The sequence below is a fragment of the Thunnus maccoyii genome, chromosome 5 (assembly GCF_910596095.1).
Source record: "Thunnus maccoyii chromosome 5, fThuMac1.1, whole genome shotgun sequence".
Classification (NCBI taxonomy): Eukaryota; Metazoa; Chordata; class Actinopteri; order Scombriformes; family Scombridae; genus Thunnus; species Thunnus maccoyii.
Window position 1 is genome coordinate 34,323,196 of NC_056537.1, and position 241,144 is coordinate 34,564,339.

Consider the following 241,144-nt stretch of genomic DNA (forward strand, 5'->3'; position numbering starts at 1 on the left):
ACATGCTGACAGTGGCATTGGCAATGCATAAGTCTGTGTATACAATGTATAGGTACATAGTAAACATTAATAATGGGCTAAATTTGAGCATTAAAAATTCTAATACAATTTGAATATAAAAAATGATGAGGACTCAAATTCATTTCTCATTATTCATTCTTTTACTTTCAGTATTAAAGCTAACAAATGGGTTTTCAAAATTCTCAAGACCTTCTTCCAATGTAGATCTTACAGGATCATCTTTAGGCACAGCAGACAGTATTTCATGCTTAACTTGGGAGTGCAGTCCAGTAGCAAGTTCTTTCAAATCACTAACAATTGTTGAAACAACACTATTTGTCATACCACTTCCTTAGAGTTTAGCAATAATATAAGTGCAGATATTTTTTGTATTATCTTTGTAAAGACCTGATCTAAGAAACTCACTCATGCCTTTATTTTTTCACACTTAGATTATTGTAATACACTTTATACAGGTTTACCAAATAAAACCATTGATCAGCTGCAACTCGTTCAAAACTCAGCAGCCAATTTTAACCAAAACTAGGAAAAGGGAACATGTTACACCAGTATTAGCGTCATTTCACTGGCTACCTGTAACATTGAGGATTTTAAATTTTTTTTACTTGTTTTTAAAGCCCAAAAAGGTCAAGCACCTTCATACCTCCCAGACTGCTTGTGAGCATATGTTCCAAACCGTTCACTTAAGTTGCTTAACCCTGGTTTGTTAAATGTGTCACAAATAAAAAGCAAAATGTGTGGTGAGGCAGCTTTTTGCAGCTATGCACCAAAGATCCGGAACAAACTCCCACCACATATTAGACAAGAATCCTCCATTCTGATATTTTCAAGAGGCAGCTAAAACTTATCTTTATGGTCTTGCTTTTAATTAACTCAACCTTTTATTTGCTCTTTACTGTTATCAGCTGTTTTTAGTACCTGTCTTATCTTTCTTATCTACTGATGATTTTACCTCTTTTTATCTTCTTACCTCTGTTTATCTTCATAGTTTTTTATTGTTTATTGTGTTTTTTTCTTTCATTATTTTTAAATATCTGTTTTTTGTTTGTTTTAAATACCTTTTCTGTAAAGTACTTTGAGCTGCATTTTACGTTATGGAAGGTGCTATATAAGTAAAGTTTATTATTATTATTATTATTATTATTATTATTATTATTATTATTATTATTATTATATTCTCTTTAAATAGAACCTTGTCAAAGGTTGCCAAAAATTTTCAATAATGCATTTTTTTATTGTAAATATCTAAATAAAATCTTGATTTTCGATGTAAATTTATTCTGAAGTGCTGAAAATGATTGAACCTTATTATGCATAATTATGTCTGATAAAAAATTGATTCCCTTTGTACACCAAGTATCCCAATTGAGCTCCACCTTTTGGATTTTTATTGATGGATTATTCCAAATATGTGTATTCCAAGGGATATTAATTTGAACTCCTAATATTTTCCCAGTTTTGCTCCATGATTTTAATATGCTATTTATGACAAAATTAGTTAGATTATGTTCAGTAAACAAAGATGTAAATAGGTTTTAATTGTTTGCTTTCAATGTTTATCCATAGTTCTTCGACTGTGTTATTGATCATACGATCTACATAGAATATCTGTGAAGCATAATAATACAGTTCAAAATTTGGAAATTTCAGACCTCTTTCTGATCTGGCATTTTGAAGGAGAGTTCTATTCAACTGATGTGCTTTATTTGACCAGACAAAGGAGGTGAATAGAGCATAAAGTCACGTAAAAAAGTTTTTGGAGTGATTACAGGGACTGTTTGAAAAGAAGAGAAAGAGAAATTTAGGTAACCATATCATCTTAAACAGATTTATCCTTCCAATTAAATTTATGGGCAAGTCAGACCATTTGTTAATGCTGCTTTTCAGTTCATTCATTAAAGAAAGAAGGTTATCCTTGTATAATTGTGTTTTCTCATAACTTATATTGCAACCTAAGGATTTTATCCTTTTTTTTCCATTGATAATGTTTAAAATCTTCTGGAATGCTACAATCTCCTTTATAAATCTGCATTAATTCAGTTTTGTCAATATTCATCTTATAACCTGATATTTTGGAGAAATCTTTTATGATCTCCAACAACTTTGGAAGAGAAGTTTTAATATTACTTAAATACAACATCAAATCATCGGCAAATAAACTCAATTTATATTCTTCTTTATCTACCTTAATGCCACTCACTTCCTCTATCTGTGTAATTTTTTGAGCTAACGGCTCAATTGCAAATGCAAAAAAGGAGGGAGATAATGGGCAACCTTGTCTAGTGCCTCTTTTCAGTCTAAATATCTCAGATAAAGTTCCATTAACATAAACCTGTGCTGTAGGTGACTTGTGAATTGTCTTTAGTAATAATTTTATTGTCACAATTGATTAAACTTATAGGTCGATATTCAAATGAGGTACTGCCCTCCCTTCCTGGTTTTGGTATCACATTGATAACTGCTTGATACATGTTTGTGGGAGAGCATGGTACCTCCATATATTATTAATAACAATTAAAAGCAATTAGCTGATTTGTGTCCAGAATGTAGAGTAAAATTCTGCCTGGCATCTTTTTTGGAGAAAAGCTATCAACTGCACTTTTAACTTCTGCCAGTGTTATTTCCCTTCTTAGGTCCTCTTAATGTGCAGCAGATAAAATGATATTTGGAAAATAGCTATAGCAGCTATAGCAGACCTGGACATTATATGGCCCCCAGGCCGGATAGAGACGAAATCAAAACAAAGTCAAATAAAAATTTTCTTGCTGATGACTTTCCTTGACATCTTAAAAAGACAAGATGGCTCAGACATCTGAGCGGTTGCTCGCAAAGCTTCAAAAGCAGCAAGTAGTTTTTACAAAGCTCTGCAAAACAAATAAAGGATTTATCAAAGCTAGTTATGTGACAGCTCACAAAAATGCCAAGAACTGCAAGCCATTCTCAGAGGGGGAATTCATCAGAGAATGCTTAGTGGACACTGCAGCAATAGTCTGTTCAGAGAAGGAGTTGTTTGAAAAAAGTACTTAGCACTCTCAAGGTGGATTGTGGTGAGGCAGGTTGAGGCAAATCTGGAGCAGTGACTGGAAAGCACAGTTTCACCTACTACTCCTTGGCCCTTGAAAGTTGTGATGTGGTTGACACAGCCCAGTGTCTCATCTCTATAAGAGGAATCATGCAAAATTTTAAAAAACTACAGAACTTGCTTCTGTGCAGCCACTGAAAGGCACAACACACAGATAGCAAATTTGCTTGGGCCCAGATCTGGCCCACACCCAACACTTTCAGCACTTTCATCTGGCCCACATACTACGTGGAATAATGGCACTTGAGCGGTCCACTCCTGTTTTCCAGATCTGGGCCACAAACAAGCCGTATGTCACCCAAGAACAAACCAGATAAACCAGAACTGGCCCACATCCAGAATACACATACCTGAGAGCACTGCATCTTTACCAAAAAAGGCCCACATTTGATTTGGGATATTTGGGCCATGTTTGCTATTTTACATGTGGGCCATTTCAGGCTCACATCCATTTTGTCCGGGCCAGAAGAAGGCCAGCAGTGCCGCATCATTGCCTGAAGTGGCCCACTTCCGTATGCTATCTGGGCAGGCAATGATATATTCACAGAATGAACAGTAAATGCATGCATACAACATTTGAGTATCCAGAGCAGAAATGAATATTGCATTATTCACCAGGAGGTGCTTTGTAAGTCTGTGCTAAAACTTAACCATGTAGTTGATGTTGTGACAAAACTAGTAAACTTCATTTGGGAGAGATCATTAAACCACATTGTTGCATTGTCGGAGGACCAAGACACTGAACACACAGACCTGACCTACCACACAGCCATCATATGGCTCTGCATGGGCCAAGTGCTGAAAAGAGTGTGGAACTTAAAAAATTTGATTCATGAGTTTTATGAGATGAAAGGAAAGGAAATCCCTGAATTTAGCTATGATGACTGGTTGACTGATTTGGCATTTGCTGTTGATGTCACCAGCCTCATGAATGAACTGAACTGCAAATTAAAAGGCAAGGGCCTTTCTGCACATGAGATGTACAGCCTTGTTAAGGCCTTCTTGAGGAAGTTGCAGCTCCTCAGTTGGGTTAGTGGGTTAGTCAAGTGGAGAGCAACACATTCACCCACCTCCCCATACTGAAAGAGAGGACTCCATCAGCTGGCAACCACAAGAGCTATGCATCCATGCTGCAAGCCCTGCCTGTGAGTTTTTGCAGCGATTTGAGGATTTTAAAGCAAAGGAAAGTAACATGCTTTTGATCTTGCCTCCTGGACAATGCTCCCAGTGATATGCAGCTTGAACTTATTGATCTGCCATCCGCCGCTCTGCTAGTATAGCACTATTCATTCATCTCTATTCACCACTCAAAGAGGAGAATGTTCCACAGATGAGTGGTCACACTCAGAGGATCCTTGTTCTTTTTGGACCAACATACACACTGTAAGTGACCAGTCAAGTCAAGGTACAGACCCTCTCTTACAAATGAACATGATGTAATCTGTGCTTTTTTGTTCAGAAAATGCATTTCCTTGAGTCAGTACTGTTTACAGGAAGCCTAATGACATAATGTGCCTCTGACATATTGTTGGTGAAATAAATTGACCAGATTCTGTTTGACATGTTTTTATGAGCAGAAATGAACATTATATGAAGAAACTAATATTTTCAGTGGCAGAGCACACAAGACATCATGTGTACAGCTTCTGACATTGTGGAAGACTTCTGGTGTGGCCTTCTGTAGGAACTGATTGCCCACCCCTGAGCTACACAGACCACACACATCATGGCCTTGGTCTCTGAGACGAATGATCTGCTTGTTTTTTCTTAGGATGGCTGAGTATAAATGCTCTTCTACAGCAACACCTTCTTTCCCTTTAAACTGAGAAGTCAAATAACAAGAGCAGACATGAAATGTTGAGCATATTTTGGTCTGTAACTTTAGATAACTTGAATCGTCTTTCTTTAATTAGTCTAGCTAGCTGACCAAAGCATAAATTGAAAACGCTGCATGACTCTTTAATTTCTGTCGCTCAACACTTATCAAAAGTGTCATAAATCAGCCTTTAGGGTACTTTGACAAAAATCATTAATAGCCTTTCAAATACTTATGGAAAATCAAGCTTCTTTATAGTTTGTACATCAAATATGGTGAAACAAAGATGCTGCACATTTACTGTAGGTCCAGTGCCAGTTTTTATGATAAATTAAAATGACTTATAATGACATTAAATACACATACACACACACACACACATACACACACACACACACACACACATATATATATATATATATAAATATAAGGGAAATACAGTGTGTTCCACAGATCCAAATACACAGGAAACATCACAAAAACTGAGGATAAATACCTATATCACTTATAATAATTGGTGATAACCAACTACAACCAATTTTCCAAAGGAAACATGGATGAAACAGTTTGGTTTTTTAATGTTATGTGTTTAATATTAAGTGTTTAAGTGTATATGCAGTGTCTTTCCACTGTAATGTACTGGCTTGCACACACATACACACACACACACACACACACACACACATACACACACACACACAGCTGATTGTTCTCTGCACAGCTTACAGCTATACTGTCCCTCATGTACAGTACATAGATATAATTCACAGAGACTGCACATGTTCAAATACTCCACTGCACACATATGCATAGACACTGAAGTGCACACAGTCACATACACACACAATACAGCAATCTATAATTCAGTGCATGAATAATTAAAACGCTTGTACAAAGTTATTGATGTGTATGGCTGGCAAGCTGGCTCCCTCAATACAGTCCTGCACCATAATACATTACGTGTTTGTGTGTGTAAGTGTGTGTTCATTTGTGTGCCTACCTGCCTGCCTGTAAATGTGTGTTTATTAGTGCACTCCTGTGTGTCACTGTCTCACTGTTCACAGAGGTAAAAATGACTTCACTACACATGACTGGATTTGTGTTTTCAGAGAACAGCCCCTCACATCAGTCTGATCAGTGCAACATACCATGATAAAGGTGGGAAGTGCTGAAGCAGGTTTACACAGAACTGCAATAAGACGAATCAGATCAGATGAAACTTTAATGATCCAGAGAGAAAGTTGGGTCTTTGCAGCACCCAAGGACACAGTACAGAACGAATAACTTCAGTTAATGTGTGTTGTCTCGCTAATGCAGAGTTCTTATTGACTTTAAATAATGTGAACTACATTTAAATTAATCAATCGCAGATTAAATTAGATTTAGGAATAATATAAATAATCTGTTTTGTTGATCCCAATTTATTTCATATTCCATGATTCACATTAAAGCTTGGATATAAAAACCAAGATCATTGGTAATATTGATAATTAATGTCATGTTTATCACCATATTGACAAGCAACAACATATACCATACAGACAGGTTACCTAGTAATGCTATTTTTAGAGCTGTGCCCACAGACAGAGGGCAGAAAAAAGACAACAGTATTATGGTGTCTTCAGACAGAGTGCATAGTGAATTTTTCACATGGCACAATTACTTGAAAAGAAATGAGTAGGCGCAAATTTGTGCCAGGCAATGCAAATTGACATGAATAAAGTTGAAAGAAAGTTGAAAATGTTTCAACTTGAGTGAAAAATTCACCTTATGAATGTACTTCATTAACGCACAGAGGACGAAGGATTTCAGTCAGCAGCTAAACTGAACACAAACACACATAAATGTTAGCTAGCTTACAGCTAATGTATAGTAATGTATTTTGGCTGTTTGAGAGGGAGTGAACAATAATCATCCAGCAGTCAAACTTGCACAAGTAACACAAGGCGAAAACACAGCTTTACAGGTAGTGCTGGGATGTTTGAGTGTTGTGTTGCATCCGTATATCCAGGTTTGCATCTCTTAACATATAAAAAGGATAATAATTCGTATTGAGTGGAAGTAAAGCAATTTATGCTTTACTATCCCTCCACTAAATTAAGTGGTAGACTGCATAAAACTGATAAATTATTAAATTATATTGTGTTTTACTTTACTCCATGTTTTTCTTGTAAACAAACAAAAATATAACTCACATTTGTTTTAGCATGACAGTAGCAGAAATATACCGTAAAGACAAAATATATTATAATTATTTCTTTTTCAAATTTATTTTTAAAATATATATATATTTTGTATATTATTATGAGCATTCTTACTGTCAGGATTGTGTGTGGCAGCGCTTTCCAAGGTGCTGATGCTGCTGTTGGGAGCATTTATAGAGTAATCCTGGTGCTCTTTCCTCCACCCATTAGTGGGAGGGTTGCCCCCATGAAACTTCCAGCTAAAAACCTACCTGGAAGAGTAAAGAAGAATAATCTTGGTTCTATTGTTTTTAGTGCAGTAGATTGACACTTACTAAATGAGACTAGTTAGAAAGTCTTGTTGGCTGTAGTGTTTTTTTGCTTTGCCCAGACAATAAATGCGTTAACACTGCCTCAGTCTCCTCCCTCTCAATGTACTATGGTCCTCATTTCATTCTTACACTTAAAGGCATGTAGGTTCTCTTTAATTTACACACAGACAGGTGTACTGTACATACTTCACAGTATATTGAGGATGCACTGCAAATGTCTAGAACAGCGCTTGCTTTCACATTTTGGGCACATAAAGAATGAACTATTTGACCTGATTTCCAAATATGATACACAATTTAAGAAAAAATGCACTATAGTGACATAGAGAATATATGAATATCAAACATAAGGATGACTTTAAATGTGACACACTTATCATCCATGTTTGTAACTTCTCCACTGTGTTTATACTGTTTATCATAGATTACATCCATCCAGTTGATGATTAAAAGTGACTGGAGCTTTCAACACTCTCTGAGTGATTGACTTTCTGGTTTGCAACACAAAGTCCTAAATATTTATTTAACATTCAAATTTAACTTTTAAAAAGTTAAGTAACTGGTGAGTCCTTAGTAATGATCAACAACCCCATCATCCCCTGCAGATATATAATGGCCATTCTGTGCTATGGGGCAGTAAAATCTAACCTTATGCATCTTTAAATAGATATCATCCCAGCCAGAGTGATCCACATCTGATGAGATAGAGTTTCCTCCCAGACCACAATAAGTTACCACAAAATATTTTAATCAACAGTCCATATTAACTCTGCATCAGCCCGCTACTAAACTAAACTACTACTATTTGGCTTTCTTTATCCAAATGCTCTGCCTGCTGTATTAGATTCTCCTGCACCCTGACCTGACAAGAATGACCAAAATGAGTAACCAGTATGTCTTCAACAGACACTCCTTCCTTTCAGCTTTCTCTTGGCTTTGACAAATCTGTCTCACAGATACTTCCTCTTTTGCTTGCAGGCATTTTCATCTCTCCCAAGGGTTTGTGCGATATCTGTCACCAGGAGTTTAACACCATGAGTTTCTTTGTATTCCTTTAAAGACAAATTGTACAAATGTGGATAATGGCACAATGCACAATCTCTCTTCAAAACAAGCATCCATTTTGTTTTTCTGGTGCATGCGCAGTCAGCGCATGGATGTACCCTGTGGCGACGCAGATGCAGAAAGCACGAATTGGCCTTAGCAAGAAAATGAATAACTATATTTCCTGAAACAAACTATTTTTCTTTTAAATATTGGGTTGTTTGGTCTAATTTTACTGTATTGTCTTTTGAACTCTTGTCATGTAAATGCATTTTTTTATTGTCTGAAACAAGCACCTTGACCTACCAGTGCATAGTCAAGAGATAACCATCATTATGAAGAGCTTCTAGCCTTTTGGCAAAGCACTTGCCAATGCACATGGTCGTCATGGTTGGTGTGATGTTGCATGGAAAATTAATCTTGAAGGAAATGATCTGAAACTCAAAGTGATAGAGCAGCAGTACTTTTTGTCTGTCAGAGACCCTGTTCTATCCTATTCTTTAGTAGGCCTACTGTTTGGGGGAGGAGGAAGGAGATGAACGGAAATAGATTCTGATTTAGGTCTGTCATTATAGTTTGTGTCTGCAGGGCAGAGGGAGGTCCTGTTACACAATATATCTTTTAATGTGGTCATGTCATGATACACATAGCCTCTCAACATTTTGACTTAAATAGAATAAAAAACATGAAGAGCACTGTTCTGCAGCTGGTTCAAATGCTGTGCTGAAATGATAGTTTTGTAGCTGCAGGTCTGGAGGTGCTGCATTGCAATGGGGAAGGATTACAGGTTTAGAGACATAGTACAGTTCATGAATAGTTTAAGAGCAAAGGTCCCCAGATATGTGTGCTCAATACCCACCAAGATGAAGGCACTACAACACTGTTGTAACCTAACATTACCTAAATGTGTGTGTGAGAAAAAAAGAGAAAGGAATCCATTTGCTTTTCTCCTCATTTGGCAGCAACGACAATGAACATGGAGGAAAATGAAAGTGTGAGGAAAGAGGAATGCATGAGTCCACATAAGCTCCCTTGAGAGGACAGAAGAGACAAAATGGAAAAAAGAATTCAAAGAAATGGGTTTTCTAGTCCCATAATGATCATACTTTTTCAAGGGTAGATGGAAAATAGTTCATATTCAACCAAAGAATATTAATTGCCTGTATAATCAGTATGTTACAGTAGATTGTATTGTATTGCATTTTGTAATAAAAAGCCCTGAAATATGAATAAATGCAAGAAAAAATACTAAATAATTATGTTCAGGCTGCACTAATCAATGTTTTTATATTAACAATGGATCACATCACAGAATGACTGCCCAGCTCTGCCATTTCCCTCAGCTCTATTTTAGTTTAGCCTCTTTTCGAGCATTATTTTGGCGTAAAGACATATTTACTGTTTAGTTCAGTCTCAGAACAGCAGGCAGCTGTTCTCAGTGAAAAAACTCTGATAAGCCCACTGTATTCTAGCTGCTAAGCACCAAACAGCAGGCAGATACAGTCAGACTAGCTGGTGAACATAGTGGAGCATTTAGCAGCTAAAGAACCAGATATTTCCCTCAGGAGCTGGCGGACATCATAACAAAGCTAAAGGGAGAGTGAATACTGGACTTCCATTCAACAGGTGGACACAAAGATGACTCCTCATGAATGTTGATCAATGGGTATCAATGCTGTGTAAGAGCTGACAGATGTAACACAATAGACCTAAACATCGAAGTGTCATTTGAAACAGCAAGTTATTGCATTTTAGAAATGGTGCCTGTAAACATTTCCATGTTAAAGGATACAGCTGGCCACAATCTTTATTCCTCTTACACTTAACAAATCCCATGAGAGAGCTAAACCAACAATGTGTTAGTCTGTCTCTATAGATACTTTTTAAAAAGGCTCAGTAATTTCCTAAAACAGCTGGTCACTGTAGTTTTTAACAAACATTACTCAAACACTGTTGTGGGTAACAAAAAGTAACAAAAGTAATGACAACATTCTAACTGATAGAGACAAAATTAATCACCTGCGCTTAAACAACAATGATTTACAATCAAACACAGGAACCTTGGAAACAGCTGTAAAACCTCATATATATTTAAACTGTTTTTCTCCAATTGACCTTCCTGAACTAACTTCAGCAATCTCTTCATCTAAACCATCAAACCATCTTTTAGGCTGCTTAAGCCTTAGCCTTAGCACTTCTTTAGTAGATATGATCAATCTGTCTTTATTAACAGGCTATGTACCCCAGTCCTTTAAAGTAGCTGTAATTAAACCTCTTCTTTAAAAGCCTACTCTTGATTCAGGCATTTTAGCCAACTATAGATCTATATTTAATCTTCCTTTCTTCAAAGATCCTTGAGAAAGCAGTTGCGAATCAGTTGTGTAGCTTTCTACATAACAACACTTTATTTTAGGACTTTCCGTCCTGGATTTAGAGTGCATCATAGTACAGAGACAGTACTGGTGAAAGTTACAAATGATCTCCTGATTGCATTGGACAAAAGACTTCTTTCTGTACTTGTTAGATCTTAGAGCTGCATTTGACACCATTGACCATCACATCCATTACAGAGACTTGAACATTTAATTGGCATTAAAGGAACTGCCTTAACCTGGTTTAAATCCTATTTATCAGATCGATTTCAGTTTGTACACGTTAACAATGAATCATGCATGCACAAGTTAGACATGGAGTTCCGCAAGGTTCTGTACTTGGATCAAAATGATTCACCTTATATAATATTACTTTTAGGTAATATTACTCAGACACACTCCATAAATTTTCATTGTCATACAGATGATACCCAATTATATTTATCAATGAAGTCAGATGAATCCAATCAGTTAACTAAACTCCAAGCATGCCTTATGGACATAAAGACCTGGATACCTGCAATTTTCTGCTACTAATCTCAGACAAAACGGAAGTTATCGTGCTTAGTCCTAAACACCTTGGAAACACATTATCTAATGATATAGCTACACTAGATGGCATTACCCTGGCCTCCAGCATCACTGTAAGGAATCTCAGATTCATCTTTGATCAGGATATGTCCTTCAACTCCTAAATAACACATATTTCAAACCAATAAGATGCATTTAAATGATTTATTAAGGAAAACAATTGATGTTCATAGTTCTTCCGCTTGCTGATTGCGTTGTGGGAATGCTTATGGGGGATCCACCATAGCACCCGGACAACAACAGACCCCCTCAGGACCCTACAAAGAAGAGGAAGAATCAGGAAGAGAGAAATAAGGGGGGCGGGGCGCAGAATACAAGAGCGAAAGAGGAGGAGAGGGTTGGCGGTATTTATAGCAATGCCAGAAGCGGCATAGTTGAGATGTGGTCTTGCTCCTGAAACTTGGCTGAATAAGCTTCAATTCACTAGCAAGGACCACATCATCAACAAGATGCGTTTGAATGATTTATTAAGGAAAACAATTGATGTGCATAGTTCTCCCACTCGCTGACTGCATTGAGGGGAAGCTTATGGGGAATCCGCTGTAGCATCTGGGCAACAACAGACCTTCAAAAACCTCAAGTTACTTAAGATAAAATTGAGGAGATCTGAGATCTTTGAGATCTGAGTGGGTGAAGCAATGATATATTTGGGAGGAACAAACGGCCCATGAGTTGTATGAAGTGCTTCGAGATGCCATTATGTTGATCCTGAAGGAATGTCCAGTGAAATGAATGAGAGAAATGCTAGACAAGTAGACTATATGATAGAAATGCTGGTGGAGCCAGAAACAAGTAGCCACTTGTATGGATTCAAAGATGAAGAAAGGATCTGTCAATGATAAACTCTGGGATTCTGGAATTGCAAGGAAGGATTCAGCAGAGATTGAACTTTGAAGTAAAACTGGGTATGGCTGACTGGATTGATCAGTCTTAGTTTGTTTTAAGTAGTCAAGTCAGTTATCTCAGTTATCTCATGACATGTTTCATGTAGAGCAGGTCAACACCATACTCTTTAATCTACGGAGACTCAACATTCCCCCATGAGCAAGCACTTGGCGATGGCATCAAGGAAAAACTTCCCTTTTACAGGAAGAAACCTCAAACAGAACCAGGCTCTAGGTGGGTGGCCATCTGCTTTGACCGGTTGGGTTAAGAGAGAGGGAGACGGTGTCATCTGAGAAACAAGATAAGTCTGAAAAGCAGGCGTGGCAGCTTGGGTTGGAGTGAAGAGTTGAGGTGGTGAATTCAGAGCATATGAGCAAACCAAAGAATGCAAGTGAGAATGTGACTTCTAAATTATGAGCAACATGAGGAATGCAATATCTGGAGCAGATGGTGTGGATGCTGACTGACAGCAAGTCGACAGTAAGAGGAAGGCGGCAAAGATTTTTTTAGCTCACTCTTGATGTAGAGGTCCTCTTGGGAGTGAAATTAAATGGGAATGGTTGGAGACCAGGCCCAGCTGCAGGCTTGGATTTTAGAGAAGAAGCAGATACCACTAAGGAGTTCAGAGAAGAAGGTGATCCCGCTTATGTAAACACGGATGGTATTCTGTGATGTGCCATAACAGAAGGGGCATAGGTAACAAAACGGTCATGGCGATGAGATCGAACAATGGGTAGGTTATGTTGTTCTTCTTGTGAGAGCAATGACTGGGTATATCGCACGACTGGGTATATCTCATGAACTGCTGGAGATGTTTGAAGAATTTTCTGCAAGCAAGAACTGCGTGATCTTGGTTGGCCATTTGGCGGAAAACCATCATCCACCATGGAAGCCCCCAAAACTGGCAGAAAGAACAGCGTCTATGTAGAGGTGATGTTGTCTGGGTCTGTGTCTGCTGCAATTGCTGGGAGTGGGCAGCAGGGGACACTGGCATAAGGTGACAGTGGCCCCGGGTGAAATGAGCTGCAGGGATTGGTGAAGCTGGGGGATGGGGGATTCTTGCAGGAGCCAGGAGCCCCAGCTAGAGCAAGCTGCTGTGGTTGCTGGATGTGGGCAGCGGGGGGGGGGGGGGGGGGGCAGCTGGCATGCTGGTGCCAAGTTTCCTTGCTAAGGCTGGCTGTTGTGATTGCTGGAGCTGGATGGCGGGGGCACTGGCATCCCAGTGCGAAATTCCCCTGCTAATGATGGCTGTTGTGATTGTTGGAACTGGATGGAAGGGGGCACTGGCATCCCAGTGCCAGGTTTGCCTGCAGAAGGCCAGCACTGATCAGGCATTTGGGGTTTGCAGGGCAATCAACACTTTTCCCCCACAGCTGGTTAAGAAGACATGAGCTGCGCAAAGCATAAGAGGAGCTGAACCTCCCTCACACACCTTGATCATGGTAACTAGAGAAGTGTAACTAATAACTAACTACCAAATAACTAGTAACTAATTTCAATATTAAGTGTGAAATTTACAAAATGTAAAACCAATAATTTGCAATATGCATACTAAATAGCTTTGCAAACAAAGCCATTAAAATAACACAATAGTCTGTTACACCAGTGCAAGTGTGTGAGCAGCCGATGTGCACACAAACATGAATGACTAACCAAGCTTATATGTTAAGGTGATTTGACGGTGATCACCACGCCCAAGGCTGAATATGTTTTTCTTGACAGGACTGTGCAACACGATGGGGCTCAAAACAGCAAATGGTGGAGAGAATACTGGAGCAGGTGCAAGCTATTAAACGGGTGTTTGCTGAGGACAAATCAGTGATGGGACAATGGCATTGTTCATGGGACCAACCTTAATCTGAAGTATAATAAGGTCTGCAGTCCAGCAGTCCATACAAATAACTGGTTTTAGGTAGTAAACTGCTACCAGACCCTTAATAAATTCTCCTTGTTGTTACACTTGGTCTCAGTAATTATTTTATGGTAAGCTGAAACAGTGGTTACGACTATAGTAGTAGAAAAATTTGTATAAATGCATGGCATTCATTTTGATTTGGCATGTTGTGGAGACTGGAACGGGGGTCGAAGGCGGGGGTTTCAGTGCTCATGTCCCACCCCTAGAACCCCCACACTTTTAAAATCACTGCTCCACCCCTGAGTAGAGGTATGAACAGAGAGGGAGGCATGGAGAGGAGAGACTGGCTGTGACCACAAGCTTGAAGCAGAGAGAGGGACAGAGGAAGAGAACAGAGAAGAGGGACAGGCAAAGAAGTGAGAGAGGAGACGGCAGAGAAGAAGAAAATCGCTCCTGAGGCAGTTGGATGCCACAGCTTATTTCCGACTGTCTGTCAGCTGAGCCAATGAAACATGAAATTGAATTATCTTCTCAATAAGTTACAAAGTCAACGGAGCTGAGAGGGGTTCAGGATGGAAGAGAGTGAGAGGGATAGGAGGGTGTGGAGAGAAGGAGAAAACTGGAGGAAAAGGGAATGGTGAGAAGAGATAGAGGATGGGATGAGGGAAGGGAGGGAAAGAGGAATAGAAAAACTCGGCCGCTGTCATCTCTCTTTGTTAGTCTCTCCCACAGCATTGTTGATTCACTGGCTACTTTCTGCTGTCAAACTTAGTTCTGAGTAATATGTCATGTGTAATAGTGATCTTCAGAGTCATATGTCACGTGGACACAAAATAAGGTCTAACATACAGAGCTTAAAATTACATTATTACTATAGAGGTGGATCAGATGGAGAACAGACATTAAAAATATGAAACTTGAAACGTGGAAAACTGTACAATCAAGGGCTTACAGCAGCTGACAGCAGTGTATGTGCTTCACTGGTGAAAATCAGATAAATCATCTGAGCGCTCTTTTTAGTTTAATCATTTATATGTTGTGTTATTTTAAAGCGGTTCTAGTAAATAATCATTTTGTCATTCATTTTTCTCTTCACCTTCCATCTGTTGTGCACTGTATTGATCAGCATCTTCTTGCAATAGAAAACAACTTTTGGATGGAAGGGCCCGATGGACCACTTTGGTCCAGACTGAAGTATCAACAACAACTATTGGACAAAATCCTGAATCTGACTTGCTGCATAAAAGATTACAGAAACCACTTTTTTCATTAATGATCTGACTTCAAAATTGAATGTACTTATTTTCTTTGGTGTAAACAAACCAATCCACAGTAGCAGCAGCAGTAGAGAAGGGAGGGACTGTGAATACTTAAAAGCAAGAGACATGACGTCCTATCAATATTTAACCAAATACCACTGTATAGTCACACCAGTAGTTGAGCTCTGTGTGTTCTTGTAAAGTATGTCTACACTGTATGGACTTAAGATCATTGTGAGGTTTCCCAGCAATCTGAGTCGTTGGTTGGTTCTATGACGGTTCAAAAATAGCTGTGAAATGAAAGTTGTTTCAACATCTGGAACGTTGCCTGGCTGTCAGCTGGATGTCGTCCCTGGGTGTTCCACCAGTGTCGATATATGTTGTTACCATCATCAACGAGTCTATTTAGCTATTCTGCTAAGATATATGAACATGGTGTGTACTCTGCACCTTTCAGCAGCTTTTCCTATATGTCTAGCTCACTATGCTTTCTAAAATGGTCCAACCAACGTCTTCATCTGCCTCTGTCTCTTGGCTAATACAAGACATACAATAATTTTTACAGAAACAGACTAGACAGTATTGACTAGAAGTCAATACTGTCATGCAACAATACTTCAGAATGAATTGAATGGAATACAGCTTCTTGTTGGTGATCTAACAGTTCTTAAATCTTTAATTCCATCCGATGCACTTTGCTCCAGTTTACACTGAGATGCTGCAACAGGCGAATGCTAATGCTAACTGCTAACTCCAGGATGTCAAACAGCCACTGACAGTCCTCATTGGAATTCTGTAAGGAAAACAAAGGCTCTAAATCACTGAACCTTTCATCCACAGGAGCATTATAGAACATAGACCCCAACATAAAAGCAAACTTTAAAATCAAACTTACCCCACAATGTTATTTCTGCACCGTTTCTCTCCTCTTGTTTCTGTTGCTTTTCAAACTCAGCAAGTGCACAACTCCCATCTCATCTCAGCTAGGCATATTCTCTTGAGGCGGGATGATGCTTCAATTATATCACACACGAATGAGAAAATTGTGAAGATATATGATTCAATAATAAATCCTTCATAACTCATATTAACCCAAATAAAGCTTGCATTGCATTGTGGGACTGATATTTTTAAAGAATATCAGTATAAAAATAACCTCAAATAGTACTCCTAGTAATATATTTTATCCACAGCAGCAGAAATCAATAAGCTAAAATATTTTAGCTTATATTACATCCTATGTTTATGCTGTTGTCTGTGCCTTCATCTCATCTTGCCTTGATTATTGCAATTAATGTACCTGCCCATAGTCTGCAGAACAAGATCTGTGACAAACACTAAACACAGAGACCACATCTCTCCATCTCTTGGCTTGATTATACAGGCTCCCTGCAGAGTTCACTTTAAGATTCTTAAAGTTTCCTTTAAAGCCATTCGTGGTTTGTCACTGTTATCATTTGTGATTTTCTATCACCTTATTCTGCACCAAGTCCCCTCAGGTCTGATAACTAAATCCTGTTAAAAGTTCAATTTTTATCATTTAGGCTGTTTTTCCAAACAGGTTTATATTGTTTTAATTTTCAATGTTTGACCATTCACAAGTTTTTGTGTATTTGTAATAATATTGCATTCATATGTGCAGAATCTTGCCATTGACTGGGATGAACCATATCTCCCTCACCCACAAGGAGCTGCAAAAATTGAGGACTTCAGTAGATGAGAACAGGGTGATTTGAGCCTGTGGGGAAGTTGAGCCACCCCCTGTTTCTAGGCAACCATAGACAAAATTGATCATGTGGCCACACATTTTAGAGTCATTTTTTTGCCATTCAAATTGATTTTTTACATTCAAGGAGTCATGATTCTTGTATCTGAACAATAACAGACACAAGGCGTGTGGGAAGTTGAGCCACTGGCTCAACTCACCCCCACTTATGATTATTATTAAAGTATTACGGTCGCAGTTTATTTTACAGGACACTAATAAGACGTAATAAGCCGTACTTTGTATCAAATTAGACAAAAACTAGGAATAATATATTCTTTATTAGACAGTAAACAAACACAGTTATACCCTAATTAGACACCATACATCTAAATTATGCTGTAATTAGAAACTACATACAATGCTGCATTAGACCAAAAATATACTACCGTATTTTCTCTAATAGTGGCTGGGGCCTTTATTTACCTCAACTGCAGGGGGTACTAGGCCTGGAAGCAGGCTTATATAAGAGAGAGGCCTTTATTCCTAATTCCCTCGTTTGATAAGTATATTTGCTCATATTTTAGTATGAAGCCTCCCTGTTTTCTGATCTGCTTCCGTTTGCTCAGTTAAATTTTTGTTTCTGCGTTATGCTATTAATAAAATTGAAAGCCTTCATTTCCCGACTTTTATTGTGAGACATTACACAAACATTTCAATATAACTTGTGTGAAGTTTGACCGGTCAAGTACAGGAGGGGAAATATGGCCAGTGTCAGTTAAAAACTGAGGTAATGTTATGCTGGATATAAACATTAATAGCCAGTTAACCGCACAGTCAAATATCAAATATCAATCAGCTGTCTCTCTAGCTCCCAGCCAGCTTTCTTCCTCCCACCTCCAGCTAGCCGTGCTCTCCTCTTGTCAGCTAACAGCAGCTCTCGATTCTGTTTTTTCCAGTATCTGATTCTTTTCGGGTCAGTGTCAAAATGTCTTGCAGTTTTGCTCAGTAATTTTCCGCCGCATATTGCAAAACTTTCTCTTTGAATTTGACATCAAACTTACATCTGGTGGGTGCTATGTTCGCTCTCTACAGTGTTGTGGCATCGGTGTTATGGAAAATTTAGTCACTGACACTTGCACAGGTCCTATATGCTACTTCAAATATAGCTACTGCCATCTTGTAGCACTTGTACATTACTACAAACCACAGTCACATTATTACAGGCACCAAGAGGAGGGGGGCGGACATTTCTTTTCATTCGATAACGTTAAAAGTAAAGTTAGGCTTTGCTGTCAGTCTCCCAACTCATTTTAAAATAAGACGAGAGAAAAAGAGGGAGAGGGGGCTAGAGAGTGAATGAAGAGATGGAGCTGGTACGAAAGCAGTGAACCAGATCAATAAAAAAAAAATCTAATCGTTTCACAAGGATTACTTTCTAGAGCACAAATAAAAACACGCACACAACCGCACAACCCTGCAGCGGTGCACTGCAACACCTGATTTGGTCTGAATACGGCCTTAATCCACCTTTGTTTTTTCCCTCCCCGGCCTGTATTTGGGGTCGGCCTTTATTTGTTTGTGTCGACCACACCCCCAGCCATTATTGGAGTTTTGAGTTATTTGGAGGCTTTTAATTGAATACCGGTCACTATTAGAGAAAATACAGTATACTTAGACACTATTATACCAAATAATAATTATACATTTTTAACAGTTTAGCAACGATGTGATCTTTATCTGGGTTAATAAAAGTTATGAGGTATTATTGAGTCATATATCTTCATCATGGATGTATTATCTTCATACTTTGGATATAATTCATGTTTGATGAAGCAGAGACACATCCATGTCTCATGAGAATACACACAGTTCACCACAAGAGTTGAGAACTGAGGCTGTACATGCTGCTCGCATCAGGACCAAGAGGACAGAAACCCTGTTGGGTAAGTTTGTTTTACGTTGGCATGTATGTTCTATAATGCTCATGATGATGAAGTGTTCAGAGATTTAGTACCTCTGTTTTCCTCAGAGAGTTCCGACGAGGACTGCTGGTAGCTGTTTACGCTCTGAAGTTAGCATTAGCATTAGCATTAGACTGCTTTAGCACCTTGATGGAAACTGGAGAAAAGTGCATCAGATGGAATTAAAAGAGTTAAGAAATCAGATAGTCACATTATGTACAAGAAGCTATACTTTTGATGGTCATTCTTGTCTGTGTTGTTTATCCAAATAAAATACTGCTGCATGTCAATATTGACTCTGTTTCTGTAAAAATGATGCATATGTCTTGTATTAACTAACATACTTCATGTGTTTGCTGTGTGTTTTGTTATATATCATTTATTATCAGGATTATCTTGAAAGTGACATGTTGTTAAGATGTATAACAGGCGACTGGATCTGACAGGATGTTGGTTAGACAATTTCAGAACATAAAGCATATTAAGTCATTAATCTGGACATATAGGATGTATAAACCTGCAGAATGCACACTGTGCTCATAAACTTTAGCAGAATAGCTGAAAAGGCACGTTGATGATGGTAACAACTAATTTTGACGTTGCTGGTAGACCCAGGATTGACATCCAGCATGGGACCAGCTTAAGAAGGTGTAGATATGTCTCAAGTAGCAGATATGTGATTTCACTATAGTTTACGGTACAGTTCTGTTGTAATGTGTCAAATTACCCTCTAAGACACTCTAATAATGGTCTAACAGTGGGAAATAAAGATGCAATGTCCTGGCAGTTTCCATAGCCTAATGTTACTGGGGTTGGATAGTGACATGGCATTAAATGATCTGATGTCATAACTGGTATGGGAGTAAAGTGTCGAGGAAGCATGTATTAGGCCATGTATTACTACCAACAAACCCCATGGGACTCCGGAGAACATCCAGGCTACAAGGGACGTGTAAAGTAGTAACCAGATGTGACTCAATGTGGTTTGACTTCAGTTTACGATAGTTTTCTTTCAATGAGCAACAAATGACCCTGTAAGCTAGGCCAAATAAATGTATTGTCCTCTGAGGTCTCAGTGTTTTAAATTTGTCTAATTACTAATTCATTATTAGTAAGGGTAGAATAGCGTATAACTATTGCATATTTTGGATCTGATATGGCATTGTATTTGATTTCTAATTAGACTATGATATGTCTAGTGTATTAGGATCTCCTTTTTGGTTTCTAATTAGAGTATAATTTGGTATAATAGTGTCTAAGCATAGTATATCTTGGATCTAATACAGCATTACATGTGGTTTCCCATTACAGCATAATTTAGGTGTGTGGTGACTAATTAGGATATAACTGTGTTTACTGTCTAATAAAAATCATTTCTAGTTTTTGTCTACTTTGATACAAAGTGCAGCTTATTACGTTTTATTAGTGTACTGTAAAATAAAGTGAAGTTTTACTTTAATTTAATTCTACTTTGCATTCTTACATTTTATCACTGAAATGATGTGGCATTTTGAATTTTAGACCAAAAACCGTCATGCCACGCTTCTATAAACAGAAGACAGGGCTTCAACTCCTTTTTTGGATTTGGGCAGAACAGTGGGAGAGGTACAGAATGGGAAGTCAGGTGGCAAGGGACATAAAGATCGACAAGATGACTTTAAAACAATACATGGATATAAAACAACTAGGAGAAGTAAAAAGAACAGGGTATACAATGTTTCATGGTCTAAGTGCCATGAAATGTCATGAACTGGCATTTGAGTTGGCACAACTAATCCCAAACCTAACCCTAACCCTCCTTAAGCAGCCTCTCTCGTAAGTGAGAGGTTGCTTCACTAACCCTAACCCTAACCCAAATGTTTTATATAGACATTTTAATCAGCATGGCAAAGAAAGTCTTGAATATAGAGGCTTAGAGAGCAATGTTCATTGGTCAAGAGCCCAAAGACAAAAGGCAGAAAGGATGTGGATTAACAAATTAAATACTTTCCACCCAAATGGACTGAATAAGCGATAGAATATTGTATTAGTAAGGTGCCTTCTGAGCAAGAATTTAGCCACATAGCACTTATTATTGTGTGTTTTGCTTCCCCTTGTATATACTTGCTTTTAGCAGGGGACCCCTACCCCTCCTATATTGGGTTTGTGTTTTAATTTTTGATTTACAGCACTTAATTCCTTTTGGGACTTCTCCTATAGACAGCTGTTGACTGGGATTAGAATTTTGATTTTTATCCAGAAATATCTACTAATATGTTAATGACATATTTGGCAATAACACTACACCTATCAATACTTGAAACCAATTAGATAGAACATTACCTTAAATCCCTACCTTCTCTTGGGGAAGTGGTCTTTTGGGTCTGGTGTTTTGTTAGATGGTCTTGGTACAGCTGATCACAGATAAAGTGCTCTTCTTGTATTTGCTGCTCTGCTGTGTAGGACTGGATGTCTGGTGGCCCTTGTGGGCAGATGTTTGTGATCTTTAGATATTGTTCTCAGTGCTCCACCTGGGGCCTGAGAGCAACACACTTTGCTGTGGTGTTGCCATTCTGTCATCTCACGCTAATTAATCCACAGTCAAGGCCCTGTCATGATGAAAGTGGAGGGCCTGGTGGATGTGAAGTGTTTTCAAATGGTGAATAAGTTGAAGAAACTTGAACTGTGTCAGAGGGTAGCTAAATGATTGTATTTTTGGAACTGTCTGCAACCTCTGAAGGCTACAATTGTAGTTGATGCTCCAACATGTTCCTCTCGCATTTGAATGAAATTAAAATTACTTTGTAGCCTTTGTATTCAAGCTGCTAACTATCTTGCCAGGTTTTCACTCTCTTTCTTTACAGGCTTATGATATTGTTATGGCATGTCTCAACTGGGTTATATACTGTTACTTCCAGGATACAGGTGGGCTACTCAGGCAATGCTATCAGTTGCCATGTCAGTGGTACTATACATGTTCTGGGACAGTTTTATTAGAGATCTGATGAGTTTCATTTGAGAGTTCTGATGGCTTTCATTTTGGATCTGGTTCTAGGTTGGCAAAATACCTGATTTTGCTCAATCCTGACACTAAGAAATCTTTTATCTTACCTCAGACCTTATCTTACCTCATGAACAAACAGCAATAGCAGCTTATCATTTTTAACTGACTCTTGCAGTCTCTGTTCAAAATTACAAACATCAGCAGCAGATGATATCACCTTTATCTAATTAACATTAATTTTGGTGTTGTGCATGCTCACTCACTGACATGGTGTGTTCACACTATGTAAGATGGATGAGAAGGATCAGAAAGATGTTACCACTTTAGTAGACAGTAGATGTGTGGTTCTATTCAACATGTGTTCATACTGTGTGGAACCCATTCATGAGACAGCTGTCATCCTGCGTCTCCCTGTTAGCAGAGGCTGCAGTCTGCTGTGTAGTTCATACACTTCACTGATAAACCTGAGAATTACATTGACTAATTAGCAAAGTATAGTTTTCATTTGATCTCTACTTTCTATTTCTCTCTCTCTCTCCTCCTTTGTCTCTCCTTCACATTTCATGCCAGATCATGAAAGCCGGGCAGCCTCCAACCCACATTCAACCCTGGTCGTGAAGGAGGGTTGGCTGACCCATACAGATAGAACCATGTCACTGAGGTAAAGGTTGTCCGGAAGAACACAGCGAGTATTTTTCAATAGAAACTTCTCTGACGGCAAAAAAGTCTGCTTTTATTTAGAGTTTATAAATTATATTGTTTTTTAAAATGCTGATGTGGTTAGGTATAGAGATGACTCAACTCGGTTCTGTGCTTCACCATCATAGAGACAGTAGAGAGAATCTACTGTACATGTTGAGCTGCAAACTATTACTAAATGGGTAAAAATGGACAAATTAGGATTGAGCATTGAACAATGAACACTAAACACATTGTGTTTGGTAGTGAGAATGTTGCTGCTCAACCCACTCAGCTATTTTTCATACATCTTCTGATACAATACTGATGATGCTTGAACACATCATCAGTACTGTATCCTGAAGTCAGGTGTTTCGAGTCTTGCAACAGACACCCTCGTCCAGGTGACCCGACCAAGGTTGATCAAGCCTTGGGTTGTGTCCAAGTGGCATTCTACTGAACCCACTGGTCACCCTTTTTCAGCCAGAGCCATCTAGATGCTTTCTCTGTCATGTCTATGTTGTGGTTGATGGCTCCTCTCCTGCCTGCTACTGTAATGCTCAGGGTTCTGTAGGCTTTGCTGAGGGAATGACTTGCAAACCCCTAACTGCCCACCTCCACTGGCATGTACCTGGTCCTCCACTTGTTCCTGTGGCAGTCCTACACAGCTCCTGGTACTTCACCTTCTTCCTCTCTTGTTCCTCCTCCACCCTCTCGTCCCAGGGCACAGTTAGCTCCAGTAAGATGAGCTGTGTTGTGGCCTCAGAAACCAAGATGATGTCTGGTCTCAATGAGGACTGGATGATATGTCATGCAATTTTTACTCAGGTCACCTGTCATCACCTAGTCTCATGCTGTGGAAAGCAAACCAACAGAGCAGTTCCTGGGTCTCTTCTTCGGCTGCTCTCCCTCCTTGACAAACACAATCATCCTAGCTGTAACGTGGGCCTATCTGCTGTCACTGATCCCTTTGCTGATTGCCTCAGAGATGGTCTTGAGGACCTGGTCATGTCTCTAGTGTTAGCGCCCCTTGCTCAGTGCCTTGGAGCAGCTTCTCAGAATGTGTTTGAGGGTCGATGTCTTGGAACACAGGGGTGCGAGTGCGGGTGTTTCTACTCTGCCCCATGTGAACAGGTTGAATTGGCTAGGGAGGACATTGTAGATCCCCTGAATCAAGAATTTGATCCTCTGGGGTTTCCACTTTCAGATGTCCTGCCAGGTGACATTCCACTCCATTGCCTGTTCCCACTTCATCCAGGCACCCTGTTGTTTCATTGCCACTGTTCTGCTTGCTCGCTCTTCCTCCACTGAAGCACACACCTCCTCCTGCAACAGCTTCCACCTCTCCTTCCTGCTGGCAGTGTCATATTGGGTTAATGTTAAGCTCTCAAGTCCAGCCCTGCCCTTTGCCACATTCCCAAGAAGGGCCTTTTGCTTCAGCTTTGCTCCTGCCTGCTGGACTGCCCCATCTTCCTCACAGTGATCCCTGCACCAGACACTTTGGTGTCCCTAAATCTGGTGTGCTGCAGGTGTTCTTGTGTCCATGCCATGATGAATTCCTCCCTGACAGAGCTGAATGGGAGCCTAAGCTTATTGCTGTTCCCGTACAGCACAGTGCTGCTGAAGCTGTATGGCAAGCCCAGCCATCTGCGGAGATAACTGCTCACCTCATATTCAAAGCCTTCCACTACAGTCATAGGGGGCAGGGGCCAGAGGATTCTTGGGAGGATCCTGTGCTGGTAGACCCAGGCCTTGAATCTTATGGGGAGCCCAGACTTGTCTACAGCTCTCAACCAGCCCTCCTGGTCAGCGCTGATAGCCTTGATGGAGTCTATGTGCTTCAGACTGCAGTTTAAGACCTTCCTAAGACACTTCACTGGTTTTTCTGTGACGGACAGGATCTGGTCTAAAGTGGCATTCTACTGACCCCACCTTTTTTTTATCTCAATTTATCTATTGATGGTCTATCAATGATGACCAAGTGAACATTTCACAAAAATCAAATTATTGGGCAGAAAATTTGAATATTTACTGTCTTGGTAAGATCATATATATTACATTGTTCTCTGTAAGAAGAAATGGCATTGTGGTTTGTTTTTATTGAAAGGTTATACCTTCCCATCTTTTCATATACAGTATAATTTCCCTTACTTTGTGTGGCATCAAGGAATAGTAGCAACTCATTTGTGAAGAGAATGAAGAATGCAGTGCAGTACCATAGCTACCAATGAATTAATTCAGCATAACAGTAAGAGCTCCAAAAAAAAAACAACAACAACAAAAAAACATCCAAAAATCCCAGACCAAGATCACAATTAAATATAAGCAAGTGATGTTAGCACAAATGACCACTGAACTTCAGCCTGATCTGAGGCTTTTAAAAATATAATCTATAAAAACATCTCTATTAATCATTGGTATAATATGGTGGGAATTCAAACAAAGATGTCATGCATTGCCACATACTACACTCACCATGTGTTGTCTGTTCACAACGTGGATTTCCTGCTCTATAAGTTAATTAAATGGTGTATTTTATCAAGTAGCCGAAGTCAGACATTAAAAGATTTTTTGTCTTTTCATATGAAGCAGAGAGACAAGATGAGAGCCTCCAATCTTTTGATGATATCTCCTTTGGGAGGTGTTTTCTCCAGGGAGATTGGTGAGAAGCAATTACAGTGACAGACACACATACACACTACATTGCTACAGACATGGTTATATAATGTATGCTTTCAGAGCAAATGCTTACAGATAAAATACCACTGGAAAATATATGCTTTGTCACTGAATGGTTAGGTTTTCAAACCAACATATACACAGGGTATAAGTGTTGTTTTGAAAAGGTTTTTAATGCTTAGAAATATGATTAGTGATAAACAGGAGTGCCAGCAAAGTAAGTGAAAATAACAAAGGTATAGACAATCCCATAGAGAACTGATAGACACACAGCACAGCACAGCACAGCACAGCACACATGAAGTCAGATACAGGCAGAACAACAGAAAAAGAGACAAAGAGAGATGCTTTCAAATTAAAAGTCGATTCCCTGAAAAACAAGCAGGCGTCCCCCCAAACCCCCAGGTCATTCTGTTTCCATGATAAAGCTCAAGCTGGGCTGCTGTCATTAAAAACACCAGGACCCAGCCTTGTAATTATATGGCTTAATGATTAGGCTGCAGCAATTTCATCTAGCTTATTTAGCTGATAAAGGAATTGGAATGAACACTCAACCTCCCATATCCACACACACTCACACACGCATGCACGCACACGCACACACACACACACAAACAAACTGTTAAAACAAACACACATATTCAGACTGCCAAGTCATGTATACACAAACACTCACATAATAAATCACTGGTCAGACATGATTTCATATACTCGTATGCAGACATTAACATATAACATATGTCGGCTCATGTATGCACATGCCAAATTTCATCATTCATGCACACATGCAGACTCGCATTGTGTCTCAGCTCCTTCTTTGCTTAAATATCTCCTCTGTAAGTGTGATGAGACAAATGTCAGACTCATATTTAATCTTTAATCATCACATAATGCATTCATACAACATACTGTTGCATCCACATAAAACAAGCATCAATTATTGGTAAAAAATAAATAAATAAATAAACAAAACCTTGTTACCTGAATGAAAAACTTTGTAAGAAAATAAAAACCTAAACTGAAAGAGCAATGTGTCTACACTAAATTGCCAAAACAACAGGAAAATGGTTGAATCTCCTCAAATACTGAACTGTAGATCACAGCCTACATCTTGTAAGGAATGGGACAGTCAGTAATCTTATCACAGGTCATACTACCTGTTAACCAGGTGAACAGAAATTCCTGCACTGACATGTTGATCAAATCTATATTTGTTGATCTTCTTGACAAAATGAACATAAGTACAGCTCAACCCTTAAATGCATGCCTCAGGTCTCACACTGTGTCCAATTTATTCAATTCATTATTATATTTTAATTAAGACCTCAACTCCTCTGTTGATTTTTTTTAACAGTGGTTGAATGTTGGAAATCATTGTTTTTCTTTGCTTTTCCTCTTACAGTAGCTCTGAAGATGAAGATATAGCTGAGGCTACTGATTATGCAAAATTTGTTTTTGTGCAAAGTGATGAAAAAGATCATGTAGAAGCAGATCTGGAGTAAGGTCCCAAGAGAAGGACTGATGATGAAACCTCATATAATTATCTCAACTGTCACAACCTTCCCACCATAAATGTGCAAGTGGTTTTCCTGCTTGGGAAGCCAGAAGATCTCCCACTTTCCTGGAAAACCCCATGCCACAGCTTCCCAAAGCTGAAAGTTTTTGGTTTCTCCAGAAACAGAGCTGAGGAATTCCCTCATCTGTCCCTCCACACTTGACCATAAAACAGAGGAGCGGTTTGCGATAGCAATGTTGGAATGAGCAATTTGTGCTGTGCTGACTAATTAATGTTTGTTAAAAAAAAAAAATGCAGATTAAGAACTCAGTCTAAAAAACTGCTGCTTCTTAAAAGATTTGCTCTGCTTCTGTTTTATGTAAAGGTAAATTATACACGCACTACTACCAGAGAAATAATAATAATTGTAGAGCACACAGGCATAACTAAACTTGTAAACACACCAATATGACAAAAACTGTAACATTAAAATCACAATTCGAAACACATCACTGCTGCATCCAAACTATAGTTTCTCAAACATCTTGGGAGTCTTATGCAAGGTGTCCAGCTGATCAGTACATAACAGTAAGAAGCACACATGCAGAGAGAGAGAGATGTGTTCATTCACTTAAATGTTTGTGCAGGATACACTTTTGTTAATGTTTTATGTTCTTTTACAGGTGGTACTCCATTAAATTGGCACACCTCCTGCCGCAGTACCACAGTGATGTCACAGCGGTAAAGAGGGGGGTTTAATGCAGGCTGGACTTGATAACTGTAGACGCTAGGTGGCAGCAGCGTGCTTAAATCCTGTTGACAGCGGCTCAGGGGAGAAGGTAATGGCTGCAGCCTGTGGGAAGGTGGAGTCAGACGGTACACCGACAGTGCATTATTATGGATCCCACTGCTTTTCTTGGCATGACACGCCCTCCATAAAATTCAAGCATTAGGACTGGCCAAGCGTCCATGCTCGCACTGCTAGCCTGCCATTTCCTAACTGTATGTACAGTGGGTGTCTGGTGTTGAGTAATAGGAAATGTTAATTCTGAAGGACTATGACGTAACGGTTTGAGTCAAGCATAGAGGCTGTGTTATGTGTAGTTTGGAAAATATGGGGCACTGAATTTTTCTTTCTTCCTTGTCAGATCTCTTTTCCCGGGACTGCTGCTACTGCACCAAGGACCCACACCGATGCATGCTGGCCACAGTGCACCACAGGAGGGATAGACATGTTGCAGAGGTCCGCTGTTTGAAATGCAGTTTCAGGGCGTTTTGGAGGTTTGCACTGTCCAAAAGTAAAAAAAATCATGGGGCAGCTCGGTGTGGTGTCGGTGCTGGGAGCTGAGGCAGGAGCTGCCGGTGCAAACCTCCAAAATGTCCTGAAACTGCATTTCAAACTGCGGACCTCAGCAACATGTCTATTCGTCCTGCGGTGTGCTGTGGCCGGCGTGCAGCAGTGTGGCTTCTCAATGCAGCAACAGCAGGAGTCTCAGGAAAAGAGATCTCACAAGGATGAAAGAAAAGGGCAAAACGGGATCCATGAGCTGCCAGACAGCCGCCTTGCCTCTAAAACAGCTGACAGCTGCTTTCCGTCTGTTGTGCTAATTCTTGTCTTATTTGTGGTCAGATAAACAGTAAATTCATCAAATTCAGAATTTGACTTCTTGCCTACATTATGACTTCTCTGAAAACTGTAGCCAACATATGAGATATTTGTGCCTTTTTAAAGTTTGTGGTGAATGAAACTTGCAAGACTTTTCTTTATTCGAGCTGATATTCATCTGCTGGCCTTCAGTAAGGTTGTCCCTGACATTTAATCAGCTGTTTCTCTACTGTGGAACTGGATGAACGGTAACAGACAATGTTGTCATATTCATAACATAACATTATTGATAATCCCTCCATGTGATGACATTGGTAATATGAACTGGTAATAACAACAACCAACAATAACAAATGTGACTGACAGTAAACCACTGTAGCATTATTATCTTTCATGTAGTCAGACAGATAAACTGGTTCAGATAAACAAAGCCATGTCAGGCTTTGTCAGATAAACAGTAGACACAGGTGTGCATGATGTAACTAAGTAAATAAATGATAATGATAACTCAGTGATATTTGAAGTGTGAGTTATATCAATGAGTTGTGTGGGAATTCTGCACCTTGTTGTCTGAGCTGTCAGAAACTGATCTAGAATCTTTCCAGAGTGATACTGACACAAGACAGAGGAGTTAGTATAGGGTTTGTGCACATTGAAAATTAATTAAATTATTGAGATTTTACATTGAAATGTGTTATTTTCATTTAATTTCTCTCATCTTTACACCCTATCCCTAATTTTTCTCCTCTGTGTTCTGATAACAGGCTGCAGGTTCAGTAAATCCAGATTTTGTTAGTTTTGTCTTTCTCTGCCTGAAATCAGTGCAGTTCAGGTCCATTCAGCTGCTGAAGAACTATGAGGCAGCATGTGGAGCGGCAGGACTGATTGATATGTTGTGAATGCATTAATGTATTTTCTATCTGTGATTATATGTTTTCCTGGTAAAACCAGAGTCACAGACAGCAGGATGAAGTGGCTGCATCCGGAGCTACAGAAACAGCCGATACCTGCTCAGCCTTCTCATCATCACCGCTGACCCTCAGCAGTGGCCTTCACTCAGGTCTGATGGCTGCAGGATGAGGATGAGGATAGCACACTTGGTGAGTACTTAGTTTCAGTTCAGCATCATGCTTTTTCCACAGCTGATCTGTACTGATCAGTGCTAATAGTCTAACTGGGTTGCGCATGTTTTCTTTACAGTCACCAGAGACCCAGCCTGATCTGAACCCAAAGGTTTTCTGTGATCACAGCGAATGGACATCATCTGTGACATCATCAGGTGGATCAATGGACCTGATGCTGCTTGTCAAGTAAATATGCACAAGTCTTTTTAGTTAAGTAATGTTTATTTTGCTTGTCTGTGTGTGTGTGTGTTTATTAGCCTGGTAAAAGCTCCTGTGTCTCCTTGTACTGGTCTCATCTTCCGTCTTTCAGTGCATCAGTGCAACATGGTGAGAAATGAAACTTTTACTGCTGTTGGTTCATAAACAGACAGTTTATGTTCATTATATCACAGTCGTCTCAGTCGTATTGACTTCTGTCTCTCCAGAATCTGTCCAGACTCTTCTGGTTATCCTCTTTCACCTCAGACCTCCATACTAGGGATGTGCAGGGGGCCCAGTATTTGTATTTGTATCTATATTTATTGAGGCAACAAAATTATTTGTCTTTGTATTTGTATTTGATTAAAGTGGAAAGATGCTTAAAAATCCTGTTTTTGTTTTTGTTTTTATTATGCTTTTAATCTAGAAAATTAAAGTGTTACAATAAGTGTTCATGAATAAACTACCTTAAGAAGGAGGTCCCCACACTGGATCTCGAACTGGAGTCTTCCAGATCATAGATGACTGTGCTGACTACTGAGCTAAAACTTAACTCATCACCTCATTGCAGACAGACCTCTATCTATTTATACACCCATAACACAGAGACAGCACAGCATGTAACGTGTAGAGAGGAATTTCAAAGGCGATTCTTGCTTTGCGCTTTTCATTTATTGCCTATTTTTTACAACCTAACTTTGTGGGAAGGAGAAGGGGAACAACAGGTTATAGAGAGTCCCTTGGGAGCACTTTGCATGTGTCAGTAGCTCAACTTTATCTCTGGGGAACACCCCCAACTCTGGGAGTGATGTCCAAATTAGGAAATGTGCGTCATGTAGCAGGTGGATGTGACTACCCTTGTTGAGACCTGCTGATAGGTGTAACAGCAGAGCAGATGACAGACTGAGATAGCAATATAACTGACCTGTGCACTGGTATTTGTCATGGGGTTTTTTTTCTTCCCGAAAACAAATAATTTTTATAATACCTGTGTGAAACAAATATTCATATATGAAAAAAAACCAACACTATTTGTGCTTTGCTGAATAACTTACTGTATTTGGGCACACCCCTACTCCATACATCCCTCCTCTGGTCAGACTGCAGCCTCAGCCCCCAGCTCTGACAGTACTACAACCAGTCAGATTTGTTATTTGCCATGTCTGTATTTTCTGTATTCATCAACATCAGCAAAATGTGCTTAAGCAAATCATATTGGCTGTTTTATGTATGATTTGATAAAATCTATTGAATTATAAGACCAATAAATGTCTTGATTCTATCTATTGTCTGCCTTAATTTGTTGTGTGAATAACAATCAGTGGTTTTTACACAGACTACATCATGTTTATCAAAAATGAAAAAGTTAAGAAAATGTATGTATGAAACGAAGAGAACCTAATAATAATTAATAATGATAATTAGTAAATAGTAATGATCATCGTCACTCTGCGCCAGACACTGCTGAAAAAGATTGTTAATCTCAATAAGGCATTTCAGGTTAAACAGCAGACCGCTACTTGCCGGTCAACATCCTGATCATAATCAGCTGACTTGTCAAAGTCATTCACATCTCATTCAAGAAATAAAGAAATTCAAATAAAATGAAATCATTTTTTTTCTCAAGGTTGAGAACATCACGAACATGACAAACACTGACCTCATGGACACTGATGGCGTGACCCCATCCCAGAGGCGGATAAGATCTTTTTTAGGGATACTCTGGATACTCTGCCACCGCCAAGCCACTCTTTGATCTGTTGAAGGGTGAGAAAAGAAAAGGCAGGCAACACAAAAAGAAACTGTCAAGCAGGAAGTTGTGTGCATCTGACTGGACACCAGAGCAGGAAAAGGCTTTTGAAAACCTGAAAGCTTCACTGGTTTCTAGTGTCGTCTTGGCACATCCTGACTTCACCCGTCCCCTCATGCTGTCAACTGATGCATATTTGGATGGCATAGGCGCTGTGCTGTCTCAAATTCAAGAAGGTGAATCACGAGCCAGACCCATTGCTCTCGCCAGCAAGTCGTTATCTCAGTCCCAAAAGTACTACCCAGCTCACTGTTTAGAGTTCCTGGCTTTAAAATGGTCAGTCTGTGACAAGTTCAGCCACTGGCTGAAAGGCCACAAATTTACAGTCTGGACAGAAAATAATCCATTGACTCACATCCTGACAAAGCCGAAGCTGGGCTGTTGTGAGCAACGCTGGGTAGCTAAGTTGTCAAGTTACAACTTTGATGTCAAGTATGTCCCGGGTCATTAGAACATTGTAGCTGATGCCCTAAGCCGTGTGCCATTTGTCAAGGAGAGTGTTGGCCACAGGCTGCTCACTGAACCCTATGCAGGTCCTCTCACTGAGGTCAAGGATGTGTCATGTACTTCTGTGCAAAATGCCTTCTGGTCATCCAGTGGTCACAAGAAACTCTCTCCAGTGAGTTACAATGCCCAGTCCACATGCAGTCCACTTCGTATGCATGCTCAGTCTGTTGCAGTGGAGGATGTTACTGCTGTACTACAGTCACACATCGAGTGGGATGCTGGTCCGAGGGCCCGTGCTGTTGAAGTGTTGCAGTACCTACCTCAGTTGGTCCCACCTGGACTGGACACCTTACCTGCTTACACTGAAAAAGACCTCTGTGATAAGCAGTTGGAGGATAGAACTCTCTCTTGTGTTCTGCCCTATGTTGAGAGATGTCGGAGGCCCTCTAGGAGAGAAAGATTTAAATAGTCTGTATCAGTCACAAGATACTTGAAGCACTAGGGTAAGCTCACTGTGACCAATGGTGTGCTGTACAGGATTTCAAAGGACCAGAAAACCAAGGCAAAGCGTCTCCAATATGTTGTCCCTGATGGTGATGATGGTGATTGCCCAGGACCATGTTGCAAAAGAGCAGAATAGACATGCTCAGCTGTACAACAAGAAAGTAAAGGGATCCAAAATCGAAATAGGTGACAGAGTGCTCTTGGCCAATAGGAAGGAAAGAGGTAAAAAGAAGCTTGCTGATCGGTGGGAATCAACCATCTATACTGTGGTGGACATGAACACTGAGACACACATATACAGGATTCGCAACACAATCACCAGACAGGAGAAGGTGATCCACAGGAACCTGCTGATGCTTGCCAATTTCTTCCCTGTGGGGGACACATGTGACATGTCTGACTCTGCTTCATCTGTGCCTGTTACAAAGTCCTCTGCTCCAGGAACTGGAGAGGCAGGAGAGACCTTATCTGAGAGAGAGTGACACTCTTTGTGGAACTAGTGACAGCCTTGACGCTGAAAGTGACAGTAATTCACCTGTTACTGTGGGCGAGGGACAGGACCCCTTGACTGATCCAGAGCCTGTGGACTCTGAGAGGAGGACCATAGAATGGATTACACAGTTGTCTATGCCAAGTCTGTCAGAGGCGGATGTTACTGACCTGCCAAGTGTGACCTCTGACCCCCAGGATACCTCAGTCCCACCAGAGTATCACATGACTGATGAGTCTGTGACCTGTGATTGTAGTTCTGTGGCTGCTGTGGACGTTTCAGCACATGTGAGACAGCCAGACGCTGGTCTCAATACCATGACACAGACAGACAATACATCAGACACTCTGCACACTGTTGATCAGACCCCACACACTGTGGTCATCCTAATGTTCAGACACAGGTCAGGTTGAGATTTGGTCACCTAATCAAACCTGTGAACAGGCTTATTCAAACCATGTCCAGGCAGGATGTTGTTCAGGACACATTCAGTGTTAGGGCTGTCTGCAAATCTATGTTCCAAGCTTTTGCTGACTAAAACCTTAATCAGATAGCCTGTGCCCTTGTGGGTCCACGTTTTTTTTTTTGTCTTGGTATGATGTTCCATTGTTTTCATTTCTTCTCTGTCATGGGCTTGCACTACATTATGTGTTAGGGTCTAGTGGGGTGTACAAGGCACCCTGTTGCCAGTTGCTGGGTTGAGGGATAAGCGCTGCTCTCATACCACTTCATCCTTATGGGATACTTTTGGTGTTGGCCTTCTTGATGTTGACCCTTGTAATTTGTCGATTTGTAGTGTTTTCTTTAGTGCATACTGTGTAGTCAGTGCTCAAATTTGATAAAATTTAGTGGATGTAACAGAGTTTAAAAAAGGCACTTTATGATCCTTAGTTTCACTTTGTGTTGTGAATTTTATCTTAATGTATAATTTTTATTTACAGCTTTATTAATGTTTCTTGTGGAAATAGATTGCTGCACATCGCCTCTTCTGTACCTCCTAAGCTTCTGTAGCCCCCCCTTCTGTCCCTCACATTGCCGTTTTGCAGTGCTGAGGGTAAGTTGTGCGGAAAAATGCTGCTGCACTATTTTATTGTTTTTGTTGGAAATTTAACTGTTTATGTTGTAACATTTAATGCATATTGTTTATTGTCAATACTATTACTTTACTTAGCTGTTTCGTGTTGTTTTGACCGCTAATTTGAGTTTTGTAGATGTTTTCATTTAACTTTCTTGGCGCCATGTAGTCAACGTAGCTCAGAGATATTAGCATCCATTTCTGAGTGTAAATTTCATTATTTTGCAATGCTGAGGCGCTGAGGGAGCAGATGTGCAGCATATACTAGAATGCAAATTATATGTTACATTGTCTTCTCCAGGTATGTGTCTTGTTTCTCTTAAATGTTATAATTTTCGTTGTCTTTGTTTAATCATCCAACCCCCCACGTAGTTGTTTACTTTACCCACCAGGCGGCACTCTTTGTCTTTTTGTATGTTTTTATTGGTTCAATTTAAGTTTTGAAGAGCAAAGTCATGAAAGTTCAGAATTTGTTGTTATAATTTAGGACAAAGAAAAGGGGAAAAGAAGAGTATCCTGTCAATTTTAATGGCACTTGGTTAGAAGTTTAATATTGTGTTGATATGTGTAGGTGTGGTAATACCCAATTAATGAATTTGTATACTTTATTTTGGGAAATATAAGTCAAGTGAAGTCAAACATTGTCGTTTTGCAGTGCTGAGGTGCTGAAGGAGCAGATGTGCAGCATATACCAGAAGGCAAATTATATGTTACATAGTGTCACACCCTGCCTGGACTTTGGGTGTTTTTTGGTCTTTTTATGTTCTTGTGTTCTTTGGGGTCTCCTGGTTTGCACTTCTGTTTAGTCCTTCGGTTCCTATGGGTTTTCTTGTTATATTTTGGTGGTGGGTTTGGACTGCCTTTTGTTGTTTAGCCTGGTGTGTTGTATACTTTAGTTTAGGTTCATGATGGTTCTTGGACAGGTTGGTGTGGGTTGTATTAGAGTATTGTGTTTTCTGGGTTTTAGTTTTGTTACTGTGTTTCCCTTGTGTGTTCATGTACTCCTCCTCACCTGCCCTGCTTCACCCTCGTTAACCCTGCTGTGCTCTATGTCTTCCCCACACCTGCCATCCACGATTAAAGGAGATTTTTCATCATATCTGCATTCCGGCCTCTGCGTTTGGGTCCACTCCTGCTTCCCCACCTGACACATAGTCTTCTCCAGGGAGCTAATAAAAAGGCTGGAAACCCACCCTCTGAGTCTTCTCATACCTGCCCTAACCTTCACCGTTACATGAGCTCCCCCCCAACCCTCCACCCCAATTACCACTGCAGCAGTCATGCCAACTGAATGGAGTGACATCTGTAGGGTCAATTTTGCTGTTGTGTTATTATGAGTTTTTATTCAGTCTTTATGGACTTGTTATTTTGGTGCAATTCCCAACAATGTGAGTAGGTGGTAGCAGGACATTGGGAAGCCAACCAGAACTGTTTTGCGCTCTTGTTGGCTGTCTTGTCATTCTGCGACGAGGAATCAGTACAGCAACAGCCTAACATAATCCTGTCATTGTCCTCATCGACCTTTTTATCAGGTTAGAGTTACGTATAAGCATGAAAAACACTTAAGTATATGTAAGAATATTTGAATGCATTTCAAGGGGCCTGTAAATCACTTTTCAGTAGTGTTTTGTTAGTTTTGTGCCTCTGAACTGTAGTCCATCAACATGGGCAGGTCTTACTATCATGGCGGTCTCACAGTTTGTTTACTTTGGGTGTACCTGCTCCTCACTTATTTGGGTAGAAAATTCAGAGCTCCAGGTTTACTAGACTTATATTGCATGTTAAATTGATAACTAATATACTGAATTCACTAAAATATTTGTTTATTCTGCACATTTACACTTGTTAATACATTTTAAAGCCTGAAGTTGCATACAGTAATATGTAGGAAATTTAATGTATTTTTATATCGTTATTGTTGAAAAAGTAACTGTTAGGCTGTCTCAAGTATGAAAATACAAATAAATTCTGTAACGAGGAGTCAATGCAGCTACAGCCTAATGTTGTCCTGTCTGCTCATGTAACCTTTTTAGACTACCTGTTTCCATGGTCGCATGCCTGGAACCTGCAAAACACACAATCACCAACACACACACACACATATTCACTATAGGCTAGCTTTTCTAATCTGTGTGCATTGGGTCATTACAATATTGCTATGCTGAGCCCTTAAGAGGGTTAGAGAGGCACCCTGGTATTGGCTGGGATTAAAGGGCTATTACACCAATAAATCACTGTAATGAAAACACAGGGTTGGCCAATTCTGGAGGAATTGTAATCTTCTTGGGACAATAATGAGTAAGTCCTTATCTAAATGTTTACCGCAGAGCAGACACTGGCCAGCAGTTAGCTTAATCAGCAGCATTCTCTGTCCTGGCAGATTAAGATAGTGTTTGTCACAGTGTGGGCTGGGGGCCAGAATGTTGGGGGGCGTGTTGGTCATTTCATGGTAAGAGGACAAAGATGAGATAGGATGGACTGTTAATGGTTCTGCTAGGGACACTGGGTTAGTGCTGCAGCAAAATAGTACTAGGATATCCAAACATGGACATACAAGCAACAATAACCAGTTAGAAAAGTTGTAATGGAAGTTTAAGGGAAAAATACTGCTCTGTATTCTGATTGCGTTCAGCTTCTTCACAGTTCAGATGTTAACTGGAAAGGTTTCAGAAATGGAGCATCAAATTTCAAGTGCGTTGTCAATAAATTTCAGGGTGTTTTCACCACACAAACTTTCCCAGGGGACCAAGAATATTTTGAGGAACTCATGAACTAAACCTGCATTTCAACTAGGGAAGCAGGGACTAAACATAGTTCCTGTAGGACAGTTCCAGTGTGAACCTCCGGCAGAGATCTCTTAGTAATTCCTAGGTCAAGGCTAAAAACGACCTGCTGGAGTAGATAAGGGAGGCTAGCTCTGTTTCCTCTTTTAAATCTCTTAAAAATGCACTTTTCCAGAATTGCTCTCTCTTGAATTGGTTATTCTTTTGTTTTTACTTTACTTTTTTACTGTGTTTTAGTAATTCATACCTTGTCACTTGTCAGTATTACTGCATCAACTCTACTTTTATTTTATATTTATCTGGTAATTTCTCTTGTTTTTATGTCTTTGTAAAGCATTTTGTAACTTTCTTTTTGAAAAGTGCTGTATAAATAAAGTTATTATTATTATTATTATTATTATTATTATTATTATTATTATTATTATCACTGTATATCCGGTATCTTTATCACTGTATATCCGGTATCTTTATAAACTTTGAGGTCTCCACTATATGTGAAATGGAATTCAGTGGGTCGGAGCAATATGTGTCAAAATAATGAAGTTTGATCTAGCAAAATGAAAGGTTGCATTGTCTCTGCTACACAGTACAGTACAGTACAGTTGTTACCGCAGATTTCAAATTGAGGAGGGTTTCTCAGCAGAGCTCTGACAGTACCAGAATGTCAAAATGTTCTCTGCGTTGCATCCAATGGCACCCTCTTTACCCAGACTTTCACATGGCCAATCTAATCTTCATCTTTACTAAACTGCCAATTTGGCCCCAAGAATGTTGGGTACAAGGTTTACACTGATGTCAGTGAGGATAAGAAGCCGCTTATCTGCCATTACTTTGTCACCTGGCTGCCGGATGGTCAGCAAGCCTGACTCCTGAGTAATTGTACTCCTCTGAGACAGCCTTGGTAGAGGTTACTGACACACTTTGGATCTGCTGGCTTCAAAGTGGAAAAAAGGCATTGATGTGTTACAAACAAAAGAGGAGGAGGCAGTGGCTGTGTTCTTTCTCAAAGAGTATGCTTGTGTGTGTGTTTTTGTTTTTTTTTAAATGATCATTTCTTACAACTCTAGCTGCTGACCTTAGGTTCAGAAACTAATCCTGACATCAGTTGGACTACAGACCTTATGAAAGCACACCTTAACCCTCTGATGCACAATATATTCAAAACCTTTTAATGCACAACATGGGTGAAATATCTAAGCAAAATTATGTCATCACCAACACCTATTTTGAGTAATGATTAATTACTTTGTTTTTTATTATTATAACTTTATTATATTCATTTTTCTGTCTTGCTATGTAGAGAAAAAAATGTTGGCTACACATTTAATTGAAATTTGCAGACATGGCTCAAAAATGTCCCGCCAGGATGAAAGTCAACAGTATACTTTTTTTCTAAAAAGAGACAAAATATAATCGTATTTGTTTCAAATGTATTATTTTTGCAACAATTCTGACTATACAAAAACAATTAATACTACAATGTATTCATGGCGTGATTCAAGACACGTACATCCCCTGTCCTACACAGCCAATGACATTATCCAAAGGAAGGGGAAGCAAGGCTTAGCCCAGGCTGTTTTCAGCAGGGGTGGAGAACTGCTGACCTTGACTGGGGACATTGTCGGGCAGTGGAAGGAACACTTTGAGGATCTCCTAAACCCGATCAACATGCCCTCTGTGGAGGAGGCAAAGTTGGATGACTCGGGGGAAGCCTCACTCATATCCCTGGCAGAGGTCTCTGAGGTAGTCAAAAAGCTCCTCAGTGGCAAGGCGCCGGGTGTGGATGAGATTTTCCCTGAGATGCTGAAGGCTCTGGACATTGTTGGGCTTTCATGGCTGGTATGCCTCTTCAGTGTTGCATGGAGATCGGGGACAGTGCCTGTGGACGGGCAAACCAGGTTGGTGGTTCCCATTTTCAAAAAAGGGGACCGGAAGGTGTGCTCCAATTACCGGGATATCACACTACTCACCCTCCCAGGGAAAGCTTATGCCAGGGTGCTGGAAAGGAGGCTCCAGCCAACTGTCAAACCTCAGATTCACAAGGAACAATGCAGATTCCATCCTGGAACCATGGAATCCATGGAACAGTGGACCAGCTCTTCACCCTTGCAAGGATACTTGAACAGTCATGGGAGTTTGCACATCCAGTCTACATGTGCTTTGTGGACTTGGAGGAGGCTTACAACCCGTGGGGCACCTTGTGGGCAGTACTGAGTTACTGCCCCAAGTGAAGGAGTATCTCAGGGTCTTCATGAGTGAAGGTAAGATGGGGCATGAAGTTGACAGGTGGATTGGTGCAGCATCAGCATTAATGTGGGCATTGTACTGGATCGTTGTGGTTAAGAAGGAGATGAGCTAGGGGGCAAAGCTCACAATTTACCAGTCGGTCTACAACCCAACCCTACTTATGGTCACAAGCTTTGGGTAGTGACTGAAAGAATGAAATTGCGGATACAAGCGGCCGAAGTGAGGGTGTCTGGGCTCAGTGTGAGAGATGTGGTTTAGAGCTCAGACATCAGGGTGGAGCTTGGAGTAGAGCCGCTGCTCCTTCACATAAAATGGAGCCAGCTGAGGTGGTTTGGGCACCAGGTTAGGATGCCTCCTGGACACCTCCCCCTGGAGGTGTTCCACGCATGTCCGACTGGTAGGAGACCCCGGGGCAGACCCAGAACATGCTGGAGGGGCTACATATTTTTTCTGGTCTAGGAACACCTTAGGATCCTCCAGGAGGAGCTGGAGGGTGTTGCCGGGGTGAAGGATGTCTGGGTTTCCGTACTTGGTCTGATACCACTACAATTCAGTCCCGCAATGGAATAGAAACTCTACTCAGAGAACCTGAGTTACAATGTAACTTTCCAATCTGTAGAATAGACAGAATAAATAGGCTATATAACACAGTTTTTAAGGAAAATGCAGGTGCTTATTAAACAGTTTAGGGGAAACACATGCAAAGAGACTAAAAACACAAATAACACCGCTGGCAGTGGTAATTGTGTGCCCAGTACATCAAAAGTCTCCAGAGCTGTTACAGCCAACTGACAGTTGATCCAGCTGTGATCCAGCTGCGATCTAGCGGTTTCAGCGTCACCAGAAACTGCCATCATGGAAAACAGGATGCAAAATAAGGGAATTTGTATGTACCCATAGTCTGCAAAAGGCATGGTGTGCCAGTATTTCCGGTATGGATGCTCCGGTCAGTTTCTGTCTCTCAAGTTATTTAAAATTTAAAGTAAGAAATGGTCTGAGTACTGCTTTTAAATGTACATTTTGTGGGCTTCCAGCTCTTAAAGATACTCTACTACTAAAATATAAGGTGTCTGTGGGTGGCTTATGTAATGGGAAAGTGCTGGTCACTCAAAAAACACACAAAGAGAGCATTGTTAGGTTATGAAATAATGTAAATAATACAATCAGAAGTATAATGCATCATAGTTCTGGAGACAAACATACATACCACCTAGCTATCTTTTCTTTGTCTGAAAAGTTGGCACTTAACCAGTCCCTTAAATACTACTTGTACAGAATTTAAGACATCTGTTTACTAACCTTACAGGTCAGCAACCAACCCTCAGATAGAAACACAAGTCAAAAGTTAAACTAACCTAGGAACAGTCTTTCTTCATGACCATATATGACAGTATATGACAGATAAGCATGCACCAAGTAACATCACAAAATAACATTACCACTCTATTAAATTAAGGGCAAACCACACGATCTTCTAAAAGCTTATCAGATTTACACATAAACATCTACATAACTATAGTTTATCTTATCACTGGCTCAGGTAAAAGTACAACAGAATAAACTAACTGTTAAACACACAACTGCCTCATCTTACACAGCAAAGAACTAAGTTTAGAATAGACATAGCACAGAGGAATCTAGAACAGGTGTGAAACACAAACTAACACTAAACTGAACTTAAACACTATCTGAAACATGTATGATATATACAAGAAATACATCAAATGATAACTTACTATTCGGTTTTCTTTCACACTTACAAGAGCACCAAAACAGATACTGGAACTGTGATATTGAGTTCAGGACTAGCCAATATATATGAAAATTAATTTGAATTTTTGTCTCTGAACTAAATTAAATGAATATCTAGTTATCACAATGTGCACAAAAAGGTTACTTTCAGTCAAAAAGTAGAGTCGATAATAACTCTCTACATTAGCTGTCTGGAATCACAACAGTCACAAGAAGTAATAGTTCACATACAGTTACACTACACGTGAACTGCTGCAGTTCACTGGTGACTCCAGGTGGCTAGCTGTCTCTGGCTATCTCATAGTAAATTTAACAGTCACATCTATGAGACAGACTGAAAATGACTGCACACTGATATGTGCTCTCAGTTTGTGTTAGTTGACAAGGTATCATCTCTGGTTAAGAGAGTTAAAGTTCTGGGATTCAACTGAACAGTTTCCAGATTTCTCTAGCTTGTCCATACCTGCTGGGTAGCTAATGCCAGCTAGCAGCAGTCTGCAGATATCAGGAATTGATTGATTGACTGATTATTAATCTATATATGATCTACTTAGTTGAAGCATCTGGTACTGACAGTCCATAGCTGTGTCTGACAACCTGTACTTTATGCAGACATTAATTATCCATTATAGAGATTCTGGCGATGCACATAAAGATGTACTGTATATCACACACAAAGACCACCCAGCATATTTATTTAGGCCAAAGGACACAGAGGAGCTAAAACAAACAGAAGAGGAAAAACAAAGAATTGAGGCAGAAAGGCAACAGGACCATCAGGAAAGTCAACGCACAGTAACGTTTACCTCACAGAAACTGCCACTGTTCCTGCAGTCACTGCTCTCCTCCTCTGCCGAATGAGGCAGAGTGGGACTTGCTGCTGTCAGACTCTGAAAATCTAAAAGGGTCTACCGATGTAATATATATCCCAGCTGTGTAACCGCTACAAATGGATTTATCAACATAGTCATCCTGTTGTCCCGACTGTTTCACCTCCACAAAACCAACTGGAAGAAGAGAGCAAGGCCAGCTGAACCAAACCTTCAGCTCCACATGGTAAGAAAAATGCGATTACAACACATTAACTGTGTGATGAATTACTGTATGTAAGTCTCTATTGTCCAGCGGTAGTCCATGAAAACTGCACAGTGTGTATCATGTCATTTTATCCTTGCAAATTGAAAACTTGCAGGCATGAAGAATGTTATTTCATCTATTAAGTTACTACTTCTATAGCAGGAATTGTTGCTGACCTATCCACAGCCTCAGACAAAAACAAAACTAATGTGCAAGCTGCTCCAGATATATATCCATATGCAGTTAGCCATAGTGGCTGCTACAGGTGGCTAGTTTTTGTGTTTACTTTTGTCAGACTCAGAAAGAAATTTCTGAAGCATTTCATGTAAAAATTAATGTTTATTTGGAAAGAAGTAGGAGGCTCAGCAGCTTGCCCCGATATTCATCGTTGTGTGCGATAAACGTTTTTTTTGTAAATCAGTGGAACCTCTATAATGGAGCTAGAGAGAGCAAAGTTAGCATGACACATAGAGCCACAATGACCACATATGGGAAATACATCAGGTTGAAATAAACTGTAATTTTCCATTAAGTGAGGATGGAGAGAAATCCTACATATGTGCACTCTGGACAGGACTGAAATCTGACCAGTGCATGTGACTCTTTACTTTTTCCAGCTTCCAGCTCCATTAGCTGACTGATCAGATCAGGCCACAGCCTCTCTGAACCAATTGCTGTTGTCAAATGTTAAAACTGTTCCTCTCTCTGCTGTTGTCACAGGTGTCCGTGGAGGTTGTGTTGTGAGAATTAGAGGGAAAGCGTTCTCTTGTCCCAAGCAGAAGCTTCCATCTATCCATCTATTCTAGCACATTTAATCTATCTGATTTCTCTCTGCCCTTCCACTTCCTTATCTCTTACCAGTGACAGGTTAACAGTGATAGTGTCAGGTGATAATGTACACCTGAATGAATATGACTGTATGTTACTTGGCACATGTGAATGAATGGTTGTGAAGCATAGCCTATTAGAAATCAGCCAACACAAGTGCTCTGCCTGAATTAACACTATCTTCATATAATACTAGAAACACCACAGGGTCAAATGTACCCATTTTACTTTTTTAATATACGTGATTAATCAGGCCCATATATTGTTATTGTCATATATTTTAAACATATCCAAAGGTAATCCGGTTGTAGAGCAAACGAACCAAAGTATTAAGTACCCCGTGGGTCACACTTGGAGTATTTCCCCTGTGGGAGACATGGCACAGTGAGACCTCAGAAGCAACACAACATAACAGGCTGACGGATATCTCTCTGCTGCTTCTATGACTATCACTGTGCATTTCCTGAGCATTATCTGATGGATGTGTAGGAGTATTAATACTTTATTAATGAATTACTTCATTATTGGGGCACCACCTCCTTTTTGGTTAGGATTTGTTAGTACCAGGAGGGAGCACTAACCCTTGTTCAACTTAATCAATGAATCAGTCTCACAATCGTAAGTTCTTGTCCCAAACAGTGACCTCTGTTTGCTGCAGCTCAAAGAAACACTTTTAGGATAAATGAAGAAATTTATTGATAGCTAAATGTCTTGAGGATACATGATAAAGTATAAGATAATGTACAGACGATAATAAATAAAAAGTAAGTAAAATAAATAAATAAATAAGATCAATGAATGATAAAAATAATAAAGAAAATTATTCAGCAAGCGTGGCTTGAAGCGTATGACTTGAGGCTTAACGTATCACATTGGGGAATGCTAAGGGGAAACTAATTCATCTTCTCTAAATAAATTATTTTAATTTTAACATTATTCGACATCAACTCTTGATCACAAAGCCATGTTATGCCTTACTGTTGAGGTGTCTCATCATGGTAGAGGTGTCATCTTGGCGGGTCCAGCGTTATTTGACGCAGCATCACCAGCAGTGTTGCAGTGAGAGAGCCCGGATCAGCTGTGGGTTGTGGCACATGTCCGTAGATGCATAGAATCAAGCTGTTTCAGGCCACTCTGAAAGAGTCTTTCGGCTGGCTAATCTTGTAGTTTGCAATATTGCTCTCAGGGAGCAGGTAGAGGTTCAGTTTCAAGCGTTCTCCTTCTTCTTCTTCTTTTTCTTTTTCTTCTTCTGGAGTTTAAGTTGAAGATTCAGGGCCCTATCTTACGCCTGGCGCAAAGCAGTGCCAAGCACAGCGCAAGTGTCTTTGTTATTTTAAGACCGACGCAGTTGTCATTTTCCCATCCAGCGCCCACGTCGTTAAAATAGTGAGGGCACTTATGCCCATGGGCGTGTTGGTCTTAAAGTGAGGTGTGGTTACGCGCATTGTCGGCACATTGCTATTTTGAGGCAGCAGAGAGCAAAACCTGGTCTAAAGTCAATGGCGCAGTGTTTCACTGTTTTAAGGGCGCATTATTAAGACAGTAATATGCGGCTACACAACATACACTCTGCTTGTTACACACACAGGATGCGCAGCAGCGCACAGACATGCAAAAGGTAACAAATAAAAGGATTACAATGTGAAAGATTATTATTGTGTATATTAACATATTTTAAAAAATACATGTCATAATGTTTAGTCATAATATTTATCAGAATTAACTAATTTCAGCAATGACGGATTAAATTGTCTAATTATTTGACCAAATCGTGGCAATACATGTAGGTAATTAAACAGACGGACAACAACGGATCAGACACAGATCGACTTTCCTGCGTCATCAGTACATGATGACATGAGGAACACATGAGGAAATAAATGAGGTGAAAACAATTATTAAACTAAAAAAGGAAATAAATCTGCACATCTTCTAGCTGCTGCCAGCAGCAGGATCAGCACCTTGGAGAGCTGATCAAGTCCTGATAACTGTGTTGATGATTCTTCTTTTTCTTTCTTTTTCTGTGTTGATGTCATTAAAAAAAAAAACCTTTTCAAAAATCAAACAAGATAAATTTGCAACAAATTAATGAACAGGATCTTAAACTGGTGGTCTGGGGCCACGGGAGGGTCCAGGAGCAGCAGGGGCCAGTGTGCTCATTATGGATCGTGCACTTTCACTTTGCGCACGAGCAGATCCGTTTCCTCTGCAGAGAAGCGCTCCTTCTCACCACTTGGCAAATGTGCCATTATAATAGTAATCCACCAAGGTGCAAGCGCACCTGGCTCTTAAAGGGAATAGGAGATGACACTGTGATTGGTTTATTGCATGTTACGTCCAAAAAATACCCATGATTCATCAGGAGACTATGGACAACCCCTTTGAACCATGCGCCTGGCAAATCGACCATTTTTCCGCTGTTAAAATAGCAAAAGTGGATTTGGACACACCCTAAATGCAATTGCGCCATGTACTTCAGACCGTGCGCTTTAGATCATTAAAATAGGGCCCTAAGGTTTTTGGTTGGCTTGTGGAAACTTGAGTTGAGTGTCGAATAAAGTTCAGTCTGACTACGCTCAAATCTTCAGCGGTGTCTACTTCAAAATAAAATACTGTATGTGTCTACTTGAAATTAAATTACTATACATGGAAATACGAGACTTAATGTTTCTAATAAAACAAAACAAATTAACTTGTTGCAATTATAGATGGATATATTTAGTTGAAAAACAAATAGAGGAGACGTCTTAAGAATTTTCTCAGTGCTTGGAGGCCAGCTTAAAGAGGAATCTCTTTGAGGCTGTTTTTATACATTAGAATAAAACGGGAGGAGTTTGGGTGTGTTCTAAAGGGTTTTGTGCCGAATTATTGATGAATATTGAATTTCTTTGTTCTAGGGGCTTTAGGTGTGGCTGATGCTTTGCAGCCTGCATCTTCTGGAGTAAAGGAATTTTGTGGAAGTCTAATTCTGAGTTTTTACATGCAAAAATCACACTTCAGTGTCACTGTGGCCTAATATTTCACATTAAAGCTGTAAATACATTCTTTTCATAATTTCCAAGCATTTCATGATATTTTCTGATTGGTAACAGTTAAGCAGTCTACATATGTTTCATTATAAGTCAGTTTTTCTAATAACAAACATTAACCTTCAGATTAACACTTCATGATGTTTTGTTGTAAAGCCCAAATATAGAAAAAAATGAGCAAATTTTTTTTTCACCTTTTCAGATGTTGTTGTAGGAGGCCTCTGATGCAGAAATTAAAGGGTTTTTGAATTTTTTACGTTTTAGTAAGTTTTTAGGGAAATGTTGTAATATTACAACGTTGGGCCTAGGTGGGAGCAGAATTTCTGTATTCTTACTCACATTCTCTGAACAAATATACAGAACAACTAAGGGTTAATTTGCAGGGTTGACTTCTTATTTAGCCCCATAACAGTATATACCATGAATAATAATCACATAATAGTCATATTTTTTATTAATAGTCATTTATTAATTTTAAAAAAAACAGAATAAAATTGTATTTACAAAACTGAATTTCATCTCCATCCCAGTGTTCAGCCATGTTCATTTGCAGTGATGGTCCCAAAAACACTTCTTTTCTTCTGAAAAGTAAAGATGAACATCCCACTTGCTGCATAATGTGTTGGTTTATCCTTTATTGCAGTGTCTGCAGCGTCCTCTCTTCATCTTCACTGGAAAATGTGCAATTTTTCAGCAAGCGATACCTTGTCACAGGGCTTGGTGTGTTTGTTTGATTGGGGCTCAATGATAATCACTGGCTGGGAAGTCAGTGGGTTGTTGGGTTTTTTCGTCCACTTCACTGGCATCTTCATCTGCCTCTTCGTCACTTGCATCAGTGTTGTCTGATTCCATTTCAAAATCACTCTCTCCATTTTGGATGGCAACAGTCACATCCTGCACATTGTATAGAAGACCTGTCTTTGCTGGTTGCATTCAGAAATGGAAAAAGTAAAAACAAATAATAATAAATATATGTATTAATGATACATATAAGTATTACATTGTATGAGATAACGTGAAGGAATAGATAGGGTGGTGGACCAAGTGTTCATGATTGAGAGCTAAGTATTTTCCAGGCTAAATAATATCAGTGCAAATTAATCCTAATTAATTTACACATTTTACTAAATTCACACAATACTGTCTGACTGGCCTATTATGCTCTCTCCTTATCATACCTAAAGGAGTACTTGCCTTACCCCAAAACATTTACATCCCCACACCAGGACCATTCACACCTGTCCCTGAACAATGCAACAACCATCCCCGAAAACATTCAGAACAATCAGAACTTGTTGCTAACTAATGTAACAGGCAACTATTTGGGCAAACAAACAAAGCCCAGAAAAAGCCCAGGATCAGATAAATCTATTTTAACTGATAAGTTACAGATACAGTTTCTGCTACAGATAGAGCTTCAAATACTGCAACCAGAAACAGTTCATTCATTTGTTCAATTCTTGTCTAAACTCAAAATTTTAACAGAGAAAACTAATTTAGAACTTAGTTATAGTGAATCATCAAAGAAATTATATTTCCATAGTATTTTTTCCATATGTGAACATGTGAGAAGTGCAGTGTCCCCATGTCATGTGTAAGGTGCACATGCTATTTTGACTACCACTCTAACCCAGCATTGTAGAATTACAACATAGACATAACAAGCTCAAAATCAAGTTTGATGAATGTATTCCACAATAACTAAGTATCTACATGTTCTAGACATTGCAATTATCACAAAAAAATATTCAAGGCATGTTACTTACTTCTTTCTTGACAAATCCGGTCTAATAAAAGAAGAAGATGAGCTTGACAGAGAGCTTGACAGAAAGTTTGCAGGTAGTGTGAGTTCATGGCCAGATGGCCGGACCTATAAACGCATTTACTATCCAATGGCATGGCAAGGATAAACAATAGAACCCACTAACTATGTAAATGTGGTCTGTAAAAAAAAAAAAAAAAAAAAAAAAAAAACATTTACAGATTTTTTTTAAGGAGAGCTAAAAGTGATTGTTGTAATATTGCAACAGTGGGCTTTACAGGTTTAAGCCATCTACTGAAATAAAGTTTAATACTATAGTGAAAGGAAATAAAGTTAGGTAACACTTATGTGATAAGATGACTTTCAGAAACATATTTAAATACAAGTTCAACATAACTCTTACTTCATAACATAAAAACATTCAATGTGACTATTGTTTAACAATAAAAGAAAATTCTAAACTCATATCATTCAAACATTATATCTTTACATTCCTATTACTTCACAAACATTCATTAACTCTTCACATAAGGGAATTTAACCCTGGTCAATAGAGGTCTTAGATCTCTTTGGTACACACCTGGTCACACCTATGAAAGTTATACCATTCTTCTTGTATTTACATGAAAAATAACATGATATAAGTTGCATAATGATATGACATTTAATTTACATGAATTTCATGTTTGCCTAAGATTTACAGGGAGGATTCACAAAGATCTCAGGAATGTGGGTTAGTTTGTGGCTTTGGTGACAAGAGTCAGTGCTCCATCTTAGGTGGGAGTTGTTTCCCTCCAGTCCAAGTGGCCTTTAGGGTCAATTCATGTTTTTAATTTGTGTCATAATTCAACTTATTGAAATGGCTTCTTAGGAGGTCTTTCTGAGTCTGTTGATCATCACTGATCAAACCTCCTAGCTAATATAACAATAAGTCATTACCACACCAGCATCAATACACTTATGGTAGGTTAGGCAGGGGCCATCACATTAAAAGGTGATTCTTGTTAAGTGTGGTCCATAGATGTTGTTATAATATTCAAAAGCTAACATTTGGTGTTTTAATCTGTACTGTCACATCAGTATGTATCCACTGGAGGTTGTTGTGACACAATGATGTTTCATTTTCCATTGTTATTTGTTTTGGCTCTCAGGTGGTGTAGGTGAAGCATACAAAGCAGCAAAAAGAAAAAGAAAGTTGTATGCTTTAATGAACATACAATATTTGTCTATAAAATGAATAATCATGTAAGAAATAAAATTTGGAATCTAAGATCCACTCTTAACCACTTACTGAAATCAAAATATCATTCAAATATGAACATAACGAACAAAAACTAAATGAAACTTTTATTTATTTATTTTTAACCCTTAGAAACCCACCATAGACATTTTTGTCTTTTTTAGGGGGGGCAGGGGATCTTTGGGGGGAGATAGCAGATCAACAGTATATGCCACATAGAAGTAGTATACACCATCTGAAAGCTGAGACACAAAGATGAATTTGAGATATTCAACACTGTGTGTCAAGTTTTTCTAGCCATGGATCTGTAATAAACATTGTGTTTTGGTTGTATATATTAGGGCTTAGAACATTATAATGGAAGTAGTTATTGCAGCAATTTTGATTGATTTGATTGATGCAATTTGTTACACAGATTTGGTGTGAAATCTAACAATTTTTGACCACTCTACAATTGATTAAAATGGTCAAAAATCCCTCCAAAATACCACATTAAGACACCAAGACCTTGAGGCACACCAAAGAAAAGTTCATGCTGTGATTTGGTATCAAAAACTTTTGACATTTGGAAATTTCTGTATGAATTGCATTTTTTTGGTGACTGGAGTGTTATTAAGCACTCTTTTCAACAAACTAGCATGACATGGTTGGTACCAATGGATTCCTTTGTTTGTCTAGTTTCATATGATACCAGTATCTTCACTTTAGCTTTAAGCCTCGTAAACAGCCCCACGGGTCTCAGAAGGGTTTATAGTCGTGAACGTGCAGGTCTTCTACCATCCACCAGGGAGTGCTGCAGCACCCTCCCCATCCCTACTTTCCACAGCCTTGAATTAGTGTAGAATCACTTGAAAATAAAAATAATTGTGTTTCCTTTACCTTAGAGTGAGCCCTTTATATCTATGTGGAAAGCAGGTCCTCTTCCACAGAGCCCACCATGATGCACCGCCATGTTTCTACAGTAGCCCAGAATGGACAATCCAAACACTTGCTCTAGAGAGGGCCTTTTGCATTTTTTGCGAGTTTCGCAGCCACCGTAGGTTCTCCTATATGCTTGGAGAGGGAGGAGGAAGGGGGGGGGGGGGTATTCAGTTGGTTGCAATCTGCAACCTCACCACTAGATACCACTCAGTCCTACACACTGGTCCTTTAACTGCTGCTGCTTTCACTTCTCCGCTCTGGCAGTGACTGAAGAGTTCCCCCTTGTGGATGCTTTTCAGTCTGAGTGGGCTGAGTTTATGAATTCATGAGTGAATTGCTATCCAGACACATAAAGTGCTGTGTGTCTAAAAATAGCACACTGCAGACTGGATGGTGTGACTCACCCCTCCATACTGTGTGCCTCTATGGCATAAACAGTGTTGAATGATTTTAAGATTAAGTGCTCTTCTAAGTCCTGTTATCAAAATTCCATGTGAGCTTTTGTCATATTTAGACAACTTTATCATTATTTTTTTAAAATAAAACTCTGGAGTATTTAATCTTGTCTTAGTGAAAGAAAACTATGAACATTTGAATTCTAGTTTTATTCAATACCAAGTATGAGTTGTCAGCTATTTTTCAGGAATAATATCACATTGAGATTTAGACAGTTTTTGCCTCGTCTCTTTTGTCTCATCAGTGCCTGTAACAAAGGTATAAACAGTAATTCATTAACAAAATCAATGAGAGGTGAAAGTTGTATTTTAAAGTGACAACAAAATGAACAAAACACAAATTATTCCTTTATTTTAAATTTTACTGTTCTGAAAACAAACTTCATATCTGATTCAGAATACAAACATAGTTATTATTAGTGCTTAACATCTTACATGTATGTCACTTTAAAGTTACAGTTGCAAACCTTTCACACTGAATGTTCAAACATGCACAAACTGAACTAACATACATACACATACAGTATCTTTCAACAGGGGCCAATGTGTTTGGCCAGGATTAAATGCTCCCTCCTGTATCACTGCTATCTGTAAAAATCTCACACAATGAGAGAATAAGCTTTTTAGGGATTAAGGTGAGAATGATTATTTTTCTTCCACTGCTGTGATGTTCTTTTAAAATTATGCATTTCATCTGTAACAGCTTGTGTTTGCTAAAAAGCTTAGACGATCACAGTCTTCAGTTAAGTGGAATATGTGCTCGCATATAATCCTAGATACATTTACACAAAGCATTATCCTTCTCTTCAAACAAGAAACCAGAGTGCAGGTTTGCCTCCATGTGGAGTCCCGGGAGGAGCTCGGCTTTGTTCAGTCCCCTACAGCAGCCTGACCGGCTACCACAACAGTGACTACAGCCTGGTTCCAGTCAGAACATGACACATGAAACACTCAACTGTCACTGAATGCAACTACATGCACACTAACATTCATTATTATTATCCGCCCAAAGTCTTATTTGGGATACGTGTTAACAAGGGAGTAGCAGTAAAAAAGAGTTAGATATTAGGGGTGTATTCACAAGATTCACAATAATCGATTCACAAGAATCATGATTCTATTCAGTTTTAATGTAGGAAAAATAAGATGGGCTTGAGAACACCCCTTACACTTTTTATTAGGACTATTATTATCATTAGAGTTTTTAAAAAATAATTTATACTTGGGAATGAAACTCTGTATATGTGTGTGTGTGTGTGTGTGTTTGTGTGTGTGTGTGTGTGTTTGTGTATAGAGTGATTTCTCAGCAGCATATATAGCATACAACTGAAACACTGCTTTACAATACAATACGTTCTGCTAACATTATATTAAACCTTTTCCTTTGGGAAAAGAAATGGGTTCATTAAAGACAATCTGCTGTATGTATAATATACTGTGTGCAAATTTGACATTGTTTTGTGGCTGGTGTCTGAGGAAAGTGTCCATAATGAAAAAGGTTCATCCTCTGGGTGTACTCACTAAACTTAAGAGAAATCAGGGGTCTCATTTATAACCATTGTGTAGACACAAAACGGGGCCTGAAAGAGGCGTACGCCACTTCCCACGCAAAAGTTGTGATCTATAAAAACAAACTTGATGGGACAGTGTGCGCACCTGTACGTAAACTCTGACCCATGCATACGAACATTTTGGAGACGGAGGAAATCGACGATGCAGATGATGAGATGAGGTGGTGAACTGAAGCCAGATTGTATAATAATCTTCTTACACATTTAATTTCACTTCATAAAACACCTGTGTGCTGGATTTTGGAGTAAATATAAAGGAATACGTGTTTATTGTATTGTAGATATTGAGTGTGTGGTGTAAAAACTACTTATAGCCTACTGGTTCATGGGAGCTGGCCCGCTGCAGGTTGTGGTGAACATTTAACCAGAGGTGTCTGACTTCACGATGCACAGGATGTTTATTGAAGTTGTATACGGTTGTTTTGGGTTACACACATAACTTCAAGACATCTGAAAAAGGGGAAATAAAACGGTAAAAGTCCGGTCATGCCCTCTGTGGTCCTTCCTCTGCTGCTGCTGAGCGCAAGTGACTAGAGAGGGTCTGATACACTGACTCTCGACACTGATCGGCTAGGCATCTAGAGACAGAGAGAGTGATTGGTGTGGCGATAGAGACACATATACATCAATAGTCATGAATGCTTTTGCATTGACCATTTATGGTTTAATGTGGCGTGTGAAGGGCTGGATATGAGGCTGATCCATGTGCGCATATTTCCAGGTGGACTGTGATTTATAAAGGGAAATATACGTGCATTCGTGCGTACGCATGGTTTAATAAACGCCATTTTTGGCCTTTGTGCACACATATACTTTTAGCATGGATCCTATACACTGTTTTATAAATGAGACCCCAGATCATTAGAATTTTGCAGCTGACATTTTGGTAACGTGGTTCCAGACCTTTTTCATCAATTCAAATAGGTCCAGTGCTGTGCTCATTGGTTGCTGTTTTCTATGTTGGAAAAACAACAAGGCCAATTAGATTTTTGTAGGCAGGATTAAGAATGTCATCTCTCTGTGCCAGAGCCAGAAGAAAATGGCACAAAAATGGTGACAACCATGGAGGAGATGGGCACAGCAGTACACATATTTGTATGTCAACTCATGGATATAACAACTCTTTGATGTCTACAGCAAATTTCATTGACTGAAGTGTTGGTCAAGGATGGAATTTCATTTGATGGTACAACTGGAGGAAGGATATGAGGGTAACAATAATCATAAGAATCACCCACCATGGAGATCATGAATATCTGTACCAGACATTATCAAGATAATTAAGAGACAGACACCACTGCCGGGCCCCACCACATGTGGGAGAAATACAACCACCTTTGTCATGTGGGGTGGTGTCAAAAACAGTCAACAACCACAGCACTGCACTAGACCACACATGAGCACTGAATTAATTTTTGATTCATTATTGCACTGAGAGCCTCATACTGCACTACACTATATTACAATTTACTGGTACACCCCAACTGTATACAGAGACAAAGTCTAACATTTACAGGTTTCCTGCAGCACATCATTGTGACTCTACAGAACCAGTTCTGATGAACACCAGCAGATCCTGGTTCACATACTGAGGTTCTTTCTATTTGGAAAACGAGTGTTTCCAGGTGATTTGAAAGAAGGTATGGTGTTTACATGTGTAAACTCACAGTGGAGAATTTGATTATACAGAGAATGTTAATGTGCATGTACGTGTAACGGATTATATATCAACCACCTCAGTTAGTCTCTACCCCATACCCTGATGGAAATGTACTCAACACTCTAACTTCAGGTCATCATTTGTAAACAATAAAATAAGTTATTTGTGTGTGCATTTTAAAATCCCTGTGAGTATTTACTAATCCTGTACCTTCTCTGTTAAGTCTGGTTAAGTTAAGGCAACTAAAACACAGTAAAGAAAACCAATATTGATAGTTGGCACTTGATAAAGGATGGGATACACACCCAAGCCTCTAGTGTTGAAATCACACTTTTTACACCCATTCATCAAGTTGACCTCCATTCTCTTACTTTTTGCTGCCCCAGAGGAACACCTAATTCCTACTTTGGCACAGCATGTAAAAATACTATAGGTTACCTTGAGCTATTTGAACAAACAATCAGTGTTGTTGTTTGTGAAGGCACCTTCATACTTATAAGTATGTGGATTTACAAAGTATACACAGCAGAAATACTCAAAACTACAGTTCAATCTGCTAAATACAGACCAAATACAACCAAAGACCAAACCAAACTACTATAAATGTAATCCAAATCCTGTGCACTCAGACAGAAATACACCACAAGTCATTTGATTTTCAACTTCATTAATCTTTTACAATATGAGATCACTTCAAGTGTTCGTGGTTAACTAGGTAGTTACTTAGGAATAACACTACAGTAATGTAATGTAATACTACTGAACATCTAGAACACACCACCAGCTGGTTTTTCAGCTTCTTGGTTCCCACCCAATCATTAAAACAGACAAAATAAAGATCACAATCAATCTAAGGTTTGCAATTATTTCTTGAAAGATAAGAAAAGTTCTATCTGCCACTAGCTGGCAAAAACAAAAGAGCTACTTCCTCATGAGAAAAAATACTATGTAGCATGTTGCTAGTTATACAGTTACATTATCTAGAATGCTATCATGTAGCTAGGAGGAATGACCTCACTCTATTTGTTTGTTGATTGGTTGCATGAGACCAATCCAAACCATTAAGACAATAATTGACCACCTATAAAATACTGTTGCATTGACCAATGGTTAATAAATCACTGAGAAGCTGGTTTCCATTCTGGGCTTTTTGAAATGTACTGTAGTCTGACATCTAGTTATTAAAAGGTATGCTAGCATTGTTAGCTTTCCTCACTGAGAGACAATTTACATACTTTGTTGTGACTTGAACGTGTGTTGACTTGATTTCAGGTTTGATTGAAATCATTACTTTAACAAAAGAGATTTGAAATGCACAGCTCTTAAAAGAATCAATAGCAATTTGAACGTAGAAGTTCATTTCTGACTGTGGTAAAAATATCTTAACCGCTAAGTCCACTTATAAGCTTTTTTCTTTTGAGCTTTTAACCTTATGCCAGACTCTACCGGGACTTGAATTTCAATGATTTAATGATTAATTTAAATTATTTATATTTATTATTTTTATTCATAAATCTTGGCAACATCTGTAGTGCTAAGCATAATTTTCCCATCAGGCTTTCACTCCCTTCACAAACATTCATGGCTTTGTTTGTGTAGGAAATCACTTGCCTCTTCCTGTGTTGTGCTGTAAAAAAGTAATTCCTTTTTGAACTGTAAAGCAAAAGTTGGAGATAATTATTGTAGTTATTGTAATGCCTCAACATTATTGTGATAACTTGAAAGTGAAAGTTCATTCTTGACTTTGGAAATAGAAGTTTGTCAAAATAATCTTAACTGAAGTTCCACTTACTAGGTTTTTCTGGAGCTTTCAATAGCATGTCACATCTTCATCGTGACCTAAGTATTAGACTTAGGTCAGATGATGTTTCCTGTGTGCATATAAAATATGCTATATGCTATGGAGTCTTCAAGTCACAATGAGTCACAACTTACCACAAACCACTCAACACACACGCTAGCCCTACTCACAGTATCTACTGTGAAGAGGTCAAACGTCATGGAGCCAGTGGACAACCAGAGAAAGATCAAGGAGGACATTCACATTTGACACCAGAGACAGGAGTTACCATTTCTACCCATATACCACCGCCTGTTATCACATGATTGTTCCACAGTTCCACTCTATGGTCATGTGATGACTGATGATGATAATGGCAACTGAGCAAACTTCATTAAGTGATGAAAACTGAGAAGCACATGAAAGCTCCACAAATAATTGAATTTCATATTAATATTATTCCTTAAGCTGGACTTCTGGTGTAATATTTTAGTATTCTCACATTTAGTTTTCATCAGTTCATTTGAATTTCTTCTCTCTCTATAAAGCAAGGAATCTCTGTCTGTCTGTCTATATGTATGTTTGTCCTTTGTATATCTTGCAAACCGTTCATCCAATCTATTTCATACCTGACAGGTGGTTTGCTGGGAAATCCAGGAAATGCAATGTCAATGTGTTAAGTTATTTGGATGAGCGGTTCTCCAGAAATATATGAAAATACCTCATGAACAAGATTTGCCTCTTCTTCTGCCTGTGGAGTCAATGAATGGAAATACGGACAGCACCACTCTGTCATTGTGGTCAGAGGTGGGATTACATCCATAGTGTTAGTGATTTGAAGAAGTTAAGAGACTTAAGCTCTACTATTGAACTGTGTACTGTGAACGAATCTTTGCATGTACATTCAAGACTTAGTGCTGGATGTGTCAGGCACCTTCAGAAATAATAAAAATAAAAATACCTCATAAACAGCATTGCTTCCACAACATTGATGCTTCTTCTTTTGTCCCTGGAGTCAATGAGCAGAAATATGGATAGTGCCACTCTGCCATTGCAATCCACATTGTGGTTGGAGGTAGGATTACATCTGTAGTGTCAATGACTTGAAAAAGTTTAAAATTGTAGTCTCCAGATATTCTGTGTAATGGGCGTTTAGGGAGCATCGGTCAATTGTAGCGTCTACCAATAGCCTGCATGTGAGGTGTTTAGGGAAAATGGGTATTTTATAGCCTCTACTGATAGCCTGCGTGTGACATCTTTAGGGAACAACGCTAAACTGTAGCGTCTACCAATAGTCTGCATGAGAGGTGTTTAGGGGACAGGCACTTTCTCTCTAGCTATTGAGAAATCAGCCTGTTCCGAAAAGGCACGTTTTAAACAGGCACTGCCCTAGTTTTACAAAATCTGAATTTAATCATATATTTAAACTGCGTTTTATTTAGGGATCAACTGAGTTTCATCTCTTGGTGCCTTTTATCTTAAGTAACTACTGAGATTGGATGATAAATGATAAAACCTCTTTAATTTAGTTTGTGTGTATCATCTACCTGGGTTTATGTTCAGCCAGTTGGAAAGCTTACAATGCTTATGTCTAGTAACAACTTAAAATTCTGTGGAATTCTTTGGAATTTTAAATTTTAAGTATGTTTTATATATATATATATATATATATATATATATATATATATACACACACACATACAGACAGGTGACAAATTAAAGGAAAAACCTTCAGTACAGGCCGGAATGCTACAGTGAGGGGATCTGGTGGTTCCGTTATGCTGTGGGGGGCATTTTGCTGGCATGGTTTGGGTCCACTTAGAGGGAAGGGTCACTGCAAATCAATACAAAGTTGTTCTGAGTCATCATCTTTATCCTATGATGAAAAATTTCTATCCTGATGGGAGGGGAGTGGTCTCTTCCAGAATGACAGTGCCCCAATTCACAGAGTGCAAGGGGTCACTGAATGGTTTGATGAGTATGCAAATTATGTGAATCATATGCTATGGCCTTCACAGTCACCAGATCTCAACCCAGTTGAGACACCTATGGGAGATTTTGTACTGAGGTGTTAGACAGAGCTCTCCACCACCATCATCAAAACACCAAATGAGGGAATATCTTGTTGAAGAATGGTGTTCATCCCTCCAAAAGAGTTCCAGAGACTTGAAGAATCAACGCCAAGGCTGAGGAACACAATTCTTCCAAAAGATGTTCCCTCATTTGTTGTGTTGATGATGGTGGTGGTGAGCAATGTCTGACATGTCGGTTCAAAATCTCCCATAGGTATTCAATTGGGTTGCGATCCGGTGACTGTGAAGGCCATAGCATAACAGAGCCACTGGATCACCTTACTGTAGGGTCAAGCATTCAGGCCTGTACCAGTTTTTCCTTTCATTTGTCACCCGTCTGTGTGTGTGTGTGTATATACATATTTGTATATATATATATATATATATATATATATATATATATATATATATATGAAAGTAAATGGGAAAGTAATTAGCAGTATGAAGAATGAAGCAGGATGGAATCTTCAACTTGTGTTCTACACCTGTTTAAATCCTGCTTCCATAGCTGCTCCCAAGTAAAAACAAGTATAATAAACTCCTCTCTTAATTTGGGCATTTTTCCCACAGCTTTCAAGACTTCAATGGTAAAACCTCTCCTTAAGAAATCCAATCTAGATTAATTAAGCTAAACAATTACAGACTCAATTCTATCTACTTGTAGACTTGTAGAGAAATTGTTTTCAATCAACTACTTGTTCATTTAACCAACGATGGCATTTTAGAAAAACTTCAATCCAGTTATCAAGCAAATCACAGCACCACATCAATTACCCTTTTTATGCTGACAACACACAATTGTATATCTCTGTATTCCCAGATGACCCCAATGCACTGCATGTTGTTTTTGCCTTTCTCACTAACATTAATGTATGGATGGGTACAAACCTTTTAAATTCAATGAGGAGAAAACTAAAATTATTTTAATAGGTCCCAAAGCAGCAAGAGAAAAACTGAAATCAGTGCCTGGTGATCCTAGCAAACAGATTTAAAACACAAGTCACAAACTTGGGAGTGATTTTAGACTCTGATTTAAATTTTAATTCTCATTTTAACAAGGTTAAGACATCCTTTTTTCATCTCAGAAATATTGCCAAAGTCAGACCTTTTTTATATCAGAGAGATGCTGAAATGTTTATTCACAATTTTATTACTGGTCATTTAGACTATTGTAATTCCCTTTTTTACTGGATTAGCTAATGTCTATAAGAAAACTACAGCTAGTTCAGAATTCTGTGGCCAGAGCCTTAATTAAAACAAAGAAAATGGATCAAAAAACCCAACTGCTTAAGACACTGCACTGGCTACCTGTATCTTTCAGAACTGACCTTGCTCCTCCCTACATCAGAGATTTTCTTTCATTTTATGTTCCAGCCAGATCACTAAGGACCTCCACCACCTCTCTTTTAAAAGTTCCTTATGTGTGCCATAAAAGTACTGCTGAGGCTGCCTACTATTTTATGGAACACACTGCCTCTGGATATTGGAATAGCAAGCTCTAAAGGAAATCAAAGACCTATCTTTTTAATCTGGTTTTCAATTTGAAGTAATGGTATAGCTTTATCTTTAGCTTTTAAGTTTTAATAATTGTTTTTTTATCATTGTATCCCACAGTGTTTATTTTATTGGCTTTTATTCTATTTTATACTGTTTTCAAAATTTTGTTTTGTTGTTGTAATTTTAAGTCTTGCAAAATTGTATTTATTGTTTCTTTTTTGCTTTCATTTATTTTTGTTTGTCTGTGTTGTTTTAACCCTGTCATGTGAAGCACTTTGGGCTGCATGCTTGTATGAAAAGTGCTACATAAATAATGTTGAGTTGAGTTGAATATTCCTTTAACTCAAGATTTGTCCATCAGTGATGTTCACACCATTACACGTATTTCTTTTCTCATTGAGTGTCTCAATGGACGCCTCTGTGATCAGGTGAGGGAATAGGCGGCTCTTCATGCTTGACTGCTGTGACTGGCCAACACTGCCTCGCCGTTGTTGTGCTCCCTTGTGTCCTTCATCGCTCTCCTCCTCTCCATCAGCGCTGTCCATGTTGCTGTTGACATCTGAATCCAAGTCAGTGCCTTTAAGCATGGGACAGTCTATGGAATATTCAATCTCCTCGACACATGGAGGCTCATCATCTTCAAAACAGCTGCATGAGGGGAGAGGAGAGGAGAGGAGAGGAGAGGAGAGGAGAGGAGAGGAGAGGAGAGGAAAATCATTTCTTTTACTATTTATTCCATGTGTTTCATCAATTAGCAGTGTCTCTTTACCACCCCACCTTAGCAGGTGTTAAGCAGATACAATAATACATTCACTATGTTCACCATCTTAGTTTAGCATGCTAACATTTGTAATATTAGCAATAAACACAAAGTACAGCTGAGGCTGATGGGAATGTCATTCATTCTGCAAATATTTGGTCATAAACCAAAGAATTGGACAAAAAAATTTGACCTGATGGTGGTGCTAGATGAAAAGTCAGGATCACCAAAGTTATTGGCATCATTGGGAATGTCTGTACAAAATGTTCTATCAATCCATCGAATAGATGTAGATATTTAACTGAATAAGTGAAAATTTTGACCTGCTGGTGGCACTACATAAAAAGACGAATGAATTCTAAAGTCAGTGGGATTCAATATTCATGAATATTAGAAGTTTCATGGCAAACCATCCAATAGTTATTCAATAGTTAGTTTCAGCTTGGACCAAAGTCATGGACAAACATATCGTCTCTAGAGCCTCACTGTAAGCATGGCTGAAAAACATACCATTATACTGTATATCTTAATCAGAAATATAAAAGGACTGGGGAAAGATCAGTAAGTCACTTTATCTCTCACTATATGTAAATATCACATATATATTCTGTTCCAACATGTCATGATGTTTACACTGATTGAAATATTCATGACCAAGATGGAATGTTTGTATGGCTGCACCATTCCATCCAGTAGAAATGTTCTGTTACATTATTCTATACACATTTCCCAGGATTCACCCTGACATATTCGGTAGCTTTTGACACTTTGAGATCTCCACTAGAATGTGAATATGAATTTTATGTGACTGAACACAGCTTGGCTGCTCAACCTACATCTGTAATGATGGACAACACATCTAACAACTTGTTGCATGGTGTTTGCATTTATTTCATGTTGAGGTGACCTTGAGCTCAGCTACAGTCACTGTGATTCACAGCTGATAGAAAGCACCAGTAACCAATAATCTAATTATACACACACTTCGTGGGAGGCTGTGTGTGTGTGTGTGTGTGTGTGTGTGTGTGTGTGTGTGTGTGTTAGTCAAAGAGAGAGCATGTAGAGACACACTGGGACTCTGTTGGGACAGAGAGGATGTGACAAGCAGACTGATCTTCTTCTTACTATGGGGGAGAGAGACAGAGGGAGACAGACAGGGAGAAGACAGAGCGGAAGGAAATGAAGGATGTAGAGAGAGAGAGACTGGAGATTGGGGAGGCAGGAAAAGGTAGGGAAGGGAAAAGAGAATGAGCAGGAGTGATAAACAGAAGTGAGAGGTACATCTAGCATACTGATGATTGTGACTCTTGTCTTTGTGTGTGTTTGTGTTGTCTGTGTGCTTTGAATGGCAATGAGGCAGGACAGCTTGTCTACAGTGTGTAGTCAATACAGTGCAAATGCTGATTCTCTGATGGCCCAGTGTGTAATTGCTGTAAAGCACTGACTGCAGCTTTGTTTACACACTGATTTATTGGATGGGATTGATTCTTTTTTCATTCTGAAATTCATCATCGGAGCTGTAATATCAGAACCGGCAGTGTGTAAAAGCTGTGCGTGAGCTGGATATCCAGTTACACGACGAACAGAGCATTGTAAAAAGCCTGTCTGTGTCAATAAAGAAGTCCTTATTTGATCTTGGAGGTTTGAGAATGCAAATCTAGTCTTCAGTCGTGTTTAGGGGGTTAACAGTATGCAATGCTAAGTTAAAGAAAACAAGAGTTTATAGTACAGTACACTACAGGAAAGGTCACATTCGACCGCATCCTATGTGGAGCAGGAATATCACAGTAAATTTCACCCCAAACCCCCTCAGCAAAGCATCTCTCACTCCCAGTCAGTAAGCCCCCCCCCCCCCCCCCCCCACTTGCTGTATGTACTAGCGATGTACAGAGAACCCAGTATTTGTATTTGTATCTGTATTTGTTGAGGCAGCAAAAATATTTGTATTTGTATTCAAATAAAAGTGGAAAGAGGCTTAAAAATCCTGTTTTTGTTTTTCTTACGCTTTTAATTTTAGAAAATTAAAGTGTTACAATAAGTGCTGATGAATACACTACCTTATGAAGGAGGTCCCCACACCGGGTCTCAAACTGGAGTCTCCCAGATTATAGATGACTGTGAAACTTTACTCATCGCCTCATTGCAGACAGACCTCTACCTACTTATACACCCATAATACAGAGACAGCCCAGCATGTAATGTGTCGGGAGGAACTTCAAAGGTGATTCTTGCTTTGCACTTTTCATTTATTGCCTATTTTTTTACAACCTAACTTTGTGGAAAGGAGAAGGGGAACAACAGGTTATGGAGAGTCCGTTGTGAGAACTTTGTGTGTGTCATTAGCTCAGCTTTATCTCTGGTTAACACCCCCAACTCTGGGAGTGATGTCCATATTAGGAAATGTGCGTCATGTAGCAGGTGGATGTGACTCCCCTCGTTGAGACGTTTTTTTTCTTCCCAAAAAAAATTAATTTTAAAAATATCTGTATGAAACAAATCACATAAAAACCCACTATTTGTGCTATGCCGAATAACATTTTTGTATTCAGGCACACCCCTAGTATGTACTTGAAGTCGCTTGCTCACACACAAACACACACACAGAGGCTCCTGCTGTGCTGTGACAGCTGGCCGGTGACAGCCAATCTGCACTGCCCAACTCGCAAAAATATGCATTAGGGCCTGACCCGACCCGCAAACCGCCAACTTTTTTTTACCAACCGTGTTTACTAAACACCAGTAGGCTCAGTGAGCTGTGAGGAACAACACGCATCACACACAGTGACATGTCTATCAATTAAAAAATAAACAATTACTAAATCAAATATCATAAAGTAACTTTGATGTCAACATACAATTCATGTGACTTGTTCTTGTGCAATATGCTCTGTATCAGAAATGAGGCACAAATCAATTTTTAGATCTTTTTCTCTTTTTTTTCATATTGCCACCAAATTTCTATTTAGCAGATTCATGGTTCAGACTTCCATGGACAGTGGAATCCAGAGCTTTTATTTTGACAGTTTGACTAAACTTGATGTGACATTTTCCATTAAACCCAGGGCCTCAGTGTTTGGTGAATTGCCCCAACACTGATGATTCAAAGCTATCTGAGCCTATTCTTTTAGTTTTGTGGAGAAGGGATCATCTAACTCTTCAACTCTGCTCATTTTCCTAGAATGTGGGCATACATGTGACTGCCCTGACCCAACTTGAACATTTTAGAGCTGTTACACAGTCATTCAATAAGGCAAAGTGCGGGTGACCTACACTCAACATTGTACCTGAACACCTCCTGTGTAGTCACCCTGTGCTGATCTGCTAAACATGCTGCTAATGCTATGCATTCTGTCTAGACTCAGGGTCAGAGTGTCCATTCTTTAATAAAAGCTCTGTTTTCGCTGTCTACTTTTCTCTCTTTAGAGCACTTTTCTCTGACTTGTGTCACGCCTCGTCTTTGCTCTCTCCTTGACATGTGGGAGATGTCAGTCAGCAGAGCCCTGAAGCTCCACCCTGCCCCTGCACAGAGCGGAGCAGCTCACTGACGGTGGTATTCAAAGTTTATTAATATTAAATGTATTATTTGTCCAAATTGCACCAAGTTTGACACTGCACTCCCTTTGTTCTCCAGCAATGCACTCGCCAAGTGTGGAGTCAATTGGATGAACAGTTCAAGAGATTCGTGAAGGACATACAGATATATAGAGATTCTTTCCTTTAGTGGACAGATACTTCCACCACAGCTCAACAGGGAAATACTGTCCAAGGAAACACAAAAAGGGAATTTGATGCTAAAAAGACTGTAAATGTGGCAGATATCCACTTGATATGACTAACTCAGGATGCTGAACCCTCATATAAGCTTAAGATCAACTTTTAAATGCATTTTTGCACAAAATGATTTTGGTCCCCAACACTTACATTGAAATCACATTTGAAGGAGATCTTTTAATAGTCAGTATGAACAGGAGGAATAATTACAGCGAGGAAAACCTCTTCCACTGTTCATATGGACACCTGACCTGTGAACCTATCCTTTAAGGATAGCAATGTCAATTAGCATTGGTCAGTCTGTCTGACCAACACTGTTACCTGACAGTTTGGCTGACAGTTTTTGTGTTTCATATACTGAAAATATGATTGCAGCTCATTTAGATGGTAATAGTGACAGGTGCTTTGTGGCTGGACTTTGATTTTTACTGTCCGCAGCACACTGTCTTTCCTAAATAGTGTATATTTTGTTATAAAAACATCTGCCTCTCTCCCTTTTTTACCTTCTCTTTCTCCCTTCTCTCTCTGTTTCTTGCTACTTAAAACAAGAAAAACTACTTTTGTATGTGTTAAAACAACATCTAATTATATATATATATATATATATATATATATATATATATATATATATATATGAATTCGGAGTCAACTGTCAATAAATAAGTACATTTATATTCACAAGTGAACTTAAGAAATGTTTTAGAAAAAAAGTGAACAAAATTAACAGTCAAAGACAGGACAAAGAATGAAATGACTATGTAAGTGCGCTGCTTTGTCAGTATCTATGACTCATGCACTGGAGAAAGGCACATAATTATTGCAGTGGACATGCTCAGTTTCAAACAACAGCAGAATGGGAATATAGTGGGCAGGTACAGGAACAGTATTTAGAATACAATCATAACTTTTGTCCTACAAAGTGCTGCCCATTTCAAGTCTGGTTCAGCAGTGGAAAGAGAGTCTCAGGGCAGAGCTAAATGTATTCCATCGAGTACAGCAGGTTGTAGGCCCTGGCAGGCTGCCATACTAGTTATGAATCATAGTGCTGTGCTAGAGTTCTAACAGTGTTTTTTCAAAGACACTGAGAAACTCCTATGGGTGTAATAAGAGCGAGAAAAATGCAGCAAAGAGAGGCGGGGTGAGAAAAGAAAAAAAATGAAGTGGACAGAGAGTATGTGGCATACATACAGAGACAGATGCATGAGAGAGACAGAAACCCTGAGAGAGAACAAGAGAGGCAGTTAGTGTCTTCTGTGGCCAAGTGAGAGAACAGGAGGGGAAGGCACTGGAGGCTCGGTCCTTAACTCTACACTCAGTCCCAGCTAAGACTTTTTAAATATCTCCTCCTCTCACAAAGATATCTTTTATATCCTTGGGTCTGCTTCCGCCAAAAGTTTCCCAAAGCTGAACTCTCAAGAGATCCTCTGCTCAAACAGAGAGAGAAAGTTAACAGTCCAGAGGTATCTGAACAGACTGGAGGCTAAGACAGAGTGGTGTTCAAACCCAGCAGACGATAAGCAAACATGGATTTTGTGAAAAAGACAATTTGGTAGATTCTGTAACCACTACTTGCTATGAATTGGGCTAAGTGTCAAATAAATAGCTACACCAATATCTTACGTACAGGCCCTTTAAGGAGGATGATAAGCAAAACACAAGTTCAACTAGTGAAAATAGAGAGAATGAGTTTATTCCACACAGGGAAAAAATTTAAACCAAGATTTCTTTCACATATTTCTTATATTTGGCCAATAATAAAATAAAAAATAAAAAAATATATATACACACTGGACTCCGTTCATTTGTTTTTCTGCCTCTCTCACTCCCCCTCCCCCACCTTCTTTCTCTTGCGCATCGCTACTGACAACAGCTCATACTGCAGGCACTTACAGCCACCGTTTGGACTGTTAATCAAACTACAACAATAACTCTTAGCATTGAATTTGACTGAATATCGGTTAAATGTAAATAAATGAGGGTTACATATGAATCAGTGTGTATACAAAAAATTAATGAAGGTTTAACTAACTTTCTTATGCGACCATAAACACTATAAACAGCAGAGTTTAGAGTCTGTTAAATTCATGGGGGTTACACTTGCATCGAAATATTTCCAATTAATAGGCAGCTTCACTGTTTTCCAAGTCGGTTCCTATGGTCCTAATGTGAGAAGTGCTTATATGTGAATGACTATTCAGTGCCTATATATACTTTCCTCTGTCTTCTTTGTATTGAAATATCCCTCTTCATCCAGCTGACTGGACTGGAAATGCAACACTGAGGCTGTCTACAGCAAGGGACAGAGCTGATTGTGGTCAAAGGTGGATGCAGCTGCATTACAGGTAACACAGTTGCTGTTGTTCTGTATTCAGAGTTAAAGTCTATTCTATTCTGTCAGAAAACGAAGTCAGGTTTACCAAAACACTGCAAAGTTTGTTGCAGCATGGAATTTTCTGTTCTGTCTCCGTTCCCTCTGCACAGGGCACTGGTTGATGGTGCAGCTGCCTGTCCGGCTGCAGGCACGTCTCTCTCAGCTGCCGCTGTAATGTAGCTCTGGTCCAGTGGTTGCTTCCTCCTCCACAATGTGTTGTGTCTGATTCCACAGCGCGACATTCGGCCTTGTATCATATCATATCAAGTATTTAGTAGTATGATATTTTAGTGTCTGCTTTTCCCTATCACTAGCATAACATGTAGTTCTAATGCTGTAGTTCTTCGTTGCCCCAACTACGTCACTGTACATTTCAAAGAACAACAAATTTTGTAACTGCATCCCAGAGACACAGAGAACATTAAAAACAACTATTGCTGTTTTTCACACTATATTTCTCCCTAATTTGGATAGACAGAGATAAGCTGAAAATTGGCAAAATGGTCCTTTAAGTAAAAGTACATAGTAGGTATTATGAGCTTGATGTAGTTAAAGTACTGCAGTAAAAGTAGTGGTTTGGTCCCTCTGACTGATATATTATTATATATGACATCATTAGATTATTAATAGTGAAGCATCAGTGTTAGAGCAGCATGTTACTGTTGTAGCTGCTGGAGGTGGAGCTACTTTCAACTACTTTATATACAGTTAGCTAGTTTAGTCCAGTGGTTCCCAACCAAGGGGTCAGGCCCCTCCAAAGGGTCAGCAGATAAATCTGAGGGGTCATGAGACAATGAGAGTTCTGATACACAAATCTGTTCTCAGCTTTTCTACTTTTTCTCTAATCTTTGATTTTTGGTGAAATATCATTTGAACATTTATTGAGATGAAATCATGTGATGTAACATTATAATCACATTATAATGGCTTATAACAGTGATTATAATGCATTATAATATGATCAAAACGTGTTACAACTATAAGAATTATAATGTACTAAGGGCTAAATCCACAAAAGGACTGTACAGCTTTTGTGGCCACTAAATCTGTGCAAATGAGACAAAAAATATAGCGTGTAATTCACAGAGCAAACTGAACTGCCGAGCAAATAGCGTCATGGTGTGCCTGTGTCATTTGCATGTATATAAGTTAGGTAATATTCATACATTTGGTGCAAAATTGGCCCCTTTTTATGCCAATAAACCTGGTTGCAAAAACAGTCTAATTCACAAAGACCAAGCTAATTGCCACACGCAGTTAGGGTGGAGTTACGTCTAGTTAACTGTGCGCACATTCACTTCTCACTCACTCTCTCTGTTGCTCTTGCTTTCCCTTCAAATCTTCAAGTTTGTGAGGCTTGAATGATATCAAATTAATATTGAATGATATCAAGGGTGAAATCTTCAGTCAGACATTGGGGGGGATCAAGTGGGTATGAGGTAGTCGGCTTATCTCAGACTTTCAGTTACTTAAAAATAAAAACGTCTTGACAGCTCTGATGGAGCTAAGGATTCATCCATAAGGGATTAGATTAGAAACAATTCCATCATATAAACATGGAATCTGTGTGTAACAGCTGACCTGTATAGATGTGTAGCAGAACACAGAACATTAATTACCGTCAGATCCTGACTGATCTGATGTTGATGAAGTTACCACTGCTGTGCTGCTGTGTGTGTGTGTGTAAATGCGCACAGCCTCTCTCTCAGTTTGGATACACACTTATCATTTCAGCTGCTGTGTGATGCTGCAGCCAGCTGTGACACACAGCCAGCTGTGGGCACAAAACAGAACATCAGTGCTGATGTTTCTGCGAAATCCTGGATACATTCAGTGACACCTGAACAACATTATTGATTCAGACATTACTCTCATTTCGGACCTGAGTCACTTAATAGCTGTATTTTGACATTTAACTTCAGCAGATCATGTTATAGATGCAAAATACTAGAGAAGTAAAATAAGCAAAATACATGAAAGTTGGTTTGTGATTGTGGAGAGCTCTGTATGTGTGCAACTCTGCTAATTAAAGACACACAACTGCTCCGCTCACTCAAACAGATGCAAAACAAGGGCAAATTGCACTCAGCTGCAAAACTTTATGGGTGTGTTTGAGCCATCATATCATTACCACAAAATCTTTTGTGAATAGGACCTTAAAACAGGGAAGATTGCAGGTGCAAATGCTGCGCAATTCACAGTGCTATTAGGGACTGTTCGTAATTTATCAGAGGGAGGGGGGTGCCTGGGGTGTGACTTTTATTTTATTTTTTTTATCTTGACCCCCCCTGGAGGTACAAATTGAGCCTCCCTAGGTGACTGGGGAAAATGCATGACCCTCCCTCCACCATAAATAACCATATTTTATTATATTCACATCAAAGATAGGTAGTATCTGAGAACATAAAAAGCAAAGGCTGCCCTTTTCAAACTACATTTAAAAGCAAATCGTGACTCTTAAACCTTGGCCCTCTGACGTCCCCTCCCTTATTGGGAAAAAACGCAAACTACCAGCACAACTTACTGCGTCCTCTCCTATAATACTGCAAAAGTTACTTACAACAATTCCAGCTCTGAAAAAAAAATAAGACGCTAACTTAGTCCAGCCAATGTAACGAGCAAGCAGCATGGAGGGAGTGAGCGCTATCATCAAAGCATCTAATTTCTTAAGAAAAATGCATATCCTCCTTACAAATAATCACATCATCACACAAACTGTGCACTTCAGCGGAATGAAGGTGCATGACAGCCACTCGTCCTACCACACAAAATCAACATTACTTTGACCCCTGCTGATTTGACTTTTTTGATCCTGTCTGAATGCAGCACCCCCTCATGTTTTTGCCCCCTTGATTTCACCTACCTGAGAGTTGAGGGTTCCCTTAAGTCTAACATACTACAATGCCGAATTTGGTTCCCATTCAATGAGTAAAAGTGCCCTACAGAAAGTACTGTATGGGAGAAAACATGGTGAAGTGCCATTCCAGTGAAGAACATGAGATACTTTGCCCCATAATATGCTCTTATGATGGAGTAAACTGGCCGTTATGGTAGAAATTAATGTATGCTTTATGTATGCTTTATGACCGTTAGGAAAAAGCACCCTATTAAATAGTTTATAGTTGCTGACATTTATAGCTGACATTATTCCGTTCAGTTGATTTTGGTACAGTACTACTCACTAGTTTGCTCATTCACACCCCCTTTAGATTGTTTGGGTCAGTGCAGTCTAAGCTGTAACCTTGATACTACTACGGTTTGTGAGGTAGGTCACATAGCAATTTTTTAAATTAAGTCAGGTGTATGGATTAAATATTTTTAAGGATGCATAACTAATTTATGTAGAATGTATTTAAGTTGGTTTTATGTTTAGGCCTGTACAAAGCTGCATAACATGCTAAACAGTAGGCTATATGGATAGTAGCTAGCTAGCTAGATACATACTCAGCCATCTCTATACTTAATATTCAACAAGTCCTCCAAATTAAATGACCACATAGGTTGTTTATACCATGCACTCCAGAACGACCCATTGGAGTGTTTTCAGAATGACCCATTGGAGCGTAATATGCCACTTTCCAAAACCGTTACAAATCACTATTAAAAATAATGATGTTTTATGGTGTGACAACATTGGTTAAGGTCTGGTTAGCTTTAGACACAAAAACCACTGGGTTATGGTTAAGGAAAGATCATGGTTTGGGTTAAAATGATCACTTGAAACGTGGTTAGTACTTCTTTAAAGTTAGTCAACCTTCATCATGGTAGACGGACAACACAGTGAAAGACAGACAGGGCAGTGCTCCTCCTCACAGTGTGAATGTGTCTGAATTTAACACTCAAATGTTCATTGGTGGAAACCAATTTATTGAGACAGGCTACTTTGTTTTAGTTTCAGTCAGACTTTGGATGCCATTATTTAGATATGAGGATATTTTGCTCGGTGTAATGATCACTCCTTTCATCCAGCCGCTCAGAGCCGCACGTTTTCTGTCTGCAGCAGAGTTTACATTAGCCGGCATATGTTGGCTTTTTGCTGATATCGTGTGTTCGGCAGATGAAAATATCAACGCCCAAAATGTCCGGTGGGAAATATGCCAATTGCCAAATAAATAAATAAACAAACTCATTAATAGCATATTGAATAGTCTAATATTGTGTGACCCATAAGATATGTCTTCTGCCCCTGTCCACCACTGCACAGAGAGGTAGAGTTAGAGAGAGTATTACACAGGGAGAGGTAGGCAGTCACACATCAATGTCACAGGCAATAAATGCTTCAAGCGTAGCATGTAATTATCCGAAAATGACAGAAATCAGTGATGGATCTTATTTCATTCACATTTAAATGGTGGATGACATTTTATGAATAATACTGCTTAGCTGTTCTGACAAGCATTCAGCACATCTAGAAAAATTTACATGTTGAAAGAGGACAAAGGACAAAGGAAGACAAACAAGGAAAAGTGGTAATCTGTCAGATTACCACTTTTAGATTACTACTGTCAGATTACCACTTTTCAAAAGCCAAAAGAATGTGAGAAAGAAGAAAGGGAGAAGAAGAAATGGATGAAAGAAAGACAAATGACATTAGAGGACAGTGAAAGGATAAAAAGAGAATAGTGGGAAAACAAAGAAAAGTACTGAGAGAATTAGATGAATTTAAACAACACATATATATCAGACGTGTATTGTATTCAGGTGAGGAGATCTTCCCACTCTTGCTGTCAGAGCTCACTGGGGAGATTGAACAGGCATCTGAAAATCAATAGAAGCCATTCAGCTCTACTTTAGATCCACACATCAATCAGTGCGGTAATGGATCCACAGTACAGAATATCTGAACCAAGATGTGTGTGGACCAAATGCCAGTGTTCATGTCTCATGCTATACACACATACACACACACAAATTATTCTTCTTGTTCTTATTGTTCCTTTGTTGGTGAGATGTTCTCTACTTCAAGGGCCAAGAAAGAGCTTTCACATGATGGGAAAAATATGTTGCATCTTAAATTGTTATAAAATGATATGCACTGACATCACTTTTCTATACCCAAGACCAAGCGGCATTGGAAATTTTGTACAGTCGGTAGAACCAGGGCCTGACAACCTGTGAAGAAAAATGCGCTGTATCCTGTTGAGCTTATGCACTTTACCGAATACACATGGCAGCTTCATTCTATTTTACCCAGAACCCCAGAAACCAACCAGTACTCCTACCCTAGAGTTAGACATGTGTGCTGTATGTCAGTTAGTTTGTATTCAATCAATAAATACAAATTCATTTATGAATATACTCCATGTATGCACAAAGTCTACTAAAATAATAAAGTTGTGAAGAATCACACAGAACCCCTCTGCAACACAGGGCTTCAAGATCAGGTAAAGTCCCTATCATTTCTGTTTATTTTGTGCTGTAGTGGTGCATATTACTGTATTCTTTGATTTTGATATTGATTACATTACCTCAGAATAACTATTGCACAGTGAAGTCGGGGCCTTTAGAGCCCCTGAGGGTAAGAGATCCCTAGAGTAGTTGCCCACTTGGTAATCCAGTCTTGAAAAAGTAAAGATTATTAGAATCAAAAGTGATCAGTATGATGAGCTGTCAGTGATCTGTGGATAGTGAAGTTTGGTACATTTAAACCATACATGTTACTATTCTTCTTCTTTTTCACAATGAATTGCATTTTTGAGTGGCTAAACATCTTGAAAACTCTTGAAATTTTGCACATGCATCAGAGGTATCTGTTGTAGTGATTGGGCTTGGGCATGCAGGCTCCGTAGCGCCCCCAAACACAGGGCCATTTTGGAAAAAGTTTCTCTGATGTTCATGAATTTTGATGGGATCATTGCTCTCATCATTATTCAATTAAATTCAATTTTATTTATATAGCGCCAAATCACAACAGAAGTCATCTCAGAGCACTTTTCACATAGAGCAGGTCTAGATTGTACTCTTTAATATACAGAGACCCAACAGTTCCTCCATGAACAAGTGCTTGGGGAAAAACTCCCTTTTAACGAGAAGAAACTTTAAGCAGAACCCGGCTCTAGGTAGGCGGCTATCTGCCCTGACCGGTTGGGTTGAGAGAGAGAGAAGAGGTTAAATGAATAAATTGTTAAATTGCCAACATGTCTTGTTTCTTCAAAGTTCAATCATCCTATCCACCAAACACCAAACAAGAGTCAATGGCAGAATAAGCTGTTTGTCATTGGCAGAGAAGATTTGGCATATTTTTCATGGGCGCAACCCACATACTCATCCCACAAATGCATGTTCCTTACAAATGTGGCACCATTTAAAAGGGAAATAAACAGGCTTTTCAACGGTATAAGGTTTATTGCCAAGAAGCATTATTACAACAAAGAAATAATCTACCAAACACAAATTTCCTTACTTTTTGTGCTATGTTTATATCTCACACATTGTTATCCTTTCGCAGCTCTATACCTGTAACATACTTGGACTGATGATGGTGAGCACTTCAGACACATCACAGTACATGTGTCCATGAGGGCATTTGTATTCAACTTTAATTACCTGTGATAATGCTTAGTTAGTGATTACATCAAAATGTTTACCTGTGTTCCCTCTGATTTAGTTTATTCAGTCAACTGCACAACAGCTCTTTACCATCTTCGCAATGTTTTTCATCTTTTTTTACAATGTCAGTATAGTATATAATGGGCAGATGCTGACTGTTGCAAGTTTAACACTTACAGGGGAGTGCCCCCTCATCTATAGTGTCCAGTAGCACCCTTAAATCCAAAAATTGCATTTTGCTGTGGGGGTGGGGCTTTAATTGCAGTAGTCTTAAGGCACATTACAATTTAATTCATGTAACATTCAGAAGTGGCACAAATACATGCAAATCAAAGGTGCATGGATATGGCACAAACTAGGGTAAAGATTTATACATTTGACTCATCACTCTGAACATCAAATGTCAACCTCATGATGGGACTAGAGGACAAGTCAGGTGATCACTAAAGTCACTGGGATTCATCCTCTGGACACCATGGATATCTATAGCAAATTTCATGGCAATCCATTCCTCTTTTGCTGAGATGTTTCAGTCTGGACCAAAGTTTTGGACTGACACAGACTGACATTGCCATAACTACAGCCATGCTGCTAGCATGGCTAAACATCAAGTTATCTTGAGTTGTATGACTCATCATTTCAAAAGCAAAAAGAAGAAGGAAATGAACCAACTGGAGTTCCTAATATCAGACACACACACACACACACACACACATACTAATACACGTCAGTCAGAGAACAATGTTAGCTAGCTGTCTGTGGTGAATAAATAGACTGATCAAATCAGCCATCTGAGTGCTGAGGTCGTGAGGAAGGCACAAGGCTTTGTGTCATATTTAAATGCAGTTTTAGGCTCACAGGCTTCTGGAGCCACTTGTACGGCTGAGTTTTAAACCACTGATGGTGAGCTGGAAGAAATAGTTGGGAATCTCACACTGGTATCACTGATGTATGATGTTCAAGCATTCCAGAAATTTCCTATAAAAATGTTGTGACTGTGTTGTACCAACTTTAGCCTGTCGCATTTATCCCAACATGCTCCATGATACTGGCTGATTCAAATCATTTAGTGAAGAGGACAGAGATCGATCTGTGAGCTGCAGTGCATTCTGGTCTTGAGGCTGCTTTCAGTGGGAAAAGCAGGAAAACTTCCCCTCTGTGCCCCCTAAGCAACCCTGGCAAGGTCTCCTTGAACTGAATCCTAAACAGAAGTCACTGATCTCCAAGATCTCCAAGTCACTCAATGAATATTCTATAAGTAAACAAGGGAGGCATGGGAGCATGAGCAGGGCGCTGACTTCACTAATGAGGGCTAGAGGTTCTATATAGGGTTCACTTTTCTAAAGCTTTTCCTCTTATGAAGTCTTATAAATGTCCTTGACAGGATGGTTTCTTACTTGTGTGACTTGTGGTCCATGTTGATGTGGTTGATGAGTTTCCTGCTGTACAGGGCCTTCATGTCTTTGGTTAAAGACAGCAGACTGTGGCAGAACTTCATCCCCATCTCCTGCAGCTCCCTGGTACCTGTCTGCAGGCCCTACACACACACACACACACACACACACACACTCGTTTAAACACAATTTAACAATTTACTAGAACCAGAGCTGTGTGCTGGTAATTTGTGTATTTTCTGTTCTTTGCTACAGCTACAGATTTTGATAGATTATCACATACAAAACATATTGTCTGCTGTCTGCATTTATTCTCCAGTATGCCTTTAATATTTTTTTGTTTATTGGGTCCCTCTTTGTTCTTGTGTTTTATTTGTGAATCCATGCTTCATTGCATATTCTGCATTATTGCCCTTTCCCTCTAGTGACCACCCCCCTTTTCTTTATCTTCTGCTTTTATATTTCATTGACTTTTTCTCCATCTAGTGCCTCCTTCCTCTTTCTCCACTTCTATCCTTCTCACCTCCCACTCTCCAGAAAGTGGTATACTGCTCAGTGGTCTGCAAGGAAAATGACATAAGGAACACTACTGTATGTGAGTGTGTGTGTGTGCGCACGCGCATGCATACGTGTGTGTGTGTGTGTCTGCATGTGCATTTGTGTGTGCCAGTGCTGGTGTTTTTAATGACCTGTCACATAAATTCTTATTCTCAGGGTATCAAATACCGACTATTGAAGCTTTGCGATTGACTGACTGGAGGCACCACCCAGAAGTATTTTACTCACTGTCACCGTGTTAAGGTTTTCTTTTAATGATATCTTTCACATTTCTTAACACAAAAACACTAAAGTGTCCTGGATAATTCAACAATAGGTTAATGTTAAGGCCATCAGTTTTAATTGCTTCTCCTTCGATTCTGAGAAATTCTTATTGATAGCAGAAGGGTAGGAAAGTGCACTGAATTATAGGCTGACTTGGTGCATTCGACTCCTGTTTTGGCTAAAATATCTGAAATAAACCAATGTCTTTCCTTTTTCTTAACATAGATTATCTAAATGCAGTGCACTAACTAGTTCAGCTGTACTAGATATTTGATATATTCTGTAGATATATCTTCTTATGACCTTATTTAGAACCCTACTTTGCAAACCGGGAGAACTACACCTGTGGTGTTGATTTGTATCAAGCTGAATGGTGTAGCTCTAGGGAACTGTAGTTTTTAAAAAATATTAGTGTTTTTTTTTTTTTCTACAATTGGAAGTTGTAAATACTGAATTAAGAGTAAACTGGGGAGTTTAAGGGGATGGTAAACAGATTCCAAATTTTCAATTGTTCAATGGGTGAAAATTAATTTTAATCATATTTTACCCATATTTGACAGTGCCCCCAGTTGTTGACTATACTCCCATGATAGCTGAGGTCAAGAGCTCTCTATAACACTTGGTCCCATTGGCTTGCTCTTTGAGTTAACATGAGTTAAGTTTATGATATTGCACTGCCACACTTCAATGATGATGGCAAGAATAGCATGCATGGCGGCATCTTTATTGAAGTGAATGAGTGATGAATCACTCTTCGTGCATGAATCACACATCAATAATAGCTTAATTTTACACATGATCCATGATGGTGAAAATACAAATACATGGCAAAAATAGCATACCGTCGATATTTTAGAGAATCCCCAGAATTTCATAAATCATGTTTTCAGGAGAGCTCACGTCTTTAATAAGAGGAGCCAAGCTCCCCCTGGCTCCCCTGTAATTCACACCCCTTGAATGAACTGACTGTACAAAGGAAATATGGACTGTGCTATGAAAAAAGAAATGAAGTATATGAAATATATGAAGGCGCCAAGAGAAAAGATTAAATGTGCATAAATAATTAAATTATCTAACAGTGGAGGTTGAATGCAATGCACAATCTAAAGTCCAATTCGATAAAAAAAAATATATGACAGTGACAAGTGCAGGGATTAAATGAGGGATGTGAAATGTAAAGTCCAGTCTTCATCCCAATTATATATGGCTATGCTACAAGATTTGATTTGATGCACACACACACTCAGAACATTGGAGTGCTTTATTGGATAACATGGCTCAATATTAATTGAGCAAGACTCTATTGGCAAAATCCACAAAGAATGGATTGTGCCCGCTAATAGCACTGTATATTGTGCAGTATTTGCACCCGCAATCTGCTAAGGTCCTATTCACAAAAGATTTTGATAATGATATGCCGCCGCAAACACTCCCATAAAGTTTAGCAGCCAAGTGCAATTTGCCCTTGTTTAGATCTGATTGAGTGAGCGGAGCTGTTTCCAGTGTTTCAGGCTTTTCTCCACATTCTAGCACACGGATTGTTCCTTAATGAGAACTGCAGAGAGCACAAAAGCCTCAAATGGTGTGTCTTTAATTAACAGACGTATGCACACACAGAGTTCATGCAACATCAAAAACCAACTGTCATGAATTTTACTTCTTTTACTTCTCTAGTAATTTGCATCAGTAATATAATCTACTATAATGTCAAAATACAGCTATTAATGTGACTCAGGTCCGGAATGTGTTAGATTAATGTCTAAATCTTACAATAATGTTCAGGTGTCACTGAATGTACCCAGGATTTCACAGAAACATCATTGTTCTGTTTGTTGCCCACAGCTGGCTATGTGTCACAGCTGGCTGTAGCATCACAGCAGCTGAAACAATAAGTGCGTCTCCAAACTGAGAAAGAGGCTGTGCACATTTACACACGTGGCACAGGATCTAACCGTAATTAATGTTCTGTATTCTGCTACACATCTACACAGGTCAGCTGTTACACACAGATTCCAGGTTTATGCAGTAGAATAGTTTGTAATAAACTTATAGGTGAATCCTGAGCTCCATCAGAGCTGTCAGGACATTTTTATTTAAAGTAGCTAGAAGTCCAAGATAAGCCTAAAACCCCATACCCACTTGACAACCCCCCACCCCCCCACAATGTCTGACAGAAGATTTCATCACTAATATAAATTCAATATCATTCAAGCCTCACAAGCTTGAAGATTTGAAGAGAGAGAGAGAGAGAGAGAGAGGCAGACAGAGAGTGCGAGTGAGGATTGAGTGTGCATGCAGTTAACATGAACTCTCTGAAGATGCTAATAACTCCACCCTAACTGCATGTGGCAATTATTGCTGGCTACAACAAGGCTTATTTGTATAGAAAAGGGCCAATTTTGCACCAAATATATGAATATTAATAATAAATAATAATTTACATGCAAATGGCACAGGTGCATCACGACGCTATTTGCTTGGCAGCGCAGTTTGCGGTGCGTTTCACCCTTTGCAGGTGCTTTGTGAATTACACGCTATCTTTTTGTCTCATTTGCACAGGTTTAGCAGCAAAAACCATGCAATCTTTTTTTTGGATTTGGCCCTATATTTTAAGAAAGATGATTTCATATTAAATATCCTCAGCCACATATTCTTGGAAATATAAAATGAAATGAGCAATGTAACATTTTACAATCATAGGCTATAAAATGCCTTTTCTTAACAGAGATAGTGGTGTTTGGATTCAAGTTGCGGCAGACAAGCGGCAATTTGAAATGGAATGAAGCCAACTGACGGCAGACAACCCAAAACAGTGGTCAAACGCGCCAAGTCCACCCACAACACAGTACTCCTCCATAGCCCTCTGCTATCAAAAACTGAAACAAACAAACAAAAAAATATATATATATTTTTCAGAATTGAAAGAGAAATAATTAAAACACACAGTGGGGATGCACCAGCAGTCAAGCTATCCAAACTATCAAGCTAACATTACATTAACATTACTGTAAAGTGGGGTAAAGCAACAACACAAGATAAATTGGACGGTTAAAACACTAATGTCAGTTTAAAAAACTTAAGCTCCACTTTTTGCTGAAAAGTTTTTGCTAGCTACTTACTTTGTGGTCCTTTTTCTGACATTGTTATTTTATGCTGCACATATCAGTTAGTGTCATCAACTCTGATTCATTCATCTGTGTCATGAAAGCGGCTCCACTCTGCCTGCTAGTTTCAGCACAAAGGTTTTGTTTGATTAAAACACTCGCATAGGAGGGGTGGGTGGTGGATTGTTGGTCACCCCTTGTTAACAGGAACAGCTGTCTCCGTGTCTCATACCAGGATACAATGTTCAATCGGAAAACAAAACCAGCGCTCCTAGAAGATACAACAGAAGCTCCGGTAGGAAGAAGGTCTGAGCCTTTGACAGCTGTAAAGGGATGTCTGCGTAAACGCCATTTGAGAAGTGGCTAAACAGCGTTGCATTAGTTTCCACTCGACAAAATAGGATTATCCATAGTCATATTCTTGGTCAGGGTGGCATTATTTAGCATTTGAACACCTTTCTGGGCTTTTATCTCTTGTAGTTCTGAACAGTAGATCTTGGTTTATATTTTAACATGAGAGGTTATCCTGTCTTGAGAAGAGTCTGGTATCAATTTCAGTTTCAACAATTTCAGCAATTTGTTTCCACGTCAGTCTTGATTTTTAAGAATGGTGGTGAGTACTGGGAAGCTGGAGACCTCAATGATCAGCTGTTTCTCCATTTTGTTCTTTGTTGTTCCATTTTCTTTTTTTTCATTTCAAGTTCTTTCACACATTTGAGTGGAGTAGTAAACACCTCTGTGCTCCTGTGTCCATGTGAATCAAAACAAGTTTGCACTCCTCTGGTTGTCGCTTGCATCGCTTCAGATGACATTTGCATAAAGTTGAGCCTTATACAGCTCTCCTTTGTTATGTAGCTGCAGTAGTTGTTGAGTCTGTATGTGTGACTTCCACTGTGCATCTAAAGATCATCTTCTGCCTTAATATAACTGTGGATATTGAGATAAATCAAAGCTACAGTAAAAGGGCTGCATGGCTGTAGATGAATGTGTCCTATAGAGCAAATAAACAGAGAAACCAAACTCAGGAATAGACTACACGTCTTCTGCACAAAGCCCCTCTGAAATTGATTGTTGTCTGTGCACGGTGTGAAGCCAAGATGTTGACTTGTACAAGACATGCTGTTCAGTAACATAAACACTAATGTGACTTTAATAAGCACAAGCTGAGAGAGAACACACTGAAACATTAATGATATGGGAGGATTTGACTCTCTTTTTATCCCTCATTCCCTCTGTTTCCTCAGCTTTGATGAATAACTTAATAAGAAACTGACTCCTGGCTCTGTTCACATACACTGCACAGGAGGATACACACATATATATGTACTTCTGGCTGATGTCCTCATTTGTCCATTGCAATGAGCTCCTAGATAAACATGACTATATTTGCGTGTTTATTACAAGCAAGTGGAATAAGTCTTTTCACCTAATCTTCATAATTATTCTAATTTTATTTCATTTAATCATAGTGTAGTCGTGTTTGTTTTTGAGGTGTCATTTACAAGAAAGACATGAGACCCAAGACATTAATAGAACTACCAGAAAATGCTAATGGTGCAGTCCATACCGAGCCTCAAAGCTCCCCTACCCCAACATATTTAAATATGTCCAGTCTATCAAATCCATTATGTATAATCAAGGTTAAACTGAAAAACCTATCCACTTATTCTGATGAATACTTTCTCACTATTTTATCATTACATAAGTGCTAACTAAGTTAAGGTCATCCTGTATTTGTAACAAGACAGGTTGACAGGATAAGAGCACAAATCAATTGTCCAACCATGAGTCAGGAACTGAGAGAAGGAAAAACACATCAAAAAGCCTCTTCCCTGTCCTATGACTTCATGATCTGTTCTTCCTGTATGAGTAAAGAGGAGCTAATCACCCAGTTTAACTCTATTTGTACAGACATCTTGGACTCTGTTGCACCACTCAATATTAGAAAACCTAAAACTAAAACTCAACCATGGCTGAACGACAATACCCATGCTCTCAGGCAATTATGCAGAAAAGCATAAAGAAAATGGAAAAAAGACAGACTTCAAGTTTCATACGAAATGATGAGAAGCTCTCTCATTATCTATCAACAATCTGTTAAAGCCGTGAGGGCAAAATACTTTGCTGACATAATCTCAAGAAATTCCCACTCTCCCAAAGTACTCTTCGACGCAATTAACTCTGTCCTAAACCCTGCTGATACTGGTCATCTGCCAACCGCAATCACCTGCGATGAATTTCTCAACTTAAGTGAAATCGATAACATCTGATCTGCTATTTCACCTCCTGCCTACAACGCCCCCGTCTTCCCTCCATGTTCTGCTGTCCTTAGCAAATTTGAGCCTGTGTCCCTTGCTCATATCATAGACACAGTCACACACACTAAGCCAACTTCTTGTCATCTGGATATCCATTTTAGGGCCCATCTTATTCACCTTATGCATGCTCCTTCTTGGCTCCATCTTCAATAAACATAATATCTCCTATCATTGCTACACAGATGATACACAGCTATACCTCCCATTAGAACCTGGTGATATCAATAATAACGCAGTTAGGTCCCTTCTTGACTGTGTCCAGGATGTACAAAATTGGATGGCACAAAACTATCTTCAGTTAAATGCTAGTAAGACAGAAGTGGTTTTATTTGGTCCCTCCAACTCCAGTGGGGGTATCAATCAATCAATCAATCAATTTTTATTTATATAGCGCCAAATCACAACAAAAGTCATCTCAGGGCACTTTTCACGTAGAGGTAGGTATAGCAAATCACTTAGGGCCCCTGGCCCCTAACCTTCATACCCATGCCAGAAATCTTGGTGTCATTTTCGATCCAGCTTTAAAATTTGACAAACAAGTTAACTCTGTTGTCAAAGGTTGTTTTTACCAGCTAAGAAACATTGCTAAACTGAAACCGCCCCTCTCATTTCCTGATTTGAAGACTGTCACAAATGCTTTGATTTCCTCTCGACTGGATTACTGTAATGCCCTTTATTTGGGTATTAGCTACTCATCCCTGTCTCGCTTGCAGCTAGTGCAGAATGCGGCTGCTAGGCTACTAACTGGTACAAGGAAGAGAGACGGCATCACACCTGTACTGGCATCCCTGCATTGGTTACCAGTCAAGTATAGGACTGAGTTTAAGGTCCTTTTATTTGTTTTTCAGGCTCTACACAGCCTGGCGCCCCAGTACATCTCAGAGCTCGTCTGCCCTTTTCCAACACCAGATCTCTGAGATCCTCTTACTAACTGCTCCTTGCTGTCCCTCGATCGAGGCTGAGGGGTAAGGGTGACCGTGCATTTGCTGTAGCTGCCCCAAAACTTTAGAACAGTTTACCTTTTGGAATTAAGTGTTCCCTTTCAGTAGACACATTTAAGGCCAAACTTAAGACCCACATGTTCTCTCTCTTGTGTGTCCTTAAAGCCTCGTGTTTTACTATTTTTTTTTTGTTTGTTTTTGTTTTGATGTTACCTTGTTATGTTGTTTTAATTTTCTTTAATTTAATTAATTACTTTCTTTAATTTTTCTTTTCATATTTTATTGTACAGCACTTTGGTCAACTCTGGTTGTTTTAAATGTGTTTTATAAATGAACTTGATTTGATTTGATTTGATTTATACACAGGAATTGTAGACAAAACTACAAATTCAAGACCCAAGTTTGCCAGTCAAACTTCACCACACTGACTGACAGTAGAACTTTACTGGACAAATGTATGTTTCAAGCAGGCTCCATGGGTAGTATACAGGAAGAACATGGCATTGTTTTTATGTAAAGAGTCATCTGTTTTATTTATAAAATATAAGCCTATTATGAAACCAGAGAGCTCAGAACAACACTTGGACTCTTGATTGGTCATTACAGATACTGTTGATGAATTCAAAAATACAAACAGCGGAACATTTGTGGGATTCAAACAACTGTCTGTGGAGATTATGCCTCACTTAGTGCAGCAGAGGGAAAAAAAGACTCAGAGTGTAACAAAATATGGAATGTTGCATGGTGATACATGTGTATTGGAATTTGTGTAGACTGATACATTTGATAGAATAGAAGCTTATATGTTCTGTGTGACATGCCAGATGTCCCTGATGCTTCAAAACTCTGTGTTGATTGGCTTTTAGTCTGCCTCTCCTATCCTATCCTACATTCATGAGTTAGAAATCAATTCCACGCTGCATCAACACATCGGTCATTAATGTGAAGAGGTTGAGTCCTTGATGATGCAACCAGAATATGACACCAGTGCAACCAAATATTTGTATGCTGTTTGGTTCAAATGTTCACTCCGTTGTTCCTCTGATTGTTATTTTCTGTACAGATCGCTTTTTCCTCATGTGTTTTGTCCTTTTTACTTATAACTATCATCACATTGCTATTAGCAGCTACACTAATTATTCTGGGCTTTTGCACTTACTCTATAATATGCTGAAGACACTTTATAGCTGCAGTTTTATGTGCTCTATAAATAACAGTTAGAACTGGTGACTGGAGGCTACCTCTACAGTACAGTAAGATACATGCTCTCTGAGGCCGCCAAGTGATCCGCCTGCGACTTAATTACACCCGAAAGAGAGAGAGAGAGAGAGAGATGTTAAATGTTTAAGACTGACAGGATGTCTTTGGGGCTCTTGCACACAATCACAATCACAATTGCACACACCTTGTATATTCCTTGATTGCACCCATTGTAAGTACTCTCCATGGTGTAACTTCTCAGTACGCCCATTTCCCTCCAAACAACCACCCTGGCTGTGGAAGAGCGAGACTTCTCCACCTGATGAGTTCAAATTAGAAATTAATCTGGAGTCAAAAAGAGAAAAAGCTCAAATATGATTTGATTTAATGTGACATTAGTTGTTTTGTAATATTACTGTAAACAAATTCAGAATACAGGTAAAAATGAATTAAGCCCATATGATGTAAATGATATTTAAAGGATAGAATCACAATTTTTCAAGTGTCTTAAAACAACAGTCAGGTGTCCATAGTAACAGTGAAAGAGGTTTTCCTCGCTGTAATCATTCCTCCTGTTCATACTGGATATTAAAAGATCCCTTTCAAAGTTGCTTTCAATGTAAGTGTGGAGGCCAAAATCCACAGTGTGTCCACTAGGGATGTACAGAGAGGCCAGTATTTGTATTTGTATCTGTATTTGTTGAAGCAGAAAAATGATTTGTGTTTGTATTTGTATTCAAATAAAAGTGGAGAGAGGCTTAAATTTTTTGTTTTTATTACAGTTTCAATTTTAGAAAATTAAAATGTTACAATACGTATTTAAGAATAAACTACCTTACGAAGGAGGTCCCCACACTGGGTCTTGAACTGCAGTCTCCCAGATCATAGACGACTGCGCTGACTACTGAACTAAAACTTCACTCATCGCCTCACTGCAGACAGACCTCTACCTATTAATACGCCCATAACACAGAGACAGCACACCTTGTAACATGTAAGGAAGAACTTCAAAGGTGATTCTTGCTTTTCACTTTTCATTTATTGCCTATTTTTTACAACCTAACTTTGTGGAAAGGAGAAGGGGAACAACAGGTTATGGAGAGTCCCTCTAGAACTTTACTTGTGTCAGTAGTTCAGCTTTATCTCTGGGGAACACCCCCAACTCTGGGACTGATGTCCAAATAAGGAAATGTGAGTCATGTAGCAGGTGGATGTGACTCCCCTTGTTGACACCTGCTGATAGACATAACAGTGGAGCAGAGGAGAGATACTGAGATAGCAATGTAACTGACCTGCACGATGGTATTTGACATTTTTTGTCTTCTCGAAAACAAATAAATTTGAAATACTTTTATGAAACAAATATTCATAAAAAACCCACTATTTGTGCTTTGTTGACTAACGTATTTCTATTCAGACACACCCCTAGTGTCCACACAGTCATTTTGTGCAAAAATGCATTTAATAGTTGATGTGTAGCTTATATGAGGCTTCATCAGTCTGAGTTAGTCATATCAAGTGGATATCATTTACAGTCTTTTTAGCATCAAATTCCCTCTCTGTGTTTCCTCAGACAGTGTGTCCCTGTTGAGCTGTGGTGGAAGTATAGTAACAAAAAGAGGGACTTTGGCACTAAAAAAGACTGTAATGTTGAAGATATCTACTTGATTTGACTCATTTGGATGACTGAAGCTTCATATTAGCTTTAGATAAACTTTCAAATACATTTTTGTACAGAAGGAAGACTGTGGATTTTGTCCCCATTTCTTCCATTGTAAGTGCATTATGAAGGGATCTTCTAATGGTCAGTATGAACAGGAGGAACATGTTTCAATGTTCATTTGGATTGACATGGATATACACTAAATGTTATAACAGTGATGATGATGGTGATGATAACAATGAGGATGATGAGTATGATGAGGATGTAATAAGGAGGAGGATTATAATGATCATTCATATACCAAAACCAAAATTATTACAGACATACTGATTATGCTAATTGTCAAAGATATTAATTCAGACGTATGATAATGATTAGGATGACAGAACCTATTACTATCATCATTATAACTGCTGTTGTTAATTATTATTACCAAATAGTTGCAGCTGTTGAAAGAAAATGCCGGTGAGATGCGATCCAAAGTCTTTGCAAGGGTCTAGAGAAGACAGACAGACGGACAGAGAGAGAGAGAGAGAGAGAGACATTTAGAACCCACAGCAGAAGCAGTAGCAGACATTGTTCAGCCATTTCCATGGCTTCAGATCTTTAACTGCAACTGTTGCAAATGCAGCAGTGGGACATAAAGAGAGGACCACACAGCATTTTGAACTGAAGTCTCTATGGTTGTGTGTGTGCGTGTGTCTTACTCTATATCCAGGGTCTTCTTTCAACCCAACAGTGTCAACAGTAGAGCCAGACTGCCAGAGAGTCTCCTTCACACTGCAGCCATACAGAAAGACATTCTTCTTTCGAGAGTGGCCATGGTAGTCACAGAAAACCTGACAGACAAGCACAGGGAGAGAAACAAAGGTTTGTCTGGAACACACGGCGGAAAGAATGGCCGTAATCAAATGTTTACATCTTTGAATATGAGAAAACAAAATCGCTAACTGTAGTTTATGGTTGTTTATGTCCAGTGGATGTAGATGTTATGTTACACATACAAAATGTTATAACATCAACATGTACTGACATGTCTAAAAGCCTTTATAATTCCCATTAGGTCCTTGTTGGCTAAAATACTTGTGCTAGCATAAACTCTGTTTGTAGAACATGCTCTACAAGCAGACTTATTTTTATTCTCTGGCTTTTAACTGTGTTTAATCTGTTTTATTTCAATCAGGTTTTTGGGTTTTAATTTGTGCTTAAAATATTCCTATTTTACTCTTGCTCTGTTTTTTACAATTATGTGTTATGCACGTATATGTCTTTATGCTTGTATGTGTATACATACGCCTGTCTTTGGATGCAAAACCTGTTTGCTAAATAAATAAAAGAAACTTGAAAACTTGAAACTTCCTGCCAGCTGTGGAAGATACAAGCTAACCATCATCAGTCAGAAACATAGTAGATATGGGCAGATTAGGTGATTCAAGGGCAGAATCTGTCGTAAAATACTCAGAAAGGTCTTCAAACTAAATAACTGAAACAACCTCGATTACATGTTTATTCACACCTTTTGTGTGTGTGTTTGTGTTTTCTGTATTAAATCAAGACCATGGTCTTTCCCTAACCTTAACCAAGTGCTGACAGAGCCTATGACCAAAAAAAGAGATCAACAATGATATAGTTACTATCAGATATTATACTGCAAGATCAGATCATTTGCAAAAAACAAGAAACATCATGTTACTTAACATTTTAGATATACATTAAGTATCAACATATTTGCAACTTGCCAGATACATTAACAACATTCTCTCTTTCTGATGCAATGTAGTAGTAAACACAGTTTCTAAGAGACAGGGTTGGCAGTGAGCACCACTGGAGAGCATGCTTGGTCCTCAGTATACTTGCTTGCAGGTCTAATTCTGTTGGTCATTGACTTCTAAAATCATGACAAATGACACAAATGCAAAAAGGATTGATATAAGCTTTTTCTGATCTGCCACAAGGTTTGTTTGGTTTACTCACAAAAACTACTTGGTTAAAGTTGGGGATAAGATCGTGAAAAAAAAACTGTTTGAATGAAGGAAAACTATGAACTTATTACTGCATGGGTTTTATTCTGTTGCACTGGCCATCATTTCTCTTCAAACAACACTGAATTCACCAGAGTAATTGGTAAGATCTCCAAATGTGGCCAAATAAAAATAGGTCCAACGGGTCGACAGTTGTCAAACTGATTTGGAAGTGATTACCCAAACTGTTAGTTTTACTGTAAACTGTTTGTCTGTCACACTTTTCAGACCCACTTCCTGCTTCAGATTTGGCCTACAGTACTGTCCTTACCACAATTTCCTGTGCTATCATTAAAATTTACATTTTAGGTGTGTTCACATTCAGTTTAACCTCCAAATAAACTGCTTTAGATAATCTAGATAAACTGTTTTATGTGTCAGCTACTCAGTTATTCTGTCCCAGCTACTCACTCTCTCTCAGTTACTTTGTTGAGTACAATGTTGTCATAACTGATAGAGGTGCTGCTAGTTTAGGGAAAGATCATGGTCATGGTTAATAGAACTCAATGCTGACAGCTGGTAGGAACAGTATGTAAACATCTGTGTCAAAGTCACACACTTTGTTGATCTGTCCACCCTGATTACTTCCCCGAGAGGTTTCATGGCTTTTTAATGTCACACTACTTCCTCCTTTGCCTCTGAGAGACAACAGCCATCATTTGCGACCACAAGAGGTTCCTCTGCTTAAAGCTATGCAATTCTAAGCATTGTGTTTTTTCAAATGCAAATCTCCAGGCAGTGAAAAGGTTAACAAATCCTTGATGACTGAAAGTTCACATGTTTTTCACCCTATGTCAGTCTACAGCAACAGTTAATTATGTAAATTAGCCTGAAAAACAACCTCACCACTCTAATTTGGAACAATTAAATAGGCCAATCAAGGTCAATTCATTATAGGTCTTTCTCATTAAAGCCTCATTACATTACATTTCAGTTTCAGCAAGACACATACAAACACACACTTACAAACGGCACACAGCACACATTCACACACTGTTAGTCTTAGTGTTTGGCTCAATAATGCGCTGCAGGTATTGTGAGGGGAAATTGAAATGATCAGGCATTCATTTTCTTGATAATTAGGTTCTCATTGATTTGAAAATCAGCTCTAATTGTTCAGCATTGCATCTGGAATCAGGAAATAATAGTTATTGCAGGGGTAGGCTCCGATTAGTATGAGATCGTTCCAGCACAAAAAGAGAATTTTAATTTTTATCCAGACCAAAACTAGACCTAAAGAGACCGCAGAGGGACTCACCAGTGGAGTTCGTCCTATACTGTTGAGGTAGTACAGGAAGCCCTTGGTATGGTAGATGGTTGGACTGAGGACGGGGTCTGGTTTACACCACTGACGATTCAGATCTTCACTGTTCAGATCACAGCGATTCCTGAGAGGACATACAGCAAAACAGACGGACAGGACATTTACACTGAATGTTTTTTGCTCAGCCTATTTACGCTCACAGAAAGATGGTAAATTGTTATTATGTGCTTCTTTTATGTAGACTCCGGGACTTATTTAATTGAAAACATAGATAGATAAACGTGATGCAGGTTAGTTGAAGAGCAAATTAAACTCAGTCTCTTCCAGATGTAGACTGAATAAAAGAAGACTACAATAAACATGCTGCAAATACAAATACACAGCAAGTTCCAGTACTTCACATATGGATAACAATGGTTATATAATGAGATCATCTCCGAAACAGTTTGAAATGATAATCATATTTCACAATTATACAAATAGACATTTTAACAAATATAATACATGACTCTGATTATTGAGATCCTTGGTGTTGTGGTGAATCAGATGAGTACTAGTTAATGGTTTGCAGAGCTTGTAAGGGGTGTACACACCCAAGGCTTAACTTCTTGCCTGAGAAGACAACTTCAGGGGACATAAAATGCCTCAAGTATGAATGTATTTACAGAAAATGTGGTTTGTTTTGGTCAAGGTTTGATTTAACTTCTCCTGGAGTTGTAACTGAGGTTGTAAGGTAGATTATTTGATGTATACTAGTGCACTGTTTCATAAGTTTTATAAGATATTTGATGTGTTGACACTTCTTGTAGGTTGGTTGCTCATCAATGAATCTTCTATTGAATTCTCTCAATACCAGATTTGCAAATTCCTGGTTGGACTGACCAGTGGTGACTCAGGGATGTTTCCTGGAAAGAAATAACTGTAGTGATTCTAGTTCTGGAAATAACCCAGAAGCCTGTCTGCCATGTGCTTTGGCTACTGAAACAGAGGTGGGATTTTACATGGTCTTCTTTGGCACTGGAGCCAGTCAGCCAGTTTCATCATGAATATTTATAAGCTGGCCTGGAAATTGTCCATATTCCTGAGAACACATATATACAGACACACAGTGCAAAATATGGAAGTTCGAGAGAGAGATAGAGAGGGAGGGGATACATCCTTTTAAAGATCTATTTAGCCTCTGTAGAATAAATGCCTATTACAGTCATTCTTCTGTAGTATTGAACAGGTTTATGCCAGAGAGACAAAGAGGGAGATGGAGGGAGGGACAGATAAAGATAGATAAAAGATAAAGACAGAGGCCAAAGAGAGGATTGAGAGGAGAAAAAAAAAATTTAATTTAAACATTGTCTCAGATTTTCCACAAAAGGTTTAATGAGGTAAAAGAAGAGGTCTTTATTCCGTCAGCCTTAAGACTATTCGTCCACTATCCCAGTCCATTAAAACTCAACCAATTACATATTTGTGGGCCCAGCATGATACTAACCTAACAGCAAATCTGGTATTGAGAGAATTCAGTAGAAGATGCATTGATGAGCATCCAATTCATATATAAAATCATAGTCAGTTCCGTGAATTAAATGATCGTTTTAGCAGTTTGAACGTGTAAGAATTATATACACTAATTTTAATTCCAACCTTGTCATGTAGACATTTTTTATGTTTTTTAATGTAAGAAAGTTAGCTCAGTTTTACACGTTGAGAAGTATGGATGAAGAGATGAAAAGATGAAGCCATGACTGGAGTTTTCAGTCATAGAGGTTCAGGTGACTGTTTATTTGCAGTCGAATGAACCTGTACGCTCCAGTAAATAACATACTAAACATATACATTCGTATACATTCACTGAACAAAGATTATGAAAATCAAATGCAAATTTCTTGCTAGAAATGTTATCAAAATGCATTTCAATGCTGAAAAAAATAAAATAAAATCTTAAAATATCGCACTTTCCACTGAGAATAACAGGAATGGCAGCCATTTTGTTTGTTTTCGCTGAAGGAAACATGACAATCACGTGACATGGACGCAGACCTACATAGGGGTTGTCCCTGCGGTGATCCAGCTTATCAATAGATGATCAGTGATCAACCACATGAATAGATGATAACAGCTTTCTGAACCTACTAGCAGGTGTAGCAGGCCCCTTCTGACCCATATCTGAGTCTGATAACCACTGATAACACCATTCAATCGAGCAATAACATTCGAAGCAGGTGACAACATACTGACAATGTTGGTATTTGCAGAGCCTTACAGTTTTTTTACAATTGGTTACCTGCATGGTTCAATTCTGAGTCCACATCTTCAAAACTCTCCACATAGTCCACACAACAGCAACATTTATGGAGCAAACTGTGACACATTTGCATAGTTTTCACACAGAAAGCACTCAGTGACTACAGCCTTCAAATGTTATGAATACTTTTCTCACTCAAACACGAACAAGCAGCAAAACTCTGTGGATATACAGAACATTTTACACGCTTCCAAACTCTTCAGTTTATGTTCAGATACTGTATATACACTGTACACATGTATTCATATAGACAGCAATCTGCCGAATCATAACCACACTGATATACATCTATATTCAACCAAAAAACAAGACATTGGTTTCAGAAATAAAGCCCATTGAAAGTTTTCCTGCTGCATTTCTATCGTTCCTGTAGATATACTGTAGTACATTCTATAGAGAGCTACACATCTGACTGTATTTATACAATATACACATTGCTGATACTATCAACTTCTAAAAACTACATATATACAATATACATATGTCTGACACTATCAACCATTAAAAAACAACTTATGCACAATAAAAGTGATTAAACTTTGACTGCCATAAAAAGATCATCTGTTAGTGTTTTTATCTCAGTGTGCTCTGACACGACTTGTGTTTGTGTCTGCTGGAAAGATTTGCTTTTGTGTGCAAAATGAGCAGCTGTGCACAGCAGTGTGTTGGTAAAGTTGACTGCATGAAAAGTTTTTGAGATGCGGACTCAGTATTGAACCAATAGTAAAAAACTGTAATAGTAATGGGACTAAAAATATACATTTCATTCTGAGGGTTGACAATCAAAGGGCTTTATCCCCTGGGGAACATGAAGGCACTCTATAAACTTTACAGTAATCCGTCCATTAATTTATGAGATAATTGACAATTTAGTCTGAGGGTGGTGCTCGATAAAAACCATATATAATCTGGGGATGATGAACTCTTATTCTTCCATATTTAATGGAAATCCAGCAAACAGATTTAGATATCTTCTCATTTACTTAAGTGTTGGACAAGGGGACATATTTTCCTGCTGGTGGTGAGGAAAGGTTAGGGGGTCACCAAATCCATATATCATCATCCTCTGGGGACAATAAATATTCAGGCCATGTTTCATGGCAGGCTGGCAACAACAGTATAAAAACACCTCATTACAAGTAAAACTCCTGCATTGAAAATCCTACTACAGTAAAAGTACATAAGTATTATCAGCTTGATGTAGTTAAAGTATTGCAGTAAAAGTAGTGGTTTGGATTATTACAATATTTCTCGATTCCTGAGACACATCTTCTTGAAAGTATGCTCCATTTCCCAAAATCCTAAACACAAATGCATAACTGCACACTCATCTTCACAAACTTCAAACTTCCATGTCAAAACCAAACTCTCCACTCAAGATCATGAAATCTTACATCTAAACCAAACTTTACCTTCAGACATCACACAAAAGCCATCAAATACACACACACACTACAAAATAGGCATCACACACTGATGAGATCAATTCAAAACACAAACGTAAAATGAATAATGGCACTTATGGTTTTCCCCTCAACAACCTCTTTATATGATGAACACAACATAAAGAAAAATATACATTTTCATTTTTTTTAATTCCTCAATGTACTGTAGTAAAATAAACTGAAACTGAGTGAAAAAGTAAATGTACTGTAAAAATATGCAACAGATAAAAAAAACATAGAATACAGTAAAATAATTGCCATGTATTTACCAATATAAACCAGTGGGATTGGTTTATATTGGTACTGATTGGTATGTGAACAATTTTGACTCCACCTGGAGAATTGTGTATTAATTGGTTTCCAGCTGTGATGACTTGACTTGAGTTAATGATATTGAATACCAGTGCTTTCTAAATGAGCACATGAGTGAAAACAGGGGAATAGTGTTTATAGGTTTGGGAAATGGGTCTGTCTTTTGGAAGATGGTGTCATAGTTTCGGGTGTTTAGTTAATAGGCCCAGTTAAAGTGTGTAAGCAATCAAGAAAAACTTAATACTGAAGCATCAGTGTTAAAGCAGCATGTTACTGTTGTAGCTGCTGGAGGTGGAGCTAGTTTCAACTACTTAACATACAGTTAACTAGTTTAGTCCAGTGGTTCCCAACCTAGGGGTCGGGCCCCTCCAAAGGGTCAGCAGATAAATCTGAGGGGTCGTGAGATGATTAATGGGAGAGGAAAGAAGAAAAAACAAAGTGCTGATACACAAATCTGTTTTCAGTTTTTGGACTTTTTCTCTAATCTTTGATTTCTGGTGAAATATTGGATCATTTGAACATTTATTGAAATGAAAGCATGTGAGAAGTTTAGAGGGAAAAATCACTATTTGGCGGAGCTGTTAACAACTCATAGACATGTGAAATGTGACCCTGACAACACACTGCTTTTTGTAAGACGTCAAAAGCCAAAAAGGATGGAAACCACTGGTTTCATCTTTAACAATGTGTTGTATTTTAAAAGCTTGTTATATTATCCATGGTGTCAAATCTTCATCTGAAAAGTAACTAAAGCTGTCAAATAAATGTAGTGGAGTAGAAAGTACAATATTTCCCTCTGAAATGTAGTGGAGTTGAAGTATAAAGTAGTATCAAATGGAAATACTCAAGTAACGTACAAGTACTTCAAAATTGTACTGAGTTTTAGTACTTGAGTAAATGTACTTAGTTACTTTCCACCACTGATAGTTGATGATATCTTGCTCAGGAACTAAGAGCTGGATGTACAGACCGACTGACCATCTTCACAAAGTCCAACACAAGCAGGGCCAAAATACTAAGACTTTGTCTCCAGTAATGTGTTACATAACACAAGAAGATAGCAATCATGACACATCTGAGGACCTTGGCTACTAAATATAGCTAAGGCTGCTGTACACGAGACCAACCAGGATACAAGGGTTTGAGCCCCCTTTCAGTAAGACCCTAATGCTATACTGCAGTGTAAGTGACAGTGATAAATGTATTTCAGAAGGGTGGACACCTGTGTTTGTGTATGCATGATGCATTGATGCATGACAGAGCATCCCCCATCTTCCTCCTCCAAGGAGTCTGTCTTCTCATGGGAAACAGTTTTTCTACTTGCATTTAAAGTGTGTGTGCATGTGTGTGTAACGCATCAGCCTGCCAAAGCTTCCTTCACTCTGAGGGAGGAGGTTTGTGTCACATTACAGCATAAAAAATCTACATTCTCACAGCTCACATTCAGAGCCACACACAGTTTTCACACTGCAGATTTGTATTGCAGAAAGTGGAAATGATGTGTATGCAGAGTATATGTGTACACTTGAATTTGTACATGTACATGCTGGTGTGTATTGTACAGGTGTGTGTGTGTGTATGTGTCAGTTGGTAAGCTTGAGTGAGCTGAGTTGAGTGTAATCAAAAAAAAGCAAATAAGCTGTAAAACTATTTAAACAAAGTGTATGAAGTTAAATTAATGACTCCCACACAAGAGATGAATGCCAGGGCTATTAAGCAACAAAAAAAGGGTCCTGAAAGGGAAACAGCATTCTGTTTTACAATTCCCACTTTTACAAATCCCCTTGCTGTGGCGGGGACATTTCAATTAATAAGTTAAGTCAGTTGGTGAACATGAACAGCCTTCTCTGGAAGCCAAAAGAACACAGGAGCCAGACCTATATCTGTGATACAATCCAGACTTTCTCAACTACATGTTCATGAAATGACAGATTTGCTCTCCATTTTGAATACAGAGGACACTGAATAGCATAATTTGAAGTTAAATTTATTATTTTGGAGCTGAATTCCAGCAAACTGAATGTAATAACGTTACATGAAATTTAATTCAGTTGGTCTGAAACTGTATTTGATCTTCATTGAAAATTCAACTCTATATACTCAGGGTCTCCTCAAGTGTAGCCTAGTTTTTGCAAGCCACCGCTGAGCCAAATGATCAGGAATTTTTTTATGTATTTATAGCGGGGTGTATCTGTTGGAAACATAGATGTAACAGTTGGAAAGCTACTTAATGTAGCTTAAAAGTTAAGGACAGAACTTTTTGTTAGCAGTTGTGTTATACAGCAGTCTTGACAGTTTGAGGCACCACTCGTGTTTTAGCTGCAGTGTACAAGCTAACGGCTAATGGTAAGCTAGAGGAGTGAGTGAGAGAGCGGTGTGTGGCTGATGTCAGGGCGGACAGAGGTGTTCTGATCGGCAGAGCTGGGTGAGCAGTATAAACTGTGAATGTAGCTGTACATGTAGGCTATATTATGATCCACATTTTACAATAAAAATAAATTATGCAGTCCATCAAGCAAAGCAGAGTTCCTGAATTTTGTATAGATACATTTTGCTGATGGTAGTGACACGAATGAGCTGCAATTTATTCCATGGAGCAGTAAAAGTGTCTCAGAACTTTTGAACCAGATATGGTATAAACTTTGATTATTTATTTTAATTTATTTTGTTGTTGAAATGTGCCCAGCAATCCAAAGCTGTAAGAATCAGTAGCCAAATGTATGTAAATATGTTTTGAATGGCCTTTGTTTAATTTCACTTTCTTGCAGGGTCATTTGTTGCTCATTAAGAGAAAAATGTACTGTAATCTAAAGTCCACACATCTGGACACTACTGCATACATCCCACCTGGATGTTCTCCGGAGTCCTGTGGATTTTGTAGGTAATACATAGCATAGTACATGCTTCCTCAATGCTCAACTCCCATACCAGTTAAGACATCAGACCATTTAATGTCATGTCACTATCCGCCAGGACATTGCATCTTTATTTCCCACTGTTCGACCCTTATTAGACCTTCTTAGAGGGTAATCTGTGACACATTACAACAGAACTGTACCATAAACTAAAGTGAAACTTTTCAACATGCCCAAGACTTCAGAAAGTGATAAAGACTTGAAACGCATCTCTTATGTCTTTAGGCTGGCCCTCAACAAGTTCTTGAACTGTGTCTTTATTTTACTTTGAGTTTTACTTAGACATCTGTTAAATTAAATTTAAATAAATTTTGTTCTTCAAGTATGAGCACATTTTAATCCTTTATTGAGAAGTGCAGTTATATTTGCTTTTATAATTCTTAACAAGAAAGCTCACATTTTAACATGTAGTATTTTCCTTTTGAAGTTCATCTGACCAAAGTAATTACTCTAGCCAACTAAAGAGTAAGAACAGCCAGAGTAAATTTTCCAACACTCAACAATATCACAAAGACTCAGCAAAAGCCTGAACTCAGCGCTGGCTCACGTTGTTCTGAAGAAGACAGCAACACCTCAGCCGGACCTCTGGTCGCCAGCCCAAACTAGACAGCCACACGGACTGAAATTACCATCTGTCAGGCTCACTAGCTCAGCGACAGACTCTTTCACTACGTCGACTGGGAGCTCAGCCAGTAACAACTGCTCAGCTTCACCCTTGGTCCATCATCCCCGCCCAAAAAGCCTGCACAATCCGGACCTGCAGAGACGACATCAGCTACAACGAAACTCCTCAACAGTAAGGCATAACATGGCCTTGTGATCAAGGTTAATGTCTGATAAAATAAAGTGATAAATAATTTCATTAGATAAGCCGAAGCTCTCTTAGCATTCCCCGTTGTTATAGCATTAAGTTAGGTTCAAGTCACTCACTTCGAGCCACTATTTCCTAATATTCAGTGTTCCTACTATGATTTAAATTTATTATTCTTTTGTTTTATTATTCTCTTTGTCATGTACTATTACGATGTTTTGTTATATTAATAAATGTCTTCATTTATCTTAAGAAGTCGTTGCTGTGGTTTCATTTGAGCACAGCAGACAGAGGTCACTGTTATGAAAAGAATTTAGGATTAATTTGAGACTGATCAATTAAACGTTTCCTTCTAACATGAAAAAGGAGGTGGTGCCCTGACGAGTGAATCAAAGAATAAAAGTAGAGATTGACCCCTACACTGTGTTTGTTTACTGTCAAATAAAGACCATATTAATTCTAGATTTTGTCTAATTTGTACAAATTAGACAAAAACAATAGATACAAAGTACGGTTTATTACGTCTTATCAGTGTACCATAAAATAAAGTGCAACTGAGATTTATTTGTCTTCTGTGGCAGTAAATACAACACATGGCTCCGCTGCCATTTCAACTATATTCAGAGTTCAACAAGATATTTAAGGCTGACAAACAGTAACGTTAACTTAACAATGATTAACAGCAGGACTATGACTACGAGCTGGCACTTCCCCACAGATACACACAGGCTTGGTCTGGCAATCTGGCAACTCTGACAAATGCCAGATGGGTCAGCTCACCTAGTGGGCTGCAAGGCTACCAGCAATGTGGGGAAAAAAATTGTGGGGAAGAAAATTTGACCTGCCGGCCGCAGCCCACCTGATGTTGGAACAGCCCATCTGATTGTTGGTTACGCGGTCCCAGTTGTCAAAAGGCTATGTACCGTAAGGCTGGTGCAGGAAGCACTGCCGTCATCCTTCCCTCACCCCTTTAGTGTCTATATAACGTTAATGTCAGAGGTCAAGCAGGAAATAATCAGATCAAGATGACAGAAAGAGTGGACTTTGAACTGGAAAATACAGCTAGGTGATACAAATGGATAAAGGTCCCAAAAAGTGAAGGTGGAGTGGAAAAGGTCAGAGAGAAAAAGAAGAAAAAAAGCACAGTTGTCCATGAGTGAGTGACTGAATAAGTGAATGCCTGAGTGAGTGATGAAGTTACACCACTGGTCGGCCGGCCCAGTGTTGGAGTTTCCCGATTGGCCGTTGCTCTTTCAAAATGAATTGATCGAGATGATGGAAGCAGAGGACAGCAGTGTGATGCAGAGTGACTGTGTTTCCTGCTCCAAGCTCTGACACTCTCAGCTCTGGTGTTAATGCTGTGAAGTTGGCTAAACTCCTCTTTAAACAGACACGTACCAGCATCTCTACTGTCTCCTCCTCTACTGTCCAGTGTGATCGACTCTCCGGCTGACAGTGCTGTCAACAGCCAGCAGCAGAGACACTTGATTTTATAACTGAACTAATACCAGGATGCGTTTTCATTTCTCTGATGTTTTCACGTTACAAACAATGAAGAACAGCATTAAAACAAGTCTTGCAGGTTAAACATGAGACTCATGTAGCTGTTATATCAGGTTAGTGCGGGGCAGCTGCTCTGCAGGTGCGCTTGATTTGACTGTAACTGCGGTAACCAGGCAGAGATGAGCCTCCTGAATTGTACCCAAAGTGCTGTCAAAAATTTCATTATAATTTTCACCGCAGCCTCCATGATCAACGGGAAAGAGGCAGAAAAAAGGTGCATGCACAGTTCAAGCACAGTTAAAGCACTCCAAATAACCATCACTCTGACAAAACATTCAGTGCAGAGTGAAAAACCAGAGACATCCACAGAGTGAAACAGATGAAAGAGCAGGGGGAGTTAACAGATAATTAGAATAGTTACAATTAGAATTAAAAGAAGTTCTCTTTCACATTAAACATCCCAAGATATAAGTGGAAAGTATTGTTCTTGCAACTGCATTTACAACCTTTTTTTGACTCAAATGTAGTTTATTCATGTCATGTGATATGCTACTTCAGTACACTACCAGCAAATATTACTGGAACAGAAAATTGCAGTTAAACATTCAATATCCAGGAATTCACATTAAAACACTACCGCGGACTATGCCTGTGACAAATTGGCCACAATTCCACACACTGATCATGCACGGTCCAGCCATATACTAGGTTTTTGACCTAGTCTTGTTTTTGAGGTTTTTGAGATTTTTGCCTGCTCCCTTGGATTAATTTTCCTCAATTTCTATTTCTGACCCTGTTTCTGCGTATTAGCGAAATTAAGTGACTTTTGCTTTTCAGTCCACCACACCACCCAGTCACTACACAGTTTTTGCTTATTATTGTTTTTAGACTATTGGGGACCACTGACTTCATGGATAATGACGCATTTATTCAGGGTTTTTCTCCTAATATCAAGTTCAGAACAGTTTCTTGAGTCTGTCTCATAGTCTGTATATGAAGATGGATGTAGTGAGGTGTGATGTCAAGCACTGGTTTACATTGGAGCCAGTTTGAGGCTCGGAGTTGTAGCTTATGGTCTGTGTTGTCTTTTCCATCTAGAGCCACAACGTTCTAAATGAAGGGTGTGGGGTGTTGCTTGTCACACTCTTCGAGGTCCTGAAGTGTTTGAATGATTGAGAGTGATTGAGACCATAATGACACATTGTAAAAATGATTGACTTAGTATTTCTAGAGAGAAGTTGAGGCTTTTTGAGCAATTAGAGCATCTAGCAGCCATTGGTGGCATTGCACTTTAAGATACCTCTGCATTGGCTTCAGTCTCAAGCCATAGTAGCTGCTGCTTGGTCTGTCTTCTCTCTGTTTCTGTCTTGCGCTGATTGTCTCTGCCTGCTTTCCCTCATCTTTCGTTTTTTTTTTTTACTCTGTTTCCCTCTGTCTTGCTGTAATCCCTCTCTCCCTCTAAATCTCTTGCCTTGTGCCGCAGCCTCCCAGCCTCAGCTGTGTCCCAGGGCAGCAGACACAGGGATCTAACGAGTTAAAACTCTTTGTAAACTGTTACTTTCTAACACCCCCTTTGCCTAGCACTGCTGCTGCCTGCCCTCAGGCGTGTGTGCATTTTTGTGTGTGTGAGCGACGGTCTGTGTGCATTTGTGTGCGATGTCATTAGGAATCTGCTGCCAGATAATGTTTTATTCTATGAGCTTCAGTTCAGCCTATAGCTCATATTAATTTGTTATTTAATTTCAAACAGGCAGCATTCAAAATCACTGTATGTTTATCCAGCCTTTATGTGTGTTTGTGTTTATCAGTGTAAAAATTCACTGTGACATTCAAATCTGCCTGTATAGATGGATCCCAGATGCTCTTAGAAGTACAGTGTGCACTGTGTATTAGTCATTTGTTGGCTTTTGTTGCATGGTATTGATGGCAAATGTGCAAATGAACACATGAATGTAACTACATGAGAGCTGTAATATTCCTATAGTTTTCATAAAGTGCTAGTGTCTGTGTTCCTGTCAATAAGATATCCACTGCTCTCTAGACCTTCAGAGATGAATCACTGTCAACTGGAAACACTCCTCAACACCTGAGAGAGTAATTAAAAGATTGAGTGAGTGAGTGAGTGAGTGAGTGAGTGAGTGAGTGAGTCTGTGTGTGTGTGTGTGTGTGTGTGTGTGTGTGTGTGTGTGTGTGTGTGTGTGTGTGTGTGTGTGTGTGTGTGTGTGAGGCACACTGCCTCTGCTCCCTTTCAAACCGACTCTTCTGAATGAATCACAGGAAACATCAGTTACTGAGCCAGAGATAGTAGAAGTTGTGAGCCAGAGCCAGAGTCCAAGTAGTTGTTGACTTTTTCAGCATTAAACCAAGACCACCATGTTTCCCTAACCTTAACCAAGTGTTGGGAGTGTCTAAACAAAACCATAAATATGTTACTGCCAGCAGATATACTGCAAGACTGTATGAAAACAAATGAAACGCCTTATAAGTGCACATTTTCAGATACGTTCACTATGAATAGTTTGCAATTCAGCAGATATGTTAATTAAGTTAATTGGTTTTCCTCACTATATTGGTCAAAAACAATCATAATATTTCATAAAAAACAGATTTGCTGTGCAAAGGATTAGTACATAGATGGTTACCTTCACATAAACTGTTTACAGCTGTATAGTGAGAATTTGTGCATTACGCACTAACCCTAACCCTAACCCACTTCAGATCATTATACACATGGTTTTCTAGAGTGAGGATGAGATGGTGAAGTGGAAATGAATATAAAATCTCCAGTCTCACTGTGTGTGTAGTGTGCGGGAGCCCAGAGGCTGCTTCTAACACATTCTGATATTGAGGCTACTTATACATCTTTGTGGGAGAAAGAAAATGCAATTGCATCATAGACTTAAAAATAAGTATGAACTGCAGTGCTATTATGCTTTCAGTGTAGAGTGTCACAACAAGTATTTAAGGATCCACCACAGTAACGTCCACAATAGGCTTGTGTCTCTTACCTCATGTTTCCAATAGTTATAGAGTAATGATCAGTATGCTTAAACAAGGACATAGAGATGGTTATTTCACGTTTTAATGTTAATTACACTGTCATCTTGGCAATATCAAGAGATAAATCAATTGAAAATCTTGAAGTCTATTCTACCATATTGTAAATGAAAACAAAACATAGGTTATTGTAATTTTGGGCTTGGAGGGTTATCTGCATCAGATTGAGCTGGGTTTGTATCGGCTCCACCACTGTAGTTAAGTTCAGCAGGAAGTTACTGTACCATGAGATTAGTCCTAGGAAGGACCGCAGTGAGACCAGGTTGTGTGGGGCTGGGGCATAATGGATGGCTGATATATGATCTGTGTCAGGCAGAATTCCTTCTTTGGAAATGACATGGCCCAAGAATCTGAGGCTTGATTGTTTGAATGAACATTTTTGTGTGTTCAGTTTCAGGCCTGCATCAGGAAGAATACCAGCTTTCAACTGTGAAACCAAAGATCTTTGGCTTCTAGATAGACAAGATGTAACATATAAATCAAGGCCAAAATTCTGTTTGATATGAATAGATGTTCTTAATTTTGGCTTTGACAGAATGTTTTCAAGCCATTTTTCTTCAAATTGCAGTAAAAGCTAATGGAATTCACATTGCAAGCACAGATTATTCCTGTAGATATACAGCGTATCCACTTCCTCTAAAATTGAGTGAAGCTCCTTTGCCCATGGAGAACTGTATGATTTGCTCCACATAAATACTTTCTTATTTATTTTGTTCTCTGCCATTTTGATTAGGTGGTCCCACAGTTGGATGATTTCACATTTTCGTTGTACAGATCCTGGTACCCAGCCCATGTCTCCCTGAACTGCTGGAATCGGAGCAAATCTATGAACCTCCAGAAAACATCTTATAGCTCTATTCTGTATGGAGTCTATAGTTTTAGATTCTTTTAAACCGCACACCCCTGCAGCATAATTCAGTATGGGGGAGACACATGCATCATGGAGTTGGGTATATGTAGAATAACCAAGATCATTACATACTTTCAATTTGTTAATAACTAAGCTCTCCCAGCAGAGTCAGTGAGGGACCCAGTTCCAACCTCATAAGTCATAAATTCATCAAGAAAGAAACCCAAGTATTTATAGATACTAACATATTGTAAAGCGACTGAACCAAAACTAATTATTTGTGTACTTCTTTCCATACCTTTCTTTCTGAAATGCATTATTTGTGTTTTGCTCTAATTTATTGTTAATCTCCACTCATAACACCACAACCTAATCATGTTTAACATATTCTGTAGATCAAACTCAGACTCAGCCTGTAAAATTATATCATCCATGTGTAATAAAATACCCGATTTAATGTCATCTATACATACGCCTAAATTAGCTTCCTTAATCTGTAGAGCTGAATCATTCACAAATAATGCAAAAAGAGGTGGAAAAAGTATATCATCTTGTTTTACTCCAAAAGGTGTATCAAACCAGTCAGTAACATATCTTTGATCTCAACACAGGCAACTGGACAACTATACAGGGTCTGGATTGCTCTATAGAATCTACCATCCACACTCACTTCCATAAGTTTAAAGGCAAGCAAAAGCCTTTTGAAAGTCAACAAAACATGTGAAAGTAGGTTTGCCTTTGGCAATTCTATTTCTAATAATACTTGATACTGAATGTGTATGATCAATACAGGTTCGTTTCTTTCTAAATCCACTCTGCTCATTGACAAGATACTTTCCTATTTCTAAATGTTGTGTGAGCCTTTTGTTCAGTATATTAGAATACAATTTGTAAGGTGTACTAAGGAGGCTGATGCCCCTATAATTGAGGGGTATTATGGGATCATTTTTTGATGACTTTGGAACAGGCTTAATAATGGACTACTGTCAAGATTATATTATGTTCTAAACATGTCTTGAAAAGAAAAAAAAGAGGACCTCTAAGAGATGTGGAGATTCCCATTCCAGATGCCTTATTCAATTTTGCTTTGTTTATAGCCCTTTTAACTTCTTCTATAGTAATATTGTGGTTCAGAACTGTATTTGGGCTATATCCTGGTGTATTCATAGCCATCTCCAGCTTACATTTTATAGCACAAATATATAAGAACGTGTCATCAAAACCAAGTGGAATATGGTTTCCTAGAAATAAATCTACAAAATCTCTCTCCCATTTTCCAAATACTACCTCTTTTTATTGTCAATGTCACCATTATCTAGTATAATTTAATTAAGATTTTCTTTAATTTCTTAGGGCCAAGTTTATTTATTTATTTCCAAAATTGTTGTGAGTTATTTTGTAATCAATGCAGCTGCAATGCTTGTCCTGGTCTAAATTGCTTTTTATAGATCTGTATAAAATAAACTGAGTTTGCCTGCATCGTTCCCTAAGTTGTCTTTGGGTCAGTGGGTGCTTACATTTTAGAAATTCCCTCTCTGCCTGTCCTTTATTATTCGACTCCATATTAAGTTTTTTTAGTTCTGCATTCCAATATGGCTTAGTCCTACCCATTTACTGATATGCCCCTTTCTTACTTGAGACAGAAGTTTTTGTCACTAGGTATATTGCACACTGTATCACAAAATAATTAGACTATATTGCAGCTCCTGGTGTTCCATACATATTCCTATTATCCATGGTCATCCATGGTTTTATCCATCACGTTTATTCTAAAATGTTCCAACAGATAGTTTTTTAACCAAGGTACCAACTCCTCTTGAGGCTTTTTTGGCTCTTACATGTAACTTCCTATTGTTACCAAACCAGCAGTAGTCTGGAAAATCAATCTGATCATTGCGTGATAGATGTGTTTCATTTAATGAAATGATATCAGGGTTTAGAGTCTACAGTAGTGAGATTCTGGTTGTCCGTATTTTTTTTTTCAAGCAAGTCCAGTTGTGATTTTAATAAATGTGTTGACAGATTTGTATTGGACCTGATGTTTTTATTTATATAATAACTATATCGTGATATTTAAGTCAATAAGCGAACTAATGACTTTTGTAGTCTACACAGCTTTCTATAATCTGCCAATCAATGGTGCATTCATCATATTTGTTTTATCAACTGCTCTTTGTAAGCTCAGTTTGATTAGTTCATTGAGCTTTATTTTGGTTTTCCTTTATTTCATCATTTTATTTATTTTCAGTTTTGCTCTTTTTATTTTGTCCTCTTTTGTGTTACACTTTCCAAAAATGATTGATTGTCTTTTGGGACTTTAATAAGATATTACAGCTGATAATGATGAATTATGCTTTCTATAAATGTGTTGTGTGACACAACAGCTGCTCTGTTGTTACATTTTGACACAGATTGTTTTTCTTCTCCGCTGTTCTTTTCATTGCTGTTGTGTGTCTACAGACTGGCGGAGAAGGTAAGGTGAGTGATTTTTCCTCCTTCTTATGTTGTTTATTTGTAGAGGCCTGATATGTGCACAATGACATAATGATAGATTTATCAAACAGAACCATGTATACATGCAACTGTATTAATCTGTTACAAATAGTGCATATGCTTATTCCTGTGTTTTATGTATCTGGTACTGTAGTTCAGGGCTTTAGAATAAAAAGAGAAATGTGAAAAAGAGAATGTGATTATCACAAATCAGGAGCACAAATCATATGGCATGTATTCAGTTTCATTTGAGTGAAAGTATCTATGTCCCCAAGTCTCACTTATACATAACAAAGAAGGGAGGGCTGACCACATTGAGGGAGAGGAGATCACATTTCCCTGTCAAAGCTTCAGACACATGGGACTATATTTTTGCAGGCAAAACAGAGAGGCAGCCTGGCACAGATGCCTGTCTGCTCACTCACTTCTCAGCTTCATGTAGCCAGATTCTGTTCTGTAGACTCATTTTACAGTTCCACTCACTGTTTTCATGGTCATGTTTTTTTTTTTTTTGTACTGTTTAAAGTAATTTAAAATGTCATACACCAGTGTTTCTCACAATGAGCTTCATCATCCTCAAAAGATCCAGGGCTGGGCACAAAGACCCTCAGCACTATAACTACATCACATTGGTTCCACCTTTCTTTCTGAGGTACACACGTCATTACTCGCATGAGGTTGCTTGTTCAGTAAACATGAACATTATTATTCTAAGGATTTAAACAAAACACCAGTGCAGTTATTTTTCTCCGGATACAATCTTGGATAGTTATATATAAGACCTCTCAAAGATATTTAAATAAACAATCAGAAGAAAAAAATCATTCTCTGATTAAGCTAACAACAAGAGTTATGCAATCTGTGACCAGGGGTCACAAGTCACAAGTTCAAGGACTAAGCTGATGTTCTGAGAAACATTTTGGCCCTCAGTATCCAAAATCTAATGTAAGGATAGGTATGGTAACCAGGATATTTTAGCTCTATTTGAACTTCACGCTAAAGATTTGGAATGCAGTTTTAAAGCTGCATTAATCAATATTTTTTATATTAATAAGAGATCAGATGACTATGTGTAATGTGAAAGGTGTTGCTAGTAGGAAGAACCCACAGATAATAATCACTGCAGTTCCCCCCATTAAGCCTCTTTTATATCCTTGTTTTAGTTTGCCATCTTGCAAAGTCTGCTTTCATCAACTGGTTTCCAGCAGTTTTTCAGTAAACCTATATCTGCTCAGCATCAAACAGCAAACAGCTATAGACTAGCTGGTGAACACAGTGGAGCATCCAGCAGCTAAAGAGACAGATATTTCCCTCAGGAGTTGGTAGAGAGCAAAAACAGAGCTAAAAGAGAGTGATAATTGGACTTACATTCACCAGGTGGGCAGAAACACGACTCCAAATGAATGATAATGTTGCTCCGTAAGTGCTGGATGTGAAAATAATCAACTATTTGCTTACAAGTTGAAACATATCACCTTAAAAGTTGATGATATGTGGATGCATTGTCGGATTGTTGCACTGACCCCAAATGACCAAACAATCAATTAACGCAGCTTTAAGTGTATTAGCAGGGTTCTATCATGGCAACAATCATACTTTGCAGCCAAATATACAGCTGTATAGACTTTGAACTGCACAGATTTTATTTTTTTCTCATATTTTCCACACATAATTTCACAATTTCAGACTAGCGGAAGACTCCAAAGTAAGTGAAACAAACAAATAAGGCCTTACAGACATGACAGAATAACGGGAGCTATTGTCGCTGCAAATCTTTTTTTTCTCTTGGCACATAACATGAGAAAATGAATCAAAGAAAAGGAAAAACATATACTCAGCTAAAACTTATGAGAACTCCCCTGCTTCAAATGGTTCATATGCCTTTAAGGACTCAAAATACAAACACAAACCAACAGGGAATGGGATCTGAAGTAGCAACCTTTGTTGATGCTTTGGAAACGTTGTTCCAGTTTCACACTAAATTCAGGCTCAGAGAATTGACCTGAGAGACAATGAGAAAGTCAGAGGAGAAATGAGAGATGGAGGAGACAGAAAGAAACCTGACGGCAGGATGAGTGAATCCCTGCGGTGTCCAACTTAATTCCTGTGAAATGTCAGACTTGTATTGCAAGACTTACATCACACACACACAGACACACACACATACTACTACACAAACATGACTTCCAGAGAGCCAAATAAAGAAATAGTCAGGTAGAGACAGATTGAGGTAAGTCAGGCTGCTTCAGGTCATAAGGACAGAGCATTTTGATGGTATATTGCTCATGTCCTGTCATCTTATTGTTTTTTTTTATCTCCAGTTGAAACAGGGTGTTAACGCTAGACACATCATGTAGAGGGAATGCACTTAAGATAATTCACAGATTGATTTGCCTAAATTACAAAACAAATTACAAGAAAAAACTTGAATGTATCCTGCAACTACAGTGTGCACTTGCTACAGTACCTTGTGGCATGAACATAGTTTTTGTCATAGGTGAGTAGGTTGTGAGAACTTTGGCTGAACTAACCCTTTAAACAAGAAAAAAAAACATCAACAGAGAAAAAGCAGAGTAATTCACTGTATACCTGACATGTGTTCCACACAGCAGGTTCAACAAACTCTGGATCTAACCCTGAGTAGACTAACCCTGAGATGAAACTCCTGAATAGGCCCCTGGAGTAGTTTGTAAAGCTACTTTATCTACTGTACTTCACCTTTGCTGCTCAGTAGTCAATGTGGCACTTGTGTGAACTGTTTTTAACAATCCATTTGTTGTCTGTTTGTGTCCTCAAAACTCCCTAGCTTTGGCCCATACTGTCTCGTAATACCACTTTGTACCACGGGGTGATAGTGAGTCACTGTGGTGTCCAGTCTGCCCTCAGTCCAACATGAGAGGAGGAAGAAGTAGTGCTGCCCTGAGCCTTGGCAGTAATGGCAGTAATAGCCAGGTTGAAATTTTCACTGTAGGACTCTTAATATGTCACTTTATTGAGTTTTTTTTTTTCAGGCAAGAAAGTAACCATGTAGATTCCCAATATGTAGTCAGTTTAGCCATTTGGAAAGTTGCACATCTATAGAATAGATAATGGACTATCCTACTGAACTGGACTCTGTACATATTTCTGGGACTAAGTGCAATATATAGACTATTTTATCAATTCACTTTTTTTAAGTATATATTCATACTTGTTTAATAATTATTTATGTGTGTAGTCTTAAATATGCAGTGCATGTGTCTGTTGAAGATTCTACTGCTTGTGTTTTGTTTTATCTATATTGTATGTAACGCACAAGGGACACACTAAATTTTGTTGTACAGCTGTGCAATGAAAATAAAGGCATTCTATTCAATTCAATTTTATTTATATAGCGCCAAATCACAACAAAAGTCATCTCAGGGCACTTTTCACATGGAGCAGGTCTAGACTATACTCTTTAATTTACAGAGAGAGAGACCCAACAATTCCCCAATGAGCAAGCACTTGGTGACAGCGGTAAGGAAAAACTCCCTTTTAACGGGAAGAAACCTCAAGCAGAACCCGGCTCTAGGTAGGCTCTAGGTACAAACAGTTGTGGGCAACAAACAGAACATCAGTACTGATATTTCTGTGAAATCTTGAATTACATTCAGTGATGCGATTATTGGTAAGACTCATCTAACTCATTACAGACTCGGCTTTAATCATGTTAAAAGTTATATTTTAACTAACATTTCGATCTGTAATCCATGTGGATTGTAGGGAAAATGAAACAGGTTAAAGGCCAAACCAACAATGAACAGATCTACTAACAAGTATTGTGTGTGTATCCAGAGCCTGATAGATCTTATTCCTCTGTGCCGTAGACCTCTGATGTTGTCCAAAATATATTAAAAACATGTCAATGAGCCACACCGCTGCACTGGCATGTGCATGAACATGGTTCCGTTTACAGAGCTTTGCTAGCTTGTGCTAACACAACCTCTTGACTTTGTACTAAAGGTTAGGGACTGAATTCAATACTAACCGTCATTGTGGTTTGCACTGTATTTATTGTTATGAAAAGAAAAATAACTTATTTTAAAGGGGGCTTATCATGCACATTTCCAGGTCTATATTTATATTCTGGGGCTCCACTAGAATATTTTTGCATGATTTGAAGTTAAAAACTCCTTATTTATCTTATACGGGCCCTTTATGCAGCCCCTCAATTCAGCCTCTGTCCGAAATAAGCCGTTTTAGCTCCTGTCTCTTTAAGGCCCCCCCTCCTGATGAGCCCACTCTGTTCTGATTGGATAAGTCCCTGAAGCCGCTGTTCGGCAGACTTCTATGAGAGTAGGCAATGTGAACAACCTGCGGAACAACCTTAGCAACCAAGGCTACGAAATGGACGCTCATTTGTGGGCATGTATGTACGTATATTTTATATTATGTCGAAGGGCTTCAGTCCTGCTGTGATATTTTTTGAGAATTTTGTGATGTTCTCGCAGACCGTCTGCGTATGTGAATGTTTTATTTTTAAATCTGACTCTCTGCAATACTGTATCCGCACATGGCAACTAGAGGATGAAGGTTAGTGAAAGATAATGGTCCTGTCAAATAAATATGGTTCAGGTTTGGTTAGGAAGGAAACTAAAATTTCATAGTTTCAAAAGTCTTGCTTGGTGCAGCTTGATGTCATCAGACATTCAGTCATGTCTGCACAGCTGTGTAACAGCCAATTCATGACATCCCTGGAGCTAACAGGTTGTCATAGCAACATCTTTTCAGTATCTCTCCAATTCTGTCTCTTTGTGTCGTCTGGATCTGAGGTCCAGAGGTATGATGCAGAAAGTTGAAAGTGGGAAAAAGGACAGATTTTGTCCACTCACACAACAACAAACTGCAACACCTGACTAATGACAATATTTGCCTGAACCTCATCTTCATATATCAGGCTTTGCCCCAAAATGTCATTCTTAGCAGCCATACTCGCATGTGGACCAACCAATATGACTTTTCAGACACCATGCCAATGTATATTTTTCTATTATTTTTCTCTCTTCTTCTGGTGAGCTTCTGTCTCTTTCTCACTCTCCTGGTTGTCATTCAACATTCATAGATTTCCAGCATCTCCATCATTTCCACTTCCACATGCTGTTATAGCTCTCCATGTCCCATGTAGTGTATACATAACACCAGTCTACTCTTTATTCACAGATTTTATTAGCTGAGTGACTGGAAGATGCAGATATTAATATTCCAATGCTTGATCTGTCACTCCATCTTTCAGATCAGGCACCCAACAGCTCTCCATCACTGCTGTGTTCTTCAGACTGCTCCCATCATCCACCTGCTGGGTCTCCAACATCCTTATCTCTTATCTTCATACATTTATGAAGCAAATTCACCACCAAATGTATTCTCTATATCTCTATCCATGATGTTACCACTCTGAATAAATCTTACCTCATTATATTTACACATGGCTATTATTAGAGTGTGGATGGAGCAGTCAATAAGTGATGTTTTTGTTTTTTTATCAATCTTTATTTCTTTGTTCTGTATGTGTCATTTGTGAGTTATTAAATCAGAAACTGTTGGACACTGAAGTATATATGGGTGATTGTATACATATTCTAATGCATAGTACTTCTCTCTCTGATATGACATCCTTATAAGAAGGACGATTTCATTTGTATGTGCCTTCAAAAACTGTTCCAAATCACTACTGAAAAATAAATACAGTATGTTTTATGATGTGATGACAAGTTTGGTTAGGTTTAGGGAATCGTCATGGTTTGGGTTAAAATAAGTCCTTCGTTAAATTAGGGGATGATTGTGATCAATCAGTGTTGACTAATGGTTGTAAACAGGAAGTTGAACTGCAATCTCTATTGTTTAAGTCTGATGTTTTGTTGATCCATCCAACCCGACCTCCTTCCTACATGGACTCTATAATAACTAGGGGTGGGAATCTTCCAACAAGGTGCAAACTAGGCCATGGCTTTCAGGGGAGCTCACTTTTTTACTGGGGGGGGGGTTTCTGATCTTTGAGTTAAAGTGAGTTAAGTTTATGATATTGTGCCACCACGCTTCAATGGTGATGGCAAGAACAGCATGCATGGCAGTATCTTTATTAAAGTGAATTAGTGATGAATCACCCTCATGCATGAATCATACATCAATAATAGTTTAATTTTACACATGATCCATGATGATGAAGATACAGAAAAATAGAAATGCATGGCAAAAATAGTATATTGTCAATATTTTACAGACCCCCCAATATTTCACAAATCCTGTTTTCAAGAGAGTTCATGTCTTATTAAGAGGAGCCAAGCTCCCCCTGGCTCCCCTGTAGTTCACACCCTGAATTCCAATTCTTTGGTGTCTGATTCAATTTGAATTGATTCTCGAATAAATGAATAGGGGGCACAATTTTCAGTTTCAGCTCTTTCTCCAGTATACTCTGTGCCAAGCCATTAACTAGTGTCATTCCACTGAAATGCAATATGAAACATAACTGGCAGATAAGATAAATGGTCCACAGCCTTTTTATTTAAAAAAGTTAACTGCATTATTTAATGATTTAATTAATCTGGAAGCATCTTACAGTCTCCTGCCTGTATGAGAATGACAGAATGAAGGGGAGGAGGAGGGCTCTGCTGTGTTGTTATTAATGTCATGTCTCCAGCAGTGGAGAGCAGCCTCTCTGCTGCACCGTTAGCTCCGGGAAAAGATATCGCTGTCCAAGATATTTTTGAGGTGAAACAGACTGAGCACTGAGTTATTTTCTGCACCTGAGAGTTGGTTTAAATTGTTTAATGCTGCAGTATGTGCTGGTTAGCCAGTCTTGTTTGTTACTGCTGGAGTGACGGCGTAAAAGTATTCAAAAAGTACTTCATGTTTGTCTTGCAAAGGTAATTATTTAGTCATTAAATCAAGAGGAGGAGTCTTGGGAGGAGAGATTCTATGTGACATACCTCTCTTGCAGGAACCTGCAGTCAGTGAGGGTTGTTGGCATAACATGGCGGCACCTGTTCAGCCTCCACCAAGCTTAGAGAAGCCAGCCCTCCTCTCAGCATCTCTCTCTAAGCTCCATATCTCCCACTCTTTGGTTTGGTTTGATTTGTAATTTTGCTGCCTTCAAGACTGTCACACACATTATCATTTATCCGTACAAGTAGGGACCCAAAAATTCATGGAAGCTATCGATAGCACTGGAGGAGAGTGTAGTTATTGGATTTGCCACTAGGTGGCGTATGCCTACAGCTTGGTGAAACTAAAATTGGGACTGAAAGGGAGAAGAAATCCAGGAAGAATCACAGGGGGCTCCAGACACATTGACAAAAGATGGCTGCAGGAAATGGGAGATGCTCTGGGACAAGTGTATCACATCTCAAGGAGAGAACTTTGAAGGGGATTATAAAGCTACTGCTGAAAAAATTATGATGACAGTTTTTTAACAATTCTGGAAATGTTTGGGTCCCCCCTTGTACAATTCCTACACTACTGATGCAATTGATCTCCACAACTCATGGTTATCCTTTTGTAAATAGTTCTGTTCCTTTATTTCAAATAAAAAAGTAGTAATGTGATGTTCTTAAAGCAGAAAGTCTTGAAAAGCAGGATTCATACTTTAGACTTTAAACTATGCTTCTTTCATAGAATTAAGGGCTGTCTGTCTTTTTCAGTAATGTTGTAATGTTGTGTTTACAAACACCAACTGACAAATCCTGCATAGTATACTTTTAAGAAAATTCCCTCCAAATTGTAAAACACATACAAAAGTGAAAACACAAACATAGAGAGCTATAATTGTGCATTTTTGGATATGAAGCAAATTTTGTGCCTTAATTTTTGTATGTGTATAGTCCAAAGCACAGTGGCCCCAGTGGATAAGACAGAGATATAGCTTGAATAATGAACACTTCTCAGCCTTAGAGCCTCAGGCTGAATTGATCAGAGACATTTTTTATACTCCATGTAATGACTTTTTTTCCAGTAAGAGAGAAGATAGTAAAACTGACTTGTCTTGATTTCTAATGGGAAGACAGCATGTGTACCATCATTTATTTAAATGCACCATTAAAACAGTGCAAGAGACTGCTGTGTAGGAGAACCAGTACTGTTCTCTTTGTTTTCTGACATTCTCTGTTAATGCCAAAAGAAGAATATGAATGTATATTCAACTTTGTCTGGAAGTGTCTTCAAAGGTAAACTGAGAATCCTTTCTCCACATTAAAGTGTCAGTTTTGACCCTCCACAGGACCATCCCCTCTCACTCTACCTCCAGACACTCCCCCAACTGTGTGGGATAAATCAAAAGTGAAATTTATGACACAAACTAAAAAACTACTACATTCTTTATCAACTCGAGTTTCAGAGAACACTGAACTAAAGGACTTTTCCTTGGAAAAATGAAAAGAGACTGTTTTACCACAATGTAACCTCATCAGTTTGTTTGACGAGTTAGGACAATTCTATCTATTCCAAATTCTATTTTCTCTTTCTAACCCAATACACACACACACACACACACACACACACATATTCCAAAACACATCTTTGTTTTTCACTCTGGTGCAACTTCAGATAGTCCAGACCTGTGTCTTGAATTTCTGTGTTCCCTGCCAGAAGTCTGATCCAATGTTTCCTAAGTATATAACCATCTTGTAATCTATATATTATTATTCACAAAGTAATGCCGGTCAAAGTGGTCTAACTCTAGCCCTGTTTACCCCTGGTATTAACATGTATCTCGGATGATCCAATCACAAGTGGACAGTTCTGAATACAGGTGTAAACGCACCCAAGACGCATTGAGGATGGATTGAGATCCGATCACTCAGACCACATTCGGAGGTGGTCTGGGCCGCATGTGGCCACATTAATTTAGTAGTGTAAACGCAATGCATCTTAGGCCACATTGAAGGACCGCTTACTCAACTGACGTCCTCTATTTTCCGGCAGAAGAGGCACAGGATATAAAATATCAACATCTAATCTAAGACAAAATATGTGGTGTGGATATTTCAAAAGTGTTTCTGCCTTCTACTCACGTGCCATTGATGACTCCGTCTGGGTTGAGCATGGGGATGATCTTGAAGACAAAGGCCTCCCTCAGACTCTGGGCCACTGGGTCAGTGCTGCACAGAAACTCCAGGGTGCCCTTCATTACCCAGCTGGCATTGGACTCACCGGGATGGACACGGCCTGTCAGCACGATACAGGCACGATTACCTGGAGAAAGACAGATAGAGATCCATCATTGTGCCTGTTGATATAATCTATTTGGAGAAATAGAGATCATAGAGTTTCAGCATCTTGCCAGGTAACATTACTTGAAGTTTTCAGGGATCATACCTGTGGAATCGTGGCTACAAGACTGCTTCTAACCCCCCACTTGTCAATCACCACTCACTACAAAGCTGCATCTATATTGTTATCTGGTTTCCTGTTTTCTCTGAGTGGCTGGCACAATTCAATTATCCAGATCAGGTCTTTAATTAAAGCTGTGCTGACATTGTGTCCTCTACACCCATCACAACAATCTAATAAGCCCTGTCAGTGATAGTGACAGCTGGGCAATTATATCGGCAACCAGAGGTCATGAGTGATAATTGTACTGTTGTGCAAGGGTCGTCATTAACATTTCTGAGTGTCAGTGATTACAATGTGAATGTTGAACAGATAGCATGCCAACAGATGGGACAGTGTGTGATAAGTCAGGGTTGTTCGAACTCAGTGACAGTCTGCTACTGCGGAGATACTCAAGTGTGTGAATGAGCAACATGTGGACAGAGAATGGTCTGTCCTGGTTCATCTGTAATACTGTAAATGGATTGTATTGCAGTTGTCAGTTTACAGCTAGTTCTGGCTAGTATAGATGAGGGATTATTACAATTCTTCAGACATGTTCGAAGTGATTTTACACAAAGATTTTCCATAATGCTTAGGATCCAGAATCACCTCCAGCTCAGGTCAGTCAAACCTATTTAGAGACAGAGCGACTTCCTGTTTCAGCCTTAACCTGCTGTACATACTGTAGTTGTGTGTTTTCCTGTGCAATGAGGAATTTCTCAACATGTCAGGTATGTTCACTTTCAGTTTGACTTCCAAATAAACTGCTTCACATAATCTAGATAAACTGTCTGATCCTCTGACCGCTGGCATTCAGGCTCAGACTTTGTTTAAGGAATGTCACAAAGATCAACACCCATATTATCTCTGTGTGTCCAAGATAGAGCATATAAAAATATGTCAGTTTGGAATCTGTTGGAAGCACCTGAATCCAGTGGTTATCTGGAAAAATAAAAACATATCCAAACTTCTGAAACACAGCAGCATGGTGTGTTAATTGTGATGTAAAGTCACTGGTATGTTCCTTGGAGGCAGAGTCCAGTCGCACCTACTGTCCTGCCAGTGTCACACGGGGCGGCTGTGGCTCAGGAGATAGAGCGGGTTGTCCGCTAATTGGAAGATTGGTGGTTCGATTCCCGGCATGTCGAAGTGTCCTTGGGCAAGATACTGAACCCCAAGTTGCTCCTGATGGCTGTGTCATTAGTGTATGAATGTGTGTGAATGGTTAGTTCCCTCTGATGGGCAGATGGTAGCCGCTGAACCCATTCAGCGTATGAATATGGGTGAATGTCACTTGTAGTGTAAAAAAGTGCTTTGAGTGGTTGGAAGACTAGAAAGGTGCTATACAAGCACAGTCCATTTACCATTAACGCAATATCCCTCGGTTTGATTCCAGCCAGGGTCCCTTGTGGCATGTCATACCCATCTTTCTCTCCCCTTGTTTCCTGTTTGCCTCTTCGCTGCCCAATAAAGGCAAAAATGCCAATCAAGATAATCTTAATAAATAAAAAAGGACATGTTTGATGCAGGTGAGTTCAGTCATATCCTGAAGTCATTGAGCTGTATATTGTTCTGGCTGCATCATTTTCAGTAAATCCTCACATTCCCTTTTCTCTTGGGAAGGTATCATTGCCTCAGTTTCATACCAGCACAGACAGCAACAAAACTGCAGCTTTGCAATATAATAAGACATTTAATTGACAGTGATTTCTTTGTGATATGGCAAAACAACAGCACACACTGAGGACAGAACAAGGACACACTGATAAAATACTGAAAACATTTTCAGGGGATAGTACCAACAATCAGACACAGGCTGTTTAGAAAAATAAAAGTGTTCAACTGGTAGTGGAGAATAATCTCTTTTATTTACTGTATATAAAAATGTATGGATTTATTTTTTGTTGTCCATATACAAAAATTAATATACATTGAAATTTTGCCTCAGTGACATTTTTCCACCTTTTTCTGTTCTATTTATAAAACTGTCAAAACAAGCAAGTACTGAGAGTTGTTCAGTGTTCCAGAAACCTCTGATGTTTCTCTACTTGAGATCAATTTGACTTCAGGCCATTTCCACACTGAATTATTTAAAGAAGTGCTTTGACAGTCTTTGACCTGATTTTTATCTGTCTCCGAAGCTTGTCCCCACAGAGATGTTGAATGAACAATTTTTACTGAGAGCACAAGAGACCATTCATGAGTGCGTACGTACAGCAGTTCAAATCAGCCATTGAGTATGTGGCCCAGAATGACAGCGCCAATGAGCTCAAAATTGTCCTCACAGCTTGCACACAGTGCTGAGACCCTCATCGTGGCATCTTGAACCTTCTATCAAAAGATAGCAGCATGGCTGTCATTGTTCCAGGAGCAACAATGACAAAGCAGTCATCCAGCATATGACCCATTATCATACTGTATTTTCTCTAATAGTGGCTGGTATTCAATTAAAAGCTGGGTCTCCAATAATGGTCGGGGGTGTGGTTGACATGAACAAATAATGGCCGGCCCCAAATACAGGCCAGGGAGGTCAGGAAAAAAACAAGGGTGGGTTAAGGCAGTATTCAGACAAAATCAGGCATTGTGGCGCACAGCTGCAGAGTTGTACGATGGTGTGAGGGGGTGTGGGCGTGTTTATTTGTGCTCTAGAACATAACAGTTGTGAAATAATCAGATAATGTTTTATTGATCTGATTCATGGCTTTTTTACTACCACTCCCTCTCAATGTTCACTCATTAGCTCGCTCGACCACAGTTGCTCTCTCTCACTCATTGGTGTTCTCGTTTCTCTCTCTCTCTTTCTCTCCTCTTTTTTAAAATTAGTCGGGAAAACCAACAGCAAAGCCAATTCATTTCAACATTATCAAATGAAGAGAAATGTCCCTGCCCTCTTCCTGTTGACTGTTAACGTAACTGTTACATAACATAGCTGTAGTTAGTAGTAACGTACAATTGTCACAAGATGGCGGTAGCTATATTTGAAGTACCATATGGGACCTGTACAAGTGTCAGTGACTAAATTTCCCACAACACCCATCCCACAACACAGAGTGCACATGGTGCCCACCAGGAGGAAATTTGATGTCAAATTCAAAGAGAGAGTTTTGCAGTATGCAGAGGAAAATTCAGGAGAGAAAGCTGCAAGGCATTTTGACATTGTCCCAAAAAGAATCAGGCACTGGAAAAAACAGAATTGTGAGCTGCTGTTAGCTGACAAGAGGAGAGCACGGCTAGCCGGAGGTGGGAGGAAGAAAGTTAGCTTGGAGCCATAGAGATGACTTTCAGAGTGGATTTACTCGGTGCAGGACAAACATAACCAGGTATCAAGAAAAATTATACAAAATAAAGCGAAGGAGATCTACCCTTCAGTGAGTGATGGAGGCAAGATGTTTGTGACTAGCAGTGGTTGGCTACAAAAATTTCTACAGTGCAACGACCTCTCACTTTAACGTCGCACCACCATGGTCCAGAAAGACCCAGATCCTCGCTGCCAAGGCTGACGGCACCAAATTCAAGCCATATATCGTCTTCAAAGGGACTGTTCATGAAGTGAAGGCAATGCAGCAGTAGATCTCCTGTGCAGTGATCACCACATCTGTGAATGGCTGGATGAATGATACTCTCACCGCAGATTGGCTACAATATGTGGTGGGAAAATTCAACTTCACTCCGCAGCTCCTGGTGTGGGACTCATACCATTGCCACATCAGTGCCGCCACCAAAGCTGAACTGAAATGTGGCTACAATATCACAACAGCAGTGATCCCAGGAGCCTGCACTTAATATATCCAAGCCCCTGATGTGATGTGGAAGCAGCCCTTCAAGCAGAGTCTGCTGATACCTACGATCAGTGGATGGCTGGGGACACAGATAAAGAAAACACAGCTGGAGGTAACTTAAAAGCCCCCACCAGCCGCCTGCTTGTGCACTGGGTTGTCACCGCCTGGGACAAACTGAATGAGGATATGATCAGAGTACTCAGAGTTTGTGGACTGTCTGTGAAAATTGATGGGAGTGAAGACATCCTTATTCTCTGCTTCAGGGAGGGACAGCCCTGCGCTGCCGGACGGGAGGCTCTCACCTAGCTCCGATAGCGGGGCCAGGAGAACAGGTGCCAAGCGGCCCAGGATGAGGAAGATAAAGAGGAGCTGTTTAATAATGAATAATTGTTCTTGATGATGATGAGGAGGACAATGTTAATGGTGAGGATGGTAATTTTGAGGACGAGGAGCAGGATAGTGACCACTTGTAATTGCACTGTTTCATTTATCAAGGTAAGCTTCGATTATGTTTGAGTTCAGATTTTGCTTGCAGCTCAACCTGATTAGATATTTGATTGTGCTGTAAACTGGCGATTGATGTTTATCCAAATTTGGTTTTATGTTGGCACACAATATCCTAATTTTTGAGTTTGGATTTTGCTTGCAGCTGAATCTGATTGTCATTTTATATTTGATATTTGTCTGTGCTGTAAACTGGCTTATTAATGTTTATATCCGGCATACTTCAGATTTGTTTTGTGTTTATATGAGACTGGGCGTATTTACCCTCGGGTACGTGACCGGTCATACTTCACATAAGTTAAATTGAAATGTTTGTGTAATGTTTCACAATAAAAGTCAGGAAATGAAGGCATTATGTCCATGGGCTTTTAATTTTATCAAAAGCATAATGCAGGAACAAAAATATAACAGCGTAAATAGAAGCAGATCAGAAAAGCAGGAGGTTTCATACTAAATTATGAGCAAATATACTTATCAAACAGAGGGAAATAGAAATAAAGGCCTCTCTCTAAAATAAGCCTACTTCCAATAAAGGCCTGGTACCCTCTACAGTTGAGGTAAATAAAGGCCCCGGCCACTATTAGAGAAAATACGGTATGTACTTCTGTTGCCTTGTGGTTCTGAGGTTACCACACTGAGATGGAAGGAATCACACCAACATCCTTCTATTGCTACCATCTTCTGTGGTGGGAAACTGACACAGCAGTATGTATGTGATATGATGGCAAAAACTGAGTCACACTGCCTCAACTGGATCCACCACAACCAGAAGCCCAACAAAGCTGAAAAGTACAAGGTCATTGTTGATGCCCTCAACAGTGATGGTGAAGTGATACCTGGATGCCTGACCATCCTGCCGCCGCCAATTTATGGATCACCACAGCGGTATGCCAAGGAGTTCCAGGATGCGATGGCCTTGGTCCGAGTCAAGGGAAAACCTGACTTCTTCTTCTTGACCTTCACCTGCAACCCCATATGACTGGAAATCACAGATCACTTTTTAAGGCTCAGCCAGCCAATCAGAGACCAGACATCATCGCTCAAGTGTTCCACATGAAGGTAGAAGCCCTCCTCACAGACCTCCTAAAGCATGACATCTTGAGGCACATGGATGCCCATGTGATGGTGAAGGAAACACAAAAGTGCCATCTTCCACATATCCACATGGTGCCTCATGAGAAATCCAGGACCTCGGCCAATATTCGTTAGGTCTCTGCTGAGATTCCTAACGAAGACACAGATCTGGAACTACATTGCATTTTCACATCACACATGATTCGCCGTCCATGTGGGGAATGGAACAATGACAGCATGGCAGACCAGAAGTATACAAAGGATTATCCCAAAGTCCTGTGAGAGAACACAAGCTTCTCTGCTGACTCCTATCCTCTCTACAGGAGACGAGCAGAAGCAGCACCTGGTGCTCCCATCACGAAGACCATCAGAGGTGATGTCAACACATCAGTCAACAATGCATGGGTTTTGCCTTACAATCCATGTAGTCTACTCTAGTACAATGCTCACATCAGCCTTAAGATTGCGTGTGCTGTCACCAGTGTGAAGTACCTGTGCAAATATCTTCAAAAAGTGAACAGATCAGATGAGGTGATACAATATGAACTAGAATGGTACATTACTGCATCTGAGAGCTACTGGCGCATGTATGACTCCCCCATTCAACACAAGCAGCCACCAGTGGAGATGCTGGCGATTCATCTGGATGAGCGGGTAATTGCATTCAGTGACGAAGGCGCTGCCACAACCTGGTGGACTCAGACCACCTTACAGCCACACTCACGCCTTTTTCAAAGCCATGATTCTACATCCAAACATGCCCCATGTTGTGTATCCAGATGTGTTTCAACAGTTCACCTATGTGCAAAAGTGATTTCAGTTGCAGAAGAAAAGACTGAGTTCTCAATATGATCAGATGGCTGATTGGTGGACGACTCCCCATGATTGCCTTAAACCCTCATACTGCTGAGTTGTACTATCTCTGCATCCTACTGTACCATGTGTCTGGGCCAACATGCTTCCAGGACCTCCGACATATTGGCCATAGGGTCATGTAAACCTATCTGGTAGCCTGCATCATGCATGGCATTGTTGACAATGACCAGGAGGTGGATTCTGTTATGGAGGAGGCTGCAAATGTTGCATCTGGCCTGGCAGTGCATGAGGTATTTGCCAACATGCTGTTTGTTCTCAGAGGGGAACACTTAAAGTTCTGGGAAAGGCACAAGCATGTGCTGCATGAGGACTTAATGTGCACAGCAGGTGTGAATGATGATGTTATTGTGACTCAAGAGCTGCTTGAGCTGAAGGACCAAGTTGAGAGGCATGGCTTTATGCTGAGTGAGAACTTCAGCCTCCCTGAGCCTGATACAGTTTATGTCCAGCGTCACATACCCCATATCTTTCAGCACAAGATAGAGCACAACATACTCAAATCACTGAGAGAGAGGATCTTCTTAATGATGAGCAGTGTGTAGTTGTCAAGACAGTGATGGAGAGTGTGGAAAAGGGACTTGGCAAGATAATCACAGTTGATGCAAGTGGTGGGACTGGGAAAACATTCACATTGTCCAACATCCTTGACAAAGTCCGAGCACAGGGCAAGGTAGCCCTTGCAACAGCTGCAAGTGGCATTGCAGTGACCCTACTGCCTAAAAGGACCACCTTTCTTAGTAGGACTAGTGCCTTCTCATTCCCACTGACGAGCCTACTTGCAACGTGAGCGAAGATGACAGTACTGCAGCACTCATCAGAATGATGCATGTCATGGTGGTGGATGAAGTGTCAGTGATGGATCAACACGCATTAGACGCTGCAGATCACATTCCAATGGCTGCAGGGTTCAGAGAAGCCATTTGGTGGCATCACAATGGTATTCAGTGGTGCCTGGAGGAAGATCCTTACCATTGTGCAACATAACATGGTAGCAGCACTGAGATTGTAAGAAGGTGCTTGAAGAGCTCATGCCTGTGGAGGAATGTTGAGATTCCTTGTCTTACTGAAAACATGAGGATCACTCTCACACAACTTGTTGAGGGAAAGATTCCGGTGGTTCCAGAGGAGGGTGAATTTGCTGTTGAGCTCAATGAATCATTCACTCTTCTCGGTGAAAGACTCAAGAACAATGTCAGTTGGGTGTATGAGGGCATTCAGACCAACATTGCCAACCCCAAATGGCTATGTGAGCATGTCATATTGTGCGCGGCCAACTCTGTCGTTCACCATGTAGTTGATATGGTGAACGAGTACATGGCAAAGATGTTTCCAGGAGAAGAGCATGTTTGCAGCAGTGTGGACATAGTGGAATCTGAGGGTCACCATGTGTACCCACCTGAGTTTCTAAATACCCTCTGCCCATCTGGTATGTCTCCCCATTACATCACTTTAAAGGTGGGAAAAAATATTTCATCTTCATAAAGTGAGATATTAACAGTCCTAGAGTGAAAATTACAACAGTCTGGCTCAAAATTTCTGCCATGATACCTCGCTCTGGGATATCCAATCTGCATCACATCGCAAGGCACACTGGGTAATGTAGGCCCAGCGAGGGCCCTCCTCCCTACGCCAAAATGGTGACAGAAAGTTGAAACTGAAAAAGAGAAAGTTGAAATTGAAAAAGAGAAAGTTGAAACTGAAAATCGGTGACACTGAAAAAATACTGATAGCATAAAAGAAACCTGTCACTGACGAAAGACAGACATGAAGAAAAAATCTTAAGATTGACATTGAAAAACACATCATCATGCAAAAAATATCAATATAAAATTTGATAATAAGATTGAAAGATTGTAATTTTTGAAAATGCCTGTGTTTTATTTTTCAGTGGAACTGTTTTCAGTGCCAATATATGTTTCTTTTTTCAGTGCAGATTTGATTTCAAGGCCAAATTTTATTTTTGGTGCCAAAATGTAAATGTCACTGTTCTGGCCCCATAGAAGGGCAGGTGGATGATTTTGAGAGCAAAACAGTGCGTCCAAGGTTCGACAGAAAGATTTCATTACAGTGGGTTAATGTTGAAGGTGGACAGGAGTCCACATCAAGTTCACTTAATATATATTGTCAAAGTGCTGCTGAATCTCTATTGCTTTATTGTAAAAGTAATTAAGAAAATCCTTGCATCTCCCTGGGGAAGATTCAAGTGGCTGGCTAAACGGGGGACCAATAACAGAATTTACAGTTATAAAAAAGATTCTGGGATTATGACCCTGTTTCACAATCAGTTCTGAAAAAGAAGCGTTCCTTGCTTCTTTGATTTTACGTTAACATTAAATCTTTTAAGGAAGCAAGGGAGACACTGAGTCTATCCTTTCTACCATTTTCGTTCTGCCCTCCTGCATTGTCTCTTTAAAATCCTTACTTCTTCATTTAACCATGACAGAGAGGAAAGCTTCAGCTTTTTATATCTAACTGGAGCTATAGAATCTAAAATATTTGTGCAAGACCTGTTAAAAACACTAACAAGCTCCTCTACTGTGGGGGCATGTTGTTCACTGGTAGGTCTATTAAAAAATGTGTTTGAGGCAGTGAAGGCTTAACAGAAGCCAGGAATAGTGTATCTAAGGGGCGGGAGCGAATCACTGCGGTGATTTTAGGGTCAGGGGAGAGGAGTGGAACCTGGAAGAACACTGTGTTGTGATCAGAGACAGCAAAATCAACCAAGTTCACATCATCCAGACAGAAACCATGTGAGAGCACATGGTCAAGAGTGTGCCCTTTGTCATGGCTGGGGTGCTTCACATATTGGGTCAAATTAAAAGAATCTAAAAGTTTGATAAAATCAGACATAAATGAAGAAGGGCAACAAACATGAATATTAAAATTGCCAAGAATAAGAAATTTAAAACACATAAAATGGGCAATTTATTCTTTAAAATAAAACTCTCATATGTGGAGAAACAGCCAAGCAGGACTGGAGAACAACTAAAATCATTTCTGTGTGTTACTACAAGGCTACCCCCTCTATTTGTCATTCGTGGGCTCATTCATCAGGATTTATACAGGACTCAGTGATGATGAAAAAGTCAATATTGTTGGTGGTGATATAATCCTGGCAGATAAAAGACTGATTGGCAAGGGATCTTACATTGAGTAAACAGAATTGAGCTGATTCAACAACAGGAATTGAGTAAGTAGTTTTAACTGTGATGAGATTGTTTCTGTGTGGACTGTGAGGAGATTTTGGTATTGCACACTGCCTTTCAGTGATCCTAACAGGAATGAATGAATTAGTGAGGGAGACAAAACCAGCACCAGCAAGACCCACATTGTCAGCGACAGGGCTATGAAATACAGAGCCAGGATGCTGAGCAGGGTTTTGTTGGGGAAACCATCAGGTAAGGCTAAAAGCAATAAAACTAATAAAATTAAAAATCAATTTTCCTGTTCCTTTTCTGTTAGGATGTAGTCCAATAAATTTAAACAGGTACCACTTCATCCAGAGTGAATCAGAATGACTAATAAAACCAAGTCCAGTTGCAGAAATTTTTCATCCACAGGTACAGATTAAAAAGATGGCTAAAATGTTCAGAGCTCTTGGTCATGGTGGGAGTGGGACCAGACAGGACATACCTCCTCTCCAGGCTTTCAACTGTGAAGACTAGAGACTCAAGTTCATTATGCAGCTTAATAGAATAGATGACAAGGAGTCTGATAAGAGAAATACCAGAGCCCAGCCATAAAAAGTGACTGCATTCTTTGGTAATACACCCCGAACTTTTCTTATTGTTTAAGAATGAATATTGTTTGATTCAATGTTAATTAAGAATGTAATCATCTTGTAAGCCAGATAATGTCAATCAAGAAGTTTTTTCCACCACAAGGGTCCAACTTTGGTATTTCAAATGTAAAAATTGACCAAATTATTTTAATGTGATAAGTGCTTTATATTACCATGCAACAACATTACCTCCCAGTGACCACCCTTAAGGTGAGTTCATGTAAGACTGTGCTTGGGTTTCACTTCTGTTATCTCTCTGTATAAAGCAAGGAATCTCTGTTTGTCTGTCTGTCTGTCTGCATGAGAGAGGAGGGGACGACATCTTTCTTTGTATGATAACATTAAAAGTAAGGCTTTGTTGTGAGTTTCCTGACTCAGTGACAGAGAGACAGCACTGGAAAGCTTTCTCAAAGAGAGAGAGAAAACCCGTGAATAACAGAAATACAATATTATTTTCTGAATGTTTCACAGCGGTTATGTTAGAAAGCACAAACAAACAACCATCAAAAACTCAACAGGTGATTTACTGTGGACACAGACGCTGTTTTGGTGCAATTTGGACATGCAATATGTTTAATATTAATAAATGCTGAATAAACTAGTGAACAGCGAGTAGCTCAGCTCCATGTCTAAGTGCAGCGGTGGCTGTTTGATATAAACACCATCACATCCCAATGGGGTGGGGCTTCTGGGCTCTGACTTGCTGAGTGGTACAAAGATACAAGCCCTGCTCAGTTAAACTGCAAGAGAGAGAAGAACAATCACACATAGGAGAAAAAACAGAAGTGGAGGAAGTAAAACAGACTTTGCAACTTTGGGGTACACAGGAAAGGATGTCTCCTGGTTTGAGACAACCAGGATACACGAGGATCTCAAACTGCAGAATCATAATCAATAAGGGCTAAAACATACTCAGTCTTTGTTGGCACTGGTGGCTTCTTTCAGTTTATTTTGACTCAACACAGAAAGACAATAGACAGGATGACAGAGAAAGAATGAGAATTAAACTGGAGAAATAAAAAAAATAGTTCCAGACAAAAGAATGTGAGAGAGCGCACACAGTGTGACAGAGGGACCACCCTAGTCCAGCTTCAGCTACCTTGAGGCCATGCATGTCCTGCTAAATGAGATTATGTTTGATAATTAACAGCTTTCAGAGATGAGCTGTGATTGCACTGGAAGCTTTTTGAAATTAGAGACAAGAGGAATGAGGCTGCTTTGTCTAATCCATTCCCACTGAAGAAAAAGCTGGTATCTCCAAGAAACAAGTGAAAGATAAAGAGCAGAACTCATAGTTTAGGCATCATCACAAACTATTTTTAACACGAAGGGGAAATTAACGGTTTCACATATGTCAGTATGAGTTTATGAAATCAAAACATAGTTTTCACTGAAATGCAAGGTTACAAGGAGTTTTTCATTCAATAGGATATACTCTGCAGGATAAAGTCTGGACTAAACTAGCTAACTGTATATAAAGTAGTGTAAACTAGCTCCACCTCCAGCAGCTACAACAGTAACATGCTGCTCTAACACTGATGCTTCACTATTAATAATCTAATGATGTCATATGTAATAATATATCAGTCAGAAGGACCAAACCACTACTTTTACTGCAATACTTTAACTACATCAAGTTCATAATACTTTACTTTTACTGTAGTAGGACTTTTCATGCAGGACTTTTACTTGTAATCGAACATTTTTATATTGACGTATTGGTACTTTTACTGAAGTAAAGAATCTGAGAACTTCTTCTGCCTCTGCACCAGGGTTAGCAGATACTAAATGCACTGGATGAGCCACAGCCTGAACCCATCACAACTATACGCCTGTAGAATTTTTTGGTGATTCTAAGTTCTAATACTTAAGAATTCACAACAGAGATATCTGTTCCATCAAAAGCATGACTAAAAGATGTGGCTGCGTCGCAATTCTGCAACCCAGGCTGCCCTTGCAGCTCAGCTTCTGTTTTAATGTCCACTAGAAATGTTTCACAAGCGGAGCCTCTGTTCTTCAGGAACCACATTTCTAATATAGTTCAGAGATGTTCTGCAACATTTTTCGGGTTTTACAAGCATGTTGAACACATGTTTACAGCTAGTTTAGATGGTTACAGATGCTTTGTGACTGTAACTGAATATGACAACCTTTGTTGCCTATAACTTCCTCTGTGATCACTCATTTTAACTGTCAATATAGCTGATCTCAAAGCACAGGTGCTGTCAGGTACTTGTGTTTTTGTTCATTTTTTTCATGACCTTATCTGCAGCACACCAGCATGGTAATGACTGCAGGTTAACATTATTAGTATCTATGAGCAGTGATGAAATTTCACACTTGTGCTGCATTAAAACACAGTATAGGTGATCACACCCTCCAGTTTTTTCTTAAATTTGCCATGAAATCCCTATACAATGTTATATAATCATAATAATATATTTGTATCATTTTGTAATGTTAGGATTGTTATTTATACTGTGTCAGATGAGATTCTATGTTGTTTTTATAACTGTAGTTTGTGAAGTTGTGAGGTGGATGAAATAGAGACCACGACTTCAACAACACAGTACATTCTCAAAAATTACTATTTAACTGAGGCAAAACACAGTGAACTAAAATAGTATCAACCAAACTGGACATTGATAAGTAAGGTAACTGGTGATTATTGTAGTTCCATTTGTATTGTATTGCAATGCACAGATATTTGTATTTTTCAGGTTACTCTCACGACACTACCTACAAGTATTAATGTATGATTAGAGTTCGATTAGAGTAAGCTGTTCAGTCAATATTCTATGAACTGACTGATTCATGTTAACAAACCAAATCAATAAGTTTCATAAAAACGGATTAATCTGAGGAAACACACCTGTTCATGTGAACATATCTGCTTCCTCTGAGAAGTTGAATCAGAGCAAAGGCTCATATTTAAACATTCCAATTAGATTGTTTCATATTAAAATGCATGAGTATCAATGGTGAAATCAACCAGTTATTTTCAATTCCTGAAATGCTGACAGTGTTAAAGAATTTGCAGGCAAATGACAAGATGAAATGGCATAATTTCTATGTGCAAATGCCCAGTGTGTAATAGAAACTACAGTGGTAGGGTATAATATTATGCTAATGTGGATATGCTATGATGAATCTCATACGCTTTTCTCCTAAACAAATTATTTCTTTATATTTCCAACTGCTAAGGATCACTGAGTTTCAATTAAGCACTGAAAAATAAACAAAGTATGGGATATCTGTCTCTGTCAGGATGGAGGGCTGGCTGTTTGTTTCCTTTTGTCTGCACACACACACGCACACACACCTGCATGCTCTGCACAGTGTGTTTGTGTGAGCATACACACAGCTATATATTCTGAACACACACACCAACACATACACACACACACACACACACATTCCATTAACTTGCTATCAAACAGATGCTTCCTTGGTTATATAAGCTACAGCACTCTGACCCCTCGTCTCAGCTCATCACACACACACACACACAGACACACACACACACACACACACACACACACTCATTCACCAGTTTAAATTTCACCAATGAAAATCGATGAAAGTTATTTATTGATGAGCTTTTTTCAAAACAAGAACAAGATAAAACTAAATACAAAGTAACCTTTGAAAACTGTAATAAAATGTTTTACATTTTTCGTCAGTCGATAAAAATCTAATAGTAATGTAAAAGACAGATGAATAGACAACTGAATCATTATTGTTTTAATGTAAAGACTGACTGAAGGGGCTGCAGCATCTGTGGAATCACACACTGTAGCTCCTGAGTAGGAAAACTGTTTCCTCCAGTAGTTGATTTAGCTGTTTGACCTGTTGCACTACCGTTACAGTTATTTATGACTGGTAACTTGGTTCAATTCTGAGTCCACATCTTCAAAACTCTTCACACAGTCGACACAACAGTAGCAATTATGGAGCAAACTGTGACACATTTGCATTGTTTTCACACAGAAAGCATTCAGTGACTACAGCCTTCAAATGTTGTGAATACTTTAGAAAGAAGGAATGCTTTTCTGCAGAGGAAACGGATCTGCTCGTGGGCAAAGTGAAAGTGCACAATCCATAACAAACACACGGACCCTCCCGTGGCCCCAGACCACCAGTTTAAGATCCTGTTCATTAATTTGTTGCAAATGTATTTCCGTTTGTTTTTTGAAAGGTTTATTTTTTTTAATGACAGCTTTGGTTTCTTTAAAATCGTTTTGTTCAGTCGTGGAGTAACAGGTCAAATCAGCGGGGTTTTAATTGCTGAAAGTATGGAAACCTGATCACTGTACTCTATATTATTTCTATATTTCAATATTTGTTAAATATTGTTTGAAAATTAAATCATTAATTTTAATCGTGTAAAGAATCATTAACACAGTTATCAGGACTTGATCAGCTCTCCAAGGTTCTGATCCTGCTGCTGGCAGCAGCTAGAAGATGTGCAGATTTATTTCCTTTGTTTAATAATAGTTTTCACCTCATTTATTTCTTCATGTGTTCCTCATGTCATCATGTATTAATGTAGCAAGAAAGTCGATCTGTGTCTGATCCTTTGTTGTCCACTTGTTTAAATACCTACATGTATTGTCACAATTTGGTCAAATAATTAAACAATTTAATCTAGTCATTACTGCGATTAGTTAATTCTGATAAATATTATAACATGTAAATGGACTGTACTTGTATAGCTCCTTTCTAGTCTTCCAACCACTCAAAGTGCTTTTTACACTATGAATCACATTCACCCATTCACACACTGAATGGGTACAGGGGCTACCATGCAAGGTCCCAATCTGACCATTGGAGGAAATCTAATCATTCACACACATTCAAACACAGATGAAACAGCCATCAGGAGCAATTTGGGGTTAAGTATCTTGCCCAGGGACACATCGACATGTAGACTGGAGGAGCCGGGAATCGAACCGCTGATCTTCTGATTAGTGGACGACCCGCTCTACCTCCTGAGCCACAGCCGCCATGTATTTTTAAAAATATGTTGATGTACACAATAATAATCGTTCACACTGTAATCCTTTTATTTGTCATCTTTTGCATGTCTGTGCGCTGCCGCACGTCCTGTATGTGTAAAAAGCAGAGTGTACACGTGTTGTGCACCCGCCTATGTAGCTGCATATTACTGTCTTGATAATGCACCCTTAAAATAACAGTGAAACACTGTGCCAGTGACTTCAGACCAGGTTTTTGTTGGTCAATCGTGCAATTGCTTTCCACTGCCTCAAGATAGCAATGCACCAACAATGTGCCTAACCACATCTCATTTTAAGACCAACATGCTCATGGGCGCTCAGAAGGGAGCAAGTGCATTTGCTATTTACACAATGTGGGTGCTGGATGGGAAAATGACAACTGCGTCTGTCTTAAACTAGCAAAGACTGTGCTAGTTTGGCGCTTGGCGCCGCTTTGCACCGGTGTAAGATAGGGCCCTGTGGATCTGCAGCAAATTTTACACGTTTACATCCTCACTTCCAAACTCAAAGCAAAAAACAAGACGTTGGTGTTAGAAATAAAGCCCACTGAAAGCTTTCCTGCTGCATTTCTATGACTCGTTCCTGTAGATATACTGTAGTACGTTCTATAGAGAGCTACACATCTGACTGTACTCACACAGTATTCACATTTCTGACACTAACAACCAGGAAAAAACAACATATACACAATAGAATATTAAAAAAATAGAGATCACAAAGTCATTTACAACTTCAATTGTTAGTGTTTTTTTCTTTAATCTCAGTGTGTTCTGAATGACAGTGAGTTGTTGTATTTGAGTCTGCTGGAAGGATTTGCTGTTGTGTGTAAAATGAACTGCTATTCCCAGCAGTGTGTTGGTAAAGTTGAGAGTTTTGAAGATGTATTGAACCATGCATGTAATCAATTGTAAAAAACTGTAATAAGAAGCATCTTGCATTCAGTAACGTTCTGCCTTTATCAGTAATTATATCTGACATTAGAACTTCTTGGAAGAAACAGATTTATGGGATTTATTTTTATCTTATGAGAATTAGACAAGAAGCAACAACAAAACAGCTCACAAACTGGCAACATGGCCACATTCATAAAAAGCTAAGCTAATGTAACATTATCAAGTTAATCTTACTTTCAGTTGGCTATCTCTCCTGTTGCTATCAGAAGGAATGAGTCAGTTCTAGAATTAATATTGGCAGTCAACCATCTAAATCTTCCTCTACATGTTCTCTAAAGAAATATCACTACATTATCCCACGTTTGAGCTTCTCCTCTGAAGCTGAACCCAGACAGTAACAGGATTTTAGTGAACAGGTTAGTGAATGATCAGCTGCTCTGCAGTGGAGGGCATAGGTAGCTGTGCTAATGCTAATGCTAAGGAATGTTCTGTTCAAACACAGAGGAGAGTCAGTCTGCTGTGTTACTGCAGAGCGCAATCACATGGACAACACTTCTTATAACCATGGTAAATGTACACAACAAAGATGGCAACGGTGAGAAATGAAAATGAGAATAAAATGTCACAGATGACAGCCAGACTAAATACTGAAAAACTAATACATTTTTACAAAAGACTGAAACTGAATCAGTATCAGTTGTCATAAGTAACACTGGTACTCACGCAGCTGGTGCAGATCTTTCCAGCCCCTGCTGGCAGGACAGGCAGTGATGGTGACCACTGGACACGAGTTTCCAGCCAAAGAGCAACAAAGAATCTGCTGCCGGAAAAACACCTTGGCAGGATCCACTGATTTCTGCAGCACATTCAGATGAGCCTGACAGACACAATATGTATACAAGAGTGTATATGAGTACATGTGTAGGTTCTGATGTATATATGCATAGATGCTTTAAAGCTCAATTATCAAGATGTAATATCCACCATGTTTTCTTTAGTTTAGTCTCTGTTCCCAAAGACATCTGATTTAAAATGAAACTATGATGACTGAGAGCTGAATTTCATGTGTTTGGGGATAGTCACATCTGTAATGGACAGTTTGGAACACTGCAGCAGTGGCTGGTGATTATTTACCAGTGTGGGGCTACAGGCACTGAGGGTTTCTGCTTTCACACTTGCATTGCTGTCTTGCTTGGTGCACTAAAGGAAACTGTTTTCTCAACAATTTAATTAATTTATTTATTCAGAAAAGTAAATACACTTCATCCAACAGTTAAGCTTGGCTACTTAACTGTCTTATTTCTCACCAATAAGAAGGATTCTCTGGAAAACAACAACAACAAAAAGTCTTGGTTATCATATTCTGCTTTTCTGCTTAATACTTAAAGGCCTCCTGCTTCTGTGATAGTTGCACTGATGCAAATAGTCCATATAAAAGTGCCAACAGCCTACAGTGAAGCCTTTGGACCCTATTTTATACCTGGCGCAAAGCGGTTTGCTAGTTTAAGATCAACACAGTTGTCATTTTCTCGTCCAGCGCCCACGTTGTTTAAATAGCACATGCATTTGTGCCTGTCTGAGTGCCCATGGGCGAGTTAGTCTTATGAGGTGTGGTCAGGCGCATTGTTGGCGCATTGCTATCTTGAGGCAGCAGAGAGTGATTGCGCTATTGACCAACAAAACCCTGGTCTGAAGTCAGTGGCGCAGTGTTTCACTGTTATTTTAAGAGCGCATTATCAAGACAGTAATATGCGGCTACACAGGTGGGTGCACAACATACACTCTGCTTGTTACACACACAGGACGCACAGCAGACATTTAAAAGATGACAAATAAAAGGATTACAGTGTGAACAATTATTATTGTGTACATCAACATAATTTAAAAAATACGTCATGATGCTTAGTCATAATATTTATCAGAATGAACTAATCGCAGTAACGACGGATAAAATTGTCTAATTATTTGACCAAATCATGGCAATATACGTAGGTATTTAAACAGATGGACAACAACGGATCAGACACAGATCGACTTTCCTGCTACATTAAAACATGAGGACCTGAGGAACACATGAGGAAATAAATGAGATTCCTACTTACTACTTGGCAAATGCGCCATTATAATAGCAATCCGCCAAGCTACAAGAATACCTGGCTTTTAAAGGGAGATGACACTCTGATTGGTTTATTTCATGTTACGCCCAAAAACACACCCATGATTAATAAGGAGACTATGGACAACCCCTTTGAACCATGCGCCTGGCGCTTCAACCACTTTTTCCGCCGTTAAACTAGCAAAAGTGGATTTAGACACACCCTAAATGCACTTGCGCCATGTGCCTTAGACCGTGCACTTTAGATTGTTAAATTAGGGCCCTATGTGCCATTTTGCTATTGACTACTCCTTTTTTGTCGTGTCATGTCGCCATCTGCTGCACTCTACCAGTGAAGCTAGCATGGCTAATACTGTGCTAATGGCTGCATGTAGCTTTTGTGTCCTATGGGCCTAGATGTTCAGAAAGAAGTTGAGTAAAGTCAGAACTCAGACTACCGCAATGTGTCCCCCTCATCTGGTAACACAAATATTAGACCTGATGTAATACAGTATTTCCTCCACTGAGAAATAAAGAGGCTAAATGTCTCAATCAACATGTTGACAGCATGAGAAATACAATATGTTACAGATTTCCTCTTCTGGGCTTTTGATTGGCCACTCAGCCAATCACTCATGAATCCCATTGTTTAATTGGTTTTAGGACGCTGTCATCTGCATATATTTTACATCCATTTACTTGTATTGGATGGAGGCAGATCAGGAGGAACTAGTGTTGAACTAGTGTGTATTGCAGGCTTGGAGAAACAGTATACTATGAGAGATTCATTTATGCAGTTCATTTCTTCCAGTAGAACTTCATCTGTAGTAATATCAAAATGCTTAAAAAGTAAAAACTATTTCATATGTTCAAATATTTAATAATAATTTATTAAGCTTGCTGACTCTGAAGTATCTTTGGTGGGGGGCAGCTGAGATACTATACAGTCCCCCAGTTTTAGGACAATGCAGCAGAGCAATTATCCTTTACATATTAATATTTCAAACAGAATGTTCAGTTATTCTGAAGGTCAGAATGAAGGCAACAAAAGTCTGAAACAAGTGAGAGGTGAAAATGGCATCTGTAATACAGAGCCGGCAGCATCAGCAGGGATCACACCTACAGTCTGCTGATGTCCAGACAACTCCTGTCCCCTAGGATTGGAGTGCTATGCATGAAAAATTATTCCTACACTGTTCATCTAATGTGGATGAAAACAACCTTGAATTGAACCTGCGAGTCATCACTTTAACCTCCTAGACATTATTATATTTCTGTCTTCAGTCTTTGGTCTCTGATCCATATGGTGTATTCAGTGCACTTTTTCATCCTACATAAACAATAATCTTTTTTTACATGAAATGATCCAGAAAAGATTTTCTCTGATCACTGTTGCAGTGGAAGGCAGACAACATTTATTCTTTAATATACACATTTTCATTCATCTGGTCCCATGCAGGAGTGACTTGTTGGCTTTGTGGTCACCTCTTAATGTTTACTGTTATGTGGCAGCAAAACTACAAAATCAAATCAAAATGACCATATTGGCTACAGGAAATCAGTATTATAATTAATGTCCCATGACCAGTACACTGATTTCCTGATTACATTTCCATACCTGCATGTTTGTCTGAAAGTTGGCAGGAGGAGATATGTGCATACAAATTATTTAAATAATTAAAGAGCAACTTTTGAGGTAAGCTACATCTATGTGGACAGGGACAGCAATCCATTAACTTTAACCTGCAGAATGAAGATGAAAAGAAGGCTCAGGCTAACATCTAGGGCCTGTATAACAAAGTGAGATTAGTGTGTGAGCCAGTTATCTTTGGACTTAAGTTAGGTTTTCTGGTATCATGGAGCTGGTAGATCACCATGGTAACCTGCTGCATGACTAACCTGCTCTAGACAGAGGATCAGATCAATACTGCCAACAGCCCAACTAATGACCAATCAGATCAATGGAAAAACTGAGTAATCATTCATATATTTTACATATACATATGTACATATACATATTTATTATATTATTCACCTTAACTCTTATTATTTTCTATTTTCTGTTGTGTCTTGTATGTTTTCAATGTTGTAGCACTTTGAGATTCACCACGAATGAAAAGTGTGGTACAAATTAAATGCATTATTATTATCATTCTTATTCTTATTTTTATTCTTATTCTTATTCTTATATGGGAATGAGAGTTTCAATAAAGTGACAAGTAATAAAGAGCAATAAATATTTTATAGATCAGAAAAATCACATTGCTCTCTATTATGGTGCACACAAAAGAAACATTTTTACACAATCATGTTCCCAGTGTGGATTAAAGCAGAGCTTAATCGGATTATAGCATAATGAATAACAATTGTGTTTGCCTTTTAACTGTAGTTAAGTAAGTGAGTGAGCTTCTTTCATTTCTTACAGGAATACTGACAGAGATTGATTCAGTGTTGATGCTTTTACATTGTTATTTATCCCTTCAGCTTAAGATCTCATCAGGTGACAGCCAAAAAAAAAAAAAGAAAAAAGGAAAGGAAACTGTGTTTGGAGCTCGCTTTGTGATACAGGCCACATCTTCTCAGACCCAAATCAGGTCCATGATTCTATAGAATCTACAGACACACAAGTGACATTTTAGTACCATGTTATAGATGCATGCCATTTAAAAACTAGCCTGGTGCATAGTAAGGATGTGAACTTCACTCCAGTTATATGACAGGTATTATTGGAGTTTACAGTCTGCATATTGTTAGTTTGAATTAGTTGCAGCAGGGGCTGCAGAGCAGCAGCTGGACAAACTACCTTCACCAGAAATACCACCAAACTATTTGTGTGTTGAGTGACAACATTAATATTCAAAAGGCTACACATGTACATTTCAGAGGGACACAGAAGAAAAACAGGGGCCAAGAATGTCTTTTATTCCCCCACTGCACATTTGTTGTTTATATAATTTACAAGTTAATGTATAGAAACTAGGAGGTTTGTGTAATTTGAATGCTTCATTAGGCAGGCAAGAGAAAAGAATGTGTTAAGTGTAAAAACTGGAGGTATTTGCAAATTCAGTCAGACAGATGAATGTATCAGTACCTTCAGAGCAGAGTATGTGTAGGGATAATGGTAAGCCAGGTAGCAGACATCCTCATTGTGTTTGAAAGTGATGGTAAAGGTCAGAGTATAAAAGGTTGTTCTCCGTCTGCCACGAGCTGGACAAAAATGGTTTCTGGAGGAGAAAATAGAAGCAATAACAGACTATAAGTTATGTTATGTGCTGATAAAAGGTGCATCATTTTTGCATTGCACTTAAATTGTCATTCAGACTCTGAAAGCTCTTTGTCATTGAGCTCTCTTTCCTTGAGGTTTTAGTGTATCTGTAGATGAATCAATATTATTGCGCTTCATTCATACCTGAAATAACAAATTTCAGCTCCGGTCCTGACCCAGTGTGGTCTACCTTCCAGAGCTTCCCTTACTGAGTACAGCACCGGCTGCATTCCTGCACATACACACACACACACACAGTCAGCCACATGGAACAGACGTGGTGTCTTTGTTAGGTCTGTAGTTTTACCTGCAGCAGTGTGTGTTCTCTCTGGTCTGATCAGAAATTTATTCATTATTTATTTCTAAAAGGAGAAGTGTATAGCAAGGACTAATGCCACATAACACAGTATTTGTAAGCTAGTTTGCAATGCCTGTCCCTAGATGGGCTTTTATACAAATGCACAAAACTCAACAAAAATACACACAAAACAACACAAACAATAATACAATAACATGGCCATAAAAGTCAATGACAAGCTCAAAATCATATATGACTGCATGTCAGATCACTAAAAACTGATTCAACTTGAGTTTTAAAGGATTCCGTAGTTTCACATATGGATCCACCTGACAGAAAAAGACATCTGTCCTAAGAGAGATTTACGTCAGAGTTCCCCACAGTAATACCCCAAGCTACTGAGCCAGAAACCCTGAGAGGCTCAAACCATGTAGCGTTTAAAGAGCCTGCCTATACAGGCATTTGTGGATGAGTTTAGTATTAGTAAAATTAAAAAAGCATAACATATTTAGTTTCTTGAGAAAATGGCAGTGATGATATCTTATCGGCTTCCTGTCCCATGATTACATATCATCATCAGAGGCATGATTGCATTTTTTACAAAAAAAGGCTGTATTTCTTTCATTACTGACTTTTACATGACTTTTAAAGCATGATAATACAAAATGCACCCATGAGTTTCATACTGCTTTGTCAAATAGATTTTAAACATAGTTTGATGTAGGCTTAAAGGTATACTATGCAGGATTTTCCTAAAAAAAAACAATGTATAGACTCATTCAAAAGTAATCCCATTCAATCATCACTTATGACCCGCCAGAAGTGTGTGGCAGTGTATGTATCTGCTAAGACCCTGCCCCCTGCCTGTATTTTCTTATTGTGTTATTATTTTGCTGTGTTCGGGATATCTCTGGGCGTCAGTCTTTAGGCAGCAGGTGTGAAGCCCCCAGCCAATAACATCACACAGGGTGTGAGGTTGGGACTAGGCGACTAGGGTACATCGCTGTCTCTGTCTCTCTCCTCTGCTCCGCTCTGCTTTCTGTTCCAGTGTCATGGATGTATAAAGAGCTGTATGTCTGTGTCTGCTTGACCGAGGGCAGGGCTGAGCTACACACATGCAGAGCAGAGAGGCCATAGTGGACAGGAAGAAGCTATGCATTCACACAAAATCCAGCAAGTGGCACCTTCCCGTCGGGTTGTGCAGAGGTGAGCGGAGGTGTGAGCATGTTTATTTGTGCTTTAGGACATAACTGCTGTGAAAGTCTCAGAAAATAACCTTTTATTTCTCTGATTCACAATCTTATTAACTCACTCTCACTTGATTCACTCTCTAGCTCGCCCGACCACCGCTGCTCTCTCTCTCTCTTTCTCTCTCTCTCTCTCTCTCTCTGAGCCAGGGAGGAAGGGCCAACTTTGAATGCTGTGTGTTTACAAACACCAAGGGATAAATCCTGCATAGTATACCTTTAAGTGGACTGGTTTTGTGTGTATTATCTACATGACAAACCCTATTCAATCACTTATTTACCTGGCAACCAATACCATGAATTGATTCCAGCTGCTTTCTCTGACAAAAGAGCTGTATATTGTTTTTTGGTATGTTTAGCTAATGATATTTGGCACAACTAGCTTATTACTCCTTGCAAAGTGTCCCGTCATTCCTGCCTCTATCCATGGCTTACAGGGACAAATTATGGTTTTTGCTCATGTTACTATACTGACTCCCAGTTTATCCTTCTATGACCGATATCTACATTCTCATGATACCCTTAAGGTGCACACAAATACAGTGCTGTAAATTCAGTTTACACGACATCCAACAACCCATATTAATCAGCTTTAACAGGACAATGTATCTTCGCAGGGGAAAAAATTTTTACCTTTCTAATACTTGTGTAGTTGGCATGCATGTGGGTACATACACTCTAAACTCACAAAGACACACAAAATTCACAACATAAGGACCCTTGCAACTACACTGATGCACTGACCCCTGGCTAGGGAAACTGTTTTTGGGTACATGAAGTGAAATCTCTCTGGTGGGGAAAGAGTTGGAGCTGGATGTGACCAGTACCAGCTAGATACAGTTAGACACAGCAAAGGTTCTTGACATAACACAGACCCTGGAACCAAAGTTGTGGGTTTTTCCTTTTCTGTTTACATGCTTTGAACTGGTATGTATGTATAATTGGATTGCACCAATGATATAGTTCTAGTAGGTGAATATTAGAATATGTTTAAATTTAGTTTGAACATGTTACTACAGGGCAAACTCAAGCCCTGGGTGTGTATAGTCTGGGCTTATCTTAATATGTTTCATATAAATGTGAAAAACAAATATCTGCCGACATCATTGAATCCCATATAATGTATTAATTGCATTGTTTAAATGATAAAAAAATGACTTTGAATGAGGTATACAAAATTTGCAACAGCTGTCATTAATGTTTACTTTAAAAAAAAAAACACGCACACACACATACACAACCGCTCTCACCATAGTTGAACTGGCTGTTGCTCTTCTCACAGTTGATGACATTAAAACGGTAGGGGACGTCAGCCACCATGTTACTGACTTCAAAGTAAAACCACTGGGTGTGCTGGGAACAGTTAGCATCTGCATTCAATATAAGGTCATATTCATATCTACAGAAGAAAAGAGAATTTATTTTCTCAGTTAGGATATAATGTAACAAACAATGATTTTAATCACAGTAATGTTAGTAGTTTGTGTTTTCCTTTGTTATTGTACTCTTGAAACATCCAGCCTCATACACATCATGTGTAGGCACTATCCCATAATCTATAATGACTGTATCCCAGTTTCTTTGAAAACAGAAAAGCTGACTATCACTGCATACTTCAAAAGTTTCATTTAATTTAATTCATGAGTGTTTACAACACAAAATATTATTTTTGAAGTAATAATATTACATGAGATTCTCCTCAACGTCATTGACCTTATGCCCTTTGTGTGGTTGTGTGTGTGTGTGTGTGTGTATTTCTCTGTGTGTGTATTTCTGTGTGTGTCCATACCTGCGGACCTGAATAGCCTTCCTCAGGTTCCCGCTTTCAAACTTAGAGAAAAACCTAAGGGAATCTGGCCTATCAGATGGATCCTGTGGACTAACAAACAAACAGACAAAGAGATAGAGAGGTGGCATATTATAACCACACATTGAAATACAATTTTCACATGCTATTCAATCTGAATAAAAATTTAACATAAATGTAAACTCCATCTTGTAAAATAGCTTAATAAATGTTATGTTTGTGTATCCATGTGTTGTTTACCTACCTGCTGTCTTCCAGGTCAAAGACTACCTGGTTGATGATGTCATCAGTATTTAGGAAACGCTGGACATCTTCAAACACTTTCTTCCTAATAAAGACAGTCATATACATTGATAAAGTATTAAGATAAAGAATTAACCTTAAAACCCTTTTTAAATACCTTGTTGTGACATTTAAACCAGCTGGAGAGGGCAGAGTGAGGTTTTGTAGGAGTACAGGGAGGTGCAGAAGTTTCAATAAGAAAAAAGAAAGCATGAAAGAATGAAGGTAGGTAGGCCTAAGCACTTAAACTGCTCTTCAGCAGAGCCGCAAATAACACTGAACATCACCACTGTGAAACAAAGGGCCAAAAACATTACAAGCATTCAACATGTTACTCTAATAAAAGTATAGGACATATTCGGGCCTTGTCTGTAATTTCATGGGATAAACAACCTCAAATCAAATTGAGGAAGTGAGTGTATTCTACAGAGACATGGCTTGACCTCCGAACTGACCTCTTTGCCAAGTGGGGTGTGACAACATGACGCTGACCAAAGTTAAACACTGTGACAAAATGGAGATTGAAGAGATCTTCTGAAAGGAAACTGGTGACCAGCAACTAAATTATGGCCTGAACTAAAAGCATGAATGACCTTTGGGGTCATCACCCCCCGCCCTCAACAGGCATTGATTTATCCCCAAACACAGGAACCTTAGAAACAGCTGTAAAACCTGATATATATTCAGACTGTTTTTCTCCAATTGACCTTCCTGTACTAACTTAAATGATTTCTTCATCTAAACCATCAACCTGTCTCTTAGACCCCATCCCAACTAGGCTACTTAAGGAAGTCTTACCCTTAGTTAGCACTTCTTTACTAGATATGATCCATCTGTCTTTAGTAACGGGCTATGTACCACAGTCCTTTAAAGTAGCTGTTATTAAACCTCTTTTCTTAAGAAGTCTACTCTTGATTCAGGCATTTTAGCCAACTATATACCTATATCTAATCTTCCCTTTCTCTCTAAGATCCTTGAGAAGGAAGTCACTAATCAGTTGTGTGACTTTCTACATAACAGCTGTTTATTTGAGGATTTTCAATCAGGATTTAGAGTGCATCATAGCACAGAGACAGAACTGGTGAAAGTTAAAAATGATCTCCTAATTGCACTGGACAAAGGATTTCTCCCTGTACTTGTATTGTTAGATCTTAGTGCCGCATTTGACACCATTGACCATCACATCCTATTACAGCAACTGGAACATTTAATTGGCATTAAAGGAACTGTATTAAGCTGGTTTAAGTCCTATTTATCGGATCGATTTCAATTTGTACACATTAACGATGAAAACGCCATGCCAAGCAAAAGTTAGACATGGAATCCCACAAGGTTCTATGCTTGGACCAATAGTATTCACCTTATATATGCTTCCTTTAGGTTATATTATTCAGAAACACTCCATAAATTTTCATCGCTATGCAGATGATACCCAATTATATTTATCAATGAAGCCAGATGAAACCAATCAGCTAAAGAGCATGCCTTAAGGATATAAAGACCTGGATGACCTGCAATTGTCTGCTACTAAACTCAGACAAAACAAGTTATTGTGCTTGGCCCAAAACACCTTAGAAACACATTATCTAATGATATAGCTACCAGTGGTGTAACAGAATGTAGTTGATCTATGATCCACACAGATCGCCCCCCCCCACGGTTCGGCACGCATGTGAACTGCGGATTAACTGTCAAATTTAATGTATCATTGGAGACCAAGTAAACAAACTGCTGTAAGTACAAGTCATGGACAGACAGCGTATCACTAAAAGGGATTTTGAAGTGCAATGACCAACCCAGCATCTAACAGGTCTGTAGTGACATCTGCAGATATGTTTACACGCTTTTTCATGTGCTGCAGATGAGCAGTTAATTAGCTATCTAGCTGCTAACTGACATTAGCGGTGTACTTTTCCCCGGTGAATGTTTGTTTGGTGGCTCATTCAACAAGCTAAGCTGCAGGACAAGACGTGTGTTCATATTTGTAAGTTATCATCAAGTTTTGATGAAGTTTCGTTCACTACTATGCTTAAGGGAGGAAGGTATCATGCCTCCCAATGCAATTCAATTTAACAATTGAGGTTTGAATATTTTATATATTTTAAGATTTTAATTAAACATTGGACATCTTGTTGTTTTCTTTTAAGTCCATGAGCAAAAGTAATGATCCAATCCATGACTCAAATCCGTGATACGATCTGAACCGTGAGTTTAGTGATCCTTTGCATCCCTAATAGCTACTCCAGATAGCATTGCCCTGGCCTCCAGCACCACCATAAGGAATCTGGGAGTTATCTTTGGTCAGGATATGTCCTTCAACTCCCACATTTCTTCACTTATGTAATATTGCAAAAATCAGGCACATCCTGTCTCAAGAAGATGCAGAAAAACTAATATATGCATTTGTTATTTCTAGGCTGGATATTTGCAATTCCTTATTATCAGGCTGCACTAACAAGTCTCTAAAGACTCTCCAGCTGGTCCAGAATGCAGCTGAACATGTACTGACAAAAACTACAAAAAGGAGAGAATTTAAAATCCTTCTCACCTACAAAGCCCTTAATGGTCAGGCACCATCATATCTTAAAGAGCTTGTAGTACGCTATTACCCCACTAGAACACTGTGCTCCCAGAGTGCAGGCTTACTTGTGGTTCCTAGAGTCTCCAAAAGTACAATGGGAGGCAGAGCCTTCAACTATCAGGCTCCTCTCCTGTGTAACCATCTTCCAGATTCTCCCTGGGGGGCAGACACCCTCTCTATGTTTAAGAGTAGGCTTAAAACTTTCCTCTTTTGATAAAGCTTATAGTTAGGGCCAGCCAGGCTCGGCTTGCCCTTAGTTATGCTACCATAGGCCTAGAATGCCAGGGGACTTCACGTGATGCACTGAGCTCCTCTCATCTCCTCCTCCTCTCCATCTGTATGCATTCATGTACAATTAATGCATGTTTCTACCTTGACTTCTTCCCTGGAGTTTTTGTGCTTCCTCGTCTCACAGGAAACTCCAGAGCCTGAGTGATGATAGCGTGGTCCTGCCTTGACACCTTCTCCAGCTATTATTGCTATTATTGTTACTAGTCATCTCTATTATTATTGTTGTTGTTATTGTAATTTATATTATATATAATAATATATAATACATATATAATACATATATAATCATATTATGTAACTGATCATTATGTAAATCCTGTAATGTTGTTGGTTATAAAAATGATAAAGAATTGTTTAACTTTGATAACTATGCTATAATATATTGGGGAGATATTAATTTTTGATTTTATTATCAATATTGCCCTCTATTGAAAGGTTAGGACTTCATATTGAATTTCAAGTGTTAAGAGTTAAGATTAAAGATTAAACTTGTGTATCACTACTAGAATGTTAATGTTTGGTATATTGCTAGAAGGATTAACTTATGAAATGATTGTATAATGCTGAACTGTTTTTCTGTTACTGTTAAAAATTTAATTCCCCATTGTGGAAAAAGAATTTACCATCTCAAATCAAAGGCAGCCACACCGTAAAAGTACCCCAGAGCAAAGACATTGAATATTCATCAGAAATTTGTTGCAAAAAAGTTTAAAATGCACCTAAAACTGTGTCCGTTTTATCCAAACTTATAAAGACAACCTGAGAGGGATTTCCCTTTGAGCTGATCTCCAGAAACTCATGAGCACTCATGAGCACAGAAACTCAAGACACAATTCCTATTAACACTTATTTCTTTCCTATTAAGAATTTTTTGTTTTTCGACAAAGTATGAGCATATGTTAATCTTTTACCAAAACAAGTTCAGTTTGTTTTTGTTTATTTGTAACATTAAGTCTCGTGTTCCCACAAATAGTATTTGCTTTTGAAGTCACGTCAACTCATATGGAGTTAGTTACTTACAGAATAAAGATTTGAGTGTAGTCAGATTAAACTTTATTCAGCATTAAACTAATATTACAAGAAGCCAGCAAAAGCCTGAATCCTCAACTCAACTGATACGTTGCTTTGAAGAAGACAGAGATACTTAAACTGGATCTCAGCCCGCTTGCTGAAAGCAGCACAGCCCAAACTTGCAGTATAGCCGACAGAGACTCTCTGATGGCAGCCTGGAACAAGGCTTAACCCCTCTTCACCAGTGGTTCAACACTGCTGCCTCCACAAAGACTTGCCCACAGCCCACAGCTCAATATGGGCTGTGCAACTACTAAACCTCGTTGGTGACTATACACCACTGCTAACAATGGCTCAACCCAAACAACGCCAGACCTGCTGAGACAACATCAACTATGACAAACTTGTCAACAGCAGGTCATAACATGGCTTTGCGATCAAGAGTTGATGTCGACTAATGTTAAAATTAAAAAGATAATTTCTTTAGAGAAGTTGTGTTAGCTCTCACGTTAGCCTCGAGTCACACACTTTGAGACACTATTTCTAAGCAATTTCCTTTATTATTTTATATTTTATGATCATTTAAAGGCCCTATTATTCTTTTTATTTACTATCTTCGTTATCATGTATTAAACAAGTGTTAACAAGAGATAAAAACACAAATTTTTAGAAATCTGGTCTGTGTCAGTGTTATTATAAATTGCATTATTATTACTGATAATGCACCACTACACTGAAAATATTGTACTTTGTATTCCACTACATTTACTACTACTACATACATTGATTTTAAAAACCTGTAATGAGCACATAAAATGAAAACATTGTTATACAGTAAAATTAAACAATTAGTTACTCACCTCCATCCAACATTAAAATGATGTTTACATGTTCATACATCAGTAATATTAATTCAATATATAATAACACTGACAGAGACCAGTCTGCCGCATAATGAGTACTTTTACTTTTGTTATGTAAAGTACATTTTTCTGATAATACTTTGTGTACTTTCATTTAAGTCTGTGTACGCATGTACATGGTTTCCTTTTTGATATTGGCAGAGAGATGAAAGGAAATTTGGAGAGAGGAAGGGGTTAACATGCAATAAATGTCTGCAGCCAGAATCAAACCAGGGATGTAAAACCCTTAATAACCACCAAGGCACCCCAAGTAACATAATGAAAGGAATGTTAATGGTTGGCTGCTTGGATAGTGCAAAACTGCACCAAAAATCTGAACAACAACAACAACAAGGCCTCCCAAATAGTTTGTGCCTTCCAAAGTGCATACTGTGTGACTGCTTCAAAAATAAGCCATATAACTATTCTCTTATGGTTAGGACAAATACTGCAACAAGAAACGGATATTTAGTGATAGAAGGAAATGGGAAATGAACAGCAGTCTGCCATGTCAAAGTCACATGTTTTACTGATCCTTCCATCCACCCCATCACCTCTCTGAGAGAGTTCATAGTTCTCACAACAACATGACAGTACTTCTGCCTTTGCTTCTGACACACTGTAATCAGCTGTAATTCACAAGACAACTAAAGCACTGTACTTGTCAAGTAAACTTACACAGGTCATTTAAGACATTTGAAAATATGACAAATGCTATCATTTTTCTTGTTACGGCAGTCTTCTAAACAAGAACAAATCAGTAGGTTGTAATATGCAGGTCTGAAATATGAATTGTCCTTTAATTGATGAAAAGAAAATACATTTAATTAACCACTAGCCTCATGAACATGATGTTGACAAAACTCAAAGGCATGATTAAGCTACTCATTTGATTTCATAAACTGACAACTGCTTAACAATATCAGCCCTCAAAGAGCAGTGCAATAGCCACTTTCTGTCCTCTGGGATTCAGTGTTTACCCTCTGCATTTCCATAGCACAACTTATTAACAAATACAGCATTAACATCAATCTGACCAGTTTAAATGTGATGTTACCATCTTTTTGAACAAAAGACTGCTTAGCTCCATGATGAGCAGCCTGTTCTGTAAGTACTTTGGAAAAGTATTTTACAAAACCAAAGTAGTCCCAGAGCAGACAGAGGCAGAGTCAACTGGATGAGAACATTTGGGTTTGAAATGAGACAGAGCTTAAAAGGTCCCTTGCATTAGGCCTAATCTTATTCTACACCCGAGACAATTTACTCACAAAGCAGCCCTAACAAAAATGGCATTAACATTAGTTCTGTTAAGGGACTGCCGACTCAAAAAATGTTCTCTTTTTAGAGGAGCACCAATATACTGGCAACATAATAAGATTAAGTTCAGAGGGAAATTGCATCTTTAACATTTTTAAATGTCAGCGTCTGTTGGCCTCTTGAAAGTGCTGAGAAAATGTCTCAGACAAGCGACGTTGAAAAGTGCCGTACGTACCGCACACACACGAATACACACACACATTTGTCTACATACACACATATATTTGTCACCACATAGATGCAGATTTAAAATACACATGCATACACATAACCACACACATTTCAGAGGGTGAAATAAAAACGAAAATAAACAAAGTAAATGAAAGTTCAGTAAATGTTCATAATGATAATGGTGGTAATTTGCTCTGACATTCTGTCAGGACGACACATTCTCAGCATTTCTCACTTCCCCCAGGTGCCTTGCTCTTCTGCATCCTTCTACCAACAATCATGTTTTCCCACCAGTCCCAGTCACCTGACTCCCACAACATTCCCCTGCCAGAAATACTTACTAGAGCACCAAATGTGGATTAATCCACGGCTGAAAATAGTCCCCAACAAATGCACTATTTCCTCCTGTCTGAGTTTATTCAAGCTTTCTGTTTTCAATTATTCCTCATAATATCCTCGATTTGAAATACCATGGCCATAAGCTTCTCCTAAAGACATGTTTGTACAGTGCAAGAGAAGCATGTTTGTTTTGCCATCTCATCAGCAAAATCTGACATTATCAAATTAATGCAAACAGAAATGTCTAGCCTCGTTGTTATTTTTCTGCCATGTTTCTTACACAGACAGAAGGTAAAACTCACAGAAAGTAAGGCAGTAACAGCATATTCTAAGTCAAACTTCTAACTATGTCCTACTAGCAATGAAAGTGTAGCTGTAGTATCAGCCTAGTTTGACACATATTAGCCAAGGCAGCCACATGTTTCTTTACCTATTGCACTTTATCTACAGTAAGTTGCATGATGAATGTTGCTGAAATGACAAATGTCCAAAATGGAAAGAATTTCATGACATTCAGCCTATTATATTCTGATATACCTTGTGTCTATGGGGAAATATAGGCCTGGTGCACATTCATCCCTTGGGGACCATGAATACTCATGGAAATCTATTTATTCATTTCAAAATCTTTGTCAAGTAGAAAATATGATGTAGCAGTAGTGCTACAGCAAAGAAAGGTCAGGAGGTCATAGAAATCAGTTTCTAGTGAGAATAAATATCCAAGCAAATTAGAAAGAATGTGGCCAACGGCTGTCAGGATGACCTTGCTCTGGAAAGTGATGGACATACTGACATCTGTTTACTATGGTTGGGACATCATCATTGTTGAAGTGCTTTAAGATGAAATGCCAAGAGGAGCTTCATCTTGAATTTGACTGTTTTTGTTGTCTGCATGTTTATTCACCATAAACAGCCACTGGACGTGCTCCTGAACTAATAGTACAAGCATCTGCTATAGTTCCACTCTGACGAATATTATCCTCTCACCGGGGAAATCTATTCTTGACAGGGTGGAAAGCCTCAAGAACAACATCTAAACTATCATGTTTACATGGGCACTTGGGTGAAATCTGAGCAAAATGATAAAATCTGTGCAATTTCTAATGAATTCAGGTTAAGGTGTAATGTGATGATGATGCAATGTTGATGTATAATCTTTTCTTGTTTACAACAACCTGCTGGTACTTAGGGACTGAAATGCACAAGTTGAAGTTGACTCTGGTGCCAGAAAAAAAACAGTGGTACTCACTATCAGCAGCAATCAGCATAGAAATGGAGAGGGCCTCATTGAAATGCAAAGAACAGTGTGGAGAGTTTTAGACACTGGTTTAAACAAACATTTCTCTCTGCTCACAGCTCAGCCTGTCTCCTCTTCTCTCTGTCATCATCATTCCATTCAGTTTGACTTATACACAAAGCACATTTCCTCTTACATGCATCAGGTGTGATTATTACCTGTTGTAAACATGTAAGTTCAAATGAATATACCATTTAAACATGTATCAGAGCAATCTAGTGTTTAATCACCTATTTCATCTAAAGTTTATGTGATCTCATTACTGTCAGAAAGCTGTACAGCTCTCAGTGCTGCCATGTATGATTACAAAAAGACATATAACACACTCAAGAAAGACAAGCGGGGTAAAAGAAGGAATGTGAATAAAAAAGAGCGAAGACAGAAAAAATGAGAGTAGAAATAAAGAAAGAAATAAACTCACAGAGACCAATTTCAAGAAGACACAGCTACAGAATAAGGCTATCATGGCTGTCACATCTGCTGAAGACGGGGAAAATGGTGTAATAAAAGAATAGATGAGGAAATAATGGAATGTGACAGGGAGACTGAGAAAGACTGCAGGTGTGTGGGAAGACAGTAATGAGTGGGAAGAAAATAGAAAAAATGAAGGTGGTTGGATAATAGAAGAGCAGGAGAGTAAAAGAAGAAAAGAGTGTGTGGAGGGAGAGATCAGATGTGAGGATGACAGGGAGACTGATCCTCGGCTCTGTGTAGATGCAGGCTCAGTGGATTGCTGCTGGTTTGCCAGTGACAACATCCTTGCTGGGCTTCTCCTCCCACGGAGGGGCACAGTAAGTCACCCAAAAACCAAACCAGTGCATGCCAAGAATAACATCAAATGCTTCTTCTCTGAGTAAAAAAAAGTATTCCCTTGTGTCCAATCAAATACACTCTACTTGACCATGACACAGTATCTACCTACTTTGCACATTTATGCCAGCAAACACCTTTTTCCAGCCACAGGTCACCATCCACAGACCACTGACTGTACATGGCACAGATTGTTGATTTGGACTTTAATTTTCTTTCTATTTTGCTAAACCATGTTGTATTTGTTAGGCTCTTTTTTTTTCCTTTTTCTTTTCTTAAATGGAGGTCCCTCAGCTTCCTGACCACTCCTGTCAATCTGGTTTTTATGCTGTTACATGTGTGAAAATAAAAACATCTAAATTATAGCAGCCACCATCTTTTACATCCAGTCACCTACAAATCATATAAGATATTTTGCATTATGTTATGTTCACTGACAGTGTTCAGTACCACCCCACCAGCAGTTGCCATTATTTTGCCTGATTTTAACTCCAGTAAATGGTTTTAGTTGTTAACTTAAAGCCAGTGTCAGGTACCAAGCACATATTGGGTATTGAAAAATGTTGGCAGGAACATTTTGCACATATTTTTGAAAAGAAAATTCTAAATTCTAAATAAAACATAATCCAGCATTAAGTTCCCTCAAACATATATTAATGCAATTAAGTTGCATAAGTACTTAATTTATAAGAAATAAGATCGCTAACCATTTAACAAAGTATTTTATCATACAGAGTTTCATAAATCTATCCTTCAGAAAGGCCAGATAAAAAATGTTCTTTTTTTCTGAGTGTGCCAGAAGATCTGTTTCCAGAGACTTGGTGCACGAAAACAACGCAGATACATTTTAAACAATATGAATATTGATTCAGCTGCAATTTAATATTGAGTCAGAACAGCAACAACAAATGACATATAAACATACAGTACTGTTGGTAGTGATACAATAGATTCTTAGATATTCTTCTTAGATTAGTTGCGAGCTGTTTCATGATACTGCTGCACATTTTTAAGATGACATGTAGTGTAAAGATTTCAGGGAGCTCAGAGTCTGAGATTTCTTACAGAGCTACCTGGCAGTAGAAGCCTCTTCCCATGTCCTCTAACATGAAAGAGCTGTTCAATTGACCTTTCTTAAACCCATCTATATGTTCATGTTATATGAACTACATTAGTCCTACACAGCCATCAGGTACATTGTAAGATGTTGTAATGAGCATGGAGTACCTCTGTATGTTGGGTCTGCGTGGAGCCATGGATTCATGTCCTGGTGGTGGGAGGTGACCCCAGAAATCAGGGAAAGCCAGGATGCTGAACCCTGGAATAGATTTGGTTTTAGTGGCTGCAGCATGATACATCTTGGGTTCGTGGTGGGGGACACAGGCTCCATGTCTCTCCAGTAACCTGTCTATCATGGTATGACAGTGAGATTCTTCTGCTGCCTCCTCATCATCATCCTGCTCTTCCTCTGTCTGACCTGGGCTGGCTTCTCCCCTAGGAGCAAAATCCAATAAAGGCACAGACTACTGAGATCAAGAATGAAAGGAAAACATCAAGCTTCATAGAAAGAAAGGTGAAACTGTTGAAGGTGTTGAAACAGAGGACGGGCTATGTTATATTGATCCAGTGATATGCTGTATGAGGAGGGGTCAGACTCCTAACATCAGAAAACAAGCAGAGGTCATGCTGAAGTATAGTGTGACATTACTGCACAAAATATGGAAGGATGAAGACAAGCAGCTGTGTTTGTTGTGTGAGATAAACATATAACAGCACTACAATAGTGGAAAGTAACATCTACTCAAGTATTGTATTTAAGTACAATTTTTTATTTTTAGTATTTCTATCAACTTTATACCTCTACTCCACCACATTTTAGACAGAAATATTGTACTTTCTACTCCACTACATTTATTTGACAGCTTTAGTTACTTTTCAGACTAAAATTTTATATGAAATAACATAACGATGAGTTTATAAATCATACTGCATTGTTAAGCAGTGGTTCCCACTTTTTATGACTTGTGGCCCCTTTCAAAAAATCAGTGGATTTGTGTCTCCTTGTCACGTCTCAGATGTCTATGAGTTGTCTGCAGTTCCACCAAAGAGACATTTCCCCTCTAAATTTCCCCTTGAAAGAGAAAAAATTCTCCAATATTTCACAAAAATGTAAAGATTAAAGAAAAGTTTTGAAAATTGATTTAAATTTATGTAGCAGAACAGCAGAACAGTTTTTTTCTTCTTTCCTACCAATCTATCATCTCAAGACCTCAGATTTATCTTGTGACCCTTACAAAGCAGTTCAAACTAGCTTCACATCGATCAGCTACAGCAATGAAACGCTGCTTATGCATCAGCTTATCTGTAGCAATAATGTACTGTGTTAAATTTATTTAATATATCAGTCACAGTCCCATTTTCTGCAAAACAAGTACTTAACTTCAATACTTTAAGTAAATTTAGCTGCTAATACTGTGGTAGGTACTAAGTAGGATTTTCATGCAGGACTTTTACTTGTAATGAAGTATTTTTACATTGTGGTATTGATACTTTTACTTAAGTAGAGGATATGATCACTTATTCCACCACTGCAGCACTATAACCCACTGACTGCCAGGTGACTCCAGGATGAAGGACACACCACACAAGAGGTTTCCTCACAGGGCTCACCTCTGCAGACTTGGACTTAAAGACTGAAACACAGTGCTCCACTTTTCTTTATCCATATATTTGCCATGTTGTGTAACTCTTGTGTGTGTGAGATTTGTGTCCGACTGTCAAAATATGTTATCAACACAGATGTTTCATTATAAACTATACAATAGTTAATAAAACAGCGTACTGCAAGGACAACGTAACATAACGTTTTTCAAGTTATGTGCCTAATAATGTTGTCCTCAGTTGTGTTGACTCAGTTATTCAGCATGTAATCCTCTGTTTCAAATTAATTTCAAATAAACGTATCTATGCTAAAACAATACATTTGAAATAATAAATGGAGTGTTATGGTCAATGAAAGTGAAGAGGTCAGTGGCAAAATATCAGTCAGCTAGATATGTTCATCATAGCCCATCACAGGTGTTGAGGTTTTACACTTAAGTCAAGACTAATTTAGTCAACCAACTTTATATACTTTATATTTTATGTTCCCTTGGTATTTCATTAAGTAAAGATAAATTATAAAATAACCTCTTCTTGAAGCTAGGAAATGACTGAGGTCACTTTTATTGATGAATTCTTTCACATCATTTCTTTTGTGCAGTCAGATTACATTTCCTGTCATTATCACTAGAAACACATGCAGAGAAACTAGTGACTTTCAGCCTACCTTGCCTCTCTACCCTTGCTCCTAAACCCAGGACTGGTGCTGAGGATGCTGCTGTGACTGTGGAAGTCTCTGGCTTCTAACGGGACAGCATCTGGAAGACAAAAGATAATAGGCGGAAAAGGAAGAAAATGACCATGATGTGGTTCTTAAATCAGGGAAGACCTGTGCAGCAATGGAGGATGGATGATGAAACTAATGGTCATGGATTTTTTATTCAATATGTAGAGGTTCTTCTGTATAAGTTGACATGTAGGTGGAATTAGTGAAAAGTGAAAGCATTTCCAAATCTTCCACATAAAACAATTTACAGTATATACATGCTTTCAAGTTAAATGAAATTAGGACTGGTCTGGAAAATATGCATGAATATTATTACACGTATGTTAGCTATGGTAAGCAGCAGGCTGCAGAGTTTGCTATAATGAGTAGTAGTGTAAATTTATGATTTAATGGTTTGTTAGGATGAGATAGATTGCTGCAGAGAGTGTGACCAACGTCCAATCAGCAATGTCCATCACTCATTAATAATCATTTTTCAGAGAGGGGTCATCATTATTCTGTTACCACAGAAAATTCACAATTTATGCTTCAGTATTTTGTATTAAAATGTGTTGTGTGTTGTAACTGTCACCACTAAAAGTAACGTTTTAGTATCTGAAAAGATTTACATTTGTGTGAATGTATGGGATGCATTCCCAACTGTGAGAATACACTGAATTAATATTCCATTTCTGTATGAATATATTTTGCATGCATAAAAAAATATATGTATATAATTTTAATACAGATGTTATTTGTTCTTAGACTGTCAGGATTAAAATTCCAATTGTTTGTCTTGGTTAAGTGTAAACAACTGTAAGAAAAAATCTATTAATGCAGATTTAAAGGGGACCTCTCATGCTTTTACTTGTCTTCAATTATATATATAATATTACAATATCAGATGTTCATATTAAACATGGAAAAAACATATAAGAAGTCCCTGTGAGCAAAAAGCACTGGCTTCAGACTGCTCTGAACACTCCGTTTCCAGTGTTTTTTTCTACTCTCAGCCTGAGCTGACATCAGCTTGTGACGGATTTCTTTATATGATCATCTGTTCACTGCTCCACTAATATTATGGCATTTTTCCATTGTATCGGGGGTAGTCACGCCGAGCCATGACTCCATTACCCAGCAGGACAAAGTAAAATTAGTTGTTTACCTGTTGGAGGTGTGCTAGTCATCTACAGCTCTTCATCAAACATCATCATCACTGTGGCTGTCTCTGCTTGTACTACTCCTCCCTGCATTATTTCTAACTGAACAAAGAGCTACAAATATCTACATGCCTCATTGTTTCCACTCGTTTTTAGCGCCGCTAACAAAGCTCCATTAATTCAGTGAGGAACGTTTTTAATTTCCTGTAAATTCTTCACAATAAAAGTTTCCTGTTATTTAGTCATTATTTAGTCAAGCTTTTAATTTGAAGCAGTAAAGCAGGAAATGTTGAGTTTGCATCGGCGGTAACATAACATGACTCTGATACAGCTGCCCCTCAGCAGGCTTCTTGAAAGCTGGCCAATTGGAACAGAGTGGGCCCATCGGAAGGCCGGCCTTAAGGAGACAGGAGCTAAAACTGCCTGTTAGCATTAGAGGCTGAACTGAGGGGCTGCATAAAGGGCCAGTATAAGATAAATCAGCCGTTTTTTGAACCGTGAATCATACACAGCTACTCTAGTGGAGTCCAAAAATAAAAATATAGAGCTGAAAATTAGCGTAATAGTCCCCTTTAAATACAACAGTGAATTATGGAGCAATGGTACCATGTAATTCATCAACAGGTTTTTTGACTGCAGAAACTATTAAAACACATTTAATAAAATATTAAGATTGTATCTTTTTACAAATGGAGTAGCTGAATGCAGACCTTGTTTTGCTCTTTAAAGGGGCGATTCTGATGGACAAAACTATTCAACTCACCTTTATTTGTGATTAAGAGATGTATGTTTGTTGGATTGATTGCTTCACTTTCTTATGCTTTTTTGTACTACAGTAAGTTATCATGTTGTTTTTGTCTCAGCGTTAGTCATTAGCAAGTCTTATTGCTTATTATAGTATGGATGTTATGTGCATTACATAAATACATTTGACATGGTTTGGTTTGACCTGGCTCTGACCTGGTGTGTGTCTCTCTGTGGACGTTTCTGTCTCTGAGTGAGACTCAGAAGAAGAATTGGACGACTCACTCCTCGCAGTACTCTTCCTCCTGTCCCTCCTGGATGAGTGAGGAGGCAAACTGCTGAGCAGCACAGTGTCCTCATCTGATGAGGATGATGATGATGTCGAACTGTCCTCTGGCTCTGAACTCAAATTCAGTTCCTGGGAGACAAAGACATTGCCTTACAGTCACATGATTTGCTCAAAGGCCAAAATGTCTTCAACGTATGCCAAAAAACCAGTTTCACACTTCACGCTTCATTTAGTCGATTTTGGACAAATATTTGAATAATAATAACAGATGTTTCATCATGTCATAAGAGGCAACACGTAAACCAACCTTCATCCCTACAGACATCAGCTCCACACACAGAACACAAAATACTAAACGGCATGTATTTGTTGGATAAGTTATAAGATATTAATCATTCTTATATATTTATTTTTTCTTGTCTTAGTGAGATTTTTGCCGGGAAAGAATTAGAGAACTACACATAGAAAGTGTTTATGGATTGTATCTAAATAAAAACTGTGGTTAAAAAGTAGCTGTAAAATTTGTGCAGTTAAACTGCATGACAACATCTTCAATATGGTTTTAAACCAGAATTAAAGCTGGAGTGTGGGACTTCTGTCTCCCCCTTCTGGCAGTGAAAGTAATTACAAAAACACTGTCAACATCTGTCTATGTCACAGGCTCTGCCATAGCCTACTCTGTTGCGGCTGTAAAACGGTGGATAGATTGTTTTACAATGCACATGCTCTGCCCGTAGAGCATGTGCAGTACGCATTCATCCGGCCAGCGTGGGAATGTCAAAACCGACACCAGATTAAAAACTCTGTATACTGTGAAATATAGAGAGATTTATCTGGTGGGGATAGGCTTAATCAGCATTGTGTGAACTCATTTGGCAAGGGTTCCATAATACTAAAATTCAATCAGCTTTCTGTTTAGCAGTATGTTTGTTGACTTCCCAGGAAAACGGAATGATTACTTTTAACAGTTTTAATATGAACGACATCAAACAGTCACAATAAAAATCACTGAAAAAAATCATCTACAATAAACAGAGACATTTCTAAATCAGTGCATGTGTCTTTTAATGGAAATTAAAATATGACTCTACTAGTGCACAAAGATAATATAACTGAAACAAGAATAGCAGCTTTAATGACTGTTTATATACAGTCTATGTAGCTGATATCTGACTTTCACTCTCTAAAGATAACAAGGCAACACAGTGGGCTTGTCTACAGCCTGCGTGATCATCTGTTCTCTGTTGGACTGTTGTTGTGACGGCAGATTCACAAATCTCAGCAACTAACTTGGAGAGTAAAATGTTATCAAAACTGACAGGAACGATGGCCAAAGCTAGAAAAATAAGACCCAGGTGGGAAAAAAAGAAACATTTTTCCTTCAATGAGCTGCGAACCTGTCTAAAAGTGTTGTCTTAGAGTCCTGTGTTTATAGGCTTTTACCATTGTGGAATAAAGAGTTTGTTTAAGTTTTTACATTTTCCTGTTTGAAAAAAATCCTAACTTAATCAGAAAACACTCTGAGGGAAGTGAAAACATGCAGCACTTTTTAAAAGGGAAAGCTTCTGTCTTCAAACTAATAACACAGAGTAGTGCACACTGGCAGTGTCTTTCAAAGACAAACTCCTAGAGGACAGAGGAGGACAATATTATATTGCTTTATAGTTTTTTATTGGCATTGGAGAATTATGCCATATATTTTAATGTACACATTCTGCAGGTACTGCAGATGTTTCAGGACTGTATCAGGGGTGTGGAGGAGACAGTGGCATGGTCTCAGCTGAGTCCATTCTTCTTCTGATGAAAAAAATAACTTAAATAAAATAATAAATTAATAAATAACCTTAATAAAAAAATGTTAATACCTACATTTCATTATTACAGCAAGTTTGTGCAGTAAAGAGTGGTTTGCTGAATCTGACTTGAAACATTTGCATGAACAAACCTGATGGGAAAAAAAGAAAGGTTTAGGATATGAATGCAACGTCAAAACTAAACTATTGTGTATGCTGCATTATTATTTACTGCTTTTTATTTACCTTGCCATCTCCTGCAGGGATCATGTTGTCCTATTATCAGAAAATGTGTCTCCTGAGAGGTATGTTTTTGGCTTTATTGCAGCCTCTGTTATTTTACAGCACAATTCATTATCTGTGCTTTGGTTTCCAGCCAGGGGCACAAACATGTTTCACTCATGACAGAAACAATATCAGTTGTCAGCTAAATGAACTGCAGCAAATTTAGGTTTCTGCAAAACACTGATAGGTTTAATTTTCATCATGCATTAAGATATAAACTAACAAGTCTTCTCTGTGGGAGAAGATCACATGGTGTGTTTGATTAAGGGAACATGCCTCCTGCTATAATATTCAGTCACTGTATAACAGAGAACATCTCAGGATAAAAACCTTTCATCTGAGCTGCTTTAATCCTCATAATATATTCTAACATATTAGCATGAACATGCTACCTATTAGTCAAATATTCGCATATTTATCATGAGTCAAGTCAGATGGTATCCTGTGTTTTATGACATGAAACATTATCATGAACTGAGATACTCATTCATTATCTCCCATCTATCTCTGACAAAGTCTATTTCTGTCTCTATTTCTCAGACCCAACCTCCTCTCCTTCCTTTCTCTGTAACACACATGATTTTTTTTCTCATATTCAGGGCTGATATTTGGAGAACTCAAGACAGGCCTGTCACAATATGTCTACAGTACACCTTCAGTGTGTTTATTCATGTATTTATTCACACCAATAAAATGCATTCACTGTAGAAAAACATGGCCACCTGTGATGTCGCCTACACATTCCTGAATCTTTGATTAACCACATACCACTGTCTTTGTCAGTTATTGGAACCAGAAAATACAAATTATGAAAAATGGGTACAAAGCCTGGGTGAGACTGGGATGCAGCAATCATGTTGCAACTACAGCTCACATTAGGCTTAGTCATGTGTCAGTCATGCAGACACACCTGAAGCCATATTTTCTTTAAGCCCTATTCAATGAACAATGATTCTGAAACTCACCAAAAAGACAAATGAAATGAATGACTTACTCCATAATATCTCTTGGTAAACTGTGATAAACTGCAACATTACAACGTTACTTCATGCAGCTGTCTTAATGAGGTATCGAATACTTACACCTTTCTCTATGGTGGCCCCTAACAAAGCAGATACAAGGGCGAAAGAGCAAACATTAAGGGAAACACAATCCAAATAAAGAAATGCTACAAAAACCAAAACACATACAAAAAGGGAAAACACATACATCAAGAAAAATACTACAAGGCGTCTACTGGGCGTGTTCTGGACTGCTAGAGGGAGTGATGGGATCAATTTGAATAAGCAGCAGCAAGTATAAAGATGCTGTTGTCATGTTGTGTGTTAAGGATTCACTGCAACAAGTCTGCTAAAACAACTTCCTGTGTCTAAACGACAGCAACCTTTCAACATAAGATCACACTGCATTAAATCAGACACCACCACATCTCCCTTTCTTTGACAACATGCAATTGACATAAATATTCATTTCTCATGCAGATGCAAAAAATGTTTTTGACTGAATTTTTGTCTACTGGTGTCCAGGTTGTGCGGTGAAGCTGAACAGGGGGGTCCGGTGGCATGTTCCACTGCAAAAAATTTTTAAATGGTGCAATTTGATGCATTCTGGTCATGATTTTTATCCCTGGCAAAGGCAATAGTTTGTGCATGAAAGGTATAAAATAAACCATTTTACCTTCAAAAAGTATGCTATTTCTCTCCTTACTGAACTTACTGAGTCTTATTTCTCTCATACTGAACAAAAAAGTTGTAGGCCTACTTATTTTAACTATTCAACTATATTTTAGAATAAAAACAATTCAGCTATCTGTACTTGTTATCTTCATCAACTTTAAAGACAACCAGAATCTACATCAGTCTATTAAAGAAAAAACTTGTCACTTTCATATTAACATATGTTATATTGATTGTTGATATGCACACTGACTCTTATTCCGACTGCACACTACAATCACAATCGCTACTCTTATCGGTTCAATTTGATTAATAAATAATTGCTTTTTAAAAAATATATCATTTTAAAAAAGAATTTATTTATATTTTAAATATAACTAAATGTTTCTAGAGCCCCAACAGTAATGTTTACAACAGCAAAGTCACTATATACACTCAATAATGTAAATAATTAAAATGTCAATAACATAAATAATATTTCTGACATCAAAATACTGAGTAAAGTTTAGAGAGAATGAAGAACATTGATCATTGATCCTGGCAGACAGAGGAGGGGCTGGTCTGTCTCAGCCACTAGGTCAGTTTACAAGAATCTGCCAAATTTTAAGACAAACTAAGATAAACAGTTAGACAGCTTTTGTTTTAGCTTGTTCATAAGAATTCGCTATTAGCCGAGCTAGCGCGCTGTTGTGTAAAACATAGCGGTGATGGATGAGAGACTGCAGCCAGAGCAGATTGAATTATTTTTTGTACTTTTGTACATGTTTATGCTTGTTGAACAGGTGTATTGATAAAGTATTGGCTTTTTACTTGCAAAGGTTGTATTGCACTTTCAGTAACAGGCGTTGCTCCGTGTGTGTGTGTGTGTATGGAGGAGCTCAGCTCCAACACAGAGAGCAGAGGAGAGACTGCAATGTGATAATAAATTACAAAAACACATTACAAAGTACCGATAAAAGAACTGGTAAAGTTGGAGCTTATCAATACTACAGTCTTTAATAATTCAGCCCTGGGGTCCGTTTAATACTGAGTTTCAGTATCCATCCCTACAGGGAAGTAAGTGCACATTAAATAAACTTGCCATACCTTTGATTATTTTGGAGAAAACAGACATATAAATCAATGCATATACAACTGTGGGGAGCTGGAACAAGCATTAATGTCTGGAACAACAGCATCTCTTTCCCTTGCTGTTTAATCATATACAAAGTGAAAAATGGAAATGCCGTTGCAGAGTAAAATCTTTTTTGCATTAGCAGTAAAAATAAACAGACTTCGACTGAACAAATAATTCACTTTTGACGGAAATCTGTCTGTAGACGGAGGTCTTGCACCAATGATCTGTCTCAAAAAACATGTTAAACTCAACATAAAGCATTCCTAGACATTTCATCTTCAACATTACTTAACCTCACAGATAGAACACGGATAGATTCTTTTTTTTTAAATTCTACTATAGTTCCCCTACACACAAGTCCAGTCTTTTAGATGTAATTAAAACTCTGCCAAACCTAGTCCTGATGGGGACAAGTGAAAAGCTTTTTGAAGTCTGTAGTGTTGGAGACTCGTGAAAATCTGGAGTAAGCAATGGCATCTCGTCTTGCTGAGCTGGTGTGCAGGGTGTCTCTGTATGAGATGTAGTCTCTGACAATGGTTGGCATCTGTTTCGCCTGATGGAAACTTTTGGACTGTCCACAAAATATAAACAAGGTGTGGAGTGAGTTGACACCACTGTGCCTGGAGTCTTAGCATCTGTGACCCACACTGGCTGTCCTGGTGTCCTTTAACCACCTCTCCCTTTCTTGAATGGCAACAACGGCTCTGTCAGGAAGGTCTGGTGTGAGCAGCAAGGGATGCTAGGGTATTGGCGTTCGTAGTCTCCGTCCCATAAGAAGTTGAGCAGCCATTAGACAATGGGGTAGCTCTATAGGCTAACAAAGCAAAGTATGGATTCTGAGCTTTCTTTAACAGCCGTTTCACAGTCTGGATGTGGCGCTGTGCCTCTCCAATGCTTTGAGCAAACCTGGGGCTACTGGTGATGTTTTTGAACCCATAGGCTGCTGCAAAGTCCACAATGCAAAGTTGATTTGAAAACTGTGGTCCATTATCACTGTAGAAAAGTTTGGGGATGCCGTGAGAAGATGGATTGGCGATCACATCGTCTTGTCGGAGTTAGTTTTGCAATCTCCACAAATCTAGAGTAGTAGTCCACTATTTGTAGGTAGTTGCTGTTGTTCTGCCACAATCTATCTGGAAGCTCACTAGATATTAGTGACTCCACAGGATTAGTACACTCTTTGATGCATGTTTTGCAGTTTCTCACTAGTTCATTTAATTGGCTACCCAGACCAGGCCACCATACTTTTTCCCTGGCTTATGCTCTGCAACTTGTCATCCCTTGATGTCCCTCATGTTATGCATCTAGGACAGCACATAGCTGTAGGAATGATTAGCCCAGAGCCTCTGAGCAGAAATCCATCATGCACAGTGAGTACAGGTCTTTCTGGCTAGTAGGCTTTCACTGGCCCAGTGAGTTGGCTATGGTCAGGCCAACCTCTTAAGCAAATTGAGGTGACCTCTGCACAATAATGACATCTTTGAGCTGTTTCTCTGTCGTGTGAGGTATGTTGAACTGGCAGGTAGGCTGTTTACTATCTCATCTACATCATAGACTGGAATAAATAATGGACATAGCCACCCTGATGCCACCCGTTGGTTTTTGGACTCCCGTTCTGAAGACTTGAGTTTGCATTTTGACCGTCGCAATCTTAGATTTTTGGAGCCAGAAGTGACCATAGTTGAACAACAGTGTGAAGATGACCCTAACGCTAGCTGCTAGCTGCTAGCTGCTAGCTGGCATTCTCCTACCGGCCCAAGCACATCAGGTGCAAAGCAATTCGTTTTGTAACATTTTTCTAGTTGCATGTGTTTTCCCTTTTGTATCTGTTTTGGTATTTGTTGCATTGTTGTGTGTGCTTTTTATTTAGGAGCCACTGAATTTTTCACACCCACTCACTATTCATTTAGTCATTTTTACTGATATAATGTGAGAGCTCCACTCAATACTTTAACAATGAATCAATTGGTTATGTGAAATGTAGCAACAGTCTACAGAGTGTAGCAACTCTGTGAGGATGTATGAGGCACAGCTGTGCTTTATATATGCAGATATATCTAATTGCACAATTATGTATATATTATATGTCTGCTGAATGTGTAAACACGTTCTCATCCCAGGTTGTCAAATACCAACGTTTTGTCATGCCCCTCTGGCCCCTCTCATGCAGGTGCACAAGGCACCCTTTGGTGTCTGTGTAGCAACACACCAGGCTTTCAACTAAATCCAATGCAGACCCATCTGTGGCCATACTACATGCTCAGAGCAACTGGTGTGGTCTGGTTAGGTTTAGGCACCAAAACACGGAAAGCTTAAGGGAAAGATTGTGGCTTGGGTTAACATGATCACTTGAAACATCGTCATGGCAACATGAACACTTGACCTCTCTCTGGCCTTGTTTAGTGCTGCAATGCTGCAATAACTTTACTAACCTTGTTCTACTTAGGCAAGCTCTACAACTTTACACTGACAGATCCTGAGTAATACCCAACAAAGTCATTAGAAAAATGACCATTGTGTACCTGTCAAGTTAACATGACTGAAATCCGTAAGGTCAGTGATTGAAATCCGTGAGCAACCCCCACCGCCTACACATACACAAAAAAAGACAACATGTGCAAATATGGGCACCTGGTTATGTTTAAAAATGGTGGAGCAAATTTGGACAGATACATAATTGGCAGGCGGTCTGGGTGTCCTCCCCCAGAAAAAAAAATGTAATTTCAAACAAATTTCCTGCATTTCTACACCACTTAACCTCTTGGATTAAATCAAGAAACAGCCACCTGCACTAGTGTGGTGTGAGAACGTCTCACCGTCAAAACGTTGGCAGCTCTGTGTTACAGCAGGGGCCCATCAGAATGTCTACATTTGTCCAGAGGTTTGTCAGAAGGACAAGATTCTCACTCGTCTCTGTCTATAATTAGTCATTTCTACCTCTAATCATCAATAATTCATCATAATTGATAAGTTTGATGGGCACATAAGCGTGGGGGTTTCTGTGGTTATTTGACATTGCCTTGAGAATATGCAACATCATTCCAATAGAGACAGTAGGTGGAACAGATACCTGCCGCCTTCAGATGGCTTTACAGAGTCACCAGGGTAAAGAAGGGCCTTCAGTATAGGATGCTAGGTATTGTGGATGACAGATGCTGGTAAGAATCACCCGTTAATCTTTACTCTGTCTCGCTGACATTAATACCAAAACCAGAAAAAAAACAGTGGAAAGTGACCACAATACTTTGTAACATAAGTGCACTGAGCTTTCGACATCATGGTCCACACCCCGCGCAAACGCCATAATAGGGCTCTTTATGTTGAGTACAAAGAAAAAAGGTCTCATTCACAAATGATTTTTTTCTCTTAAAGTCTCCCTCCACTCAAAAATGTGTTTTTCTTCTTGTTCCTTCAGTTGAATGTTTGAGCTTCTCTGTGCAGAATGATGTAAATGCACTTTGTTGTTTTCACATTCAAGAAGAAGAAGGGTTCAAGGTGTGCACCTAAGTGCAACATTTGTGACATCACAACTAGTTTAGAGCCAATCATGGTCCAGTATGCAACTTACACAAGTGTGATGTTAAAACTTGAAGCCTCCAGTGCACATACACTGGGAGTGGACTTAACACTGAAGTAGGAGACATCTTGTGTTCAGCAGTTAAAGTCTTGAAATATTGAATATTGAAATATTTACATATTGAAAATTCTGTATTTTTCAATGACGGAGGAGAAAGATCATGATGAATCTGACAGAGGTTGAATTAGGCTCAATGAGCCCATGCAGAAAATGACACAGTGAATATCCAAACACACACACACACACACACACAGACATGTAAGTACTGTACCTTGAAGTCATGTGAGAGTTCAGGACAGAGGCAGCTGTATGGTGGCAGCAGCTCTTTAGGTCTGTCTGGATCAGGACGAAGACGAATTTTGTTTAGGTCACTCTCCAAGTCATCATCCTGGACAGAGAAACACAAACACACACACAAACACACTCCTATAAAAAGTGTGATGATTGTAGGCCAGTCAGGGGAACCAGGGAACCAGGCTAGGTAGAGTTTACTGAATGTTCCTTTAAACTGGGTGATTTGAGTTGGAATTTATCATTTCTCTTTCTTGCTCCACTCTCCTCAATCACTCACTCTTTTCAGTGTACTCCCTTTTACTAAATCTATCTCATCATCCCCCTCTCATTTCTTTTTCCATGTCCTCCTCTTTTCTTCCCACCCATCATTCTTTTCACCTTCTAATCACCTCATTACATTTATCTCACTGTAAATAATAGCGAGTTTAGGGAATGACTTAGTCTTGTTTTCAGGCTCAATCAAGCTGTCTCCATCTCATTTTAAACAAACAAGTGTAAAAACACTGAGTTACCCTGTGTAATGACTTCCTCTTCTAGCGAGGCTGCTTTCTCAGTGTGAAAGTATAAATTATGTTCAGCAAATGGAACATGACTGTGACTGAAACATCTTCTAGATCAGGGATCCTCAGGCATTTTCTGTCACACGCCCCTTTGGAAGCCAAAACAAAAATGAATGCTCGCTGGTGTAAACTAATTTAATTTAATAAAACATAAACTAACACAGCCAGCAAAGTTGAACAGTATTGGAAGAATATTTTCTAGAATATGAAGTAAATTGCAAGTTCTTCATGAGATTCTGTGCAAGTTCCATTTTGCCCAGTTTTACTCACATTAGACACAAAGCTCTCCTGCTATATTGACAGTGATCTCAAGAGCAAGAGACATCTTTTTATTTTGTCTGACTTGTTTGATCAATAACTATCAGCTGTTGTTTCTTTACTGTCTGAGCTCTGTCCATCGTGTACATCACATGTTGATTTGCTGTCACAATACATCTCTCTCTTGATAGGCTTGAAGCATCAGAGCACTTTTATTATTCCTTCATAAATTAGATCCATTGAAGATGTGATCAACACTTGACCCCCAGCTCATGTGCACCCCCTGCAGTGGCCCTTCACCCACCCCCAAGTTTAACCACGGTTTTAGTGAGTGTTTTAATTTGCTCTTATTTGTCTGCACTCACTTTCAAACCATGTGACAAGAAGAATTCGAAGCAGGATGGCTTTAGTGACCTTTTAAGTGGCTGTACAGACAAGGTGTCATCTGCTTTGTCATAACTTAATTATGTGCTGTGTAGCTTATGCAGTAGGTAGAATACTTAGATTTACTAACTCTTCTTTACTAGCAAACACTTGGGGCCCTATATTTGTGAACCCAGCAGCACGGCGCAGATTGCAGTCAAGTGCACCCTGCACAGCACGCCAGGGGTGTGCCCAGCACACTTTTGCTATTTTTGTGGCCAGGTGCGCCGGGCATACATGTGGCACACTTACATATGGGATATGGGAACACTGGCTCTGAGAGAGCATTTTTCGTGAGTTTCACAGCCGTCGTAGGTTCTCCTACATGTTTGGAAGGGGAGGGTGAGGGGATGGGTATCCAGTTGGTTGCAGTCTGCAACCTCACTGCTAGATGCCATTAAATCCTACACACTGGTCCTTTAACAGTTTCAAATATGAATACAGCAGCTCAAATATGTCACCAAGAGCAGTGGATGAGTCTTGAATTAATTTTTTTGGAGACATTGATGATCCAGTAATCACCATGTTTTCTGTGTGTAATAGCTTGTGATTTTACTTATCATCACAATGAACCATACAATAACCAACTGAAGTTAAATACCTCTTTAGTGCCATATGTAAAATGACAGTAGAATTTAAAATGTGGTCTAGTATTTTGCATGTTATATTTTATTTGACTGTTTTACATGCAAAAATAACTGCTGACAGTTTGGTAAGGAAATAGTTGTTTAATCTTCATTTTGTGACACACATGATCCTGGTGCAGTTGAGGAAATAATGCCAGTTCACCACTACACTTTGCGTCCTACACCAGCATATAATTAGGGCCCTTGGGATTAGATTTACTTTTTTAGCTTTTATGTTATTTTCCAGCCACAGATGTGAGGCATTCTGTCCCAAATACAAGGGTGCGTATTTATCAAACAGGTGCACCATGGAGAGGTCTTCACAGGTCGACTCGACTCATGAGTCTGGGGTGTGTGTATCAATATGTCTAATACCCAAGTGGATAAGAGTGTACTCGTTATTAGCTTTGATCGTCATGTCTCATAAGAGCACTATAGTTCCTTAAAGTCCCCCTCCACTCAAAAATGTGTTTTTCTTCTTGTTCCTTCACTATGATGTTGTTCTCCTCTCTGTGAATTCATCTGCTGATGAAGGGAAGTTGTTCTGTGCTCACTTTAAGGAGAAATTTAACAGCAAGCTTAAAAGCAGTGTGTCTCTGCCCTCACAGCTTGAAAGTTTCAAACCTGTTTCACCTCTGACCAAAGCAATAGATGGGTGTGGTTGGGTGTGGTAAGTAGTGTCCTGGAGTACACCTGTACATCACAGCAGCAAGGTGAGAAGTCAAACCACTGGAGCTCAGCAAAGACAAGATTTAAGGAGGTGTGAAGTTACTCTTTAAATCTGGGTTTAAGACGTGTACCTACGAGCATGATTAGTGACATCACAACTAATTTGGAACCAATCATGGCCCAGTATGCAACTTGTGCAATATAGAAACTTGAAGTCTCCAGTGGACATACACTGAAAATGGACTTCACAGTGAAGTAGGAAACATCTTGTGTCCAGCATGAAAACTTTAGAAACTAAAAATACTTGTATATTCATAGATTCTGTATATTCATAGAGAAAACTGCTGGCTATAATCCCTACTATGAAAAGACCGGTAAGAGAAAAATAAAAATACCAAGCCAAACCCAATTCTCTGATCTGTCAGAGACCAAAATAGAAAAGCTGCTATTTGATTTTTGTTGGGAGCTGAGACAATGAAAGCATTTGGACAAATAGTTTATATGTTACTGATTCACCAAGATGTTGGAACATTAATGGAACTTTTTTCTGACAAGCTTTATCTGTGGGTGTCGTGGGTGGCACTTAGCACTATTGCTGGAATAGCTATTGTCAGTCCCCTGTTGAAAACAAAGAACATCTGTCTTTTCCTGTCTGCCACTTACTGCCACACTGGGAATGCAGCATTAGTCAGTGACTGAATCACTGTGTGCTATAAACAAATTATTCTCTCCAAATTACGTCTGTCCTCCACTGAGTAGTGTCTGCCTGATCAAAAGAAAGAAAAACAAAGATGCTTTCACAAATGCATTTTACTCCATAAATAATCTGGAAATGTTACATGTTGGCACCATGTTTTTGTAAAAGTCACTCTGAAGGTCTACTTAGGACCTGGTAACCTAAGCCCCTTTCACACATGCAGTCTATCCCTGAAATGTTCAGGAACATTTCCTGCATGGGGTCATGTGTGAATGGGAGCAGGCATCGATATTCAGGGAAATCTGTACTGCCAATTTCCCACCTCAAGACCTAGCAACATTTCAGGCTAGTAGTACTGTCTTATAAAGCATCTCTGCAGATGCTTTACTAAGTGAGCTACTGATTTGTGGAAGGTACAACCTCACAAATAATGATCAGTGATTACCATAACCACTGACTGGGCCTGGTTTTAATATGCTGAAAGATATGTTAAACATTGTTTTGACTGAATTCAGACCAACAAATACAGTAGAGTTCAACTGCTCTCTCTCTCTCTCTCTAAAAATTTCCCTCCCTTCCATTTCCATGTAAGATTTCCATCCATTGCTTTCCATCTGTCTCTCATGTGCCTTACTCTCTGCTCCACTTCTCCCATCATTCCAGTTTCCATTTTTCCTCTTCTTATCTCTCCCACCTCAGCTTTTGTAGTGTCTGTCACTCTCTCCCTTGCCTCCTCATATTCTGGTTTCTCATTTTAAATCCTCCTCTTTTTACTTGGTTTTTTCATCTGCCATACCTCTTCTTTCATCCACTGCCCCCACAGCTCATCTCACTCCATTTCTCCCAAGACCCTCTCTCCATACTGGGACCGCCTACACTCTATTTTCTCTTTCATTAGCCACCTCTATCCTGTCCTGTTTTTCATCATTCTCTACCTCTCTACCTCTACCATGTTTGCCCTGCTCCCATCACTTCCAAAATATGATCTGCATTCCTCTCCTCTGATAGTCACCCACTCTCTTCTCATTAAAGCATTTGATTGTCCTCTGTAATTTTGTTTTTGCCCTTGTCTGAACACAGAAATGCTCTTTTGTTGGTTGGAATGATAGCTATTAATAGCTTAAACTCCAATAATATTACAATTTTGTAATAACTACATATTTGTTCTTTTGGGTAAACATTTAGGCAACATAATGTTGGTTAGGGTTAGTTGAGATTTTGTTTCATTACTAACTGAACAATGGACATTTCTTTTCTATCAAGTTAATTCAATTCGATTTCAATTCAGTTTTATTTATATAGCGCCAAATCACAACAAAAGTCATCTCAGGGCCTTTTCACATAGAGCAGGTTTAGACCATACTCTTTAATTTACAGAGACCCAATGATTCCCCCATGAGCAAGCACTTGCCAACAGTGGTAAGGAAAAACTCCTCTTTAATGGGAAGAAACCTCAACTCCTCAGCAGAACCCGGCTCTTGGTGGGCCATCATCTGCTTTGACTGGTTGGGTTCTTTGGATGTTCAAAGAAATGAAGGATTTTTTTTTTTTATTTAGTCCTAACACTCTGGGAGGTATATAAATCACTGCCTACAAAGATAAACCTTTTCAAAATTAGTTTTTCTCTTCTGTAATACTCAGATTTTCAATCATCCATTGCCCCTGAGTGATTTGGACCATAACTGTGACAGTCATGCTGTGTGTATTTCTGTTATGTTGTTGGATATTAAAACATGAATTGTGTCTCTGTGTTTGAGTAATGACTTTGCTGTTACACAGCATATCGGTGTCATTAAAGTGAATTGATGTGAATTGAAATATTTTATGTAACTCCTGGGAGAACAGATCCCCACTGACCTCATCTTGCTGCTTGAGCTTAAGGAAGGGGTCTGTGAATAACGGCCTGTGAGACAAGTCTCTGATCAGGAGTAGAGGCTGTGACTAAGCATAAGCATAGTTATTGTTTCATTTCAAATCCAGTGTGCCGGAGGACAGTGTCACTCTACTAATACATACCTAATACTTTGTGGATAGGCATTTTTAGTGAGTCATCCTTGGCATGGTATTGAATAATGTCTATACTATGTTTTTCTTAGTTCTAATGTAAGTGGAGAGTTTTTGTTCCAAATCATAGAACATTCCACAAAGTGAGTTTTGGTATTTACACCTGAGTCATCAGTAGACATTGATCACTAACGTAGGCAGAGCTTTGCAGTGTCAAAGTGGCATTTACATCAGGAGTATTCCCCTCACCTGAACCTGTGTGGTAGCCGGTAAACTTACTGTGAACTTGACTGTACTAAAGGAGCAGCAGGTTGTTTGTCAGTAGTGATTAAGGAGAAGTGACAATATCAAGGATCACTGGGATTTGCATGTGGACCTGCTGAGATCAGGTGAATTGTACAAAGCTCAGTCATGATTTCTGCTGCATGTGTATATGTGTATTATTACTGCTTATCCTTATTTAGTCTCTTCACACTATAGTCTAAAGTTGTCATTGACATCGATTCCTAATATGAATCAACAAACTTAAATTCATGATTTGTGTTGGCATTGCAATTAGATGAAATACATAATTTCCTAAAAATTATCCATCCTCAAAGGTGGCATTTATGGTGCCATGTATTATTGCTTGTGAGGCATCTGCACCTCAGGCAGAAGGCCCATGTTGGACCATTTAGAGACAGCACATACAAATTGAGATAAATGAAAGGCACAAGAACACAAAAATATCCTTGTGGTGTCCTTTAAGGGATTTGTGCTGTACTTACATGCCTATCCTTGACCTGAATATATTTATCATTGTAACTCAAACCCATAGCTCAGGCTCTGAACTTAAGATGGTGGAGTGTTTTTAAACTGATAGAGGTAGGATTCTTCCTCCTGCAGTAAATGACAGCTAAAATATGAAAAAAAAGCTAACTGGAATAGCATATAGCCCACTGCAAATGAAAGCATATACGTGCAGTTGCTGTTATTAAATGTTATATCTGTAGTGTGGGTTGTCAATCAAAAGAAGGGTTCAATTTTTTTTTTCTCTATTTTGCAACCTAAAGGTAGTCTGTGTGGCCTACAGAGTCAGTGGGCTCTACCAACATATTTAGGAGTCATTATTTATGATTTCATTTTTTCACAACAACAAAAGATGATTTGGATTTATTTTGGTATATAATCAGCAGCTCTCATCACTCTCTGTCAGCTGAAACAAACTGTAAGCTGTCTTCATCAAAAGAGGATTTTATTACTGTTAGTATCAGTGAGGTGTCTTCTTCCAACAATAAATATGAAGCAGTGTATGAAGACATAATCCTGGTGAAAATCTGTTCCAAAAGATTGACTTTTGTAAAAAGAACCTAGATATTTTTGGGGTAACAGAAAATAATTTGTGGATAAATTATGAAAAACACACTCTCAACACACTGATCTTTAAAAGAGCAGTGTGGAGGATTTAGTGGCATCTAGCAGTGAGGTTGCAACCAACTGAATACTGAATACTTTCAAGTGGCCATGAAACTTGCAAAAAAAACGTGAAAGGCCCTCTATAGAGCCAGTGTTTGATTTTTCCATTCTGGGCTACTGTAGAAACATGATGGTGCAACGTGGCAGGCTTCGTGAAGGGGACCCACTCCCTCTGTAGATATAAAGAGCTCATTCTAAGGTAACAAAAACACAATGATTCTTAGTTTCAGGTGATTATACACTAATGAAAACATAATTATGAACATAATATTCCATTTCTGCCAATAGGTCCCCTTAAATCCTACACACTGGTGCTTTAAGGCAATAGTGTTCACATCTGTTAGAAATCTAATTTCAATAATTATGTTATTAAAAACCTTTCTTCTTTGTGATGCAAAACACATGTGATGAGGGATGCTATTAATTACTTTTACCTACTGACTGCCAGCACTGGTCCTTATAATAAAGGACTAGTCCAGAGGACTAAAAATATAGAAATACAAACCCATAAACACAGAACCACATGTGCACACTTACATAGTCTTTGCTGTCTGCCTCTTGGTTATCTTCAACGTCCTCATCATCACTCTCCTCATTGCACTCATCTTAATAAACAGACAAAACACAGGTGGACATGTCAGTTGGTGTGATTGGTGCTGAGTAGCCCACTGACAAGCTTAAGTAAAGTGGATCTGCAGAACTGCAGCTGTGGTTTGGAGGAACTCCACATCCAAATATACGTCATATCCATCCAGTGTTAATATCTGCACACAAGTATCTATTTCGCAGCAAAAGTACAATAAATAAATCAAAGGTGATTTCAAATTAGCGGGAAGAATCTGAACATGCTTTCTACAGGCAACTGCTACACTGCATCCAAATACAATTAACAGTGCATTAGGAATACACCACCAAACAATGTTTATAATATGTAATTTTGTTCGATTGTTGGGAGAGTATGGGTGTTTTGGACTAACAGCTGTTAAAACCACAGATTCTGCGCTAACAGCTGCCAGTGGTGCTTAGACTAAATATTGACTGAAAGAAGGTGAATACTGAAACTATACCTAATGGTATGTCAATATCAGGGAAAGCATGAGGTCTTCCTGGCAGGGGGAAGGAGTATGCAGACTGATCTGATGTCAGCAGTAGAGGGGTTTTAGGAAGACACTTCCTCATCAGCTGGACAGAGGGCTCCACCAGACACTCCAGACTTTTACTCAACAAACATGTCTGTGGATACAAAGATAAATAACATGTTAACAACATGACAAACTTCAGTCAGTTAACAGAATCATCTGTAGGGAGACAACACAGTTACTGTGCAGCTCATTCATGGACTGTAGTGTCTTGTATAAACAGGTAAAGCAAACTGCATCTTCAGGAATATAACTGTCAATTTCAAAAATGGAGACAAAGAGTTTATAAGTGTTTTTTTAAGCATTCAGCCTTTTTGTGTTTGTGTTACAAGTTCTAACTTCATTATCTAGCTTCATTATTCAGTGGTTAAAGTGGACCAGATTGGCAGTTTCATACATAATAATGTCAAGCAAGTTCATTTTAGCGGAGATGGGTCCAGCTGCTGCCTGTAAACCGGGGAGGCGACATGAGCCTAATTCCCCCTCCAACCACAATGTGGGCTGCAATGGCAGAGTGGCGATGTCCGTACTTCTGCTTGTTGATTCCAGAGGCCTGTACTATGAAGGAAGTTCAACATACCCAGGATATCTTCTTGTTAGCTGGCTTTACTGAGCCTGACATTAGCCATCCAGATAACCAGCACTACAAAGCTGGCTATCAACTAACTCAGTCAACTCTGGGTTTTCCGGCTACGAGCACGAGTGACTGACTGCTGACTGACTGATTGACTGCTCTGGAGCAGGTTAGCTGTTGAGCATAAGTTACCATGGCGATGTACCCCAGTAAGAAGTGAACCACCATTGTAACCCTGAAAACCCAGGGTCAAACCTGAAGTTGCCTTGCTGACCCCAAATCCTGCTTTGTAGAACAGGCCTGGGGGAAAGTAAAGACTGCAGAAGCAGTGACTCAAAGACTAACTTTGCTGAAAACCTTAGCCAAAATATGAGATATTTGTGCTTTGGTATGTTTGTGGTGAATGAAACTTGCAAGACCTTTCTTTGTTTGAGCTGATATTCATCTGCTGACCTTCAGTAAGTTTGTTCCTTACATTTAATCAGCTATTTCTCCACTGTGGAACTGGATGAAGACAATTGTGTTTTATCTCTGAATTTTTGTCATATTCTTAACATAACATTATTGATAATCTCACCACACAATAACATTGATAATATTAATTGATATTAACAACAACGAACAACAACAAATGACCATACTGCTCTGTCTCCTGTATTTGTGACTGACAGTAAACCACTGTAGCATTATTATCTTTCATGTAGTCAGACAGATAAACTGGTTCAGATAAACAAAGCCATGTCAGGCTTTGTCAGATAAACAGTAGACACAGGTGTGCATGATGTAACTAAGTAAATAAATGATAATGATAACTCAGTGATATTTGAAGTGTGAGTTATATCAATGACTTGTGTGGGAATTCTGCACTTTGTCGTCTGAGCTGTCAAAAACGGATCTAGAATCTTTCCAGACTGATACTGACACAAGACAGAAGAGTTAGTATAGGGTTTGTGCACACTGAAAATTAACTAAGTTATAGACGTTTTACATTGAAATGTGTTATTTTCATTTAATTTCTCTCATGTTTGATCTGTACTGATCAGTGCTAACAGTCTAACTGGGTTGCGCATGTTTTCTTTACAGTCACCAGAGACCCAGCCTGATCTGAACTGAGAGGTTCTCTGTGATCACAGTGAATGGATACGTCTATAACTCTGTGACATCATCAGGAGATCTGGATCAATGGACCTGATGCTGCTTGTCAAGTAAATATGCACTTATTTCATAGTGCAATGTTATTTTGTGTAAGTTGTTTTCAGTTAAGTAACGTTTATTTTGCTTGTCTGTGTTTTCTCTTGTCTGTCAGCAGTGTTGACTGTGAGAGAGGATTCTCTGAAATGAACAATACAATAACGCCACTATGGACACAACTACAATCAACAAGGTCCCAGCACTGATGTTCATTTCTTTGGTGTTAATGTTCTCACTCCCACCCCAGACACAACTAATCAATAAGAGGTGTGAACGTTCTCACCTGGCTTATAGTGATGCATTTTGGTTCGCTTGGAATTTTCTCGGTGTAAAGAAACTGAACCAGGAGCCTTAAATCATCATTTATTTATAAAAAACTGTTTGAGGTCATTTTAACCAATGGTTATAGGTTATAATGAGGAGTGACTTAACTCGTAACATAGAGTGACACTTAAGGAACATGGAACTGATGAGAAATGCGTGTATTCTGTGGCCATGTATAATTCAATTTCAGGGTCACATGGCACAAAGTGAAAAGTGTTTCATTGAGTGTGACATCTAAATCATTGCAGGGAAGAATATTCTCATAATTTAATTAGAAAAAGGTTTTCATGGATTTCCTGCTGCTGACTGAAGCCACCTGTGTGCTGTCGCCAGCACCTTTAGTCATTAAGTTACTGTAATTTAATATTTCCTTTTATTTCAAGAAATAATTACAAAACATACTACAATGGTGTGAATCCCTTGATTTGTTGGCCATTTTAAGTACACTCTGTGGTGTTGTTGAATGAGTAAGTCAAAACATTACAGTAGCTGTAGGAAGAGACAGGCTGTTTTCCTGTTGGAAATGATTTGTAATTGCTGCAAATGATGTAGAGAAGAAACTTTGCTGTGTGTTCAGATGTTCTAGAAGGACTGGGACAAAGACTGGGACAAAGACGATGTGCCACACCTGAGTCCAATTGTGACACTAATCACAATACTTACTAATTTGAGCATAGGTACAAAGTTTCATGAGTTTTCATGCATCCTAAAGGCCTTAAACATGTATTATAAAATAAAAATTGAGTATAAAATGAAAATTGATGCACAAAATCCAAAATGGCTGACTTCCTGTTGGGCAAAAAAAATGAAAAAATGTAAGCACAGTTTTCTATCCAACAAAAAAAGAGAATGAAACAGAAAGAGGACAACACCTTCTGAACGTTACCTGTGTAGTCTGATGCAGCAGTCTGATGCCTCCGTGGGACACCAAAGCGTGTCTGGCTGCAGCACAGTGGGTAGCCTTATGGAGGCAGCGCAGCAGCGCATGGCGAATTGCTACAGCAACATGTTCAGTATCCTTGCTGTGCCAGTCTTCGTAAAGCCGCAACAGGCCTGAGATGTAACCCTTAGATACCACTAAGCAAACGTTAGCCCCTGTGAGGAACAGACAGAGACAAACATAGGAGAGGGAGAGAAGGCATCAGCATGTTTCACTCTGTGATCCCTTTCCTGTTGACATCAACTTGAATAACTGCTGACTGGACAGAATGTGGACTGAGCAAATCCACACAATGTCCAGCAATGTAAATAGTCAAGATATTTGTCACATAAGTTTTAATTCATACTCAAACTCAACTTTGTTTGTGATATCTTAAGTACAGTGTAGGAGTATTAATACTTTATTAATGAATTACCTCGTTACTGAGGGCACCACTTCCTTTTTGGTTAGGATTTGTTAGTGCCAGGAGGGAGCACTAACCCTTGTTCAATTTAATCAATGAATCACTCTCATGATCATAAGTTTTTGTCCCAAACAGTGACCTCTGTATACTGCAGCTCAAAGAAACAACCAAACACTTTTAGAATAAATGAAGACATTTATTAATAGCTAAGCTATAAATCAGTAAGGTCTAAGAATAATAATAAAAATTAAAGCTGCAAGCAGCGTTGGTTGGGACCTTGCACTCTGGCCCGTTGGAATCAGATCATTTTGCTTTTTAAAAATAAGGGCTGTTTCTTTCAAATGTGGTGTGCTTTTATTTTGAAAAGTTTGATTGACGTGTACTGTCAGGTGTGTAGACACAATAAGTAACTGCAGCTGGACATAGAAAAATACTCATATATTTGACCTACATACTTTGACCTACAAATCTTGAATTTATATGTTTTTTCTATCTTTTATAATGAGTGTGAATTGCGGGATGTTTCACAGCACTGAGGGAGTGACATCACCAGAAGCAGTTGGAGAGGAGGATTTTAGAGTACGCTTCTTGTGAAATCTCCACATAAATCCCATGACTTTGGCCAAATCTTACATTCAAAATCATATTTTAGTAGGAAATTTCGTGGTGAATCCATTGATACAGGTTTGAAAGTGGTCAGACTTATAGTTTAGATGTCAGAAGCCTCTGTTTGACACAAAGTTCATGCCTCCCCATTGTTTTACATTTTAAGGGTGATGTGGCACTGCAACTTTGACAGCTTATAAAATCCAAACCATTTGAGTTATTAGACAAGTTTTTGACAACTTTTTTTAAGCATGGTGTCATAAATCATCTCTTAAAGTTTGAAGCTGATAGAAGTTTGTTCAGGGGCCAAAATTGGGGCAAAGTCTTATTTTGAAAGTCAAATTGCAGACTTCCTGTTGGATTTAGGTCAGAGGTGTCAGGGTTTGATTTGTAGTTCTTGATGAGATGAATAATTGAGTTCTAGTTTGATCTCTCTACGACATTCCTACAGGCTGTGGTGGCCATTTTAGTTACATAGGTGGCGCTAGAGAGCACATTTTGGCACTTTGGGGGTTGATTTTTACATTTTAACAAATTTTTCACCAGACCTGATGTGTGTGCCAAATTTGGTGAGTTTTTGAGCATATTTAGGGGGTCAAATTTAGGTGTGAAGTCTGTAATACTAAAGAAAGAAACAAACAGACATGAAAAACAATAGGGTCCTCACCCTCAGGCGAGGACTACTGTTTTACAGTACAGTACAGTACGGTAATAATAAGGAATTTCTCAGGTATGTCTTAATATAATAGCCCAGTGCCCATATGAACAGTGAAAGAGGTTTTCCTCACTGTAATCATTCCTCTTGTTCATACTGGCTATTAAAAGATCCCCTTCAAATGTGCTTTCAGTGTAAGTGATGGGGGACAAAATCCACAGTGTGTCCACACAGTCATTTAGTGCAAAAATGCATTTAAAAGTTGATCTGAAGATTATATGAGACTTCCGCAGTCTGAGTTAGTCTGGATATCGGTCACATTTACAGTCTTTTTAGCATCAAATCCCCTCTTTGTGTTTCCTTGGACAGTGTTTCCCTGTGGAGCTGTGGTGGAAGTATAGTAACAAAAAGAGGGACTTTGGCACTAAAAACTGTTACTTGATTTGAGTCATTTGGATGACTGAAGCATCATTTTAGCTTCAGATAAACTTTTAAATACATTTTTGCACAGAAGGAGGACTGTGGATTTTGTCTCCCATCACTTACATTGTAAGTGCATTATGAAGGGATCTTCTAATGGTCAGTATGAACAGGAGGAATGATTACAGCAAGAAAAAAAAGTTTCAGTGTTCATCTGGGCACCTGACTGTTTAAGACCCCCCACCCAACAGTGTTAGTGCCTTCAAATAATAGTTGTACTATCATTGTCTTAAAGTTGAAACAGAGGAACTCTTATCTGTGAGTCCTAAAACCACCAGCAGATATTTTTTTCTAATAAGTGCTTGGCTAATTTTGTACATAAGGATAAGCTCAAAAAATATAGCTGAATTGAAATGATCAAGGAATTAGTGATTATGTGTAAATAAATCTGAATCAATTGGATTACTACCAAATGAGGCAGTGTAAATATAAAGACAAGTGTAAATATTCAAAAATGTGTTAAAAGCTGGTTTTGATTTAGAGTATTTGGAATGTTTAGCTATATTTCTACAGAGACAAACATTGCAGTTTAGTAGGTTAGATGGCAAACACAGAATATGTAAGTGTTGTTAGATTAGCCTGTCCCAGAACAGTTCAGAATCAGGAAGGAAATTGCATTCAAAATACTGGTCATCAGGAAGAAAAATATTTCATATCTACAAATATGACTTGATATTAGGGTAATTGGTGCCTTTATGTTCACTCCAAACATTGCATTATAGATCAAAGTGAAACACTGAGAGCAGGCTCATTTCGATGTTCCAGTTTATGAGGAATGCAGTCCTCTTGATGTTCTGTGCAAATTGGCACTTTGACATAAGCGCAGCACAATATTGCATAAATCATGAAAAAGCTCAGAGCCCTCCAAATCTCTCGCTGCCTCTGTAGAAGTGACTCTCTGTCACCACACAAAATGTGTCCATGAGTCTGGTAAGTCTGTACACAACAAGAATAGAGGACGAGTTTAGACAGTCAGAGAGAAAAAGGAAGCATAACTGTTTGCTGACTATTTTCTGAGTTGATCTGAGTTTATCTGCAGCTCCAGAAGGTTACAAACAGTGAGGACAATGCATCCTCTCTGAGGAAGCCCTGCTGCTGCCTTGGATCCATTACAGAAGAACTCATGTCTACTCACTTATATTAATAGAAACAAGGTTGCAGTTCAGGTGCATACAGTGTGTGCACATGCATCAAGGACTCTGACTGGAAAGAATAAATAAATGGCTGTGTTTAAAGCATACATTTGGTTATTTTCCATAGTTTCTAACTCTAAACAAATCTCATGTACAGAGCCAAACCAACAATGAACTGATCTAACAAGCAGTGTGTGTGTATCAAAGCCTGATATATCTTATTCCTCTGTGCCGTAGAGCTCTGTTGTTGTCCAAAAACTATTAAAACACATCAATGAGCCACACTGTTGCACTGGGTGACATGTTCCTTCATCACCATGAACACACACACCATAGATTATTTTCTCTCAATTCCATACACACTGTCCTACTGCCAGAAATACTCACTAAAGCATCAAATGTGTGTATTAATCCACTGCTGAAAATAGCGCAACAACTGCAATATTTTCTCCTGTTTGAGTAACATTTGTGAAAAACTACATTGACAAGTTGTTTTAGGAAATTACTGAGCCTAAAAAATAAATGATGAATATATATTTGTGAGTCTTTTTTAAAGCTTTATATCTTCAATAAGAACCAATGGGCTTGGGGCTGAGTGTCAGAGGGTATTGAGAGACGGACTAACACATTATTGGTTTGATTCTTTTAATGGGATTTGTTGACAGTAAGAATATACAGTATCTGCAAAGTTACACTTTCAGGTCCTTGTGCTTCAATACAATCATGGGAGAAGTTGTCCTTTCAAAGAAACAACTTTTAAGTGTTCATATAACCTACAATAACCCTTTCATATATGAACTAAGCAGACCTTTTGATTTGATATAGCAAGAGAAGCCCAGGTGGACATAAATGATACAGGAGTGGATACCTAAACGGAACCAAGATATCAGTGTTTCTAGTTCCACCTGTGCTTTTCCTGTAATGATATGTCAAATGTTGCTTTGAAAAGATGTATAACTATACTGTCCAGAATGCAATGAAATCACATCCTGGATGTGACATGATCAAGATCAAAAACTCCTAGGGCCCTATTTTAACGATCTAAAGCACACCATCTGAAGCACATGGCGCAAGTGCATTTAAGGTGTGTCCAAAGCCACTTTTGCCATTTTAACGGCGGAAAAATGGTCGATTGCGCCAGGCGCATGGTTCAAAGGGGTTGTCCATAGTCTCCTAATTAATCATGGGTGTGTTTTGGGCGTAACATGCAATAAACCAATCAGACAATCATCTCCCATTCCCTTTAAAAGCCAAGTGCGCTTGCACCTTGGCGGGTTGCTTTTATGAGGGCGTATTTGCCAAGTAGTAAGAAGGAACGCTTCTCGGCAGAGGAAACAGATCTGCTCGTGGGCAAAGTGAAAGCGCACAATCCCGTGGCCCCAGACCACCAGTTTAAGATCCTGTTCATTCATTTGTTGCAAATGTATTTTCATTGGTTTTTTGAAAAGATTTAAAGGCTTTGATTTCTTTAAAATCGTTTTGTTCAGTCGTGGAGTAACAGGTAAAATCAGCAGGGTTTTAATTTCTGAAAGTATGGAAACCTGATCACTGTACTCTCAAAAATGTTAAAGAATATTTGTTAAATATTGTTCAAACATTAAATCATTAATTTTAATCATGTGAAGAATCATCAACACAGTTATCAGGACTTGATCAGCTCTCCAAGGTTCTGATCCTGCTGCTGGCAGCAGCTAGAAGCTGTGCAGATTTATTTCCTTTGTTAGTTTAATCATTGTTTTCACCTCATTTATTTCATTCTTTAGTTTAATCATATGTTCCTCATGTCATCATGTATTAATGTAGCAGGAAAGTCGATTTGTGTCTGATCCGTTGTTGTCCATCTGTTTAAATACCTACCTGTGTTGCCACGATTTCGTCAAAGAATTAGACAATTTAATCCGTCATTACTGCGATTAGTTAATTCCTGATAAATATTATGACTAAACATTATGACATGTATTTTTTAAAATATGTTGATGTACACAAAAATAATCTTTCACACTGTAATCCTTTTATTTGTCATCTTTTGCAGGTTTGTGCACTGCTGCACATCCGTGTGTGTGTAAAAAGCAGAGTGCATGCACGTTGTGCACCAGCCTGTGTAGGCGCACATTACTGTCTTGATAATGCACCCTTAAAATAACAGTGAAACACTGCGCCACTGACTTCAGACCAGGTTTTTGTTGGTCAATAGCAGAGACTCTGCCCTCTGCGTGTATTTTCTTATTATTTTGCTGTGTTTGGGACATTTCTGGGCCTCAGCCTTTGGGCAGTGGGTGTGTAGCCCCCAGCCAATAACAGCTGGGGCTATACCCGCATCCTGGATGTGAGGTCAGGATGTGTAGCATGGCGACTGGGTTACATTGCTGTCTCCATCTCTCTGCTCTCTGTCTCTGTGTCATGGATGTATAAAGAGCTGCAGGTCTGTGTGTCTGCTTGACCGAGGGTGGGGCTGAGCTACACACACGCAGAGCAGAGAGGCCACAGCCGACAGGATGAATTATTTGTGCTTTAGAACGTAACCACTGTAAAACAATCAGAAAATGATGTTTTATTTATCTGATTCATGGCTTTGTTCTCTCTAACACCACTCCCTCTCTTCATTCACTCTCTAGCTTGCTTGACCACCACTCTCTCTGTCTCTGAGCCAGGGAGAAAGGGCCAACTTTGCATGTTGTGTTTACAAGCACCAACCGACAAATCCTGCATAGTATACCTTCAAAGATGTTGGATTTGAAAAATTGCCTCTCATTTAGTCAAACACCTTTACACTGTGTAGTGTAATGAAGAATGGAGCCTCTAGGGGTCAGTAACAGACTTCAGGTTGTTAATCTTACCTATGAAACAACCCATTTCAACCCAAACCTTGAAATCACACTTTTTTTTTTGCTCAGATTTTGAGCAGCACACATCGGTGACCACTGTCACTTAACAAGATAACAACCACAGCTAACAACCAAGAGCTCTTCACAGCACCACAGGCCCCGAGACACATACTTCACTGTCTGTCCGCAGCTGAGAATCAAAGAGAATAAATTACTGCTTCACCAGACTGGAGGAAAAAGGATGTTTAAAGATCCTGAAGAGGGTAAAGAGAGAGAGATGGTAGAGGGAGGTGTATGTATGATATATACTGTACATGAAACCAAAACAGAATAACAAATGTGATGTATGTACGTATGTTTGTGTGTTTATGTATATGGGAGCTATTGCAATACTACAGAAACAGAAAAAAACCATCTCCTCAATTCAGAATGTCTCACACTCAATGAGAATATGCGTGTGTGAGAAAGAAAAACAGATTCCATCCCCTTCACATTTCCAGCAGTTGGGGAAATAACAGACGAGACTTTCCTTTGTCTTGAGAAGCTGCAGCATGTATTTACTGACAGCCTATGCTGTACATTTACTGCCAGACTGACAACTTACTGCTAACCTTTTCCTCTGCTCTGCTCATATTCACCATAACTTTCCTGCCGCTCACTCTCTCGCTCAACCACACACTTCCTAAACACACACATTACACGCTGCTCTATTACTTAACAGAGCACACCACCAACGGTTTCCACACAGGGGCTGACTCATGTTTTGGGACAGCGCTGCACAGAGGCTCCTATTGATTTCTGAATGAATAGATATTTGGCACTATTTTTGACATTTTAAAATTAAAATTAAAGTTTTTTTGGCCTGGCGGGGGTTCTCGTTGGCCTGGCGGCCCACCAGGCCTGTACAATTATAGGGGAAACACTGAACAGTGAGCCCTGCAGGACAGATCTACACATTGCAACACACAAGTTCTGCTCTGCGTCACATTACCAGACAAAATGTAGCCTTTAGAAGACCAGTGCAGTGCCCATTCTAAACGTACCTGTTTGGAACAGGCTGATTGCTTAGCCTCCAGTATTGCTGCTTGCAACTTTCTTGAGAACCACTCATCCAAACAACTTCACGCTCAACACTGCACTTCCTTGGGTCCTCGGCAATACACCTGCCAAGAGTGAAGTCGACCGGATGAACGGTTGACAAGAAAATCGATTCTTGGAGCACACTAAGTGTATGCATATTTCAGCGTTCTAAATTCAGTCATGAAAAGTTCAGCTGATGAGAGTGTCATTAACATGTAGGAATTATCTAAAAGGGGACTTATTATGCTTTTCTTTATTTTCAGTCATATATATCATGTTAAAATGTCAGATGTTCAAGTTAAAAGTGGTCGACAAATAGTGAGGTAAATGTATATAGAATTAATTCCTGTGAACAAAAAGCACCAGCTTCGCACTGCTCTGAACACTCCAACATTTTTTCAACTTTCAGCCCGAGCATGCGAGTTCACTGCTCCACTCCACAAATATTATGGTATTTTTTCATTGTTTTTAGGAGTAGTCATGCCGAGCCTTGACTGGAGTGGAGCTGACACGCTGTGAGTGTTTTTCCATTACACAGCAGGGCAAAGTAAAATAACTAGTTTACCTGTTGGAGGTGTGCTGGTCGCCTGCAGCTCTTCATCAAACATCATCATCACTGTGGCTGTGTCTGCTTGTACTATTCTTCCTTGCATTATTTCTGACTGACCCACTCAACAAAGAGCTCCAAATATCTCCAGTTGTTGTTGTTTTGACTGATTTTTTGTGCCAAAGACTCCTGTCCGTCCACGGATTCAGAATTAAGTGTCATGGGGACAGGGCTTTCTCTATATCCACCCCAAAATTATGAACTCTCTCCGTCCAGCTGTGATTCTCCCCTGCTGTTGAGATTTTCAAGAGACAACTTAAAACTCACTTCTACACGTTAGCCTTCAACTGTTCCTGAAGTCTTTGTATGTCTGTGTGCCTTGTTTGACCATGTGCCTTTATTATTATTGTGATTTCCTTCAGTTTGTTTTTATTCTTAATTTTCTCTTTGTGTTTTTCTCTTCTGTCTTTTAGTTTTGTTTCCCTCTATGTGCTGTAAAGCACTTTGGATCAACTATGTTGTGTGTAAAGTGCTATATAAATAAAGTTGAGGTGAGTTGAAATTGTCAATGGCAGGATGATGACAGTGAAAGTTGACAGTGATTTTGAGTCATATTGATCTTTTGATGATGGTTAAATGAGTGTAAATTACAATCATTCATCATGACTTTCATTTACTGTATTTAAGAGTCATGAAGAATATTCTGAAATAAACAGACCTGAATTTATACATAAATGAATATGTAAACTATCATACACTGTTTTAGTGGGTTTATGTCATCTGTATGGTTATACTGTAATTTCATCCTTTATATTTACATTCCATGTGTATAAAGCAAAAATGCATGAGAAAAGAGCAGGTTATTTATAATGTATGTCTGGAGCTACCTGAGGGACAGTGTTATTTGGAAATGTTACACAGGGAAACAATTTGCTGTGGCATTTAGAATGTTTTAGCTCAGACGTTCTGCTGTGGAGAATCCTGTCTCACAGGGCACAGACAGACAAGTAAAGGTGTTATTACAGTGAGACAGATAGTGCATTCAAACCTGTGTTTTATAAGATTGTGCTGAACATCCTGAAATGCTTCCACACAGTACACTTTAGTCTCTGTGCTGTACCCTGAATCATCAGATCACCTGAATATCATTGAAACTCTCTCTGTAAACATTTCCAGGTTTGCACATTCTTCTTCTTCTTCACTGAGACCAAAGTCATTTGAGTCAGTCGCTTAGTTTTTGATATCCAGTTTGAGATCAGCTCTCAAAACATTTGACATACCATAAATACTCAAATAGTGGCTATAGCTTTTATTTATTTCAACAGCAGAGGGAACCAGGCCTTTATCTGAAATAGGCTTATATCTAATTTCCCCTGTTAAAACAAGGTTAGCACTTCCTCCATGTTTACCTGTTGTCTCAATAATAATCTTTATTTATAGAGCACTTTTCTAAACCCACATTACAAAGTGCTTCACCCAACTTCAAAAAAAGCAGATCATAAAAACAAAATAAGCAAATAAAACAAATAAAACCAAGTACAGTGTCGCCAGCAAAAGTACATGAAATAATATATTTGGTATAATGTCCATTTCCACATCTGTAATTCTATCAGTACAACAATAAAGTCACCTCACCACTCTGCTGCTGTCTTTCTCTTCTCTAAAAGAAATACTGATTTCATTCACTCATTTTTTTCTTTTTTGGATTATTGTTAAGCTACTAACAATGAAGGTGAACATGTTCTCTCTTTACTCATGTAGAAATATAAACAAACATAATATTACAACAACATTTTCAAAATGTTTTTCTTCCTTTGCGGTTGAAAGAATGCAGAATTTGCTTCTTTGTATGATAAAATGGAGATTCTAACTCAAAGCGGTGTGGCTCTTTGATTGTTTTTAGTAGTTTTTGGACAACAACGGAGGTCTACAGCACAGCGGAATAACACATCAGACTTTGGATACACACACAACACTTGTAAGTAGGATAAGTTCATTGTTGGTTTGGCTCTGCTCATGAGATTTGTTGAAAATGAGAAAAATATAGAGACTCACCAGCCGAATGCTTTAAGGAGGAATTGTGGATTACTGCTACCCCTCCACCCTTCCTATTTACTCAAGCAATATGGGAGCTTGCATAATTAAGAGGGGAGGTTTCATTTAGGGGTAATTAATCACCAGGTTTAAGCAGTTTCACACAATCCCATTATATCTAGTTTGTGTTCAGTAATAAATTTAGAAAAAGCAATTTTCAGAGAAACTGAGGGGACTGAAATGAGAAGGGGTCAACACATATTACGTTTCTTCTGTCTATGCGGTCTCTGTATGACATAAGTTTGGCATAACAGCCAGACTGTCTGTTAGTTCATCTAATAGAGATAATATGGGAGATAAGTAAGTAATGCAGCTGTTAACATGGAAGTAAGCACTGGAGACATGGTAGTGTGATAATTAATCAGAGTTCGGGCGGATGCCATCTCTTTTATGTAGGTCATTCCAAGTCCAGAGGGAATGAAAATGACAAATCCAGGGCCAGCAGCAGTGCAAGAATTCATCAGCAGTAGTAGCTTTTTATTGCTACTTTCTAAAACCTGTAAGCTGCTCCTGTTAAAGCTATTCTTATTTCCTTTAACTGGACTAAGCAGTTTACGTCAGCTATTATAAAGACAACTTACCTCCTGCCTTTGGAACCAAAACATATTTACTTTTACATAAAGGAGTGCTTCTCCTATTCAAGCCTCAATGCACTGCGTACTGTACTGTTTCTCAATGAGATGCCACACAATCACCAAATGACCACGTATCCATGGAATAAAAGAAATACATCATTAAACAAGAAAATAGTCTCTGAAATGCAAGCATTGCATGGAGATAGGGTTTGAGTGCTGTTGTTTGGTTGTGATGATAATGGTGTATATCCAGTATGATGGAAACCATCAGCTGGTGAATGATGAGGCTCATGAAAAACTTACTTGTGCACAGCAGAGCAGCAAAGGCATTAATGGATGCCCTGGAAAACAAACAGAAAGAGAGGTTAGTCTTTCAATCACTTTAATGTACACATCACTTTAATATGCAAACACAAACTGTACATTAGACACAAGTGTGAAGATGCACGCAACTGAGTGTGGTTTTAGTAGTTTTGGTATGACAACTAAATTGAATTCATCGTATAGTCAGACAAATGTATGTATTTTCTGTGGCTCCTGTGTAAGAGTTATACAGCTTTGAGGCATCCAGTTTTATGAACAGTATATTTTTGGACATAATACAATGTACATAATCTGAAAATTAAAGAAAAGTCAAACCCTTCTTCAAGTTTTAAGTATCAAACATTATTTACCAGTGTTTAGAAACTGATACTTCATGAAATTACTGATGTGCTTTATAAACTCTACTTAATGAATGACTCCTTTGTTTGCCATCACACCTTCATGGTACCCGAATTACCTTTCAGGCAAGATATGAACGTTTTTAAATGAAGGCTGACGTTGGATTACCGACCAAGTAGGTCCCACAGACTGAGGAGCCCAGATGGCTCACTGTGGGGAAATCGGTTTCTGCTAATATATATTTTAATTGTGATTACATGAATATGCACTAGTAAAAACACAATGTCAGCTGACATGATGAGCACTTTGACATGGATGCTGCTTAAGGCCCTGTGTCAAAATCTAGTTTTGAGACCTTCATTACAGCAACTGATTCTATGTTTATATGGCGCATATTCCTAAATTAATCTGCATTTAATCAGATTACCACATAGAAAACCTGGGCTCACTGAGAAGAAGCATAGCCAGAGTGTCAAGGAAGGTGATAATGGGCAGACTCAGAGATGTGTTGAATGACTAAAAAAAGTGATGTATTCAGATCGATGTAACCAACAAGTTTCTCCCGAAAATGAGATGAAAACAAGCAAATCAAATTTAAGCATAGGCAGAACCATATTTCTCACAGGGGTGTCTATTGCCTTACACCAACAACTGGTATATAATAATGTCACTTGAATCAGTTAACATTGTTTACACACTCATCATCCAAAACATAGTTCTCACCTTAAGCCATAATGCTGAGCCAAACAACGCAAATACTAAACCAAACATTTAACTAAGTACAATAAATTCCCCCATACCTGATCCAACAGCCAGTCCTCACAAGAAAAACGACAATATATGTCTGAAATTCAGGCCGGCAAAAATGACCTATAATTATATTTACGCAATCTAGTGGCTGTAGTAATTATGGCCTGGGAAGTGACGCAGTTCAGATGATGTCAGTATAAGGTGACTTGATGAGATGATTTTGGCTTTATTAAGAGGAGGTGGGTTGGTTGGATGATTAGAGAGTTAGATGTCAAAAAATGGAGTTTGCTGCAGGAGACCACTGGCTGGGACATTTTTTTAACAACCGTAACGTTGTGGTGTTTGCTGTTGCCATGACGATGAAAGTGCATAACTTTAAGGAAGTATAAACCACATCTTAAGTTATCATTTTAACTCAAACCATGATCTTTCCCTAACCCTAACCAAGTGGTTTTTGTGCATAAACATAACCAGACCTTAACCACAGCATTGTCACACTGTAAAACATCATTATTTTTTAACAGTTATTTGTACCAGTTTTGGAAAGCGGCATATTACGATCTTATGGGTCATTCTGAAGTCTAAACAACTCATAAGGCTAACCTTACATGATCTGTGTGGTGGTGCTTTGGGAAAAGTAGCTCCATTGATGTTACTGTTGGTACTGCTGTCTGGCAGTGAATCAGTTCATCAAGCAGCTCCCTAGTGATCCACAACTAAGTGATTTTTAATTAAGACTCAGTCAGCTTTGCTTAGTGGAGGGCTTCTACGTCTGTATCTGACCTGTGTGTATGTGTGTGTGTGTGTGTGTGCGTGTGTGTGTGTGTGTGTGTGTGTGTGTGTGTGTGTGTGTGTGTGTGTGTGTGGTTTGCGTGCATGCACACTGAGATAAAGAATGTAACACTGTCCAGTGTAGTGATACTAACAGTGAGTAAACCAGGGTTTCACTAACAGGGGTTACAAAGGGTGACAAGAGGTCAGGTCCCCTGAGGCCATTAGCAGCCACTAGAGTCCATGCTAAGTTTACTGAGGATGGGAAATACTACTCTCTTAAAAAGTATCTGTGTCATTTTCACACGTTCAAAGGGACAACACACAGTTTTAATGTTAAATGCAAAATATGTTAATCTCATTTGAAATTGAACTAAAATGAAAGAAACAGGAATGGAATAAGAATAAAAATTCTAATTTGCCATGAGTCTTCCAAATCCTCCAAATCCCACAGTGCACCATGCCCAAAGAGAATATAATGTTTTCATAATGTTTTACAAGATATGGATTTTATATAGTGTATTAATCTGAAATTAGCACATCAGTTAAATGAATTCAGTATATAATTAATGAATCCATGGCTCAAAATAAAGACAGTTCAAAGAAGAGCAACCATTACCCAGGCTAACCTTGTGGGAATTATTATCTGGACATACAGAATTACAGTCTGATAGCTGTATTTAGTAAGCTGCTACGCTGCTTTTGAGGTAAATAAGCCAACATTTCATTTTAGAGGTGCCAAGCATTTGACAGATGTGAAGATACATGCTATAAAAGAATTGATTTACTGCTTGATGCAGTAATGTTTGAACATGGTGTTGGACTGCGGCTGGCAGGCAGCCACATGACTGACGGACTGTGTTTCAGTGTCTATTTCCCCTCAGAGAGTTGACTAACTGCTGTCTTCTACTTGTCCTGATTAACATGGAAATAGTTTTTTTTTGGAGAAAATAATATGAATAATATAAACTAGAACTAAATTGTTCAGGATTTGATTCATAGCTTACAACAATTATGCATTTGCACATCCTTGAATTACAATGTATTCATCTATAAAAAAAATGTCAGGTATGTCAAACTATCTCCTCTGCTACAGGTGAGGTACAGTAATGCTCACACCTGGTACAATCTGAAGAGAGTCAAACAGACTGAAGTGAAGGATTAACTGCTGCTGACAGTTGAGAATAGATGGATAGATTTAGTTGTACAGCTTTGGACAGTCTGACTGACTTTGCTGCTTTGAAAGTGTGGACGGCAGCCAACCGGGATATCTAACAGCCGCCATATTACAGCTATAATTGGATAAATCAGTGTGACAGACATGTCTAACTGCCTCTCACACTTAAGGGAAATAGCATATCTCCTGCCTCGTTGCTCTCATTACATCACAGGAATTCACAGCTGCCAATTCTTACAAATTATCCAAAGTAGCAGCTGGCTTTGAAATCGCAAATCCCAGAGTCTTCTAATTGTGTTAGAACAATTAACAGCTGGCTTCTGCATGTAAAAGATATAGAAATCTCACCCCAGGGCTATAAATTTGTGATGTCACCACCGGGGAGTTTCATGTTCACTAGTGGCTGATCAGGGACTGGTATGCCTGGCATTGAGCCAGACAGAGGGGTCGGTACTCCTGGTGCATTTGGCATGCTCCACTGGGTATACTGAAGGATGTTGGCTATTTGAGCCAAATGCCATCAGTTCTGACAGAGACAGATGGGAAGATCATATTCAATCCAAAAGGAGAAGGATTATGGCTTACGTAACAGCTCAAGATCACTCTTTAGTTCAGGAGAAATACGATGATGTGCCAAGAATATGTTGATATAATGATGATGTTTCTCTGTAAATTGTAATGCTGCCATACAGTTTGTGTGTGGAGATAGTGCAATCTCACAGACATTGTCCTGTTGGATACAGAAATGTTGGGTAGAACAAACAAAATACTTGCAAATTCAACTCAAAGTCCAATCACAAACTGTTTTTGTCTTTTTTTGAGCAGGTGATACTGCTGATGCTCTTGGCATGTTCCACTGGGTCTGCTGAGGAAGACTGTGAGAGGTGCTTGAAAGTTCTAAGGGAAAAAACTTGTAAGCAGACTTTAAATCAAATGTTAAACTGTTTCCAAGTTAAAGGTCCAGTGTGTAGAATTTAGTGGCATCTGGCAGTGAGGTTGCAGATTGCAACCAAATGAATACCCCCTTCCCTTCCTCCTTCCCTTCCAAGTGCGTAGGAGAACCTACAGTGGCTGTGAAACTCGCAAAAAACACAAAAGGCCCTCTCTAGAGCTAGTGTTTGATTTGTTTGTTGGTTTGTTCAGGGCTACTGTAGAGACATGGCAATGCAACACGGCGGGCTCTGTGGAAGAGGATTTAGCTCCCTATGTAGATATAAAGGGCTCATCCTAAAGTGACCAAAACACAACAATTCTAGTTTCATGGGATTATACACTGATTAAAACATACTTACGAATATTATATTCCATTTCTGCCATGTCCGTGCCACTAAATTCTCAACACTGGTCCTTTAAATCATGAACTTCAACACTCAAATAATTGACAATTTTGTTATTCTCTGAGGATTACCAGCCGTGGGACTGAAATGCAACGTTTGTCCTGAGGGTGGCATTAGGTGAAAGGACACAGAATCAATAAATTCAAAAGGCTTTATCAACATGAGAGAATGAATGTGCCAGAAACATTCACTTCAGTATTTATGTCATCAAAGTGGGCATCATCATTAAGATGCTTACCATGAGCGCAATGTCCCTGATTTGATTCCAGCTGAAGACCTTTGTTGTATGTCATTCCCACTCTCTCCCCCCATTTCTTGTCACTTCTCTATTGTCAGCTTTAAATAAAGGCAAAAAAGGTCAAAAGTCAATTCTTTTACAGAAATCCAATTTTGACTGATGATCAGGAGATATCAGCCATCACCAAAAACATAAAGACTCATCCTCTGAGTATGACCAATATCTTCCTCCGGGGCAGTGGCTCCCAACCCTTTTTTGTTTGCGACCCCTTAATACAAAGAAATCGAAGGTTACGATATTGTAACTCTATTTCTATAAGCAGTTGCAGCCCTCTACTGGACTCTATGGGTAATACTCCTCTCCAATCATATGCACGCAATCGCCTACTGAAATTTGTACGTACATAGCCGGCCAATCAGGACGCACCTACCGATTACATGCATTCCGCACCCTATATAAATAGCGTCTCACTGCCATTTCACCATCCAAAACCACTTCAGCTGACAGCGTGGGAGCGGCAGGATCCATTGGTAGAGGGCTCCATCTGTGCTTATAGAACCAGGGTTACAATATTGTGACCTTCACTCTATCTCACACAGGCTCCACCCTCTACTGTACTCTATGCGTACAGTAGGCGGAGCCCGATGAATGTACGCTCTGCCGTGTCATATCATCAGACTGCCTCACTGAGCCCGGCTAGCCACAGGTTAGTCGCTGCGACCCACCTACTACTTTATAATCCAAGCCGCTTAGCGGAGCAGTAGGGGGCCTAACCCAGTCCAGTTAACATGGACCAGAACTGGATGAAAAAAAATGGCCTAACCTCATAGGTCATAGGACATATACCAAACACCCTTCACTCACCATTTCACGAGTCATCTTGGATTATGGGACAATGTGTAAAATTGCCCAGAGGAGGTCAGGTGAACCACAGCTGACACAAACACCACCCTTTTCACAAGTCCTGAGTCACACCTGTGAGCACAGAGCTTGAAAAGAAGCCTGTCATGTCCAAGAGATAGAACCTTATCAATGGACAAGGCGTAGACCAAGATAACACTGTGCAGATGTCCTCGACACTCACCCCACTGAACCAGGCTGTAGATGTTGCCACACCGTGCATGGAATGCGCTCAGACCACAATGGGGGGGTCCTTACTCGCCTGCCTGTAGGCGTGGGAGACGCACTCACAAAGCCAACTAGCTAGGCACTTCTTGGATAGGGCTTTACCAGCCACTCCCTCTCCATAGCACACGAACAGCTGTTCAGTGTGCCAAAAGGGGGCCATGCCAACACACATACTGAGCACAAAAGGTGCAGTTTAGCCTCCCTAGTGTCCCCATGGGGCAGAGGACAAAACGCCTCTATCTGAATAGTTCTCGACCTAAACAAGCTCCTTACTTTATTAGGAACAAAGGAGGGGTTTGGTCTGAGAGTAGCACCACTATGGTCACCACAAAGCAGCAAGCCCACAACCTGGCCATATCGAGCATCTGTGTGCTGGCGTGTCTGGAGGGTGCTCTTCTTCCAGTTGATGGCAAAGCCTGACTGAGTTAGGTGTAGCACCGATCTAGCAGTGTGGAAAATGGCCCATTCTTTGGACCTGGCCATGACAATGAGGTCATCTAAGTAGAAGAAGACCCACATACCATGGTTGCAGCGCCATGTCCACACACTTGCTGAATGTGTGAGGAGCCAGGAAGAAGATGAACAGTAACCTGTTGTACTTGTAGGCTATCCCCTGGAAGGCAAAATCCAGGAGCTTCCTGTGTTTTGGCACTACCTCAATATGAAAATATGCATCTTTCAAGTTGATGGTGGTGAATCAGTCACCTGGTTGAATCAGTTCCAGCAATCTCCGGATGGTCAGCATGTGGAACATCTTTCTGGCGATGCATTGGATCAGAATATGGAGATTCAAAATGGGTCTGAAACCTCCCATCTTCTTGGGAACCAGGAAGTATGCAGAGTAAAACCCCTTCTGTCTGTTGTGAACGGGAACGACCGAGACAGCCTGTTTCGATAAAAGGTCCTGGATCTCTTCGGAGAGTAAATCTATTTCCTCTTGGGAGTAAGAGGAGGAACACAGCAGAACTGGAGAGAATAACCCAGTCTCAGTGTCTTGTCCATCCACTCCGATAACACGCAGCTGTGACGCCATTCCTTGTAAATCTGCCTCAGAGGATGGGTGGTCAGCTGGGGGGCAGCAGCCAGGAAGCCATGATACTCCACTTTGGCCCTCTCCGCCATCTAACCTTCCATAAATGGAAGTTTGGCCTATGGGGGGCCAGCATCAAAAGGGCCAAGCTGACAGAGGGGTCTGTGAACACATCACCGTCTGCTGTCTCAACACAGCTTCAGTGTTTGTGTCGGTGCATCCGTCACTCTCCAGATTTCTCACAGAAATAACCGGAGAGGAGTGGAGCAGGCTGAGTGTCTCCTCTCCACGGTGAGTGAGTGGGCCTGCGGCTTTACTCTTTAATGAGAAAGTAACGCTGCCGTTTCAGTTGAGGTTTGTCTGCACTCCTTGCTGCAGCATGTGCCGGCCGCCCAGCCGGAACATTTTTTTCAAAATATTCCAGCGTGTCTCTGTCCTGCACCAGTGGAGGCTGTGGCAATCTCACCGCTGCCCACCCAGCCAAGTTGGGAAGAAGGAGGGCTGCGAGGGCCTCTTCCAGGGGGCCACATCAGGACAGCCTGTCTCTGTGTGGCCCTCTCAGAAAGGATACCAGTCCCACCACTGATGCCTTTGTTTTCAGCGGCTCCTTCCAGGATGCTTCAACACACTGCCAGATCTTCGCTGCAGAGCTCTATCTCGAGCTCTGGCTCACTCTCGTCGCAGTGGAGTGAGACATCACATTGTCAAAAATGTTCATGGAGAAAGTGCGGTAACACTTCATTTTACGGGTCCACAAATTTCATGGTAATTAGGTTGTAATTAGCAACTTTTTTGAAATTTCTTTGAAATTACCCCAAAATTTACCTCAAATTTCATGGTAATTAGGTGATAATTAGCAAGTAATTTCTTTGAAATTACTCTGAAATTACCTCAAAATTTGTCTCAACTTTCATGGTAAGTAGACATAATAAGCAAGTAAGTTATTTGAAATTTTGTTGAAATTACCACAAAATTACCTCAGCATTTACCTCAACCATTTCATGGTAATTAGGTGATAATAAGCAAATTGCTTGGAAATTAGGCAGCAACAACTCACTTCAATTTAGGGGTCCGCTCAATAGAAATTAGACAGAAACTATGAAATAATTACAACCGATGGCCATAACACTAAGCCATTGTATTGCCAAGTTAACCAAGGACACTTTCATGTTTTTGTATAGAGAAATGTTGAGAATATCATTCAAATTGGCAGTGAGGGAAATACTTCCTGGCACAGGACTGATAAAGAAATAAAAACAAGGATAAAATCCTGCGATTAAATGTTGAGTAATATAGCGGTGATAGTTTAAAAATTAATAACAACTGAGAAAAAAACTATGCATCTCCTGTGCTCCCTACTCCAGTAAAAACATGCTGCAGGCACGAAAGGTACTTCCTATTGAAATATATTAGTTTGAAAGTTGTGCTGAGTAGCACGCAAAAAAACAAAAATTCGTGTCTGGGACATGAATCAGTAGATTAAATTTTGTGACTATTTCACAAATTGCCATGAGACTGGGTTGTGTCATCATGAGAAATGTAAATGGTTAGTGCAGAATGCAGGGATCCTGGGTACATACTTGATAGCGTGCAGATGCTTGGTAGTATAATGAGGGATGAGGCGGTAGATGACATCCAGCCCCTGGTTTTCCCCAATAAGGTTAGCTGTAGAAACTGTAAGAGAACACAAGATACAGAAAATATTAATTCTAACACAGAGGAATGACGAGCTAATCGTTGATGAATTAGTTGAAACAAGTGTTCTGCTAAGGACAGACAAAACTTTAGCTACTTTAGCTAAGTACTTAGTATTGTGTTAGGATGGAAGTTTCTCTGTCAGATGGGGGGAGAGTTTAGCAATTTAGTGGTGTTTTATAAGAAGCCTGCCTGTTTCTCTCTTACCTGGCAAGGCAGCTTGATTCTTTAGATCACAAGATCATGAGAGAATTCATCTTGTCAGGCTTCAACTTATGTGCTTGTGGCTTTAAACGTATTAAACACTTCTGTAGCTCCAACTGGATTTCCTGGATCGTATTTCATTGTCTCACCTTCAAAAACACGCCCACACCAACATAGCCCCTTGCATTGTTTTAATGCAGGGCTGTCCAGTTGAATGCAGCCTGACTCATAGTTTCCCACTGCATTTAATCATACAATTTGATACTCAGCCTTGTCTTCATTTGTTTGTATTAAATTACTATTTTGTTCCTCTTTGTGAATCTGTTCTTTATTTTTACTGTTGCTGTAACAAATTTCCCTGTAAAGTTACAGTAAACTACTGGCAGCTGTGGTTACCAGTATTTTACTGTTTTGTTTGTTTGTTTGTTTGTTTGTTTGTTTTTACAGTATCAGTGTATCTGTACATTGTTCTGCTGTAGAATGTGAGGTTTACAGTTTGATACTTTAGCAAGGCCTGCAAGCAATACTTTTTTTACAGTGTTGCTATTGAAATCTACATTAACAGTTTGTTACTGTAAATGCTACAGTGAACCACTGAAAAGTTTTCTTCTTATTCAGATTAATAAAAACAGCTATAAATTGCAGACATATACTGTAATTAACAATGCGTCTTCAGTATTAATGGTCCAGTGATGAGATCAGCTCAGTTTTACATTCAAAAACACATAACCCTTAACATCTATCACAAAAGAGGATGAGACAAGTGACAGCTTTATGGAACTGAACATTTATTCAAAAGCTTTCAAATCTGCCAAGTATATTCAAGTATACATGTGCAAAATGTGTATGTGTCATATCATTTCATTATAAATTTTATTTATATTTAGTTTAGACAGTAAAAGGTTAAGAGGCGTGCCCTCAATTGTGAAAAATAAATAAATAATATGTGAGGTGACAGTGGCTTTCTTTCTGACGGGCATGGTGGGGTCTGGTTGGCGATACTTCTTGTCAGCCACATACACTCCTCACAAAGGGCGGGGTTTTTTTTATTGATTATATTAATTATTCCGCCAGTTAAGCCCCTGCTGTCACCACTGCAAGTGAAGAAAAATTCAGATAGTAGGCTATTATAAATTATGAAATGCATGTGGGATAAACAAGGTGTAGGTATAGACCAGGCCAGTCTAAGCTATAATAATCTTTAAACTAGACTTGCAAGCAGCAGTGAAAATAATGTTTAATTAAAGCTGCAAGCAGTGATGAGTGAGCCCTCCCAGGGAGCAGCAGCTGTGGTATCACTATTGGAGGTCTGTTGACTCTGAATTGTCAAGATTATCAGACACTGTATGAATGGGTAAAATATTATTTCCTGCAGTATGTGGCACTGGCGATGACTCCGCATCACAAAGATCTTTAGATGTAACCAGCCGAATTTGAAGTCACTCGGGTTAAATCTAAATCTAAATCTAAAATACAAGGTCTGTCAATGGCTTCACTTTGCGAAAAAAAAAAATGCACAGTTTTTTTCAAAATGGCTGACTTCCTGTTGGATTTTGGGTATGGCTCCAAGAGGCTTTTTTTAAAGTCTGGAGATGGCACATCTGCCAACCAAATTTTGTAAATCTACATCAAATTTAATAGTGGGGGCTATGACTTGAAATTTTTTAGGAGGTGCCCTTGAGCCATTTTGCCACACCCATCCTCAAGACCTATATCAGATATTGCCACTTCTGATGCATGTGCAAAGTTTTGTGAGTTTTCGAGCACCCCTAGCACCTCAGAAATGCTAATTAGGGGACACTGATACCGAAAAGCTAGAGCTGAAAAACACCACCCAAACCCAATTGTGATACTAACTGAAATATTTACAAGTTTGAACATAGATGCAAAGTTTCGTGAGTTTTCATGCATCCAAAGGATTCAAACATGTCTTTGTAAAATGAAAAATGATGCACAAAATCCAAAATGGCTGGCTTCCTGTTGGGCGAAAAAAAATTGAAAAAATATGTACTCTTTCGGGAATGATGAAAGCACTGAATTTCATGAACATCAAAGAAACTTTGTTCCAAAATGCCCCTGCATTTGGGGGCACTATGGAGCATGCTGGCCACAACCAAGCCCAATCACTACAGAAATTTTGTGTGCCAATTTATGTGAGTTTTTGAGCACCCTAAGCCCCTCAAAAATGCAATGGTGTGGGGAAATAATAATAATAATAATCATGCTCGGGCCCTACATACCAGTAATTCAAACTTCCAACTGCTGAAGAACACAACCTGAAAATGCTCTCTTGTGCCTGCCAGGTGTCTATCATTTCATATATATATATATATATATATATCGTTATATATTGTTGTGACGCAAATCACAGAAATATTTTTCATCATTTGGAGTCTGTCCATCTTTTGCACAGATTACAGTGATAAATTACTCTTCTCGGTTTTTTACTCGCAAAGCTTTTATTGCACTTACAGTAACATAATGAGTTTAGTTGTTGTCAACAGACTGCTGTCTGTCTCTGCTGCGCTGCACACACACGCTGCACACACACGCTGCACACACACGCTGCACACACTGTCAAATCTTACAGTGGCCAACTGTTAATGTCTGTTCTTGATTTTGGCTCCAAAAAGCATCACATTTATAGTGTTTTACCATATTTAGAAATAACAATGGCTGTATTTTTACAGCAATTTATTACAGTGTTGTGTTCTGTTTTTGCTGTTTTATCCGAATGCTGTTGTTTTCTGGTTTTATTTTCACTTGGCAAACCATTTTCTGCTACTTAACTGAAAGTTATTATTTTTTTTTATTACTGTTACATAATCACAAGGTGGTTTGAGATTAGTTTTGGATAAAGAATATTATTCACCCTGCCTCAGCAGTCATTTCCTGCTGAAATTCAAACATCAGTTTGGCATAAAGCTGGTGTGTGGTTTGAATGGAGAGGTGCCCTCTCTATTTATGTGGACAGGAAGAACCGCTTTTATGGACTCATAAAAACATCAACCATTAAAGTGCCTGCAGTTGGGCCCAGATTTCACACACAGGCCTCTATCGCTCTCACCACTTCATGTGTAACCCTGGACACATTGTTAGTGGAAATAAACACTTAAATTGACTCATATTTGACAGATTAAAATTACACTGACTTCATCTTAAAGGGTTTGCCTCTGCTCTTCGTTCTGGCCACTTCAGCCACACTAAATGCCATAAAAAAGACTAAATTCTGATATTTTCCCTTTTTTAAATTTTAAACATAAAGTCTAACAATAATGATATACCATTATCTAGCTTTATATGGAGTAAACTCTGTGCTACATAACCATCAAAGTGCTCCTGTCTTACAATATATAGAGAGGTCCAGTTCTGCAAAACAAGCCACAATATCATCATTACTGTCAAGATGGATGTTTCAGTTGTGTCAGTGGTCAGATTACCACTTATGTTTTCAAAATCCTAGTAATCCTAGCATGTAGTTGTTGATAGTTGATGTTGATGGCTGTAATATATCAATTAATCATATCAATCTGAACTAATACAGAGGATCTTTATACATATCTGTGTTGTAGTTTGTGGTCTGTGGTTGTTGAGGTTTGTATACAACAGAGGTTCTTCCACATTAGTTTTTTCCAACTACCACCTTCCTTTGTAATACATTTTTTCCATAAAATTACAATACAAAGAGCACCCGCACACTGGACTCCAAGCAACCTTTAATTTCATTAGTAACATTTAGACAAGCTACAGGATTTCCTCTGGCATGGTAATCATGTGATAAGGAATATACAGTACCAGTCAAAAGTTTGGACACACTTTCTCATTCAAGGGAATTGAATCAAGTTGATATCTTTCAACGTTAGTCTTTTGTTACTGTACTTTCACCGCAGCTCAATGGGGAAATACTGTCCTTGGCAACACAAGGGAGGGAGCGAAGGAATTTGATGCTAAAAGGACTGTAAATGTGTCAGATATCCACATGATAAGACTAACTGCTGAAGCCTCATATAAGCTTCACATCAACTTTTAAATGCATTTTGCACTAAATGACCCTGTGGACACACTGTGGATTTTGGCCCACATCACTTATATTGAAAGCACATTTGAAGGGGATCTTTTAATAGCCAGTATGAACAGGCAACACATCCTCATAATTAAACGACCACATAGGTCGATTGTACAATGCACTTTAGAATGAGCCATAGGAATGTTTACTAATATGCTGCCTCTATCGGTGCTCTCCAGAACCATTACAAATCACTGTTAAAAAATAATTATGTTTTATGGTGTGACAGTGCTGTGCTTAAGGTCTGGTTAGGTTTCGGCACAAAAAGCACTTGGTTAGAGTTAGGGAAAGATCATGGTTTTGGTTAAAATGATCATTTGAAATGTGATGAAGGTTAAACTTACTACTTCCTTAAAGTTAGGCAACCTTCGTCATTATGGCAACAGTAAACACCACAACAATCATAGTTACCATTGTTAAAAAACTGTCCCGACTCGCAGTTGGAAACGTGACACTCATAGTTAAGTCCACTTTTTGCCGTCTATCTATCTAGCCATCCACTAGCCCAGTCTCACATCAAAGTGTGATGTTGGTCCACAGTGCAAAACATATTAGACCCAATCCCAATGTTCCCCCTAAGCCCTAAACCCTCAACCCTCGTGGACTTAACTGAGGTCATCTGGTAAGTGATTGAATGTGATAGGCTGCAAGGGCTTGAAATGGTTTAAATAGGAATAGGACAGCACTAATGTCAGTTACCTTGACGACACCAAAACATGTTACGTATGATTGTGGGTTTGGGATTTTTTATTCAATACTTTATCGCCATATCAACATGACTGCTTGGAATTTTTCTTAGTGAGCTCAATTGAGCAAAAACAGAAAAAGACAAAAATAGCAAAACCATTCACTCATAAAGCTCATAATACATTAAAAAAAAGTGTAAAACAGATAGTTAATATCCAATCCATAAAATAATCATGTGCGCAACAGTCAAGTAAGGGACCAACTGCCTGATCTGAACGTCTTCCAGGCTCTTGCCTTACAGAGTGGACAAGACGTGATTGTCAAATAATCAATAATGAAAGGCATTTTTGTCAAAACAGCATCATTAAGCAAAAATTAAAATAAATGGTTGATGAATAAACTAAGTGTGTAATATAACCTATGCTTGCATTTTTCAGATTTCATGTCTTTTTATGTATCTTAAATCCTTTTTAATATATGTGTGTTTCTTTGTAAATTAAGGCATACTATGCCAGGCTGAACACCCACATGCCAGTTTGTTTACTGTGTTTTGTTGTTAACACTTCAGGGCTTCCCCTGGTAACCCCGTATTTAACACTGATTTAAAATCACAATACTGTGAACTGTCATTCTGTAGAGTATGGGCTCAAAGCCAATGAAATACAGTTAGCATCTAAGCAGAAGTGCAAAAATATAGTATTATTTACAGGTGAGTACTCTTTTAAAGAGTATGGTCTAGACCTGCTCCATGTGAAAAGTGCCCTGAGATGACTTTTGTTGTGATTTGGCGCTATATAAATTGAATTGAATCGAATCGAATTGAATTGAATTGAATTGAATTGAATTGAATTGAATGAGTGCAGTAAAGTAAACAAGTGATGCCATATCTTCCAGTATGTACAATGATGGACAGTGGAGAGAGTTAAATATGTATATAGAGAGGAGAAGTGGACAGTTAGAGAATAGAGAATGCAAATGTTAAGGTGTACAGTATGGACAGCATATGTGCATTTGGTTAGTAACTAGAGTCAGATGAATGTAGACACATCAGGAGGTTAATCCTGTACATCCAATTTGCCTTTTGGATTATTGTAACATCACTGACATCTAGTGGGTGAATACTACTCATACTGCACACAATGGTAAGCCAGTGATGTATCAGATATTTTCCCAGCTACTTTGAACGCAGCCTTCTCTGTATCTGTATCATATAAGCAACTAGGACAACGACAGATGATAAGAGGTAGAAACATTGGTTTTAATTTTCATCACCAACTGTTTAGAGTTATGTAAAGCTTTTCATTGCCCTAAAATACATTGAAATCAATAAAAACATTGATTTTTTTTCACAATTTTTTTTTTGATTTTCTGTTCATGACATTTGTAAATAGGAGTGTATGTATTAAGTGTATGTGTGTGTTGGTACCTGATGTGGAGAAGACTTGGATGACCCAGAGGCAGGCTGCAGCCCGCCTGGCATGACTGACGTTGTGTCTTAGAAGATTCAGAGTCAGCAGCACAGCTCCAGCCTCCTCTGCCTTCATACCTATACGACGGTCTGCAGAAACACAAACATACACACACACTTATAAATGTACTGACAAAGTAAGATCAAGATGAATAGTGTGCAGATTTCAGGAGCTTAATTTGCATAATTCTTGTAATAATTTTGGCATTTTTTGACTGGTGAATTTAATAATTATTGTGATTTTTTTGTTGACATCCCTTCTGCAATATACTGTGTATTTAACTGAAAGCAAATGAGTGATTTGCTCTATCTAAACAGCTATTTGGGAACTTAACCCTTGTGTCTCACTAGGGACCTAAAAGGGCCTTTAATGTTTTATTTGTTTAATCATTTTCGCTGTGATTATGCTGTAGTCATGATTTTCGGCAAAGGTGTGCATTTTTATCCAATTTTGGAAATTCAACCACAGATCCCATATTAAGTCTATAACACACTGTGCAGAAACAATACTAACTTTCAGCATGTTAGAGCCCTTTTAGGTCCCATTATCCAACAGGTTGTTCCGATCAAGTGATCTGATTGGTGAACTAGACATTTAGAACATGATCAAATCAGCATGACAGCACACCTAGCTGTGCTCAAATGAAAAATGCCTCATCACCATAAATATTACGCAATTGATTAGAACTATAGACCCTGACGTCACGCTAACAACAACAGTCATTTCCAGGTAGATAGCTGGCAGTTGATTTTAGTTGCGGAGATATGTGAACCCAGCAAACTTGTTTATTTCTGTTGTCATTTTCAGCCGTAACTGTAACGTTTGAAGATATATAGTTAAACACAGTGGTCCAACCTATCTGATGTTCCTGCTGTGCTTATTTTATTTACTGTGTTGCTTTTCTAGCATCTTTAGTTTGTTTTGTTTTGTCAAGATCAGTGTTAAAACCCGGAACTGATTTTTTCATAAAAGTGTGAACAATTCAAATCAGATTTTTTTCACAATTCAGTTTAGGACCTCAACAGTGTTCATGTCACTTACCCAGTTACTCCAAAAAACGAAAAGATAAATGACTAAATAATATTGATGTTACACTTGACTACTGAACACAGTACTGACCTATCAAAGCAAAAGTATCATGGCAAGATGTTTCGACCCCTCGCATGACAACCCCAAACATTACGGGCAGTGCTTCTCAATCTGCCACCATATTTAAAAACAGAGCTGTAGACTGTTTAAAAGTGATCCGCTTTAATTGACATTGTTTAACAAAATAACAATAATGAAATCAACAAGACCACTTATATTCTGATTAAGCTTTCTGAAGCATTCAATCAATGTGAAACAATTGAAAATGGTTTGCTGTTTTGAAGCATTTGATACAGTCAAAATAGCGACATCTGCTGGGCAACTACTGGTATTGCACTTGTATGGATAGATTAAATCTGAGACTGCGATGAAACAGTTAGTCTGAATATAAGTGCTGTTATTCATTTCATTATTGTATTTGGGAATCGTTAAGCTACCTCATGCAAGAAACTCATGATAAATGATGTACAAATCGAAAGAGTGTCTGAAATCAAATTTCTTGGAGTAATAATAGACATTAAATTATGTTGGAAGCCACACATAAATTATAATAAAGCAAAAACATCAAAGTCAACTGCAATATTATATAAAGTCAAAGATCTTCTAAATCAACCATCATTATACACCTTGTACTGTTCCTTCATACTCCTACCCCTACTGTGTAGAAGTGTGGGGGAACACATACAAGACAAACACAGATCCAATTTTTATCCTTCCAAAAAGAGCCATAAGAATCGTAAATAAAACCACTTACAGAGAACCAACAAACCCACTCTTCATCAAATTAAATGCACTAAAATTTAAGGACCTGTTTGATTCCAAAACTATTCAAATCATGTACAGAGTAAAAAATCAGCAGTTACCAAACAGTATCCAAAGGTTGTTGGTGGGAAAGTTAATATGACTTCATGTATGTTCAAAAAACAATTAGTGAGGACATTGTATCACAACAAAGGGAGCCAATCTATGGAACAACTGTAGTGAAGAAATTAAAACATTTAAGACATTAAGTAAGTTTAAACAAATCTTCAAAAACAACATATTGAACATAGAGGTGGACTGGAATAATATCATTTGGTAGAGAGTGTCTTTTTGACTTGTGTTGTTTTTGTTTGTTGTTATTGTTATTGCAAGTTATATTTATTCTCTTGTGTTGTTTTGATTTTGATTGTTGTTTTTTCGGCTTTGATTTGATCGATAAAGTAATTTAAAAAAAATTAAAGCTGCAAGCAGCAATGGTCAGGACCTCGCATTCTGGCCCGTCGGGATCAGATCATTTTGCTTTTTAAAAATGAGGGATATTTCTTACAAGTGTGGTGTGCTTTTATTTTGAAAGTTTGATTGACATGTGTACTGTTAGGTGTGTAGAGACAATAAGTAACTTTACTGTCTGTGTCAATTTAAAATTTGTGGAAACTAATGAAATCTAGAGATGCTGCACTAAGGAAGGCAATTAAAACTAGAAGAGACACTGACATGCTGATTTATAAAGGTTTAAGGAACAAAATTATCCAAGAGCTAAGAGATGCTAAATCTTGTTTTTATCTCAATATTTTGAATGAGGCAAAAGGCAACAGTAAATTGATCTGGAAAAACATCGATAATCTCACAAGGAGGGACCCAAAATTTTTAGGAGATTTTAAACTCAAAGTACAGGGAAAGTTAGTTGAAGATCATCTTATTGTTGCTTCTGTCTTTAATAATTTTTTTCTTGAGTCTGCAAATGAGTTGGGAAAAAAATTTACGAAAAGGAAACTGGATATTGTTCCTATGGATGCTACACGCCAGGTTTTCGAGCTGGTAGAAACTAATGAATTACAAGTAAATAGTATCATCAGCTCCTTAAAAAGCTCCAAAAGTAGAGATGCTTTCCAATTCGTCACCATGTTTGTCAAATCACACAAAGATATTTTAACTCCCCCCATTCCTCATTTAATTAACTTGTCTTTTAAACACAGCTCCTTCCCTGATGACTGGAAATGTGCCATTGTCACGCCTATTTTTTAATATGGAGACCGCCTTGAAGCCAGTAACTACACACCAATAAGTATACTGCCAGTACTCTCAAAGGTTGCTGAGAAAGTTGTCATTGAACAACTGACAACATTTCTTAATACAAGCAATTTTGGTCTACATTGTATGCAATTTGGCTTTAGAGCAAATCATTCCATCGAAACTGCTACCTTGCACTTAATAGAGCAAATTAAATCAAGACTTGATAAAAGAGGAGTAGTTGGTGCTGTATTTTTAGATCTGCGTAAAGCATCCGACACAGTCAATCATGATGTTTTAGTATCGAAACTCTCTAAATTTAACTTCTCATCTAGAGCACTGGCATGGATGTCTTCATATTTATCTAGTAGGAGACAATGTGTTAAAGTTGGTGACACACTGTCCAGTAACATTAAGTGCACAATGGGTGTTCCACAAGGGTCAGTGTTAGGTCCCCTATTATTTAGCCTATATATTAATGATCTCCCTGAACAATGTCATGATGCAGAGCTACAAATGTATGCAGATGACACTGTTGTGCACACACATGCAAAAACAGCTGAGTTAGCTGCTCCAAAGCTAACTATTGCATTGGAAAGGATCACACATTGGCTTGATCAATCATGTCTGAGTCTTAATGTAAACAAGACAAAGGGTATGTTTTTCTCTAAGACTATGGTACAACCTCCTAACGCTGATGTTCTCTCAACAAAGTTGACATAGTTACTGATTTTAAATATCTTGGTGTGACACTGGATCCAAATTTGGACTTTAAGAAACATGTTTAAAAAAAACGGTTAAAACCATAAAGTATAACTTAGCAAATTTTAGACATATTAGAAACTGTCTCTCTTTAGACACAGCCAAGATATTTATGCATGCTATGATTCTTTCCCATATGTCTTATTGCATCACATGTTGGGGGCAGGCTGGAGAAACAGCCATAAAACCTCCTGAGTCCTTATACAAACATACTCTAAAAACTCTGGACAAAAAGCCAATCATTTCCATCACTGTAGGGTACTGGAGAAATACAATTTACTGAGCTTTGACAGTTTTAGATTATTCTCAAATTTGTGCCTAGTTTATAAAATTTTAAATGGTTTGGCCCCTCCTCCACTATGTGACTTTGTGTACACTCGCTCAGAAAGTTCTATTAGATCCTCCAGAATATCCTCTATACAAGATTGTACCATACCATTTCATCGCACTGCATTTGGGCAGTCAGCTTTCTGTGTGAAAGCCACCACTCAGTGGAATGCCCTACCTGATTATATGAAGAACTGTAGTTCTATCAATACATTCAAGGCCAAATTAAAAAATCAACTAAAGACAAATCAGCTGTGTGACCACTGATCATGTAATCTTACATTCAAAATCATATTTTAGTAGGAAATTTTGTGGCGAATCAATTGATACAGGTTTGAAAGTGGTCAGACTTATAGTTTAGATGTCAGAAGCCTCTGTTTGACACAGAGTTCATGCCTCCCCATTGTTTTACATTGTAAGGGTGATGTGGCACTGCAACTTTGAGGGCTTATAAAATTACTTATTAGTTATTAAATTAAATAAATTATTACAAAGTTTTTAACAGCTTTTTTTCAGCACAGTGTAATAAGTCATCTATCAAAGTTTGAAGCTGATACCATTAACGCCCTCAGAGGAGATAGTGTTCGTTCATCTTATTTTGAAAGGCTTATAGCGGACTTCCTGTTGGATTTAGGTCAGGGGTGTCAGGATATGATTTGTAGATCTTGATGAGACGAATAATTGAATAATTGAACACATGAAAAACAATAAGGTCCTCACCCTTAGGCCCTCTGCCTTTTGGGCTCGGCCCCTAAAAAAGGGGGTTGGACCAAGCAGCAACCTCCAGGGCTGAAAAATGAAGCCAATGCGGAAGTGCAAAAAACCTGCATTAACTCTAATGGCCAGCAGGGGGCGACTCTACTGGCTGCAAAAAGAAGTCTGATTGCATGGAAGTCTATGAGAAAATGACGCTACTTCTCTCTTGATTTATTACCTCTGTAAACTGTTCCCTAATGAGTTTATGGTCTCAATCGCTAGTTTCAAGTCTTCTTCAATACAGCATGATGTTAATTTTGTAAATTATGGTCCCATTTAATTTAAATTTGATGATAAAGCAGGTTATGCTTTAGGGTATGGCTACATTGTGATTGACAAGTCGCTACCACGCAACAACATTGCTTACATAACGTAACCACTGCATATGGGCGTAGCTGTTGCTATTTCACAGTGTGTTTTCACTTCACTGAAGTCAATTGTAACATTGTGGTTGCCTTAAAAACAGTCTCATTCAGCATTTGGTTGTAATAAAAGACCCATCAATGAGTCGGATGATCAGTTTTTCCAGTGAATACATTTTGTTTTAATGGTTTTAGGCCTGTTTTTCGCTAGCAATAATAAGCATCAGCATTAGCATGATCACTGTTAACCATAGATAGTAAATGCACCATGCTTACCAAGCTAGCAGCTAGTGCTATGGTCAGCTCCACCCTCTCGTCCAAATATGGTCACTTCTGGCTCCAAAAATCAAACATGGCGACTGCCATATCCAAGATGGCAATGGTCAAATTGCTACACTCGAGGCTTCAAAACGGCAGTTCTCAAACGAATGGGTAACATCACAGTGACTATGTCCATATTTTTTACAGTCTATGGGTAGGATTAGAAAAGTTCTCTACTTCATCCTATGCCCTTTTCGAATATTGATAGGTTATTATTTGTGTGGCTTACTGAAAGTTCAGTGTTATTTTGGGGGGGGTTTTGTTTTGTTTTGTTTCGTTGCCTATATATTTTATTTTGTTATTTTAACATATAAATAATCATATATATAATATAATATATATAATCAAAATAAATAATCTAATCTAATCAATAACAATGTTATTTTGTTCCATACAGTCTTTACTATTAAAATGGCTCCCTTTTCAACAGAGTCTACAGCTCTGTTTTTAAATACTGTGGCAGATTGAGAAGCACACCCCATATCCAAACCCAGCATGACACCTCTCTGATAGAAGTGTGATGTAACAAGGCCTCGTTTGGGGTGATAATGTGATTTTTGGCATGGTGAAGCAAGGTGTCGAAACATCTTGCAGCTTTCGCTTTGAAAGGTTGATATTGTGTCAAATAGTCTGCTTTGAGTGTGACATCACTACACATATGTACATACAGATAGGTGACAAATTAAAGGAAAAACAGGTCTGAATGCTTGACCCCTACAGTGAGGAGATGTGTTGGCTCTGTTATGCTGTGGGGGGCATTTTGCTGGCATGGTTTGGATCCACTTGTCCCCTGAGAGGGAAGGGTAACTGCAAACTAATACAAAGTTGTTCTGAGTGATCACCTTTATCCTATGATGAAACATTTCTATCCTGATGGGAGTGGTCTCTTCCAGGATGACAATGCCCCCATCCATAGGGCACGAGGGGTCACTGAATGGTTTGATGAGTATGAAAATGATGTGAATCATATGCTGTGGCCTTTGCAGTCACCAGATCTCAACCCAGTTGAGACACCTATGGGAGATTTTGGGCCGACCTGTTAGACAGCGCTCTCCACCACCATCATCAAAACACCAAATGAGAGAATGGCGGCATCTGAAATTCCATACTAACATGCTATTTAGTACGCTAAAACAGTATGTGAGATTTTTTAGTATGTCTGAAACCTTAGTACTTGAAGTGCATACTATTTCTGGGGAAACATTACAGTATGCAAGCACTGGACACTTGCATAAATATCTCACAATGAAATGCAGTAGTGATGATAACAACAACAACACAACTGACGATGGCGGAAAGCAACCAAGGCAGCTCTGGCGTAACATCAATAACGCTTCAATTTACATAAGGTTACACTTTGCTAGGTGTAATATATTTTTTAAATTACTTCAGACTTTATGATTGGCACCGGCTACCACGGTTATGCGGTTACTCCAACTAGCAAGAAGGCTCTCAGGAAGTGATGTGATAATTACAGCTCGGTGTATCTGAAAAGATACATACTACTGTTTAGTCACACAAAAGTAGGTTGAATGATAGTACACATATTGGGTATGTAGTGTATAGTATGCAATTTCAGACACAGTGAATATCTCTTGGAAGAATGGTGTTCATCCACCCAGTAAAGTTTCAGAGACTTGTAGAATCAATGCCATAGTGCATTGAAGCTGTTCTGGCTGCACGTGGTGGCCCACCACCTTACTAAAACACTTTATTTTGGTTTTTCCTTTAATTTGTCACCCATCTGTATGTAATATGGGGGACTGTGCTGAACAATATGGAACATATTAAAAAGTACGCAAATAAGTAAAAGAATAAATGGGACAAATGGTTTGGTCTCACATTGTGTATATATATATATATATATATATATATATATATTTCTGTATAGCCTTTGTGTTTATTTGTGAAATGTTGCACAGGCAGGAATTTTGCATGGTGGGGCTCTGCTGCAGGGACATACAATACACAGAATGTTTGTTAAGGGACCATGTAGTAGAATATTTAGTCCCACACAGGTCCAGCTACCTGAAGATCCTTATTACAGCTTTTAAAATGAATGGACTTCTCTGCTATTTTTTGACATCTGCCGATACATAAGATTAATTTTGTTTGGATAAATTTGTCTTTTTGGCTTGCAAACCCAAGTATCTGCAGTGTAAACCAACACTGTGTTGTAAATACATGCAATTATTGGATTATTTAATATATATATAATAGTAAGCTAAACAAAACTAAAGGTTTTGTTACCTCTTTAGTCTGTCAGCAATTACTGTAAAGCTGCCACACATTCCTCTGATGTATCTAAACAGATTCTTGTTGAGAATCTCATCATCTTGCCCTGGTTTTTTATCATCAACATAACATTTATACTATTCATTTATTTATATGTCCTCACCTCTATGTCCAACTTTAGCCAGTAGGTGCAGTAGTGGCAGCAGGATGGTGTAGTTGGGACTGAAACTGCGGCCTGTGTTGACCAGTGCAGTCAGCAAGGCTTCGCTGCCACCTTTACTGATCATGTAGTGGATACGACGATCAGTACCTGAACATGGAGAGAATCATGGTTGATTGAATACTGATGTTTCTTTTACTGGTGAAGACATCTAGTGCTTTGGCATTGCTATTATAAATCTGAACAACCTGTTTGGTAAATGGTAAATGCACAGCATTTATATAGCGCCTTTCTTCTGACCCCTCAAAGCGCTTTTACACTACATGCCACATTCACCCATTCACACACACATTCATACGCTAATGGCAGAGGCTGCCATGCAAGGTTTCAACCTGCTCGTCAGGAGCAGTTTCTAATCGTTCACACACACACTCACACATCACAGCCTTTGACACTTCGACATGCAGACTGGAGGAGCTGGGGATCGAACCACCAGTCTTTCGATTAGTGAATGACCCGCTCTACCTCCTGAGCCACAGCCGCTTTTTTTACAAATGACTAGTGTTTACTGGACTTCACAATGAAACAGCATCCATATTTGTTTTATTTCCTGCTGAAACAGAATGTCAGGATGACAAATAATGCATGAAAATGCTCAAGAATCTGATAAATGTATGTGTAAAATGGTAAGTATTAGGACATTAACACATTTTTGTTGTGCTGGATCTGTAAACATATTGGATTGAAATCAAACAGTGACTATGAGGTTGAAGTGCTTACAGGTCTACACTGTTCACCCAATATGGCTGTGAACAAACTCAAACACCTCTGAAACTGAAAGTCAATACGTCAACCTCATCATCAGTTTTATGTCAAATCCAATATGCTGAAGTACAGGGGGAATATAATGCAAATCACATCACTATCCAAGTACTTTTACTGAAGTGTACTATATACTACAAATAATGGAGATATGATTGATAAACATACACTGTTGATAAAAATTGTAGGTTTTGTGGCAGTTATAGATAAATTATATTACTTAAATATGATGAATATAACATTTGTAAACAAGGTTTAAACAATTTAAATTTATACAGTTCATTATGATTTAAAACTATGATATGTAATTATTCCGCATTAAAATGTCTTTTAAAATGTATTTTATTGAGTTGTGTACTTACATTTTCCCAAATGTTTCCAACAATTTTCAAACCCCGAGAAACCCATAATGTTAATCAGCAGCTCGGCTCACAGCCCCTCCCGGACATCCTGTGTTCACCAAACAGCATCAGAGAAACACTGATTTTATGTGTGAAAATGCTTTATTCAGCGTTTTTACCGGTTTTAATCCCCATGTATATTTGTCACTTTTTTTACCGGTTTTAATCACCAGTTCTGTTTCTTTTGGAGAGGAGGAAACCTCTGCAGATTATTTGGCTCCCAGTAAAAACCTCCTGAACAATGAACACTGAAGGAATCCTTACAGGGAGAAGCTGGTTGTTTAACAATGACAACAACGCCCATGGTCCTGAACTACTTCACAATGTCATCAAACTTGGTCTTTTGGTATTGTTTTGATGGAGAGACCCCTAGCAGTACAAATTATATACTGTGCGTTTAATGTATCACTTTTAATAATATTTTCCCAAGGAAGTCTTTCCGTGCATTGAAGTGTGAGATTTGAAAAGTTTGAAACATACTGCCACCAGTGTGGCTGCCAGTTCAAGTCTTCATGCCTGCATTTGTGCACAAGTTAAGCAGATAACATTTCTCACTTTTCTGTATTGATCAGCTCCCCTCCTTTTCTCTCTGTTGCCAAAGACCTATTTGGGTTGACTTCTTTTACATTGTTTTTGTGTGTATACCTGAATACATATATGCTACTATCATATTAAATGCACTGGAGTGTTCAATCTGAGCCTACCTGCTGACAGAAGTTCATCCAGGATATTGAGAATATTCAGGGTGCTCTCCACATCCCCTGCATTCTGCAGAGACCAAAAACAGACAGAGCATATACAATAATTGGGTGGATCTGGACAGGAAATGATTATCAGAAGAATGGCTATTTCATATTTTTATAAAAACATTATGTAGCCTAAAATGGCAGTAGGTAGAAGGCTACTAGGTCATCTTCAAGGTTAAACAAGGTTAAACAAAGACAAACACTTTATATAAATGAAATAGTCTTACAACACATCACAATATGATTTTGACAATTAAACATAGTTAAACGATGTAAAACCTGAGGGTTGTTATTAGGGGTGTGCCTGAATACATATACAATATTCGGCAAAGCACAAGTAGTGGGTTTTTCACGAATATTTGTTTCATACAGATATTTTTAAAATTATTTGTTTTCAGGAAGAAAAAAAACCCATGTCAAATACCAGCGTGCAGGTCAATTTCATTGCTATCTCAGTCTCTCTCCTCTGCTCTGCTGTTATGTCTATCAGCGGGTCTCAACGAGAGGAGTCACATCTACCTGCTACATGACGCACATTTCCTAATTTTGACATCACTCCCGGAGTGGGGGGTGTTCCCCAGAGATAAAGCTGAGCTACTGACACACGCAAAGTTCTCCCAAGGGACTGTTCATAACCTGTTGTTCCCCCTCTCCTTTCCACAAAGTTAGGTTGTAAAAAATAGGCAATAAATGAAAAGTGCAAAGCAATAATCGCCTTTGAAGTTCTTCCCTACACGTTACATGCTGTGCTGTCTTTGTGTTATGGGTGTCTGCAATGAGGCAATGAGTAAAGTTGAAGTTCAGTAGTCAGTGCAGTAGTCTATGATCTGGGAGACTCCAGTTTGAGACTCGGTGTGGGGACCTCCTTCATAAAGTAGTTTATTCATGAACACTTATTGTAACAATTACATTTTTTTAAATTAAAAGTGTTATACAAACAAAAACAGGATTTTTAAGCCTCTTTTGACTTTTATTTGAATACAAATACAAATACAAATAATTTTGCTGCCTCAACAAATACAGACAATACTCACAAGGCCATTTTCAAAGTCTAACAATTGCAACAAAGCACAAATAATATGGACTCACAACAACTGGCTAACTCCAATCTCACCTGTTTATCTTACACAAAGGCTCTAGTGGTAACTATTCTCAATAGCACCACTAGCTGATGTAGCTGATGATGTTATACAGGAATGAATAATCATAACTTCAAAAGCAGACCATTTTAACCCACATTATCTCAAATCAAGGACTATTCTAATGCACAACTCAGAAGGTGATTTTTGCTCTTTAAGACTTAAACTGGCCATTTGGGCCAGTGGAGGACTAGACCTTACTGCCAAACCACCCCTGAGAATAAACTTGCGCTTGCAGAGTGAGGGTCTCTGGCACAACTTCACCTACTTCCAAGGTGCACAGGGAAGGGAAATAAGTCTCCCCTTGCCTCTGTTAATCTTGGACTACGATTGACCTGAAACCACATGACCATATATCCAACCTATCTTTGTAGATGTCCCATTGGCTGATATGTGTCTATTTGTATATGATTGGTTGTCTTTTATACATTTTTTAACTTTTTTTTACCTTTTTTCATACCCAACTTACTTCATTTAAATGGTGTTTGCAATGTGTTTTATGATGACCCTGATGGAGGCCACAAGCCGAAATGCGTCGGTCAACTAATAAAGTTGTTCCTCATACTACAAGTGTTGCGGGAGTTCTCATCTTTCTTCCTTAATAAACTTGCGCTTCTCATTTACCCTGTATGAGGAAATGAGAGAATAATCGTAATAATGAGAGCACATGGTTTTATGAAATAAAAAGGTTGCAAAATTGATTTAAAGGGGCTATATTATGCTTTTTGTTTTCAGACATATATATAATGTCACAGTGTTGGATAGTCATGTAAAAAGTGGCCGACGTGTCAAATAACGAGGTTAACATATGTAGTAGTAATCCCTGTGAGCAGAAAGCCCTGGCTTCAGACTGCTTTGAACACTCGGTTTCCAACAGTTTTTTCTACTTTCAGCCCGAGCTGACGTCAGTCCGTGACGGATTTCTTTATATGGACATCTGCTACAGTGCACAGCATGTGAGTTCACAGCTCCGCTCTGGGAGTAGTTACGCCAAGCCACGACGCCATTACACAGCACAGCAAAGTAAAATAAGTAGTTTACCTATTGGAGATGTGCTGGTTGTCTGCAGCTCTTCATAAAACATCTCACTGTGGCTGTTTCTGCTTGTACTATTCCTCCATACATCATTTCTAACTGATCCGCTCGACAAATAGCTCCAAATAGCTCCATATGTTGTTGTTTCAACTGGTTTTTAGCGCCGCTAACGCTAAGTCAGTGAGGAACACGTTTTTACTTCCTGTAAATTCTTCACAATAAAAGTCTCCCATTAGTTAGTCATTTAAAAGCTTTTAATTTGAAGCAGTAAAGCAGGAAATGTTTGGTTTGCATTGATGATAAAGTTACACAACTCTGATATGTAAAACTGGCCAATCAGAACAGAGTGGGCTCATTGGGAGGGGGGCCTTAAAGAGACAGGAGCTAAAACGGAGTGTAAGAGAAACTGTGTATATTGAGGGGCTGCATAAAGGGCCAGTATAAGATAAATAAGGAGTTTTTTGAACTGTGAATCATGCAGAGCTACTCTAGTGGAGTCCAAAAATAAAAATTTAGAGCTAAAATGAGCATAATAGGTCCTCTTTAAATACAGTCACTCCACTGTTACATCTGTCCCAGTGTACAGGGACAGTTGTAACACATGCCAGGGACGGTTGTAACATGTCAAAAATATACATAATTAATCAGTCAAATACTCAAAATGAAAAAGATTATTTATCATTCATGTCATTGTGACTACTAATTTCTTTTTTTAATGAATAAAGGTATTAATAATGAATACCTTTTTCACACTACATGACAAAAAAGAGGGGAAGCCATCAAATTATATGCAAGAAAATTATTTAATGGGTAGAACACACAACCTCAAAAAAGTTTAAACATGAAATCAAAATGGATTAGTTTGAGGACAACATTCAGTACAGAGTCACATGGCAAATGCTGTATGATTTGGCCACTGTCCTGACTGATTTGCCCTGTTTTATGCCATCTGAAGCCCTCTCCAGCAAAGGAAGTGGGACTCCCCTGTCTGTCTTCCTCTGTCTGATATTTGGTATGCTGTAAGCAAACACGTGTTTCCACTGACTAGTAGCAACTGATTATCATTAACTTAGCATGTAATTTTATGACATTTTACATTTAATATGCTATCTATCTATCTATCTATCTATCTATCTATCTATCTATCTATCTAGTATATGCAGGCCTTTAGGTTTTTAAAATATAAATGAAACTTGGTCCAGGGATGGTAGTAACAAGACTTTACAACTGTCCCAGTATCACAAGCCATGTTTTCACCTCATGTGAACTAGCTTGACTGCTAGTTTGACACATGTTAGCCATTTCTATTTTTAGCTTACAGAACAGTGATTCTAATAATACTTGTGTATAATACTTGGATTCCTAGACATTTAATCTCAGGACAGTATCCAAAAAAATACATCTGATAGAAAAATTAAATTTTTACCTCAAAAAACACTTTTGCTGGTAACTTTCCCTAGGAGTTTCAAATGTGGCTCCTTTTTTGTAAACAACAAGATAATCTAACAGCGCATGTACAGAGTGAGTGTAATCACTGTAGCTTGCTCAAGGTGTTACAACCATCCCATGTTACAACTGTCCCTGGTCTCCCCTACAGCTGCAGGGTTGAGCGGAGGTGTGTGGGGGTGTTTGTGCTTTAGAACATAACCGCTGTGAAACGATCAGAAAATAACGTTTTATTGATCTGATTCACCGACTTTCTCACTACTAGTGCTCCCTCTCTTCATTCACTCTCTAGCTCACTCAACCACAGCTGCTCTCTCTCTCGCTGGTGCTATCAACTTTCTCTTTTCCTCTCATCTTTTTTTAAAACAAGTCGGGAAGCTGACAGAAAAGTCTAACCTAACTTTTTAACGTTATTAAACAAAGAGAAATGTCCTCACATCCTAGTAACGTCTTTTTATTTCCTCATGGCAGAGTTTATAGCTCTGATCAGTCTGATCTCGTCACACCTCTGAATCTAGAATGCTGGCATGCTATGTAAAAGCACACATAGAGGCAGCTTTATGCCAGGTTTGTGTGGTTCAGTGTAAAGAAATCAAATGTGGCTCTAAGGCGGATCCTCTTTACAGCTATGATGCGGGTTCTCTGTATAAAACAGGCTTCTCTCTCACTGTGTTGTCTGGCTACTCCGATCAATTAGCGAGGGATTGGACCGAACCAACTCAAAGGGGGGTCCAAAAATGTGCGATTTTTTATTACTTGTTTTTGTCAGTTGCTGAAAATAGTAAAATGATAATTGATATAGGCTGCTTAAATATAATCACCTGATTGTGGGGACTGTATGATGATATGTTTATTTTTGAAAAGACAAAAAGTGGGGTAGCAAAACCGTGATTTTGCTCCCCCTAATTGAATAATGGGGATGCATTTGCTCCACTTGCTCCATTGCTCAAGTGCCTATGAATGGGATCACTGTGATGGAGCCCATTAGGCCAACAGTCTGGTGTTAGTGTGATAAAAAAAAAACCTGCTCATCCATTCTCCATAAAAAATGTATGTGCAAGAACCTTTAGGGATATAGGTTTACATATCTATCTGATATGTTCTGATCTGTCTACTTTACACATTGATGTAATGCCAATCTTCCCAGAAGAGTTTCTCATCCCATATGTTCAAAATGGTGACTGAAGGTCTGTTGGAGAGCAAACTCCAATATATGGGTACATAAGTCTCTTATTTGATCTTTCCTCACTCCTCGATCCTCGCTTGAACCTCAAGTTGTTCTGGTCCACCATCATGAAGGCAATCTCCAAGTGCTTATTTCTGTTCTGAGGAGCATGGAGCGAAGAGTATCTCTGAAGGAGCCATAAGCAAGAATACAGGAGAACAGTCTTCACTGTCATGTCAGCCAGTCTTTTACTGGCTGACATACCCCCTTATTTGATATCAGTTATTGATTGGATGCTGCAGCTGATTGGACTGATCTGATACATCACAACATTACTGAGTGGAAACAGATAACAGATTTAACTCAAGTATACCACTCCCAAATTTTATTAAAATTTTTATTTGATTTCTGATTCACCAGTTAATTAAAAATCAGGTTTAATTGTAGGTCTCATCAACAAAAGACCCATGAACAACTTTCTTCATTTATTAGAAAGATTCTTCTTTTCATGATCTGTTATTTCCCCCATTAACTTTTATTATGGATAAACTTAAAGTAAGGTAGAGTCCATGCGTCAGCAAGAAACACTTTTTAAACACATTTATATTTTACATCATTTATCGTCATTTCCATTCAGTCACATGTGGCCCAAATACTGCATGGAATGATGGCATGTCAACCAAGAACGAACCAAATAAACAAGAACTGGCCCACATTCCTAATGTTCATATGGCCCACATCCTGCATGGAATGGTGGGATTTTGGCAATGCACTCCTGTTTGCTAGCAACAGGCCTAGCAGCAATGTTTTTGCAGTCACCACAGTCAACATGGTTTGCAAATTTCAGGAGCTGTGGATAAAGCATTTGTGTGTCACTGGAAAGACAGCTGCCAGCCCCCAACAAGGTGCTATCAGTTAATCAGTTCAATTGGGTACATGTGGGGTTCAACCCTAATTGCACCAAACAAGGCAGTGGATAAAAGTTCATAGACTACAGGTGGGTTCTGTGGCTGGACTGTTAGGACAATGATCCCTGGACTAACATGGAACAATAAATTCCATGTTTATAAGGAGAGGAGGCCAGGGCACACTTTGCTGTGGAAAAATAATCTTCTGGGAGCATTTCCAGAGAATCTTACCTTACCAGTTGTAAACATTATCGGTGTGTATACACCTACACTGAGCTTCACCTCTAAAATTTTATAATTTAGAACCACGGTAAATCATATATCATATCATGTCACATCCAGATTTGCCAGTTCTGAGTGTGCCGTATCTTGGCCAAAACTGACCCAGATGTGTTTTAAGATGACCAGGCCACATTGGCTGCATCATATGTTGGCCACCTCAGTCTCACTTCCAGATTAGCCAGTACTAATTGTGCCACATCTTTACCTATAGTGGCCTAGTACTGTTCAATGACCCAAAACTGACCCAGATGTGTTTTAAGATGACCAGGCCACATTGGCTGCATCATATGTTGGCCACCTCAGTCTCACTTCCAGATTAGCCAGTACTAATTGTGCCACATCTTTACCTATAGTGGCCTAGTACTGTTCAACCATATTTGGGCCATATTCACCATTTCAAACATGGGCCATACTAGGCTCACACCCTGATTAGCCAGTGCTCACTGTTGTATATTTGCCAGAACTGGCCCAGATATGTTTAAGATAAACAGGCCACATTTGCTGCATCATATGCAGGCCACTTCAGGCTCACATTCAGATAAGCCAATACCAATTGTGCCACCTCTTTACCTAAAGTGGCCCGATAATGTTCAGCAATATTTGGGCCATATTACTATTTCAAATGTGGGCAACATTAGGCGCACACTATGACAGCCAGTGCTGACTGTGCCATACAATTGCCAAAAATGGGCCAAATTTCTTGTATAGTATTTAGGCCATATTTGCCATATCCTATGTCGGCGACTTTAGGTTCACATCAAGTCAAGCCAGTGCTTACTGTGCCGTAGCTTTGTCAGAACTGGCCTAGGTATGTTTTAAGATAACCAGGCCATATTTGCTGTACCATATGTGGGCCACTTTTGGTTTATACCCACATAAACTATTGTAAACTGTGTCAGATCTTTGCCAAAGATGGCCAATATTTGTTTTGTGATATTTGGGCCATATTCACTATGTATCACATGGGCGACTTTAGGATCACATCCAGTTTACATATCACCGAGAGCACCGCATCTTTGCCAAAAAATGGCCCACATTTGTTTTGGGATATTTGGGCCATATTTGTTATTTTACACGTAGGCCATTTCAGGCTCACATCCATTTTGTCCGGGCCATATATATTCATAAAATAAAAATTACTGAACCATGAATCAATCACAAAAAAATGCTCTTTTAACTTTTCTTCTTCTCTGTTTCAGTGTGTCTTCTATAATATCATCCTGAGCTGAAAAGGACGTCAGACTGTCACAAACTAGATAAGAAATATTTTATTTAAAAATATTCTGCAGACTACAGCTGTTTTTAATGTTCCTTTTCGTACATTCTGTTCTCTCAGTAATCAACAGATTAAATTGGCTATTTGTGTTTTATTCTGTGACAGCCAGCCGCTGTCATAGATCTATAATCAAATGATAAAACATTGGAGCATTTATCAAGTGTTTTCCTTCCAGCTATCATAGAAATTATCAAGTAACATTTTTATTTAATAATGTTAATTATGTGTTAATTATATGTACATGAATTGTAAGTGTAAACTTTAGAGTTTAAACATTTACTTAATAATTTCTACATACTGATAGCTGACTTCTACATATTTGACAGTTGAGGTTCTGTGTGTCATGACAACTTGTCGTCTCCTCAAAATGATGCTGAAGTGAGTGAGGACGTCCCATTTGGTGAATTAAATTCCTCCATCCTCGCATCTCTCTCTCACATCCTTGTTGGAAGGAGCTAAGATATGAGGAAGAGAGACAAGTGAGGGAAGCGAGGAGACACATTACAATAATGAAAAGCACCCCTCATTTCTCTAAAAACATATTTCCTCATTTCCTCTCACTGCGCCTAGTTTCCTTGCGTCTCTCCATTTATCCTCAGTGGCAGGGACTAAGGAAAAGATGCAAGTGAGGGAAATGTGGATGCAATTAAGAGACTTGAGATGTACCCAATTCTGCAGCTTCAACAGAAATCTTCAGTGGTGACCCATGGATGTATTATAAGAGCTGGATACCAGGCTGAAAATGGTGCCTATTCATTCCAATAAGAACTGCTCACCCCGCACATTGTTGTGACATCACAGATTTTTAAATCTCTTTTCTCGGCTCAAGGAAAGTTTTACTAATAATTAGTAAAGTACTAAGTGCTAATAATTAATATAAAACCTCAATGGATCAAAAAATTCATGATAGAAAGAGTCATAACTGACCTTGTTTGCAGTTCGATGTGTCCTGTCAAACGTTTTACAGTCATCACTGCAATAGCACGAGGGGCCACTGGGAAAAATTGGCTGCAAGGCTGAGTGGCAGCGCCATCTCCAGCTCTTATAATACATTCATGATTTAAACGTGTGTTGTATGAAGGGACCTCTTCCAGTGGCCAACTATCTGCCTGATATAAATAGCTAAATGTGTTGCATGCAGACAGCCTGTTTAGGTGGCCAACAATCTGCCTGATTAAATAGAGACAAACCATGATGAGTTGAGTTGAGCAACTGTAATGAGAGACTGTTGCTAAACACAGGAGTAACAACATCTGTGATTATGGGACAAGTTATGTAAAATGTACCTATCAACTAACAGTAGCATCCTGCCACTCACTGATGCAGCCAAATAAAATGCAGAGCAGTTTGGCTTGAATCAGCATGTCACTGATTGGACATAGGGTTTTATATTATGAGTCAGCTCTGTTTTTAGAGGAATTGACTGGAGTTATTTCTTTCCTGAGGCAGTTAAAACTCATTTATTATGACACCATTATCACACAGCTACTGCTCACAAAAATGTGATGTTTCTACAAGGAGACATTCATGTACATAAATTTCAGCTTCTACGATTATGATTCTACCCTGTATTCATCAGCATCTTCAGTTGCATCAAACCATGCACAAATTCAAAAACAAATCCAATGTGTATGAAAAAAGCTGGACGAGGTAGATACAATGAAAGAAATATCTTTGGAGGATGAGAGTATAAATTGGCCCAACCCCAGTGTGGAGTGTGTTCATACTGAAAAAGTGTCATATCCAGTTGTGTGGTAGAGTCAAAGATGATGACTCAAAAGCACATAGTTGCAGCTCTGCAGGATGGCATCCCCAAACTACCAGAAACGTGGTACAATATGAAGAAATACAATATGGAGAAGGTAGTAAGGCCAAACAGATAATCCCTGCAGCACCACCACACTAACAACCTAAAGCCACCTGACAATCTCCCATAGAGGCATGTGCACAGATAGACCCCAGGTGGCACTCAAGCACCTATCCTTTTGGCCTCTGACTAGATAAGTGCCCTTTTTGCAAGACATTTTTTTCTTATATATTAGTTTTTAAATTTGGCCCATGGCATCAATTCTCAATTAAAAGCATATTGTAATGCCCAACAACTGCATTTGAGTTCTAATTCTGCAAGACCACACAAGCCCCTGCCCATCCCTCTTTGACATCCTGTCACAGCCACCACAGTTAACGCACGCAAATCAAGCACCCTGCGGAAGGAGCAGCGTAATTCACATCACTGTGAATCATGCTGAAAGCAGCCTCCATAGCTAGATAATGCAGCTACATCTGGCTATGTGAGTTCTATAGTTTTCAGCAAATTATTTTATTTGAACCAGATGTATCTGTGTGTTTGATTAACTACATTTCTATATATTTAGCCATAGGAATGTGTATAAATGTTTATGGAGTGAATTAAGCCAGTCTTGCAATAAAATTAATTGTTGTTTCTGTAGCTAATGGATAATACAAGTTTGAGATGAAAAGCATGAGATGACTAGCTCAACTTCATCAACTATTATGGTACATTATACTTACTGAATTTTAGTTTCAAACTGTTTAAATACTTAATTTGCAACCAAGAATCTTAAAATTAGATTTGTTAATGGTCTTCTCTATTTCAAAGCAGAGACCTCCCATAAGTGGCCACCCATGAAAAAAGAGCCAAAAGACCAAAGGGCAATGAGGCACCATCACAGCAAGTCATACCACTGTGTCCTTAGACCTGCAGCCAAAGCTGCTCTTGTGTAACACCAACAGCAAAGAGGACCCATTAATCTGGTGGAAGGAACACAAGGGGACAATACCCAAGACTATCTGTGCTAGCCAGAAAATATGTTTCTCTTCAGACAGGGTGTTCAGTACAGAGGGAGGGAATATTGAAATATGTCTCAATTTCTCTCTGAAAAATGTTGATGGATAGTGTTCTTGGCCAAGAATCTACTACTTCTGTCACTTTTCATGTGAGCAACCAAGTGCAACACTATGAATCTCCATTTGTACAATTCCTTGCAACAAGAAGAAACTTAAGAGATAATGAAGAGAGAGCAGGGAGGTAGCCAGGAGGAGGAGGAGGATATGACAGTTTTTTTTCAAGTTTTTGTTTTTTCAATCTTTTTATGCTTATAATGCATACAAAACAAACAGAAGAGAAGAAAATATTAACAGCTTCCATTTCTTTAGAATGAGTCAACATAAAAAAGGGGGGAGAAGTACACTTAAGTCCATGTATACTTTATAAATGTATGTAAATGAACATTTCTTCTTTGGCAGACTAAAACAAGATGAACCCACAGGTCCAGGCAGTGAACATTCAAATTTGTTAAACAACAACACAAAAATATACACATACACAGAAACACCAGTATCATCAGTTGGTTGATACGAAGACAGCATTTTTGTAAGAATATGCCAAAGTGCATAAGTGGTAGGACCACAAAGCAGCAGCTGACACTGGGTGAGGTCTTGTAGGTTGCCTCCCATATGTCAAGAAGGGGTTGCAAAGTCTCACAAAAGGTATTCTCTTTGTTCATGAATGTATACTGAAGTCTTTCCAGGTGAAGCACATTTGCCAGATATTTGAGCCATGTGTGTGTGTGGCTTTTTTCTGATTTCCAATTTTGTAAAATCAGGTGTTTGGCCAAAAGAGTACAGAGAGAAATAACTAATTTCATAGTTATTTACAGAGGAGGGGGCAGATATTAGGCCAAATATAGCCAGCAATGAGTCTGGAATGATGCTTTTTTTTTTAAGCGTTTGACAAGTAATCAAATATGAGTGACCAGCAAGGTTTCAGTTTTGGGCAGGACCAAAGCTGGTGTTTGAGTGTACATGTTTCCTGTTTATATTTCTCACAGAGAGAGGACACTCCTGGGAAAATGGTAGAAAGTCTGAATTTGATGTAATAGGTTTTGTGCATGACTGGAGTGTCTGGCATTGACTGAATGACAAAAGGCTTTTTGCTCCGCCTTCTCATGCTGCCATTAAGAACTGGTTTAAACACTTTTGCCTTTAGACGTGCTTTAGACTTTTTGAATCATTGTAAGATTTTGATATTTGAATATTACGAATATTTGATAGAAATCCAGCCAATAGTTGTTGGGTTTTTATGTACCTTGTTCACTAACAAAGACCACGCCATTTGTACAGTATAAAAATAGTTTATTTGGTTTGCAAGAGGATTTGGGAAGGGTTGGATGGGGGTTGTGTATGGTGAGATGATTGAGAGTCAAGGAGAGGGATGAAGGGGGTTGTGATGCATCTGGAACACTGAGGAACCGAGGGAGCAAGATTCAGGATGGGGGCATGTCCCAATAAGTTTCAGCTTCATCATCCACCTGTGGTTCCTATAATGAGAGGGAAGACAGAGGAGAAGACCAGGGTTTGGGGGGGAGGGTCATGGGAACTGAGACAAATGAGAGAAAGGGGTTAGACATGCCTATATAGGTAGGCACAGGTGATTGAACTGGGCGTGGTCTTGTTCCTGAGCCTTAGTTATAATAACTTCATTACTGGACAAAGGGGACATTTTGACCTGATAACGATGGTTTACCAGGTATCATCAGTAGGAATCAGCCACTGGGGGGCATTAACATACATACCATATCTTATGGTAATATGGCTAGTAGTTAGATATCTCACTCTGGACGAAAGTGTTGGACAGACGTATCAACTGACCAGCACCACCAGTACAAAGTTCTTTGTGGCAGTCACTTAAACTGCATGTTCAGTAATAAACTGAGTTGTGAATAAGTTTTTGCTTATTTTGAAATGTGTGCTAGTGCTTCACTCAACGAAAAAAGAACTACATGATACTTCGTGACCAGAGTTTAACTTTGAAATGTTGGTCACAAGATAGAGGTCATGGCTTCTAACACAACAACACAGCTATCAATATCTGACATGGTGTAACCCCACTTTAACAAAGATCCTAGCTGATGGGCATTGGATCCACTCCCAGCTTTTATCCAGACTTTGTGAAATGGCATTTTTACACAGACCAGTGAAAGCAATCTCTTACTGTACATCTCTTTCTCTCTCTCTTTCTCTCTCTCTCTCTCTCTCTCTCTCTCTGTCTGTCTGTTGTTTGTGTGTGTGGAGATAACAGTAACACCAACATATGAAAGTTACATCACATCGTTGATTTTTCAGCTGTGATCATTTTACCATGAAAATGTACATTTGTTTGATAAAATAAATCAAGATGATCGCATGTGCTGCTGAAGTTTTGAATTTTGTTTGTCACCCTTTTATCTGTGCATTAAAGTAGTATAAATGACCCAGTATGCATAATCAGTGGATAACAGTGCCTATCTATTTAACTTTGTATCTGTATGGTATGCATTCAGTAGGGGTGAGCGAGTACACCATTATCTGTATCTGTATCAGTGAATTGGTATTTTAATCCTGAAAATTTATGGGTTGAAGCAGTTGCGCGCTGTTAATCCCTGTGGTCAGAGTGGCTGTGAAAATGGCAAGATTGTGTTGTGTGGTGCAGCAGCAGTGAACTTTGTACAGGCTCTGTGTAGGGGAGGCACTCTGTGTGTGGCTGGCCCATCACAAAATGATGTGGACAGAGTACAAGTATGGATATTGACACATTTTACTCAGATGATACTTGTGCTCGTAAAAAGCACATTTTGCGTACTGACCACTCATTTTATCCGAGTGTTCAGCTCAACCCTAGATTTCAGTATATCACCCAACCCTACAGTGTGATAGCACTATTGCATGTTTGATTGCACTATTGCATGTTTCATGATCCACAAATAAAAACAAGATTAACAAATGTGTATGATGATAATTGAATAATTTATGGTGTACACAAACTTTAGCTTTTTTTTAACTTTAACTTTTTTTGACTTTTAACTTTCACCAACTTCAACAAGATAAATATGAAGACGTCCATGCCAGTGCTCTAGGTGAAAAGTTAAATTTAGAGTGTTTCGATATGAAAACACCATGATTGACTGTGTCGAATGCTTTACGCAGATCTAAAAATACAGCACCAACTACTCCTCCTTTGTCAAGTCTTGATTTAAGTTGCTCTACTAAGTGATAGGTAGCAGTTTTGGTGGAATAATTTGCTCTAAAGCCAAGTTGCATACAACGTAGACCAAAATTGCTTGTATTAAGAGATGTTGTCAGTTGTTTAATGACAACTTTCTCAGCAACCTTTGAGAGTATTGGCAGTAGCCTATACTTATTGGTCTGTAGTTACTGGCTTCAAGGCAGTCTCCAGATTTAAAAATAGGTGTGACAATGGCACATTTCCAGTCATCAGGAATGGAGCTGTATTTAAAAGACAAGTTAATGATGAGTGATTTGACAAACATGGTATCATATTGGAAAGCATCTCTACTTTTGGAGCTTTTTAAGGAGCTTATGATTTTTTACTTGTAATTCATTAGTCTCTGCCAGCTCGAAAACCTAACCTGTAGCATCTATAGGAACAATATCCAGTTTCCTTTTCGTAATTTTTTCTCCTAACTCATATACAGACTCAAGAAAAAAATTATTAAAGACAGAAGCAACAGTAAGATGATCTTCAATTAACTTTTCCTGTACTTTGAGAAAATTTTGGGTCCCTCCTTGTGAGATTATCAATGTTTTTCCAGATCAATTTACTGTTGCCTTTTGCCTCATTCAAAATATTGAGATAAAAACGAGATTTAGCTTCTCTTAGCTCTTGGATAATTTTGTTCCTTAAACCTTTATAAATCAGCATGTCAGTGTCTCTTCTAGTTTTAATTGCCTTTCTTAGTGCAGCATCTCTAGATTTCATTAGTTTCCACAAATTTTCATTAAACCACGATAAATTGTTTTTATTTTTAGATTTTATCTGTATCCTCACATTAAATCTTTTCCTCACAGAGTTGATTCTGTGAGTAAAAGTATCACAGCCATAGTCCAGATCATCAGAGGACAGTACATCATCCCAGTTCAAGCTGTCAATTTCATCAGTAAATTCTTCTTGCTTAGCTCTGGGTATGCATTGAAGGATCATTGTCTTAGTTGCTGTGGTCTTAAATCTACTATTAGTCAGTTTTCTGGCACATAGGGTTAGGTTATGATCTGATGAGCCAATGATTAAATTATAACCTTTAGTTATTCTTTCTGGTTTGTTAGTAAATATCAGATCAATTTGTGTGCTGGAGCATTTTACAATCCTAGTTGGGCCTTTTACTAGTTGTTCTAGTCGGAATTTCTCTGTGATCATTTTTAGTTTTTTCCTCTTAGTTTTATCCTCCCAGTTCACATTAAAATTTCCCATAAGTAATAATTCTTTGTCGAGTTTGCACTCTTTCTTTCTGTGAGTTGATCATAGAAAGTGTCATCTGCAGAAGGGGGCATATAGATACCTATGATGTTAGAAGACATTTGTTGGGATTACATTATTTTTATCCCAACATATTCTAATGTGTTACCCGCATTGTAAACCATACGTTCACATTTGATATCTCCCCTCCTCCTCTTCCATCAGGTCTGTCTCTTCTGAAACATTGGTATCCGGGCACCGTGAACACACTTGCAGGAGTTGTTTGTTTCAACCGTGTTTCAGTCAGACAGAGAAAGTCCAGATTTGAGTCAGACACGAGATGAGTTAGCTGATTGCTCTTTGTAGTAATGCTTCTGATATTAAAATGTCCATCAAATAGCCCCCTCAGTTTCAGCTTCGGGTCCCATAAGACTTTTGCATGATTGACAGTTTGGAAGGTTTTGAATAACCTCTGCCTCCTCGCTGCAGAGCCTCGACACGCAGTGGTGTCAGCAGCAGGTTTTGTGAGAAAGACGCTGGACCTATCAAGGTTTCCACAGCCCAATAGCAAAAAGTTATTCATGGAGACATCATGCCTCGTGTTAACAGAGTTTAGTCTGTTAAGAGAGAAGCCCGGCTCAGAAAGATGCTGCTCATTCATCACTGGCACCAGAGGAGTCCCAGACACACTCGGGCACAAATCAGCATTGAAGTTCTGCAGCGCTCCAGGGGTCACTGGTCCAGGATTTAGCTGAACATCTCCTGAAAGCAGGATCAGCATGAAGAGGAGACCTGCTATTCTCCTAAATGGGGTGGCAGATGACCGGTCCACTGGATCGGTGATTCACTCTGGTACCTGGGCTTGTCCGTGCCGCAGTACAGAGGAATAGACTGCAAAATATCCCAGTAAGTTATGATGAAAACTCACTCTGGCCCCAGGAATGCATTTGACTATGGTTGCTGGTGTCGCTAACTTCATGTTTCTCACTATGGAGCTGCCAATAATCAGAGTTGGTTTCTCAGCGGGTGTGTCACTGAGTGGGGAGAACCTGTTTGAAACGCAAACTGGTTGGTGGTGAACCGTGGGCTTCTGCTTCCTCTGGACAGTCACCCAGCCACCCTGGCTTCCTAGCTAAACATATGACACATCGAGCAAGAGAGAGCAAGAGAGTGGGAGGGATGAGAGAAGCCATCTTTAATTGCTTAGCTAGGTTAGCTGCTAAGCTAACAGCTGAGCTAAAATAACTAACAACTGTGGGGTTAACGAGAAAAGTCACTAAAAGAAGGAGAGACCTAAGAGTGCTTGAGCAAAACTAGCATAAGTTTAAATGTACAGCAGGTAATTATCCACAGTAATGAAGAATATAGCAAAATTACAGCAGAACGTCAGCACGCCCATGCTGCACTAGTCACCACCAGCCATCCAATGAAAATATGTATGTAAACTGTGTAAATGAACAGGCCAAATTAGTGCTTGTAGCTAACAAGCTAACCTGCAAACTGGGTTGCCAACTCTCACACTTTTGGCATGTGACACACACTTTTACCTTCAGTCTCAAGCTCTCACACTGCCCAAACACTACTCATGCCAAAACACTGCAACAGCAAAAGAGATGAACAGGCGAATGGTCAAAGTGTTTTTGGTAAAGAGAAATGGTTAAACCAAGCAAATTATTTTTACAGCTATATACAGAGCTGTAGTTGAGACTAAATGCACGTAAACGCCATTTACCCACCTCTCAAATTTCAAAATAGCGTTTCTGCACACTTCTCATCACTTGACAGCTGTTAGTGGCTCAGATTGGCTCCCTGCCTCAGTTTCTGTTATAGGTTGTAGGAGCACTCATTATGTTTTCCATACAAACATTGTATCCTCATATAAGACACAGAGACAGCTGTTACTGTTAACAAGGAGCGACCAACAATCCACCACTCACCCATGCTACGCGGGTGTTTAAAACAAACAAACCCTAAAGCTTGCAGGCAGACTGGCGCCGCTTTCATGAGATAGACGGAGGTATCAGAGTTCAGAGGATCATAGATGACACTAACTACATGTGTGCCATTATATAATAATGTCAGATGAATAGCAGCCAGTGAATACTGTTTCAAATGTGACTACACGACCAATAAAAATAAAACAATTCTTGTTTCTTGCTTCTTGTTTACCATATGATGATGTTGATAGGTCAGAATTTTTGAGTGGCAGTGCATTTTGCAAATGCAAGATTGTGAGCAGCAAGCAGCTCCTCCTCTTTCACTCAGTGTACTGTCAGTTTCTCCTCAACAAGTGCAAAGTAGTAACGACACATACTTGGCTGCTAATTCAGCAGTAACAAGCTGTTCTGTTCAAAGACTCTTTTCAACTGTCAGTCGGATAAAAACTAGCATCAGGGCATCAGTGATGACATACAGACTGAACTCTTTGTCCCTGCTCTCTTTTGAAAGAGAACTGACTGAATCTTTGGACTATAATGAAATAATGTCAGTGTTCAACACCAAGCCCTGTCTTCTCCTCCTTTTATCATCAAAAGTATGCTGATTTACAATTTATGACTGTAGCAGCCTATTGCCTATGTCAATATTATTGTGTATTGGGTATATTTTTTGCTGATGTTCATGTGTCTGCTGTGTGTGTGTGTGTGTGTGTGTGTGTGTGTGTGTGTGTGTGTGTGTGTGAGAATATATGTGGCCACTCACATAGCCACGGATGTGCCTGTGCCATCTAAATCTCAAGCTGGCACACCCAGCATAATCATAGCAGCCTGTCACAGGCTGTCAGACAGGCTGTGATGCTCAAGCAATCACTGTGATGTGACTCAGCTGACGCACTGTAACAACAATGGCTACACAAGTTTTTAATGTGTTATTTGAAAAAAGTTGAGGAGGAAGAAATTCCTCCACCTGTGACTGAGTCCACCAGACTCATCAGCCAACAACGAGGTCAGCCCAGCCGCTCTCTCCCTGGCAGTATAGTGCTTTCCCTTCACAGCCAAGAATGGAAAATCAATCATCACAGTGGTATGGATTGTTTTTTTTGATAGAATAGAGTGTAAGGACACAGTTTTCTGTAAAATGTGCAGATTTCAGTGATAGACACTATTATTTTTAATTACTGTTTTACACAACCACAGCGCACTGGTTAGGCTAATACAAGACCAATAAGGGATATCGATAAGAGTAGTAGTATCGATAAATCCTTACAATACCCATCCCTGATTATGATAATGCAGTCAATAAACATAATTCACAAGGATTGCAACAACATACTACAAATATAACATGAAGAAAGTCAAGGAAATGTATGCCTCTGCTCATCCCCGTATAAAGGTAAGCCTATTTTTAATTCAGATTGTATTGGCTGTATTACATATTATATGTCGTATGTAGGCAGATTTACCTCATGGTTAGTAAGGCTCTCCATCCTGCCACTGCAGCACCCATGAAAAAAATAGTGAAGAACACTGATGAATATACAGCGAGTGTGTTTTGGCTGTGAGAGTGAGTGAGTGAGTGAGTGAGTGAGTGTGTGTGTGTGTGTGTGTGTAAACCCTTGTTATTGCCTTTTTTACTGGTGAACATTCAATAAAACGTTGTAGATATTTTGATTGGAAACAACATGTCTTTGACCTCCATTAATGAACAAACTTGCGTGCCCTTTACTGGGTTAGCATACTGTATGTGTAATATTACACATGCACATATGCGTGATTAAGCCCTTAATATCAAAATCTCACTCCAGCCAGATACCCAAAGTTGGCAGCCCTGCTGCTAATGCTAGCGGGCTAAGAAACTAACACGCTAATACTAGCACCATTATGATCACAGCATCTACAAGCCAAGATAGACTGAAACTTTATGGGCCCTTACTGGGGAAGTACACCAGTAAATTAAAAATGGCACAGACAAGATTTAAACCAATGACTCTTAATTCAGGGGCAGCTGACTAACCCACTGAGCTAATGTTGTCTGTTTCTTTCTTTGAAAAGCAGAGAGACAGCAGTTTGATAGACCTCATGCAGGGCACCATTATGTTGCATTATATCTACTTTTATATTAAAATTTTTACTGGTTAGGGGCATCTTCTTTAAAGGGAACATTTGTTTAATTAATCAGTCAATCAGTCTCTTTAACCATAAGTTCTTTTCAATACATTGACCACTTGTCCTCTGCTCTCAAAGGACACAAACAAACAACTTCTTACTGATAGAATGAAGACATTTATTTATAGCAAATGTCTAAAGAATACACGATAAACAAAATAATCAAACAAAGTAATACAAAGATTTAAATTGTGAGATAACTGGTTACTGGGTTGGCGATAGTGATGATCTATATATGTGATTTGAAGTTATAAAAGAACAAAAGGGCACTAGGAAAATTAACTTCTCTAAGAAAATTGTTTCTTATTTTATTCAACATCAACTCTTATCACTGGAGCCATGTTGTTATGCCTATTTTGTGGAGTGTTGTCATTGTTGCCTCAGAAGGTCCAGGTTGTTGTACCGTGTTTGGGCTCGGTGGCGCAGCCTACTTTGGGTCCAGGCCTGTTATCTGCAGGATGTCACTGTGAGGAGCTGCAGTTTTGAGTCACCAGCAAATTTCAGCTGATCTTGCTTCAAAGCTACGCCACAGAAGAGTCTTCACTGTTGGCTAAGCTCCCAGACAACACTGTGTTGCAGCATGTCACTGAGAAAATGACAGCAGACTGAGGTCCCAGTTCTCTGAGGCCATCACATGTGACAGAAGTTATGGCAGATTCCTCACTGTCTCGGTTTCGGAGCGACATGGGCTGTGAGTTCAAGCTTTTGTTGGCTTCTTTTGAGGTTTATGGTTGAGTTGAATAAAATTTGATCTGGCTACACTGTCTTGAGTTAGGCTGGGCAAAAATTTCAAAAGGTGAAATACTAACTTACACATGGAAATTCAGGAATTAATCATTTCAAAAATATAAAAGACAAAAGAAAACTGAAACTTGTTTCAGTTAAAGGTTAAAATGTGTGTGTACATTTTATTCGAAGAAAAAAAAAGAAAGTAAAAGAGACATCTAAATGACGAGGAACTTAAAATAACTGCAGGAGTTGGGAACCAGCCTAGAGAAAAATCCCCTGAGGCATGCTTCAATCACTTCCTCGAGTTTTGGGCGTGTTGAAAATCGTTTTGCACCACAAGTGCTAATGAATATGTAATTCCTTTGTCTCAAAAGAAATGTGGTGTTACTGAAATGGTGATTTCTCCTCTGTGGCCTAAATTTGTGTTTCCTATTTTCTGATTCTTAAGGAATTAAGTCTTGAATCTTACAGGCAAAAGTCACATACATCAAACATCACTATGGTCCAATCCATCGTGATAACATTGTATGTAGCAGTGTATTGTATAAAAACATAGTTTAACATTAGCTCTGCTTTCATAATAATTCAATCATCTAACATGATCTTTCTCAAAAATTCTCAAGTCTCTAACATCAAAAATATAAAATTTCTAATACTACAGTACATAAAAAGGTTGAAGCAGCTGTAGGTTTACAACAGAAATAAATGCAGTCAATAGATGGCAGTGTTGTCACACAGTAAGAATAATGTGATAAAATTAGATTCTATTAATTCAGTCATTTTATATTGCACAGTTATCAAAGTTATACCATTCTTAAGGGAAACTCATGCTAAGCCACACTATCTGGTTTCCATGATGATAAGCCCACCTAATTCACATTCATGAAAACTTGGCTGAAATAGGAGCTATACCAATGAGAAGTCACTAAGGAACGCACGTCTCAAATTTATTGCAGCCTCTGTGGAGATAAGCAAGGCCCAAAAGGGGAGTCTGTCCATGTTACTATGGAGTTGTCTGGTCCTTTCTCTGGTTCAAATGACACAAGGGTTATTTATTTTGTCAGCCATGGTCTCTCAGGAGGGTTTTTGAAAGCAACGGTGTTGATATGGTGAGCATCACTGGTCAATCCCCACTAGGTAATGAGGTCAGTTCATGGAGGTCTTGGGTGTCTGCACTGACCTCCATGTTTTAGTTATTAAAAAAGATTAAAGAAAAGAAAGCAGAATGTCCTCTACAGGAATTTCCTTTGTGAATTATCTGTCTCTGAGAGTCAGATATCTCAAAACCTTCTCTGCATTACATTTAGAAAGAATTCTGTCATGGTCTTATCAGAGGGATTTCATATGTCAGAGTGCTTACAGCATTTTTCTGTATAGGTCAGTCTGTGAGAAATCTTGGCTTTAAAAGGTTTAGAAAGCTATTTTTGCTTTAAAAAAGCGAAGATTAAAAAAAATCTTTTTAATCTTTAAAAAAGGAGGAAAAGATAGACTTTAAAGAGCATCAATGAATTAGAGAGGAACTGGTTGGTATGACATGTTCATAATGAGATGTCTACAGTCAGGATGCCTCACTGGCTCTTTTTTCACGGTGACCACATAAAACCAGTTATTCAGAGCTGGAGCATACTAGTACCGTAACATCTTACTTTTACTTGGGCAGGGTATTTCAATACCCTTTTGATAATGCAAGAGGTCAACTTTCAGTGAAGATACTGTACTTGGAATGTGAAACTTTGTTGCAAATGTCTTTGTTGCAGTTATTCAAAATGTACTCAGTAGTGTATCAATCAGTGCAAAAAGAAGATAACTAGTAATAAAAACGTAAAAACAATTAAAATACAGCTCAGACATGAGGTTAATTTTGCAGCATCATACTGGAGAAAACACATGAGGTATATTAAACAATACAAAAGAACAATACAAATAACCGCATGCAACCCCAGCACACACACAGGATCAAACACACATGCACAGCTTGCTCTGTGGATCCCTACCTGCAGAGTGGAAAGGAGGACCTCTAAGCCGCTGGAGGAGCTCGGGGAGGCTGTCATACTTGATCGACCTCGCTCTGTGCCGGTCAGTCAGACAAATATACAAGCAGACAGAAGGTAAACAGCTAAACAGACCGACAGACAAATGAAATCATTAATCAGGGGATGCGGACAGAAGAAATCCGAGGTGAGTCCTCACCACCATGCGTACACCGTCTCACACGCACAACATATAAAGCATCTGCCTCGCTCGTTTTCTCACTCACAGCAACACAGACACACACATACAGCATTGCTGATTTGTGTAAGGAGAGAGAGAGAAGCGACAGAGAGACTCCCCCTGACTTAACTTCACCGGGATTACCCACCAAGGCCAGGAGGCTGTATGTGCATGTGTACAGAGTATGTTTCTTTTTTATACCATCCAACCACACATTATAGAAGAAATCTCCCATGTTCACGTACAATACAAACACAATGTATTTGCACAGTTACACTATTAGACACATGGACATAAATAAAAGTGATTAAATGTGTGTGCTGTTGTGTCTAAGTGTGTGCACGTGCCTGTGCATGTGTAATCCTATCCCTCCAGGATAAAGCGCTCCAGAAAACATTTGTGCCGTGGTGTTGAGAAAGCTGCCTCTATAAAAAGGCCTTGACAAGACCAGCTGGGCAGCTGCAGAGCAAACTATATACAGTGGTCGAATTCAGCCAGCGAGGGTTAATGAAGGCATACTGATATAACATAAACTTTTTGAGATTTGTCCATTTTTATGGCAATTGCCAGACTCTAACACCAAGAAAAAAAATCACAGGTATTCAGTGATTTCTGCAGAGTGTTATACTATAGGACACGCACAAAGCCACGGTAACCAATGAAATATGTTTACAAGGCTTGACTGACATGTGACTGAACTAAATGTGAATAAATCAAAAACACTTTTCAGTATAACAATACAATTCAAGAGCTGCTCAAACTACTTCCAAAATGACAAAGTTGAGACCAACATCTCTACAATGGTTATAGCAAGGAAGGCCATTAAACCAACTGTACCACAATGGTTCTCAAACCTTCTGTCATGCCCTGATTTGGAAGCAAAAAATATCTACTGTATATAATGTATATCAATTGAAATTGTATCAACCATTAACAACATTAGGGATGTTAATGAGAGGTGAATTAACAGTGTTATGAGTTGGTGTTGGCATGTATCTGCATGTATTATAGTGAGAAATCTTATTTTTTGAAAAGGTTCACCTCTCATTCCAACAGAATCATCCTTCTCCCATTAAAATAGTGCAGCTAACCATCGGAGGCTGAGGCAACAAAATCCAAAATGCAAAGTTTGTATGCAGATACAGTTTATCTTTATGGATTATATTGATTCCAAATTGACAAGAAGACTGTCAACATATGACACCTTTTATCTTGTGTCCATATTTCTTAAAGGGAGTCGGTGTATTATTTTCCTGGATTTTTCTGGAGAGCGCAGGGAGCCTCAGTTTAATTCAAACTGCTAATATGTATATTTTTAACGTTTTGTCACCACCACAGAAACACTAACTAACTGCTAATGTATGATAAGGTTGTCTGACATTGACTGTTGTTAGTTATTGGTTTGATTAATGGTTTACAGCCTAATAATGTGTGTTTGTACTGATTGCTGATGGTGGCTGATCAGGTTAATTATCAGCTTACTGAACTGAGTTTCTAACCGCAGTATGCAGTAAATGGTTGCTCTTTGTATGTGTTTTTAAACTGCTTTCCTAATTAAACACAATGTGCTTGATGGTGTTATTAATGACCCCTGATGACCTTGAAAGCTTGGCATTCTCATTGCCCTTTAGCTTCCCTTTTTAAAATGCTAATATTTGATTGTCTGATTAATGTTTGATTTGAACTCCTCTTTCTGTCAGCTGCTGTGTGTCTGCAGTGTTGGGTCTCATACTCCATGCGACAAAGGCAGGCCTGAATGCAAGTTCCATGGCCTGATAACAGGAAAGGGCTCCCAGTGAATCAAAGGGAGCCCATTTCGGACTACATATCCCAACATGCACTGTTCAGTTCACACCTAGGAGCTAAACCGTACATGGTCTAAACAAACAGTCTCTCATTGGCAGAGACGCTCCAGCACAGAGGAAGTCACGGTGACACAGCCCTGACATCACCGCCCCTTTGAAAACTGGGGGCATCCAAGAAAACACATACTCTATTGTGACTGAGCTGGGGGAAGCTTTGTTGCCTCCATGAGCCAGTTTACTGAGGGAGGTAACCCGTGCACGTGCTTTTCCCCACCGACTGGAAGACTCTCCCCTCGCCAGACAAGATGAGACTTCACCCTGTGTTGCTGCAACCAGCGCTCTCACTGCCTGCAGAGGGAAAAAAGGGATTTCTTCAGGAAGACACGGATAACTTCTCTGCCCGCTCTTCCTCAACTGACTCGACTCTGCTGCTTTCTCCGCCTGCTGAGGATCAGGTTGACGGATGGGTTGGAGAACCTCATGAAGGGATTAGGGATGGAGGGATGAAGTGATAGGGTGGGGAAGGGTGAGGGTCGAGGGATGAGGGGTGAGGGTCAAGGAACGTGGGATGGAGGGTTGAGGGGATGAGGGTCAAGGGTCAACAATGGATGTATGGTATTTTGTCAATTAGACGATGATGGCTGATGGTGGGAAGGTAGGAGGGAACAAGGGGGAAGGTTGAGACTTGAGAGCTGTCTCGTCAGTCCATCGGCTGGATAGAGCCCCCTGTTCCCGTGGTCAAACAAAGGAGAGAGAATGGTTAATAAAAGGGGTTAGGATGGGAGGGACTTGCAAACTGAGACAAGAGGAGAGATGGATAAGGTGTGCCTAAATACTCTGTTGTGCAGAAATGGGATGTGTACGAGGCGTGGTCTTTGTTCCCAAACTTTGTTTATAAATCTATAAACTTCATGATGGGAAGTAATCTCAAAAGGAATCTAGTTGTAGTCTTGCAAATAGTGACCCTGCAAGATCCTTAGTCTTTGCAATCTCTTAGTCTGTGACTAAAAACTTGGTGACTTATGACACAGTGGACCTCATTCATTAATATGTGCGTAGCAATGTTCTTACTTGGAGCATGATACATGCACACCAGCCAATTTTGTTCTTACCACTGTGTGTATGTTAGTGAATCAGAATCATTCTAAATTTACAGGCATACTACCACGCCCCCATTTCTCTATATAAAGAAAGATCTATTGGAGCAGTGCGGCAGTGCTGAGAGCTGTCATGCATTTCAAAGAGTGAGGTGATGGTAAAAATGTAGAGAAACTGTACTGCTCAGAAGTAGAAGCCAGAAAAAGCAGATTTGGCTGGTAAACATGTCAGTGGTACAACCATTTGGAGCCCGATTGTAAATACAGCCTACATACCTGTTGCACCACTACGTCTATAACAAAAATAAAAAGTTAGTGAGTGTGAAGATATGCAGAACTGATCTAAACAAATCTCTCCTGCTGCACCAGGTGCACATCATGTTTCATCTCTGTCCACAACATGCCATGATGTATTGGAAGCAGAGCGGCCCTACCAGTGCCACTACTGAACTGACAGGCTGTGAAGACACTCAACAGGCTGCTGGTTAATCAGCTGCATATATCATGGCCAAATCTGATGGGGGGAGATTAATCGCTGTCACATTCCAATATAGAAACTCCAATATATAAGCTATTCTCATATAAAAGTGGGAACGGGACAATTTTAATATATTAATAATTTCATTACATTTATGATGATGATTTATGGATTACCATGTTTTAACTATTAATTTTATAATTACTAAATAAGTTGTGTATTATTAGCAATGTCACACTTAAATGTTGTATATTTAGGCCCAATCATTTTTTAAATAATTGTGGTTGTAATTCACTGTTTGACTATATCATTTTTTTAAGACCTTGGGATGTTTATGGATGTAATTCCATCCTTTGTTCTTTTTATGTCTGCCTTTTAAGCACTTTCACTAACAAAGACCATTTGAACGGTATAAAAGTAGATTAATTTGGATTGTCGAGAGGGTTCAGGATTGATGAGGATAGTGTATGGTGGCTGGATGCGGGTCGAGGAGAGGGATGAAGGGGGTCGATTGCCAGGGGATGAATGGGAGCTGAAGGTTGGTCCGGGTCATGTACAGTGGGATGATGGAGTCGAGGAGAGGGATGAAGGGGGTTGATGGCATGGGGATGACCAGGGACCAAATGGAATTGCAAAGAGGCTGAAGCGTCTAGGAACCCGGGGGTCGAGACTCAGGGTGGGCGAAACATGTCTCAATGAGCTTTCTGCTTCGTCATCCCCCAAAATTAACTTCATTGGACTAAGTGAGAACGGGCTCTTTGAATGTCGCTGAGGTAGGTATGGAATCTTGGGAAGACTAGCGGTCGAGAGTTTTATTTATTTAATTCTAACAGGTGGTCTGGGATTTCTTATTTGGAAGCGGTTGAAGCGGCCCCACTGCGGAAGAATTAGCCAGAGTACGGTTAGGAAGGTGGACTGACTTTGTCGATGTGGGGAGACAGGTTGCCTGTGCAGAGAGTTTGGTAGTGAGCCAGGAAGTCTGAAGTGGCTGAACCGTTCAGGTGGCTGATCGGACGCGAACCACCTACTGCTGCATCTGAGCACGGCAGGGTGTCGTGGGATTGGGTAGTGCGGTTGTCTCGGAAAGCACTTGGGGGCATTGGAGGATAAGGGGGTAGGATGAGAGCTGGGAGGTTCATAAAGGCTGGATGAAGGTCGGATACAGAGGGATGAATGAGGGTTGACGAGTGGCGTGAAGAAGGGTCAAGTGGAGGGATGCAGGAGCAACGTGGACTAGTTGGAAACGATGGATGGACCAAGAACAAGAAAGCGGGCAAAATGGCAGTTGGGATGGTCGGTCGGAGCATGGTTTTGGGCATGTGATGTTTATGGGTGAATGAGATATCAGCGTGATCGCAAACCGTGCGTGATGGTGGGATAAAGGAGGATTGAGGGGTGGGATGAAGGAGGTTCGAGGACTGGGTGGAAAACATGATTGAACCAAGGGCGGGAAAGTGGATGGCATGGTGGTCGGGATGGTCCACCAGCGCATAGTGTAGGGCATTTAACGTTTATGGGTGTTAGAGATGATGGCATGATTGTAGACAGTGTTCAGTGGCAGGATGAAGGAGGGTCAGCGGAGGCCAGAGTGAAAGTGCCGGTGGGCACAGTGTCGAAGACGGGCAGAGCTGAAAACACAGAAAAAATACAGTTGGGTGTTGGGGAAGGGGAAGGGCGGGGGGTGGGGCGGGGAGGCGAGGGGAACAGGGATAGAACAGGAGGAAATGGAGTGGGTCCAGTAGAAGGAGCACCGTGGTTCAGTGCGACTGTGGCTGAGGTAACGGCAGGACCAGTAGTGGCTATGGGAAGAGAGAGAAGAAAAGAGCTGCGGGGGCGGGTGGGGCCAAAAGCGCTGAGGTAGCTGCAGCTGAAGGAAGGGAAGAGGAAAGGATGCCGGGATGAGGGGATGCATGTGCATGGGATGATTGTACGGCCTGCGGACGCAGGGATGAGACGAAACGAAAACAGTACAATACGGAGGGGGTTAGAGAGGAAGGAGCTCTGTGGCTTCCTTACATATCAACTAATGATGAGGAAAACCAGGCTCCCTGAAGCAATTAATCGATATGAAGAGATTGTAATGAAAATTGTTCACTGAGGCGAAGCAGTTGATACAGTCAGTCAATGTCACTGAAAATGAGGGCATGGCCTCAATTATACCTCAAGATGTAAATAAAGGTTGAATGAATGAAAAGAAGCAGGCGAGTCGAGGGAGCTATAGTAGCTGTGGCAAGAGGAAGCGAAAAGGGGTGCTGTAAACAAATAACATCGATGGAGAAGAGCCAGGATGCTTCCTGAAGGACGGATCGAGGGAGGGATGAAGGGATGAGGGTTGAGGGTCGAAGGGTGAGGGATGAAGAGATGAGGGTCGAGGAGTGAGGGATGAAGGGATGAGGGTCAAGGGTCGAAGGGTTAGGGATGGAGGGATGAGGGTAGAGGGGTGAGGGATGAAGGGATGAAGGTCGAGGGGTGAGGGATGAAGGGATGAGGGTTGAGGATGAGGGATGAAGGGATGAAGGTCGAGGGATGAAGGGATGAAGGTCGAGGAGTGAGGGATGGAGGGATGAGGGTCGAAGGGTGAGGGATGGAGGGATGAGGGTCGAGGGATGAAGGGATGAAGGTCGAGGGTGAGGGACGAAGGGATGAATGTCAAGGAGTGAGGGATGAAGGGCTGAGGGGCGAGGGATGAAGGGATGGAGGGATGAAGAGATGGAGGGGGATGAGGGGTTCAGGGTTGAAGGAATGAAGGGATGAGGGATGAAGGGATGCGTGTGAAGTGGTAAGATGTGCGGCTCATAGACCCAGGGATGAAACAAAAACACGAGGCAATTAAGACGTAGGGAGCAGGCACGTGGGGCTGAAGCAGTCTGTTGCGGCAGGATGGAATCATCAATGTGCGAGTGCAGGGAGTGCTGGGTAGGGAACCTGCAAGCGAGTGGTCGGTTGGAGCGGTGGTGGAACTGGCGGCTGTGCAGAACTGGAAAAGCCTGGCTTTGTAGGCCATGGAGGGGCGGAGTGGCGGAGGCCAGAGTGAAAGTGCTCGCAGGCACTGTGTTAACGACAGCTGGAGCGAGGGGATCGGCGACGGGGGGGTGCTGAAGACACAGAAAAAACATTTGGATGTTGGGGAAGGGAGGGGAACAGGGATAGAACAGTAGGAAATTGAGTGGGTCCATCAGAGGGAGCATCGTGGCTTGGTGCAACTGTTGCTATGGTAACGGCTGGACCGGAGGTGGCTGAGGGAAGAAACATAAAAGAAGGAGCTGCTGGAGCAGGTGGAGCAGAAAGCGTAGAGGCAGCTGCAGCTGAAGGAAGGGAAGTGGAAAGGATGAGGGGATGCATGTGCGGGGGTTGATTGTGCAGCCTGCAGACGTGGGGACGAGAGAAAAGACGAAAAACACGAGACAGATCAGACAAGGAGGGAGCAGACACAGGGGAAGATACGACCTGGCCCTGCGAGAGGGCTGAAGCGGTTGGCTGCGTCGTGACGTCATCGACGTGCGACATGCGGGTGGCACTGGGCGGGGAACCCGGAAGTGAGTGGCCATCTGGAGCAGGAAAAACCTGGCTTTGTTGTCGGTACGGCGAAACGGGATTTGTATCTGGAGTTCAGCCTGGCCTTCAGCTGGGGTCTGTTGTAGTAGGCGGTGTTGTGACGACATTGGTGTGCAGCGTGCGTCGGCCCGGCAGCAGACAATGAACCCAGAAGAGAGGGAGGATTTGAGCTGCCGGCGAGAGTTGGAGGAAGTGGAGTTGGTACTGCTGGATATAGTCGTGGGCAGTATATTGCTGAGGAACGTGAATCATGGAGCACGGGCGAGAGGTAAGCTTTTGCGATGCAAGCGTGTCGTAGGTCGCGTGAGAACTGAGACGAACGGGAGAGAAAGGGGTTAGACATGCTTATATAGGTATGCACGGATGATTACATTAGTGAGGTATAGGTGATTGAATTTAGTGAGAGAGAGGGGCATGGTCTTGTTCCTGAACCTTTGTTATAATACATTTGTAATTGCTAGTTTTGATAAATAAACTTTATTATTATTATCATTATTATTATTATTATTATTGTGATCTGTATTATGTTCTGCAATGTTTCCACTGATTTCACATTTCCACATTGTTGTGCAGTTAGTTTGGACTGAATACAGTTGCACTACAAGTGATGTGTGCAACAATTTATTCACATTCTAACCCTTGACAGTAACTTGATTATTTGATGCAACACTGAAAGTGAATTTAGTCCCACCAATGAAACACATGTGAGAAACTCTCTCCACTAAGTTTTGTCTTTTTCTGAGAACCTAAGACATGACAGAACATGTTTTATATTTCATAGCCTACTTACACTTGTGATAGTTGACTATGACTACCATTAAGTAATATTGTTCTAGATATTTCAAACTAATGTACATCATATCATAAAACATTTGCTTGGTTTCCTTTCAATCTACTGCAGTATCAGTTATAAGTATTAGCTTACACTGAAAGTGCAGTGGGATCCGGTCTGACAATATGATTGACATATTACTGACATATTACTGACAAACTGAGCACATGTCCCCCTCATAGGCACCTGGACCTGTGGACTTTAATTAACTACTAATGACATGATATGACTAATACAGACTCCTGCCTCATATAAGCTACAGATAAACTTTTATTTTTGCACAATATGACTGTGTGGACACACTGTGGATTTTGGTCCCCATCACTTACACTGAAAGCACATTTGAAGGGAATCTTTTAATAGATCCTAGATTTCATCTAGGAAAACCTCTTTCACTGTTCATATGGACACCTGACTGTTGTTTTAAGACAGACTGCAAAATCGTGAACCTGTCATGGTTCACAATCTGCTCTACATCCTGAGCCACAGTTGTGTGGGTTGTCCACTAATCGGAAGATCAGCAGTTCGATCCTCCTCCAGTGCACATGTCCTGGGCAAGATACTGAACCCAAAATTGCTCCCAGAGGCTGTGCCAGCAGTGTGTGAGTGTGTGTGAATGAGTATTAGATTAGATCTCCTGATGAGCAGGTTGGCACCTTGTATGGCAGCCTCTGCCATCAGTGTATGAATGGATGAATGTTGACATCCAGTGTAAAGTGCTTTGAGTGGTTGGAAGACTAGAAAGGCCCTATATAAATGCAGTCCATTTACCATTTTCCTTTTAACCTGTCCTTTAAGTTAGCAGTGACAGCTAAATGGCACCGCAACAGCCCTTGTACCTTGACAGCAGACATGTTTGTTTTCTGCTGTGTGTCCTAACTGTTCAACATGTTTTGCATTCTACTGTTTTTGCTTTTTGGTGTTGAAAAATTAAAAACTTACATCTATCCATTGTAAGAGATTGTTGTTGTTGTTGTTGTTGTTGTTGTTTGGTATGTATTTGAGTATGCATGTGTCCAGTTCATTAGAGGTGACAACAGGGAGCTGCTATCACATTCTAATGACTGCTTAATGACTGTGTACATGTGCTCACGTTTGTACTGTGTGTATGAGTGTGTATGAAACTGGTCCTCCCTACCCCCTCCCTCCACAACTGACCCAAATGTTCTATACTCAGTTGGTGGTGTCAGGTTCATCTGAACCCCTCACCCTCTTCTTCACCTCCTCTTGTCCCTTCACGCCTCTCTGACAGGGACAGAGAGGTGTGAACCTTCTCTAAATGCTGAAATTACACATCAGAAGCCGTTTTCCAGGTGTGAAGCCTAGAATATGAACCTTGTGTCAGTTACAGTAGTAAACCTGAGTAACAGTGCGTGTGTGTGTGTGTGTGTGTGTGTGTGTGTGTGTGTGTGTGTGTGAGTGGCTAAGACAGCCTGTAAACTAGAACTCTTTAGCATATCCAAAGGACTTCTTCCCTACTACTGTTGGCATGAGTAATCTATTTTTTATTGGGGTGTTATTCTTCAAGTTCAGGTCTTTGGAGAAATCCTGACCACTTACCACAAAATGCTGATATATGATATATTCACACGGCTTTGGACATGAATGGAAGATTCTATTTGTGGAATATTAAATGTGCTCTGTGAAGTTTTCTTGGAAACAAACAAGAGTTATGTTTACATTCAGTGTTACTCCCTCGGACCAAAACTGCCCACAGCATCCACTGTGAAGACGCCAAAGGTCATTGAGAGAAAGATCAAGGAGGACATTCACATCTGACACCAACAACCATCTCTGAACAGAGACAGGAGTTACCATCTCCACCCATATACCACCACCTGTTATCCTGTCACACAGTGACACTTGAGCCAACGTCATTCACTAAAGGATTATGAGACGTGGTTAAAAGCTCAACAAAGCTAGTAAATGGACCTTGAGTGGAGATTATTTTGTCAACCATACTGATCCCTAGTACTATGTGTTTTAAATGAGCATAACTTTCAGGCTAATGTAATGTTCATTTAGAATGAAACAACACACTGAATCTAAATCTGATTGATATAGTTTATGTGTTATGTGTTTGGGGTTTTTCCTTTCTGTAATTGCAAACACTCTTTTTACAAAATACTGTGATTTTGGGGGACTGTTTTATATACAATCATTCTATATCCCAGGCCTTTTCCATTGAACGGAATCTAACCAAATCCTACCACCGGAGGGCGACATAATGACTGTCTGTTAATTGGAGTCAGACAATTGGGGTCAGACAATTTGATAAATAATAAAGTTTTTAAATCTTACAGGAGTGATTGTGTTCAGTTGCTATATGAGAGGGAATGCCTGTGTGTGTGTGTGTGTGTGTGTGTGTGTGTGTGTGTGTGTGTGTGTGTGTGTGTGTGTGTGTGTGTGTGTGTGTGTGTTCATGTGAGCAGTAGAGACGGTCTGGGTCGAGTTGAAGGACACACTGCTGGAGAATACCCATCCTTAATCCAAGCTTTCAGCCAGTGAGCTCATGACCTTTCCAACTTTCCAGCACTCATGAACTTTACAGTGGACTGACTGTCTTCACAAGGTCACACACACAAACCCAACATGGCATCAAACACACACACTTTCAGACACATGGAACTACTCAAATAGGCCACATCATTCCCATCAGGGATAGAATGTTAATCCACAAGTGATATCATACAAACACTTCTGTCCCAGACAGGATTCCCCTGGCTCGACACACATATACTGCGCACACAAACACACACATTTCCATTTCCTCAATAATGAGGGAAGACCCAGTGTGTTGCTTCAGCTGTCTAGTTAATCTATTTCACTGATGTCTACAGACAACAGGCTGTGACAGTGATATACATATCTGGACTCTCCATCCATAACTCTGCTAATATTACACTGCAAGCAGAGCAATACTCACACAGCTGCTGGGTTGCAAGATGGAGTGTCATGACTGTAGTTTGAATTATGTTTACATTGTTGTAAGATGAAGCATTTTAACATTTATATTACATATATTTATGACTGTTTGTCCTTTAACTTATCCTTTACGTAATTTTCAATTCTTACTTTTACTCTTATGCTCTTATTATAATTATACAGTAGATGGTTACCATAGCCTCAAGATGCCAGTCTGCATTTCACTGCAGATATTGTATAAGCATGAAACAAATAAAATCTTTGACTCTCTCAGAAATGTGATATTTCTACAGTTGATAGTATCTTTATATGATCATTTTTATCCTACTAGCAGAGGAGTGTAAGGGTGGATATTCATGGTGATGCAAATGTTTTTGATAAAAATGCTGAAAGACAAAAGGTAATAATGACAAGCTAAAATCTACCCAATAAAGGCAAAAGTGCTTCTATCAAGGCAATTTATTTCTTTTTTCAAATGAATATAGTGCTACATTTATACATCACACATTGGAACTGGAGCGAGGTGGTCGGGGTGGATGGTGGCTGCACAAGATGCAGGCACCACAGATAAGGATCACAGCGGTTCACACATATTAGTCCGTGGTTAGGTTTTGGAAGCAAAAGCACAGTTAGTGAAAGATCGTGGTTTCAGTTAAATGTTAATAAAACACATTGTGATGAAAATCATTGTGGACAGAAAGAAGACCAGATCGTCCCCTAACCTTGTCATTATGTTGAGAGTATGTCTGATTAAGCCAGCATTTAATTTCTTATTTCATATATTTTTCTCATACATTTCCTGCAAAACGTATTTGTTGTTGCAATTTGGTGGTATATAAATGTAATTTCTAATTTGGGTTGTCTAAGCAACTTTGTTCTGTTACGTTCCTAATCTAACAACAGCAGAATGTCTTGCAGCAGAATTTTGTTTCGAATTCAGTCAATTTCCTGTTATTTCGTTGTATTTATTTATACATTATAAACATATTAGATTGTTGTTAATTTCACATGTAAATTTTTCCTGGAGATTTGCAATATGGAAAATGTAGGGTCCACTCATATCTCTAATTGGCTATTCTTTCAGGTGATCAATCACATGGTCACGTGAAAGTTGCTCTTAAAAGTTACTGCTACTATCAGCAAAGTGTAAAAGTAAGTCACTTGCTAAATGTGACTTATTGCTGAAACACAGCCAAGAACACTTTTACACTTAAGTTGGTTCTTTATAGCATTCTTAAATGCAATTCTTAGAAGTTTGATAAATACGGGCCCAGGCCTGTGAGTTGACACAGACCCACTCTTTTTACGTAGATGGTGAATGGAAAACAAATAAAATCTATACACTGGGAGTAATTTTACACCATTATCTGTCTACACCAGTATGAGATCAACATGTGTGTAAAAGGGACAGCCAGCACAGCGGGACAGGGAGCGGCCGCTGTTGTGTTACATGTCACACCTCTGGATCCAGAACGCCGGCATGCTATGTAAAAGCAGGCACGGGGGCCGCATCATGGCAGCTTTGTTTGGTTCAGTGTAAAGAGATGGTAAATGGTAAATGGACTGTACTTGTATAGCGCCTTTCTAGTCTTCCGACCACTCAAAGTGCTTTTTACACGACGAATCACATTCACACATTCATACGCTGAATGGTACAGGGGCTACCATGCAAGGTCCCAACCTGCCCATCAGAGGAAATCTAATCATTCATACACATTCACACACTGATAGTGACAGAGACAGCATGAAAGAGGGAAATTTGTTTTAATCAACACACTTTCTCTCAATCTTTAGGTTACATTACAGAGGGTGAAATCTTATTTATCAGTTTTGCTTTAGGCACTGAAAGAAAGAGACTGTCCTCCCAAGAGATACGACACAGTAGGTCATAATGTCAGTTACATTTGAGTGACAGATGCCATCTAGCGGCAGTAGTAATTATGACCCAGAGCAGTGGTGCAGTTCAGATGATGTATATACAGTAGGGTCCAAAAGTCTGAGACCACTTTCCCATTCACTTGAATGCCGACAATTTTTTCCTCATTTGGAGGAAGAAGGGTGGTTGGAGGCATTAACCCAGCAGTGGACAAAGCCTATCCTATCGCTGTTTTTACTCTTTAGAGCCATTTCTATAAAAGCTACGGAAACCACTATCTTCAGGGACGAAGGAACATGTCATCCAGTGCAGCAGTGTGGGTCAATGATGTGTTTGTACGGTACTGCATTTGTAATGGTTTTGGAAAACAGACAAATGATGTTGTCCTGCCGATTACTGCCGACATGGGCACCAGATTAGAAAGATCAACATCATTGCTGAAATAATTCCCTTCTGACTTAAGAATGTATTCAAAGGAGACTGTGAATAGGTCATCAGAAAAAATCAAAAATCACTATTTTCCAAGCTACACAATACAGCTTCCAAGCTTGACTCAACTCGTAGTCCTTCAGAATTAACATT

General features: G+C 39.2%; 1 protein-coding gene and 1 pseudogene across 1 annotated transcript; both read right to left on the reverse strand.

Annotated features, from left to right (window-relative positions):
* Positions 1-23,373: 23,373 nt before the first annotated feature.
* On the reverse strand, positions 23,374-27,915 carry LOC121897383 (annotated as a pseudogene).
* Positions 27,916-59,127: 31,212 nt separating this feature from the next.
* On the reverse strand, positions 59,128-228,095 carry LOC121897583 (cytosolic carboxypeptidase 4). Its single transcript, XM_042412155.1, has 26 exons — positions 227,778-228,095; positions 206,407-206,470; positions 204,483-204,629; positions 196,433-196,564; positions 189,935-190,028; positions 181,564-181,601; positions 170,809-171,017; positions 167,762-167,927; positions 167,232-167,299; positions 159,980-160,096; positions 151,188-151,389; positions 149,029-149,119; positions 146,928-147,194; positions 136,944-137,027; positions 136,682-136,771; positions 136,143-136,291; positions 133,492-133,579; positions 133,174-133,306; positions 128,711-128,864; positions 111,762-111,942; positions 87,045-87,174; positions 84,473-84,604; positions 84,199-84,261; positions 82,308-82,421; positions 73,721-73,860; positions 59,128-59,520 (listed from the first exon to the last, which is right to left on the reverse strand). Exons 1-26 carry the CDS (start codon positions 227,832-227,834, stop codon positions 59,211-59,213), a joined length of 3,420 nt encoding a protein of 1,139 aa, XP_042268089.1. The 5' UTR covers positions 227,835-228,095; the 3' UTR covers positions 59,128-59,210.
* Between the last annotated feature and the right edge of the window lie 13,049 nt (positions 228,096-241,144).

Excerpts from the sequence above, each read along its gene's own strand:
- LOC121897583 (XM_042412155.1), bottom strand. The coding sequence starts at position 227,834 with ATGACAGCCTCCCCGAGCTCCTCCAGCGGCTTAGAGGTCCTCCTTTCC. Across the intron at positions 151,390-159,979 it reads AACTCTCACATGACTTCAAG|GAACTGAATTTGAGTTCAGA; the intron begins GTACAGTACTTA and ends TTTGTCTCCCAG. Across the intron at positions 136,772-136,943 it reads TTTGACCTGGAAGACAGCAG|TCCACAGGATCCATCTGATA; the intron begins GTAGGTAAACAA and ends TTTGTTTGTTAG.